The 253,149-nt window shown below is 43.4% G+C and overlaps 22 protein-coding genes and 1 long non-coding RNA gene across 36 annotated transcripts; 11 read left to right on the top strand and 12 right to left on the bottom strand.

Annotated features, from left to right (window-relative positions):
- Positions 1-623: 623 nt before the first annotated feature.
- Positions 624-12,555, bottom strand: pdgfbb (platelet-derived growth factor beta polypeptide b). 3 transcript variants are annotated; one of them, XR_003296709.2, is made up of 9 exons: positions 11,713-12,555; positions 7,376-7,472; positions 6,484-6,540; positions 5,341-5,534; positions 5,052-5,240; positions 4,089-4,878; positions 3,782-3,944; positions 3,650-3,688; positions 624-1,077 (listed from the first exon to the last, which is right to left on the bottom strand). XR_003296709.2 is itself a non-coding variant. In XM_026325192.1 (8 exons), the coding sequence occupies exons 1-7, from the start codon at positions 11,776-11,778 to the stop codon at positions 3,799-3,801; spliced, it is 1,539 nt and encodes a 512-aa protein (XP_026180977.1). In that variant the 5' UTR covers positions 11,779-12,555; the 3' UTR covers positions 2,020-3,688; positions 3,782-3,798. The 3 variants fall into 3 exon arrangements, 2 of the variants coding, with proteins under 2 accessions (XP_026180977.1, XP_026180978.1); XM_026325192.1 differs by lacking the exon at positions 624-1,077 and having other exon boundaries at positions 2,020-3,688; XM_026325193.1 differs by lacking the exons at positions 624-1,077; positions 11,713-12,555 and having other exon boundaries at positions 2,020-3,688; positions 7,380-7,472.
- Positions 12,556-29,912: 17,357 nt separating this feature from the next.
- Positions 29,913-32,618, bottom strand: tmem150b (transmembrane protein 150B). The gene is made up of 7 exons (XM_026325722.2): positions 32,188-32,618; positions 31,955-32,067; positions 31,641-31,700; positions 31,437-31,504; positions 30,921-31,048; positions 30,655-30,832; positions 29,913-30,532 (listed from the first exon to the last, which is right to left on the bottom strand). The coding sequence occupies exons 2-7, from the start codon at positions 32,017-32,019 to the stop codon at positions 30,390-30,392; spliced, it is 642 nt and encodes a 213-aa protein (XP_026181507.1). The 5' UTR covers positions 32,020-32,067; positions 32,188-32,618; the 3' UTR covers positions 29,913-30,389.
- A 291-nt stretch (positions 32,619-32,909) lies between these two features.
- Positions 32,910-37,462, bottom strand: adsl (adenylosuccinate lyase). Its single transcript, XM_026325721.2, has 12 exons — positions 37,153-37,462; positions 35,843-36,046; positions 35,620-35,664; positions 35,269-35,348; positions 34,946-35,117; positions 34,810-34,856; positions 34,632-34,722; positions 34,416-34,485; positions 34,188-34,335; positions 33,900-34,080; positions 33,182-33,358; positions 32,910-33,080 (listed from the first exon to the last, which is right to left on the bottom strand). Exons 1-12 carry the CDS (start codon positions 37,294-37,296, stop codon positions 32,994-32,996), a joined length of 1,446 nt encoding a protein of 481 aa, XP_026181506.1. The 5' UTR covers positions 37,297-37,462; the 3' UTR covers positions 32,910-32,993.
- A 720-nt stretch (positions 37,463-38,182) lies between these two features.
- On the top strand, positions 38,183-43,521 carry LOC113141159 (GTPase IMAP family member 8). Its single transcript, XM_026325399.1, has 6 exons — positions 38,183-38,720; positions 39,499-40,054; positions 40,543-40,640; positions 40,808-40,939; positions 41,172-41,762; positions 41,875-43,521. The coding sequence occupies exons 1-6, from the start codon at positions 38,690-38,692 to the stop codon at positions 41,946-41,948; spliced, it is 1,482 nt and encodes a 493-aa protein (XP_026181184.1). The 5' UTR covers positions 38,183-38,689; the 3' UTR covers positions 41,949-43,521.
- A 1,551-nt stretch (positions 43,522-45,072) lies between these two features.
- Positions 45,073-48,056, bottom strand: atf4b (activating transcription factor 4b). The gene is made up of 3 exons (XM_026325507.2): positions 47,888-48,056; positions 46,562-47,023; positions 45,073-46,405 (listed from the first exon to the last, which is right to left on the bottom strand). Exons 2-3 carry the CDS (start codon positions 46,917-46,919, stop codon positions 45,405-45,407), a joined length of 1,359 nt encoding a protein of 452 aa, XP_026181292.1. The 5' UTR covers positions 46,920-47,023; positions 47,888-48,056; the 3' UTR covers positions 45,073-45,404.
- Positions 47,499-48,028, top strand: LOC117152680 (uncharacterized). Its single transcript, XR_004463138.1, has 2 exons — positions 47,499-47,698; positions 47,803-48,028. It is a non-coding gene; the product is annotated as an uncharacterized LOC117152680 (long non-coding RNA).
- A 412-nt stretch (positions 48,057-48,468) lies between the features above and the next one.
- On the bottom strand, positions 48,469-54,817 carry LOC113141228 (titin-like). Its single transcript, XM_026325506.2, has 11 exons — positions 54,736-54,817; positions 54,175-54,261; positions 52,501-53,223; positions 52,207-52,347; positions 51,985-52,131; positions 51,760-51,861; positions 50,542-50,685; positions 50,363-50,440; positions 50,153-50,192; positions 49,899-49,953; positions 48,469-49,719 (listed from the first exon to the last, which is right to left on the bottom strand). The coding sequence occupies exons 2-11, from the start codon at positions 54,193-54,195 to the stop codon at positions 48,975-48,977; spliced, it is 2,196 nt and encodes a 731-aa protein (XP_026181291.1). The 5' UTR covers positions 54,196-54,261; positions 54,736-54,817; the 3' UTR covers positions 48,469-48,974.
- A 2,695-nt stretch (positions 54,818-57,512) lies between these two features.
- napsa (napsin A aspartic peptidase) lies at positions 57,513-61,559 on the top strand. The gene is made up of 9 exons (XM_026324716.2): positions 57,513-57,710; positions 57,974-58,127; positions 58,656-58,779; positions 59,183-59,301; positions 59,429-59,628; positions 59,756-59,878; positions 60,151-60,295; positions 60,392-60,490; positions 60,677-61,559. Exons 1-9 carry the CDS (start codon positions 57,643-57,645, stop codon positions 60,842-60,844), a joined length of 1,200 nt encoding a protein of 399 aa, XP_026180501.1. The 5' UTR covers positions 57,513-57,642; the 3' UTR covers positions 60,845-61,559.
- On the bottom strand, positions 61,420-66,058 carry mief1 (mitochondrial elongation factor 1). Of its 2 annotated transcripts, none has more exons than XM_026324714.2 (5): positions 65,920-66,058; positions 65,577-65,730; positions 65,293-65,473; positions 64,583-64,854; positions 61,420-64,471 (listed from the first exon to the last, which is right to left on the bottom strand). In XM_026324714.2, exons 2-5 carry the CDS (start codon positions 65,721-65,723, stop codon positions 63,638-63,640), a joined length of 1,434 nt encoding a protein of 477 aa, XP_026180499.1. In that variant the 5' UTR covers positions 65,724-65,730; positions 65,920-66,058; the 3' UTR covers positions 61,420-63,637. The 2 variants fall into 2 exon arrangements, with proteins under 2 accessions (XP_026180499.1, XP_026180500.1); XM_026324715.2 differs by having other exon boundaries at positions 65,577-65,753; positions 65,920-66,018.
- Positions 66,059-68,162: 2,104 nt separating this feature from the next.
- On the bottom strand, positions 68,163-80,527 carry LOC113140684 (uncharacterized). Its single transcript, XM_026324597.1, has 5 exons — positions 80,444-80,527; positions 75,579-75,656; positions 73,638-74,095; positions 73,108-73,509; positions 68,163-72,773 (listed from the first exon to the last, which is right to left on the bottom strand). Exons 3-5 carry the CDS (start codon positions 74,076-74,078, stop codon positions 68,880-68,882), a joined length of 4,737 nt encoding a protein of 1,578 aa, XP_026180382.1. The 5' UTR covers positions 74,079-74,095; positions 75,579-75,656; positions 80,444-80,527; the 3' UTR covers positions 68,163-68,879.
- Positions 76,247-78,799, top strand: mpst (mercaptopyruvate sulfurtransferase). The gene is made up of 2 exons (XM_026324598.2): positions 76,247-76,909; positions 78,152-78,799. Exons 1-2 carry the CDS (start codon positions 76,318-76,320, stop codon positions 78,448-78,450), a joined length of 891 nt encoding a protein of 296 aa, XP_026180383.1. The 5' UTR covers positions 76,247-76,317; the 3' UTR covers positions 78,451-78,799.
- Positions 80,528-85,656: 5,129 nt separating the features above from the next.
- On the top strand, positions 85,657-89,845 carry LOC113140814 (SUMO-conjugating enzyme UBC9-like). Its single transcript, XM_026324828.2, has 7 exons — positions 85,657-85,977; positions 86,115-86,200; positions 86,312-86,395; positions 86,997-87,069; positions 87,688-87,797; positions 88,026-88,105; positions 88,542-89,845. The coding sequence occupies exons 2-7, from the start codon at positions 86,135-86,137 to the stop codon at positions 88,603-88,605; spliced, it is 477 nt and encodes a 158-aa protein (XP_026180613.1). The 5' UTR covers positions 85,657-85,977; positions 86,115-86,134; the 3' UTR covers positions 88,606-89,845.
- A 4,988-nt stretch (positions 89,846-94,833) lies between these two features.
- Positions 94,834-100,516, top strand: il2rb (interleukin 2 receptor, beta). Its single transcript, XM_026324827.1, has 10 exons — positions 94,834-95,086; positions 95,969-96,099; positions 96,357-96,501; positions 96,628-96,691; positions 96,901-96,994; positions 97,207-97,352; positions 97,686-97,866; positions 98,048-98,150; positions 98,248-98,326; positions 99,152-100,516. Exons 2-10 carry the CDS (start codon positions 96,015-96,017, stop codon positions 99,923-99,925), a joined length of 1,671 nt encoding a protein of 556 aa, XP_026180612.1. The 5' UTR covers positions 94,834-95,086; positions 95,969-96,014; the 3' UTR covers positions 99,926-100,516.
- A 4,367-nt stretch (positions 100,517-104,883) lies between these two features.
- Positions 104,884-109,520, top strand: c1qtnf6a (C1q and TNF related 6a). The gene is made up of 3 exons (XM_026326141.1): positions 104,884-105,287; positions 107,258-107,460; positions 107,823-109,520. The coding sequence occupies exons 2-3, from the start codon at positions 107,268-107,270 to the stop codon at positions 108,368-108,370; spliced, it is 741 nt and encodes a 246-aa protein (XP_026181926.1). The 5' UTR covers positions 104,884-105,287; positions 107,258-107,267; the 3' UTR covers positions 108,371-109,520.
- A 1,550-nt stretch (positions 109,521-111,070) lies between these two features.
- LOC113141462 (carbohydrate sulfotransferase 12-like) lies at positions 111,071-119,161 on the bottom strand. Of its 4 annotated transcripts, none has more exons than XM_026325882.2 (5): positions 119,090-119,161; positions 116,351-117,059; positions 115,267-115,419; positions 114,958-115,137; positions 111,071-114,224 (listed from the first exon to the last, which is right to left on the bottom strand). In XM_026325882.2, exons 2-5 carry the CDS (start codon positions 116,714-116,716, stop codon positions 113,676-113,678), a joined length of 1,248 nt encoding a protein of 415 aa, XP_026181667.1. In that variant the 5' UTR covers positions 116,717-117,059; positions 119,090-119,161; the 3' UTR covers positions 111,071-113,675. The 4 variants fall into 4 exon arrangements, with proteins under 4 accessions (XP_026181667.1, XP_026181666.1, XP_026181669.1 ...); XM_026325881.2 differs by having other exon boundaries at positions 119,098-119,160; XM_026325884.2 differs by lacking the exon at positions 119,090-119,161 and adding an exon at positions 118,650-118,672.
- A 2,023-nt stretch (positions 119,162-121,184) lies between these two features.
- card11 (caspase recruitment domain family, member 11) lies at positions 121,185-137,262 on the bottom strand. Of its 2 annotated transcripts, none has more exons than XM_026324265.2 (25): positions 136,950-137,262; positions 131,922-132,130; positions 131,526-131,663; positions 131,028-131,204; positions 129,865-130,013; positions 129,599-129,778; positions 129,090-129,236; positions 128,454-128,579; positions 128,138-128,332; positions 127,898-128,053; positions 127,093-127,162; positions 126,796-126,995; positions 126,565-126,668; positions 126,432-126,472; positions 126,207-126,330; positions 125,901-126,102; positions 125,689-125,815; positions 125,375-125,618; positions 124,986-125,070; positions 124,396-124,491; positions 124,124-124,241; positions 123,292-123,474; positions 122,652-122,773; positions 122,217-122,332; positions 121,185-121,626 (listed from the first exon to the last, which is right to left on the bottom strand). In XM_026324265.2, the coding sequence occupies exons 2-25, from the start codon at positions 132,118-132,120 to the stop codon at positions 121,422-121,424; spliced, it is 3,504 nt and encodes a 1,167-aa protein (XP_026180050.1). In that variant the 5' UTR covers positions 132,121-132,130; positions 136,950-137,262; the 3' UTR covers positions 121,185-121,421. The 2 variants fall into 2 exon arrangements, with proteins under 2 accessions (XP_026180050.1, XP_026180049.1); XM_026324264.2 differs by having other exon boundaries at positions 126,565-126,671; positions 136,950-137,260.
- A 1,027-nt stretch (positions 137,263-138,289) lies between these two features.
- ap5z1 (adaptor related protein complex 5 subunit zeta 1) lies at positions 138,290-145,397 on the top strand. 3 transcript variants are annotated; one of them, XM_026324266.1, is made up of 18 exons: positions 138,290-138,407; positions 138,756-138,893; positions 139,861-140,041; positions 140,210-140,360; positions 140,450-140,562; positions 140,643-140,816; positions 140,945-141,017; positions 142,249-142,389; positions 142,513-142,550; positions 142,847-143,009; positions 143,170-143,348; positions 143,476-143,618; positions 143,712-143,830; positions 144,019-144,146; positions 144,254-144,351; positions 144,459-144,591; positions 144,714-144,928; positions 145,012-145,397. In XM_026324266.1, the coding sequence occupies exons 1-18, from the start codon at positions 138,367-138,369 to the stop codon at positions 145,262-145,264; spliced, it is 2,481 nt and encodes an 826-aa protein (XP_026180051.1). In that variant the 5' UTR covers positions 138,290-138,366; the 3' UTR covers positions 145,265-145,397. The 3 variants fall into 3 exon arrangements, with proteins under 3 accessions (XP_026180051.1, XP_026180052.1, XP_026180053.1); XM_026324267.1 differs by having other exon boundaries at positions 140,643-140,814; positions 140,976-141,017; XM_026324268.1 differs by lacking the exon at positions 140,945-141,017 and having other exon boundaries at positions 140,643-140,814.
- Positions 145,398-145,513: 116 nt separating this feature from the next.
- Positions 145,514-153,852, bottom strand: LOC113140466 (monocyte to macrophage differentiation factor 2). Its single transcript, XM_074933679.1, is given in 8 exon segments — positions 145,514-146,674; positions 147,080-147,149; positions 147,591-147,692; positions 147,770-147,844; positions 148,237-148,397; positions 149,160-149,241; positions 153,702-153,757; positions 153,760-153,852. Coding segments are annotated over 8 exon segments (840 nt in total). The 3' UTR covers positions 145,514-146,473.
- Positions 153,853-156,413: 2,561 nt separating this feature from the next.
- wipi2 (WD repeat domain, phosphoinositide interacting 2) lies at positions 156,414-163,028 on the top strand. Of its 2 annotated transcripts, none has more exons than XM_026324270.1 (12): positions 156,414-156,730; positions 157,355-157,437; positions 158,075-158,244; positions 158,349-158,445; positions 158,844-158,941; positions 159,351-159,443; positions 159,595-159,665; positions 159,818-159,925; positions 160,053-160,217; positions 160,678-160,785; positions 160,879-160,976; positions 161,270-163,028. In XM_026324270.1, the coding sequence occupies exons 1-12, from the start codon at positions 156,657-156,659 to the stop codon at positions 161,380-161,382; spliced, it is 1,278 nt and encodes a 425-aa protein (XP_026180055.1). In that variant the 5' UTR covers positions 156,414-156,656; the 3' UTR covers positions 161,383-163,028. The 2 variants fall into 2 exon arrangements, with proteins under 2 accessions (XP_026180055.1, XP_026180054.1); XM_026324269.2 differs by having other exon boundaries at positions 156,422-156,730; positions 159,818-159,931.
- A 962-nt stretch (positions 163,029-163,990) lies between these two features.
- On the bottom strand, positions 163,991-178,000 carry LOC113140462 (myosin-16-like). The gene is made up of 45 exons (XM_026324262.1): positions 177,861-178,000; positions 177,497-177,772; positions 177,199-177,342; positions 176,501-176,657; positions 176,076-176,103; positions 175,869-175,971; positions 175,672-175,764; positions 175,202-175,265; positions 174,928-175,026; positions 174,094-174,197; positions 173,773-173,911; positions 173,579-173,680; positions 173,317-173,483; positions 173,033-173,203; positions 172,757-172,933; positions 172,299-172,484; positions 172,105-172,192; positions 171,878-171,995; positions 171,571-171,691; positions 170,999-171,135; positions 170,808-170,889; positions 170,545-170,718; positions 170,297-170,377; positions 169,913-170,059; positions 169,730-169,834; positions 169,554-169,640; positions 169,255-169,400; positions 169,037-169,127; positions 168,793-168,849; positions 168,575-168,661; positions 168,220-168,465; positions 167,998-168,115; positions 167,772-167,899; positions 167,444-167,640; positions 167,190-167,322; positions 166,788-167,004; positions 166,570-166,706; positions 166,334-166,437; positions 165,950-166,142; positions 165,660-165,863; positions 165,435-165,560; positions 165,163-165,333; positions 164,826-165,026; positions 164,335-164,555; positions 163,991-164,257 (listed from the first exon to the last, which is right to left on the bottom strand). Exons 2-44 carry the CDS (start codon positions 177,704-177,706, stop codon positions 164,358-164,360), a joined length of 5,838 nt encoding a protein of 1,945 aa, XP_026180047.1. The 5' UTR covers positions 177,707-177,772; positions 177,861-178,000; the 3' UTR covers positions 163,991-164,257; positions 164,335-164,357.
- A 1,993-nt stretch (positions 178,001-179,993) lies between these two features.
- Positions 179,994-193,119, top strand: smurf1 (SMAD specific E3 ubiquitin protein ligase 1). 2 transcript variants are annotated; one of them, XM_026325202.1, is made up of 18 exons: positions 179,994-180,264; positions 185,217-185,255; positions 185,688-185,796; positions 185,952-186,085; positions 186,174-186,239; positions 186,341-186,416; positions 186,705-186,916; positions 187,034-187,118; positions 187,368-187,514; positions 187,855-188,083; positions 188,383-188,486; positions 189,083-189,197; positions 189,294-189,472; positions 189,614-189,751; positions 189,886-190,006; positions 190,203-190,404; positions 190,914-190,998; positions 191,490-193,119. In XM_026325202.1, exons 1-18 carry the CDS (start codon positions 180,210-180,212, stop codon positions 191,587-191,589), a joined length of 2,196 nt encoding a protein of 731 aa, XP_026180987.1. In that variant the 5' UTR covers positions 179,994-180,209; the 3' UTR covers positions 191,590-193,119. The 2 variants fall into 2 exon arrangements, with proteins under 2 accessions (XP_026180987.1, XP_026180988.1); XM_026325203.1 differs by having other exon boundaries at positions 190,923-190,998.
- A 406-nt stretch (positions 193,120-193,525) lies between these two features.
- Positions 193,526-209,687, top strand: rnf216 (ring finger protein 216). 3 transcript variants are annotated; one of them, XM_026324957.1, is made up of 17 exons: positions 193,526-193,695; positions 194,354-194,494; positions 195,748-195,875; positions 196,099-197,436; positions 197,621-197,697; positions 197,966-198,074; positions 198,292-198,453; positions 198,566-198,677; positions 198,920-199,053; positions 199,723-199,773; positions 200,225-200,362; positions 200,467-200,615; positions 201,199-201,277; positions 205,671-205,768; positions 207,273-207,495; positions 208,214-208,283; positions 208,800-209,687. In XM_026324957.1, exons 2-17 carry the CDS (start codon positions 194,428-194,430, stop codon positions 209,210-209,212), a joined length of 3,348 nt encoding a protein of 1,115 aa, XP_026180742.1. In that variant the 5' UTR covers positions 193,526-193,695; positions 194,354-194,427; the 3' UTR covers positions 209,213-209,687. The 3 variants fall into 3 exon arrangements, with proteins under 3 accessions (XP_026180742.1, XP_026180744.1, XP_026180743.1); XM_026324959.1 differs by having other exon boundaries at positions 208,214-208,275; positions 208,800-208,931; XM_026324958.1 differs by having other exon boundaries at positions 193,530-193,595.
- A 5,580-nt stretch (positions 209,688-215,267) lies between these two features.
- fscn1a (fascin actin-bundling protein 1a) lies at positions 215,268-229,289 on the bottom strand. Its single transcript, XM_026325862.2, has 5 exons — positions 228,249-229,289; positions 220,220-220,376; positions 219,042-219,163; positions 217,924-218,091; positions 215,268-217,610 (listed from the first exon to the last, which is right to left on the bottom strand). Exons 1-5 carry the CDS (start codon positions 229,087-229,089, stop codon positions 217,402-217,404), a joined length of 1,497 nt encoding a protein of 498 aa, XP_026181647.1. The 5' UTR covers positions 229,090-229,289; the 3' UTR covers positions 215,268-217,401.
- Positions 229,290-253,149: the final 23,860 nt, after the last annotated feature.

Genomic DNA, 253,149 nt, shown 5'->3' on the forward strand with positions numbered 1-253,149 from the left:
TTCACTGCACACCCACAGGTGTGAGTTTTCTTATTTCTTTATTTTAAAGTCTCAAACTTGTCCTCATGAATCAGCGCATGCTCTGTAACGTCACTGTAACTGTGTTCTAGCTGACGAAGAAGACCCTGAACACAGGCCATGTTTTTTCCTTTTAAATAGCAGTAATGTTTTCTCACTGATGATCAACACGATCAGTGGAAAGAACAGAACGTAAACAGGTTTGAGTTACGTAATAGAGAAGCTGCTCCTCTTCTGCATGGAAGTAAGTAAGTGCCCAGTGTCACACAGACAAACTCTCATTCATTCATTCTGCAAAGCAGGCCCTGGAGACCCACTGCCCTGCTTGTTTTCCTGGTCCAGGTAATCAGCCCTCGAGGAACACTAGACTCTAACCTCAAACATATCCACTACTCATTCTTGACGGCTCACTTTTTATCCGTGTTTGAAAGTGGCCGTTCAGAAGAGCTATGAAGACTTTGGTTTTCCAGTGCAGGCAGACAATCTGCCATATTAACTTAAGCCAGCCTTAAAACAGGTTAACACCAAACACAGGATTGATTAAGACAAACCTAAAATAAATTGTCGGAGCCATGATCATATTTTCTTTGACTGCACAAGTCTGTTAAGGACAAGTTGCGACTTCCTTAACCTGTATGTTTTTGAAACAAATAGAGAAATTGTTTCTTTGGGCCTTGGTTCTAATTAACGTGGAGTTTGTTATGAGTTAAATTGATCCGGACGGTTCGTCGTATTGTTCCAGGGCTTGTGTTGCTGAGACCCAACAAGCCATGTCGTGCTCTGAGGTCAGTCAGTCAGGCCTGAACCGCCTCGTGTCTTTAGTCACAGTCTCTGGTCCCTCAGAGGCAACTGTCATGGTGTTTGACCCCTGTGTGTGTTTGTCACAATCAACAAGCCTCCATGCAAATCTCCCCTGTGTTCTTGTTTGAAGTCCATGGGGAGGGGGTGGGGAGCTGCTCGGACACCCGCGGAAAATCAGGCATCCCACCTCGATGCTGAATTTGGAGATGGTCTGCTGTTTGGAAGTAGTACGTCTGTGTGAGACTGACAGCAGAGTACCTGAATACACAGTTTGGACAGTCACATATGGGAGGATTAAGGATGAGATCCAGATGCTATACAGATACATCGATGCTAATTATGTAAATACAAAGGTCAAGGCCCTTTAAACCCCAAAAAGCTTTAAGACCATAATGACATCCACATACTGTAAACATGGTTCAAATCTATGAGGAGATGTGCTGTGCTTCAAAGTCATTCCCCGTATGATTTTATTTAGACAGGGGAGCAGATGACTCCATAATTAGCGCACACAGCTATGGAAGCTGCTGAGGTGGGGAGTTTTTGCAGCCAAGAGTCAAGTGGGTAAATGTGAAAAACTAACCACAAAGAGAGTGTGTGCCAGAGTTCACCTACAGCACATTTTCTTCCCTGTCTCTATTTACAGACTGAACAAATCTCACTGTGCAACCACTGGGAATGACGCTCGATAGAAAACTGTGAATTTATGCAGGGAATACGACGTCTCTGGAGAGCTGGAGGCGTGTAGACACGACATGACAAACAGGTCGAGTAAATAAATCTTCCTGTGCTGATGAGGTGGGAAAGTCAGAGAGTTCACTGTGTCATAAAAAAGTCAAACTTTCTCAGCGTAACTTCATACGTCTACAAGACTTTGGTGGGAAAAGGACACCACCTGTTTTCTGATTATGAGATGCTGCACTGTACACAGGTTCAACAGGCCACACATATAATGATGCTAAAATTATAAAGACCCACAATATTAACTGAGGTTTGTATTTAGCCTTGTTAGCAGCGTGGCTCTGTGAATGACAGTGTTGGTCTGTCAGTTTTATTTTGGTCCAACACTGGAATATATCTACAGCTACTGCCATCTTTGCAGACTCTTTGTAGCATGCTGCACAGCTCGTAACAACAAAACAGTGGCCGTCTAGGAAAAAAATCCATGGATATAGAAAAAAAAAAAACAGTAACAAGGAATAAATACACAAAAAAATCTATTTATGCACATTAGCTTCTTATACCCATATGAAAATAGCATTAGGTGACAAAGTTATCACAAATATTCCTTTTCACCAAATCTTATAATTAAACAGAGAAATCAGTAACAGTTGTAAGATGTCACAAGGAACATACAAGCCATGTTTTTAATAACTTAAGATGTTTGGCTGATTATGGATTATTAGATACAACTATGCATCACCAGTGTATTTCTATGTGTTGTTACTAATAGAAATAGAAAGGACACAAATACAATATCTACATTTGCAAAGATCTGGCTTTTTGTTGTCCTATGAATCGCCTGTTCATTTACTTGTTTGGAACCTTTATGTTCCAAATGCTAATGAAATGTCATTAAACAGGAAGAGCCACTGGAAATAAAAGATTTGGCAGGTTGGTGTTTCCCTCCTCCCGGAGTTTAAGGAATGCGACTGTTTCTGTCAAAACGTAAGTGGTGAAGCGGCGACGTCTCTCTGTCAAAGAGAGAAAGGAGAGCAAACAGATACATGCTTCTTCTACATGAGTATTGAGATGCATGACAGAAGTGTAGTTAAGGACACACTACAGCACACACTTATGCATACAAGACAAACACATGCATACACGTCTCGACGTAGAATTAAACCCTGCATGATACTGGGAGGTCACAGAAAGTCTTCGTCTTGTTCTGTCTTTCCTTGAACCACCCAGTCACCATGACAGGCTGCATCTTTTATACAGATCTCAACGACAACTTGTTTGCAGTATTTGTAGAGAGAGTTAATCCACAGTAATGGTAAAGATAAATAAATAAACTTAGCACGCAGTCAGGGCGCAGGGATAATGCTATCACCTCTTACTGAGTCAGCACCTGATTTTTGAAACATATCATTTTTACTTTTGTTCTCCAATCACATCTGTGTCTTTCCAGTGTTTGTAATGAGTTAAATGCAATTACATGTGGTTAAAGAGAGACCATCACTGTTTTAATTAATGATATCAGGCCTTGATACTGTAAAATTACACAGCTTTAACTTCCCAACATGCTTATATGATGGTCATTTTAGTCAGCATTAGTTGTCGTTGCAACCTATTGATGATTGTCTCTAAGATTATCAAATCACAATACAACAGATTCTTTCATGGCACCAGAGAGTTAAGTCTACTTTTATGTCCAGTCCGACTGTCGTGATCACAAAATCAAGTCATTCAGCAACAAACGCCGTCATTCAAACCCCGTACGGACTCCGCTCTGTCAGTATACAAGTGCAGTTTCTCTCTGTTGATATCAAAACAAGGTTCCAAGTAGAGTTTAGAAATTGCACTATTTTCCACAGTCCTATGTTGGTGCAGGTTCCTACCCAGGATGTTCTGTGCCTGCACCCGGTTTGTCTTAGGGTGCCACTTCATACCAGCAACTGTCGTTGTAGAAGCAAGTGTTCTCTTTTTTAAAAAAAAAATTTAAAAAAATAAAAAAAGGTCCACCTTTTCTTTATATTCCATCTTCGTCATCTCACCCACCTCTTACTCCATCCAGGTGTAGTTACAGTTTCACCAGACAGTCATTAGTAGTGTTACTGAGGAGATCTCACAGGACGAGCAGGTTACTGACAGGTGAATAAATACTTACACGAAGGGAGTTGATCTGTTTCACCTCCACAAAATGACCCTGAGGGGGAAAATACAGAGAGATGAGCTGAAATGTGGTTTTACATTCAGAGAGTCATAATTTCCTCATTTCTTTTAGTGTTCATGAACACACCTGGGTTTGTTGTCATTCTACATTAGCATCGCTCTCATAGCTGCCTTGCTGATCCGTTTGCGATTCTTCCTCATCTTCCTCTTTTTTTGGGTTGGGCGAGCTGGGGGTCTGGGGCCTGCTGGAGCTGAGGGCTGTTGTGTGGTGGTCGTAGACGATGTTGTCTCTGTAAGAAAAAGAAAAAAAAAAGCCAATGTATGTCACTTTAACTCCTGTGGCTCTGTGAAAACACTCTTATTGTGAAAATCACACACCACACCACCACAGACTTTCAGCCTGTGCTTTTATTGTGATAAACACTGTCAGTTACCTGGTTTCTGTGTTGTTGTTTGCAGATGATGATGTTTCCCATGCAGGTGATGCCGACTGTTTGTCTCCTCCTCTTCTCGTCTCCTCTGCTGCTGCCTCAGCATCTCCTTCTCCTGGTCCAACCTCTTGTGGAGGAGAAGAAGCTCTTTCCTCTCCTCTTCCAGTTTCGCCTCCTCGAGCTGCAGCATCCTCTCCTCCGGAGTCTCATTGTCCCTCCGTCTCGGCTCTGGATTTGGCTCTTTGGTAGGCCGGTAGCTCCCAGCTCCCTCGCTGACGGTTCCCTCAGCAGGACTGAATTTGGCGGGAGGATTCTGAGTAACAGTGTGCTTCACTGAAATGTTCATTTTGTCTTCTAGCCATAATGGGTTGTGTGTCTGGGTGTCTTTTTCCTTGCCCCTGTTTCCCTCATTAATGTTCTCCTTAGTGGCATTGAGCAGAAATCCATCTCCACCTTCAACCGGCTTGTTCTTTACCTCAATATCAACGTTGTCCACTGAGGTTTTGTTGCCGTCTATGATCCGACCATCCTTCCTCTGCACGTTCTCTGGATTGTCACTTTGGTCTTCAGTCCAGTGGATACCAGAGGAGTTATGTGCCCAGTGTGGAGCGAAGAGAATCGCCCCTTCAGACTGAGACGTGTCCTCCCCAGCCAGAATGTACCCCTCTCCAGTCTGAGTGAAAGTGTCTCCTCTGGGGTTCCAGTGCTGATCCAGGAGATCCTCCAGGTCGGCCCTCTGGTTCTGCTTCAGCTCATCCCACTGATGGAGCTCATCCTTGGTGTGCACCTTCGCCTTGACAATAAAATGACAACCAACATTCACTTTGACATTTAACTGCATTTTCACAACAGAAGAAGCAGGTGATGAGCAGATTTTTGAAAACAGTTTTTATGTAATGGGTCCAGTATGGGTCACAGTATTTTTCCAGTTCAAACAACACACAGCATGTAGAGCTTGTGCTGTACCTGTCCCTGCCCGACTCCCTGGATGAGTGTCTGGTTTAGATGCTGGTGGCCGTGATGTCTGCGAGACGATTTCTTCTTGGGCACCGGGAGACGTGGAGCAGGCTGACATCTGCACTCCACGTGATCCAGCACCGACACCACGGCTTTAGCATACGTGGGTCTTTTATTTATGTACTCGATCTTCATGACCTGGAGGTGTTAGGAAGAAGGTGGGAGCATTATAAATCAGCATTACGACTAAAACACGGTGCAGGTTCCACTTTTTATTTGTGCGGATGTGGGTGCTCACCTGCAGGTATCTGGTGTGAGTGACAATGGGGACGCACTGCAGGCTCTTGGTGTTGCAGCAGCCAGAGCAGCGCTGCACCTCCACACAGGGCGGCCACAACAGGAAGTTGGCGTTGCTGCGGTCCAGCATCGCCCTGGTGACCTCAACCACCTCTGTCCGAACTTTACACAGAGCCTGCTGGGCTGGCTGGGCATCTGAGGAAAGAGATGTGACTCGTGACTGCTGGTGTTAATGTCATTGAAAACATATTGGGTTGTAAATATTCTCCTTTATGCTATTTGACTATTTCTCTACATAATAAGTACAAGACACCAATTAAAATACAAATGGGTCTCCTAATGATTATTTTATTATTAGAAATCTAAACACTCTCATGCTGCCAGAGTGTGAGGCCTAATTACATCCACATTAATTTACCATGAGTCCGTGACTCACCTGGCTTGTTTACATGTTTATTTATGAAGCCAAATTTAACATTTTACTCTGCGGTTTATTTATCTCACAAACAACCATCGTGCTTTAGCAGCACAGCATCCACTACAGTTTGTTCCAGCATCTGCGGAGCAATAACAAGCAGGTGGATTATAGTGTGAACCTCATGCATTTCAAATGAGTGCGTACAGTAAGCTATAACTGGAGGAACATGGAGGAAATTACTTTCACTTTGCTTCTCAGAAATTCATTGTTAAATACTCTGCTTCACATCCAGGGATACAAATAAAAGCCACTGGACATGGTTGACATGAGAGTTAATGTTGGGCTATTAGTATCTCATCATGCTAGAGGGACAAAGTCACCCAGACTGTTGGAGATTAATTTAAACATCTGTTTTATCATCACGGTGAAAAAAGGTTAATGGGAAAGATTTTACCGTGTCACTGAAACCATACTGTGACATTAATCAACTCCCAGGAGGCTGAACTGAACATACCGCCAGCCTTAAACCAATGAGGATGCAGTGCTTCTACATTAAAGTGGAAAATCAGGAATCCCCCATACCAGGACTACAACCTGTTTATAGAGTATTAGCAATGGAGTCTCTTGTTTTCAGAGTAAATAATAAATTTCCATATTGAATGCAACAAGAAACCAGCCGTCTGAATAACAGGGAATGAAGGGAATTTAAACAGGGGCTTAGCTCACTCAGGCTCCTTGGTAGTCTGTGACCTCCATTGGCTGCAGACGTCGCATCTTCCTCATCTGAGACAAAACAATAAACAACATATTTGGCCTGAGTAAACTTGGATTATCTGTTCGTTGCATGTGGCAAGTTTTATTCCAAGGCCTTCTAGCGCCCCCTGCATGTGTAGAGATCAAGTCCGTTCATGTGGGTGTGTAAATGCAAGCGTGCACAAGATGATAGAAAGAGGGTGTGGGGGTAGAAAACAGAGAGTGAGAGAGGAGAGCTAGTTTAATAAGTGCTGTTCTAGCTGTTCTGTTTGTGTGGGCTGGTTTTATTACTGGTGATGTTTACTAGTCACAATTAGGGGAGAAAAGTAACTGCTAATTGTTATTGTGTTAGTTCACTCAAACTTTGCACTGGCCACACACATTAATTAGTCCACTCTGGATTGTAGTTTAATGCCATTTAGACTGAGCTGAGTATTGTGCGTCTACAATGCTGTCACTTTCATAAGCACGTTCCTGTTTTAGCTCGATGGCAAAGCCTGTTGCACTTTATTTTGGAAGTATCCCATAAACCCAATAGTGAGACATTTCCTCAACTTATACAGCAATTTTCAACCCTTTAAACTGAACAATACATAATTATATCCTCCGAGTTTCTGCTTTGGTGTATTAATGAATTTCTGTCACATAAGCTCCATTTACAGAAAATTATGGAATCCAGCCGTTTTATAGGCTGGAAAGTCCATTATTTGTCTGGCAAATACATGAAGGCATTTAGACTAAAGCTGTTTAATGAATTAAATGTCATGATAAGCATTTAAGGTTAAACAGAAGCATTTATAATGTTGAGTCTGGTTTCAGTGTGTGTATGAACAGTAAGAGAGTATTGAAGTGCTCTGATCTTTACCTACGGAGTCAGTGAACAGCAGCAGCTGAAGGTCCTCGATGGAGGAGATGGGGCTGTTTCTAACCAGCTCCACCAGAGCTGCAGGCAGAGGGTCCCCCTGAAACACACACATATATGTTCATTCATTTAAAAAAAACAAAGAAATAAGATGCGTTTTACTCTGGACCATCTAAAAACATGACTATGCAAATAAAGGAAAAGAAGATGACGTGTAAGTATTTAGAGATTTTCTCAGCTATTTGAGAAATTCCTGTCCTGTATCCATCCTGCATTGGGCTTTACACAGTTTTCCCTCTGAGGAAACACTGCAGCACGTCTGCATCAACTACAGTATAGCAGGTTCTTCAGTGTGTGTAGCTGAACGGCTGATTACAAATAGTGTGATCAAAATGGCATCCTGACTATCAAAAACCCAAGATCAGAAATTTGATCCTGCTTCACTCGAAATTATACAACGTAAAGACTAACACCCCCAGTGTGTCTGAGTTTGAGGGGCTGTGAAAATACGTGACGCACAAAACTGTTGATTTTTTAACCTTAAAAACCATCTACACTGTTTCATCCTATTATTGTCTCAGTGCAGTGATGAGACGACATTAATATCCAGTTCTGGCTCCACAGGTAAGAGGAGAATGATTTCCTGGTGGTACCTTTTTTTTTTTTTTTTTAAATGGCATCAGCTGAAAACAAAATGATAAGAAAACATTAAGCTCATATTTTTTAACACCATGCATATATTTCCACAGCACCACACTAAAAAAAAAAAAAAAAAAAAAAAACAACCTATATTGTCTTTCGTAGGACTGACTGTGGGTTTAACCCCCCTAACCATGAATGCACAAGAGCGCTGGAGGGGGGGGGGGGGGGGGGGGGGGGGGGGGGGGGGGGCAGAGTATTACCCAAAGCAGACACACAATGGTCACTAAGAGCAGGGTGAATGACTATTGGCGTTGTGTCTTCTCATCTGCTAACATTTAGGGGTCAAAGGAGCCAGGAAGGAGTCAGGAAGTGGGGGAAGGAGTGATACAGGGAGGAGGAGAGAGGGGAGGCGCATCTGAAAGAAAGAGGGATAATAGATGGATAAAGTGGACAGGGATAAGACGTGGGTCGGGACACTTCACATTGGTTTAAACGCAGTGGGTGCGCTTCATTTGCTTCACCAGCTCACGGTGAAATGGACCCAGAGGGTAAATCTGATCTGGCTGCTGCACCAAAACCTTCATACAACTCGTTTTCTAATGAACATACATCAGCACTGGGAAGGTGAAAGCGTGCGCCCTTGTCTTTTTTTTTTTCTCAATACAAACATTTAGACGGTCATTTAAAGGAAACGTGACCATTAATGCGACTGCACTGAGTTTCTGGGAGAAATTAATGAATCCTGGCAGAAAGCAGGTTTTCGCCACAGGAAGCAGCCATCCGTGCACAGACCTGTGTTCTCACCCTGCCCGTACTGTATGCCACCGACTCTCCCCCATTGTTGGCTGCTTTTTCACAGCGTCAAAGTATCCAGCAGGGAAATGCCTGCTGTATTACAATTACATCTCCTTTGCAGAGCTGCTGATGCCCCTGAGGACTCATCATGATTATTTCCTCTCTTTGCCAACGGAGCAAACCTGGCTGCTTGTCTAATTGTGCCTGACGTTAATTATAGGATGTGTGCCTTTGTTCCCAGTGGTGCCTGCTGTCATGATGATTTGTATCTAAGCAGGAAATATTAAATAAACACTTTGAGTCTGGTAAACAAAACAGATGTAAGCAGATGCAAACTGCACTGACAGAATTTCTAAACACGATAATAATGTTCAACATGTCACTATGAGGGATCAGCAAGACGAGCACTAAACTACTGGGGCGAGCTGTTAGACGTCCTGTAAGACGACGCACAACCACATGTTGGAATAAAAAGAGAAGCTGAAACTACAAAATGTTAAAATTGCTAAAATAATCAACTGATAATTGAATCCACTGACTTTTTAGATTGTAAATGAAATGATATTGCCAAGTCTTATGTTTAATGTCGTCCTCTGGAGCCATTTCATTTCCCATAAAGTGGCCAAAGTGGATTTTTCTGTCATAAGAAGTTGAAGTCAGCGAGTTGAACGTTAATATTCATTCTGCTTACCAAGAATCTGAGCAAACTCCAGCTGCATCTGGAGCCTGTTTGATATAATGAGCTCTGCTGATGAAGCAGAGACGGCGACAGCTGTTACATTAGGCTTTATGATAATTGCCTACTGTTAATCTACAGCAGCACACAGACTTTCTGCAGCATCGCCTCTTACAAACCGTCCACAGCTGCAGGGACATACAACACGTCATAAGAATTTATTGTTTCTGCCATACTTCTTGCCATTTCACACGCCCCTAAAACCTGGACTTTGACATAATCCAGTACTTAGCACTTGAAGCGAGCGCCCGTCCCCTGCAGGCCTGTAGGACACACTGAGGAATGCCAGGTCCAGGCGGCGGCTGCAGTGGGCAGGCGAACATCTAATCGTACATAATTAGGGGGTCGGGTTTGCTGCAGGCGCACACGTGTGAGCTTCCACATGCAGTCTGTGAAACGATGCTTACACGTGCACAATACAGGAATGCGTGAATAAATGTGACTTTAATTAATTGTCATAATTTACCCCTGAGCTGGAAAGTCGCCTGATGCAATTTAGTGCATAGTGAGCGTGTGATATGTGGATTCATCCTTTGGTGGTCCACAGCTAAAGGTAGAGTATATGCTCGTTTTAAACAGCACCTATATTACCAGGCTTTCAATTTATCACTCACTCTGCACACTCTGTCTGCTTTCAACCCGTTTCTCCTTATTTAAGAAGGACATGACTGAAACGACAGATTTCACTGCTGCCATACCGTGACTTTAAAATTATACCTGGGGAATTCCTGGTTTTATCCCCCAAAGCCTTTGTAACTTTCTCCTCTAAAAACTTGTCCTGTCAAATTTGAGCTCTCCTTTACATGCGGCGCCTACAGAAGCCATAAAATGAAAAGGGAAAGGGGTGATGACAGGAATTTAAAGCCATCCATCACAGACTGCTATGTTTCACTCCGAAACTGCCTTTATGTGAGGTTCATGGTGACGGTAGACCACATACAGCATAAACTGCATGTTTGTGGATTAAAGGAGGAAGGAAAAACCTATTTGAATGTTTTATGATACAGGAGCTTGTGGTTATATGTTACAGTTCACATCCTGCAGGATGACCGAGGGTTGTGTCCTGTTTGTTGACTTCATTGTCCACCTCCCATGACTGACCTGTTAACTGTGTGTGTTTAAACTTCATTTAGTTTTAGTGACTGATGCTGACACTTCATTATGGAGATGAATTACCAGGGTCAGAAAGGCCAGTTAAAGCTGAATGGAGGCAGAATGACAGAAAGAAAATCAGGTTCACTATGAATCTGAATCTCTTTCTATACAGTTTGTATCTACAGCCGTCAGCATGAAGGTCAAGGAACACATCATCAGCCTTAGCTACGTCCTGGCTTCCTGTTTGACCTCAGCAGACATTTTCACAAGTTTTAAAGTAAAAGTTATTCAGACACATTTGCATTCTAAAAAGTTATTACCCACATGCATAAAACAGCCTGGCTGCAAATACACAAGAAAACAAACATAAAAATCAGCTGAGAAAGTGATTTGCACCGTGTTGACACATGAAAACACAACCTGGCTCATCTTGTCCGGTCATCCGCTGTAACAAACACGTGGTCTCTGCAGCACTGTGTTACAGTCTGAAGCTGCTCTGACTGATTCATGGCCCTGCTCAACATCTGGAACAGCATCGCTTAACCACGTGGAGCATCCAGCTGTAAAAGAGCCTGTCATGGCAGCCCCAGTTTCCTGGCTCATCACCCACAGAGGACGGCCCCTGTATGTGTGTGCCCCTGGGCGTCCATTCATAACGCCACTAAATGGGAGGAATAACAGTTATTTTCTGCGCGGATCCCACCGCCAATAAGTCAGACTCTGGCTTTTGGTTTGAGGCTGGACTGAAGCAGGTGCACTAAGTCGACAGTTTTAAAAATCATGGATTCGACAGACACATTGGTCCGAGAGTCCGGATCATATCTGAATAACGTGAAAGAATAAAACACAGTTGAGTCTGAGGATGTTAAACGTAAAAACATGAGAAATCAAACCACATCTAAGTTTTGGAAACGATTGTTGGGACGTAATTTAAACCGTTTGATTTATGTGGAAACTGACTCTTATTGATTCATGTTCTGTCAGTGCTCGTGTAAAGAAAACCCAGATCATATGTGAGGATCATAACAGACTGCAGGGAAAGTTTCTAACGCCGTGATTGGCGCTGACCCACCTCGGCTGCGCCAAACCGCAGAGTCGCCGCCAGCACCACGAGCAGCAGCTGTAGCCACGAGCTCATCTTGCTGCCCAGCCTCGAGCCTCTTCGACGGACCGGGCATTTATGGAGGCACGAGAGTCCGTCTCTCCTCAGCACTGCGCGCGGGGGGACAGCGGCTCGCCCTGCGGAGCTGTGCGCGCGTAAACGGCCCGTCCGCCCGGTCGTCTCCGCAGCACAGATATCCGGAGGAGGAGAAGGCGCTGGTGCTCTCTGAGCCAACTTGTACAAAACTCCAATAATAAACCTCCAAGCTGTAATTCAGGCGCTTTTCCTCTGCCTGATGTTCAATCTGCTCTGTTTAGTTCACCTTACGCGTGCGTGTGCGTTTTGGTGTTGACAACACAAATGGGTAGAAATGAATTTCATGAACAAAACTCTTAAAGACATTTCCAACGCAAAGGTCCAAACTTCACAAGACACAAAAATCCACGCGAGTCAAAAAAGTAGGTGAAGTTTAAAACATTCCAGGGATCCTCCGCTTTCTTTTTAAAAATCCACTTTTCTTTTCTTTAACCGTGATGCGTCCGAAAAGTCCATCTCTCAGGCTGAGCGTGTGAAATAGCGTCGCAGGTCAGGACGGGAGTTTGCGGTCCTCTTCTTCCAAGGAGTCTTATCAATACGCAAAGCGCTGTGTGGCTCGGTGCGCCTCAGCCCTGGACCTGCCTGATTACGCAGCGGCGGTGGTGGCGGCGGTGGTGAGGGGAAGAGCAGATTTCCACAAGTCTGCTGCTGGTCTGCTCCGCAGTATCTCTCTCCCGCCCCCTGTCTGAGGAACTGGTGATAATGCGCACACAAAGAAGCGACATTAGCCCACGAACTGCCGCCTCACAGCAGCAGCTCTGAGCAGCATTTCCTCATTTATATTCCTGAGCCCGGGCCAGGTCCTGTGGGCTTTTCAGTCCAGCTCAGTTTTGTTGTTGCTCCGTTTTAAAGTTTTACAACAAATTAATTTTCAACATTCACTTTTCCATTTTAGACCACTTCATACTAGTTTTATTCAGCTAGTTACAGACAATACCATTAGTTAAAACCACATTAGTAAAATACACTGGTATTAATAATCCAATAATTTAATATACAGCACTCACAGACCCTTTTTCTGCACAATGTCTAGTTTCACTTTTAATGTTTTTAGTGCATTTGTTTTCTTTTACCTGATTTTTAAAGTACTTCTCCATTGTGGTGCCATTATTATTAATATTGTTGCTAAAGCTCATAGACACCTATTTTTCCATTATATCATATATTAAAATTGTGGTTCTGATGGACAATTAATTAGTTTTAATGAAACAAAAACATTTTAGAAAAACTTTCCAACAGTTTCATCAACTTGTCCTCATTTTCATTCACAGAGTTTATGTAAAACTAAAGATGCTTTAAGCAAAGTCAACACAGCCTAAATTCAGCCCATTGCATAACAGGCCTATTGCTGGAGAGGTCATAGGGATAGTTGCCATGCCAACTGGCTCCTCTTATTACCACAGCATCACCACTGGTCGGGACACACAAGGTGTCTCTAAATATCACAGGAGTTATTCTCAGACTCCTGACCTTCGACGGTCGCTTGTGTTTGGGGAACATTTTTGAACAATGGCCGACGGTGACTCCGCGTGTTCAAACCCAGGCCCAGAAATAGCAGATCAGCCAGCCGAGCTAGTGGTCTTTAAATGGCTGGTAATGTTGTATGACAGGGGGAACAGAACAAAGTTTTCATCATGGAAATAAAAGTTTTAAAGGAAAGAGCACATTTTCTCAGACTGTAGCTGTGAGGCCTGTCCCTTCACTCAGTAAAATCTTTTCCTTTAGTTAAGTCATGGCCCAGTGAATAATAGGATGCCATTGTTTTCCTAACAAGAGTCAGCGGAGGAAACAGCCTGAGGTACGGATCTATATTTACACTGCGTTTCATATTCGTATGTTTGGGCAAAGCCGATGGCCGTATGGACACTTAGGACGCCAGAGCGAAGTTACACTAAGGGAACTGGTGAAATAACGTGTTTCTAGGGGAGTGGAAGCATCGGTGAATATAATCCTGCCATGTATTTCCAGAAAAGATGACAATTAAATAGATGTTTTGATTGTGTTTCCCATGTGTGTTAATTTTAGGTCTGCACACATCAAAGCATATTTCATTTTACACTCAGGTTGTAGCTTCCAAACATGAGTCTGTGGTGTGTTTGGTTTCTAAGCAGAAAGGGGGAGCAGGTGCTTGACTGGAGGTAGGGATATTCCCACACACACACACACACACACACATCACACAGTCACACTGTAACATTTCACCACAATCCCACTGAAAGATCACCATTCATCATTCTCCACAGAGGTGACAACTTAATAAGAAACTGCTAAAAAAAAACTGTATGTGCAGCCACACCTAAAGTACTGTGTGTGTGTGTGTGTGTGCGTGTGCGTGTGTGTGTGTCTATTCTTACAGTGAGCAGCCAAACCTACCTAACATCATGCAGCTCCTCTTCCTGCAGTCAAAGGTTCCTCTGGTCTCAGACTCCAGGTCCTCAGCAGCAGGTCTTTAAGGTCTGTGGGTTTTAGGCTCCATGGATCAGACCTTTTTTTCCAGCATCTCTTCTCCAGGTAGGTGACACACACACACCTGCCCGTCCTTGTTGTGTAAAAGTAAACAAGGTTCACCCTCCTTCTTCCACTGTCCTATGGCCCAGTTCTGCTGCTGCAGGAGGTCCAGTGGTGGACAGAGCTCCGCCTGGACACTGACCAGTCTGCAGATACACAGTCCCCCACACAGCGTGTCCTCACACCTGTCTGTCAAAGTAGCAGGAAGTTTTTCAGCAGTTTGTTCTACATCAGCTCTTCTCTGGAATCAGACCACAGTGACCCTGATGACACTGTCGCTGGTTCATCTGTTCACCTGGTCACCTGGTCACCTTTTCCTTCCTCGAAAACCGATGGTCGGCACTGACACCAGCAACACCCTGTCATGTTGGAGCTGCTGACTCAGAGTTCATCAGGTGCACCGTAACGAGCCAATCAGTGTTATTCGCTTCACCTGCCACTGGTTTCAATAGCGTGGCTCAGCGTAGGGACGTGTGTGTGTGTGTGTGTGTAACTTAGGAAAGTATCATTCTTTTACAGGCCTGCAAATAAACTCACACATACACAGCCAGTTTACAGCCAGAGACTGAATGTAGTTGCACATGTCAGAGCACAGAAGAGATCCCCCCCCCCCCCCCACACACACACACACACACACACACACACACACACACATGTTCACTGTCCCAAGCAGACAACCATTTACAACCATGAGCGGAGGACAGAGGGCCCTCTATGCTAAACAATTGAGTGAGAAATGACAGCACTCGCTCAAATATTTAAGCGCTTTCAGAAGATCCAGAGAAGGTCAGAGCACCCTGAACTAATCTTCTATTGAACAATGATGGCATTTGATTTCCTGCGTTTTTCCATCGCTGGCTGAAAAGCTTCAGTGGTTAATTTGACGCAGTAATCACATAGCTGTGTCCTCTCCCCACCCTCAGCTTTTCTAGAGGAAAGCATGAACCTACTGTATTTGTGTTGTACAAAGGGCCCTAGGTTTGCTGCTGTGCAGATGTGCCCACATGTTGTGGTGTGAGCAGAGGTGTATTTATTGCTTCTGTCACATACATGAGAGTCAGGAGGGGAGACAATTGACCCTCGATTAGTCGCGGGGATAGACTCTCTCCAGCGCGTGTCTCTGACATAACAGAGGGTCATTTAGAGCAAATGGACTAACAGGAAGTGGTTAGTTGGCCCCTTGACCCTCAAGCACCCTGGCTCTCAGGTTTCAAATCCCAGAAGCAGGAATGTGCCTGAAAAAAATTACATAAAAAAAAAAAAAGATGAAATGTGCAGAGTCAGGTGCTGTTTAATAATAAAGAAAAATGCAAAACTCCACTCAACAGGCTGTTTACATTTGTACAACACAGAACATCTTATATTTGAGTCTTTCATGATCATGTCTAAATGGGATAATAGAATAATAAAATACCTTGATCTCTTTCTTTCTATTTTGCATGATTAACGCAGCTGAATGAACTGAGGGTGGTGGCAGCCCCAGGTATTCATGCCTCAGCAGGGATCTGTCAACAAATGAGCCTGAGTGAGACAAAGAGAGAGAGACTGACAGTGAAGCATTGTGGGAATGCACTGCATTGAAACACAGATGGAGGGAGGGAAGATAGAGAGAAGGAAATGACAGAGAGAGTCACAGAAATATGCAAAATAGACTGAAACCCACAAAAGACAAACAGAAAGCAAAGGGCTGATGAAGATGACTGCTGTCAGTATGGGTAAAGACATACTGGGCTACATGTCTGAGGCAGGCAAAGCTCAGATCTAACTGTTAAGAAGAAAAGACAAAGTCAGTCACTTTCCCCTTTGCACAGGCTTGGAGACCTGGACCAGAGCCAGCCACAGTCCCTCTGATGTCTGCAGACCTGCTGTGGGAGGTGAGTCTAATTTACAGACATATAACTCTGATGGGGATTCTTTCAAGTTGCATCCTCAGCCCTAATGCCAATGTGTGAACGCATTCATGCATTCATGCATTCATGCACTAGATTTATCGTCAGGGTTTATCAGCAGATGAGTGGAAGGGCAAATATGAATCACACCATATAGCTAATGCAGTGTCATGTAAAGTCTGAAGGTACATTGGTCTATTACAGATGAATCTTCATCCTGCATGTTTCATAAATCCTACTGTCCTACTGTTGTTTTTTTTTTTGGCATAGCCATGTGACCAGTGCTAAATCACTTATGGGGGTTTATTCTGGTTTATGGTCTTAGATTTAACAAAACTGACATCAGATTGTCTGATCACATGAGACTTTACAGCCTTTTCTCAGTGTAATCACCAAATTCTTATTTCAACCTTTGCCAAAGTGTCTTCCCTATGGGACCAAACTGAGCTATTCACAGCGTCAACATTTCTTTTGTACATATGTTTATATGTTTTAGTTCTGCTGGATCAGCGTGCTGCTGACGATGACAGTACGAAGCTGCTAACAGATGCAGTGAGGATGGACCACACCACGCTGCAGAGTGTGAACACCTCCGTGAGGAATGCCTGGTTTTGTTCAGAGCCTGTATACAGCTACATTCCTCTGCCAGCCTCCCCTCCCTGTCCCGGTTCACAGGGGACTTCCCTGCAATCCACTGTACTGAACTAGTCTAGTGGAGACCACATTAGCCTACTGTACCGTGAATCCTTGCACAGTTCTTCTCCCTGTGCACACTGTGTTCACTGGACTCGTGTTCTTTAATGTGTTCTCCACCACTTCACCCAGCATTTATTCTAACACGTGCACGTTCAGACTTTTCAATCGTGAGCCCACTTGTTGGCCGAGACCCTGTAAGGCCAACAAGTTCCTGTGTGCACGGTAAAGCCAAACATTAGAGCAAACTGTGAGCATTTATCAGTGAGATCGTGTTTCTAGTGGCAGGTTAAAACACAGACGACTTTACACCAGCCGGACATCAGCCTGTTAGCATGCTGATGTTAATATTTAGCTAAGAGCAACACTTTGCTTCATGAAGTTCAGCCTCACAGCCTGACTTCGTTTAAGACCCAGGTTTCATCAACTCTGGTTTTAATTAGTTGATTTCTACCACATGTGAAGCAAGTTAACAGAGAGCTAGTACACAAATTACTGTGGTGTACAAACACATGTGCTGATAATTGCATTTAGTGTTCAGTTTGTGTTTAGGTCTTGATTCATTGGATTGAATTTTTGGCAAAAGAAGAAGAAAAAGGCTGTAGACATTCACACAAAATGACAGAAAACTGACTTAAAGGACCAACATACGTGTCAGACAGTGTTTACACATGAATGAAACAAACTCCATGAGATGGACGAGAGCAATTGTGGCTGAATCGCCTTAGACCTGCTGTTATACAGGTGTGTTAACCTGCCTGTCTCACTTACCTGTGCTGTGTGCATTCAGCCAGTGAAGTGACAGACAGCCAGGAGGCTAGAAATAGAAAGGGAAGGGGAACTAGAAAGGCGGAAGAGGGAACAGGACTACAGGTGGATTTGTAACAGTCAGTCTAAAAATGCCTCCACAAACCCCGTTTCTCCTTTTCTGCAGAAAGACTGAGCCTCCTCCCAGTCATTCCTGTTTACAAGGTTGTTTCCTGATGACGCTGTGCTGAGTGTGTCGTGGTCCGTCATCTGGTATAACTCTCAGAAATCTCCTGTATATGTCCTGCGTGTGTGTGTGTGTGTGTGTGTGTGAGTGAGTCTTCGTTAATCCTGTCCAATTAATGGCTCCACAGAACCTTTTAATAACGATTTCCTCCTCGTTGCGTCTGATTTAGGTTTTCAAACAGCAGAGATTCTGCGTTTTATCCACTTTTCTAACCTCAGCCGTGAGTTGTCCTGTGTGCAGGTTACACATGTCCACATCCTGGCACAGACGACATGACATTGTTCTTTGGCTTTCTGAAATGACAAATTGAAAATTGTTGCGTTACCTGTCATGATGTGGCCCATGGGCTCATGACAAACATGGGAAACAGACTCATAAACACAATCGAATTTAAAGTATTTATAGAAATAAAGGAAATAGACCAAAACAGAAAAGAAGTTGTTCGCGTCATAGTGCAAACGAACTGGCCACAGCCAACAGAGATGCTTCTGGTAAAAATACACACATTCAACATTTTTGTTGACATTGTGAAATAACACTTGGTCTGAATCTGAAGAGTTGTAAAACGTATTGATAATGTGTATTAACTCTGCAGGAGGGAAGTGTTGTCTCCATACAGGCCTATCGCCTCAGTCACAGTACGAAGACTCTAAACATCAAACACAAGGGACAGATAACGAATGACTAGTCTCTGTTGCTCGGACATGCAGCTGCTCACTGACAGTTCGAATCCTCAGAGCGCCATAAATTACACACACGTCACGTCCTCTGTGCTGATTCTTTAATATGCAAAGAATCAGCACACCTGCACTCACAACCACACGCACATCTGCATCTACTGCACGAACAGCCGGGTGTACACACCCAATGCTCCACACACACACAAAACACTCCACCATCGTTGCATGTGTTGCACACGCACACACACACACACTGCAAAGCACACACTTTTCACACCGAGCGGCATCTTTCACATACTTAGTAGGAAGTTTAAAGACGCCGGTTGAGGGGAGGACCCTGTAATCAAAGTGAACAGACAGGTTCAGACAGCACAGACGTGGTGCACGGAGCGAATACCAGACTTCATCCAAAAATGCCCTAAATATCTCTGCCATAGCTGCCTATTATATTATAGAGGCAATTACTTATCCAGTGGATTTGGGGATGGAAGTGAGGAGACGGAAAAGAGATAGTGGCACTTTCTATTTAGAAGAGGCACTCGAGTTAAGCAAAGAGACATATGAAAGAAACTGTTGGCACAAACATGCACATATTTATCTATGAAAATGTGACCTCAACTTTAAAACTAAGGCCTTTCTTACAGGGCCAGAACCTTAGTGAGTTTTTAATGAGCAGATTTAGGTTTTATACAAATGGCACAGTGAAAAACCAAAGTAAAAAATATGCTGTTAAAATATCACAGGGTGCAGATAATATACCAGGCAGTTGTGAGTGATCAGGGCACAGGTGGGCACAGAGGAAAAGGGGAGGAGGAAGCTTGTTAAATAAAAGGACATAATGATTTAACAGGGGAGGAGAGGAAATGAAAGGAGTGGTGCTAAATGAGAGGGTGAGGCTGAGGCGTTAGTTGTTAAAGAGGTAGGGAGAGTGGAAACGGGGAAATCCAGGCTTTACCTCCCAGACGACTGGGGTGGGACAAGGGGCTTTGCAGGCAAGAAGTCCTGCAAGTGAATCTCAACTGCAGATGAGGGTCTCTGAGTACAAAGCAGCCTGGCGTCTGCTACAGCAGTGATTTCCATCCCCTCCTACTCCAGATACAATGAAAATTGTGACTGGAAACAATGCCATCTGCAGAGACAGAGTGGGAAGAAACTTTGGAGTGGCCCAGTTCAGCTGCATGGCTGAGAGAGTCAGAGAGAACCATGTGGAGGACGTGATGTCTGAAAAACAGTCCCGGCCTAGTTCCTCAAGATAGGCCAAGCCCAATTGTGTTTGCATTACTCTGTGAAAACCTGTTTGTTACTTGTTTTAACCAAAAATAAACGTCTTTCTTGAGCAGCATGTTAGAACGACGATGCGACTGTCCGGTATTTTTATATTGTAGAGATATAAGGCAGAAGATTCTCTGTGTTAGCCAGCTGCTGCTGGGACGTGTTAAAATTGTTCTTATTGCATACCTGGACTCTTCTTATCTGCAGATGGCCTGACCCAAAATATTAGTACATGTTAGAAGCAATAAAAAAAATCATTGATCTTAGTGACATAATTGGTTTAAATGCAGAAATGTATGATAAGGAAAGGAAACCACCCATACTGTGAGCTGAACATGTCTTATTAAGAGCAACCAAAAGAACTTAAGAGCAGTGACTGTTTCAAAAGGGTGTGTTACAAAATTGTAGGTTAAAGGTCCAGATATGGGTGGGCTTTCTTTCCTCAGTGGAAGGATGGGAAACTCTCAGTGTAGTTGCAGCTCGGATTGATTTTATAAACTGTTCTGGTGACTCTCCAGCAGCTCAGTCATGGTGATGTCGCACTGACACACAAACCAGGACTCTTTCTTCCTCGGGCGTCTTCCTGGACTCTGCAGCAGCTGCTCTGCTTCTCAGTCTCACTCTCTCTCTGTTTGAGCCCCCTCCTCATCCTGCCTCTCCTCTCCCTCTTCTTCCTCTTCCCTCCTCTGGGTTTGTTTGTTCTCCCTCGGCTCCCAGGTGTTTTCCTGCACGGCTCCATGTTCCGTTGAGCAGAGGGCCGCTTGAGCTCCTCTTCCGTTCTGACTCAGGTACGGTGCACTGATGGCTTCCTCTGGCTGCGATACACAGCACTCTGATCAATACACACATGTGCAACACTTGAAAACCCCATGAACATAATAATCATATTCACACACACACACACACACACACACACACAGGATTCATACTCATACACACACACACACACACACCGCCTTATTCCAGCTCCCTCATCCAACAATAACACAACAGACCTGGCTTCCTGTGTGTGGGGGAACAATAGAAGGATAGCTTTGATGGCCAGAGGTAGTTTGTTGTAGATACTCCCTCATCAGCCCCTACGTCACCAGATCAGCTATAGATCCCGACTGTATGGAACAGTTTTATCCTTAACCCGTGTCAGGATGTTAGGATATATGACTGTGTACATTCTTGACAGACAGGAAGAGAAAAATGTTTTTGCTGTGTTCGTCATTAGCATCAACTCAAATCTGAGACCACAGTCACAGATGTCGTGACCTGAGCTGCTGTTTAGTTTCACTCTATAGTTTTAACTTGAGGCACCGATGGCTGCAGGCTGGGTTTGACCAGATAATAAAGGACAATATACAGGTAGTAAATTCATGTATTCACAGGAACAATTATTATTGTGGATAAATACTGTGTGTTTTATAAACAGTTAAAATATCCTTATATCCCATTATGGTGTCTAACAAACGCTATAATTAAGGCTCAGAATTTGTATTGAAATTACAGCAGCACTAATGAATATTTGATCATTAAAACAAACTATGTGGAATGTGAGAGGGGTCAGTAGTGGAAATGAACCCACAGAGAATTAGTCCATGACCGTTCCTTCATGCATCTTTCAGCTCGTTGTTTGGATTTTACAGCCTGAAACTTTACTACTCTGCTCTGCAGCGAGCGGCTTTTGTCAGCAGAAAGCTCTGACAAATGAAGCATTTCACAGCAAATAAACTTTAAAAGAAACAGCGAAAAAGTCAGATATTTCACACACACACTGGCCTCCTCTCATTCCCCTCCTCTGTTGTCTCACTCTCTCCATCTGTATCAATACTGCCATTGATTCAGAAAACCACAGGCGTTGCCAGGGTCAGAGCTGCGATGGGATATCAGTTGCCCCTGGCAACATCTCCATCAGTCCGCCCCCACATCCTACACCCCTGTCTCTTTTGTCCATGCACTGCAATGTGCACCCAGTGGTGCACCGTGTTTGTGTGTATCACTATGGAAGCAGCTTTTTAAACGTGTGTGTGTGTGACTGCGTGGGAGAAAGGAGACAGTGAGTCACAGCACACATACCACCAGGACACAACAGCTCCCCCTGTTGCCAGGGCAGGGGAAACCCCAGAGGTGTGGGTGTATTGTCTGAAAGAACAGAGCTGACCGTGACATCATAGGACGTCTCTCCTACACCAGCTGGCGGAGAAGGGCGAGGAGGGAGGGGGGGGAGCAACAGGTGGAGGCAATTCTTTGTTTTGGGCAAGTTTGGTTTTCTTTCTTGCTGTCAATGATAACATGCACATCAGTGAAGAACAAACTGCTTCTAGTGATGGTCCAGGTGAAAGCTGGATCCACTCATGCCCCAATACTGCAGCTATCATCTACGATTAACTTCTATGAATGAGCCTCACTGTTAAAAAGGCTTGAAGGGAAGAAAATCGCCCCTATTCTACTCACTGTGCGAGTGTGACACTATGAGACGTGTGAGATCATTCAGATATTCATTCAGAAATGAAATAATGCAGAGACAACGATCTCTTCTCTTCTGTAGTGTGGCTGCCTCAGCCACTGATTTTTCTTATCATGCATTATTCAAATTATTTGTAAATGTGTGTAAGTTATGATAATTTATGGATTTGTTGCCTGAGTCATTGTCAAGCACAATAAACGTCGACAAAAGTCCTGCCTCACAACAGGGAATAGAGAAAGTAAAAATGTAGAACATTTAAAAAGCCACGTGCAAGACACCTCATGTGGCTGCAGCCTCGTCAAGAGGTTAATGATGTATGAAACATTAGGAAGCCTGATCCGTCTTATCAACAGGTAAACTCTTGATCCAAACACACTCAAATCAGCAGGTCTGTGTGTGTGTGAGTGTGTGTGTATGTGTGTGTTTGGGGAGAGGGGTCCAGTAAGTGTGAAACAGCATGTATCACTCTTCAAGCCTCTGTACCTTTGTAGTACGCCGGTGTAGTTCACTAAAACTCACACACACACACACACACACACACATATATGCACACAAGGACACATGCATGAACTCACACATTCTCACACGTGCACACACGCAGCAGGGAGAGGAAACTGCAACACAATGATAAGGTCTGGGAACACAATGGGCTCAGCAGTGCACAGACAGAAGCCAGGACCAGTTTAGCTCAGAAAGGTCAACAAGCCTCTCCAGGCTTTCATTCGGTTCCCCCAGTTATTATTGTTCAACATTATAATGATTACTCCGATGGCCTTTATTTTGCAAATGTGGGAGCCATCCGGAAATACCAGTGAAATATGAAAATGCAGGCCAGACCGGAGAGGAGAGGGGAAAAAAGGTTACTTATTTTGGAGCGTGAACTTCTTTGACGTCAAGTTTCCCATGGCCTGGCCCAGCCTTGGACAGGACTTCAGGTCCATCACAGAACTCTGGTGCGGTGCCAGTCCAATGCACATCTGCCTGTGTCCACATAACAAGTCCAATCATGATAACAAATGCACTATTAGGCAAAATACTTTGAGAGCAATACTATTTGGGTTGTAGCCACTGACTGAAACTGCAAATTCAGATGACTAACAAAAAACATCTAGCGCTCCAGAGCACAGATCATGATCAACTATTACCAGTGTTGTTCAAAACTACTTCCTGCTTTACTGAAAGGTTTATTCTCAGTGTATGTGCTGGATCACAGTTCCTCAAATCCTGCTCATATAATCACATCCTACAGAAAAACCAATAAGCAAAACACACGTGAGGGGAAGGGGGCTTTCAACCTCATCACAGCCCAGTAAGGATGGACTGCTGATTTGCCGTATTAAGCATCGTGTTGCATTGATAATGACGTCTTTGTGGTGAAACGTCACACAGAAGAAGCCCGTGACGAGCCTTTCTACTGTAACGCTACTGCTGCTGCATCGAGACGTCAATTCAGCCCACGAGTGGCGCCGACCTCGAGGGTCTGTCTGAGCGAACGTCTGACAGATCCTTGAAGCAGTAAAGGAGCAGCGCAGGTCACAGCCCACCACAAAAGGTCAGGGCCCTTACATAATCCCTGCATGTATTCTCTGTGGTGACACAGCAGCCATACCCGTCTCTCCTCTCTGAACTCTTCCAACAGGACAGAAAGGTCAAGACATTAGAGAGAAGAGAAAGGTCCTGGCAAGCTCGCCCAGCATCGTGCAAAAGGTTAGCGTGGAGAGTGGGGATTCAGACAGTATGTGAGTGGGTGTTGGTGCTGATGTTTAAGCTGATTTATTGATAATGTCACAGTTTGCAAGTGATCCACAGAATGATGTTCTTTGGCTCTGTTAACTGGGCATGGTGAGTAGGCAACAGGTCGTCTGAGTCACTTTCTACACTGCATCAGTCACCGCTCAACACAAATCACTGATTGCACTGTTTCCAAGTATCACCGGTCAAATTAACATCACATGCCAAAAAAAAAAGCTGTTTCATTTTATTCAATGTCCACGCCAATACCAGTGACCTCTGCCCAATTACTTTTCTCTTCGGGAAAATCTTTAGCGAAGCTGCAACGCAAACCTCTGGGGACGAACAAAGCTTAAGAAATTGTTGCCAACATCTAAAAACAGCATAATGAAAAACAGAGAAACTTGGTAATAGCAGCCATTTTTACTTAGACACTAGATTCTCATGTCTCAAACATTTCTAAAGCCCAAATATAGTTCTGCAGCAGTGAGCTGCATGTGAATATTTCCTGCGAGCTGGATGAGAATCTGTAATTGAGGAGGGTTGTTTTTGCAGCTAGACAGTGATACTTTCTACTGTATGAAGATCTGTTTTCCACGTGCTCAAAAGCAGTAATCTGTTCAAAGAGTCAGACAATCGGAGCCTCGTAAGTGCTAATGACTGTTTGCTGGAGTTATAGGAAAACAGTCATCTGGGCTATGTGAGAAATTCTTTACAGTTCCTGCTCTCACACACACCATAATACGGATTTTCTAAATGTCATGTGTGCATCAGAGAGAATGGGTATGTGCATTTATGCATGTTATGGCTTTCACTACACAAGCAAAAGAGAATATCATATATAGCACGTATAGTAAATCCAATGTAAAGGAGCATATACTGCAAGTTTAGGCTCTTTACCTCACGTTAGTACAGAACATGCATCTCGGATTGATTTTCTACCTTCCTGAGAATGGATGTTTGCCCAGAAGCTACAAATCACTTTACCAGTCTATAGTGCACTTTGAAATGTGGTTAGAATAAAGTCAGACAGCTCAAATCGGCAAAACCATCCACATCCTTTTCCTCACTGCCCTGGTTTCCAACGGGTGCCAGTTTAAGTTCCACAAAAGGTATCACTCATTTTCAATATCCTAAAACTTAAAAAAAAAAAAAAAAAAAAACACCTCCTCAGTGCACACCTGCATCAGTACCTGTCTGAGTAAATACAAGGCAGATATCAACTCTGTATCTTCAGTCCCCATGTGGGCACTAAAAGCTGGTTTTGTCCAGAGCCTCACCAAACCTTTGGATCAGTAAATGACTGGCTGTGCAACTAGTCAGTGGGGTCAGTTAGTATAACTGTGCAGTGGTACCTGTCCAAAAGTGACCCCTCTAAACCTCAGGTGATATTGTTTTGTAACCAAGTGTGTGTACAACAACACTTGGTTATTTGTTTGTTTAAATGCTCCAAACAACACAGTCGGCCATAGTTTTAGAACAAAATTACAGAAGTTACAGTTTTGTGCTGATATTATAAAAGAAGATCCATGTTCAGCCCATGTCCATGTGCCCTTTGCTCAATCATTAAAAGTTCATTTCTGCCCCCACCATCTCCAGTCCCCTCACCACCACTGCCACCCCTCCTCTTTCCCCTGGCTCTCTGTCTTGTGCGAGCAACAATAGTCTATTTTGTGCTGTCCCGTGCGAGTGGAGACACACCCGAAGCCAAGGCCACGGTGCGAGGGGAGATTATTGGGTGGAGGCCAACTGAGAGGGACACTGGCTCAATTCTCGTCTGGGAGCGTGGATCCTGCCTCGGCAAGAGGGCAGAGGTGGTCCCATCTATTTGGATATAACCTCCAGTGGTCGTTCAGTTGCACTGGTTCTCTGAGCAGAGGTATCTGCTGACAGAGATACATGGAAACACTGAGACTCAGCAGATAATACTAAGAAAAAAATGGCTGAATCAGTCAGCCATAATAAAGTGTGGCTAATAGTTGGTAGATAAACAGAGCAGGCAGATGATGAAGATCAGTGTGAAGGATACAAGGTAAAAAAGCTAAAAGTTGAAATTTAAAGAGTAAATGTCTGATGTGTTTCTTTAATTGTAAGTTCATCATCTGTTTTCACCTCCTGTCACTTTATATCCTCTGGTTGTGTGAGCCCCCAAAAAGTCCTCCGCAAATATCACAGGACTCAAATACACACACACACACATTCACTACAACACACACTGTGGTGTCTGCAGGGCCACAGGCTGGAGGTCACTCTATCGAACCGTTATTCTCTATGACAATCCGTCCCTAAGTGCCACAGCTGGAGCCCCCCCACACTCTGCTGCCTCCTCTGATAAGGCCAGACTCTCTTCATTGTCTGATAACATAAATATGACACACCAACACACCATCTGACGGTCCCTGTCTGCACCAGCCAGCCTAATTATATAATTACCCCTTGTCTGATTGTGCCTGTGCAGCTGAGACGAGGGAGGGCCTTTGTGTGGCTGGAGGAATGCGGTGCGCTTGGCATTTTTCAGCGAAAGGGCAGCTTTCTGGAAGCCACCGCCAAAAGAGTGGAGAGGAGGGTGAGATCACGGCTGCTGGTGCCCACACTTCTTTCCCTCCCTCATTTGTCTATCATTCAGTCCATCTTTCCGAGACGCCCGTCTCCCTATCAGTCTCTGCATCTGACCCTCTCACTTCTGGACAATCCCATCTCTCTCTTCTGAGTCTGTCCTCCTCACCCTGTCCATCACCCACCGCCTCTCATTAACCAACACTTAACTGCCCGTCCTGTCAGAGCCTTCTACTTTGGCAAATAGAGCTGTCTTGCAGATAAAGTGGCCTTCGCATGTGGAATTGGGCTCTGATAAGAGCTGACAGGTCCCAGTGTTTCAGAGAAGCCGGGTGACTGAGGGTGACCACTCCGATGTCTGATAGCGGACTTGGAGGCGACTGCTCCGCAGCATGATAGAAAAGCCCTGCTATTGTTTCTCTCCAAGAGCTGTTGAGGGGATAAGAGAGACTAGAGCACGAGCAGGTGTTAGCAGAGATTAGAGAATAGCATGTCTGCTACTACCTCCTTCTTGAACCAAAGTCAAAAGAAACAAGGCAGGCGTCACATGAACCATGTTCTCTTACACTACAGTACTTGATCCAGATAGTTTTCTGACATTTACATCAAGGGCCCCCAGCCTTTGCACGTCGCTACTGGTGATTTTATTACTTTATCAGAAGCCTTTTATACTCACTAATGAAAACAGCAGGGTTAAGGGAATTGGCGCCGAAGCTCTCCCTCCAAATTCCTTTGTATGAGATGCTGTAAAATTCAAGAACATTTTGCTATTTTGACAATAAGCTGCACTTGAAACCTTCGCACCATCTGTACAGGGACAGTCACACCAAATCAACCAGACAACAAATATTCTTCTCTGTCCGTGATGTAAAAGGTGCTTCCACAATGTAGGACGACCCAAGCTCGTGGGTTTGTTTAACCATTGTTTAACATGAAGTGTCTGCAGCAGGAACACTGGTAACTAACAGCACTTGAGAAATTCCCAGAGAATTCCAAGCTGTCCGTCTGATCCCTGCGCCCGCTCGTCAAAGCCCCCCTCTGGTGATCACACAGCATGGAGTATGTGAAAGAATGCTGTTGGGACATGGCAGGACACTGGAGGCCCAGCGTTCCCATCTCAAGCCTGCCTGCATTCCCCCAGTGATTTTTTTTAATGACAAAAATAAAAGGGACAAATAAAAGTTTTTTAAAAAGCTAATCAATGTGACCAAAGGCACTCAGACCTCAAGACGATCTGTTTATATAAACACAGAGCATGGATGAGAGAAACAGTTGGAGTGCTGCAGCCAAGAGGAGGACCTCTCCCACTATCAGCTCAGCTCTGAAAGCTCCATTGTTTCATCCACAAACAGCCCTGACGAATTGTGCTGAATGTGGAACCTCCGTCTAAACTAAAGGCATCTTCCAAAAACAAGCTGGCGAAGCACCAAGAGCTGCATTTTCCCATCAGTGCCATCATCATCACTCCACAGCACCCCTGCTGGTCGAGGCTGCTTCTCAGGTTGTGAGGGGGCATCTACATGGCACATGTACAAACAGTACATCAGACAATGGACAGGACAAAGGGCACAGTTAAGAACAGCACCAACCAGTACGGAAGAGTGGCGAGTCAGGTGAAGTAAAAAAGTGGAAGTAAAGTTTTAGAGTTCATGTGGTGTTGCTAAAACCTGAGCTGAACCAGAACAACATGACTATTGATCAGTATCACAGAGCTCTAATGCATGCCTTTTGCAAAGTGCTTCAAAATAAAAGCATGGAAACAGGGGGTGCAAGTTGTGGGTGGTACCACAGCTCTGGAAGACTTCCTGTGTGGTACCAGTGCCCAAGACACTGCACGCTAAAGACCTCAACAGCTTCAGGTCGGTGGCTCTCACATCTCATCTGATGAAGACACTGGAGAGACTGGTCCTGGGCCACCTATGCTTCATGGTGAACTCTGCGGATCCGCTGCAGTTCACCTACCGGCCCGGCATCAGAGTGGAGGACGCCATCATCTTTCTGCTTCCCCGTGTTCTGGCTCACCTGGAGAACCCCAGCAGCGCTGTGAGAATTCTGTTCTTTCACTTCTCCAGCATGTTCAACACCATACAGCCGGTGCTTCTGAGGGACAAACTGGAGAAGGCTGGTGTGGACTTGACCTGGCGGAGTGGATCCTGGACTACCTCACAAGGACTGTTTCTGACATCCTGACCTGCAGTGAGGGGGCTCCCCAAGGGACCGTCCTGGCCCCCTTTATCTTCACCCCCTACACTGCGGACGTCACACACAACATGGACGGCTGTGTTCTGCAGAAGTTCTACATTGACTCGATTGTCGGGCTCATCACTGACAACGACACAGAGTACAGAGGACTGACGCAGGACTTCGTGGACTGGTGCCAGCAGAACCACCACCTCATCAAGACGAGGAAGACCGAGGAGATGGTGGTGGACTTCCGCAGACGCTGGTCTACTCTCCCCTCGTCAATTAACATCCAGGGAATGGACATTGAAAGAGTGGACTCTTATAAGTACCTGGGGGTTCACCTGAACAACAAACTGGACTGGACTCATAACACAGATGCACTGTACAGAAAGGGCCAGAGTCGACTTCACCTTCTGAGGAGACTACGATCTTTTGGGGTGAAGGGGGCACTCCTAAGGACCTTCTATGACTCTGTGGTGGCATCAGCCATCCTGTACGGTGTGGTCTGCTGGAGCAGCAGCATCACAGAGAGGGAGAGGACGAAGCTGGACAAGGTCATCAAGAAGTCCAGCTCTGTCCTGGGCTATCCCCTGGACTCAGTGAGGGAGGTGGGGGGGCAGAAGAGTCCTGGCTAAACTAACATCTATGCTGGACCATGAGTCTCACCCCCTGCAGGACGCCCTGTCTGCCCTGGAGAGCAGCTTCAGTGACAGACTGATCCACCCTCGCTGAGGGAAGGACAGATTCCACAGGTCTTTCCCTCCTGCTGCTGTCATAGGCACATATCTACACACTTATAGTTTTGTAGCTTCATAGTTTTATTCCACTAAGTATTTTTTAATATTTTTAATTTCTTATTTATCTCACATCTTGCTACTTCTGGCACTGTGTTGTGTACTTACTGCTGCAGCAACACAATCTCTTATCTTATCTTAATATGTCACATACCCAGTGTTTCTTTCATGCCTCCATCTTCCTCCTCTATTGTATCACCCAGCTGACAGGTGGAGAATCAAGCAGAAAGAAACCAGACTTTTCCTGGTATTCAATGATCGTGAGGTCATTTCACACTTCAAGACATATACAGTAATACAGAGTATAAAATGCCATGATGAATGGAATCATGGGAACTTTTATTTGGGGAAAAAAAGTCTCAGAGACCGACAACAATGCAGGATTGATTTTTCTACACCTGGAGCTGGACTATATTTTAATGTTCTTCAGTTTAAGTTGTTCTGGGTGAATAATAGTTAAATGGTGCCATCATGTGTTGGTAAATATTTATTGCTGCATGAACAAGTTTTCTACACTCAGACCAATTAGAAGCTGCTTCTACTGACAAAGGCTCATAGAAAAACAATCAAACAGAATAAATAATACTAGAGACTCTTCACTCTAATGCAGATACACTGTGCACACACCTAAACAATATGTCAGCTGTATGTCCAGCACAGGGGAACTGCTGTTGTTGAGCCACATGCAGGAAATCTGCAATGTGTGCGTGTGCATGGGTGGGGCGTTTGGCCGAGTGTGTTTACGCCATAACCGTTCCTTTCTATCGGGGCAGAGCTGTCGTCGGTCTTCAGGGCTCATTTCTGCACAGTGAGGCAGTGGCAGTCGATGTGTCTGAACTCAGATGCAAAAAGGGCGAACAGGAAGAAGAACAACGTGACCAGGCCCCACTCACACACGGCGGCTCCGGAGGGATAGCCAGTGTTGTGGAGAACACACACTGAAGGAGGGAAAGCGGTCAAGGAGCACGACGACTGCAAAACATGCATGAAAACTCAACACAGTGAATGTAACTTTAGATATTATTTTCACCTCTGGTTTTCATGCAGGTAGGAAGGATACTAATTATCACCAGGACGGTACAGAGGCTGCAGCACGTCGCCCTCACGGGCCCGAGCCACCATCGGTCCTCACATTGCTGAGCCCGATAGGTTAGATAGAGCTGCACCCAGAAGTAGGCCAGGCCGAGGAAGAAAGCCAGGAACGCTCCCAGAAGATGAACCCCCATTAAAACTGATTGCTAAGTGATGCAGTTATAAAAAATAAAGATGAAGTGAAAGTTCTTTACTTTTTCTTTTACTATTGTTTTTACTTTTATAAGCTGTTACCTGAAAGTTGCCGATGAGAGAGATGCCTAATGAGGAGATGAATCCCAAAACGATGCTGGCGATGTTGGCTTTTCCATGGTCTCCATAGTCCCTGACCTGCTGGAAACGGATCACCACAATCCACAGGGCTGAGAGACAGAGAAAGAGGAGCAGTGAAGGAATAGCAAAGACGGGAATATGTTCTCATTAAAGGTGATGTGGGAAAAAAAAAGACAATGTCACTTTTTAACTCTATACACCCAGATCCATATGTTGGGGAAAAAGAAAAACTCTGCAAACGCCAACATCCAACTAACAGAACTGGCAGCTCAGCAAAAAACAGTTTGACGACAGCTGCACACAGTTTCCTGCAAAAGAAATTCTTCAATCTGCCCAAAATATGAGCCGGGAATTAAAGGAAACATCAATAATCCCCAAAAGAGACTTGACTGCTGAAGCATCTGTCGACACACAGGCACATTAGTGAATTAGTGATCCCACCACTCCTTCAAAACATGCAAACACGCCGGTCATTACCGAAAACAGAGAAGGTGTTGCAGATCTGGGAGAAGAGGCAGCTCTGAGGGTTGTATGAGCCACATTCACTAACAGGGGAACAACACAATCATTAGCATTCAACACTAATCTATGAAGGAAAAGCCAGTCTCTGCAGCAGGTAGTTCAGTTCAACCACCGAATTTATGCTCCATCATCTCCAGGGCTGTAGAGGGTTCTACCAACCTGATGTAGGGGACTCCTTCTGTCAGGTTCACTGATCCGTTGGATACAGCTACAGCACACCTGACGGGAAGGGAACAATTGTTTCATGGCCGAGAGAAAACCGAAAAGATAGGAACAACGTGACATTTTTCTTAAATCTGTATGAAAACATTTAAGTTTTCTGGTGTTACTTTATACGCTGACAAAACTTCAAAACAGCAGCTCTCAGTACAGAACACACCCTCTGTGCTTCTGTCTGGAGAAATTACAGGAGATTTATGAATTAGAGTCTCTCTTAAATAACAAGAAAATGTTAATAGGGGTAAAATACTCACACAGTCCAAATGCCCACAGTGCCAAAGGCAGCCAGGCAGACGGGGAGCAGCGCCCACTGCCACATGTTGAAGCACAGAAATGAGGAAACTCGCAAAATAAAAGTCAATTCTCCCTTTCAAAACAAAAGTTACCAGGAGAGAATTCTAAGTTGAGCAGAGGACAGTGACCATGATGAACATTAAAGCGTGAAGTTATTTAGAATTTGTAAGGAAAAGACAACATCGGTACTCACTCTGTGCTGAGGACTCTCTGGTTGCAGGCTGAGGTTTATTTCACCTTTACTGTCACCATAAAGAAACACTTCAACTTTTATCGGAGTAAATCGACGGTAAATATGATCTAGGTGCTCATGTGCAGGATGCACTGTTCCAGGTGTGTGGAGGCTGAAGATACACACAAGAAAAAGTGCAGAGTTCAGGTGGAACGACGCTGCAAACTACACCACCATGGCTGTGTCTATTTACAGGAGTAGGGCTGGACTTTGAGCTGGTGGTTATGTAGATTTACAACATCTTACACAAGTTCCTCCAATTTCTCCTCGGGGCTTCCCCTGTTTAACCGTTTCTTTTCCTTTCTGTTAAATGAAACCAAACCCCGAGGACCAAACGCTGTAAACCAGAGGACGACTTTCAACAAAATGCCCGGAATAAAACCCAGTTTCAGTTTCAACACATTCAGGCCTCAGTGTCTGTGAATTCCTCTAGCATTAATCGTGAATGTTATGTAAAATTGTGGGCTAATAATTGACACTAGTGTTTATTAATATTTTATGACAAAGCAATGACAGTTGTAAAAATGTTAGACACATATGACCTTTGGTTCCTTCTGTTAATACAGATAACTGATAAGAAACATCAGCAAAATAATTTATCATCTAATTTATCCTTGTTAACTGTTCGAGTTAAGTTTAATTTAAATAATCCAGCAGGCACAAATAAACACTGAGAAACAGAATTTAACTCAACTATTTATTGAGGAACAGTGCAGCATTTATCATGACCACACACCATGATGAAAGTGTGTGTGTGTGGGTGTGTGTCAGAGCTCAAGCTCAATCTTGACGTCCATTTTAGCCTTGTATGGCTCCAGCAGAGGGCGCACTTCTTCAGACAGGAACCTGAGCACCTGGAGGAGAGCGGGACATGGCCGAAAAGGCAAAAACAGAATATTATCACACACCGTTCGTTTCTGCAGGTTGGTGGAAACAGAAAATATTCCTGTTTTACCTGCTGGGGAGCACGGCCGATGAATGTCTTGGGGTCGAGCAGGTTGTCCAGCTGCCCCAGGATTGGGGTGAAGTAGGGGTCCCGCTGGACTCTGGCCAGGAGGTCATTATCACCGCCTTCCTGCTTGACCACAGCTGCTGCCTCCTGGGACAGAACTCTGATCTTCTCATGACAGTCCTCGCAAACAGAAGAAAAAAGAAGGACTTTTGCAGATTTGTGATAAAAGAACAAGAAATGTGTCTTATAATATGCTCAGGACTTTGTTTAACCCTCGACTAGAAGCTAAATGGTGTCAGGACTCCATAAACCTGGAGACCAGACAGTGAAACCAGACTGGAGGTGTGGCCTTAGAGCGACTCTGACATATGAAAAACCAGGAACATTGTGTTTTTATTACAAGAAACAGCTGCTGAGGTGAACCACAGAAAACATACCCGAAGAGGAAGCAGTTATAGGGAGGTTAGATATTCACCGGTCCATAGACAAACTGTCTGTAAATGCAGACAGTGCTTAGTGGTGTAAAAAAATAAGGAGCCCAGAGCAAAAACTACAGGCTTAAAGGAATCAGTGGAGCTGGTTCTGTTCATGAATCTACCACACACATCATGTTGCAGAACACAACAAAGATGCTGTGGAATGAGCTCAGAGCACATTCACACCAAACATGCTCTGTGACAAAGACAGGTCCAAACGTCCTATGTGGCATCGCTCCTGCTACCTGTCTGTTTCCTCCTGCCTTCACCATGGCCATGATGATGTTCTCTGTGGCCATGAAGGGAAGCTCCTGGCGGATGTGTCTCTCGATGACTTTGGGGTAGACCACCAGTCCCTCTGTGATGTTCTGCAGCGTGCTGAGGATGATGTCTGCTGTCAGGAAGGACTCAGGCAGGGAGATCCTCCTGCACATGAGAGAGGGAGATGAAATGAGTAAATACGAGGCAATACCCACTGATTCATACACAGCTGATCGCCTGAACCTCCCGGTATCCGATGGTGTCTAGCTGACCTGTTGGCGCTGTCGTCCAGCGTCCTCTCCAGCCACTGCACTGAGGCCGTCTGCAGCGGGTCGGCCATCAGCGCCACCAGGTGTCGGGCCAAGCTACAGCAACGCTCTGCGCGCATGGGGTTCCTCTTGTAGGGCATGGCACTGGAACCTGGAGGGCGAAGAGAACTTCATGCAGCTTTGACTTTCAGGATGTGATGAACAGTATTAAGGCAAAATAAGTGAACACACCAATCTGCTCCTTCTCAAAAGGCTCCTCAATCTCTTTGAGGTTGGCGAGCAGGCGGATGTCCGTACAGATCTGCAGCAGATAGATGGAGCAAAGATCTGATGCTGATATTTAAAAATCCACATAGACGCACCAGGTTTATCACAAGATCTGAATAATTTCACTTTAACACCACTAGATGGAGACATTTGTCTTTGTCTCCAGGATGTGCAGCCTACCTTGTGAACAGTAGCCCCCAGACTGGCCAGGGTGGACAGACAGTCTATGTCCACCTTACGACTGTATGTCTGACCTGTGACCAGGTAGGCTCTGATGAGGACAGGAACAACATCATGAGGTAAACAACCAGGCCAGTCTCCTCAACCTGTTAAATAATAAGAATTGTAGAGAACATACTTTTTGAAGCCTGCCATCTCTGTGACCATCCTGTCCAGCTCCTCCACCTGGTGGAAGAAAGCAGGAAACATAAAAACAAATAAGTTGATGAGAATATGAAATTGCCAAATCCAAATTAGGGATGATTTACGTGTACCTTGTCATGGTCCCCCTGAAAGAGCTGCAGGAAGCTGGCCTGGGTGCCAGTGGTCCCCTTGACCCCGCGGAATCTCAGGTCATCACGGGCTCGCTGAAGGTTCCTCATGTCCATGACCAAGTCCTGCAGCCAAAGACATGCTCGCTTCCCAACCGTGGTCAGCTGTGCAGGTCTGAGTGGGACAAAGAGGAGCAGGAGAACACAGAACCTTCATCAGACAAACGACACAGTGATGCAGCCCAAAGCCAAGTGGTGAAGAGAGACGAGAACAGGGTGATTCTGATGAGAGAGCCCCAGAGATGTGCAGCTGTATTCAGACTCACTGGTAGTGTGTGAAGCCGAGCGTGGGGAGGTCAGCATAACTCTCTGCAAAGTTTGCCAGCCTGTCAATCACTCTGGCCAACTGCGAGGAAAAAAAAACAATCATTATAATGTCAAAAATGACTGAATTACTGCACAGTACACTGATACAATGCTCACAGGTTAAGCTTCTGTCTGCTCAGTGACAAAACACTGCAAAAAAAAAAAAAGTGCTTATTATTTCTACATTGTTGGCTCTAACTAAACAGCTGAGGCCGACAAAAAAAAAAAAAGCAGCTACTCTGTTTCCACTGATTTCACAGATGCACAACTGGATGTGTGTGCATGTTCTGTAGCAAACAGCTGAGCCTCACCTTAGGCAGCAGAATATTGAATCCATCACGCAGCATAATCAGATCCTGAGGAGGAAAAACAGAAGCACTCAGAGAACACCCAGGGAGTGCACTGGTTTTAGAGGGAAAATGTGTTTTAAAGGCACAAGTCAAGTCGGAGACCACACATTAAACCGCTGCTCACGTGATCACGTGAATAATTCAACCTACAGTGTTTCGTGTATATAAAACTGATCAGAATTACAGTATTGTCTCCGACGTAGCAGGAAGTGGCTCCAAGGTGGATGATGGGAGCAGCAGTGGGGCAGCAGTGTGCGAAGGTGTGGACGTGAGCCATGACATCGTGTCTGAGCTTACGCTCTTCTTCAGCCGCCATGGCGAAGTCAATGTCCTCTGCATGGCTCTCCATCTCCAGGGTCTGGGCGTCTGTGATGGGCAGACCCAAAGCCTGCAGGGGAGACGCAGGTTAAGAGGTTTTATGACTATGTGTAAATGATCCTGTTGCTCCTGCTTAGTTTTTTATTTTACAAAAAAAAAAAAAAAATCAAACAATCCCATATCATTCTGTCTTTTCCACTCTTGACAAGCATGTGCTGTCCTCGTGAGAAGACGCTCACCATCCTGATTAGATGGGATTCTTTCAGAATCAGAGCAGTCACGTGATGGGACTACAGAAACCCTGCAAATACGTCTCTTTGCCTCCGCGTGTTACAGCACAGTTCAAAACCCAAAAAGGTCAGAGCACAGCCAGGCTGTTTCCAAGCAAACAGTGATTCAACATAAAAGATCCCACTGCAGAAAATATAAATAGCTTTGAGGCCATAAAGCTCAAGAAGAAGAAGCTGGGCTTAGGTCAGTAAGACCGAGTCTCTCTGGGGGCAGTCTACTGTTACTGTGACATTCTGTACATGCCATTTTCTCACACAAACCCCAGTGGCAGCTACAGGCCTGACGAGCCCTGAACTGAAGCCCACAGCAGATGTGGAAACGCTGGACTCTGATCATCTGTGATCAGTGTGTGTTTACCAGGTCATGTGAGAGAAAATCCTTCACCACTTGACCTGTCTCATATCTGCTTTAATAACTAATTCATCAACTGATGTTATTAGGTAAATTAGGTTTTTAATGGGGAAAAAAACATTTAAAGTTCTCATATTGGATATAATCATTAATTTGAAGCCTAATGCATATGGGTAAAAGCATTTTATAGTCTTCTTAAAGTGAGAAAACAATCCATGCAATTGGTTGATCTAAACTCAAAAACTCTCAAAGTTTGGAGTATTTTAATTTGCCTAAAATATTTCAATCAAATGCATCTAAAACTATTGTTTTTCTTTCTATCTGTATTTATATGTTCTGCTTATTGTGGAGCACAGGGAGTGGATATACACTGAACCGGTTTAGGAGCAGCCAAACATGCAGATATCTCAGATCTGTTGTGATCCTCCTTCAAACTAAATTTAGAGCAGGGAACCTGATCTGTTTCTCTGAAGACCTGACTACACACAGTCCATGTCCATGTAGGAAAACAGACAACACCATTAGACTACAAACCTTCTCAGCCTTGGCAAGGTAGATCCACAGTTTCCTCCAGGTTGTGAATTTCTTCCTGTCGCTAAAGTTGTAGGCCATTTCCTTGCTAGCATACCTGGACACCAGCGGAGACCGGTACTTCGTGAACTCATCAGCCCCCTCCATGTTTGTCAGACCCGGTGGTGTCCGCTAAAACCGACACCTTCACCTCAAACCTCTAAACCCTCACACACACACACACACTCACTCGTATCCCCGAGTAGCCGAACCGACAGCTGCTCGGAGCGTCACATGGACGAGGCGGCGATTTTGCGACACTCGTGACGTCGTACGGCGTGAGGTCTGGCTATGACTTAACAGACTTAACGGCAGAGTGGCGCGGACGTATTGAATTGTTCTTCCGGTTTAAAAAAAAAAAACAGCTGCGATGTGTAAAACGTTAAAATGGTTACGTCACATGAAAACACGAAGAAAACTAAAAAAAAAAACTGATCAAAATGTGAAGTCGCGTTTTTAAAATACACACAGCGAATGTTTTCTTTACGAACCTCCTGTCTTAACGTGATTTCCCTTGGGTCCGTGAACGCATCTCGACATATAGGGCACATAATGAACCTGTTCAGGAGCCAAGGATGAGCTCAGACATTCAGGGTGGCTCATACAAATATCCTGCTCCACACAAGGGATCCTTCCACACTGACCCACACTGAGGTGACAACGCATTTAAATTCAATGCAACCACATCGTAACGTTACTGCTGTTTACAGGAGATTGTATGTGTTATGTATTATGTAACCCGGGTTGTGTGTCTTACATCAATATTTAAATATATTCGTGCAGTGCACACACGCCCTCCCTGCTTCATAGCATTTTTGTCTGCAGGCATCATCTAAATAGTTGTGTTTGTGCAGCAGCTGGGGAATACATCCAGCTGTAAACAGATCAGAGTGCTCTCTCTCTCTCTCTCTCCTCTCTCTCTCTCTCTCTCTCTCTCTCTCTCTCTCTCTCTCTCCGTCCTGACTGCAGTCTGCATACAGTGCCACTGATGCTGCTGCTGCCTCTGCTGTGTGATACGAGCGAGTGGGAGGAACAGCTTCTTCTGTTTTGCCTCAACAAAATGACGAGACATCTTCCTGGAACCGCTGCAGCAGGGGTGGATTTGGCTTCCAGTTTCCTGCATTGCACAGTCTCTCCCCTCTGCTCGGGCAGATAGATAAGACAAACGGAGGAGAAGGGGAGAGAAGCTACAGAGGAGGCAGGGGCGAGGGGGTGTGGGAGATATTAGATTAAAAATAGAAGAGGAAAGGTTGAATGGCAGAGGAGGTGTGATGAGAGGAAGGTGGGCACCGGGTGCAGTAGACAGTGTGAGTTTCACTGCAGTACAATGAGGGTAAGGGTGAAAGAGAGAGCCAAGAAACATTTGAGCTGTCAGCGTTTTGCACGCCACTCAAAATCCATCGCTTTCTGAAGAGAGGAGGAAGAGGAATCCACCGTGGAGGCAAGAAGGAGAAGGAGGAGGGGGACTGAGGAGGAGGAAGCCAGAGGTTCTACACACAAGATGGCTGCTGTGTCCTCTGCCTCTGACTCTGGTGAGTGGGTTTTCATCCTTTGCAGCACACCTCGCCCCAGGTTCCCCATCATCCCCATTCATTCACTCACAGGGGAAACTCTCAGTGCCATCTCACTTCTGGACTAAACATCCACGACAGAGGAAAACTGTTGCTCGACTCAACTTTCTGTGTTTAGCAACTCACATGGAAAGTATCAGCAGCCGTGAGTAAACCAATAATTGTCTTTCTCAGCCCTGTAGACCCCCCCCCCCGACATCGTCACACAAAAGACATTATTCCTCTCACCGCCTCCTCAGTATTCATATTCCTCTGTGATGCTGTTCCACCTAAATATTTTTTCACTTCTGTAATTAAGTAACTTTTACTTTAACTAAATCATAATGTGTCCCGCATACCATTCTGTCTGGAAGCTGCCCAAGTTTCTCCTCTCTGACCCACTTTTTCCAAAGGACAGAGGAAAACAAACAGGAGGCATGCTGGGAGGTGGAGAGAAGGGGGGAGAGAAGGGGGTAAGAACAAGAATGAAAGAGGAGGCAATAAAGGAGAAGAGGTTTAAGGTAGCGAAGAGCTCGGATAAGAGGACACAGGGGAAATCTAAGGAGGGGGACAGAAACAGGGGAGGCAGAGTGCATGAGTAGAAGGGTATATATCACTGTGGAAAGAATACAGATGTGTCCTCATCTGCAAAAGCACCTTGGGGACAAGAAAAGACAGAATCATTCAAGCAGAATAATTTCCTGCTGCAGGTACCACTAAAATCAATAAGCCATCCTTCAATCTGTCTGTGTTTCAACAGGTGACCACAGAGGCCGCCACCCCCCTGAGCGCAGACTGTTGATCCTGGGGGGCCCACAGTCTGGTAAGACCTCCACCGCCAACACCATCCTGGGGGACAAGGTGTTTGACGCTGGGACAGAGACAACCCACAGTAACGTGGGCCAGACGGAGATCTACGGGCGACGGGTCACAGTGGTCGACACCCCACCGTGGGCCATCCCCAGTGACCCGGACGACGACACGGATGGTGAGAACAATGACAGCGCTGGTGCGGAGTCAGACAGTCCGCCCCGGCCCCCGCCGAGCTTGGACAGTGAGGGGCCATGCATGGGGGCCATTCTCTGCCCTCCGGGACCCCACGCCATTCTGCTTGTGGTCTCAGTCACCCAGCCTTTCACCGACACCCAGAGGAGGGCCGCAGAGGATCAGCTGGGTGCCCTCGGTGGAGGGACCTGGAGGTACTCTATGGTGCTCTTCACTGGGGTGGACAAGCTGCCCAAAGGTGTCTTCATCGAGGAGCACATAGCAAACACAGGGGACGCCCTGCAGTGGCTGGTGGAGAGATGTGGAAGCAGGTAGGACGCCTGCGCTTTTCTCTCTTTGATTTCATAAGATTCATCTTTAAACAAATGAACATCAATCCCAGCAAAATCACAGATACTGAATCAGTGCAGCTGCAGTCCAGTAGGCAAAACCAGTAGGCTCCACTGGTTTCACACAGGGAAGCTGTTTACATTTCAAACTAATGTGAACAGAGAAGAGCAGTGGAATAAAAAAAGACAATTTTCTGGATTTGTTGCATTGATTTTCATTTATTTACCTATAAGTTGCCCATCCTGACACACATCTGATCTTTCATTAAACTATCAAATCCTGTTTGCACTGACTGAAGTGGTAGAACAATGAGAACAATGCTGCAGAGGCTGAGACGTCCTCGCTCGGCCTGATTTATGGTTCCAACTACCTGATAGCATCTGACTGGGCGTTGTCACGATGGCTAAACTGAACCTCAGGTGTAAAATTGGTGGAGTGGCCCTTTAAAAATGTGCTTTCCACTCTGCAGGTACCATGCTTTTGATAACACTCGGAAGGAGACAGAGGATAACACACAGGTTCCCGAGCTGATGGAAAAGGTGGAGGAGATGATCACTGACAACCAAGGTTCATAAGATTTCTGCATTTTGTGCTGTGAAACCCAGACAATATTAGCGTATGCAGAGGATCCTTCCTTTCTGCAGCTCTAAATTCAATTATTGCATTATTAATGCAAATAGTTTAGTAGAATTTGAAACCAGTTGCCTGAATAAATTGTTGTTGCTGCAATGCAGGCTGGTACTTCGAGGTGAATGAGTTGATTTTACTGGAGGAGGAGCAGGCCAGGAGAGCTCTTGAAGAAGAGAGGATGAGGATGGAGGAGCACGCGAGGCAGAGGGAGCAGATGATCGGCGGACCTCCCAGAGGTACGAGCGTGTCGGGCGTGTGTGTGTGAGTGTATAAGTGAGTGAGTCATGCAGAGCAGGAGAAGGATGAGTGCACATGTGTCATGATGCTGTTTGTGGAAAAACAACAGGCCAGAATTGGAGGTGTAGGAAATTTCTTATTCACTTCTGGTCCATCGGTACTTTCTGTGCTTTTATTCCTACTGGCCTGTTTCATTTCTTCATCCGTCTCTTTCTTTGTCATCCTGCACAGAATTGAGGCTACTGCTGTTGGGCTGGAAGGGCGTTGGAAAGAGCTCAGTGGGGAACTCTATCCTGGGTCGTCGTTACTTTGAGTCGGGCCAAGAGACTGAGCTGTGCCTGAGGAGACAAGCGCTCGTATGTGGTCGCCGGGTCACCATCGTCGACACCCCTGGATGGGACTGGTTCTCAGTGAGGCGAACCCCAAAGCGCATCCGCCAGGAATCCCAGCGCGGCGCTGCCCTCCTGCGACCTGGACCCCACACCCTGCTGCTGGTCCTCCCCGTCGTCTCGTCCCTCACGGCCAGGAAGAGGCGAACACTCCTGGCTCACATAGAGACTCTGTTTGGTGACAGTGCGTGCCTCCACACCATGGTGCTCTTCAGCTGTGGTGATTGGCTGGGCCGCACGCCCATTGAAGAGCACATTCTTCGAGGTGGGCGGGAGCTGCAAAGACTACTCGAATACTGTGGGAACTATTACCACGTCCTGGACAGTAAGACCCCGGGCAAAGACAGGAGCGTGTCCGTCCTCCTGGATAAGATAGAGGAGATGATCAGGGAGAATGGCGACAAGGCCTTTCTCCCCATACAGGAAGAGTGGTGTAAGTCACAGTTTTATTTTCAGCATCTATTTTTTAAAGTTAATTAGTGTTAAATGACCATAACATAAACTTAAACATATGTCTGTATGATATATTGTGTTGCATTTGACAGTGAGCGAGGAGAGCTCCTACTCTTCTGACAACACAGAGCCTGAGGACGACTGTCGAGGATGCCAGCTGCAGTAACACAAATAAAGAAAAGGGATCCAGCTTCTCAGCCTTTAACAGGCCCAAACATCACCTCATGTAACTCCAACCTCATCTAGATATTCCTCTCCAACTCTGAAGAGTTGTAGGAAAAACAACAAGGATTGGAACAGGAGTCTCAGTTAGAAAGGCAAAGAACAAACTCACTGATCAGTCAGCGAAGCTGAACCTGAACTAACTGTGAACAAAGACTGACTGTTCAAAACAACAAACCCAACAAGGAGGAGAAAAGTTCTGCATTTGCTTCAAGGACCCAGAGCTCAGTCCCTGATAATGAGCATGTTCACAGAAATCAGCTGCTGCTAAAGAGACCCTGTTTCAACACTGCAGAGTAAAGCATTACTCGTCATTGTGCACTGTTAAGTGTGAGTGTAACATCAAACCCAAAGGGTAAAGTTTGGGGGGAGGACTCACGTCTGCAGCAACTTTTTCACTCTTGGTTATTGTTAAACTAAAAAGAATACCTCTATGTGTGTTTTGGATGGATTTTACAAGATAATCATGTACCAAATGACAAAACATCATAATGGAACCTGCATAACATGAGACATGTCAGGAAGTCAGATTTGAATTGATTCCTCCAGAGCAAGATGTGGCTTTTGTACATAAACAATAATTAATGCTTATTCCAAAACTGCACACTCACACACTAAGTTTCTTTCTGTGTTACTGGAACTAAAAGCGATGCAGGGTTTGCACTTTGGCTGTAACCAGTTTCTTTATGTCTCTCACACTAAAAATGATTATGAAAGAGCAAAGTAGTAGATCTATATTTTGTCCCACCTTTACTGTAGCGTTGACGCTCCAGAGGAGCTCTGAAACTGATAGGAAAGACTGTACCGAAACTATGTGCAGACTCAGATCCCTGCAGAGCAGCCTGGGCTCCCACTGCTTCGCCGTTCATGGTCCTGATCCAGTGCATTTATCGACAAGGTAGATTCAGCTACGTGCCTCAGCATCAAAGCGTGAGAGTAGGAGTGCAGCCCTGCAGGAGGGCAGTATCCTATAGGCTACATCAAGCTTTTGCATGCTACAGAAACAACATAACCTCATGAACCATTCAAGCTAACACAGGGCTTTTACTACCTTTTTCTACATCGATGAGAAAGCTGTTCCTGACATCCACAGTGATGGTTTAAAAAAATGAATTATATATAATCAGCTCTCAGAGGCATGTTAAGGCAGCGCATGCAGATAAACCAGTGCCTGCAGAGCTGAAGGCGACCTCACTTTTTACTCCTCAGACTCTTGCTTGAGCTATGTGACTTTCTGGTATAACGTCACAAGCCTCTACCTTTACAACTGCAAAAAAGAAAAACATTCAAAATTCACACTCAAATAAAAGCATATACTGTATAATCTGTGACCGATACCACTGCCATGCTGTGAAGGTGAATTTTATATGACGTAGCCTGTAAAAGAAACCCTGACACTGCTTCTTCACTGCTGTACTGACTCTGTGCTTCATCTAGTGACGTAGGCTGCCACAGCACTTAGTGTGACAAGCATGACCTTACAGTATGTTTCAAACATTCATTCAGACTCTCAGAGTCCCGCTCCACCTGCCAGTATATTGTATGTGCAGTGTATATTTACAGTGTTACGTCGTAGGCTGTAGGCAGCACACTTTGCACTGTGCAACACTTCACTGTAGCCAAAGTGATGTTAATTCCTGTGTGGTCCTTCCTAAAATGGCGATTGCATCTCCAGTACTTTGTCCATTCTCAGACAACAATAAAAGGTGTGGATAGATCGTTGTGTATTTTTGCCTCTCATCCTATTATTTAACTCTTTTTTTTCCAGTCTGTTATGTGTTTTGTTTTTTCTGGTGGACTGCAGTCCTGTCCTGTCAGACATGTAGTGATTGTGCAGACTTGTCACAAGGTGGCACTGTAGTAAGCAGATTTTTTTTGCCAACGTCAGACACCACATACACATAATTCCCATGTTTCAACCTTAATCTGAACTACCAAACTATGCTACGCTCATACACTGCTTATTTATTATAGCTTTCAAATGTGAGCGGTGAAAATGGCTATTACATGAACAGCATCCACAGAGAGTTAGGCTTTCCTGGAGGAAATGTTCTTCTTCTTGTAAGTAGCTCTGCACCATCTTGACTTTGGCATGCCTCCAGACATACTGTCACTAAGAGTCCTGGACGAAAGCCTGGACCAACTAAATGCGCACACATAGGACTATTTGTAAGATGAATGCACACGTTTGTCTTGGAAATATTATTGAAGCTATTACACGTATATCAGAGTATTGTACTCAAATGTCTTCATTTAGTGAGCAGCAGAGGGACTAAACACACAGGGAATCATTTTCCTGGCAAAATTGTGCCCCTATTACATGGAAGCTCACATGACTGTCAGTTGATTAAATGTGTGTGCAGCACACAGCTGGTCAGGCGGCCTCCATTATCCTTGGACATATGCAGGCTCCTTGTAACGTACCATCAGAAAAAAAGTGTTTGGAGCAGTTAAATTCTGAAAAGCCTTTCTGAAGTAAATCTACAGCAGCAAACAGACTAGACTGCATCTACTTTGAATTACTTTACACAAAAATTAAACTAATTGTGCAAAGGTCTGGGCGCTCTACTAGTTAAGCCTCATAACTTCATTCAGCTCTGACTTGTTAGGGCTTGTACATAAGGTCAAGAATTATCAATAGGACCCAGTGGCAGCCACCAAGGAAACACTGAGGATACACAAACTTCTGCAACAGGACAAGGATCCAAAGCAAAAATTAAAATCCACATATCCCGATTTAATCATTGAGTATCTGCAGCTTGATCTATGTAAAACAGCTCACATCATCTCAGAACCCCCCGCAGGAAGAGGTTTAAAGTTGGCTACCAATATGGTTTTAATTTGTGACATCTGAGTAACTGAATACTGATTATTAAAAAACCCCAAACGCTCCACATGCTATTTAACTTTTATAACTCATATTGCACATGAAATAAAAAAGTATTTAGAACAAAGCTGAGTTGAAGAAAGTCCAGTTTTCATGTCTGGTTGCTGCTTGTATTTACTTATTTTCACTTAAAGGATAATTCAACACACCAACACTTTAATAAATAATCACAGTGACGACACTTTGGTTTAAGACTCTTTATTGAGACTGATGACACAGTTGGTGAGATTATACTATGCACCATATTTACTATATATTACACAAATATACACGTTTTACCATTTTAAAAGACAACTTACTGAGGTTTATATATGAAAACATCATAAAGAGCAGACAAGGTGATATACTGAATGAGTATGCTAAACATACATTTTATATTTAATAATCAGTGTTAGATATTTAAAAATGAATTATTCCAATATACTGACACTTCAAATAAGTAAAAGTTGCTGAGCTTTGTTGCAAATAATCCACTTCCTGTTACACACATCCTGCCACTGGTAGGTCCAAACGCTAGGGGTCAGCATTCAGGCCTTTTTTGAGCCTGGCTGTGCGGACCTCCTCCATCAGCTCTTTCAGGTACTCAATCTCCCTGGCCATGCTTTCTGCCTTCTCATTCAGCTCTACGTTCTTCCGCTCCAACAGTGCATACTCTGTACTAAGTGCTTCCTGCTCAGCCCTCTTCTTCTGCCTGTAACGTGTGGCCGCTGTCTTATTCTGCTCCATCTTCTTCTGTTTTTTGTCCTTTGGCGCTTTCAGAGCTGCCCTGTCACCTCCACCTGCACCCTGCAGTGATTTAACCTTAACATCTGTGGCACCAGGAGAAGCTGGACTGGCTTTGTATTTGGGCTCAGGGTACGGCCTGCTTCTGGAGGGCTTTTGTGAGGGGGAAACAGGAGGGGAGGAATGAACAACCTCTGATGTAGTAGTTACAGTAGTGGTAGTGATCCCAACTTCGTCTTTGGGAGCCAGCACAAGGACAATGCGTGTTGGTGAAAGGGAGAGTACAAGCCTCGAGACCTGAGGGACCACAGCAGCGACCACTGGCTTCTCCTCACTCTCCGAGACGTCCACCTCACTGCCCAGGTCCAGGGTGTAGGCTGGGGAGGAAGGAGAATCAACCAATGGGGATGACGGGTCCAGGGAAGTAGCCTCAGATTTGATTTCAAGTTCCTCTTGTGGGTCTGGGACACAGGGGGGAGAAGAGGGGGCCTCCTGCTCATCAACAAAGGATTCAGACTCATCCTCTGAAGGATCTGGACAGACGGAGGGAAGGCTAGGGGGAGGTATACTTGGAGGAGAAGGAGGAGTTGAAAGATTCGGAAGTGCTGGAGTTGAGAGAATGGGCATTGGGAGGGAGTCAAGTTCCATGGGGCAATCCAGGGAGGCCAGGAGGTCTTCTGGAGAGCTGGTGGACTCCTCGGTAGGACTGCAGGAGCCAATCAGAGAGTCCAGGTCAAACTCTCTCAGGTCCATCCTCTCAGCCATCCAGTCCAGGTCACTGAATGTATCCTCTGTGGAAGCAAAAAAAGGTCTACATCAACACCCCATGTATGACAGCTTTTATTCAGTTATAGCAGCACCTGTGCCCGAAAACCTTTTAAAATATCAAATTTGCAGAAAGTCTGATTAATGATTATTGGCAGTGGACATTCATTTGCAGACATTACCTTTGCTGTCATCTGACACAGTCTGGCTACAACTCAGCTGACTAGGGTGGTCCAAACAGGGGACAGGGAGCAGATCAGTCTCAAACCCAGCCTTGTCCCCATGGATGACAAGAGCCGGCGGCGAGGGAGGAGGAGAGTAGAAGGGAGGAGGAGAGGAGGAAGACAGTGATGAGGAGGCAAGGGGTGACACAGGTGAAGTGCGCGCCTCCATTGAGGTTCCCCCTCCTTCCTGTTGTTGTTCTTGGTCAGGGTAAAAAAACAGAGAGCCCATGGCGTCAGCCATGGGAGAGGAAGGCTCCCAGAGAAGGGCCTCCATGTCTTCCAGGCCAAACTGTGAGTTTGTCATCATCATGGTCATAGTGGCTGTTGTTGGTCACAAACGGAGGGCGTGACAGTGCTAGGAGAGCGTCGAATTCTTTTATGCTGTCGAATGCAGCAGTGTTGATGGTTTCCACGTAGGACCTGAGAAAGGAGAAGGCACAGAACATTTATGACACTGATATTATAGAAAACAGAATTATGAATAAAACCTATTTAAGATCTGGATTCTAGCAACAGGACAGATGTGCAGAGTCATGCAAACATCCTTAAGGAAATCTGCAGAATGACACACTGCACATTTGTTTTTACCATACTGGGTTATAATTATTACTGAATTAGTGTGTTGTCTATTTTAATGTTGTAGCTGGTAAAGGTGGAGCTCCTCTCAACCACCTTACAAACTGAACTACTTCACAAACGCAATGTGAAAACCCTGATCCGGTTCTAATGAACCATGTTTGGAGCAACACTGCCCCTACTGCTGCAATGCACCTGCTGCATCACGTGTTTCCGCCCAGTCTTGTGACTCTGACGTGTTTATTAACGGGGGCCCAGAGTCTGCCACCCTCCCTCCCCGCCGACAACCGCACTTTTGTTCTTATGCCGCCTACGTACAGGCGCCATTTTGACCCGAAGAGGAACCGGCCCATTTTCTGCCCGCCACGTCGGCACAAAACACAGTTATGGCGATACAGTTTGACACAAATGTAGGACACGGTTCTGGACTTTGGACTCGATAAAAAGCGCTGAGACCATCTAGGCCCAAAGCACCAACATGATCCATTTCATATAAACAGCACGTGTTTCATCATCTCGGTAAAATCCTTTATTTTAATATAATTTTTCCCCCCACCTACTCGACAACCCAGTATATGTAGCAAATACTAAAATTAATCTGAAATAAAATGTGTTTGTTTTAGATTTAAAGTCTTGATGTCGAGGCGCGTGGCGACGACAGGCCCGACAGCTGTCATCCACCGAAAATAACTAAAAAACGATACTCACGACATTTTGCTGAGTTAGAAAAGACTCAGTGCACTGGCTGGATGCACTGTTTGGCTGGCTGCTGCTGAGTCGCTGCACTTTTACACTGCCATTTCGGCCAAAACACCGATGTCCGACAATCTGTAGCTTCGTCTCTTCGGTCTCCGGGAAGGAAAATGGCGCAAGGTGTGGTGCGGTGCTAATATGCAGCTAAAGCTAGGGCTGGAGGTGTCCTTCCGCATGGCGCACAGTATCACTCCGCCAATGTTTGTTATCATGCATTGTCTACTGTTATCGGAAAAAGTAATCCCTGGTAGCCCGTTAAACTTTAACACAGTGTTGTTTATTAATACAGGATTTATTATTTTTTATTATGAGAGTTATTGGTTTTATTGATGACAATTACAATTGTTAATCTAACTACAATCTTGAATGACCTTTAAATACTGGCTTTAGTAAATCAAACAACTGTTAAAATGTTATTTAATGTATAAGTGACACATAAGTACTTTAATAACTGTATAAATTAAACTTTAAAAAAAGATATTTCTCTCTTTTACACAAACACACACAGTCCAGTCATTTTGCATTTGGACCATGACAATTTTTATAACTTTGCCTGCTTATACTGGTACAATGGGGCTGAAATGAAGTCGTCAAGTGTGTTGTTGAAGTGTAGGCTTTCAGCTTTAATTAAAGGGATTTAACAAAAAAAATATTGCAATAACTCTTATACATTAGGGCTCAAAAGAAAATGGACACACTAACATAAAAATATTATTTTCAATAGTCTATTTGGATGCAAATGTTTTGCAGTCAGTGACAGCCTGAAGTTTGAAGCACCAAATCTCCTCCCTTGAGATGGTTTCCAGGCCTGATGTTCTTGATTGTTTGTAATTTTTCATGTTTGTCTTCAGTACCAAAAACACGCTCAGCTGGGTTGGTCAGATGAAATAAAAGTTCCTTAACAGTTTAAGCTGAATTAAAGCTGAAAGACCACAATTCAACAACGTCACGACTGCTCCATTTCAAATGCATTGTGATGGTGTACAGAGGCACAATTACAAAAATATTGGACCTGACTGTACAAACAGACACACATAATAACTCAGTAAAACAATTCCCACATACGATTCAGGCGGTCCAGTTCATCCTGCAGATTTTTAGCCAGCAGGCGAACCCTACCTGAAAACTTGCTTTTTACTGAGTTCCTCAGCTTCAGACCGTCCAGTCCTGTAAAATACTGATCCATTTCGTCAATGAAAGCACAAACCAGTCTCTCAGATGACATCCCCCCTGTGTGTGCAACAGATGTCCTACCATTATCAACCATAATGCTACTAAACACAGACTGTGACAGATGTGCCATCTTCAGTGCGTCCTGCTGGGCCCCTGCCCTCTGTAATCTGGCAATGTCATGCCTTCGCAGCTCATTCATCCCAGAGAGGATATAATCCAGACAATGTTCCAAGTCAGCAACACTTGCCTTGTATTCGTATGCTAGTTTCTCAACTGTTATCCTGTTCACGATCTTCTTCTTGGCCTTGGCAGTGTGGGCGGTCATACCCCCAGCAGAGGCCACCATTCCTGCACCAACCGCCGTAGCAATCAGTGAGGCGCCAAAGGTCATAGGAGCCAAGGCGATGCCCACCACTGCCGTCACCCCGCCCACAGCCCCTGCGGTGCCTCCAGCAATGTCCATGGTCTTGGTCTTCTTCTCTATCTTGTCCAAGCTATCAGAAATGGCATTGAACTCTGTGATGTTGATCCGCAGGCTCTCGGCGCGTTTCAGCATGAGAAGGTTGTAGAGACGCAGGGCCTTGCTCACATTCATGGCTCTCTGATTAAATGATCTGCACAGGGAACGAGACAGGACATGTTGTAAAACTGCAGGTGATCAACAAACCACATGCATATTCTGAACGAATATTTCTTAAAATATACTTCAAACGTATAGAAATATTCTAACACGAATCTAAAATATTCTTCTCAGTTCTCAAGAAAGAATTCATGTTAGTTCCAGTGATGTTACCTGATTTCCTCTTCTATACTGAGGCCATACACTGACGGACTCATGTAATCAGGTCCTGTTGGAATGACAGTTACTGAGGATAGTCACGTTCTTATTCATTGTTACAGATTTATTTATTTATTGCAAATTTCTTTAAAAATTAATTAATAGAAATTATTATGAGACAATAAGTAAATAAATATATGAATCCCACCCACGTTAGTTGCTTCTCCTGTAATGACAATATAAACCTAGAAAATAAAATCTATACTTACTTGACACTTTTTTCAACCATCTCAACATCCCATTGATGTCCTGAGGAAAACAGACCACAGTCCTGTCATTGTGTTTTGGTTTGCAGTTTATAAAAAATGGAAATTGGGCAATAAAAAGACCTAATCCTCTGAAACAACCCTAATCAAAAATAGTACTTAATCAAACTGTGCCAAATGCAGTTTAACTGCAACGAGAGGAGTAAACCTTACATCTGTGGTCTGTTGATATGAAGAGGAGCGGTTGCTGTGGTAGCCTGACCTGGAAGAAGACACTGGCTCCACTTGTGTCTGGTCAATGTTTAATAGAAACAGATAAATAGATGAGAAATAAATGAAAATGTGCTCAGCTTTAATGTGTCTGTCATACAGCGTGTGACGTTCACTCTCACCGTTTTCTTATCCTCTTTCTTATCCTCTTTCTTATCCTCTTCTGCAGGTAGAATTTCCAGGTAGGGATGATCGTCTAGCTCAATGTACTTTGGTTCTACTGATGGCTGTGCTGGTGGGTGGAATGGGGGTGGTGGTGGTATTATCTGTCAGAGACAAAAATATGGAGTTCCCAGCTATCCTCACCCTGCCCACTGCTGATTGGCTGAACACACCTGATGCAGGTATTCAGCAGTGGGTAGTGCAGTGATAGTTGGAAAACAAACAGGAGAGTGGCCCACAAGGAACATGGGCTGCCCAGCCCTGGTCCATGGGATGAGTCCAACTGACTTTGTGGTCTCGAGTGAAAGGTTTATGTCCTCCTCCCTGTTACATTTGGCACCAGTACCAACATTTAAACACCATGTACTGTGGTTTCTGACTAAAAATGGTTTGTGACTCTGTTAAGATGGTGAACAAGGTAAATGTTCTATCAGCTTTATGATATTTAGCTCCACTGGGTCTCAGTGCAACCTCCAAGAGCTGCAAGAGTAAATGTACACTCTTAGTCTTGTGTTAGTCAAAAGTTTGTAAAATCAGCGGTATCACATTTAAAAACCCACGAATACTAACCATAATAATGGGAATGTTGAATATAAATATGTAATTAAGATGCAGGACAGGTCCCAAACATGTTTTTCTTTTTTCTTCTTTTTTTTTTTTTTTTTTTTGGTATTTTTGGACTTTATTTGACGATCAGGAAACACAGGGCGAAAGAAACCTGCAAAAGGAATCAAACTCTGGATGTTGGATGATACCATTAATCAACCAGGGTGCCCTAAGTTCTAAAACATTTGGTTTTTGTTCTGCCAAACTACTAAATAGAAAAGGCCAAATCACTGAAAAGTGTAGAATTGATACTAATCATCTCTGTTTCTCTGTCTGGAGACAGACCAACCCAACAACTGTTCTGATGTCGTTCAAAGAGTTGAATTCATTTGGTGCATTGACGGTGAAGCTGATGTGTTCCTCAGGTACACGTTCTGGGCCCTGCTAAACTCTACAGATCATGCCGACTGAACAGTGTTAAATGTGACTCAAAGTGAGGGTGAAGTCTTTTGTATCTGATCTGATTCATGACAACATAATAAACATGTTTCTGCACCTTCTGTTGTTGTTTTGCCACCTGTATATGCACGCCTCATAACCTGTGGTTGTCAGCTCTGTTGTGGCTCTCATACCTGGGAAGGGGAGGAGTCATACACAGAGGAGGGAATGGAGGACGGAGCTGCTGGTCGAGGTGGAACTGCAGGTTTGTTTGGACTGCCTGGACTGTCTGTGACCTTCGTGAAGCAAAACATGATACATTAACAAGCTTTTATGCATAGAAATGTTTGCCAATCACTTTCAGATGTGTTTCAGTAAACTGAAATGTGAAAATATTGTACTGAAATATTAGACTTCACCTTATCTTCTGCTCCCGGAGTTATTTTGCCAAAATAAATAGGTGGAGGGGGGCGTTCAGGTCGGGGAGGGGGATTCTGTGCTCTATGCGACACATATATACTCTTTGGTGGAGGAGGACGAGCAGGGCGTTCTTTATTTCGGGAAGTCTGGTGAAAAAAAAGGAAGATTAAAATGTGAATATGGGCTTTTTCTAAATTGAATGTTAGAGCTGCTGAACTCACCACCACATTAGGGGTATTAGTCGCTTCGTCTGCAGAGCCACCAGTGTCGTCGTTTATGTTATTGCTTCTGGGTTTTGATTTCATTTTAGACCTGGGACAAGGTATAGGCTTGTCTTGAACCTCTGACTGGCTTCCGTCCAGCTGACAAAAAGACACATGTGAATGTAATAAAATTGTAGTAATGCATTAAAAGTGAAGATATTATCTCACAAACACACCTCAGCTTTAAATGTACCCCAGGCTAATCATAGTAAGTCCACCTGCACTAGGACTTTTTTGGAATTCTGTTTTTACCATGAGTGCATCGATGTCTTCGTAGATTGGTTCTTGGTCTTCATGGCTTTGTTGTGGGACTTCGTGGGTTGGTTGTTCTTTGTGGGTTGGTTCTAGGTCTTTATGAGCTTGTTGGTCTTCATGGGTTGGTTGTAGGTCGTTATGGGTTGGTTGTTGGTCTTTATGAGCTGGTTGTGGGTCTTCATAGGCTGGTTGTTGGTCTTCGTGGGTTGGTTGTAGGTCATAATGGGTTGGTTGGTGGTCTTCGAGTATTGGCTGTAGGTCTTTATGGGCTGGTTGTTGGTCTTTATGAGCAGGTTGTGGGTCTTCGTAGGCTGGTTGTTGGTCTTTGTCAGCTGGTTGAGGGTTTTTGTGGGTTGGTTGGTGGTCTTCGAGTATTGGCTGTAGGTCTTTATGGGATGGTTGTTGGTCTTTATGAGCAGGTTGTGGATCTTCGTAGGCTGGTTGTTGGTCTTTGTGGGTTGGTTGTGGATGTTCGTGGGATAGTTTGGGGTCTTTGTAGACTGGTTTTGAATCTTCATAGACTGGTTGTGGGTCTTTGTTGGTTGGTTGGGGGTATTCATAGACTTGTTTTGGGTCTTCGTAGGCTGGTTTTGGGTCTTCATCGGTTGGTTTTGGGTCTTCATAGGTTGGTTTTGGGTCTTCATAGGCAGGTTCAAGGATTTTGTAGGTGCTGGTGACCATTGAATTCATCATGTAGTTCGTCCTGGAGGTGTTGGGCAGCTAAGACGTTTAACGGTGACAAAATTATCTTTCTAATGTTAGAACATTAAACCCAAACACATGTGACTAAATAATCAGCACAGGAGCAGATGTAACCGTTGTGGACAGATTAGGCACAACACTGACAATGCTGAAATAAAGAAAAACTACATTTTGACTAAGGAAGCATCTTCAAAACAGGGTCCTTTGTGCCTATTTCTGCTGTGTAGGACATCAGGAGTATAATTTTAAAAATACGCAGTCACACCTCAACAAACATGCTGCAGTATATCACACCCTTCAACGAAGATAAACAAGTCAAAAAGAATGTAAGTCATCTTTGTTCTGATGGATTTTTGGCAGACATGCTGGGATCCTCCTGTAATGTGTAATCAAACGATCAGGTACAAATGCTGCGTCTCAAATGAGAAAAGCCTGATTGTAATGCAGCATGAAAACTGAGTGAGAAGCCACATTCTGAACTGAGATCTTGTGGACTTCTGACAGGGAGGCTCACATGCACAGCAAAACCGTATTTACTTCTTAAGTTAAAGGTTTAGGTGTCGGAAACAAAACAGTGTGTGCTGTTGTATTCACATGGTCATACTACTGGTTTGTCCAGTTTGTAGGTGTAGGTGCTCCAGTTTTCTGCTAAAGTTTACACCTTACTGCTTGGGTCGAAATCATACCAGACATATGCATGTCAGAGCTTTAGATAGAATTGTCTAATTGGTAGCAGATGAAATCACGTCAACATAGTAACAAAACCAGGGACATCCTTGTCAATTATATATATCCTAAGGGTCCAGATCCTTTTAAAAATACAGAGAACATATATTTACACACAGTGGAACAAGCTGATTCCTAAAATCTTCAGTTTTTACCAGCCCTCTATATTTCTAGTCTGTTTTATCTTGATTTATTGATTCAGTTTGTTCGAATGTTGGAGGATTCTCCGGTGCGTTTACATACCTGTGAGGCCACAGATGCCATGGATGCCTACTCCTCCTGCTGTTGCTTTCTCTCAGTGTCTTTCCCTGTCATCTAGTCTGAAGACACCTAAAGGTGATTTTCCCAAAGCATAAAAATACAGAAAATATTTCACATTGGTTAAAAGACGTTGAGGTTAGAGCTGCCAGGAAGGAGGCCTAGAGGAAGACCAAAGAGGAGGTTCTTGGATGTAGTGAAGGAGGATACAGAGGATAGGGTTAAATGGAGGCAGATGATTCGCTGTGGCGACCCCTGAAGGGAGCAGCCGAAAGGAACAGAAGAAGAAGAAAGAAGAAGCAAAAATACAGAAAACTTTCTGAGGTTGGTTTGGTTCTTTTTTCGCAAAAATTTAAAATTAGCATTGAAAGACAAGATAAACACGTCATTCAGACTTCTAAATGCACTTTGCGTATTTATAAGTTATGAGGACATTCATGCCCTGGGCACTCATTCTAACCTTAGCCATCACCACCACATGCCAAACAACAACCTCAACACTAAAGCAACTCTGAGCTTTTCCAAAAACACAGTTTAATGCTTTACCTTTGGAGTAACAGCTTCTGCAAAGCGGAGTCTGATTGATGATTATGAAGGTGAGGGTGTGTGTCAGTTTGTTGTGAGCATGTCAGTCTGTGTTTTAGAGTGTTTTCTATGTCAGAGGTGTTTCCTCAAACCCGTTCAACAGGCCAAGTGGGTGCATACTTTGTAATTTTGTCTGTAACTGCTTTTGTGCTTTGTCAGGAAGGGCAGCTCACTGGATCATCTTGATTTTTAGTTTTTACTTATTGAGATTAAGTAATAAAACTGCATGTTACTAATGAGGCTTGAGAAAGTAACTCTAGCCCACGTCTGATCTTTGCTTAGCTTAGACTAAAAACAGGGGAAAGAGCTAGGCCAGCCATGTTCAATGATAACAAAACTTACTAAAAAATATCTTATATGATTTATGATGAGATAAGATAAGAAAACCTTTATTTGTCCCAAAATGCGGAAATTGCCTTGTTGAAACAGCAAAGTACACAGCAGAGTGCCAGAAGTAGCAAAGATGTGAGATAAATAAATTCATATTAATAAAATACTTAGTGGAATAAAACTATAAAGCTACAAAAACTATAAGTGTGTACTATAAGTGCCTATGGGTGTGTAAAGTATATGGACATATATGGATAAATAAATAAATACCAGGTAAAGTGACTACAGTATATTGCACTGATGGTGATTCACCTTATAATACAGTACTGGACATGATTAAAGCAGATGGATGACAAATGTACAGTGTTAGTCATGTTCATTGTAGAGTCTGACAGCAGCAGGAGGGAAAGACCTGTGGAATCTTTCCTTCCCTCAGCAAGGGTGGATCAGTCTGTCACTGAAGCTGCTCTCCAGGGCAGGCAGGGCGTCCTGCAGGGGGTGAGACTCATGGTCCAGCACAAATGTTAGTTTAGCCAGGACCCTTCTGTCCCCCCACCTCCCTCACTGAGTCCAGGGGACAGCCCAGGACAGAGCTGGACCTCTTGATGACCTTGTCCAGCTTCGTCCTCTACCTCTCTGTGATGCTTCTGCTCCAGCAGACCACACCGTACAGGATGGCTAGTGCCACCACAGAGTCATAGAAGGTCCTCAGGAGTGCCCCCTTCACCCCAAAAGATCGTAGTCTCCTCAGGAGGTGAAGTCGACTCTGGCCCTTCCTGTACAGTGCATCTGTGTTATGAGTCTAGTCCTCAGGTGAACACCCATGTATTTATAAGACTCCACTATCTCAATGTCCATTTTCTGGATGTTCACTGGCGAGTAGAAAGTAGACCAGGATCTCCAGAAGTCCACCACCATCTCCTCGGTCTTCCCCGTCTTGATGAGGAGGTGGTTCTGCTGGCACCAGTCCATGAAGTCCTGCGTCAATCCTCTGTACTCCGTGTCGTCGTGAGTGATGAGCCCGACAATCGCAGAGTCAATGGATAACTTCTACAGAACACAGCCATCCATGTTGTGTCTGGAGTCTGCAGTGTAGAGGGTGAAGAGGAAGGGGGCCAGGACGGTCCCCTGGGGAGCCCACTCTGCAGGTCAGGATGTCAGACACACAGTCCTACACAAGGTAGTCCAGGATCCTCTCCGCTAGGTCAAAGTCCAAACCAGCCATCTCCAGTTTGTCCCTCAGAAGCACCGGCTGTATGGTGTTGAACACGCTGGAGAAGTGAAAGAACACAGTTCTCACAGCCCTGCTGGGGTTCTCCGGGTGAGCCAGAGCATGGTAAAGCAGAAAGATGACATGCTCCACTCCGATGCCGGGCCGGTAGGTGAACTGCAGCAGGTCCATCGCTAAGTTCGCCATGAAGCATAGATGGCCCAGGACCAGTCTCTCCGGTGTCTTCATCAGATGAGACGTGAAAGACACTGACCTGAAGCTGTTGAGGTCTTTAGTGTGCGGTTTCTTGGGCACTGGTATCACACAGGAAGTCTTCCAGAGCTGTGGTACCACCCTCAGCTTGAGGCTCAGATTGAAGACACGCTCCATAACTCCCCACAGTTTGTCTGTGCCGGACTTAAGGAGCCTAGATCTCATCTGGTCCAGCTGGGGCATGTTGTGACAAGAAATAATCCAGCTGGATTAATTCAATGAGATAATATGTTATTTAAAACCTTTTAGGGCTTCTAGAGATAAGGTTCTTCTTCTTTGCTTTAATAGCAGACTACAAACCCAATTTAAGGTGCATGGTGCCACCTACTGTACCAGAGGGTGTAACAACAGTACTGGTCAAGGGTCAAGGATTAATGGAGACATATAAAATAGGTGTCAGTCTTTTCATTTAAATCTCAGAATATGATCAAATCATGTTAAAATGGCACAGGGATGAGAATAACCAGATTATGTTCATTTTCTTTTCTTAGAATTAAGATTGATCCCTGTCCAGAGACACTAAATCCTATATTTCCCATAATGCAACGCAGCAGCATCTTTCCTTAGACCTTCTCTGGCGGCTAAAACTTAACATCCTAACTTTATAGTGTAGGGTCCAAGACTTCGGTGGATTTTGTGTTTAAAAGCCATGCACGGTCTAATAAATATGCACGAATGGCATTATGGGAAGTGTAGGATCCAATGTTTCTGAAGCGTAACATGGAAACATGTTTATAATCTGCACAGTGTAATTGCCCAAACTGGGTCAGGGCGTGATAAGACGCGCTCTGTCGTTCATTTCCACGTCCCGTTACATCTCGTGACCCTTCACAGACTCAGTGCGCCGGTGTGCGATGCAGGATGACGGACAGGTTCCTCCACCAATGAGAACACACCGTCGATTAGTTTCGTCCAATCACAGACCCGTGCGGGGCGAGACCCGAATAAATGCGGACATCGCCGAAGCGTTTTCACTTCTGTTTCTGCGTCCGTTAAATTAGTTTGTGGATCAGAAACTAAAGTAAATTGTTTCGTTTTTTTTAGCCTGAGCAGAAATGACACGACTGGAGATGTTTTATCTGATCGCGGCGCTGCTGGCCACACAAAGCGTCGCCGTAATAAGGTAAATACCGTTTCTCAGCTGATGTTTTTAACCCCCTGTTCTCTTCACTGCGTGGATCATTAACCCATGTGTTTTAATGTCCTAAGTATTTACCGACAGCACGGACACGGTTTCATTTAAATTTACATGCAGAAGAAAATCTGGATGCGGAAGCAGACTTTTCCTGTGCACGACGCGCCTGTTTGTGCCCGAGATATAATAATAATAATAGTAATAATGATAATAATAATAATAACTGATAATTCAACATGCTGCCGTTCCAGAGTCCCCCTTTATAAAACCAGAAGCATACGACGCCTGATGAGCGACAATGGGTTGACTCTGAAGGAGCTCCGGGCTTTGGCGATCAGTACTGGATCAGGACGAGACTCTCCCTCCTCCTCTTTGCCTGTGGAGCCGCTCACCAACTTCATGGATGTATGGACACCTACACAACACTAACCCTAAAAGTTAAAACCCACACCCACAGGCTCATAGTGAGTGGCTCCCTGTGGGTGCAGTTTTACTGGAGGGAGCTTCTTTCTGCTCCATCACACAAATGCACCTGTGCACCTCGATCCAGGCGTTAGGAGCCTCGAACAGGCTGTGGCTCAGTTGGGTTGCAAAAGCATAAGCTTGATAAACAGGAACTGAAGTTATTGTCAGAGCATTGTATGCTGGGTGGATATCAGGTTGACATAGCCTTTTAGTGGCGGAGCAGTGTGGAAAACAGTTACAGTAATTATTTATCAGGATATGCTCTATGCAAACACACTAACAGCAGATACATCCTTTGTGTGCTAGTTTGCTGCCCTGCTATTGTACTGGCACAATGTGAAGACGCACCTAAATGTTTCTGGTTCCGCCTGTACATTCCTGCATAAGCTCAGACAAACACCTGCCTATATTTTATGATTAACGTGCTGCACGTGTACGGGGACGCTTCAGCGTGTTGTGTCTCCTCAGGCTCAGTACTACGGGCGGATCAGCATTGGCACCCCTCCACAGAACTTCACTGTGCTGTTTGACACGGGCTCCTCCAACCTCTGGGTCCCCTCCATTCACTGCTCCTTCCTCGACATCGCCTGCTGTGAGTCCTTCCACCTGTTCACAGCAGCCACATAAATATCATGCTCCCTGTTATTCTCTGTTATTTCCCCTAAGGTTTGCACACAGAATACTTGCTGTGATCTGTTGACTCTGACCGACGGTTTCTATAAACCATTCAGTAAAGCCTAACCACAGGAATGTGTGAAGCACTTCTGCAATGAGGTCATGACTTTTTAAAGGAGAACAGAAGTTCATAAGGGAACAGCTACTAACATGAATGTTCTATGTGAAATGATGTAAAACCAAACCGTGCCTGACGTGTGTTTTAAAATCTTTTAGTACATTGGGTCAACCAGGGGTGGCCCATCAGGGACTGGCTGCCCCTCTGGTTCTGTTTCAAATGGTTAATGACTCAGTTTGAACTGGTTGTCTTCTCTCATTAGGGTTTCATCATCGATACAACTCGAAGAAATCCAGCACTTATGTTGAGAATGGCACAAAGTTCTCCATCGCGTACGGCAGAGGCAGCCTGTCTGGCTTCATCAGCGGGGACACGGTCTCGGTGAGTCTGAGGATCGTTCCCCTGCTCCCTCACAAAGCTCTTTAACTGCATTCCTCACATTTAGTGGTCACACCATTCCTATGATTTCATGAAAGCCTTAGTCTGCTCCTGTTCCCTCTGCTCTCAGATTGCAGGTCTGTCAGTTCCTGGGCAGCAGTTTGCTGAAGCAGTGAAGCAGCCTGGCATCGCGTTTGCTTTTGCATGGTTCGACGGGGTCCTGGGCATGGCCTACCCGTCAATATCGGTAGATAAAGTCACCCCGGTGTTTGACACCATCATGGCTGCTAAGCTGCTGCCCCAGAACATCTTCTCTTTCTACATTAGCAGGTTTGGTATCTGATAACTAACTGGAATATAAGTCTACTCAGCCACCTGGGGGGTGTTGTCTTAGAGTTTTCCCAAAACTGAAGTGACACAGTGAGTTACTGTCTGCTTCTGTCCACCGGTTTGTCAGGAACCCAAAAGCAGCAGTAGGAGGAGAGCTGGTTCTGGGTGGGACAGACCCCCAGTACTACACTGGAGACATGCACTACGTTAATGTCACACGTAAGGCCTACTGGCAGATCAAGATGGACGGGTGAGAAACAACTTTCTCTTGCTTCATTGCTTCAAACTGAGAACTGGAATAGTGCAGTTTGGGTCACCGCACTCCCTGTTCCCTATTTTGATTATGGGCATATTTCAGTTTCCACTTCTCTACAATACAAGATCTCTACTATACTTTTATACATTTATAGAGCCAAGACTGTTGCTTTGTTTTGGGAGCAATGTTTCTGTGTAGAAACTGAACTGATGCCTACTCTCTGTCTCTGCCCCGCCTGGCTGCTCCTTCTCTGACCTGCCCTGCAGAGTTGATGTTGGCAACCAGCTGACACTTTGCAAAGCCGGTTGCCAGGCCATTGTCGACACGGGAACATCCCTAATCGTAGGCCCTCGGGAGGAAGTCAGGGCGCTGCAGAAAGCCATCGGAGCTCTGCCCCTGCTGATGGGAGAGGTAGAGATGACTCATTATACAGTGTACAAAGCCTCTGATTGTCTCTCTGGTGTTGAGAGATAATTTCAGCACATTCTTTTCTCCTCGCCCTCTTAGTACATGATTGACTGTAAGAAGATTCCATCTCTCCCCGTCATCTCCTTCAGCATTGGAGGGAAGATGTTGAACCTGACCGGGGAGGACTATGTCCTGAAGGTAGATGCGCTAATATCAGACATCATGTCGGAAATATAATGCACACACAGTTAATTAGAAATTCAACATGACTAGCCTTAGTGTTAGCAGCTTACTAACCAACCGTGTCGCAGACTTTATCTTGAAATTCTCTATTTACCATCTCTGCTCTTGCTGAAAATGAGAGTCTTTGTCTTTATGTTGCAGGAGTCTCAAATGGGTCTATCACTCTGTCTGTCGGGGTTCATGGCCCTCGATATCCCGCCTCCTGCTGGACCGCTGTGGATCCTGGGAGATGTATTCATTGGGAAGTTTTACACTGTGTTCGACAGGAATGCGGATCGTGTTGGGTTTGCCCCTGCCAAGTCCTTATAAAACACTGGGAAATAAGCCGCACTCTCATTTCCATTGGCACGTTTTTTTTAAACATAGTTTTATTTGCAGCATTTAGATTTATGTTATGGCTGCATTTGACTGCAGAGCCTGGCTTCCTGAGGTTGAGGTTTCCAGTAACGCAGTGTGGCTGCTGCATTAATTACATTTCCACAGTTAGTATGGAGTGCACATGTTGTGCTACTGAACAGATGGGCTTTTTCATTGTGTGCCTGTATTGTATGTCTGTGAAGCTGCGTATGAGTTTTGAGCTTTAACATGTATATCTTTGATATGGCAGATTTCTGCATTTTGTTTTAATTTTTGTTATTTAGATGTTTTGAGGGAACAACCCAAGGTTTTGAATGTGATTTTGTTTTATTCCAACCAAAGTTCAAGTCACCAATTGTAATATTACATTTCAAAATGTACTTTTTGTACTAATGGTATTTTAAATACATATTACTGAAAAGAACTTTACAGTAAATCTGTAATTATCTTTTTGATAGACAAACCTGTGATATTGTAGATTGTGTCATTTGTAGCAAAACTGAGTCAGCAAAGAAAGACACAAAGACCAACTGTGGATTCATTTTATAGCAGTATAACCAGAACAAAGCACTTAATGAAGCACAAGTAACTTACATGTCGGATTGAATCAATGCAAATAAATATTCAGCTCTTAGTTACAAATGTACAATAAATACAAAAATATTCACCTGTTTCTCCATGAGCTGGATGATTGTTTTAATTGATGCACAATGGAATTATAAACAAATTACTCCATATTGTACAATATACAAACAGTGGGTTGGGGATTTAGGGGACACTTGCTCCATGTCACTGCATTTATTTCATTCTAAGGCTAAAAGTGAGAACAAAAAGCAGCCTTGTGATTATTTCGAACATTTGAACACTAAATTCCACTTCACAGTCTTGGCAGCTATTGTTGTAGTTACTCCAACTACCATCCTCCTGCATCACTATGACAGTGACCAGACACAGGAAGTGGAATTAGGCAGCTTAAGCTGATCAAGCTCCACAGCGTACCAGGCTAATCTAACACCAGAAACCTGCTGCTTATGTAACTCAGGACCTATGAGTAGATCTCCCTGGATGAGATGGTATTCTCCAGAGATTAGCACCTGTAAGCTACTAATATACATATAGACAGATCAACCCACAGCTGCTCAGTGCTGTGTGTTGTTGGTGCAGTGTAATGCCACCAATGACAAATAGCAGCACTTGCTCTTTTGATCTGTGTGATTTGGCTTTGTACTGAACTAACTCATGCCTGGAGACCTGCTCGGCCCCTCTCAACTAATTAAGAATATAAATATGCACAGGTGTGCACACAAACACCAACACGAGACTACTACAAGGTAACAGACTCCATGCTCTTACTGAAATCAGGAGAGGAGCTGAAGTTAATACTGATACCAGGTAAATAATTAAAACCTTCTGCAGATTATTACCAACCATGTTCACAGCAGTATGTTATTGGTCATGGGTTCCACAAACTGCAGACAGACAAAGTTAGTCCCTGCTACAAAGACGCAGACCCAGAGGACCGAAGGAAGTCAGTACCACCTGTAGTGAGAAGAGTCTATATTTAAAAGGTAATGATCTCGACTGAAAAGGACGTGAAGTGGAATTTGAATTAAAGCAAAAACCATTAGACAGCAGCATTTTTGCTGCAACACTCGAACAACTTTGCTGCAAGTTTACTACAGAACACTTATAATAAAATAAGCTGTGAGGTCGTAGGAAATAATTTGGTAATCAGATATGTGCATTGAAACAGGCTTACCACTGGTGAAGAAAACTTTTTCATAACATCCAACAAAGAGCAGCTCTGTATTAGACAGTCACATGGAAACACCATCTGTTCACAGCAAAACTGTATGATAAAACAACGCTGAGATTTTGTTCAAATTTTGTGAATCAAATGCATGTTTTCATAAACGGTAGTTCATACGATACATAAGTAGAAGGAGTCAACATATAAGTCAGTGAGTATTCAGCCGTGTGGTTAGGAACCTAACACATGCAAACGGCAGACATTCCAAACGCAACCTAACGTTTGTGATTTACATAACTTTGGAAACATGTAAAACATCCTGAACTCAGCCACTGTATTAATGAAGTTTTCCCAGAAGCCTGAGCAAAACTCTTTTTACGTGTGGTAACAAAAAGGGGCATGAAAAGAACATCTGCTCCCTTTAACTGAAGATGGTCAAGTCATTCAGGCTGATCAAAAATTTATTAGCTTGTTACTTAGCATACACACAAATCAACATTACAACCCAACCCCTAACACTGGTCCATACTGTAGCCCAGGTATGGATCTTCACAGCATCAGACATGACTGCATTCCTACAACTCTCAATCGGTTAAAAAAGAGCCCACATATAACATTGTCCATGGTCATACAGGTCAACCAACACAGAGTTCAGCCCCTCCATCCAACTGTATTGAGTCCTAACAGGTCTACCCTTAACTTCATTAATACAATGGCTTCAGTGAGAGCCATGAACTCCAATGACTCTTTGATCTGAGACTAAAATCATTTGGATCATCAGACGGTTTTCTTGAATAATTGTTGCCGTTTGTGCCACATTTTCCCACAGATGTTTGTACAGAGGCTTTAGAAACTAAGAGACTATGTGTCTGAGAGAAGATTATTCCATGCAGATGTTTTTTCCCCAGGAACATCGTTATGGCTTGAGGTCACCTCTGCCCACAGAAGCATTGGTTGACACATTATTGCCACCTTTCTGTGCAGTGACGAGCCTGTCAGGGATGAGGTTCCGTGGCAGTTCTCAGCAGCCCCTCAGGATCTGACAGGGCACAGTAGAGGGTATACCCCAACTCATCCACTTCCTGTTCAGTCAGCTCACAGAATAAGTTCACTTTAGGACTGAGGGCACAGGGCAGCCTCCCAGCCTCTAGGTGTCCCACCAGTGCTCGTAGCAGCTGAAGGAAGCGGTCGGCCAGTGCTTCCTGGGTCCAGTCCCCTTCTTTTTCACTCAGCAACAAGATGGCGTTGGTGAGCTGGCTGGAATTGAGCCGGTTGAGGGCAGGGTTGAGCTTACACATTGCTTTCGCCACCTTCAGGCAATTGCATCTGCAGCCACCATCCTCCTGGTCCAGAGCTCTGAGCCGAGCCGTCTCTGCTACACGGAAGCTCTGCCGCCACAGGTTTTCATGGCGCTCTGCAGCAAGCCGATGTGGTTTAGCAATCAGTGAGGTTCCATCCTCCATTACCAGCAGTGGCAGGAAGTCCACGTAGAGCTTCCTGTCTGTCTCATACTGCACCTCCAGGGTCAGGGTTTCTGAGGGAACGACAGGACGGATGACATAGTCTAGGACACTCCCTATAGCTGGCCAGTTGATAGAGCCAGCCACAAGCTTGTCAAAGACTTCAAGGACAGATTTAGGGGAGAGGTAACCTCCAACCATGCAGCGATCCCAGTAGCTGCTGTTCCGTGGGAAATACTCCAGGTTTTCCCTGCGGACAAGCCAGAATCCCGGGACATTCATGATGGTGTCCTCTCCAGGGATGGAGGACCACAGGTTCTTCTCCAAGATAAGAGGCACCATAAGCTGAGCATGGTCTGCTGTGACCACCTAGGAGATGGAGGGATGCAAAGTACTTATTTTAAAATCAAATCAATATGTTTGAAGAAGCTAAAACTAAAGCTCTGTCTAAAAGTAGGACCAAATGTGTGGGCCTCTTACCTGCAGGTCATCATACAGACTACCACTCAGGTACATCTCTCTGAGCGGCATGTCAGGAAGTTTGGCGTGAAGAAACACTCTGAGCTCAGCACAGATGTCCAGCGCCGCCCTCCTGGCCATAGCCTGCTCCTCAGCGGGGATGTTCACATTATTCCGGTAGAACTCCCACAGATGTTCCTGAAGAGACAGACGCATCCGGGCCCGCAGCATGTTCGACTGAGCAATACCACTGCCTCCAACAGCAGCTCGACCCACAACCCTCCGCAGACAGTCTGTGGAGATTAGAAGCAACTGAAAGTTACAGGATGCAGTTGTTCAAACTGGTGTTACACACATTTTAAAATTCAAAACTAAATCTACAACAGAGGTTAAGGGGGTTGAAGGTTTCCTGAAGGCACTATGTGCAGCAGTGACTTCAAAACACAAAACTACAAAAAAAAAAAAAAAAACTAAAAAGACCAAATTAATGGGCTTCTACAGAATCAGAGGGATTATTTAATCTGCATCATAACAAACTAGTATAGCACAGCTGAGTACAGCACTAGGGCAAACACCCACTGTAAAGGAAGAGCAACAATCCTCCAAACAGGCTGTCTGTCAACAGATTAAAGAAATGATGGACTGAAGATCTAAAACACAGAACTGGCTTGTCAGTACTGTTTGATTTGAATCAGCGACAGGACAAATCTTAAAGACACTGTTCTCCTCACCTGGTTCATAAGCATGTGAGGACGTGGGCAGAGACTGTAGTGACCTGCTAACTGTGGACTTCATGTCATGGTTCAGTACCCGCGGTGATGAACCCATCCAGGCAGGTTCCTCCCAGCTTCTCTTTCCTGTCTGCTCCATCTTGGTGGGACTGGTGGGGGCACTTATGGCACGGTCATACATCTGTACAACAAACAGGTGTAGGTAGAGATGTCTGTGTTTTTTTCACCCATCTATCATAAATAAGCACAGAAGGGGAGCAAATGGTAACAGATACATTTCTTACTCTTTTGACAGCCAGTGTGGCAATGCCAAGCATGGCAGCTCCTCCCACCCCCAGCACAAGCTTAGCATTGGAAAGCATGAAGTCAATGGCCGTGCCAATCCCATTGTCATCTTTCTTCCCTTTACGGTCTCCATTCACTCCTGCCATCCTGCCGCTGAAAACAGGAGAAGTGAAAAACTGTAAGACAGAAAAGGACACAGAGGAAGAATTGTCTTTGTCCTGCTGCTAAGCTCAGAGGCTGTAACAGTTTGGTATAAAGGAAAATAAACATATAACAATTGTGACCACAGAATGTTTTAGCTTTAAAAATATTCAACAGAAGAATCATCATTTATCAACCCACCTGGGCGACACACCAGCTGTTGACCTTTAACCCACCTCCAGATGACCTGTGACCCCCTTCCCCCTACATAAGCCCACCCAATTGGCTGTTGAGGAAGAACTGCCCCCTCTTCAGTGCGTCCTCCTTATCTTCAGGTACGGTCAGCTCCTGGCAGCGGCGAAACTCACGTGCTACAGCACGACGGTAGTAATTGCGGTCAGTGTACTGAAGGTGACGCCCTGCACGGAGCAGCGCCCTGTACAGGTCCAGCACGGCACTGCGAGACCAGCCGCCCATTAGGGACCACACATGAAGAGGGGACACCCTGGCACCTGGGCAAAGGAAAGCACAAGTCATGGGAGAAAGGGACTGAGGTTAAATGACAGTGAAGTTGCTTTAGTGTGGAAATGAGCAATCATAGGGTGACTCAGCACCCATACCTGACTGGTACGCTCATATGCACGTCCAAGAGGCTGCTGACCTCTCCTCCTCTTAGTCTTAGCTAATAATAACCCTGATCTGGATCCTGACAGCTACTTAGTATTTAATGATGGAATAAACTATATTCACCCTCCAGTTGACTCATGAGAAATGCAACAACACCACTTACAGACAGACACTGTATTCATCCCCCATGGGGGAAATTCAGATTGTCCTGCAGCTCTTATATTTAACATAGAAATTTCACTATAAAATATAAATTTGTTATTGTTATATATATTAATATAAACTTATGTATATCTGATTAGTCTCTTTGTTGAAAAACTTGACATTAGATTATATTGTCATTTAAGAGCAGATCATCTTTACAGCATAAAGTCAGAAGGACACGTCCATTTACTAGTTTTTCTCTCTGGCTGTTGTGCAGTGAAGCTGCAGTGTCAGCTCGTGTGGACCTAAACGGCGGCTAGCATTAGTTAGCCATCATGCACATTTGGCCAACACCATCGTGGCCCACTGTCTCCCTGATTTGTGGCCATTGCCCTTCGGGAATCGACAACATTAACACAGTAAGGAGCCGAGATTGACCTGGTTTCCAGAAAATGGCCTCATCAACGGAAAGTCACACTTCTCTTGACTAGCTTGTTAGCTCAGAGGCTAACTAGCTGCTAGGCTAGGCGACGCTGACCTTACCTTTAGCTAAACTTATTGACAAAAACATTAGTATATAAACGCAATGAAAGCAACAACACACGCACACACAGTAAAGACCTAAACAAACATACGTTTCAGGAACTTGAGGAAGTTGTCTTTCCTCAGACAGAGGCAGGACTCTGATCAAATCGAGGGTCAGATAAAACCGTGTCAACCGGAAACACATAGCCTAATATCACATTCTACATCCGGGTTATTATCGCTTCGCCATAATCATTCGTTATAAAATAGTAATTAATTTGTTAAAACTGTTTTAATTTAAAGTAATTTAATACGAATTGTATATTTGTCACGTCTGATTAGGTTTACATAACGTATTTAGGAATTTTACCATTGACTTTATTGATTTTGTTCTGCATGTACTGTCAATTTGTATGTATTTAGAATTATAAAATGAGACCATGTACAGAGATAAATAAATTATATCTCTGAATAATATGACAGTTTTAAAAATGATAATGTTGGGTTTGTTTTAGATTAGCCTACTTGAAGTCTTTATAATGAATCTATTGGCTTTAGTACAGAAACTCCTTTACTCATCAGGCAGTACTGCAGTAGGCCTATTATAATTATGATGTCAGTAAAGGAACTGAAAAAAAGTCAAGACTAATTGTGATAATGTCAATTAATTATTCTGAAAACCACAGACACCTAAATCAGGATTTGCACCTGTGTGGGGAAATCTGTGTATGACTTCATCACTGGAAAATGGACTCAGACACTATATTTCTATTGAAATTACATGCGAAATGTGTTCCTAGTACTGTGAGTGCAGCTAATTTAATAGATCAGATCAGAGTACTTTCAGTATGCTAAACTGTGCTGTTGTGTCTTAACCAGTACACAGAGTTTAAGACAGTGTCTGTTATCATTTTAAACAATTGTCTAAAATTATATTGTTGTCTTAGAAATCTGGTGCCACAGACCTCGACAGGTTTCTCACACTGGCCTTTTATATTTTTATTATAAAATTAATGCTCTATATTGACACACACATTTTAGCTTTGTGATATTTTGCTCTGACGCTCTTGAACTGGTACTGAGGAAGCAATAATCAGAAGGTCTTATAGGACCCGATCCCATTTGCCTTGTCAGTAATGAATCCAATATTATTTGTAACTTGATATTTTTTTAATGTTTTTTTTAAATCATTATTTCTTCATTAAAAAGGGAAATAATACACAATCGATATGATTTTTAACAAAATCCATTACATACAAAGCAATACGATAGACCTAACACAAAAAATACAAACAACACAAGGTCTTTAGTTGCATAATGTAATTTAAAAAATGCATGGGAAACAATTCATACTATGTAAATAATTACTTCATCTATCCTGTTAATTACTTTGTCAATCCTGTTAATCACTCTCATCACAAGAAATGAAGGAAATTGCATTAAAAGGTAGTTATTATTCATAATAATTTCTACTCTCATGTACTCTCTTTATGCATTTTCTCTTTGAAGTTGTATGTTATGATTAAGAAAGAAAATCAACTCTTACAACACATTTAAAAGAACAACAAATTAATAACTTCCTGTAACCTTAATTTTAACTGTATATAATTTTCACTTTTCCACAATCTTGGCTTCACTTTGTGTTGTATATGTTGCAAAACCTATTAAGGTTGGATTAAGGGTAGTAGGGAGTTTACTGTCGGTTTAGGTTTAGGTTTATTATAATAAACCTAAAGCTGGATGAAAGTCCCAGACTCTGGTTGATTAAGGTGTTTTATGTTTAAACTCCACTGGCTACACTCCTCTCTAACCCCATTGTTAAAATTATATCACAGCCAGAAAACAAAACCATCAAGAATTGATGATCAGGGCATGAATTTCATTCCTTTCATCCTAGGTATGATATGTATATCTCTGATGTCATCATGCTGAAGCAGCCAACACAAGTAGCGCTCCGTCCCCATGCCCCATCCACTGGTGAGGAGTGGTTTTACTTGGCGCATGTCAATGTACCACTTGTAGGACTTCTCTGGGACTGCATGGTGCCTGAGAGCCTCCTGCACCATCTCAGGGGTGGAATGACGCTCACCAAGACCCACAGTCTCCCCAAGTCCTATCAGAAGGTCAGCAGCTTTGGCTTTGCGCAGCTCTGTGCCCTCCACATATGCTTGGTAGAAGGGAACTCCCAGATGTTCCATCTCAGTCAGCCAAACAGCACCACCATATTTCTCTATCAAGACCCGTTCTCCTTTGCGTGTAAGTTTTTGGCCAAACTGGGCCTGGCCATCTTGGACCCACTCTAAGCAGTCAGCAGAAGGCATCATGGGAATGGCCTGGTCTAGAGGGATTCTTGGTAGTGGGGTTTTTCCATCCAGTTTATTCAGCATGGCTGTGGCATGTGAAAGGGTCCCGGCAATTTTGAGAATTATATCAGAGTGTTTCTTTAACATGGACTTAGTGAGATGAGCCAGGTATCCCTCTGCTATGGAAATGGCATTGTCCATGTCACCCAATAGTTCACACTCCACATGATAAAACTGGTTCAAGTGTGTGGCATCAGGATCTTCCCCTCTAAAGCTGGGAGATATGTAGTAGGTGCCCGGCAGGTTCTCTTGGAAACGAAGGAAGTATTCGAGCACAAACTGCATTGAGTCAGCCAGGTATATGTCCTTACCGAGCAAGTTAACAGAAACCGGCTCTGAGTCAGATCCCAGGCCCATTGGTGATGAGATGGTGTCTGTTGTGAGAGGGGTCAGAGCATAGGAGTACTGGCAGCAATTGTGGAAATATTCCACTGTGCTGTGGAAGAGAGTGTTTTGAATCTGGAACAAGTTGCGATACCACTGACTGTTGATTGCGAGTGTGGCATGAGACTCAGGGTCTTCCCATGAATGGGGAGGCTTGCACTGGGTGATTTTTGAGTGGATATTTTTGAGGACCTCTGGGTCAGCTGCTGGGCCATCCAGTGAGGACACATATCCAGGGTATTTTTCAAAGCATTCTGGTTTGAGTTCACCAGGGTTGGTACCATCTGGTGAAGATAAAAGAGGGATTAGCTTGGCATGAGCGTAATCAATCTCAAAGCCCTCAAAGATCAGTGCAACACCTCTAGCTTTCATCCCCTCCTTCAGTAGTTGGGCAACTTTGTAAGTTGCTAGGATCAAAGCTCTGTAGTCAGATTCATCCAGTTTGAAGATGTCACTGGACAGTAGCTTGCGTGGCACCACGACAGTTAGTCCAGGACTATTTGGGTATGGTGTTAAGAAAGCGACATGTTCACTGTCTTCCCAAACTCTCCACTGTTGTTGCTCTCCACGTACAATGCGGCTGAAAAGATTATCATTAGAAGGGTCCCCAAAAAAGTCAAAGCAGGAGGGTGCATTTGGTGTTAGTAGTCCACTTCTAATCTTGGCTTGAACTTGAGCCAGGGTGTCATCATCACAGTGTGGGCCATTTTTTGAAGTGCAGTAGCCAGGATCATAATTGTGGAATTCCTCCTCACTGGCAAGGAAGGGCTGCCATTTTGGCTCTAAGCCATGAAGTGGGAGCAATCTGATCTGTGCTGGATGACCAGGAGCTGGATTGAAAACCAAGGCACAGCGCTGCACACCCAGTCGTTCACACAGTAAGCTTGACACAACTTTTGCTCCTTGTAGCATAGCCACAAAATCAGGTATAGCCAACTGGAAGATGCTGCTTGCCCCATTAAGAGTTTTCCTCGTCAGGATGACTGACCCAGTGATCCAAGGGCTGGGGTTCAGATAGGCAACAAGCTCATCTGTTTCCCAGATCACATCAGAGAAGGTCTTCAAGGGCCTCAGGACCTCTACTCGTGAAATTCCATTTACCACTGAGGCCACAAACATCACACCAGCATTTGTTTCAACAATGGCATCTCCTTTAGTGTCCACAGCAATGATTCCAGCACAGATCCCATTTAGATTTTCACTTATCACTTCTCTGCACGCCTGTCTGAGGCTGTAGCCTTTGTGATGGTAGAGACTGGCTATTTTCTGTGCAACTGTGTGCCTCAGAAATACATCTCCATCTCCGGAGCAGGAAATAGCTAACTTATCATCAGCATATACTCCTGCCCCTACTACTGCTGTATCCCCAACTCGCCCTTTCAGCTTTCCTACTAATCCGCCTGTGGATGATGCAGCAGCCAGCTCATGCCTGTAATCCAAGGCCACAGCTCCAACTGTTTGAGGATGATTATTTCTTGAGGCATTTCCACCATTAAGCTTTGCAGTTAACTCTTTGTGACGAATGTCAGTGTTGAAATACTCTGGTCCCACAGGATTCTCCTTCTCCTCCAATCCCTGCAGAAATTCTTCAGCCCCATCACCTACAATGAATGAATGTGAGCTTTTCTCCATGACACATCTCGCTGCTTTTATTGGGTTCTTCACACTGTGCACACAGGCAACAGATCCTGACCTCATAGCACTGCCATCTACAATGGTTGCTTCCAACTCATTTTTGCCATCTTTGTTGAATACTGCGCCTTTACCTGCATTGAACAGGAAGCAATCCTCCAGAGCTTCCACTGACCTCTGGACTGCATCCAGACTTCTGCCACCTTGTTGAAGCACTTGGGATCCAAGGGCTAAGGCTGACTGTAGAGCAAACTCAATAATCTCTACTACTTGGGTGTTCAGCATCATCTCCTCACCAGCTCCACCATGAATCAACAGGGTGTAATTTGGGTTCACTCCTGAAGTGGAGCTTTTGCAATTGTTTGTGCTATCTGAATAGTGGTATGCCTCTCCATTCATCTTTTCTGTTTGTCTTAGTTTGAGTAGACATTCCAGGGCTCCCATCTGGCTTGCAATGGCATATCTAACAGCTAGAAGCAAGACTAACCTCAGGTTTATCTTGAGATTTTCTTGAAGCTTCTCCAGTGCCTGAGCAAAGGTTCCTCTCCCACTAAGCACAATGCGAACCTTGTCTCTCTTTCCAAGGTAGGTTACAGCGAGTTGATCTTGAGCATAAACATTTCCCACTGCACACTCCACACCTTCCATAAGATCTGTCCCTGTGAGGTACACTGATGGACATCCAAAGGGTTCCAGGAACTTCCTCAGTGGATTGCCAGGTGGCAAAGATTGACGAAGGACAGCCAGATGGGGACCTACACCTTGACCACATTTAGTGTTTTTGATGAGGCGCTTATGCTCCAAAAACGCTACATGGAATGAATGTAGGAGGTCAGCAGTGTATTGGATTGTATTATCTGAGCAAATGCTGGATGCCAAGGCATCTAGTAACTTGCGAGATTGCATGGTGACTGAGTATACTGGATCACAACGGCCATGTTTGTAGTGGCGCATATGGCTTGGTGTGACAAGAATGTGATTGCCAGCAGATTCCCCAAGAGTCTGCCTCAAGGAAAGCTGCAAAGAGAAGTTGATCCATGCATCATACAGGCCTCTCTGCCCTCTGAGTGTAGAAAAGACATCAGGATATGAGGGCACATCAAAGGTGAGGACTGGATGTGTTATGTTTAGGTTAGGACTCATTTTAGGGGTATTTATACCCTGCAAGGGGAATGTTAAGGAAGCTGGGCAAACATTAACATTGTTTTTTGTGATAGACCCATTGACTTCTTTTGTGTCGGTATGAAGTAGGTGGAAGTCGGCAGTCTCAGACAGATTGTACAGACACTCAGTCACAAGCCCAGACACCATCCCATCCACAGCACTGTGCTCAAATACCATCCCAGCTGTGCTGTCCTTGAACACCACTAAATTCAACACCTGTCAAAAAAGAATGAAAAATAAATCAATTCTTTTTTCTCCATTGACAATCAGCATTACAGTCACATCTGACCATGTCTAATAGTACTGATAACTTACTGATTGCTTCAGACCTTTGCAAGAACTTCTATAGTTCTGTATGTTAACATAGAATGTTATAAATACACAAGAATATCTTACTAGTTTAGCTTGTTAATGTCTGCTATTGAGTGGATGTTTTGACCCTTATTTACTGTTGTTGAGCCGATACAATGACCACAATTTAAGATCTGCCTTTTAATTTGATGAGAGTTGAGGTATATGATCTGATCTCATCCCAGATTCTGTCCAGTACCTTATCATAGTATCTCAGACATGGGCTGTCTTCTCCCCCTCCGAGCATCACTGCATGGAGAGCATCAGCCATGTCAGAAGGTGCATTGCAGTCTTCCAGACACAGTGTCAGCACAGCACTCTCCATCAGCCCCAGCGATGTAGCTGCTTCCCCTTCTTGCCCCAGGATCTCTTCTCTGACAGCAGCCCAGGCTTTACGCTCCAGGGTTGAGAAACTACAAATGGTAGAGGGATCATTCAGCTTCTCTGCCCTGGGTTGATCCATCACCTTAACCAGCTGGTTGTAGATGTCAATGAATGATCGAGCAGAAATTGGTCCACCAGTGGTGGGGCGCCACAATATGTCAACAGGGAACACTCCCCCGACACAGGTGATGATGGCATGGAGGCTATCTGGGTAGACCTGGGAAAGACAAGGCTACAGATTAGAAATTGCTCACAGCATCTAAATAAACACTGAAAGGTCATCAAATCATTACAATGGCACATTTAAATAGCCTGAAATTGCCAGTCCTCCCACAGTAATCTCACCTTAATTTGATCTTGACTCATGCCAGGAATGCGGGTGGCAGCGAATATCTCAGCCTGCTGTGTGTGCTCCATTGGCACATTGCCCTCCAGTGACAAGGGCTCACTGTACAGGTTTGCTGCTGCCCAGAGCAGAGCAGCCGCCCTCCCCAGCTGGCTACATCTCTTAGCCTTGGATGGAAGAAGAACAACAGGGAGAGCTGTAGAGGTGGGCAGTGGCTCAGGATAAGACAGCAGACCTCTCTTGAACTGCTCCGTCACCCAGTTCTCTTGGCCTGCAGCTCTAATTTCCAATTTCTGCTGGGACTCTAGCAGAAGCTCCCTCTGCTGTTCCAGTGCACTTTTGAACTCAGGGTACAGATCAGGACTTAAAGTGAGCTGCAGGACACGGCCCACTTCTTTCAAAGTAACATCCAACTTCGGGACAGGGTAGTTGAGAGTCATCCTGTTGAAATGGGAAACTTGACAGAGAAACAGAGGAAGACATTAGTGGTGATGTACTTTGTTGGTGGGACTGCACGTTGGTTTAAAATGGATTTAGAAGCACATGTGTATATGAAGAGCATAGCACACATGTACAGGAACTACAAGTACAAGCAGATTTTAAAATCTCAGCAAACAAATGTATTTCATGTTAGCAAACAAAAAGCACTTGCGCCTCAGTAAAACAACAGTGCGACAGCAGAGGGACACATAGTTGACCTATGTTAAGTATAACCAGCATTTAGTCAGCACCATGAACTGATCAGAAGCTGCTGCCTATGATGTGTTTTCTTAAATATTTATGAAACATGATTGTTTAGGTAGAAGAAGTGAATGTCTTGACCTGAGGGATTTAAAGCTGGAGTCACATACATTATAGTGAGTACATCAAATTCATTTTAGTTTCTGTATAACATTTATGGAAATAACCAAAAAGTAAAAAATCACCGGTCCCATCTCTTAAGTTCCCAGCAGCCTCAGCTCTGCTGTAGTGCTAATTAGCTAATATTAGCATGCTAACATGATAGACATGACCTCGTTGCTGCTCCTTTCTCAGCAGCACAGAATGCAACAGTGCAGTATATGATACTGTACATAGGCCTACGTGCACATTCTTATCATCTCCCATCAAGTTTCCTTCACATGACGTCCAACCTTTCTCACATTAGTGGAGCCAGTAAGTCAATTATGTGATTAATGGCGAAGGAGCAACTGAGGATAACACAGGTCTCTTTGTGTATTAATATGTGTACATGAAAGGAATGCATCCAGACTGGACTTCTCTGGTCTCAGCAGCTATATAGAGCCAATAATGGCTGATAACTAAACCCGTCAGCTTGCACGTGAAAGCAGTTACTTCCTTTTACTCACTGCTCCTCTGCACAGACCTAAATCTTGTGGTCTCTTGTTGCTGGTTATGGAAATGCATCACTCACTATATGACTTGGAAAATTAGATTTCTCCTGATTTGCCCCTTCACAATGCTTGGCTATCTGGATCCTATCTGAGCATGGATTCAAGCTCCACAAGGACACTGGTCTTGTGATTCCAATAGCTGAGCCACTGAAAACATACAATACTACCAGTACTACTACTACTACTACTAAGGTAACATTACAGAACATTTTCTTATATTTATTAGGATTGCAATTATCACATTAAGCCAAAATGAACTAAACATTTCTTTCATTGGAACCGTTCTCCTTTCTTTAATTATTTTACATTAAAGGGTCAGTTCACTACATTACATGAACATATTTTCTCATTTACCCCAATTTGACAATCAAAGTACATTAAACTGAAATTTCTTTATGCTTCTTAAAGCACTGAAAAAGACACCGACAGCAACAGTTTCTTCCTTATTCCTCACAATGAATCACAAAAATTGCTGTCAACAGTTTTTATTATCCATATTTTAAAATATTCACAGGTTTGTTTTATTTCTGAATAAAAGCTGCTTACCTCAATATGTAAATCTCTCTCAGATCTGGCCAGCTGGAAGGGTGGAAGGACAATCAGTGGGAGCAGAATCTGGTTGGACTACAAAAACAAGGGTTTGCTGATAATATAGATGCAGTGACTCCAATTAAGCAACTCAGTTTCTTGCCTGCCCCTGTCTCTCTGTCTCACTGCCCATCTCTTCCCTCCTGTCTCTGTCTAATCCCTGTTTTCTGTCCTTGTGGGTATAATCACTGCTTTAAAAAAGCTCATTTGAATTATAGTTTTTATCTACCTCAGTACCCAGAAATCTAAAAACTCTAACTAGAATCACGACACTGTGGAAATGAACAGACTATACTGAAATGTTGGGAACATTCAGACAGAAGTGACAGTCTGAGTTTTTTGAGGATTTCAATGTGGAATTAACAAATCAGCTGCAGTGTATTTGAGTTTCCCACTGGGATCAATACAGTTTAATGATTATTTTGTGATTTGTTTTATTTCATCTGATTATATTTATATATTTGTTATATATTGTTATCACAACCTCAACCTAAGAAAAAAACCCTCGGGTGAATGTTAGCCTGCTTTCCTCCACTGGTAATGAGTGCAGTCAGAATATCTGTAGAATAAAACCCTTTTTTATTGGGTGACACTGTGCACAAACATGGGCGGTGTCTGCAGTTCATCGTCCTCTCAGAGCGCAGTGCGCAGCGCTTCCCTCTAGCGCCCGGAGCGTCAGCATTTCACTGTGCGCGTCATGGCGGCACAGAGCCGTGCGCTGGTGTCGGGCCAGTGGTTGGCAGAAGCGATCAGAAATAACCTCCCCGGCCCCAAGCTTCGCATTCTCGACACTTCGTGGTATCTACCGAAACTGAACCGGGACCCTAAAGCTGAGTTCGCGCAGCAGCACATACCGGGCTCCTCGTTCTTTGACATAGACGAATGTGGCGACAGGAGCTCGGAGTTTGATCACATGCTCCCAACTTCCACCCAGTTCTCCCACTATGTAGGAGACCTGGGGATCGGCAACGACACGCACGTTGTCGTGTACGACACCAGCCCCTTTGGGGCGTACAGCGCGCCGCGGGTCTGGTGGATGTTCCGCCTGTTCGGACACGGTTTGGTGTCGGTCCTGGACGGCGGCATGAAGAACTGGCAGGCGGAGGGTCATCCGCTAACATCGGAGTACACCAAACCGGAGCGCCGGGAGTTCAAGGCCACGACTTTAAATCAGTCGTGGGTGAAAAGCTATGAGGACGTGCTGGAGAACATCAGAGCCAAGAAGATCCAGGTCGTGGACGCCAGGTCTGCTGGCAGGTTCAGGGGAATTGAGCCAGAGCCCAGGGATGGTGAGTAGCACAAAGTTTTAAACGAACAGACTGCTTTTAGTAGCACAAGGCAGAATTTGAGTTTCTATGATAAAGGAAAGTGCACAAGTAAAAATAGAAGCTTCTGCATAAAAATAATATTTTAATAATATTTTAATTCTGATAATCTAAAGTTTTACCAGTGGATTAAGGAAAATATAGGCAAGGCAAGTTTATTTATATAGCACAACTCATACAAAGAGTCATTCACAGTGTTTTACAGAAATACTAGACAAGTTAAAAATACATAGGCAAGAATCAAAATAAGAAACATCAAACAGTGGAAGATGAACCTAAAATTAAAGGAGTCTGAGTCCTGACTCTGGGCACGAGCAGAAGGCCTGTCCCTGATGGTCTCAGAGTTTCAAGATGGTTCATATGGCACCAACATGTCAGAGATGTGCTGAGCCATGAAGACACTTATACACGCTGTAACAGTAACAGACATGTGTCCTACACAAATTTCCCACAACTGGCCAACAGAGTGCAGAGACCTGAGAACAGGAGTAATGTGGTTGTACTTCCTGGTTCTAATCAGGGCCCGAGCAGCAGCGTTCTGGATGTTCTGCAGCTGCCTTACAGCTCGTTTTGAGAGCCCCGTGAACAGGCCGTTACAGAAATCTAACCTGCTGGAGATAAATGCATGGATGAGTCTCTCCAAGTCTGGTTTTGACATGATCCCTTTGATTCTGACAATGTTTTTGAGATGATAAAATGCTGATGATGTTATCGATTTAATGTGGCTGTTAAAGTTCAAGTCTGAGTCCATGATTACCCCGAGATTTCTAACCTGATTATTAAATTTTAGAGAAAGAGACTCGAGGTGACTGCTGACACTTTCTCTTTGTTTCTGTGGCCAAATATACAATATGTGCATATCGTTAAAGTAATTTTATGTTATCCTTGACATTATAATATCTTCATTGTCGAAATAAGCCATCGCTTGATTTAGTTAAAGCTTATTGTCGTAATAAAAAATGACTCAATGACCACTAACTAGATTTCACCTACTAGGCCTTCATCTGCAGAGAGTTTGCTCAGTTGTCATGTATACAGTTCAGCTGTCCTTAATCATGCACGACAGCTGAACCATCTCCATGGCATCGAAGATCATGAGGTGTGTCAGAAAGCCCCTAAGAAAACGAGTAAGTGAACTTTTAGGGGGTTTTGTTATTATTGTGCCAAATCTTCACAGTGTTTCTCTCGTCTCTGTCTCACCCTCAGACACGCTGCCGGGCCATTTCCCCGGAGCCATCAACATGCCGTTCACATCTTTCCTGGATGAGTCTGGAAAGGAGCTTGGGACGGAGGACCTGTCCAAGCTATTCAGGGAGGCAGGCGTGAACCTGGAACAACCACTGTGGGTGACCTGTGGTTCTGGTGTCACAGCGTGTCACGTCGTTCTGGCCGCTTACCTGCTTGGCCACTCTGGAGTGTGTGTTTATGATGGCTCCTGGTGTGAATGGTTTAAAAGGGCCTCTCCAGACCACATCGTCTCAGAGGGAGAGGGAAAGAAGGTGTGAATGAAAAGGGGGAAGTGAGTGGACCAGCAGGGATGTGATGTTGTTCTCATAAGTGAAAGCAGAGTGTTTACCGCCAACACTGTGACAGGACAAGACTACGAAACTAATACTGACTAGAAAAGTACATGTTGTACTAGGCTGTGCACAGTGAGGCTGTTATGAAACCGTTGTACTTTACATTATGCAAATAATCTGCATTTTCATTACAGGCAAGTCACATAATTTAGAAAATACTAATTGTTCTTTATTGTTGAACAATCCAAGACATTTTTGAGCCATGTTTTTGAAAACATGCCACTATTCTTGGAGAACTAAGTACAAGATGTATGTTAAATCGGAGGAGGTTTGATTTCTAGAAAAAGTGTACTTTCTTTTAGAGGAGGACGTTGTGAATATATTATATTCTATTAAAATAAATGAATGCTTAATGTCCTTGCTTTGTTATGCTTCAAACCAGTTTTTTTTTTTTTTTTTAATTGACCTAGCTCAGCACAGGGAGGGAAGTCCTCATCATTCAGTAACCAGAAAAGTAAATATTAAATTGTGTTACAAGGCTGTGGAAGATGGGGACATGTGTGTGTATAGAAGGTACTAATTAACCAAACTTCTCTCAACATTTATCAGATTATACGAAGTGATTTTAGTCTGTTTCTTATACCCTAAAAACAATCTTATGCTTAGGTGTTTCAACATTAAGTGTGAAGAAAGTACAACTTTCTGTTACATAACAGTAAGTAAAAACAACAAAAACAGAAGCAGATCAAAAGTCCACAAAAAGGTCTGCATTTACCCGGACTTGGGGACCAGCACATGAAGACACTGGATTGTTCCCCCGTTGTGGTTGCATTACAAGTACATAGATGTACAGTATAGTACTAAAACTGCTCAGCAATCCAACACCTCAAGATGAAAGTAAAGTGCACAGTGTAAACATGATAAATTAAACTGCTCTCTCCTACTGTAAAAACGTTTTAACAAAATACGTTTCAAATAGCATTTAAAAAAATACCAGAATGACCAAAAAGAGACTCATCTCTCATATGTAAACACAATATGTGTTTATATTTTTATAACTGTTCATAAAAATGAGTTGTTAAAATTATTCTTGTTCGCTTCACTTTTTCCGACGTGCTCACATCCGACTCCCCCGCCTCTTTCTCTGGCTCTGTGTATATAAGGACTGAAGGATTCATTTGCTACAGACTCATCTCTACCACATTTTCTTCGGAGACTGAGCACCATTAAAAGTCTGATACTGTGCAGACACAGGTGCTGCAGGACTACATTTCCTGATCACTGCACGTTACAAAGTTTGGTCACCTAGCAACAGGTCCACCTTGCAGTGTTTAAAGACAGCGAATCATCTGCCTCCATTTAACCCTATGCTCTGTATCCTCCAAAGCCGATCCTTGGTGCAGTCCCACCCCCACCTTGAACTCCTCTGTCACCCTTACAGCTCACCTCCCCACCTTCTCACTGCTCTCATACATGTCCTGAGGTGAAAGTATGAATATCATTAATAAAGTGGGTGATACTATAGAATTGACACATGACCCCGCACACACACACACACAAGTAATGAAATCTGGCACCACTTTCTCCCACAACCCAAGTTATGACTGGCTGGTTAACACTCTAAACTCACGTTACAGGACTACATTTACAATCACAACCACTTAAAAACTGCTTTTCTTAACCGTTGGTTGGTTCTGCTGTCTAAAGTTACATCCATCCATCCATTTTCTATACCCGCTTTTTCCTGAATCAGGGTCACGGGGATCTGCTGGAGCCTATCCCAGCTCTCTCTCGGGTGGAAGGCAGGGGTACACCCTGGACAGGTCACCAGTTCTAAAGTTACATTTACTGACCAATCTCTCCCAAAACAGAATTTACAGTGTCACACAACTTTCTCCAACTTATTAAAAACACTAACAAAACATTGACAGTCGACTCACAACCCAGTCAATGTTAGAAAAACGAGTTTATGTCTTACCTGTGGAAAATAAGGAGAGAGGAGCAAAGTAACTGTGCACCCTGGGTAGAGGTTCTTTGTTCTGGTGTGTAAGGAAGTAACGGTGCGCCCTGGGTGGAGGTTCTTTGTTCTGGTGTGGGAGGATCAATCCTTCAATCCTTATATCTTGACCTTTTACTTTCAGTTTTACATTTAGTATGAGTTATCGTGATAATTAATGCTAAGTCATCATTAACAGTAATTATGAAAGTGACTTAGGTGGCCAAGTATAGTGACCCATACACAGAATTTGTGCTCTGCCCAATTCTGTGCACACACACAGCAGTGAACGCTCAAGGCACCCAGGGAGTAGTTGGGGGTCCGGTGCCTTGGTTAAGGGTCGCACCTCAGTCGTGGTATTGAAGGTGCTGGCTATTCACTCTGTGCCACCAACAATTCCTGCAATTTTCAGGTTACAAGTCCGACTCCCTATCCATTAGGCCACGTGCCCTGGGTGTTATATCTCGTTCTCGATATTTTCGATATGATGCTCACTGAGTTATCATGAAAGCGAGTCCAAAAACATGTATGTCAGGTTGATTGGTGACTCTAAATTGCCCATAGGAGTGAGTGTGAGTGTGTGAGGTTGTTTGTCTCTATGTGGCCCTGTGATGGACTGGGGACCAGTCCAGGGTGGACCCCTGCCTTTCACCCAAAGAGAGCTGGGATAGGCTCCAGCAGATCCCCATGGTTAAGGAATAAGCAGGTATAGAAAATGAGTGGATGGATACTGAGGTTAGAGCTGCCAGGAAGGAGGCCTAGAGGAAGACCAAAGAGGAGGTTCTTGGATGTAGTGAAGGAGGACATGAGGATAGCTGGTGTGGGTGAGGAGGATACAGAGGATAGGGTTAAATGGAGGCAGATGATTCACTGTGGTGACCCCTGAAGGGAGCAGCCGAAAGGAAAAGAAGAATTTTTCAGCAGTGTTCATCTGTTTTTAAACCCCACTATACAGTCTTTCGACAATTTTGCATTTTTGTTGTTTCATTCTTGTTTTTCTTTCGTTAACTCATATATAATTCCTTCAGTTATTCCTTCCTACATTCCTTCACTAGACTGTCTTCTTTCATATTAGTTGAACACTTCTTTCTTTATCAGTTGAAAGCCAATTTATTTCTACTTCATTATATCATTCTGTTTCCACCCGTTTCAGCAATATTGAATAGTTTTTTAGCTAAACGATTTAAGCTTCCAACTCCAGGTTTACATTTCAGCTTTCAGGATTCTATTTCAGCCTTCAGCTTATTCAGCAACGCATTTCAGCCATTTTCAGCATTGGTACAGTACACAGTGAAATAAACAATGCACCAAGTGGTACACAAAAAAGAGATTACAAAACAAAGTGCAAAAAAGCAGTAGGTAGTGAAAAACATACAAAACAACATAAAACTATTGTATGAACACAGTGAAAACAGCAGGAAGTAAACATGATAACATGAGGGCAGACCAGACATAGTTCTATGTAAAATACACAGTCTGATGTTGCTGTGTACAACATTCATAAATTACAGGTTGAACAGTTATTTTAAATTGTGTAAATAGTGATGGACAGATCTCATGATCACTACAGGTTCATTCACACTACAGAAGATTGTTGCACTTAATTGTCTAAAGAACAAGTCTATGAATAACTTTCAAATATTGGTGTTTTTTCTGCACCTATGTGTCTGTATTTGTGTTTCTAATCTTTTATTTTGTTCTCATTCATTTTATGTATTTTAGTTCATTTTAACAATGTTTTATCTTCAATTTAATTGATTTTATTCCAGTTTTGCTTGTTTGTTTTTAATGTTTTTGTTTTTTCCGCTGAAAAGGACACTGACCTGCCTCTGTGTAATTAATGTGTAAATATGTTTTCTAAGACCCACTTCTTGTCCTGCAGGTTCAAACACATTATTTAAGATCTTCCATGTTTTGGTCACAAAGCCACATACACAAGTTGCAGAAGTACATTAAACGAAACCAAGAAGAGTTATTTTTAAGCCCTGTCATAGCTAAACTTCACCTATGACCATGGCACTAGACTCACAGTGTAACCATAACTAATTCAAATGTAAAGATCACTTGAATAAATAGATTGTTCACCTTAGATAACCTTAGATTAGTACACTGAACAATGACAAAGATTTGTCACTGGTTAGTAATTTGGGTCATAGAAGTTTGCAGGCTGGTTGGAGGGAGAATAAAAACCTATAAGTGGTTTTAAATCAGTGTCTGAGGTCTGTTGCCAGTGTCCTCATTCGCCAGGACATCCATCCACCCATTTTCTATACCCCCTTATTCCTTAAGGGGGTATAGATTAAGGAATAAGGGGGTATAGATCTGCTGGAGCCTATCCCAGCTCTCTTTGGGTGAAAGGCAGGGGTCCACCCTGGACAGGTCCCCAGTCCATCACAGGGCCACATATAGACAAACAACCTCACTGTTGGTTCTACTCAAACATTTAACAAGAGACACGTTGCATCTTTTCAGGCTGGGATCAGCTCGTGGCTGCAAGAAGACGTCTCTTCTTGGGTTTGTGGCTGCAGCCCCGAGCTTCACACAGACTTCTTTATTTATAGCAAACAAGGTTACACAATAGTTGCACAGAAGACCTTTAACATATATCACGTTCGCTTTAGAAACAAGGAAACTGGCTTTTGTCCCTATAGATTCATGAAGTTCAACCAGGGGGCACTTGGTGTCACAAGTTCCTTGCCCCAGAGCGGGTCTGTTTCACTTCCTAAACGCATACATTCTTTCAACATATGCACAACTGACATGTGTTGAGCGGTCAACATTCAAAGCAGTCAAAAGTTCAATGTCTCAACAAGATCACATGTACATTTACTTATAGCAGTGAATAAATTCTATGATAAACAATTTAGACTTTTGATCCTAACACTCACACACTCACACTCACTCCTTTGGGCAATTTAGAGTCACCAATCAACCTGACATACATGTTTTTGGACTGTGGGAGGAAACCAGAGTACCTGGAGAAAACCCACACAAGCACAGGGAGAACATGCAGACTCCACACAGAAAGGCCAGGTTGTGAACCCATGACCTTGTTGACCTTCTTGCTGGGAGGCAACAGTGCTAACCACTCATCTATTTAGAAATGGAACTTAACCGTTGAGAGTATGATGTTTCATTTCCCTCCATCTCTAAACTTTCCAATAGGTCAAACCACAACTATGCTGAGTAAACATTTCTCATTTTGTGTCATTAAATATTTTTATTTTATGCATTACAATATTTTTTTTTCAGATAGTAAGACAAAACTGACATTTATCATAAATTTCACAGCTAAAGGCAAGTTAATGTTAAAAAATAAACGAGAAATAAAACACACAGCAAACCTTCTATAATCATTTTCAGAGGGATTCCTTTATCAGCCTTCTGAATGTAATGTAGTGGGAAAGAATTAATGCTTAGAACTAAATGTAACGTAAAATATATTTTATTTTCACTGGAAACTAAAAACACACACAAAATATTATATAGGGAATAACTGAATAGGAAAGAAACTTTTTTCCTCATCCAAACATAGAAGCCATTACTTTGCAGTAAAAAAGTTTAAAACATCTAAAACAAAATTTTCTGCTCATCAACATGAACTAAAGAACATTCTTTAAAATTCAGCAAGTCTATGTCAAATGCAGCCCAGAGTATGTATTGTAATCAAGGTTCAAGCTTTAATTTACACATCAGTAAAAAAATCAGAACTGCAGTCTATCTAATGACAATCACAATATATTCATAAAACCCAGTGAATTGTGTTGTGAAGTGAAGTGTATTAAAAACACAAATCCTGAGGCCCCATAGTGGCCTGGTGGCTAAGACCTGTACTATGTAAACCATAATGTCCCTGGTTTTGGGACATTTGTATCCTCTCTCCTCACATATTCTCTGTTTCTGGACTATAATCAATCAATGGCAAGAAAAAGTAAAAGTAAAAGTAAAGTCATAGAAATCATCAAAACAACAGTCAAAGCAAACAGGGATAATAACTTGACAAAAACAGTTGAGACCAGATCCTCAGCCTCAGGCCTGCAGGGACATTTAGCAGGTAATTCCTGCTGTTTCTCTTTACTTCTGTTGAGTTTTGTCTGAAGTTTTTTTCCTCAGAGAGAAAATGAAATATTGATAAACATTTTACATAGATCAAGTTATTACAAATAAGACTTAACTTTTCAGTGTCAACATTTACTGCGCTGATATTTTTCATATATAATGCTTATGAATACATTAAAGGATGTTTCTATTCTCTTGAGAAACATCAGCTGCAGTTCGACATATACTAATAATGTGAAAAGGAATTTTAAAAAATGCTCAACAATGCTCTCATGAGACTGTAGTGAATGTCATGCACATATAATTAACCAATTAGCTTCATGATTTCTAATTAAATAAAATCGTCATCTCTGAACGGTTAAGCTGTGAATTATTAGTTATCCTAAGCAATGTATGTGATGTCAGCTGTTGCTATATTACATTGAGGCAAAAGGAAAAACACATAGACCACAACAAACATCCACTTATACGTAGATGAGCCTAAGATATAAATACTGTGATAGGATGACCTGTCAAAAAAAGCTCCCAATTTAAGCACTGCACTCAGAAAGAAAGAAAGATGAAATCAATCTGTTATATCCATTGCATATATGATATACAGAAACCACTGAATGGTGCAGGTGCTAACGATCGTAACATGCAGATACAAAAAGGTGATTGGCAAGGTTGCAGCTGAATTATTTATTTTTTAATTACAAACCACACTGAAGCTCATTCTGTGAAAAAAAGTCAATTAAGCTGTTATTTTAGCTTAGCTTTTGTTAGCTTAGCTTATTTTATCTTAGCTTATCTTATCTTAGTTTAGCTTATCTTATGTTAGCTTAGCTTAGTTTAGCTTAGCTTATCTTATCTTATTTTAGCTTAGTTTAGTTTATCTTAGCTTATCCCATCAATAGCAGTGGTCAGCCTTTTGCATAAATTAACTAAATGGTTATCTATGTATGAGTAGCTTTCTTGGACAAATCTATAAATAGCAATCAGTCTGGCCAAAATATATTAATAATATCCGTAAATAAAAATGACTGAATCATCCGACGGTCTGAACTTACCATCACCAAAGCCACAACAAAGATGGCCGACCTTCCCGACCAGGGTCCTCTGGGCTGTCCCGTAAACTGCCTGAAGGTCCTCACGAAATAAACAAATTGGGGTCCTTTCGTATGATAGCTAAGTGTCGAAACGCTGTTACGAGTCACATTGTTTTACACAACTGTGGTGAAATTCTCCCAAAAATAACAGCAGTATTATTCGTTAAGTATGTTTGAGGAATGTAGATAAAGTCGAAGTTTCCCTCGGTGTGGTCTTTTATGCCCAATACTTTTGTTTTTCATCGTCGAAGGGTGTGTTTGTTTTTCGGCCGCCGTCAACACAGCAGTAACGTTAGCGCTATCGAAGCTAACAAGCTAGTCCCAAACCCCCGTGTCGTTAATTTTGATATTTAGCCAAAGAAAAACCAGGTAAGTTCAGCCGGAAGGACGTGATTTATCACTAAACCCGCTCGGGTTGTTCTTGTTGTGTAGTTGGACGACAAAGCCAACGCTGGGTTGTTGACAGGCTGAATTGAAAATCTTGTTTTGTGGCTGTTTTTCCACAGGGAGGCGTTGATGAGCAATAATGTCTGGTATCGCTCTTAGCAGACTGTCCCAGGAACGCAAAGCCTGGAGGAAAGACCACCCGTTTGTGAGCACACATTTATTTAGCACTGTCAACCTTATGCATAATAGATAACCATTTCGTTAAGTTGCACAAAAAGGCATGTCTACTGACGTTTGTGTCATATGACCCACACAGGGGTTTGTTGCTGTGCCCACTAAGAATCCTGATGGAACCATGAATCTGATGAACTGGGAGTGTGCCATCCCCGGAAAGAAAGGAGTATGTTTCTGCTGCATGTTGTCCAGTTGCATATCAGAGTGGCCCAGCTGTGTTCACAGAAAGGCCGAGATTGAAACTAAGTGAAAATGAAAACGTTACACTCAAAGGACAGACATAAGCAAGAGGTTTTCTTGAGTTTATCTTTTGGCCTTGTGCTGGAAAAATATTTTCAAGACTTGAGGAGCCATATGATGAGTTTTTTGGGGGAGAAAAGAGATCTTGCAACAGAGAACAGCAAGCGAGAGTAGTGGTGTTTCATTTTCAGTATGGTTACATAATATTCAGGTGTTTCTTTTAATGTGTTGCCCTGATAAACTACATTCAGTTGGCAGTTTATTAGGTACACTCACTAAAAATAATGTGGTCCAATACAACACACAGAATAAATCTATCTTTATGAAAGTCAATTCTCGCAGGGTTGCTGTATTAGACCGCATTAGTTTTGGCTATGAGTATCTAATAAACCTCCAACAATATGGCAGTGTTTCTAAGGTCATTTGTGGATTATGTTTGTTTAGTCTTTTTACAGTTGTTAAATATCCCTTTTCATTTTCTGAGCGAGCTCACTAAAGCAGCTGTTATTTCGTCACTCTCTTGTTAGACCTTGTGGGAGGGAGGGCTCTATAAACTCAGAATGCTCTTCAAAGATGACTACCCTTCCTCCCCACCCAAATGTGAGTACCACTTCGCACTGAGTACTTGGTTTCATTTTATGCTCAAGGGCAGAAATTTCCATGCAGCTGTCTATTCAAACTACAGAGGAAAAGCCTTGAGAATCAGTTTTGGCAACAACGTATAAACAATCAACCCTGAGCAAATGACGTCACTGTCTAAGTCGCTTTTTGGTGTTTGTGAACAATGTTCAAAGGTGCATCTTGTACATTACATGCAAAAATCATGCATGGTGTCACTGCTTTTAATGAATGCCCTGTTACTGATCTTAAACTCTTAACACCTGAAGGTTCTTATTACTAAGGAATTGGCATGTTCGGATCAACTGCTGATCATCATCTGTACCTTTTGCTTTGAGGTTGATTGACTTAATTTTAATCATCATAGTTGGACACTTTGTGTCACTGACTTCCTGTATTTGACTTAAACCAAGTACTGAAGGTCCTTATTCAGAACCAAGAAGTTGATCAGATTCAGTTTCACCCTTTTAATCATTAAAATGTTGATGTGAGGTGAAGAGTCTGTGTAGAGTCTTCTTAGAGTTGTGTCTTTGAATATGAACATGTAGTTTTGCTTCAGCCTTTAAATTCCTGACTGTCTTTTCAATGATTTTCACTCAGGCAAGTTTGAGCCACCAATATTCCACCCAAACGTCTACCCATCAGGCACTGTGTGTCTGTCCATCCTGGAGGAGGACAAAGACTGGAGGCCGGCCATCACTATCAAACAGGTGACACACTGTCACAAACACCAAAGTTCGATTGTTTACTTGTTTACTTTTAGGATATTTGAAATTATCACCATTGGCTTTGGGATCATAGGCCGGTTATTGTACTGTTACTGTATTGTGTAGTGACTGGACGTGACAGTGTGTGTTTGTGTGGATCTAGCAGGAGTAATTAGTGTTCAGACCAACTGACTGTCAGACTGACTGGAGGATTACTGCCTGTGTTTTCAGATCCTGTTGGGTATCCAGGAGCTGCTCAATGAGCCCAACATTCAAGACCCAGCACAAGCAGAGGCTTATACAATTTATTGGTAAGTGTGACTGCTAGTTGTCATCCCCTATATGTCCTGTAATTAAGCCTGAACAAATGATGTCTTATTTAACATTTTAAAACAATTGAAATGCGTTTTTACTACTGCCACATTTGCACCAGTTATTTGTAGTGTTGTTCTGCACATCACAGACCTTCTTGTTAAGTGATGGCCTATACTCTTGGGAAATGTAGATACTTTGAGTTAGTCGAGATGACCTTCAAGATAGGCGGTGCATTTGCAGGGCAGCACTCTGTTTTCAAGATATCACAGATGTTTGAAGACCAAAGGCGAGTCATAGCAGATTAGAAGAGTGGGATGTTTTCTGATCATTCAGTACTTCATGTACTTTGTTATCTTAAAAATGGAGCCTCTATAGAAATGTATTAAAAACAAGCTTCAAAATGTCTGTCTCTCTTTTTTGTGTGTGTTGCAGTCAGAACAGGATGGACTATGAGAAACGGGTAAGGGCACAGGCCAAAAAGTTTGCTCCCACATAAGGAGGAGACCTTGCCTCCCTCTGGCCTCAGCAGCCTGAACTGATCGAGGTTACACACAGGAGGCAGGCAGCACCTGAAGGACCACTCCAATAAGAATCCAGATTTGAGTATTAATATCCTATTACACAGGTGACGAGAGAACCTGTATTTCCTTCTTTCTTCTGTTTTGAAACAGCCAGCGTTCACTAAGATCATAATTTTACCCGTCTTCAAGAAACGACTGTTATATAAAAAATAGCCGTCGGTCCTGTAACTCAGCTGTCAACATGACCCTGCTTTTTGTAGCTCTTGTATAATCCATATCTCCAGTTTTGTCATGGGTGCAGTTGCGCTCTATCATGCCTACAGTAATACTGTAAATCATGCTAATGTATTGACAGCGCTATAAAATTACTCTGTGTAATGTTCAGTCGGCTGTGACGGGAGGAAATTCTTAAAGTTCTTGTTTTTCTCAAACCGTCAAACCCCAGAAGTATTGTAGTGTTTCATCAGTGTTGGCATCTCTAGGACAAAGCAGCCAGAAGCACAAAGGAGGTTAATCCTTCCTTTATGCTCTTGATCCCTCTGTTCATTCCTGTCACGTATCTGTCAAATTAGTTTCCTGAAAAGCATCGAAGTAATGCTATCAACTCATCACCTTCAAGACAATCCTGGCACGTGCATGTTGGTGGTGAGAGAAACCCTGGAGGTCGTGATCAGAACAGGGTGGCGAGGTCACATCTTTGCTTCTGCCAGTGAACCTAAATCATTTTTTTAAGATTCTTTTTGTGAATCCAACTGCGGGTGAAGCTGTCACAGAGATGGACTTCAAGCATATCCAACACCATCGTCTATTTCCCAACGTACTATAGTATGAGATAGAGGAGAAGCTGCATAGTGAAAGTAAGAAGAACTGTTGCTGTGTGTTCATTTTGGCTCTGTTCATGCAGTCGTTGTATCCCATGATGTTACATAAATATAAACATGTAGAAATCCAAACAGAAACTGAGAGATCCTCTTTGGTTTGGCCTCTCAACCAGCACGAGATACAGATGAAAATGCACTTGAGAGTAAACAAAGGCCTGGGATTTTTTTGGCCTCTAGATGTATAAGTGCATGTATATAATATAAATAATGAGAAATCGTGGAAGTTATGTTTTATATTGTTTTAGCCGGTTGACATTTGTGTGTGCTATTATAACAAAGAACACAATAAATGGCATAAAATTGTGAAATAAATGGCATAAAATTGTGAAATAAAGTTGAGTTGATTGCTTTTTTTTTTTTTTTTTTTTTTTTAAGGAAAGTGTCCTGTGAGTGTGTGTGTGTGTGTGTGTGTGTGTGTGTGGCTTTGTTGTTAAAATGTTAGAGACATTTTTTCTTCATAAATACAAAAGTCTGCTTAGAGAGACTTAACTGAGATTTCAGCCTCGACGTGATCTGCTTAATGTTTTTCTGCACTCAGTGTTGTCCTTAAAGCAAGAAGCACTTGATCATAAATAACATACATATTGCGCAAAGTAAGTGAATGTACTTACTTTGTACTTAATTTCAAATGACCCATTTTTGTTTTTTTTGGTTTTTTCCAGTTGTGGGTTTTTTGTTTTCCTGTCCAATAGTGAAAGGTAATATGATGCTCTCTGGTGGTTTGTACAAAATTCTTAAGAAATTTAGCACCTTTTTGTTTTTCATCTCTCCTGCGGTTTATTACCTCAGAACGAGCACACTTGGCCAAAGACAAAAAGTGGCAAATACGCAGTTGAGAACTTTACGTTTTTGTCTCTATTTTGCACCTAAAAGCTAACGAGTGATGGTTTTCTGTTGAACCATGTTGTGTTGCAGGTGAGGGCTATGTTGATCCTGGATCCTCCTCCTTGTGTCCCCACAGCCTGGGCCACTTTCTCTGCACCAACATGTTTCCAGGTCTGTACTTCAAAGTTCACTCGTTTTACGTTCTTGACGTCCCGTCATAGTTTTCCATCAATGTGCAGTTTACTATAACTCTGCTCGAAAACAGTCCATGATGTAGAGTTTGCACAGTGCTGCTGTTGGTTGAAGCCTGTGGGAACATGTGGACGGTCACAGCACTGACAACTGGTCATCAGGTGGGCAACCCATGTTCCTCAAGGGCCAACTATCCCCAGCTAACCCTCGTCTGAGATGGTCTTAGAATGGGGGATAGTTGGAAAACTCGAGTGGCCCTCGAGGGACGTGCAAGGCCCACCCCTGGACCAACAGGACAAAAATGTTGTTTTACAAGCTGTGCTGACATGGACACACTGGTCTAGTTAATGAAAGGAGTCCTGGGTAGCTGAACCAGAATCTGTCTCGTCCTGGTGAACATTTCAGCTGTGTGTGTTCCTGTGCAGCGACGCACTGACTTCCTCTCATAAACTGTTTGCTTTCATGCCAGGTCTGGAAAATTGTATGGCTCATTCCTAATTCAGGTTTTTTTTTTTTTTTATTAGCAAATATTAACATGTCTAACTGAAATAGTGAACATTTAGTCATAACGTGGCTGCAAACTCTTTTTTTTTTAAATTTATTCCCCCCCTCCATTTACATATGTTTGACATTGAAATCCCTCACTAAGGTTCCTACATCCACCACCCTCCTACTGCCTGCACCACCATCCACCCACTGCTGGTTTGATCATTGGACTAATGAAAAATATTGTCCTTCCTTCTGTTCCTCTTTCTGCACAGTGGTTTCAGAAAGTGTTCAGATCGTTTCACACTTTGTGTTGTAAATGTCTTTTTAAATCCATGTAATTTCAATGTTTGCACATCATTCTGCACTTTATAACCCATGGTTTCACAAATCTTTGCAAATTTATAGCGCATTATTTACAAAACCTTTCAGACATTTAATACTTTGTAGAAACAATATTTATATGTTGCCATTGTGGTTGAAGCCACAGTAGGTTTATTTCTTTCTGAAGTGTTTTTTAATGTTTTCATTGTTTATATAATGCATTACTGCAGCTGGTTTGCAGTCCAGCGGACAAACAGGAACTTCGTGAAATAGCAACCACAAAATAAGGTCCTGCTTCGTGCCCCGAGACCACAACACATCATATGTGTCATTTACACATTTGGCTACTTTGGAAGTACAAAAATAAGGTGTGATTTCAGCAGCATGTGTTGCTAAACTTATGCTGCATTACCAAAAACAAGAAGACGGTCATCTCAGAGAATGAAATAATACTGAAGTTACTAGTTAGAAAACAGACTTCCATGATATCCCTTTGGTTTAGGCCTAAACAGACTGCAATCATTTGGGTGCAACAGCATGACTTGTGTGTGCATTGTTAGAAATACACTTCATAAATGATTGGTAAACTTGCATTTGGTTAACTGGTGAGAATGTGATGAGTGTTGTCTGAAATTTAGGGTACTTGATGCACACAGAAGTCCCTAATCATACCAAAACTGAAGGACCTCAACCGCTGAACTCGAACTGTAGCTGTAGGGGATATTTACTGCTCTGTGTGATGTGTAAATGCAGCAGAATGGAGGTGGTTTCACCAGAAACCACTGAAACTTGCCTTTTGTCACAACCTGCTGCCTCTCTTGTTAAGTCAAACCTATATGACGACTATATGTTGAGATGTGATCTGTTCTTTACTACATAGATCAGAGAAACTGGGTGGAGAGGACTGTTTGAAGATGCATACAACTGACTCAACAATGTACTGAAAACTTTCAAAATAGCCCAGCTAAAGGAAGCAGTCATCCACAGGGGAGTAGACTTAGCTGGCAAAATATAGAAATTCTTGTTCTTCAGTTTTAAATAGTTCTTACATGTAAAATAAGATCATAGTATTAATGTGGTCGTTACCCTGGTTGTTACCCTGGTTGGGGAGTTTTAACCATCAACAAGTAAACATTTCCCGTTGGTTCATGACTTGGTTAAAAATAACAGCAGCACGTTAGTCAGCTGCCATCAGCATTTAGTGCAGAGTTTAGCGCAGACTCTTCATTCATGTCACTTTTCTTTCACATAAGAAGATGAAGACCTTGTGTTAGGCTTTGGGGCTGTAGTGGATTAATATGCAGCTTTGTGCACCACCAGATACTGAGCTTAATCAACTCTGGTCCCTGTTTACAGGAACTAAAGGTAATTTATTGTTTGACATCTGTGTTTGATGTCGATCACAATAGTAAATCAAGTGTAGTAGCAGCTTTTCTTAAATTAGCACATTATATATTTCACCCTGTAAGATTCAATAGTTGCCTCATGTTTTTACAAAGTTACTAGTTTTGTAATTGAGTGTACCCTCCCTTGTTATTGTTCTCACCTCCTTCCCACTAAGCGCGCCCCCCCCCCCCCCCCCCTGTCTTTGTGGTGTGGTGATGGAGACTGTTTTCTTGTTGTCTCTGAGTGTAAACATCACTCTGGTCTTGTTAGCAGCTTCCCCCCTCAGTCACCACGGAGTTTGACCTTTTGACAAGTGCTGTGTGCTCTTCTTCCTCCCACAACGCCTCTGCAGCCCAGTCTCTGGCTCCCCTGCCACCACCGACACCTTAGCAACTGCAGGAACGGGTGGGGGGGGGTGTGCATCAAGTCAGCCTCTTGCCTACTGCGGGCCCGAACACACTCAGACGCCTAAACTGCTGATTGCTGGGTTCCCATATACTGTGTTGCAATAGGTGTGTGTGTGCGAAGGCTTTGTAGGTCTTTACATACGGCATGGAGAGTGTTGCACAATGGCCTTTCATTGAACTTTAAGACTTAAATGAGATACTGGCACGTACATAAAACCTGCATTGATATGATCAGTTCTGTTTGCTCTGCGTTCACAGATTGCCGTTTGACAAAGGTTTCAGTGTAATTGGGTGAAAATATACTCTTCTCTCTTTCGCTACCACTTTTTTCCCCCTGTTCTCCGACGTGGCTCAGTTTTTCATTATTGCTTGGAAATTTTTGTTCTTTAAAATCCAAGCAGAGTTTCAGAGACGTATTTCATGTGTTGTTACCTCCTGATTGGTTTATTTTGTTAGTTATTAATTATCATCATACAAATAAGACATACAGTAATAATATACACTTCATATGCACAAACAGCTCTGTATATATTTATATGCACATTCTGACAATACCATTAGACAAGTACGTTAACATCTTTAAAATAAGTTATTAACATCCATCCATCATCTAGACCCCCTTATTCCCTAACCAAGGTCACAGGGATCTGCTGGAGCCTATCCCAGCTCTCTTTGGGTGAAAGGCAGGGGTCCACCCTGGACAGGTCCCCAGTCCATCACAGGGTAAGTTACTAGCAGTCCAGTTATATTAGTCAGTGTTAAGGTAACTAGTTATTGATGATAAGACAATGTATGAATCTGTGATTTCACGTTAAATGTGTTAATAGAAAATCATTTTACACCCATATTGCACTTTAGAAGAAATGGGATTAGCAATTGGAAAAATTACTGTACACACAGATGGTGTGTCCAGTTTTTTATTTAACTTAAGCTTCTAAATAAATGATTAATAAAAATAAATGCTATAAATAAATTAATAAATGATTATTCCCACTGGATGAGCAATAGGAGCACACCGAGTGTTTTTTCTACAACTTACAGAAAATCTCACAAGAAAAGGGAAAATATATAAAATGAAAGAACCTTCATATCTCTCTACCTTTTATAACCTCAGCTCTACAAAAATGTTCATACAGCCCTTAATGTATTGGACACTTGTCTCCTCTGGTCACGTGTCCTTCATTTTGAAGCTGATTAACAGAAGTCTGCGGTTCGATGACCTTCCAACCGAGCCAGCTGCTTCTTTATCTTTCACCGTCTTTCCTCCCTAGAAACACACATTTATCTGCAGCAGCAGTGGGTTTGATGCTTTACAGCTATTTTCTGTGTGTGCTGCATCTTAAATAACCCACGGTTCTAAATCTGGTACCTTTAGCCCCTTTAAACCTGCTGAATCTACAGTTTAAGCTGAGTTTCCCTAACAAAAACCACTTCACAGGACAACGTGCAAGTTTCTCTTTATACAACCCACTTATGTTGTGATTGAAACAGGATGTGGTGTTGCTTTGTATTTCTTCAGTGCAATTATTATTTTAAAAGCCATGGTCGGGTCCAGGTGGCTGCTGAGGGAGGTGAGCTGAGCAGGAGGAGGCGCTCTTCTCTGCATAACTCCCCCCTCCTCCTCACCCGGGTCCCCCCCCGCTGCCCGTCCCCGCCCCCCTCGCTCTCTTTCTATCACTCACGGCTTCATGAGGCTTCCTGTAAAGGCCCACACAAGCTGTGGTTACAAGTGGAAAATCTCACTGGGCACTTAAATGACGAGAGAGGGGTTGAGAATGAGGAGCCGGAGGGATGAGTGTGAGTGACAGAAAGGGGGAGGGGGGGGGATAGTTGAATAGAAAGAAAGCAGAACAAAAAGAGAGAGACTGGGAGGAAATTTAAACTCGCCAGTCCAGAGGAGGAGACTGTTTTGTCTCGAAGACCCCCTGCTGCCTTTACTGACCAAGACTGAAAAGGTACTGTCACTTTTTTCCTTCACAAACACCATTTAGAATAAAAATACAAAATGAATAATATAGTATTCTTTTAGAAAACTTGTCTTTGCATTCATTCTTTCTAATGCGGGTAAACACTACATGTTTTTTTTCCATTTATAGCACTGGCTCTTGCTGTTTGGTTGTAGGTGTTAAGTAGGTTTCCTGGTGCTGTTATTATAAGGGGCAAGTGGTTTTGGTTCCGCTCTACATTCTTATATAATATGCAATTCAGTTACGGTGACACATCTGCATCTTCACTCTACAGTTCTGCTCGTTTCAGGCTCTGATGGAAAACCCAGTGTCTTCGTAGAAATTTCCTCTTCGTTAGGTCACAGAAACATAATCTGTTGCTTGTAAATAATCAACAGAAATCTGTTTTCTTCAGTATGACTGTAACACATTACACACACACACACGCTAAACTAGATGAGTAATTATCAGTGTGGTCAGCAGCGAGCTCTTACTGTAGCACACAGTTAATTGATCTTCTGTTGGTGCACCAGTGCAGGTGTGAGTGTTTTAGGTTTCACTTGTAACTGCTGCTTTCTCAGGATGAGTATTTAGCTCACTGTGGATCTAGATTTGTTTCGAGCCGCTTGCTGGCAGTCGGCTGATGTTCTTTCCACTTCCAGGTTTCAGAATCTAGTTTCTCTCCATTAAATGAAAATTATCATAGAGAGGTAGAGAGTCTGGTAGTTCATTCTGCTGAGCTGTCATCTTTACCATCACTTAGAGATACTTTAGGTGCTGCTGTTGAGTTAAACATGTATCCAACCACGTTAGTCTTTTTTTTACTCTTGTGTGTGACCAGTTCTCTTCTGAACATGTATCTAACAATATTCATTCTGCTTTTCTTTCCAGTGCACAGTATGTACTGATCCTCTCTGGGCACAGTCATATCGTGGTCATGGCCATGGAGATGCTGTGGTCCTTACACCTGCTGCTGGTTCTGTTGTCAGCCCCTGCAGCCCAGTCCCACAAAGGCTCACAGGGTATGACTTTTATGTTTTTGGTCATTAGGAGAGGAAGCACTAAATTGTTCATTAAAATGTTGGCACAGTCTTTTTTTTTTTCTCTTTTTTTGTGCTGTATCAGTAACATCACTGCAATCACGACAAAAATGACATCCTCCAAAAAACTCTTTTGCAACTACACTTTAAGCAGAGATCGGTGAAGGACAGGTGCAGTGGTACTGATAAACAGACCCCACCTAATCTCTTCCTCTCTTGTTTTGTCTCTGGCGCTCAAGGACTCTCCTGCGTGAATGACTTTGTCAGTACTGTCAGCTGTACACACGACAGCACCACACTGGCTCCTGCTGTGGACTGCTGGATCCTTGGTGTTCAGAGAACCTGGGTCTTTAACGCCGGCGTCAGACGACCCAAACTAACCATGTAAGAGTTTCTAGATATTCAGCTGCCAGTGTACAGTGGATTTGCTCCATTTCTTGGCAGATTCCATGAAAAGAAAACAAAGCTCATTTTAACAGCAGATGGATTGTTGTCCTTTCTTTTATTTAGTCAAAGCTGCAAAGTGAAACACAGAAACTCTCCACCAGGCTGCAGTTTAGTCTTTGAAAATAAAGTAAGTCACACACAGTGTCCATGCACAAGAACATGTGCATCATGGACTTCTTTATGACCTTTCTTTTCCTTTTCAATCCCTGTTTGACTTTTTATTTTAGTCAAAATGCTTCAGGAAGATGCTGCACTCAGCTGAATAAGAAATCTAAGATCCACTATTTGTTGCCGCTTTATCCAAACCGTGTCTGTTCTCACTGGCTTTCCCTGCAGAAATTCAACTATTTTGATGTCATGCCCAACATCAGCATGGAGTGTAATGGCACGCTGTTGGAGTCGCACATAAATTATAAACCAGTCGATCACAGTGAGTGGCCTTCTGATTTTTTGAGTGTTTTTTTTTTTTTTTTTGACAAATAAATAAATAAATAAATAAATAAAAACTTCTGGCTTTGTTTCTAAGTCATCGGGAGGCCGTGTGCAGCTTCTGTGATAAACTGGTGAACTTTTCTGACCGTCATATGCATGTGTTTTTGTGTGTGTGTGTGTGTGTGTGTGTGTGTGTGTGTGTGTGTGCAGTTAAAATGCAGCCCCCAGGTGTTCCCAATATCAGCAGCACAGTCAATGAGACGTGGATATCATGGAGTCCGGGCAGCCCTCTCTCTAACCTTATCAAATCCTTTAACTTCCAAGTTCAGGTCAAACACGCAAACCAGTCATGGAACGTGAGTTCCTACACATATTATATGCATATAAATATATATATATATATATATATGTATATATATATTTTTTTTATTATACTTTAATTCTATTAATACTGTTTAACATCTGTTACTTCTCCTTTCCCTGAAGTTTGCATGTATTCATACACATGTGTTTGTACATAACATCTGTTTCTCACACTGTAATTTTAACACCTGTTACTTCCTCTTCCACTGTGGTTTGCATGCTTATATTTACTTGGTTGGAAAAAATAATGCTCTTCAGTCGAACTAACTTGACAATTTGATATTGTGGTTGTTAAGATGCACCCTAATCTGGCACATTTCCATCAGGACGCCAGAACTTTGTCCACGCAAGAACAAAAGCTGAGCGTAGCTTCTCAGCAACTGAAGGGTCCCTACAAGGTTCGGGTGAGAGTGAAGCCCTATGACATCTCTACCGTCCACTGGAGCAACTGGAGTCCAGCAGCAACCTGGATAGGAGCATCAGATGTGCCAGCACCACAGGATCCAGGTAACAGCAGGACAAATATAAGGGCAACACCTCACAGCCTCCACGGGTCCCCAGCTGCGATGTGGTTTTAGGTCTTTATTAAAACACAGGCAGGAACAGCAACATGTCTCAGGGTGTTTTCTTGTAGGTGTTTGTACAGGGAAAGTATTTTGCACACTATAATGTCAGCTCTGTGTTTCAGACTGGTTTCTGGTGAAGAGGTCAGTGGTGATGCAGGGAGTGGTGCTGAGCGTGGGTGTTGTTATCATAATGCTGGTCCTTTACAGGAGTTGGATGAGCAGGGGGTGAGTATGTTTGATTTAAGTGTGTGTGTGTGTGTGTGTGTGTGTGTGTGTGTGTGGGTAGCATGTCCAATCTAATCCCTGTGTTATGGTCTTTCAGTCGTCTCAAAGGGAAGCCAGTACCGAACCCTTCCCAGTACTTCCACACTCTCCACTCTATCCATGGAGGAAATCTAAAGGTAAACATCAATGCTCTTACCAAACATGCATCAGTATCGTACTACATGGAACATTTCGACTCCTGTTTCAGAGGCTGCGGGTGTTACCACACAGGTTCATGAACTATTTATACACACAGAGGCAATGTGATCATATTCATGTTGCAACATCAAGGCACATTGATCTATTATTTCAATTTATTTACCTTTTGCTCTGTGAAGGGTGTTTAGCAGGCAGAGAGGGGGATAAGGAATCATTTGTATTGTTATTGATATATTTTATTTGGAGCTTCCAGAGTTCTTGGAGCTGGGTTATAATTTAAGATATCTCAGCTCTGAGCATGCTTTTTAAATCTGTCTTTTCTTACAAGACTCTTAAATACTAAATTCCTGCATTATCCCTTCAAGTTATCATGAGGTAGCATTTGAGGTTTACGAGGTCATAGAATATTTGGATCCATTTTCTGTGAAGCTTTATGGACATTGAACAATTTAATGAACATAGATCAACCCTCCCACATTAAACGAGCAGGATCCTGCACACTGCTCACACCAAAGCTGAATACTAAAGCAAGCGGAGCCTTAGCAGAGTGGTTAGCGGGGCCCTCAGCCACTGAATGACCTCCTTGCCTATTTTCAGTTTGGGTTTAGGTTAATAAGAACTAACATAGCGCCACTTTCTTCTAACCACTGACTACCAGTACAAAGGACAGTGCTGTGGCCGCAGTGTGCCCCAGATTACAAAAATCCAGAGAACATGTTTCTTAGTTTGTCTGTTTGTCTGTACAATCTGTTTTTTGTATTTCTGGTGTATTTTCTAGTCTATGTCTTTTTCTTTTTCTTCAGAAATGGCTCAATCCTCTGTCAGTTTCTGAGTCATTCTTCATGGCTCAGCCATGTGACTCCATCTCCCCAGTTGAGGTGTGTGAAAACTGGGATGTGGTCCCTTCACACTCACCCTCCTCCAGCTCCACCAGCGCCCTGCTTCACTTCAGGGGTGTCTCCTCTGTTGGCTCAGACACCAGTGGGGTTCTTGACAATTCCTCCTCCTCCTCCTGCTTCTCTAACATGGGCTACTTCATGTCCAGCTCCTCCAGCGGCTCAGCTCGAACTGACCCGAATCCCGCCTACTTCACCTATCAGGAGGATTTCCACAGTCTTGGTAATGGCCACAACCTTCATTTCTCCCTATGCCCTTCCCTAACCACTTCTGCCACCTATGAGAGCTTGAAGAGGGAGCCGCACAGCCCTGACTCTGGATTTGGCATCGGACAGGAAGACAAAGAGGATGAGAAAGATGAAAGGGGCTTAGATATAGAAGAAGAGGATTCAGATCATCACCAGAGCTCAGCTATTGTCATCCTCCCTCTCCAACTTCCTTCCCGAGTGTGCCCTCCCTCTTCTGTGCCCCCTCCTCATCCTGCCAGTCTGACTCAGGTATCCTCTGATGGTCCACAGGTGGATGTACCTGTGGCAGCTGCTACTGGTAGTTTCTCAGCCTGGCCTGTGGCCTGTGCCATGTGCAGGTCTTCCTCAATGCCCGTTGAGGAAGACCTGCACATGGCAGGTTATCTCACCCTCAAAGAACTACAGACCACATTCAGCAATAAATCCATCTGAAAACCTGAGGTTTATGTGGACGAATCCCTGTGCAGTCATTATACATTCAGTCTGTTTAGATCCCAAGCAACTCGGCCGATTGCTTTAGTCTAATCTGACTGTCAGCAGCGTATATGAATCACTCTTGCGCAGAAAGAATAATTTCATTTTTACAAATTCTATATTTTTTAATGCAGTGAATCGGTCTGGTCACTTGGGGGCAGCAAAACAAGCTGAAAACTCACGATCATCTTATAAAGTTACCATGATTAGCTTGTTAGCAAACATTTAGCAAGATGTGTCTAACAACATGATGAACACAATTCACTCTCCTTTTAGCTCTGTTTTGGTCTCACCAACTCTTGAGGGGAATATATGATGCCTTAGCTGCTAATGCTCCACTGTGCTCACCTGCTAACGGCTAACTTTGATGGTGGTTGTTGAATATTTAGTGTATTTTGGCTTTATCGGAGATGCTGCTGCTGCTAAGAGTAGTTAAAGTGACCCAAAACAGTAAGGTTATGGGCCAGAAAACCAAAACAAGAAGCTGAAAGAGGCTAAAAACCTACATCGAGCTGAGGGGAACAACAGGACTGGGTAATAGTTTTTTTTTTTTTTAATAAAAAATGAATATAATATCACCTTTTATAATTTCACATCACCCTAATAACCTATATGTAATAGCAGTATACCAGAAGGTGCTACTTGGATACTTAGCATTAATTAATAAATAACCTGACAATAGAAGTTCAGAGTTAAAAAAACACCATTAAAGGCATTTAGATTTTAGATTTCTAATTTTTGTTGTAATTATCGCTGTAATCGTTAAAGTCAGAATTTACCTGACTTTGCTTAGTAAGTGAAGTAACTGTACAGGAATCTGTTACGATAAGATTGAAACATCTAAAACAGATTAAATGTGTGAAGGCGAATAAAAATCTCCGTTCTGGCGTATGTAGGGTGATATAGAGACTCATTAATGGACATGGACAATATCCTGAAGTTCCTAACAAAAACTTTAAGCTTTTTAATCTTTAGCTCCATTGTGCTTAAGTGCATGACAGAAGACATTAAACTAAATGCTACTGTCTGTTATTAATGACAGGCTTAAGAAAAACACACAAAAATGTAACTGTATTGACTTTGCTGTTTGTTACTTTAACTTCCATCTTACCAAGAGCTGACGGCTCTTTAGAACTACTGATCTCATTTATAAAATCAAGAAAGTCTCATCTAAGAAATATTCCTTAGTTCAGATCTGGGATTTGAACACAGAAAGGCACGATTTAAAAGTACTTTGATTCTGTAAATATTACCTTGCAGCAAAGAACATATAAAAAGCTAGCTTTGGAGTCAAATCATGAGGAGACATTGCAGTGAATTCATGTTTGTATCCTTTGAACTTTAAGCTGTTTAAGCTGTTGAATTAAAGGCAGCTGGTTTGCCACTGATGCTTTTGTCAATTTATTTGTGATTTAATGCATTTTATAAGATCAGATCATCATTAATCCTTATTTCAGAACCAGACACAACATGGTTACACCTGCAAAAAGGATGCTGTTTATGCACACATGCATGACTGACTTGGCATGATGTTAACTGGGCTGTTTAATTTTCGATTCATATAAATCATTCAGGTCAGTGATGAATGTTTTTACTCGCACGCAAAATATTTCTGTTGCACTCAGTGACATCTGCGCAGCGACCAAAGAAAATAAAAGCTCTGGTAGAAATGGGTCAACCTTGCACTTCCTGTGTCGTTGTGGCATGAGGGCTCAGGGGTGGGCACATGAGCTGAAGTGAGAAATAGTGTGAGATCTCTGCGTGCGTGTGTAGTTGGAGTGTTTACATGTCCTGTCAGGTGGTCCTGGTGGTGTGTTTGTGTCTGCATATGTGTGTGAGCATGTGTATTAGAATGTGGTTTGACATTTGAGTCTGACACAACCAGCAACATCCGTTCACCTCAGAAAGAATTTGCAATATTTAGCCATGTCAGTAAGAAACCACACAAGATGCAGCTTGTCATCTGCGTTTCTTTCCATTTCACAACAGCTCAACACTTCAAATCCAAATTTGAGTTCACAGTTTTTCATTTTGACCCCGAGTTATTTTTATAAAGTACTGAGTTGCACAGATTAAAATTCTCCTTCACGAAGCTGATGATGTTGAGTTTGTTTCACAGCTGCTCATTCACCTGGATGATCAGTTTAGGGGCTGCAGTTTGTGCTGCTGTTGCAAATAGTGTTGTCATGTTTAAGATTAGCCAGAGTAGTTAAACAACATATCACACCTTATATCACCTTATAAAATATCACTAACACCAGGCTGAGTAATTATTTGTAGTGTGAGTAACTGTTCATATTTCTCATCCATGTGCCACAATAGGTTCTAGTTGTTTTTGGATGCACTGTGCTTGTTGTACCACTAGGTGACATTAGAAAACTGAACAGAACCGATTCTCTCCTCATCCTCCGCTTCATCTTCTTCTTAATCTTCTTCTGGCATCTGTTTGGTGAAAATGATGCTTGTATAAAAATCCCCCCAAATCTAGAGTCACAGTCATTTAACATTTGTTCCTCTTTAACTGCTGCGTTTGCAGACAATCTTCATCAGGCATCAGTCCAGCTGGATGGCTTTGGGGGTGCAGCCTGTTTACATTTGCGCTGTCAATCACCACTAACGAAGCTGTGACCCAGCTGGCCATGAACAGAGAGATACAGAGGATTAAAAAGAAAATTCTGCTAAAAAGCCACAGGGCTTGTTTTAGATGGATCCCACAGTGAAATGGGAGGATGTGAGGTCGGATCGACCATGTTTTCACTCTTTATGTGGAGTAAAAACAGAAATCACTGCTGTCAGGAGGAGGAGGAGACAGCGCAGCAGTCAAAAGCACCACAGGGGCCAAATCACAGTAAGGGCCAACATATGAAAGTGATTGCACCAAAGCAACAGGAACAAATCCATCAATTTGTTCTGAAAGTTGTTTCTACTTTACACTTTGGGATGAACTGACTGGACTTTTACTTTGAGGCATTTACCCATAAAGTTCCGTGGGTGACAACCTCTGTGTTCACTTGCAAACAGACATCTGAGTGATTCTGCCTTGTTGAGGAACAGATGCTGCTGAAGCAGCCGCAGGCTTGTTTTCCAGTCTGTGCTTAGCTTAGCACAAAGACTGGGAACAGGGAGAAACAGTGATCCTGGCTCAAAGTAACAGTGCACCTGCAAAGGTAATACCTGCAATAGTTAAATGGACTTTTAACCATGCAGGTTCCTCAGTGAACAGATCTGATCCTTTGAGGTTCTGCCGGTGAACCAACCCTGCGTCTTCTTTGTTTTCCCTGAACTAAACCACAAAAACACTGTGGGGTCTGAAATTTAACTCACCTTTGGGGTCCAGCTTTGAATGAAATTCCCCACAATCCTGTCAGCCACTAACAATATGTTTTGCAGTAAACGTGAGAGCAGGGATGAGGAAAACAAAATTATTTCTGCTTGGGGCCTTAAAAGCGTCTCATCATTCATTATTTGCATCAGAGAAAATAAATATTTAGCCAAAGCAGGTTTACCCGTGAAGTCCGAGCTGTAAAAACCAGCTGCACCAAATCGTGGTCTGCACCCAGCTCATCTGGAAGGTCACGGTCTGAGAGAGAGAGAGAGAGGCAGAAATCGCTGCATGTAGTGATGTTATTTGTGAGATGCTGCTGCTGCAGCTCATATACAGTAAATACCAAGTACAGAGATGAATAAGATTTAAAGCTGCAGTGCTTCCAACAAAAACAGCACCCGAAAGAGCACAAGGGTCAGAGACAGAGGGGCCAGAATTACGAGCTGCGCTGAAAACCAGCCCCTGGCTCCTTAGTACAATCAGACAGTGATTGTTTACAGGAGGCCTGCATGACCTGCATCAAGCGCTTTTCACACACAGCTCAAATAGTTTAGTTTATAGTCTGGCTGGGAAAAAAGAGGAATGTTTTCCTGATGTAACAGCACAACAGCATGTTGGGACCCAGAGGATTAATGCTCCACAGCTGTGCTGATGTTACACGTGTGCACAAATCCTGCCGATCATAAAGGAGTTAGTTCTGCATCTGAAGCTACCTTCCACAGCTACTTAGCTCGGCTTAGCAGGAGGACTGCTAGGGGCCAGATCCACCGTAGAGGATCCGTGAAGCTCGCTATTTAACACGTCACACCAATAAAAAGCCTGAAGTCTTAAAACCATGAGTTGCTGTTCCCAGGCTACATGCTGGATGTTCTGTTCTATGTAGAACGGTATTGATCTCCTCGTCTAATAATTTGGAAAAAGAGAACAAGTATACTTCCCAAAGTGTCACATTTCTTCAAATGGTGATTAAAAACACTCAAACAGTAAATCTGTCTTATTTAGCTGTAAACATCTTCACAGAGACCACAGGACATTTACTAGAAACATCCGTGAAGGTTTTTTTCCAAGTACGTTGGTTTTTATGCCGTGTTCTTCATTCATCTGTGTTTATGCTGTGTGACGTACACACTGTGTGATGTCTCCTTTAATGAAACCTCTTTAGTACTTAACGACGGGGGATGTCTCCAACCCTCCCTGCACCACATGGTCCGACGGCCCAGGCCTGACCTCTCCCCTCTGTTTTGTTATGTCATCCTTTACATCTGCTCCACGGTGGCTGACCCACTTTCTGACCCTCTGTCTTATGCATCAGATCATCATCCATCCTCTAATGCCTTTCTCAGATTTCCATCACCCTCTGTCCAAAACCAAATCTGATGCAGAGAACCACATTCCTCATCCAGGTCTGGAAATATGGTCACTGACCTCCAAACCAGCTCCCAGAGTTCCCAGAGTTCCCCTGCATTTTTCCCTCTTTGTGCACTGCTTCCCCCCCTCTATCTCTCTATCTCTCTATCTCTCCCTCTCTCTCTCTCTCTCTCTCTCTCCTTCCCCCTGCAGCTGCAGTACATGAGACGTTTGAGGAAAGGGGGAATTCAGGGCACCGGAAATGACCCAGGGGCGATGACCGTGAGTTTTCCTGACTTTGTAAATTGACCGTGGAGAGTGAGTGAGCCCAGCATCGTTACTGGTAATGACATGACGACAAAGTGCAAGATTTGATCGGATTAATTATTAATTAGTCAACCTAAGAGTAAATTAAAGCATTTCGCAGTTGCATTAACGGGACCACAGGCTCAGCTTTCAGAGGCGCTATTGTCAAATACATGGACGCGCACTTGTTGCCAGAGTCTGCAAGAAACTAGGAGGGATCTAAGAGCTCAGAGGCTGAGAGCGCTGCTGGATCAGGACTGGATCGGGTCTGGATCAGGTCTGCTTCCCTGGTTGCTGCCCTGTCTCCACCGACACTGAAGCGGCTGCACACACGTGAACGAGGTGAGATTCATTCACAGAAACGCTGCCTGTGCCGCGTGCATGCGCGCTAATTGATCATTAGGGATGATTTATCGATGAGCTTGTGATTGCGGCTTCCTGAGAACAGACTAATGCATGAAAATGTGCCACATATATTGTTGTCAGACACATATCTGCTCTTTTGTCTTCATGAACTCAGACTTTTAAGCTTATACAGTATCAGATGTGCGTGTGTGTGTGTATGTGAAATGTTTTTAGAGTTTCCAGAGGCAGCAGAAAAACCACTTTCCTTCTCATTTCCAGCTGAAGTTGTGTAATATCCCAGGTCTGTGTCTGAGCCATGTCGAACACCCTGTGGGTCCGGGTGGGAGTCCCAACACAATCTTTTCACACAAGCAGCTGTTTCCCAGAGGAAACACCATTAGCACCAGTTTCAATATTTTACTTGAATGTGCAACATGCAGCTGCAAAGTCTGTTGTTGGAAATAAACACACACACACACACACACATTCAGCTGGTGCACACAGCTCTAAACAAAGAAAACACATGTTTCTCCTCACTTTGTGTCTGTGTAACTGTGTGTATATCTGAAGTACTTTTGCATCACTTCAAGTTGTATTTGTGTCTTTTCATAGCAGTATTGTGTGTTTTGTGTCTTCGCACTCTGTTTTGTCTCGTTGTGGTCAGTCACATCTCTCTGTACCTGTCATCTCTTTGTTGTTCCCACTGAGTCGCTCTGAAGCTGTTTTGCGTCACTTTCTAGTTGTTTTGTGTCTCTGTGTCCAACAGGAAATGTCAACACCCGTGTCAAACAAACAACATAGTAACTGGACTCACTGGTTTCATGTGTTTCGTGTTTGTCAGTGCCGACAACAGTCTGCCTGGAGTTGTGTTGCTAAGAGACACCACCAGTCTCTTCTTTTCCATCTGCTGACCTCATTGCCAGATGCAGATGCAGAACGTTTAGATATGTGTGTGAATGTGTTTGTGCTGTTGCTGCTGAGCGTCTCTATGTCACGTCACATACGTGTGTCCAGTTGTTCTATATAAACACAGCAGTACATTCAGTTCCTGTTACAGAGCAGAGAGACTGGCAGGCAGCCGAGCTCCCTGGCTGAAAAAAGAGACTTTTTTTGGGGCTAAATAAACTGCTGCGAGGAGTCGACCTTCCTGAGCTAATTAGTTAGAAATTATGGGCTGTCTGCAGGGTCCTGTACTCCTTGCTCTCTCATGTCGTTATGTAATGTTCTGTACGTTTGGGATTTGAATGAGGAAAGCATTAGTGAGCCACCATCTGACCCCTCAGACTCAGCTCTGTGGACATTTATGGATGAAAAGCTTTTATAGTGTTTCATTTCAACAAACCAGTGAAATGCTTCTCTGAGTGCACGGCCAAATGAAACAGAGATATGCTGGTTCCTGCAGAAAGGCTCTGTTTCTTCTTCTTGTGGTCATAAATGTTTTCTCTGGCTCAGGGTCGAAGATTCTTTCTGGTTTTCGCTGCTCTGAGAAAGAAGCAGAACACAAACAGTCTCATTTTTTTCAGTGCTACACTCAGCAACTTATGTAAGAGGATTTTAAACCTGCCTGTATCAGTGGGACAGTTTAATAGTGCCATGCACCTGTTGGTGTAAACTGGCTCTTGAGGTGGCTGGTTAGCAAGTATTAGCATTATAACATTCAGCAGCATCCACAGAAACTTGTTTCAAATAAAATGAAGACTATTTACTTGCATTTTACATGAGTAAAGTGAAGTGAAATACTGATTCATTGATCGATTGATTGTTTTTAAAGTCTGATAATGCAGCAGAGATTAGAGGAGAAAACTGGAAATGATTCATATCTTTGGTTCTTGAGTTGCTGTTTGTCTATGAGCCTCTATAAGCTGACCGGTGCACACAGCTTCAGCCTTTAGAGGGAGAACTTCAGATAACTGACACTGATTAACTAAATTTTGGCTTCAATTTTTTTCTCCTCTGCTTTTTTCCAGAAACACAGTTATGTTGGGTGTCCTTCTCATTCTGTCCGTCATCTCCCTGGTGGCCCTGGTGCCTCCTGGTGCTCCTCCTGTGCCTTGTCGACAATGCTGTGATCACCTGGAGCCAGCAGAGGGCAGCGGAGGGCAGCCACCTCTAGGAGGGTTCAGCCATGTGCCCGAGGTCCGGACCTACATCAACATGACCATCCTTAAAGGTACTAAAGGACAACGCTGAGCTCTCTCATGCTTCTTTGAAATGTCCGTTTTAATTCGGTTGCCACTGAGGCTTCATGTTTATTCTATATCAGTCAAACTGGTTCAGCAGGTTTAGTTCACCCGTTCTTTTACAGCTGCTGCTGTCAAAAGTCAAGTTTTAGGAGACACAGGGTGAAGGTTTTCTAATGAATGCATGAAGTCACTGAGAGCACAGACCAGATCCTGACTTATCCTAAAGCGAAGGAACTTTGTGACTGAGCATCTGCCTTTTTCACCTTTTCTGTTTTCAGTCCTTCTACCATGAGCAAGTGTGTCTGTTATTTCTTTCAAATATTCTTATGTGGTATAAATAATATCACAGGTGACAAAGGAGACCGTGGGGACAGGGGAACACCAGGTAAAGGTGGACATGAAGGCCCTCCAGGTTCCAGGGGGCCCATGGGTTTAAAGGGCTCTAAGGGCCAGGCAGGTCTTCCAGGAGACCCCTGCAAAGTCCTGTACTCTGCCTTCTCCATTGGTCGTCGCAAGTCCCTCCACAGCCTGGAGTCGTACCAGGCTCTGGTCTTTGACACAGTCTTCGTCAACCTGGGGGGCCACTTTGACATGTTCGAGGGGAAGTTCTTCTGCCACATCCCAGGGATCTACTTCTTTAACGTCAACATTCACACGTGGAACTTCAAGGAGACATACCTGCACATCATGAGGAACGACACGGAGCAGGCCATCCTGTACGCCCAGCCCAGCGACCGCTCCATCATGCAGAGCCAGAGCCTGATGCTGCAGCTGGAGCTGAACGACTGGGTGTGGGTCCGACTGTACAAGAGGGAGAGGGAGAACGCAATTTACAGCGACGACGTAGACGTTTACATCACGTTTAACGGATACCTCATCAAACATAGTGTGGAGTGAAGTCAAAGAAGGTATGGAAGGAAAGCAAACAAACTGAACCCAGAGAAGAAAGCAACTCTCTTCTTCTTTTGATATGTAAATAAAAACACCATGGTGCCAGAATCAAAACTGTTGCAGGAGAATGAGTGATACCTCTTTGAGAAAATGTGAAGCTGAATATAATCACCCCAGTAGAAAAGTTGAAAATATAAACAGCAGATTCAGGCTTGTCATACTGTATTTCCATACAAAAAAGACCCGGCAGGGTTTCAACATTTTAAGAATATGCCATTTGTCCTCTTGCCAGGTTAAATGAGGAGATTGATACGACTTTTCTGTCTGTCTGGTCAAATAATAATTCATTGTCTTACTGGTGGGCTATGTGCCAGAATATATTTTGGCCATACGCACTGAATTCCTGGAGTTTTCCAGGAAATACTCTGGCACATAACCCTCTAGTAAAACAATGACTTGTTGTTTTTATGCTTCGGTTTTGTACCAAACAAATAAGATTGAACATGTTTATTATTAGTGATATTTGGAGACATGGTTGAATCTGGATGTAACCTTCAGTTAGTTGTAGCTTCGTATGTTTGCATGTAGGGTTGAGAGATCAGCCTTCACATCTAACTTTCAACAAAAACATTTTATTTTTTCTAAAAATGTCACAAAAAGAGCTGCAAACATTCTCTCAACCTCTTATATGTAAACTGCATGAATTCTGTAGTAATGATATTTTGGAGAGCCTAATATTTTAGATTTTAAAGAACCAAAGGTCACCATATTTTATCTGTTTATTTGTACTAAAATAATTACTACTCTCTCCATCGCGCTCTAAGAAACAACGCTTTATGTAGTTGGAAGTGGAAATGGAAAGTATGATTGGTTAGTGAGGGTTTCTCTGTGGTGCTGAAACATGGTGCTAACTGAACTAACTGAACTGACGTTGGACTGACTGATATTTCATGAACTGAATTGTATTTTGCTTTTAAAGTGTACTTGAACATGCCAGAAGGTGCTGATTATTCTCTCTTCCTCCCCATTGTTACTATATTATCTAATAAAATGCAACATGAATGACAGGATGCCTGAATGCAAAGCAGAAAGAAGCTATCTAATAAGGCCAAAGTATAACTGAATACATAATAAAGAACAGCATACATACAAACTATGTGTAAATGCTCATCAACAGGCGTATCTCTGATGATTGATGGCTTCAGTGGCAGGAAGCAGCAACACGTTGTCCAACTTTATATTTAGTCTGTTTGCTAAACTTTGTGTCAGCAGCTTGTTTGTTGTTTAATGCAACACAACGTACGAGCTAAAACAATGCTCCGACCATTATGGGGTTTAAAGGTGGGGAAGGTGGTTTTTGGAGCAGTTTTTCTTCCATTTCATGAATTTCTCTGTTCGTCTCGATGGCAGTGAATAAATGAAACGCGCTGACAACATAAAGAAGAAACTTCAATCATCTGTGGCAGCAACAGGCCTGAGAAAATTCTGACCAATCATTTTATTCGACCTGAACAAAACCATTGGCCGTCCTACCAGCCACCTCACTTCCTACTGTGAGCCAAGAGTTTCCCACAAGGCATTGCGGGCGGACATGTTACCACTCTGTGTTTGTAACTACAGCTAGTTAGCTCTGTCTGTGTATCTGAGAATATACAACCAAAAACAGGTTGGATTCTAGATTCAAGAACTAAATCTAGAAATAATAATGAGGCTGTTTGTGTTCATGTGTTGTGGAGGCCTGGTTGTTAGTTCGAACGAGGTGGAATTCCTTTGGTTTTCTTTGGTCAAAATCTGGTGTTTCCAGGACCCTACCTTTACCTGGTGGAGTCTGAACCCAGATCTACAAGCAACCATCAAGACCTGAAGCCGTGCAGTGATGCAGCAGATCACTGGAGCACAGTAAGTAATCACAACTCCCTGGGTACAACTTAAGGGTCACTTTATAGCCTTTAACAATGAATGTTAATTACACTTTGTTTCCCAACATAATAATTTGAAATGAATCATTTAAAAATGATATCTGCTGACCGCCCTAGTGAACAATGGCCCTAATTACCGTTTGCTTAGATCGACTTTGAAAGTCTCACTCTGCTTCTGTGTAGTTCAAACTGGATGTAGCTGCTCACTGTGACCACTGGAGGCCAGTGAACATTCGTGATTATAAATCAGCAGCAGCGTTTCAGTGAATGTGCAGAGCTCTGAGTGATGGTGCCTGTTGCTCTGCCTGCTAGTTGATGAATGTGTTTGAGCTGTTTTGATTTATTATAAGGTCATTTCTGATCGTTGGAGATGCTGTAATTTATACCCACACAGCCTGGATTAACACTCACAGTAACACTCCATGGCCCTGGTCTCTCTCCAAAGGTAGAGCTGTAGTTTAGCTTATAAAGCCTGCTGAAGTTGGAAACTGTATTTACTGCAGGGTAAAGAATCCCACGGGTGAGACGGTGAAAGGCGCCGTTATTAAAGCAAAAAACTTGACATTTTGAGAAATGTGCTTATATGCTCTCAGTATATTTCCCTCCCATCCCCTCCAGCCCCTCGATCAATAATTATTCTGCTTTATAAGTGTTGAGACAATCCCCTCTTGAATTGTTCTCTGGGGGACATCAGATAATATGCTAACATGGCAGGTCATTATAAGTCTTGTCCCAGTATTATCTAAAAATGATTTGTATGGTGCTATTATATCATATAATACAGAAGAACACTGAAGGACGTTTTTAATGTTGGTCTTGAGACATGATCGATTTCCACAGAGACTCATAAATCTTCCATCATGACCCACAACCTTTATTTCTCTTGGATGAAGAGCAGATGATGCGTATAGAAACATGATCCTCCTGCTAATCCAAACACTGTTACTGTGAGACTGACACGACTGGGTGTGTTTTGTTTCTTGTTGCTGTGACAATGGCTTACTGGACTTTTTTTTTTTTTTTTTTTTTTCTTACAGCTGCTGATGTGAAATAATTCCACCTGTTCAGGTGCTAACTATTAAAGAGTCAACATTAGATTAAAATGATACAATACAAAATGCTCCACACTCATAGAAATATAACCTAGAACCTAGAAAGCAAAAGGCAGAGAGACGACACACAGTCACTAGTGTGAACATCCCTGTGACTTGTAGAACAACGTGGTACAGAGCGTGTCCTTGACATCATGTACAGTACAAACAACACAGTAACGCTGTGTTTGAAATGATCCACTGGACACAAAGCACACCGAAAGAGTCATCACACAATAATTAATCATACAAATTCCCAGAAAAACAGCCGAGCCATTCTGCTGGAGGGCCCCGTTAGTTCCTTTGTCCCGAATGATAATCACACAAGATAAACAAGGCCCAGGATATCAAATATACCTTGTTGTGGCTTCGTACAGCTCTCTTTGTATTGTGTAAAAATTAAGTCCTCCTACAAAAATACTTTTTTGCTGTGTAAACTTTTGCAACCAAAGGCACTGTCTTCTCTTCCTGCTCTTCTCCTGTAAATCATCCAGCCTAACCCCAGACCTGAATCCTCTGGCTGTGAGCAAACCTGCACTCTGAAGCTCTGACATTAACCCTTTAAAGGACACCATCTCAGCAGTGGGACACTTTGGCCTCTGCAGCTCCACTTTCAGTTGTTTTTGTCTTACTGTCAGTCTGTACTGACAGTAAGACTCTTGGTTCTGATTCTTCTTCTAAACAAAGAAGAAAGTTTATTTTTAGTGTCAGTGGGAACAACTTCGACAGAGAATTTGTTCCGACTTGTGGCTCCAAAGTGTTTTCCAAACCTTAAGGCCTTATTTTCTATTTATTCGGCCAAAGAAACGACAGTCGAGGCAAAACCAAACTTGCATTTGTACCATGTTTGTGCCTCTGCAACCATAGTTCAGTCTCTTCACATTTTAACTTTCTGGTTGTAAAGACCAGGTTTGTGATTAGGATTAAAAATTGTTGACCTTATTTTTATTTTGGGGAGATTATTTTTGAGCTTTTGCACAAACACGAGTGGTGTCTGGTAAAGGGTTAATACCAACTACAGCCTCATCGTGCACTGACTTTACAGTTGTAGTTAATATGCTCAGTGCAGAGCTGTAGCCTTGTACATAGTCCGTACTACTCTTTGCTGGCTTCATGTAATGTGCTCAGTTCCTTGCTACAAAGCTCTGCACCCCCTGGAAGTGCTGCCTTTAAAAGGTAAAAAATGTTCATCCTGTTTCAGGGGGAACAACAGCACTGTTCAGTCTCCAGGGTAACCCAGTGTGGTTCTGCTTTAACATCTGCAGTTTGTGCATGGAAACACAAAGATGATCAATTGTGGATGATGACATGGTAACAACAAGCTATAAAAGAAATGGTTCCCTTTAGAAAGCCATCTGCTCTCCTGTACATTTACAGCTGAGATGAAATCAAAAGAATGTGCACACTCCAGTTTTACGCCTCAAAGACAAGCTGAGACCAATCCAGCTCTGCAGTCTGGTGCTCGCTGGATTGTGCTTCTACACAATGTGGCATTTATATCATGCTAATAAAGCAAGCTGCTAAAATACTGTCAGAAAAGATTCTGGTATAATTTAACAGACTTCACCATGCTGAAGGTCTGAAGACACAGTCGGGTTTGTTACTGAGGTGGAACAGTATACGTTACGTAACATGTCTTAGTCTGTGCATGAGGTATAAAAAGAATCTGTCAGCATGTATCTTCAACATACAAATCCCTTTCATGCTCAACATAAACGCTGCACCTCCACAATGCAAAATAAATTAGCTGCAAAACTAACACACCAGTGCAACTACATGTAATACTAACCTAGTTACACCATGTTTTAGCTTTGTGTCCACATCTGTGGTGACGACACACGCACACACGCGCACACACACACACACACACACACCGGGTTTCTGTGACATAACTTCAGAAAGATTTCTCTGCAACATCCTGCTACAAAAGCCTGTGTGATCTGTCACAGCAGAGCTTGGTGTGACATCAGAGGTTGGGAGTGCAAAATACTGAGCATGGAGCGATGAGTTGAGGAGTACACTGACTGTCCAACATCTTAAGGACAGCTGCTGTTTGCACAATATTACATATTCCTGGTGACAGGACGGAGAAAGACAGTAATGGGTAATGGTTGATACCTGGCTTCACCTCATTAGTGTGCTTCCTTGGATGAGTGAGTGTCCTCAATAATGTGCACATTCAGTGACTTTAAATGTCTGCAAAGCCCAGATCAAAGGAAGGTGTCACTGCCGTTGGGGCTGCAGTATCATTTCATTATGTAAAAAACAGTCTTAGTGTGGCTGGGTTTGTAAAAACATGAGTCACTCATTGAGGAGCGAGTCTGGTCGGTCGTAGCCAAAGAGCCTGAAGTCAGGTTCATACAGCTTGTAGAGTTCTCTCCGCGCCTCCACAGGTACTGTGCTGAACCAGTCGGCCTCCCAGCTGCTGGCTGTCAGGTTCCTGTGAGAGCTGGGGAACTCCACCACATTGTCCACCCGCAGCTGCCGCAGTAGGTGCTCAGCGTCCTCCTCTGCCGTCTCCAGGTGGCCCACAAAGTCATACTGAATCTGGCATGGATGGCAAAGCCGGTACACCTGCCGCCAGTGCTCATTAAAGGGCATCTCCTTCTCCGTCTGAGGGTCCAGGAGGTACTGGATGAAGTGAGAGAAGGAGGGATGGATGCCCACCGTGAACGCTTCGTCCACAGAGGCAGGAGGGGTCGGCTGGTTGCCATAGCGACGCAGCATGACCTGTGCGAAGCGCCGATAGAAGTCCTCGTTGCGCAGTTCAAATTTATTCCGGTAGGCGGAGATGAGACGCACAAAGGGGTCCCGCACGAAAAGAAACTTGGTGTACTTCTTCAGCTTCACCTTCGAAAATGAACACACATTTAATGGGCAGTTAATTGGTGAAGGCAACTGAAAACAAGAAGCAACTAATAAGAAGCGACAACGACAACAATTCACTGTGTGGAGAATTTGTTCCCTTTTGATTTTGTGGCTAGAGCTGCACAGGGCCACAGCTGGAAACAGCTGGGGGTCACCTGTTGTAGTGACCTCTGCATCACACACCCTGAGAGTTTTGTGGTGGAGAAAACAGTCTGGAGCCATTCCACAAAAAAAAAAAAAATTAGAGTGACATCCCTGTGTGGAAGGAGCAGAATCGCCCAGCGTGAAATAGCATTAGCAGATAATATGAGATTGGTATCATGATATAAACACTGGCAGAGGTAGGTTTAACCCCAAACGCAGCCGTTGCAATTACACACAGAGATGCTTTTGGTTAGATGAAAATGTCTGCATCAGTAAAATCATCGTGAGGTGCGATGCAGTGACGCAGCTCTAAAAAGGGTTATGATAATTTAGCTTTTACTGTGGAACCAAGAACGCGTCACGCTAAGACGGAATGAGAGGAGCACCTGCCAGTCACACCGAACTAAATGATTTAGCAGCTGTCACAGTTCTGTTCACATTAATTCGCCAAAATAACAAACACGCCTCACCATGCAGCGTCAATGAACATTCACCAAATAAGCAGAGCATTTAATATATAGTGGTATCATTTAATATTATGGGCTCAGTAAAGCACAGTGCTCTGACAGACCTTCATGAGGTGCCTTGCAAACTTCCCGTAGCGCTTCCAGAACTTGTTGAAGGTAAAGTGCATGCTGCTGTTATGGACCAGGTCTGTGGGGATGGCCAGGGGGTCTCGCTGTGGAACCCCATCATGCAGCAGGCTTTCACTGAGGACTATCATGATCCGCTTCCAGTTACTGCAGGCCACCTGAGGGGCAGGAGGCAGGTATACCATTAAATCTACAGCTATTACAGTAAAACAACAGAGAACAAACAACAGAACAGACTGTGGGTTTATCGTATGGCTCCGCCTCTTATTTAAAGGTGCTGGCGTTACCTTAGGAACGTAGCAGTAGATGATACCGTGCCTGTCGTCCACAATGAGATGATCCAGCTCCTTGTTGGGAATGTCATCAAACGTGCGGTTTTTGCCAGGAAACACCACGCTGTCATTAGCACACACTTCCTGAAGCAGCCGTCGCCGCTGCTCCTGAATAATCCATTTGGTAAAACACAGAATTATTTCTACTATTATAGGTTTAATTAAGCTCTTTTTCTTATAACACCAAACAGGATAAGAATTTAAATGCTCAGCAATTCAAAAATCCTTAAACACATATGAACAGGCACTAGTTGCTGAATTCCAGCGTCAAATTATTTCAAGTTAATTTTTGATTTTGACTGCCCTGTTCACCCACACAGGTGTTTCCACTTATTCAACGGATGAGTCCTCAGGATGCAGCTGGAGTTACTGAGGCCACACTTCAGGAACCAAAGATAACTAGAGGACGACAACTCCTTCACCAAAAGGTGCAACAAAACTAACAGGAGGTGAGTCAAACACAGTCTCAGGAAAAAGGCAAATTAGATAAAGAATTAAAAACACCTTGTTTGTGTGTGTGTGTGGGATCTTTAAAGAACAAATGTAATTTTAGTCTGTATTTTATTTTAGAAAAGCACCTGTACCATTGACTGTGTGAAGCATTTCATATTACTGATCCTCTCAAAGTACAACTTCAAATTATTTGTACTGTTACTAAGCTGTAGGTGTCATATCAGCACTAGTCCAGAAAAACAGAGAGAAAGAAGAAATGTCTCTGTATTAGATAATATATGGTCGGATTTAGGTCGAGTAGTTTAGTTTGCAGTTATTTTAAGGTTTTCTACCATCAGTACAGGCTCCTTTAATTAGTGGTTGTGCAGCACAAATCTGGCTGTTTTGACAGGCCCTTCCCACCACAGGTGGAACTGATGACATTAAAAATGCTCTCTGTGCAGTTGTCTGCTGCCATGACAAGAATAGTTTTACTAATTACACCTGTGCTTTCCCTGCTGAGCATGTCAAACTGCTTATGTGTTCAATATAATCCAGCCCCAAACATTCACTCCCACTGCTGCTGACAGTAACTTCAGATACGAACCTGTCTCTCACGGAGCTCGGCTGCCACTGGAGTCAGGTGAATCTTCCACTCCCGCCGTGGTATATACCTCTCCTCTGCTTTCTCCGATTGGTTGCTTGTGTCAGCAGGGGCGGGGTCTGTGGGCTCACCAGTTCCTGGCTCTAAGAACTGGTTAACGAAGGCGTCGATGTCAGACAGGAAGGACGGGGTCCGGGAGGTTTGGGGCCTCTGCTGGGGAGGGGGATGTGGGATTTTTGGGCCGGGGGAGACGGGGGTGTGCAAGTACAGATGAGAGGCTCCGACATCATCCCAGTAGATGATGATCAGGAGGATCATGAAGGCCGAACCCAGGACGACAAAAATGCGAAACATTCTGGACGTTCCCATAGTGACTGTCACTTTTGCTACAGGATCACCATAGCAACAGACCTATGACTTTATAGGGCGTCTCCACAGCATCGCCATGGCAGCAGATTGAAATAAGTTACCTGGGGCTTTTAATGTGATTGCCAGGGCAACAGATTGGAGTTACAGGGTTCCTGCTACAGGGTCACCATGGCAACAGAGTCAAGGTCCAGGAGCTCTCTGTCACCATGGCGATAGATAAACGGCAGCTATAGCAGAGTGTGTGGTCGGCTCGGGCTTATCATGATGCTGGTTCACTGCAGGAGTGTGCTGCACAGGAGGGTGACTGGCCATCCATGGATTAACTTTCACCTCTGGTCCGTGCCTGCAGAGACAACACAGAGAGGATGAAAAACCTCCAGCCTTTAGAGATAACAACCGCTGAAATCAAACGTTATTACATCAAAACGCTGGATTACTGGATCGTTTGTTAATGCATTGGAAAGAGAAAAACAAAGGCTCACAAAAGCAGAGAAGGAGCGTCAAGAACAATGACAATGTGAAACCAGGTTAAATGTAAAATATAATAATAGACCAACATATTTAGATGCTCAGACGTGTGTTGCTGAATACTTTGTGTTTTTTAAATCCCATTTACATATCCTATCACACTTAGTAACGCACATTGATTTAGGGGAGAAAAAAAAAAAAAAATCACGATCCTCTGTTACTAAAAAAAGCTTGAAACTAGAGCAATCTGAGCGACTGACAGTTTAGTGCGTTTGGTTTTTGACAAGGCATGCACTGAATTTCTTTGTCACCTCTTGGAGTTGACCTAACTCCCATTCCCAGCAGTCAAATCACAAGTGGTTGTCAGATATTTGCACACCAGGAGGAGACTCTGCACGTCGTGAAGTAACACAAGTATCCTGCTGCACCCAGACTGCATACAGTGTGTGCAAAACACACTGAAGCTCACTGTTCTCATGCAAGGCACAAACCAGCAGCAGAAAGACAAAAACCCAGTGTGTGCTTCACCTGGGGCTTATCTCAATCACAGTTCATGTTTGTTAATTATACTTTATCCCCTTATCTCTTCTCTTCCTTGTTCAGTTTGAAAGTCGCAGGGCGTCGCTTTTCTGTTCTGCAGATTTCTAAATCTGGAGCTCTGGTGCAATAGTCCTCATATTATTTCCTCTTTCCTGAAGCTAAGAGGAGCCCATTGACATGGAAAATCATCTTTCCTCTCTCCAGAGGCTGCACACGTCTTCCTCTCTGCACACCAACCAATTAACTGTCGTCACCATATCAGACATAACGGGGTCTGAAAATACCGAGAAAGCCCGTCAGTGGTGGAATATAACAAAGTACTTTCACTCTGTTACTCTAATTCGGCACAATTGTGACATACTTTTTACTTCACAGCTAAAATTATATTGAATGTTTTTATGTGTAATGTTTAATTAGAGCTGCACATAATTATTTTTAGGTTTTTCCATTTCATACTTCCCATACTGCACTGCACTAATTCCTACAAAGTACAAAATACAGTTTAGTCCCAGCATACCCAGCAGTATGGAAAGTACTTCAAATTAGAAGTATATAAAGTAGTTAACATCAGCTCCACCATTAAAGTGATCAACACAATAATCATCAATAATTAGAATCCAATAATATCAGATCCATTCATGTGAAATGGGCCATTCTGCACAATGAGTACTTTTACTTTGGATACTTCAAGTACATTTGGATGATGATACTTCGGGACTTTCACTAAACTTTTACTTGTAACGAAGTATTTTTCACTGTGGTATTTCTACTTTTGCTTGAGTGTAGAATCTGCTGTATTCTGAGTATTATATCAATAACTTGGGAATAAAACAACCCTTTAAATTCCTTAGTTCTCTGTGCAGACTCGGGTATTTCTGCACATACTGTCACAGTACATGTACTGTCAGTGCTCAGTTGCACCTACATGTGTGTGGTTGTCGAAGCAGCTGTGTGAACAGCAGATAAATCTGAAGCGCAGCCTGCGGGGATGAACCGCACCGTCCTGTCCGCAGCAGCCGGCGGCGGATGCCAGCCCGGACACAATGCAGCCTTTGACGGGAGAGCAGCGCCGCGGGGTCGGCTCGGGCTGTTCCTCGCAGCGGGGAGCCCTCGGCATGTGCTCGGCTCATCAAAAGCGCCGAGCTGTTAATTCCGCGGAGAAAATGACGAGGAGCGAACGAAAACAACGCGCTTCCTGTGGCTTTTACCAGCGCACGGCGCGTCCGGTGGCACCTGGATGCCAAAGTGGAGCAGAGTGTTGGAGCAAAGGTGCACGCAAAGCTGTTTCCCCCACCGAGAGCTGAAATGTTACGCAGCCTTCAGGATTTAGTGACAATAATAAGAAAGAGAAGAAGAAAACAGCACCTTCTCACCTCTTTGGTGCCCGCCAGCTCCCAGCGCCGCGTCAGCTGAGCCTACGAGGCGAGCTCCGCTTTTATTGGAGAAGCAGCGAGAAGACGCAAAGCACCGCGAGACTTTGGAGCAGCGTCTTCTGCAGAGTGAGCTCAGGAGGGGAAATGTACTTTTCTGGGTCAGCTCCAGTAACATGTCAGTGCTGTGGGATGATTTATGTCGACAGGCTCCGCGACCCACAGGAGCAGCGTGCTCAAAATAACCAGCTGTACCTGCGCGCGCGCACACACACACACACACACACACACACACACATCGACACTCCCGAAGCACAAAACAACAACGAGGGAGCAAAGTGTCAGTGGCTGCGTCTGTTCTTCTGCCTCCGACTGATGCGGTTAAATCCTATTTGTGGATCACCATCATCACCATCATCATCATCATCATCACCATCACCATCATCATCATCCTAATCCTCAACATCATCTTTATCATCTCCTCTTCCACCTCCTCCTTCTCTTCATCATAACCATCATCATCTTCATCATCATCGTCAAGATAATCATCCTCATCCTAATCCTCATCATCGTCTTCATCACCATCATCATAACCATCACCATCCTCATCCTCATCATCATCGTCAACATCATCTTTATCATCTCCTCTTCCACCTCCTCCTTCTCTTCATCATAACCATCATCATCATCATCGTCAAGATAATCATCCTCATCCTAATCCTCATCATCGTCTTCATCATCATCACCATCACCATCATCATAACCATCACCATCCTCATCATCATCGTCAACATCATCTTTATCATCTCCTCTTCCACCTCCTCCTTCTCTTCATCATAACCATCCTCATCATTATCCTAACCCTCATCATCTTCATCATCATCATCAAGATAATCATCCTAATCCTCATCATCGTCTTCATCATCATCACCATCCTCATCGTCAACATCATCTCCTCTTCCACCTCCTCCTCTTCATCATCATCATCATCCTCATCCTCATCAGCCTAATCCTCATTATCAGCATAATCCTCCTCCTCCTCTTCATCATCATACTCATCCTCATCTGATTTCAGTCAGCTTCACCTAACCCCCCCCCCCCCCCCCCCCCCCCCCCCAGCTCTGTGCTCTGATGCTAAATATAACTGTGCACCTCAGGCAGTCTTTGATCACACAGACACAATGAGGATAAAATATTACACAAAAATCCCAAGAGAAGCAAAACAAATCCCCCCAAACTGCCATATCCTGTGTAGAATGAAATAAAAGTTAATTGTATTTAGAATTTGTGTATATTTTTTATTGCTTTTCATAATGTTTGTAACTTGACAGTGTAAAAACAGTAAATATTAGCTTTTTTTTTGCCCCCATGGATTAAACCTGCATTGGCACTGACTAGAGTGAGGCTGACACTGTTTATGGTTTCACATATTTGCCAGATATTAGTATTTGTTTGGCTGCTCCATATTGGTGTGTGCTTGTCTCTTCTCCCAGATGAGGAGATTATCTTCAACCCTTATGAAAGAGGTTTCTGTAAATCCCCTTCTGGCCTGACCAGTTTTGCCAAACTGAACCTTCTGGTGTCCACTGAAAAAAGGTCAAAACGCTGCTTTAAAAGCTGTAACAATCAGCAAAGTGACTACAATATAGATTAATTGTATGTTTCAGATTCATAATTAATTTATTGACAAAAATGAAACTGAATTCTTCTTCCACTGCTGATAAAGTTCAGATAAAGATAATCTAATATTTATATTATATTAAATAACAGAAACTCCAGCCTCATTTACACTTACTCTGATCCTGTTACTCATGATTTTAAATATTCTGCTTCATATCCCTCATGTGTTTTATTATCTTTGCTTCTTTTTTTTTTTGTACCTCCTGCAGGTATAACACATTTCCCATAAAACAAATAAAAGACTGGTACTGTATGTTGTGATTTGCCTGTGCTGACCTGTGGCCAACACTAGAGGTCAGCAGAGTCCAGGTGACGTGGGATAATAGTGAAAGTGAAGGTGGAGTTCACAGATGTGCTCTGAAAACAGCTTCCCTTTAACTTTTAGGTAAAAAAAAAAAAAAAACTTCTTTTATGTTTTATTGTGTTTATTTATAGAAAGAGAAGACACACATTTACAAAATATATAAAACATTTATTTTAAGCCTAAACAAGTGTCTGGATGTTTATCAAGTCTGAGCATAAATATATGCATAACAGCAGGATGTACAAGTATATTGTTGTGAGTTTTATGGCGCTCAGGTACACAGGTTTATTGTGATGTACGGACTGGTGTGTGTGTCTCTGTGTGTGTGTGTGTGTGTCTGTGTCTACAGGAGGTCCTGCTCCACCCACACAATTTTCTTCTGCTCCTCCAGTATTCGGTCTTTGATGACCCGGATGAGGTCATCCGTCCCTGCCCAGGTCTCGGGCTCCAGGGTCGCATAAAGGCAGGGAATGCCCTCCAGCTCTTTCTCCTTCGCCCGGCACGACCTCACAAACTCCTCCTCCGACTCCACGCGCTGAAGCAGCTTCCTGTGTGGACAGGAAACAGGAAGGAAGCAGCGTCGTGGCGGTGAGTGTGGTAATATTTGGAACCCAGTATCTCTGATGAGATCCTGCCGACAATCTGCAACAGCGGTCTGTGTGCTTTGTTGTAATTCTGAGAAAGGTCACACTGGCACAGATGGGTTGTCTATTTCAAGGTACAATTCACCAGAAAATACGTCACACATCTGGATTTTCTGACACTCACTAACACCAGTGGCCAATCAGACGGAAGAACAGAGTCTGATCCAGCTAGAGAACGTGTATCTTGACTGAGGTGCCCAGTTCTGTTTGCTGTCTACTGGAAAAATCTTTTGTTCTGCTTCACTTAGTGTTAGTGTGTCCACACCCTTTAAATGGGGGCTGCTGAACTTTATCCTTCCTTAAAATTCAATGTAAACGCTCTCAAATGCTCAGTGGGTTTGTCCTTTGGTTAACTCAGTCTCATCTCCTGCTTGGAGTCAAAATCTCACAAAAGGATTGACGTATATTTGAGTCTGGAAAAAGAAGTGTGGTTTGCAGCTGTGGGTAAGAGCTGCTGCGCACACACGTGACAGGGGCAGGTTTGTTGGGCTTACCGTAACTTCTTGACATTTTTCTCACAGATCTTGACGTAGATGATGATCGGGTAGATTTCTCTCCGGAGAAGGTCTTTGACGCAGCTGAGCTCAGCCTCCAGCAGGCAGTGTTTTCCCTGGTTACAGGTGGAAAAATGAGTTTTACAGACTGAAATATAAATCTGTGCTGTGCACTGCCGACATGTGCTTTCATGACTGGTACACAGCACTTCAAGTCATAAAACACATCTTCTTTTAAAGGTGCGTTTCTTTAAAACCACACAGTGACACAGTTCACATACAGAAGCATCGGGATTAAAGAGTATTTTGTTTGTAGTTTCCAGTTTTTGTGTATCTGCAGGCACCAGCTGCTCCGATGTGACCGGGGCATCTAATTGTGAAGGACATTTTCAAAGAAAGCGACAAATAAGCACATCTTCTTTATTGACAGCCTACCTTGGCAGCGACAGCCTCGATGTTTTCTCGGGTGATGCATTCAAACGTGGCGTGTTTCTCTTTGTAGTGAATAAAAGGCTCCACATTCTGTTTTAGATGAAACTCCTCTTTGGTCAGGGTGTCTGCACAGCAGAGGCATTAGAAAGGACGAGCTGCGTCAGATCTGATCATAGCAGACATTTTCAAGTGTAGAAGGCACACTTAATGATTTTAGCACATAAGGAAGTGAAACCTTTTCACCCTACTGAATCCTACTGCCAGATGTTCGAGCCTGTCTGACCCGCCTGTCCGGGTGCATTTAGTTCATCAGCGTCAATTCTCTATGGGCTTCGTAACTTTTTCACATCACTAAATGCTGATTTTAAACTCTTCAGCATCATCATCATCCAATTATCAGCCAGACCATCTCCCATTCTGCCCACATGGTCTCTCTGGTTACACTCCTTAACATCTACACTGCACTGCAGTATAATACTTGACCTAAATCCAGCAGCAACAGCAGCTCTCTCTGCCTCTCAGTGAAACTACCTGTCTTTTCAGCCTTTGATCCAAACTGGGGAAATGCCAAAGAGGTGGAAACTACCTGTGAAGACATGAAGATGTTTTGCAGCCAGGCTGTTTGTTCCCATCGTAAACTGACCTGGTTTGCAGATGTTGAACTCCATAGCTCCCCCCATGTTAAGTATTTTCTGGATAATGGTCTTGGCTAAAGAAGTGGGAGTGAATAGCACCGGTCTTCTTCTCTGAGTCCTCTGGGGTGTGACAGGACTGTAGGGAATCAGGTTCAAACCCCTGCTCAGCTCACTGTCTGGGTCAGCAGCATCTGTTTACGGCCAGGGTAGCACAGAAACAGGTTCACAGAGAGGAAGACCAGATAGTTTGAAAGTCTGCAGGCTGGGTTAGAAACCAGATAGTCCATGTGACCCTCAATAGGTTTTTCAGCTGCAGGTAATCTAACTTTTTTTTTTATCTGCAAACTCCACATATTAATATATATGGATAGAAAACAGGCTCTTTGTTCAAGAACCACCTAGAGTTTCATAAAACTGTAGTTTTCATATAATTAAATGTCTGTGCCTGTCACTTTTCCTTTTCCTCAAAAGTTCAATCACAGTTTAAAAAGTTCAGCTCATTCATGAATCTCCTCAGATTTTTAGATCAGTATATAAATAAATATATTTACTGATATGTCAAGATAGATTTTTGTTGTTGTTTTGCTCTGATCAAAAATCCTGCTTGTATTTGTATCATTCAGCTCCTGGTTCATGCACTTTCAACTTGGAAAGTTTATTCTCTTCTTTTTCTCTCATTAATTTGCTGGCCACTGTTTCATTCGTGTGTCTGAACTCGAACTTACATTTTGCCCTCAAAAATTCCCCAGTGGAACAAAAACACAGCGTCCACGCTGTGAACCGAAGAGGCAAAAATGAACCAGTGATGATGCTAAACAATAGTGATTACTTTGCACTCACCCTCTGGTCTCAGCATCTCGAAGCCTTGTCTGGGTAGTGTTGTGTTGCCCGAGTTGATGATCCTCACACGTTCATTGCTGTTCATTCGCTTGTACTTGATATCCACCCTGCTGACAAACTGCAGATCCAAACAGACACAGAGAAGGACCACATGACTGGAGGCATCTTAGATAATGCCACACGTTCATTTTAGCTTCAGAATAAGATAAGACGAGACAAACTAGAACCAGAATAAAATAGAAACAGATGCGTTTTTGTTTGCACATTGTTACCTGTAGTATCTGAGTGAGGAAGATGCTGGCTCTGGACAGTCGTGGGCTGGATTTTGGATCAGGAAGAAGGCTGGCTTCTTCTGGCTGTAAACTAATCTGCACACACGCACACACACACACACACAGAGCTTATAATTCAAACACTCAGACAAGCAGTCACAGACACACTAATGCTCTGAGCGTAATGTAGAACCTATGAAGTAATGAAAGTGATAAGGATCTGAATATAAATCTAATTGCTGAGAAATTAGACATGCAAATTAGACATGCAACAAACAGGCTGAAGCTAAGTCTGCATGAGAAAAACACAGTTCTCACAGATTTTTGAGGAAGTTATTTTCAGCGGGGACCAGCACCACCAAAATAAAAGGCGGATCTGGTCCAGCAATGCACTGCATCAGCCAATCACATACGTGAAGCCGCGCACACATCATGTTTCTTCACCAAGAAAATATCATGAGCAAAGATAAACCAGTGTTTTAGTGTGTGTGTTAAACACATAAAACCCGTCTTCCCAGATATAACGTTTCAGTGTGTGTCCCTTTATCTCGGCTGGATGAAACCAGAAAATAGTCCAGGATGCTTCATACCCTGCTGTTGCGGTGGATTTCATTTTCTTCTTTCCCTCCTCGACACAATAATTTCTGAATCTTTACCAGGAGCAGCTGCTGGGCCCTGAAACACATTTACAAACAGTAACAATTACAATTGCTTCCTGAGCTTCTTGTTGTTTATGGGCTCGGCTGTGAAGGTGTGCAAAGATCTGAGTGTGTGTGTGTGTGTGTGTTGCTGGATGTTTCTGCCGTGAGATCAGCGAAACATCGTGAAAGCAGATGCAGACCTCTTAAACTTGTAAACTTTGCATGGTCGCTCAGCTGTTACAGACTTTTGCATCATGGATCCTGGATTACTAGAGCAGAACATGCACCCACCACTCAGTTACTTCCAATCTTTCGCTTTTAAAAGAACTGCTCTGTACCGTGAATTGCTGGGTATGGTGCCGCGGTCCATCAGGTCGGAGCTGGTGTAGGGGTCGACACGGGAGCACAGCCACTCACAGCGGCCCTGGTACCTGGTGTCTAGGATGTGCACCACCTCGTCACAGCGCACGCTCAGTGAGCAGCTGTCTGACTGGCCGGAGATGTTGAGGTTGACCCGTATGTAGAAGGAGTCACCAGAAGCCAGTGTGCCATCTGCCAGGTCCCTCTGCAGACGGCGGTAAGCTGGAAAACACACACATTTGAGTTGACTTTATATGTAATACACAAAGTGTCCAGTGGAAACAACACTTACCGTCATAGTTAGCTCGGTAGTGCAACCTGACTGGTCCCGAGCAGTGCTGCAGGGTCCAGTGAGCTTCTTCCTGGGTGCTGGTGTCCAATGAAACGCTTTGGCTCTCCCCACGTATGCAACCCTCAAGCTGGACAGCCAAGCGCAGCACAAGACAGGTGAGTGAAGCATTTATTTATGATTTATCTCAAATAAACCTCCAGTGAACTACGTACCAGCAGGAGGTGGTGGCCCTCTCGTAGACCTGCCTTCTCAGCGGCAGACCCCGAGTGGACGGACGAGACGAAGATCCCGCTGTCGTTGCCGCCGACCAGCGCGATGTCCTTCAGCAGGTTGTCTCCAGGCAACAACAGCTCCTGCACAGGCTTCAGAGACGAGCTGATCCTGGAGAATGATGACAGAGACGGACGAAACGGCCTGCGTACAGACATGCGTCACAGTGTGTCAGTGGCCTGTGAACTGTATTGGTGACCATGCTTCACTTGCAGTGGCTCTTGTGCATGTGAGTGTCTGCGCTGTACCTTTCCAAAGAGAGTTTCCTAAAGATATTATTGACCTGCTCCAGGTCGTAAGTGTCCATCCCTTCTGACTGATGGGAGGAGGAAGATGAGTGGACCGAGGGAGGACCACGCTGCACTTCGTCCTCTAAGGAAAGAGCAGACAGAAAGAAATAATAAGGAAATGGAAGCTTTCACACAGAAAACACGATTGGTGCAATTTTGGGCAATGTGTGAAAGTATAATTACCAAACTCCATTTCCATGTTGTTACTGTCAAAGTCCGAGAGGCTAAAAATGACCAAACATCGGACAGTTTGATAAAATGGATGGATGATAAAAACTGAGTGAGTGATTCTTGACATGGACATCACTTCTCATACCTGCGGGGGTAGAAGTCGTGTTCCTTCTCCCTCTCTCTGCGGTACAGCGACGCTTTCTCTGGCGGCTCAGGAAGTGTGGACAGGATGCTGTCGTTACGGAATCGCTGCTGAGAGATTTTAGAAGACGTTAATGAGGGTTAATCATTTCTACCAAACACAAAACAGGAGCCACCCAATAATAAACACACATCGTTTTTCTGCACTAAAAGAAAAAAATAAACTGGAGCTCACTATATTTGGCCTGTTGTTCTGCTCCACTGGTGTGAAAGGGAGCGGTGAGGCAGACGGGCAGGAGGAGGAGAGCGCGGGAGCTGAGGGCGGCGTATACGTCGGGGACATCTGGAAGCTTGGGGAGGGCGGGAGCGAGTTGCTGTTGACTTGAGACTTTGGCATTTGAATATCCAGAAAATCTCTTCTGTTGACTGACAGAGCTGAGAGTTGGGAACAGAAGTGAAGGATCATCCAGAGTGAAAACAAAAAAACTGCCTAAATAAGTTTGGGACTAAATGAGCTGACGAGTGTGTTTACCTGCAGGCTGAGAGGCCTCTGAGCTGACTGGAAGGTTTTTGTACACACATACTGGAGACTTAACTCTGTTCTAAAGCACACAAATAAAAATAAACACTGAAGTGAGAACATATTGCATTGATAAGCCTCACTCCTTCTGATTAGGATGTTAAAAGTAGTTACAGGAACTTTTCTTTCCTTCACAGCTTAATTTTCTTCTCCATTTCAACCACTTCCCTCTTCTTTCATACATATTTACATTTGAATTACTACATATTGGTCTGCAGTTCATTTCACTTGTTACAGCTTCTTCTACATAGTTTGTTGTCATTTCTGCAGCTGAAACATTTCATCACTCATCCAAGTAGCTTCTACTATTAGAAGTCCATTTGTCATCACTCAACTTCTCGATAATTTCACCTGCAGGACTGAGAATCTTCACAGACGATTCAACTCAACTAAAAAACTCATATTATATATATTCAGACTGACTCCACTGACACTGCTGCTGCTGCTGCTGCTGCTGAGCCTGTTCTGCTAAATTTGATGCCAGAATGTCAGTTTTAGCTATTTTCTAGCTTTGAGCCGACTGGGCCACATTCAGTCATGTCCTCATAAAGGCTGCATTTTAATCACACATACAGCCTGATCCCAGTACTCAGGCCGTTAGTGTGGAAAGGGTTATATTTGAAAATTAGACCTGATGTTGGATACATCACTGAGTAAAACCCAAGGATCTTTAGCACATTTTCTTTTATAGCAGTTTGATAAATACCAGCCCAATAGCCATAATGTGTGGTGAGTGAGTCAGTAGTGAGTGGCTGACCCCTGCTTTAAGGTTCAGTCTGCGTTTGAATGGAGGGTCCTCAGGTACGTTCTTCTCCTCTGGAGACTCATCGCTAGACCATTCTGATTGGCCTTGAATGGGCTTAAACTCCTCCCCTTGAGAGATGATAGTCGGAGGCACGTCCCTCGGCAGACTCTGTAAGAACAGACAGAAAAAATAGATTTTATGCAAACATCAGTAACTTTATGTAAAAGCAGCATCAGCGCTGCTGTTTCTCACCTGGTCGTTAACATTGTCCTTAGACATGCGTCTCAGACGAGACTCCAGGGTGACCAGCTTGGCATCTTTGCGTACGATCTCAATGTGGAGTTCGTCGTTCCTCTCCTCCAGCTCTCTGATCTGCTTACGATATTTGTCTTTGTCAATCAGACTCTGGGAGAACTGGTGCTGGGCCTCGTCTCTGGCTCGAAACGCCTGTCACAGTGAGGGAAATACAGCAAAGGAACATACTCACATAGTCACAAACACAGGCAGAAATGTTTGGAGTGTAAACATCCGTGTGTGTGTGTGTGTGTGTGTATGTGTGTGTGTTCACCTGGTCCCGCTCCTTCTCCACCTCCTCCAGCTGTATGATGATGGTGTCCATGCGGTTGTGATACATCTCACAGTCCTTCTGCAGCGTAGAGCACTTCAGCTCCAGGTCCTCCTTCTCCTCCAGGTACTACACACATGCACAGATGAGTTATTTATGGTTTATGGCAGATACAGGAAACCAAGAGGGAGAGAAGGAAGACCAGGTTACACAGACTGAGAGGTCTGAAGTGGTGGTTTCTGTGCAGGGTGTGTTTCACACATGGGAATCTGGCTCTCTGGTCACAGGTTTGTGTTTCTAGGGTGTTTGTTTCCACCCCAGACTCTACTTGACACTTTGCACTGGTGCACACACTCACACATTTGAACGCACACACACACACACACACAGTCACTAGCCCTCTAACTTCCACGTCTGCTGTCTGTCTGTGTATACTTCTATCTTTGTGAAGACCCTTTTCAGCAAAATTCTATTGGAGTGGGGACATTTTGGCTTCCACACTTTTTCAGACTCCTGTTTGAGGGTTAACACGTTTGGTTAAAGGGTTAAGGCTAGAGTGAGTTTTAGCTGAGGGTAAGGGTCTAAGGAATGAATGCATTATGTCAATGAGTAAACTTGCAAAGAGTGTGTGTGTGTCACCTTATCTCTTAGTTCCTCTGCCTGTCGAACTTCTTCATGCAAGTTGTAGAGGCGGTTGACCAGATCCTGTCTGTCTTCTAGTGCTTCCTGTCTGTCGTGCTCCAGAATGTCAAGGATGGCCTTGTCGGACTCGGGTAAGGGGCCGGGCTGGGTAAAAACAAACATTATGGGGTATGAACTGAATGATTTGTTCCGAACAGCCAAAGGGCAGCAACAAGAATGAGCAGAGCCTCCAGAAGGAGTTAGCTTTTTATTTAAAGCTGTGATATTAGAGACAGAGGATGATCAAACTCCAGCACTTCTTCCCTCTTTAACCTCTTTCAGTTCTATGTTTATGACCCACAACTTTACTCTTTTGGTTGTCACCAATCTCATGAGCTTCTGCGACTGCGACATAGTACTTTAATACTACTACTTTAATACTACTTTAATACATGTGCACAAAACGTGGACAGCGAGGATGGCCTCATGTCTGAAGATGCTTCATGTGTGTCTGCGGGAGGCCGTACCTGTATGATGGACTGTAGCTCCTGTAACTTGATCTTGAGCATCTCATTCTCTCTCTCCAGCTCGAAGATCTGCTCTTTCTTTGGCCGGTTCTCGATGTCGTTCTTCAGCTTCAGACTCTGCCTCCTCTCCATCTTACACTCCTCCTCCGCCTTGTTCAGCCTGTGCTTCAGCTGATCGATCTATACACACAGATATGATGATCATAAAGATGTAGACACTCCCTGATTGGTGCCGAGTCCAGTGACATCCGTGTGTCCGTTAGCACCTCTAGCTGCAGGTCTCGGCTCCTCATCACTGCCATGTTCTTCTCCTCGCTCAGCGTGGCGTACCTCATGGCCAGTTTGTAGTTTTCATCCTTCACTCTCAGCAGCTCATCACTGTAGGTGTTTCTCTCTTCTCTCAACTTATTGTATCCTGCAGAACCAACCACAGTCATTTCAGACATATGCTTCAACACCTACTAGATTATATGCAGTCATTGCAATCACTGCAAAGTGTTTAAAATATAAAGCTGACTTTCTGTACTAATAATACTCTGCAGCATAGAAAAAGTGGGTTGTAAGCATTTATTTTGTTTCCTTGTTCTGTGTTTTCTGTTCCTGTTTAGGACACACCAGACAATAAATACCCCCAGTCAGCTAAAAATACAGCTGATAATGGAGTCTAAATTAGTTCACATTTTCACAGTTCAAGCTCCATTTTAGATCAACTGTAAAAAAAACAAAACAAGTATTGTTACAGCATAGTCTACATATTCCTCACAGCCACTACTGAACTTCTAAACTGATCCAACCCACTTTCTCTGTCTGATTAATCCACAGCACATAATCACTAAAAAACAAACAAAAAAAAAAATCCACCTGCATGTTTGAACTAACGACACCTTCAGATAAGCTTATTTGTTCAATGTCCTAATATTTCAAGCAGCTGCACAGCAGATGATATTTATGGCTTCCTGCTACATGTAACAAGAAAAGGCTAAATTACCATTTCATTTTAAAGAAAGGATTTAAACCAGGTCATAACATAATATAGAGAATTTCAGGAGGAACAAACCAGGGTGTTTCCAGCACAGTTGCCATGTCAGCTTCAGTCTGATTAATGGATTTTTATTTTTAGCATTTGATTAAACATGAAAGTGCATGTTGTAGAAGATACACATGGACATGACAACACACACCACAGTGTCCCAGTTTCATCAATAGGCTTTGATTGGCAACTTAGCCTTAAGAAAGTCAGCTGTGGTGCACCAGCAGCACAAACCAGACAGATGTGGTGGGGTAGCAGTTTCACTGTGTGGTGGTAAACTTGTTCTCGTGACAGCAATCAATCTGGCATTATTGTTTGTTGTATGTTAATTATTTTCACATGGACAGAATTAAGTGGAGATGGATGGGGTCTTGCATCTGTACAGTAATAACACGTTACTCTGTTGGAAGGCCTGCAGCTCCTGGTTGGCCAGTCGTAGCTTCTTCTGCTCGTCCTCCAGGGTGCAGTTCTTCCTGCTGAGCTCGACGTGCTGCAGGGTCTTCACTTTGGACTGCTGCTGCAGCTTCATCACTTCATTCATCAGGAACTGGGTGAGACCCTCGTGGCCCTCCTCCACTGCAGAGCGCCAGAAAACACAACAATATTGCACTGCAAACTGATTTGGAGAGTAATATACTGTGTATAATGTGTACCAGGATAAGGATCAGCTAGACTGATTTGGATAAATCTCTGAACCAGCTGATCTGATATGACTGTTTCTAGCCACAAAACCTGCCATATAAACATCAATTACTGTGAAAGTCTTTATTTTTCATCTAGTTTCAATAGTTAGTCTCATCAACAGGCCAGTAAAGTATCCACAGAGACCCTACAGTGATCAGATCCTTTGTTTGAAAAGCATCAAGCTCAGTGTCCATGCATGAGTGTGTCTCTCACCGACGATGGTGGAGAAGCGTCGTGTGGGATCCTTCCCCGTGACCAGCTTGTACTGGTCAGGGTAGTAAAACTCCAGACTCTCCAGAAACGCCACGTACCCTCGCTCTCCTTTAGTGTGGAGGATGTCAAGTAGACGACCTGACGGGGGGATTCGTTCACACACCTCACATTCAGTTCACAAAACACAGCAGGGCCTACTTCTTGTGAATTAGCTAGATATTATTTCACTGCACACAATATCAGTAAAGAGGAACAAAGTGGTTCTATGACCCACTGCAAATTAGTTTGTGTATTAATAGAGAACAAAGTCATTCATTGGTGTAGAGGCCAGGATGAATGAGCTATCGCATGAATGAAACAGCAAAGAAACGAGACTCCACACATGCTTCTACATACTTGTGCGGTTTGTTTTGGAGACCAGCAGCATGGAGTTGAGAATCTCATCTTCATCCTGTTCGTCCAGGACTTTGCACTGGCGGAGGTAGGGAGTGAGCTTGGCCGGGGAAATGATGCGGCACAGTTCGTAGCGTTTGCACTCCACATTCTCCCACAGCGCCTCCACGTTATTAGACAGCCCGCAGGTCCCGTTTTCCATCTCTTACACCCTGAAACGTAGTCAGAGCAGCAGGGGTTACTGACAGACGAGCATTATGACGTACCTGTGGGAGTGCAAAGAAAGCAGGAAGAAAGATGTGAAAACCTGTGCAGGGGGTTATGCTGCATGTCGACGTCCACGTGTTGCAGGAATGAACCTCACTGCCTCGAAGAGCAAAGGATAAATAATATGATCATCTCTATAGCAACATGGTCTGAATTAACACACGCAGTCACTCTACATTTACACCTCAGTGCCATGATCATTTCTACATATCTGCACATGTAACGAGGCAGACCCAGAGGGAGTTTTTGCTCATTTGGGTCCCACACATTCTCCACTTCGTCTGTTTCCCTTAAACACATACTCTCAAACCAACTGACGTCTTTCCATTTGCCTTTCCTGTTGTTTTTTTTACTTTTCCTGAGACTATTTCACCTCTTTATCTTTCTCTTACTCCCACTTGATTTCCTGTCTCCACACACATACGCACACAAAGATTATAAAGTTATATAAAGCATGAACATACCATAAACCCCACACACACACTGTCCATGCGTCTTTGGTATTTGCATGCTGTCTGACCAGGTGTATTGGTATAATCCTGCTTTGTGACTTTCTGGCAACAGTTAGGCAAATCAAGGCAAATCTGAAGCCGTTGCTTTTCTAAACACACACAATCACACGCACACACTTCTGTGTGCAACTGTCATCTGGAACCTGCATGTAAAAAATGTGAGTTTGTTTTTAATGCGTAAACATATATTGTTTAAGCTGAAGGCAAAGGAGCACAGCAGCTGTTGTTTTACTGATTTTCACTAGTCCCACGAGTCAGTGAATCAGTGAACTCAGCTCCTTTTTGTTTGATATTACTTTACTGATCCTCGCAGCCTCGTACGCTGAAAAATCAATCATAAGGTCGTTTCCGAAGGCAGACACAGATATCACACCCTCTCGACACAAGAAGCTATTATTTGTATCTGCAGTGTGTATACACTGCCACAGTCACAGCAGAAGCTGAAACCACAGGCACTCAGACCAACACATACTCATGCACTCATGCAGCAGAACACACTGCGTGCAGACGCACACACACACACGCACACGCACATATATCACACGCACAGACCCCTTCACTAACCACATACATGTTTCCTCTTCTCTCTTCTCTTATTTTATAGTTCATTACCGAGAAAGTTCATCCTTGCTTCCTCCTTTTCAAACCAGATGTGAGTAGTAGCTCTCTTCCTCTGTTCTCTTTTAGTTTTTTTTTTTGTTTATAGTTTTGTGGTCAGAGGATTGGTTGTCTTTTTTAGAGTCGTGTATGTGTCTGCATGTCCTCAACCTAAACCCCACTTTTTTCTTTTTTTTTTTCAATATCTGCAGGAGCAGTCACACAAACAAAACTACACACTGTCTTGCAGGACTCTGATGAACTCAGCAGTTGTGTCTATTTATTCCTCACATGCTGCTGAGAACTTAAACTGTTTACCTCATCACTTCTCTCCCCTTGTGCTCTTCATTCATATGACCCAGCTACTCCCCGATGACCCTCGTACTTGCAGTGTAATATCACACTTCAAATATTAAATGCTCAGGAGTGAAATTGTTGTCAACCACCATTTTGTCAACATACAGTATAGAGTGCAGCGTCACACAACAGCTGAACACTTAATAGTTTTTATATCCAAGTCACAATCTGAGTAAGTGCCAGAGCTGCAATTTCATTTATATACCTTTTAATATACATTCATATTAATGACAAATGTCTTACTCCCCTGTAACTAAACGCTAATTTCCAGAAACTCATGTGGACAAGTCAGGACTCTATTTAAATATTACCAAGTAATGTCAGGTATATTTTTAATTTCTTATCTATCTTGTATCTTTGCTACTTTTGGCTCTCTGCTGTGCACTTTGCTGTTGCAACAATGCAAGTTCCTTTTGTGGGACAAATAGAGGTTTTCTTATCTTATCTTACTAATGTAATATATTCAAAATGCTGAAGTTTGTAGATGTTCTATCAAAGTGCTATCAAACTATGAACAGAAGAATATAAAACTTCATCAGTAACAAACAGCATGATTTTATCTGCTTGTTGTTTTAGATTAAATGAAGTGTATGATGATGTTTGGTACAAACGTATCTTGTTTAAGTTGATTTACAGGAAATAAGCATGATTTAAATATCAGCCACGTTACTGGTCAGAAAAGACACAATTAGATATTTTCCCTTAATCGTTCGACCATTTTTCACATGGATGAGCACAACTTACAGTTTGACTGAACTTAGAGCGGATGGATTGTGTGTGTGAAAATGCATCATTGCTACCAAAGTTTCTGAATGTAAAATGGAAGCCGTGTTTGCAAACACCAAACACTGCATTTTAACATAAATGCACATTATGAGACATTTGATTTGCTTTAATCATTTCTAATAAATATGAACGTCTGCAGAGTGCCGAGCAAGTGGAACTTATGTTATGGAGATTTTATGTTTTCTAGTCTTTCTACATCTATAAAACAGGAGGAAATATGTGGAAATAAGCTGATGAGCCCCAGGAAAGGTTCCAATCAGACCTGTGCCTGTGAACGTTTCATGTTTGAGGCCCAGTGACGGCTGAGATTAACCCTTTGAAGCCAAGAAGAAGCAAAATGATTGAAAAATACTCCCACTGTGAGTGTTTTTGCATCTCTAGCTCTGCAGAGAAATAAGATGTGTGTAAATCCATGTCCCTTTACTTTACAACTCTACAACACAAAAGCCTTTATTCAAGATGGTAAGAACATATAAAAGTGAGAAACATGTACTTCCTAATGTTTCCACCATCTAACACTTTTATTTACTTGTTAAGACCCAAAATATTTTACAGGACTCCTAACAGATGACGCATCACATGCCAGGCACTACAACAATAAATAAACAGCCATGTGCTATGACGCCATGTTACATAACATCAGTAGTTAATCACTGAAATTAGTGGTCATGTTCATCTACAGTGGAAGATCTTCATTAACTGGAAACACGTAAATTCACTTTATTCAGAAAGTGCTTCCCTCTCATACATTACAGTTATGATTTAATTCATTTTCACTCCTTTTTATCTGGTTTAGCTGCTTCATTTATTCTGCTGCTAAAAAGTCCACTAATCTGTTGTTGTTTCCGTGTTTTGAGGCAATAACAGATGATTAATGGAAATAGTAAGTAGATTTAAAGGTTTGCTGTTTTCTGGTAATAGTAAATTATGGATGATGCATGGTTTAGTGGAAAACTGGTGTTCACTGATTTTCCCTTATGTTGCTACAACAAACCAAACCATCTCTGACTTTATTTATATCATGATCACTGTGAATTTAACACTAAAAGTACAAATAACCTGCTCAGTTTATTTGTAAGTCAATCCCAATCTTTTTACATCTGAAACCCAACAAATCCCTATTTACTGTTAGACAAATACCAGCTTCTTCCTGGTTTTCACTGAAAACGCCAAAATAAGCACAGACTCACCGCTGTGACCCAGATTAAGTTTAGTCTCAGTCAACCACAGCTATACTCCACAAACACAAACTGAGAATCTGTGTCACTGTCCATCACAGTGGAAATCTAATCTACCTGTAGCTCAGTGCCACTCACCCATAGACTGGAAGTGAGTCAGTTACTGCACCAGATTCACTGCAGCACATTTTTCCAGCGAATAATTTATTGTGCTGCACGTGGTCGGAGATAATTACCTCTAAAAACATGTTTTACTTAAAATTCAGTCAATTCATACACGGTCCACATGTTTAATGTCTCAGGCTGTTGGTTGTCTAACTTGTCTTCCAGCCTGTTAGTATTCTGGACTGGGATTGGCTGGCAGGCTGCCTGACGGGCAGATATGATTGGTTCAGGTGTACAAATCTTTATAAAGGGTCCATTGTCCAGCAGAAAAGCTGAATTTGATATCAGGGCTCTGTCAGTGATAGAGAGAAGGGACAGATCCTGCTCTTCTACCAGATGACATTTGCTGTTTGGACAATTTGCATAATTTTTAGATGCTGTTCTGTTCCAGTTGTGCCATTGCTCTCTGAGAGAAACAGAGATGTGTCTTCTAATGGAGCGTTTTAATAATATAACGTTTGGGAACAATGTGGCAACAGGACTATGCAAGTTTGTTTCTCATTCATAATTATAAGAAAGATGAGAGCTTCCTGTTTCTTCAAAGAAAATCATATCACAACTGTTTTTGTAGAGCACTGGCATTTAAACATCACTGAAATGTCTCAGTTTGTCTCTGCATCTCCTGAATCTCTGCTCACTGGGTCTCATTGTCTCCTGCACCTGCTCCTGGAATCCCAAACATTTTGCTAATGTGATGATGATGAGAGACGATCTTGATATTGTGTTACCAAAACTCATAACTTTTCTTCATGTACACGCCAAGAGGATGTCAGGAAACGCAAATACAGGCATCTACAAACCGCAGCATCTGCTGATTGAAATAACCTACAAACATACAAACAGCTTTTCTCACGCGTTCTTATAGGGCAGTGGGCATCCTGGTGATATGAGCGGCCTGTGGGGCCAAACGTGCAGGCGTCAAAGCTCCTCTGAGACCGACTTTGTATCTGGATGTGTTTTAATCTTGCCTGCAGATGACAGAGCACGACAGGCTGTCACCGCACGGCTGATGTGAGGTGCAATAGTCTGTGTGACTTCTCGTCTTTTCCATTCACACTGGCGCACGTTTACAAGCATGTTCGGCACTTTCCCCTGCATGAGTCCTCGTTTGTCAGCGGATCAACACTTTCTACCTAAGGGTGGAATCTGTCTTGAATATTTTCGCTTACCTGAAGTAGTTCGAGGTGTCTTGGTCTGGACTTGATATCCTCTTTGTTTTGGTCGTTTTCTTGTTGCGATTAATCACAAAACAGGTTGTTTCCCCAAAGATCCCAGCGGCTCAGGTTGTCTCCATTTATCCAAAAGCAGAAGTTTTAAAGAAGCTGGAGAGCGCATGGGAGCTGTGGCCCCAACTCCCAGTCTGAGATAAAGACACAGAGAGAGAGAGAGAGCGAGAGAGAGAAAGCGGAGGCGGGCGGTGTGAGCGCAGATGGAAATAACAAGTTCGCTGCAGAGGTGAAGAAGAGCGCTGTGTCTGTGTATACACGACCAAAGGTGATCACAATAGTGTTTTAGAGGCTCAACGCATGTTTATAGGTCAGTAGGACGTGCCAGTCATCCGTCTAACTTTCTTTTCTTTTGTTGCCTGTTGTAAATTAGTTTTTGCTCCTTTGGCTACAAAACTCCAACATGCAAATCTTTTTTTTTTTTTTTTTTTTTTTTGGAACATGGACGCACTAAAGTGAAACTGCTCTTCATCTGTTCTTTATAGACTTATATAGATAAAACATAAAATCTTCTAATTAGGTTTTTAATTGACTGCTGCATTAAAAGGCCTGCTGCTGTAACATTCATCCCTCCCTTATTTATTCCATCTTTAAAAAGAAATAATACGGGTTGTCTTCTCATGACAGTGCTGTTTTGTAGTTTTGCATTTTGCAGCTGAAAGTGTTAAAGTATAAAGGTTTGACATTGTCTGAACGGAAGGTGTAGAGTTTGGGGTTTGTTTTTGTTTATCTTTTTCTGTGTCTGTGTGTCAGTGAAGCAAAAATAGCTATTCAAAATAAAAAAACACAGATTACATATTCGTGCATGATTAATTGTACATAAACTATAATATGACAAGTTTATGTTACTTTACATACATTTAATAATTAATCGTACCTTTGCTTAAGTGACATTTTCAATGCAAAACTTTTATTTTTACATAATATTTTATATTGTAATATCACTACTTTACCCTAACTAGGCTAAATAGTTTAGTTGTCTTTAATGAGTACATTGCACGTTTGATTTTAAAATAAAATTATTATATTTTCCAATAGCTCTGTAATAATAATTGCATACAAACCGGACTGCGGGACTTTTCTTGTAGTGTACTGGGAATAATTTGCATTTATAGTTGAACCTTGTTTTTAGGTTCTTAAACTTATGAAGAAAAATGAGTATTAATGTAAAACGGAAATACGATGACCTATAACCTCTGAGAAGTGGCCTCACGGTGAAATAATATGGAGTTTGATTTTTAGTGTGACGTTATTGAAGTGAATGCGGAACTTAAGTGAAGTCATGTGATTCCAGTCAGGACTTGATTAGCGGCCGTACTGTTTACCTTCCGCTGCAGACGGACGAAGCCGTGAAATAAAAATGTACTCTCACGGTTCAGAGAGTTTAATAAAACAGGCAAGGTAAGAAACATTAGCGACACACGAGCTTCAGCTTCTCTTCAGCTGATTTTTGTCGTTTTTATCGTTTTCTCTGCTAAGCTAACGAGGCTAACTAGCTTACTGTTAACGCGACTTAATATTTGATCTTTAGTTAAGTTCATTTATTTACAGCCTTGAGTCACAGGTAGAGGTTAAACTAACTATTACCTCTACACAACAGGTGCTCAGTGTTTATTTCTGTGTTATTCCTTTAAAATGTCAAGAAGCGTTTATGTTTATGAGCAAACTTTGCTGTCTTTGAGAGTTTGTTGGGATGTGGAGTGTTTAAGTGACCAGGTAAAACAAGGTGTGTGTGTGTGTCCTTTCCAGGGAGATTGAGGAGTCTGAGCTGCAGAGATTTTACAGCCGGTTGGTGAAGCTGCTCCAGGGGAAGGAGCTCGGTCACGAGACTGTGGATTCCCTGCAGAGGCTTCACATCATCCTCTTTGCCGACAAATACACCAGGACGTAAGAGCCTCCACCTCCCCCAACTTTTCTTCTTCACTCTCTCGTTCCTCTAAACCAGAGGCCTCAAACTCCAGTCCCCAAGCGCCACTGTCCTGCTTCTTGTCCCTGTCCTACCCACCCTACAATCAGAAGCTGCAAGGGCAGGGATGGTTGGAAAACAAGCTGGATAGTGGCCCCTGACGACTGGAATTTGAGGCCCCTGCTCTAAACACTCATCACTGGTCAGTTTTCCCATCCATGCATTCTTATTTAACAGTCATTGAAGTGTTTTTATGATAAGCTTTCCACACATTCATAATCAATATCAGTCAAATCAAGCAAAGAGCATTGTTGCTGTCCCTCCACTGGCAGTGCATTGATTACATGTCTAGTTTTTATTTGTTACCTCTGAGGCAAGTCATTTGAAATCGCAGTATTTCTTTTGACTGTTAAACTGATGATACTGTTATATCGTTCCATAAATGCATCTGACCTGACTCAATGTTAATTACAGATAAAACCTCATTGATGGTCTTTGGTTCTTAAAGCACAGAGTTAATTCTTAAAGCAGTTTTTACTTCCTGTGGATTTGCACTGTGCTCCAGAAGCCACAGTCTAGATCAGATTTTTGAACCTGACCTAAAGTTTTTTTTTTTTTTCTCATTTCTGTAATACAGGAAAGAGCCATCCGTCAGCTCAGGTGCATTGCTAGGAGCAAAAACCCTCATTCATGCCTTTGTTTACAACCGTTTGGACTGTTGCAGTGCCTTATTCAGTGACTGTCTTGGAAATCAATTGAACAGCTCCAAACTGCACCAAATTCTGATGCCAGGTCTCTCACCGCAGCTAGAAAATAGGATCATATTTCTCCTGTTTTCTTGCTGTGGCCTTCCAAATTACCTCTAAACTTTTATTACTTTTTTCTGAGAAATTACCTTTGAACCTCAAACAGCTCACAAACGTATACCTCTGTTGTCATTCACCAAAGGCTGCCGTCAGAGCTCCAGAAGAGACTTTTATCGCTCCTCTCATCACCGTCAGAGCAGTTTCAGGTGCTGAGCTCAGCTGTGCTCAGGGAGACGCTGCCCCTCTCTGGCCAGGACCTGAACTACAACCAGGAGAACGTTGGCCAGCTGAACACTCACGCTGCTGCCCTGCTGCTCTCGCAGGTGTGCAGTAATAATTAATTCATCATTATTATGAGACATATATAAGGTTGTAAGAGGATGTTTCTTTTTTTTGTTAAAAAATTCTTGTGTGATGATGCATTTAGTGAAAATCTTTCTACCATTAAAGTCTTACTGAACACCTGTTTCCATTCGCTCTGACCCCATCAGGCAGGATCCAGGGCAGAGTTGTCATCTCTCTGCGCTCTGCTCCTTCGCAGTCTGGAAAACCGTCAGTCAGAAGGGCCTGTTCACTCGCTGACACACACCCTGCCCATCCTGAACACCATCCTCACACACAGCCCTGAGTGCCTGACTGAAGGTAATGTGCACTCACAGATCAGACCAAGTTCCCAGCAGAAAAAAGAAAAGTTATAACAGCGCATTTCCTCCACACCTGACTGACTGCAGATCATGTAACCCTCCTGAGTAAAAAGCTCGTCGATTGGCTGCGTTATGCCAGCATCACACAGGGAGGTGGAACTTCCTCCGGGGGATTCTTCACAGGACCCAGGTTGCGGCAGGTAAATAATCTATGCTCATAACTAACAACAAACACAAATTTTCAGCTGTTTTAATAATACATGTGTTTGTGTTTTCTCAGCCGGTGCCGATAGCAGAGCTGGATGGGACGGTGTCTGGGGATTTCTTCACCGTGCTGTGTGTGGGCCAAAGCTTCACTGAGGACCAGTGGATGAACGTTTACTCCTTCTCCATGCTGCGCCACTGGCTTCTCACCTACCACTCAGTGTGCAGTGGGACCACAGCTGACACAGGTGTGAGTTTACCTTGAATCCAAGACAAGAACAACTTACTGTATGTCATAGTTGCAAAGTGCAGACAAAGAACATCAGCCTCACAGTCTGAATCACAAAGGCTGTAATTTGTTTATACTGCTTGTCTCAGATGACCTGCTGTGTGTTTTCATCATCTCCAGCAAACAGGCTACAGCTCAGCCTCTCCCACTCCTTTTCTAATGGTAAGATATGGGAGTCTGTGGACCATCCCTGCTTATATGTGCATCTAAGAAGCTGTAAATAAGCTCAGTTCCTGCATCTTCTGTTTAACTCAGAGTCTGCACAGGTCAACTAACAATACCTGATATGATCATGACTCATAACCGCAGTTTCTCTTACAGGACATCTAACTTCCTACTTACAGTTATTGGTGTGTGGGTTTGTGTACCTTTTGTCTTTTCATTTTCTGACGAGTGTGTAATGGTGAACACAGTGAACACACTCAGAATGGGCTGCTGTTGTAATAAACATACTTCTGTATGCTGCATGTGGTGTGTTTACAGTGATCACCGAGCCAGATTCTTTATCTTAAAACTGCTTCATTAGTTTTTTCCTTGGGTGTTTGTGATCTTCAGGCTAACTTTGATTATATTGCATCTAAGTAATCCACAAAACTATGATCCATATTGATTAGATTTTTATTATGCTTCACGCTACAGTGAACAGTCTGGGTTTTTTTTCTGTTCTGTACTATAATTCCTACAGTTCTTTACTTTTCTAAAGGGATACGGTTGGATCAATCAGTAATATATGTGTCTTAAGCTTCTCTAATAATCCTCATAAACCTCAAAAACAGGCTCACCTTAAGGCTGTAATGTAAAGGTGCTCTGTGGAGTTTTCTTTTGAATAAACAGCATCCTCCTGTATCCTCCAGACCAGACAAATGTGTACGATCTTCCTCAAAGCCCATTTTTTATTACTATAATTTGAAACCTTTTTTTACATCCCTGTTTACTTTGCTATCAGCCTTTCTTGTTGTTGTATTTCCATCACCTGCAGATCAGTGGAATAGAGTAAAATCACTGGCAGGAATTTGCAGGAATGTACATCCTAGTACACATGTACGTGAGAAAACAAAACAAACACAACAGGGACTCAGTGCTGCTAGTGGTCAAAGACTCTACTGGGTACCATTAAAGTTACAGCCGCTCTCAACATCTTTCATTAATCTGTATAACTTTTTCCTGCTTCACACTTTAGTGTAACTGTAGCACAAAAGTCACAAAATCACATGGTTGTATGAAATGAGACTTTCCTCTGTAAATGATGGCGTCGACTAATTTCATTTTATCTAATCACAAACCTCTCTAATCATTTCAACTACTGACTTTGAGAATACAAGAATCACGTGGACTTTATCATAAATCCTCATTTCCTTGGGAAGTTTTTAAAACGTGACATCTCATGTTGCAGACGACCGGTCGGAAGTGGACGGATCAGTGGTTTCTATGGTTTCGGCAACTTCCTCCTCCAGCCGCCTCCTGCCTCCAAAGGAGCGTCTGAGGGAGAAGTCTTTCCAGTACTGCCAACGGGTCATTGAACAGAGTGACCGCAGTAAGTATGTGCACGATAATCAACGGAGAAAGTCATTTAAATGCAGATTTTTAATCAGTCATTTATGTTCATCACCATGTACTGTAAGTGTCAACAGCTGTGATGCTCTTTCATTTGTCTCAGAGGCCCACAGAAGGTCAGACACAGAGCTGCAGAAAGCGGTGAGTCAGTTTAACGGGATTTTTTTCTTTTACTTCTATTACATGAGCAATAATAATGAATTTGAATGTCAAGTTTATGATTTTTGGCCCTCAGGGTAAAGAAAGTTGTTTAAAATTAATTTAAATTTGTGAGAGATGTTGCTATTACTCTTCTCATCCCATTTACACATATATCACAAATGAAAGGAAATCACTAAAGAGAATAAGGCTGGTACAAAGAAACACTAAACACATTTTTCTTGTAAACCAGATTTTTTCTGGTGCCTTTATTGTCCATGTCATGTTTCCTCTCCTAGTGTCTGGTGGAGGCGGTGTGTATCCTGGACTGTGTGTGTGTAGAGGAGCCCTCGCTGGTCTACAGGACATTCCCGTGCATTAAGGCGCTGTTTGGTCGGCTCAGCTCGGACCTGTCTTTTGCCAGAGTAGTGCTGCCCATAGCACAGTTCTACCTCAACCATGGTGTGCATACACACCCACATGTCTCTGTGCTCCACATCACATCGTCACATCTCTGTCTTTGTCCAGATCATCCTCACACTAACAGTTTAGTTCCTTGACTCACTAATACCCAAAGTATTTTCATTGTAAAGCAATTAAAATCTCATTCAAACTGGTTCAGGTGAGATGGCGGCAGTGGACTGTGAGACCGTGTGGAAGCTGGTGTTTGGCCAGTTTCCCGCCGAGCTGTTCAATGACCCCTTCCTGGTACACGAGCTTCTGCGCTTCTTGCGGCTGAACCTGAAGAGTCTGCAGCTCCGAGTGCCACTTTACATCCAGTCATTCCCAAACCTGCTGAAGGTCAAAACCACATCAGTGCACCCAAACTTTTTTCCTTTTCTCAGCACACACCTGCTGTAAACTAATGTAAGGAATACATGCTGGCATTCCCAAACCTACTGCTGACATTGTCTCTCCGTCTCTGTAGTTCTTGGCGTGGGACAGCCCGGCGGTGGTGGATGACTTTGTGGATCTGCTGCCCTCTCTGGTGACAGCTGGAACTGCAGTGGAGCTGCTCCACACTCTGCTGGACCTGCCCTGCCTCTCTGCCACGCTGGTCTTACAGCTCAGGTCAAGTGCACATAAACTGTCCACCACAGTTTGACTACATTTATATCCGGTTACCACCATCTCACTGGGTTTGTGTGTGTGTGTGTGTTGCAGGTCAATATGTTTGCCCATCTCTGAGTCAGGTGGACGTGGCCTCCTGTCGCTGGATGCATTTCGAAACCCCTCATTCCGAGGGCTTTTCCTCTTCCTGCTTCGAGGGGAAGCAGGCGCAGGTAATTACAGTCACACAATTAAAGGAAGAGGTCGACATAGTTAAAGTGTTAATGCCCTAATTAAGGTTTTGGTAGTTTTTTGTGGAGTCATAACTCTGTCAAGTCTGAACACAAAAGCTTAATACACGTATTTACACGTTTTGGCTTATTTTAGTGGAATCATTGTGCTTTTCCTCCATCCTCCACAGGGGACACCATTGACAGACTGAGTACGCTCCATGAGCTGCTAGCTGAGGCTGCTGATTGGCCAAGAGTTGTTCAGTGTGCCCAGACTGTCCCTGTGCTGTTGCACATTTTTTTCAACACAGTCGTTACGGTGAAGATATGAAATGTTCTTAAAACCTTGGCAGCTGCTGTGAATCAAATGCTGGAGGTTTATTTCCACTCAATAAAAGCGACATCATATATGTGCTTTGTTTGTAGGTGGCTGATGAGAAGCTTTTAGCTCATTTGATTCTGGTGATGCTGGAGAGAAGCAGCCTCCTCCTCAACCTCCCGATATACATCAAAGAGGTCCACAGGTAGGCTGTACACCAACAATGGATGTGTTGCTCTGCTGAATATATTGGAGAATTAGTTTGAGTCTTGGTTTCACCATCATCTCCTCACTCACTCTCTGTTTCTGCAGGGTGTTCAGGTGCCACCTGCTCAGGCTGTGCAAGCTCCAACCCTCGTTGGTGGTGGACCAGTCTCGAGAGTTCATTGAGTTCGCTGGAACCACATCCAGCGTCTACAGCAAAGAGGAAATGTACACACACGTGGTAATTAAAACAGTTTTTCCTTTGAGTGTGTTGGATCCTGTACACACAGCTTCTTGCATCTCAGTTTTTTGTCATATCGTTTCCTGTGACACCAAATGATGTGCCACTGATGTGGATCTCAGGTGTGGGTGCTGGGGGAGTACCTCAGTGTGTCATGTGACTCTCGCTGCTCTGTGAGGCTCATCACTTCCTGTTTTGAGACGTTGGAGGCGGTGCTGTTTGAGATAACTTCATCCGCCCCGCCGCCTGGAGCAGCTTGCCCTGCCCCTAGAGTCGTCACCAGCCTAATGAGCGCTCTTGCCAAGCTGGCGTCACGGTCACATGACCTCATTCCCAGGTGACTGACAGGCATCAGCTTTAAAGTCTCTTTATTATTCACACGGACAGTATCATGCAATTCAGTGTTTTTGTCCTTTTCAGGGTGTCTCTCTTCCTCTCCAAGCTGAGAACGGTAACCAGAGGCGGGTCAGTCGCCTGGTGCTCAGATGAGGAGGACCTTGTTGCTATAGTGACACGGGGGGAGGAGCTGTGGTCGCTGCTGAAGGCCCCTGGTGTGGCACAGAGCGTCCTGACCCCACCGCCACATGTCACCACACCACAGTGGCACAGAGACACAAACATGTCCATGCCACTGGAACTGCGAGCCCTGACCAGCCTCGCACACCCACAGTGACTCACCATTTTCTTTGGCAGCAGAAGATGTGTAAGTGCAAAATATGACAATTCCCTGATGAAGTGGGACCACCTAATGAATGCTGTTTGAGTTTTGCACAATATTTTTGTAAATAAATGGTATTTGATTGAAACTCGATGTGACAAGACACATTTAGCATCCACAAAATACACAGACACTGTGAAACAGTGAGTCTTCATTTAATACAGTGATTTCACAGAAACAAAATTTACTTCATTCTTCAAAAAAAAAAAAAAACAGGTCCCTCCCGTGCAGGTCCTCTCTTTTCTAAAAGTTCAAACTGAATCAGTTTAACTACCAGAGGTTACGGAGACCCTGAGGTGTGATCTTCACAGTGCTTGAATAACTATAAAAATCAAAACTATGAAAAAGTTGCATATATAATTTACATATATTCAGGACTCATAAAATTTCTGTTGATAGCAAAGTGCTTGAGGATCAGTGCGACATTAATGACATTTAGCAGTGTGACTGTGATCTAGGATTAAACTTCTCATCTGTCATAACAAATCAGTCTTATTTGCGCAAATCACAATACACATACATTACAACAGGTGTACAATGGGGGCAGTTCTGCTGAGGCCTCTTCAGCTAATCAACTGGGCAAAAATGGGCAAACGTATAATTGCAGTCAGTGCTTAGATTAATTCACATATTACACAGTGACCCTAAATTTGTCTACAGATTCTGTAGTGATGTCTAAATCAGGCTGAGATCACCAGAGTGTTGTATTATGACATGATCCCAGAGGAAAATCAAACACATTGTCCTGAAACGGACGATGAAATAAAACCATCACAGCTGTGTCAACTGTTAGCACCACAATAAAACAACATCTGGTAAGTTTTGGCACATCAGTTGTGGTTGTTTTAGAGAAATGGTGGAGTCTGCTGGTTCAGGGGAGGTGAGATGTTTTCAGCTCAGTCTCAAAAAGAGAAGCTTAAAGGACTAGTCTGACATGCAAAGAGACATGAACATTGGCATATCCATAAGTTAAATATGAAGCCACGACCTGCGGCCGGTTAGTTTAGCTTAGGATGGATGCAGTCTCCATTTATGGCGTCTGATGGTGTCTGATCATCTCAGCAACATCCCTCCAGGTGTAGCCTCAATCTAATTGTTATCAAAACACTTTTATTGTTCAGTCACTTGGTGTGGACCCATGTGATCTCAGGTGAGACCAGATCGTCACCTTGAGGTCTGCAGTGGCGCCCCTGGTACGTACAGGTACGTCCAGATGGCGTAATAGTGAATACCTGCTCCAGCTGCAACAAAAAGATGCCAGATGGCGTGGGCGAACGGGACGAGGCCATCGCTCTTAAAGAAGACCACACCCACAGCGTAGAAGACACCTCCCACGGACAGTTCACACACACCTGCACGCACATCCTGCCACATATTAGAAAAACTCGTGCTGGTAAGAAAACTGTTGGAAAAAAATTAATTGGATGTAACATGTTTAAACTGAAGGAACTCACCATATTAGTTTAGCATGTTAGCATGCTAACAAAACAGCTGAGGCCCATGGGAATGTCATTACTTTTGCAGGTATTAGGTATCAGACTAAGGTTTTGCTGTGTCCAGTAAACTAACAGCTGAGCTCTCAGGTTAGTTAACTTGATGTGATTTGTAGGTCATGAGCTGAAGCAAACAACACGTCTAGTTTGGGCCTTGAAATACTGATGGTGTCTGGTTTCCACATAATAGCAGGAAGACAGCTTACAGGACAAAGCTCTTGTTTGTTTCTTTGAAGCAGCAGGAGACAAAGCTTCAACCTTGGTGGTTTGTTCTTACCATGGACAGGATGACCAAAGCAGGAACAGCTCCCATGGCCACATATCCCAGCAACTCTACCAGCTTGTACCTGCAGAAAGAAAACCGAGACACGAGAAGATAATAGATCGATTTTTCTCTTCAAACACAAGTCCAGCGTTTGCTGCAAACAAGAGGAGGTCACAGGCATGGGTGGACTAGTGAACGGGCCTACCAGGCACAGGTCCAGGGGCCCAGGAGCCCATAGACCAAAGAGAAATCAGACAGAAAAGCAACTGCAGGAGCATCTAAGAAGACCAAATGACACCCAACATAGGTAAAATAGGTAGAGAGTCACTACAGAGGGACGTGAAATGAGACGAAGTGGATAAAACAGACACAAAACAACCAGAACACACAAACTGGCTACAAGTCATGTGGTTCCTCAATCTGAATCTCGTTCTGACCAGAGGTGGGGGCCTTTTACATGTGTGTGCCCAGGGGCCCAGTCTCCACTATGGGAACAGAGAGACCAATGTGTGGACTGTGTTACCTCTCATGGAAAAAGAAGACATACATGGATCCTATAAAAGCCATGACCCAGATCAGCCAACGCATGTGGCAGGTCCAGGGCCCCAGCTCCCGCAGCATCAACCTGAGGAAACACATCACACCTACGCCATTATTCCCTGAGCTCTTCTTCTTCTTGAGCTCCTCAATCATGTGACCCACCAGGGAGAGTAGGAAGCTGCGATGAAGAAGTAGATGGCCATCCTGTCACACATGTGGAAACGCTGCTCGACCTTCCTACACGGAGAAGAGATACATGTGACTAACTTCATCTGGTTCAGGAAAAATCATCATCTGTTGAAACTGCTCAGGTTTCTGTTCTTTAAATATGTTTCAGCTAATACGAGCTAACACGCTGTTATCAGGCTAAAATGTTCCGCTTAGTTCTCATTGAAATAACCTGGTTCTAAGAGCACAGCTTTAGTACCAATGTATTAATAATTTTAGATGTTTTATATGGGACATGGCAGGAAAGTAAACAAAAGCCAGTGTGAAGATGTAAAGTGTTGATGTGCTGTCAGAGGGTCTGAGCTAAAAGTGATGTGGACTGTTTTTATTGGCTTAGCGTCTGTTTCTTTGGGCTTTTGATGGAAGGATCTGCCAAATCCCTTCCAGCTACGCACACAGACCTGAGGTGGCTGATTTTCCAGGCAGCCGTGTGGAAGAGCGTTGAGGTGATGAACAGTCCTGTGAGACCGCTCCCGTACAGCCAGGCAGCAACACGATGCCACTGGTCCACAGACAGGAAGTAGAGCACAGATCCACCCACCAGACTAGGGAGGATCCACAACTAGAAAAAAATCAGAAAAACACAAAGCCATAGTTTCACATTATTCTTATAATTTCTCACAGTACATGCTGTGTTTTTCTTGGTGTAAGATGTGGAAAGTAACCAGACATTTTCTAAAAGCTCAGCACAGAAATTGGCAGGAAAATGATCCATCCAGATGAATTTTTTCTGTATTTGTGTTCATGTGTTCTGAAAGTCTGGGGATAGGTTTTTGTGCTAAGCTAAGTTAACGTGGTCTCTTCTAATTTAGCATACCAACAAAACAGTGGTATCAGTTTAACTCATTTAACCTTTAGAGTGAAAGAAAATATGTGTATTTACCAAAACATCAAACATTTTCTTTAACTGATTCTGTGTCTAAGAAAAGGGGACGTTAAACCCTTAGCCCCTGAGCAGGAAGTGAGACAGGACATATATCAGGTGAAAAACTGTCCCGGTGGGGCCATGTGTTGTCTTTCTGTTTCATGCCCCCCTTTGAGATGGAGGTGCACAGAGATTAGAGCAGATTAATAGAAGCTACAGCTGAGTCACAGATTATAGCCCCCTGCCTCATTTGCACAGTCAAAAATCCTCCCCATTCCGCTTCGTTCCACAGTCCTGTATCTGCTCAAAGCTGTGCCTGAACTCACAAAATGAGAGAACACAGGAACAGACTGGGAGAGAGACGTTTAAAAAAAGCTTTAACACTGAAGTGCGTGTGTGTGTGTGTGTGTGTGTGTGTGTGTGTGTGTGTGTGTGTGTGTTTGTGTTTGTTCAGTTCACCCCGTGTGTAGCACAGTTTGCAGCATGTTCATATTCAGTGGGCTGGTATCTCTTACAGGCTGGTGCCCTGCAGTTCATGAACCTGGGAAGAAAAAGAACAGAGGGTGAACGTATCTGTGAATCTGGTACCAACGTGCTTTTAACTTTGTGTTCATGTGTCCTTCCCTCTGCTGTGATCCCAACATCAACAATATCGTCATCTTGAGTGTTTTTATGTTTCTGTTTATGCTGTGGAAAAGTTCACAAGCAAGATTTTCTGTTCTAGGGTTCTGCTCCAGTCTGTTATCTCAGGCTGAGGTTCCAGGAAATGGCTGTCACTGCAATGCCCCTCTAAGATTTATACAGGACTGTGGGAGTGTTTGTACATGGTTTTTCTGTTTGTGTGGACAAATATTACTTTTATACCATTGTTGTGAGGACATTCAGGCCGGTCCTGACTGTACCTACTGTACTACAACTTTGAGGTATTTGTAAAAGATCTCGGTACTTCTTCTACCAGTGGGGTTGGCAAGTGTTGACTGAACCAGATGAATTTCTGGGAAGTGAATGTTTGTAAGTCAGTGTAATATTACAGAAACATGGCTGTGTGTGTGACTTTCTGTTGCTGTGCAGACAAATCTAAAATCATCATAGTGAGGACTTTGCAGCTGGTCCTCACTGTTTTAAAGGCCTGTTTGAAGTGTGTGTGTGTGTGTGTGTGTGTGTGTGTGTGTGAGATGGTCATTCCTGGAGGATTTACAGTTTTCTAATCCACATCACGCCGTCTGAATTTCAGTGCACCTCATTGTTACTGGTTTAACCATCTGTGTTACTGGGGTCACCAGGGACACCACAGCCTGTGCAGGAGACCCCTGACCATTAACCACTGAATACATTTGGATTTGTTTATCATGTTACCATAAACTCTGAGTGTGTTTCTACGTGTGTGTGTGTGTTGTGTAGGCTGTGTGTGTGTTGTGTAGGCTGTTTAATCAGCAGTAAGTCTCTCAATCCCGGCTTACAGGGGAAAAACACATCTGGGGATGTTACGAAACCACATTTATACGTCAGGATGACCACACACTAACAAACACACACACACACACACACTCTCTCATTTGAGTGAAGCTCCTCTTGCAGGGCCACAGGTGTGTTTCTGTTAGTCAGCTGTGTTATCTGTGTTATACACATTTAGGCTGACTGCATCATCACACACACCCACACCCACACACACACACACACACACACACACACACACACACACATCTCCAACTGCTGTTTGATGTAACGGTCCGTTAATTCTCCACAGTGAACTGAGCAATCAGGACAACGTGGAGCAGAAGAAGAAGAGGATAAAGAAAGACTGCTGCTCTCCCTGATTCCAACTTGTACAATCCTCACCTACAGTAACAATCTACAAACACTGTATTGGAGTGTTTTGGGTGCTTTGTGCATGAGATTAATGTTGTGTTGAGCGTAATGTGAACAGAACAAAAATGTGGGTTAGGACCTGTAAGTGTGTAGTGGAGATGGTCCTGCAAAAATACTGCACTGCACGTCAAAGTGCTGTATTTAAAATCCCACTGTGTAAAAGACTCAATGTTCCTAAGCTGCAATAATATCACACATAAACTTATTAGGTCGTTCATTATGTTAAATCCTGCAACCAGTCTAGTCCAGTGGTTCCAAACCCAGCAGTCAAACAGTCACAAGACGAAGAAGAAACAACATTTATATTCATAGTTTTCTCTATTTTTTTAATTTTGTGATTTTTTGGAAATATTTGCCCAGTAAAGTCATTTAAACGAAACCATAAGACGTTTGTCTTTGGTTGATCTGCTCAGTGTCCTGACAACAGACATTACTCCTTCGCCTCAATAACACGTGGCCCCAGAGTTACTGTGTAAACACATGTAGGAGTATATGCAGCATGTGGGAAGAATGTAAACTACAAAATAAGGGTCTTAATGCTTGACAGAGGACACAAGTGGATTAATGAGTTTTCCATTTCCCACTTCTGAAAATATCCAATTACTTCTTATAATTCTCTAACAGGAATCAGACATTTTTATTCACCCTGTCATCACATTCATGTTCTCACCGGCTGCAGAATGAGAAGATAATACTTGAAATAAATAAATTAATTAGAAAAACAAAAACAAAACAAAACACAACATCATGCATACCCCGACCCTTTTCACCACTAATTTGAAGTACTTTATATACTGCTGGGTAGCTGACGTTAACTACCTTATATACTTCTAATTTGAAGTACTTTATATACTGATGGGTAGCTGATGTTAACTACCTTATATACTTCTAATTTGAAGTACTTTATATACCGCTGGGTAGCTGACGTTAACTACCTTATATACTTCTAATTTGAAGTACTTTATATACTGATGGGTAGCTGACGTTAACTACCTTATATACTTCTAATTTGAAGTACTTTATATACTGATGGGTAGCTGACGTTAACTACCTTATGTACTTCTAATTTGAAGTACTTTATATACCGCTGGGTAGCTGACGTTAACTACCTTATATACTTCTAATTTGAAGTACTTTATATACCGCTGGGTAGCTGACGTTAACTACCTTATATACTTCTAATTTGAAGTACTTTATATACCGCTGGGTAGCTGACGTTAACTACCTTATATACTTCTAATTTGAAGTACTTTATATACCGCTGGGTAGCTGACGTTAACTACCTTATATACTTCTAATTTGAAGTACTTTATGTACCGCTGGGTATCTGACGTTAACTACCTTATATACTTCTAATTTGAAGTACTTTATGTACCGCTGGGTAGCTGACGTTAACTACCTTATATACTTCTAATTTGAAGTACTTTATATACCGCTGGGTAGCTGACGTTAACTACCTTATATACTTCTAATTTGAAGTACTTTATATACCGCTGGGTAGCTGACGTTAACTACCTTATATACTTCTAATTTGAAGTACTTTATATACCGCTCGGTAGCTGACGTTAACTACCTTATATACTTCTAATTTGAAGTACTTTATGTACCGCTGGGTATCTGACGTTAACTACCTTATATACTTCTAATTTGAAGTACTTTATGTACCGCTGGGTAGCTGACGTTAACTACCTTATATACTTCTAATTTGAAGTACTTTATATACCGCTGGGTAGCTGACGTTAACTACCTTATATACTTCTAATTTGAAGTATTTTCCATACTGCTGTGTCAGATAAATGTAGTGCAGGAAAAAGTACAAGCTTTGGCTCTGACATGTATGAAGTAGCACTAAATGTGCTTAAGAACGGGACTAGAGTAAAGACACAAGTCTTTTTTTGTACTAGCATTAGTCATTGTGTGTTTTTTTTTGTTTTGTTTTTTTTTCTTTCATTAAACTTTTCTATACATCCTGTCACTTCATTAATCTAAAACAGATTCACCTTGGCTGATCAAGTCTGTGTAAATAAAAGTTTTCACCAATGAGCTTGTGTCACACTGTCCTTCTCAAAGTGTAACCCACAGATAGAACACATTTAGAGAGAAAACATTAGATTATTGCATGGCAGCCATTGCTCCTCCTTTGTCCTGCAGCTCTACAGGCTGTGCCAAGTGCATAACAAGAGATCACCATTTTTCCGAGTACTGCTGTGGTATTGTAGGACTATCAATGGACCTGAATGTGGCTGTAATGCCACAGCCTTGTATGTGTGTGTGTGTAATGAACTGAAAGGCTCAGATCAGAGAGGACATTGTAATCGCACCACTCTCTTTCTTTCTTTCTTCTATTCAGATTCTTTGCTCCTTTTTCTCTTCTGTACAAACTAGATGTGTTTCATATGGTTCACGTGTTCCTGTGTGTGTGTTTTCCTGGCAGGACAACAGGAGTGTGTGTGTGTGTGTGTGTGTGTGTGTGTGTGTGTGTGTGTGTGTGTGTGTGTGTGGCTGTGGCTGTGGGTGTGTGTACACTTTGAAACTCCAGGGTTATTCCTTTTCCAGTTGAGATTAAGTTCCTTTCCTCTGGGACTCAGACTCTGTTTCTCACGATGATCACATCTCCATTCACACACACACACACACACACACACACACACACACACGCACACCACTGACTGATGAATGCTCCAGGAAGAATACAACCAGTTTCACTGTGAACTGCTGTCTGTCAGTGGTTTCCAGTCTTTGACTGACTGAAATTGTTTCTAAGTTCTTTTCAGTCAAATAACACTTGTCGATCTATTTCAGACATACTTTTATATCTTTGTGAGGACTGTCACTGATATACTCTAGACCCTTTCACTAGCCTTAACCTCAACAGTAACATAACCCTAAAACAAATTGTTAACCCTCAAACACAAGTCTGAAAAGCGAGGACCGGTCAAAATGTCCTCACTCTGATAGAACTGTGCTGAAACTGTCCTCACAGAGCCATATGTACATGTATACACACACTGATCTATAACATCACCGTTTGCCAGCGCGTCATTGCGCATGGATGCACACAGGGTCCGTTACACATGACAAATACGGTGCCTGATATGAGCATTTAAAGTCTCCTGACAAATTAAAAATTACCTTCCAAATTTTGTTTTCTTTAAGTCCATCTCGTGCGTGTGTCGTGTGCGCGCACTCCGTCTACCAACAGCGGCACATCAGCGTGCGTCGTCTCCTCTACGGATTCTCCATTCCGGATGTCCCACCGCCGTGCGTCCAAACATAAACTCATAAGTCCAGAGTGAGTGAACTGTAAAAGAAGTGCGTCTGAGCGGGGATCGAACAGGGAGCCATCCGGCAGAGCGGAAAAAAACTACAGAGTTTTGTGTTTGCAGGATGTTCCGCTGTACTGGGCCTCTAACCCCTCCTCTCTTTCCCTCCCCTCTCCTGACTGCTGATAACACCCTTCACCACAACGCACCGACGCGCTCTCAGGCCTCCTGTCGTTTCTTTGGTGTGACATGTGGCCAGTTATGTTTCAGAGGAGAAAACACTCGAGAACAGAGAGAAAAATGAAAGCGGTCACATGGGGAGGGTAACGTGTAAACACAGGCCTTGGCGTTAGAAGTTCCTACAACGCAGCTTAGAGCACTTCATTTTTTTATTGGACTAAAAATGTTACTTTTATTTGGACATTTTAAAACTTAAATATTGATCTAAAATGTGTTTTGCGCTGACTGAAGAAGAATTCAGGCCTTTAATAAATATTACTAAAACACATTTTCATTTATATTAAAACATTAAAGTAAAAAAAAGTATATAAATTCAGAAAACTGTTCCCTGTGGCTGTGGTATCACTATATATTAAATTATTTTATCATTAATGCACAAAAAGCACAACATTTTACTGTTGCAACTAGTGAAGATGGAGCTACTTTTAATTACTACACATGAATAAATTTACTCCAAATACAGCCGTCAGACATGTAGTACAGTGGAAAGTACCATATTTCCTTTGGAGTGTACGTTGGTTTAAGTAACATTTTGTGCTGTGAATGATATTTGAAAAGCTGAATGTATCTTTGCTCTGGGCACTACAGTACAATAATAAAAAAGCCTGTTTGTGTCCCTAAACTTAATATTACAAATCCAGTCACGTGCCTCATCAAACAACACACACAGACACCCACACACACACAATGAATGGAAAATTAAATATTATCCAACAATAACAGTGTCCAGCAGAAGGCTTTTGTGGCACAGTGCAGCAGCTGTGTGACACAGAACAGATACACTGTGCAAACAAACAGACATCAGACCAAACATGGTACATATTTACCCTGGCTCTGTTTACTGATAACATTCAAAACATCAATGACGGGGGCCAGAGAAGCATATTTGCATAGTGAAATAAAGCTCCCAAAGATACACTGTAAATACACACATGGTATAGAAACAACAAACAATTCAGGTTTTTTTAACTGACTTTATTTAAGATCTACATTAAAATACAGTTCAGAGCAGAGCAGCCATATAAATCATGCTGACATGTGGACAAAACTTGTACATGTTTATTTTAACAAACCGGTTCTTAAACCAGCTTACATTTAACCACAGATTCAGGCCATTTCATCCGTTTTGCATAATCACTTTTTAATTTTGTAAATAAAGATAAACCTTTTCCTTACAGGCACCTCTGAAACTGAGCTGTAGCTTTGTCCCAAACCTGTGTGTGTGTCCCTGATGTTTATTTGGCTCAAGCCAAAGTGCACAGTGTGTTGGACCTCTGCCTGTGCTCACAGACCTCTGGAGGTGAGGCAGCCACTCGGTCCCTCGGTAAAGTGGTCCAGAGGACACAGCCGGCGCAGAATCTCAACAAACAAATGATTCAGATGCTCTGGTTTAAAAAATCATAATAAAATTAAGTTGATAGTTTTACAGATTACATTTAAAAATAAATGTTCCTTAGTAGAAACTACAAGTTATGTTGTTTTCATTAAGGTTATTCTTCTACACATAGGACAGTGTTCAGGCCTATCAGGGGACATTTAGAGAGTTCACTTAATAAAACACTTTACAATACTAATACTTACTTGTTGATATGGCTAGTTATGAGTACATGCAGGGTTCGACTTAACATTGTTATTATTAAGGCACAGTGCAGTAGTGGTTAGCACTGTTGCCTCACAGCAAGAAGGTTCCTGGTTTGAAACCCATCAGGGGCCTTTCTGTGTGGAGTTTGCATGTTCTCCCTGTGCTTGTGTGGGTTTTCTCCAGGTACTCTGGTTTCCTCCCACAGTCCAAAAACATGTATGTCAGGTTGATTGGTGACTCTAAATTGCCCATAGGAGTGAGTGTGAGTGTGTGAGGTTGTTTGTCTCTATGTGGCCCTGTGATGGACTGGGGACCTGTCCAGGGTGGACCCCTGCCTTTCACCCAGAGAGAATAAACTTTTGCATTATATCAAGAGATGTTTCTAATATTTTGTCCATTCGGTCTCGAGTAAATGACAGAAATCTTGAATCTGTTTAATGACGCAGCACAAACTCGGGCCTCCAAAATGATCCTACGGGGCACAAACTAAACAATATCACCTTCATTTATCACAGGGATGTTGGATTAGACTGAGACAGCTGTGTCTAATGAACTGACGAGTGTAAATGTAATATATTTAACATAACAGGGTAGAACGGGTTTGCTGACACTTCATTAGAGCAGTTGTTTGGCCATGCTGGCGGTGGGGGGCGCTGTCACATCATGGATCTTACTTTACAGCAGAATGTGTCTTGCTTTTCTCCCGTGGAGAAGAGATTATGGACAAAAACGCTCTTCGTGGGCACATCGTGTGTGTTATCACCTGGATGAGCAGGTAGAAAAAATTATCCTGTTTCTTTAAAGGAGCCTCACGCTGCGCCCGCGGAGCATGCGCAGTAAGGGAGCGCAGCAGCTCCTGGAAAACAACAACAATCACAACAGCGGGGCGACAAACAGACATGGCTCCGTGAAGACCAGCACCTGTGGGCCCTGTCACAGCTCAATCTCGACCCAACCGCTGCTTTTTCCAGCCGAGTATTTTATGTCGATGGTGCCGAGCCCATGAACTTGGCCAGTCAAAGCGGGGACGCTGGCGGAAGCCCGCTCCTCTTCGCCAACTTCAACCAGGACAACACGTAAGGCCGGGCCGGGGAGGGAGTCCGGGGACCCGGGGGCCTAGCTGACGGTATCTGAGCTCAGCGTGTACTGTCCCGATGTGAATCTGCCTGGATGTGGTTTCTTATTTTGGAAACCACATCCAGTCTGCGTCGATGTTAGCTTAGCTACTTTACCCCATTAGCTCCGTTAGCTAGCTAGCCTCCTAGCTAACGGGGCTAACCCTAACACAGGTAGGTTGGTCACGTGTCGTGTAGGTTCGTAAGGGGCTCAGGTGAAAGTGGACTGATGAATATTGGACCTGCCAGCCAGACTGAAGTGAACGTGGTTCGGTTCGGTTTGGGCTCTAGCGTTGTTTAGGCCCGGGTGACACAATTAACTCACACGTGTTGATATTTGCACAAAGAGTCGATACCCTGCGTTTCCTGGTCTGCACCGATGAGGCCTGATCCTGCTGCAAACCAGCTCCAGTTCCCCTGGATGCATCCAGTGACCCGGACACAGGCTGGACCGGGTTAAACGCCTTTTGCGGGCTGAGATGTTGACAGTGGGTTTATCAGAGTCCAGCCTGTGTATGGATGTGATGTCCTGCTGACGCTTGATCACTGCTGCTGCTGAGGTGTCTGTCTCTGATCTTTCAATAGGTCCTTAGCTGTCGGCACCAAATCAGGATACAAGTTCTTCTCCCTGTCCTCTGTGGACAAACTGGAGCAGATATATGAATGTAGTAAGTTTCTCAAGCTCAGTGTTAACCTGTGAAGTGTCTCACTGTGAGGAAGGTTAAATACAAAATACTCTGGTTTGTACAGTGTGTTGCACAACTGCTTATTCTGCAGTGTCACTACAATACAATACATTCCCCAGTCACTTTATGTGGCTTATTATTTTTAATGCTCACCGTCTAGACAGGACACAGTCATTGTAGCATTAAAGCTTCTGTTCACTTTAAATATTAATAAAGTTTTATTTTTTATTTTTATTTTTTTATATTTTATAAAGTATTTTCTCCAACATCAAATTTCCTCCTCACTGTTTGTTATTATGATCTGTGTTCTTGCCTTGATAATTCTTATTTAAATAGTCAGCGCAAAGCAGAATCAGGTTGAACAACGAAAGGAGTCATCTATACATATAACCTCCGTTAACTAGATTAACTAACCCAACGTTTGATGGACCGTTTACCAAACATTCTTATCAGCTTTCTGCCTACATGTGGTTATTATGTGATGGTTTTATTTCTCACCCTTAGCTGTTAAAAATTGGTACCACAAATGTCAGAGAAAGGCAGGTACTAAAAGATGAGAGGATGCCACTAAGCGAGCATTGTTCAGTGATTGTGTGTGTGTGTGTGTGTGACTCTGCAGCAGACACAGAGGATGTGTGTATTGTGGAGCGTCTGTTCTCCAGCAGCCTGGTGGCCATCGTCAGCCTGAAGGCCCCCAGGAAGCTCAAAGTCTGTCACTTCAAGAAGGGAACTGAGATCTGCAACTACTCCTATTCCAACACCATACTGGCTGTCAAGCTCAACAGACAGGTAGGAAGCCCGGGGCAAAAGACTGTCCAAGACTCAACATAAGGATTTTATTACACTGAGCAAATGCTGTGACAGTGATGTTGATATTTGTGGGTCCTCTGCAGAGGCTGATAGTGTGTCTGGAGGAGTCGCTGTACATTCACAATATCCGAGACATGAAAGTGCTGCATACTATCAGAGAGACCCCACCCAACCCTTCAGGTGAGTCTGAACGACTACAGTCATGATGTGTTTAACAAGATAGAAATGTTTGGACGGTGAAACTACGCTGCCTGTGGTTTTTCCTGTACAGTATCGGTGCTCAGACTGAAACCAGGGATGTGATTTCCTCAGCCTGTGGTTTCTCTTTCAAGTTACCAGTTTATTTCTGTTTTAACACACTGTTCTGTCTGCTGCTGCCCTAAAGGATGAAAACTCTCTCTGCTGTCTGACATGACACAACAAAACACAGTCATGTTATTGTAATTAAGCTTTTGCTTCCAGTATTACCATATAGGAAATCAGTGTCTTAGTTTGTGTCACTAGTTTAGATAAACATGACTCTGTTGGGATCCGACTTCTTCCTGTAATTCTTTGTGTGTGTGTCCATGCTTCTCCAGGATTGTGTGCTCTTTCCATCAGCAATGATAACTGTTACCTGGCCTACCCAGGCAGTGCCACGATAGGGGAGGTACAGGTGTTTGACACAGTCAACCTGGTAGGTGCACACATGCACAGTAAAACGCTTTGCCCTGCAGTATGTTTCTTTAATAATGTGATATAAGGACAGACTGTCAGGGGCCTAAGGACCAGTGTTTGAGGTGACTGTAAATAAGTGTTGTTGTAAGGTCTGGCAAAAATTAACAGAGACCTAAAACGACCATAAAAGGACCACAAAAGAGATAAAACAGCCAAAAACATTACAAGCATTAGGAACAAACATCATTTCTAGTTGTTTTCTGTCAGTTTGGGGCTTTTAATCCTGTGTAGGAGGAACTTTTAAATGTCTGTGCCCAGGGGTCCACTGTCTCATAATCCTTCCACAAATAAAGCCCCGTGTTTAATTTTTTTTTTTTTTTAATTTTGCACATCTCTAAGTACGTTTGTGGTTTTTGGTTTTTTTGCAGCGAGCGGCTAACATGATTCCAGCCCACGACAGCCCATTAGCAGCTCTGGCTTTTGATGCCAGCGGAACCAAACTGGCCACAGCCTCAGAGAAGGTACTGTGCACCGTGGTTTGCTTGTGTGCTCACTGTGGCTTATTTCTTATGTGATTTTGTTTTCCGCCTGAGTAAACGAGGAACCATATTGTTTCATTTTTTCCAAGTGTCACCATCTGCTGTATGTCTCGTTTCTTTCAATTCCTCCCAGGGCACAGTCATCCGTGTCTTCTCAATCCCAGAGGGACAAAAACTGTTTGAGTTTCGCCGGGGAGTCAAGAGGTAGAACACATTTGATGGTTAATCTGTTCTGGTTTAGTTTTTTTCAGGAGTGAAAGGTGTCGTCTTGTGACAGACTGATTGTGTGTCTGTGCATGCGTTGGTATGTGTATGTTCGCATTCATCATCTTCACCGTGTGTGCTTCTCGTCTCAGGTGTGTTAGCATCTGTTCGTTGGCGTTCAGTATGGAAGGCCTGTACCTGTCGGCCTCCAGCAACACAGAGACTGTTCACATCTTCAAATTAGAGACGCAGAAGGAGAAGTATGTGTACGTAGCTCCGCCTTTACACTGCGTCACATTCTCAGAGACTTCTGCGACAGGTGGGCTGGGCTCTCTAAACACTGACCTGCAGGCTCCTCACATCCTGTGTGTGTGTGTCTGTGTGTAGTCCTGCAGAGGAGCCCACCACATGGGGAGGGTACCTGGGCAAGGTCCTGATGGCATCCACCACCTACCTTCCTTCCCAGGTCACTGAGATGTTCACCCAGGGTCGAGCCTTCGCCACTGTACGTCTGCCTTTCTGCGGACATAAGAACATCTGCGCCTTAGCTGTGTGAGTGTACACAAACACACACATGTCAACATTTCACGGCTCAGATAAACTCGGTGTGAACACCATCCCACTGCAGGGAGAATTATGATAAAGTGATAGTGAAATTAGAGGGAACGTGCCTGATTCCCACCAGTCTGGGCCACATTTACAGGTACTGTCTTATGCAAAGTTGTGTTGTTCTTATTCAGTTTGCATTGTGCTTTGAATTAGCATCTAATGTCTAATGCACATTGATCAACAATCACAGCAGTTTGTTTTTTTTTTTGTGTGTGTGTGTGTGTTTTTGTTTTAATATTTTGGCTTTGGTTGTTCTGATGTTTTCCCCACAAAAACTTCAGTCAAAACAACATGTTCAACATGTGACGTTTGTGGTTCTGTCAATGTTCTACAGACTCGGATGATTCATTTTTGTCCTTATGCAGGATGTTTGTGAATTTATGTTAATACTGATATAAATTAGGATTCAGAAGATTCCCAGGTTGCTGGTTGCAGCAGCTGATGGTTACCTGTACCTGTACAACCTGGATCCACAGGAGGGAGGGGAGTGCACTCTTATGAAGCAGCACAGGTAACACACACACACACACACACACACTGACTCACAGTGAATACATAGTGATTGAGACAAACATAGATAACCTCTGCTTTTTGTTGACCTCAGGTTAGATGGCAGTACTGAGCCACCCAATGAGATCCTTGATCAGGGGTCACATGATCGACCACTTGTGGCCCAAACCTACAGTGCTGCTGTCACTAAAGGTACATCTCAGATTTCCTACTAGCTTCCTAATTATTGGACCACTGGAGACAAAAAGTTACTGGTGTGGTTGTGTTGCCTGTGTAAGCCATTATGTTGTATGTATGAATTATTTGTTAGCATGTTGACATGTCAGCTGATCACCTATATTTAGTTCCACACCAAAAAAAACTGTTCTTCCATGGAAATGATGAGGAAATTAGACTGTAGAATTGAAGCAGATGGTCAGTGATGAATTCAGTCGCAGCAACTCCAGTGTTGTATCATATTTGACCTTTGACTTCTCGTTTCCTAGGTTACTGCGAAGAGCAGGGTGCCGTGGGAGGTGCTGGTTTAGAAGAAGACCTCAATGACCTACGCCTAGAGGAAGAGAACGAGCAACCACCACTCATCCTTGAAACTGACTGACTAACAAATTGCTGAACCCACCAATCAGAGGGCTCCTCTGGTGCTGCTATGAACATGTGACACAAGGGGGGCAGGGGCAGGACGGCGAGGGGGGAGTGTTTTTAAACACTCAATGTTTTCAAGAGCCTGTCTCTCAGTGTGTCTGCATTTCTGTTCACATACGTCTCTTTCTCCTCCTTCCTCCACTCCCTTCTCCCTCCGTTTTGCCTGCGCAGGCCAAGTTAAAGCTTTGCATGTAAATGTGCCAACCGCTAGAAACATGCTCCGATGTGAAAATGAGTATCGGTGAGTGTGCGTGTTGGACGTCTGATCCAAAATGTTAAAATATGTAGCTGTGTCTCCAGGTAAGAGACACACACACAGACGCAAACACTGTGTAAAATGAACATGATTGTGTAAGTGCCTCTCTGCCCCAGTCATGGTTTCTTCTGTTTGAGAGAGGGATCTGTTTGCATTGGCTTAATAAAATCAGTTTTCAGTTGCTGGGTTTTAATCAAGGGTGTGTACTATGTTTTCTGACCTTTTCCTCTCTCACACCTGGTCACGCTGTCCTGGGGAGACTGTGCCGTCAGTCGTCTGACTCAAGTTTTCCCCTTAAAATGATGATTTGGAAGCTTCTGGCATGAGGCGGAGGTGTTTGCGAATGAGTGTGTGTGTGTGAGTGTTTGTGCGCTTGTGCTGAGCATGTACATTAGCAAACGTTGAGTAATTAGCCCCGGCTTGTCCTCGCTGATTTTTACCTCATCCAAACAGAGGCTCAGTGGATCCTCCCCACACCCTCCCCACTCTTCAGGCCTGCAGCCACTAGTTCATTTCAAACTCTGATAGTAATTATCTCTTTTCAATCTACATAACCTCTCATAACCAGTCGTGTGTCATCCGTATGAAAACATGCATGGTGTTGTTGATGTGGTACTGTGTCCATACATCAGAGATATTTAGGTGGCGGCACATCAGTGGAGAAAGGCAGTGATGATTCCTCAGTAACGGTCTCTTACTCCTCATCCTATTGTATCTCTACTCTGTACAGAACTAGATGTGGCAAGATATCACTACCATGTTGTCAGGTTATGACGTCTAGACTTCACTCTGAGATAATGGGTGTTTGGCCTTCGAGTGAACTGTGGATTATAATTTGATTGATCTGAAGCTCAGGCTGAGCCTCATCATCTGGTCCAGGATGCTGATTCTCCATTAATCCTGTGGTTTCTGAAGCCACTGAACAAGGATTAGCTGTGGGGGTTTTGGAGTGTCAGGCATTTTCTAATGATTTTGTATAAAATGTGAAACATTCATCTGAAACTAAAAATGAAAATAAATTCCATGTTGATGTACGGGAGAGGTGCCTTTTGTTCATGTTACACTGGCATCTGTAGATTTTCAGAGTAGCACATAGAGAAGATTTCACATTTACCATGTGTGAGAGATGTGTGTTACAGCTACTGTAGCTAGAGCATGCCCTCTTAATTTATCCCAGATGTAATTTAACAATCATTTCCTGAAGCAGGTGGAAAAGTTCCCATAATATATTTAGATCTTCACATTAAAAGATGTAGTTCCATTCAAATAGTGTGTAAATGTGAATGATTGGTTTGCCTACTGTTAACAACTCCAGAGATGACATGTAATAAAAACTGGAATAGCAAGTGCCTTTCAATGATTTCTGCATTTTTACCCATTTTAATCCAATACTTTGGCCACTAGAGGGCAGTACAACAGGCTGCAAATCCAACAATGGCTTCACTTTTTAAGGTCCTATTAGCAAACTTACACATCCCCCAAGAACTAGCAACATTTGCTTTCATTTGAAGCTGCATTTCAGGCCACTTGACTGATGTCAGGCCAGTATTCATGCTCCGTTTACAGCTGCCTTCCTCTCTGTCTCTCTAATGAAGCATAACAGGTCAATTGTGGGGAGTGAAGCCGAAATAAAGAGCTGAAAGATATCTGGTGAGTGGACATACATATGTATCTGTTATCATTATAGAAATATTATAGATATATTGATGCTTTTAGAAAGCCCTGTGTCAGACTGGTTGTAATACCTTCAGCTGAAATGTTCACATGGTGAATAGTCCTAAATAAATGTCTTAAATAAAACCAGATATGCTTTAGTACCTTCTGATGGTTGTGGGTTAATCCACCCCTGTTGTCAATGTCAGTTAAAGATGCAGTTGTGCAGGTGCTTTGTTCAGTCGTGTATGGACACTTGATTTATTTTACAGTGTTTGGTTTTTCTTTTGGTGCATCTGCAGATAAAGGCTGTAATGTTGCAGGCTGTGTGCTTTGACCCTCTTCCTGTGAATCAACCACACACACACACACACACACACCTTTCTGTTGACAACAATAAGAGACTCTGTCGTTTGCTTGCAGTTTATCAAGACTTTGTAACACACCTTATAAACACACACGCTGCAGCGACGCACGCACAGGTGTGCTCTCTATCATTGACGTGAGAGCACAGCTGCACCCGCTCCTCCCTCCAGGGATGACGCGAGGACGGACCAAACGCACACACACACACATGCAGTAGAAACACTTCTAAGAAACTCTGTCACTTACAAACAATGCAGGATCCAACAAACTGTAAGAGTCCTGAGACAGTTCAACATAAAAAGACTGTAGACATACACATGTGGTACATTCAAGGCACGTTAACAGTAAAATAAACAGCGTGCAGGGAAAAATCGACTAGAACAGGTGTGATCCTAAGACTACAAAGATTAAGACTATTGGTGATGTTGAAGACATGTTTAATCATTGAAGACTGTTTAAGGAGCTCAGCCTGGGATGTTTAAGACTTTCCTCAAGGTGTGTGTGCTCAAAGATCCTCAGTGAGGCATCTTCTGGAGGGTTGAATGGGTGTGTGTCGCTGTGGGGGCAAAGAGACAACATGTAGAAACACATGCACAGGGAGTTAATCTTCATGTTGTGTGTGTAAATTCCTACCTGGTCATTTTGACTGTTCTCCTCTACCCGTCCTGTCCGCCACTCGCAGGCTTGGTGACCTGAACGATCTCCACCGAGGTGAAGCCTTTGGTGGTCGAGGCTCGATTCCTGGTCCTCATTTTATTTAGAGCCATCTCTGCCATCTCTGCACGCTCCTCAGCATCATCCAGCTCATGGACTGTTTTCCTGTATTTGGACAGGCTGCTGTTGGCCTGCTCCTCCTACAGGGACAAGGACAAAACTTTTGTCTTATTAAATAAACACATCTACTTTTGTTTGAAGAAGAACCAGGAGGACTCCATGCTCTCCGACCTGTCTGCCCATGAGGGTGCTGTTTTTTGTTTTTCAGTTCAAAGGTACTGTTAGACACTTCTGCATATTCATTTTCATTTCTTCTTGCTTCCAGACATGATTCAACAAGATGTATGTATATAACATGATATATAGGTCTAGAATATTAAGTGGTGGGCAGTAAATCCAGTGGGACTCACAGCTTCTTCTATCTGCCGTTTGTAGGACTTGAGCTTGGTCTGGAGTTTCTCCACCAGCTCCTGCATGCGCTGATTGGTCTTATGATCCTCCTCCGTCTGGAAGATCAGCTCCTTGAGTCGACGCTCTCCCTTACGGAGGGTCTTTATTGTCTCCATGTGGCGCTTCTGCTCCTGGTCCAGCTCGTTCTCCACCTCCTTGATCTAGTGGAATAAAAAACAGGAGGAAATGACATAGTTGGTGAAAGAAATTTCTGAGGCAGGTGAGGTGTCTGTATGCTGGTTTGACCTGTCCCTATTTTGTCACTTTTTTCAGGTAATGCTTTGGCAAACTTCTCACCCTGGTTTCCAGTTTCTGGATGGTGCGTTTCCCAGCCTTCAGGGCCTGTTGCTCAGCCTCCTCCAGCCTCACTGTCAGGTCCCTGAGGTTCTGCTCCTGGTTCTTCTTGATCTTCTCCAGGTGGGAGCTCCGGTCCTGCTCCTGTCGAAGCTCCTCACACAGTCGTGTGGCCTGGATGGAGGCACACGCATGAATGTACAATTCGTTTTGAGCTCATTCCTCTTGGCTCTCTGTAATTTGGGTTTTGTCTGTGTGTGTAGTCATTAGCTCACATCAGTCACAGCCTTCTTGGCTCTTTCATCCGCAGCACGAAACTCTGAGATCAGTTCTTCGTTCTCACTGGACAGTCGGGCGAGGTCAGCCTCCAGTTTCCTCTTCAGGATAGTCAGACTCTGGTTCTAGTGTGACAAAAGCAGATGAAGCGACTAATGTCAGAACACATCAAAACAAATATACTGTTCGTCTGTGTGTCCTGGTTTGTCTGTGCAGCCACATACCTGTATGTTTATCTCACTGAACCTCTCTGTGGTCTCCACCAGCTCCTGCTCGATCTGTTTGCGGGCCCTCTCAGACGCCTCCAGGCCTCCCCTCAGCTCCTCCATCTCTGCCTGCATGAGACTCAGACGGCGCTCCTGGAGGCTGTACTTCTCTCTCAGCTCCTCGTGCTGACGGGCATCCTCATCCATCTGCACCTGCAGATCCTGCAAAAGTGATGGACGCGAGGAGGATTTTCAAGCCGCAGTATTTGTTTTAGGAGTTTTACATGATGAGCAAATGAAAATCTTACTTTGATCTGCTGCTGCAGCTTCTTGAGGGTTTTCACAAGCTCAGCATTGTTCCTGTTAGCATGCTCCAGCTGAACCTCCATCTCATTCAAGTCTCCCTCCATCTTCTTCTTCATCCTCAGAGCCTCGGCACGACCTTTGGCCTCTGCCTCCAGGCTGGCCTGCAGCGACTCGACCGCACGCGCGTGGTTCTTTCTAGACCACACACACACACGTCACAGATGAGGAGTAATGGTTATCAATAGAAGCTAATCAGAACAGTTGTGAATGGCGTCTGACCTTTCTATGGTGCAGAGGTAAGAAGTGAATGTGTATGATTTGTCCATGTGTCTTCAGGAAGTTTAGAAAGTGACACATGTTCTTATGTGTTATGTCTTATGTCTAACCTGGTGATTTCAAACTCCTCCTCCTTCTCGTGGATTCTGCGGTCGATGTCGGCCTTGACTTGAGCCAGCTCCAGCTGTACACGTACCAGCTTACCTTCCTCCACCTGCACACAAACACACATACACACTTTTTGACAACTGGACCGATGAACTGAAGCAAAAGTCCCACATTTGCTTGTGACTAAATGTCGGAAGACGATCTGTCCTTTTTTGGCCATAAAAGCTCTTCCTTTCACCTCCAGTGAAGCTTCAGCTTCCTCCAGAGCCAGCTGCAGCTCCTCCTTCTCCACCTCCAGTTTCTTCTTGGCTTTCTGCAGCTCGTGGACACTGCGGCCTCCTTCCCCAAGCTGGTCGACCAACTCCTTTATTTCCTCTGTGACAAAACAGGGTACATCATCAACAAATTTGGATACATTTTCCATTATGATCTATTGCACCACAGTATCTGCAGCACCTGAGAGGGTTTTGTTCTCCTTGCGGATGGTCTCTATATGATCCTGGCTCTCCTCGTACGCCGTCTTCAGCTTGTAGAGCTCCGTCATGTAGGAGCGACTCTCCTTCTGGCTGCTGTCCAGCTCCAGCTGTAGCTCCTCGTTCTTCTGGCTCCACTCGGCTGCCATCTTGTCGAAAACCCGCTGCTTCTTATCCAGAGCAGCTGCTGCCGCATTTGACTGGTGACAGAAACACAGACACAAGCAGAAGAAAGTCATTTGTTATGGTCCTTGTCCCTGTAGATATCTTGGGTATAGAAAGGTGTGCTCCTAAACTTCACAATGCCAGACTGGGCTTTCTTACACATAGTTATATATTTAACTTTATATCATATCATTTACAGTCTGCATGTGCATGTGTGTACCTTCTCCAGGTCTATGGTGAGATCCTCCACTTCTCCCTGCAGCCTCTGCTTGACCTTATCCAAGCTGGCAGCTCTGGCTTGGGCCGCCTCTGCTGCTTCCTCAGCCTCCTGGAGACGCACTGCAAGTTTGCGCCTGGAGAAGAGTGGATGGAGTAAAAGTACGAAGCATTATTACAAGTTTGTTTGTGTTTTACCACCATGTTTCATTTAAACAGAAATGACTTTGATTTACAGATTAGTTCAGTTGAACCCACTTGGTTTCCTCCAGCTCCTCTGTGCGGTGGATGGCGTCTGTCTCGTACTTGCTTCTCCAGGAGGTGACGTCGGCATTGAGCTTGGACACGAGACGCTGCAGCTCCCCGCGTGCTTCTGACTCCTCCTCCAACTGCTCCTTCAGCAGGGACAGGTCATGATGGGCATTGGCCAGAGCCACCACTGCTGTGTTACGACCCTACAAAAATGAGGACAGGTCAGAGGATCCACAGGTCAGAGACACCGGAAACTTAAATCTTGGAATCCTATCTTCAATTAAGGTAAAAGAAAGTGAACTGAAATGATCTGAGTGTCTGTGGTGGCATGTACCTTGTTCTCCTCATCCACCTGTCTCCTGAGCTCATCGATCTGTGAGGTGAGTGAAGCCTTCAGTCTGGTCACCTGCGTCAGCTTACTCTGCACGTCCTCCAAGTCCCTGCTCAGATCATTATTCTCCGCTGGATCCAAACAAAAGCAAAGTTTAGGAGCACAGATCCAGGACCCGAAGAGAAAGTGCATGTGTGGAGCAGATGTGTGTCCATGTCTGTGTTCTCACCAGTCAAATGGATCTTGGTAGTGTTGAGCTCAGTCTGAGTGCGCTCCATCTCAGCCAGGCGAGCGTTGGCCTCTGCCAGGCTGTCCTCCAGCTTACGGGCGTGAGCCTCAGAGTTCATCTACACATGAAAACACACAGATGAAAAGGCATGAGTGTATGTGTCAGTATATATTCATGTCTGAATGCGTTTTCTTGATGAAGATTTTAAAGATCTTCTCACACCTTGGCTTTCTGAACAGCCTCCACGGTAACACTGAGGTCTTCGATCTCAGCCTTCATGCACTGTTTATCCTTCTCCAGTTTGACTTTCAGCCTCATCAGGTTCTCCAGCTGTTCTCCCAGCTCTGCCATCGCGTCTGAGTGCTTCTTCCTCAGCGCAGATGCTGTGGCCTCTGACTGGAGAGCGGCCTCCTCCAGCTCACGCCTCAGTTTCAGCAGCTCCCCCTCCCGCTTCCTGTTCTGCTCAATCTGAGGGGTGAAGCACAGATGAGGTTGTGGAGCGTAGAAGGGCCGCATCCATGTTGGAGTTTGCTAACAACGATCATGTGACTGATTGACAGCTCTCAGCCAAACTTACTTGGGCGACGGTGGCTCCTCCCGCCTCCTCCAGTCTATCACTGAGGTCCTCCAGGTCCCGTGACAGCTCCGCCCTCTGCTTCTCAACCTGTTAGTGAACACAGAGAACCAACTGACTGACTGCAATAAGCAACATCAGTGCAATAAAACACGTGAAACCGGAACCAGTGGTTGCTCATATGTCCAGCTTGAACTACAGCTGCCTGTTATGGTCTGTACCTTGGCTCTCATGGCTCGTTCAGCCTCCAGCTCCTCCTCCAGCTCCTCAATGCGGCCCTGAATGGGAACACAGACCATTCAACATGTGTGAAAATACACACGATACAAAAGCTGCATGTTTAAGACCATTTATTGTCGTCAGCAGTCGTCCACTTTTACCTCTTCAACCTCTCGTCTTCCCATGAAATGAATTAGTACCTGAACATGGCACATAGATATTTTCTGTTCGTCTCCGACCACAAACCTGGTGCTCTTTGAGCTTGCGGCTGAGCATGGAGCTGAGAGCCTGTTCATCCTCCAGCTTTGAGTTCATGTTGTTGATCTCAAAGTCTCTCCTAAATGAACACACACACACGCACACAGCGGAGGATCAATGAATGAATAATGATTAAATGTATTCAGCCTCAGTGTGTGTGTGTGTGTGTGTGTGTGTGTGTCTGTGTGCAGGCTTTTCTCGCTCACTTCTTGATGACGTCCTCCAGATCGACCTTGGCGTTCTCCATCTCATTCAGGTTCTCCATGGCCATCTTCAGGTCTCCCTCTGCCTTCCTCCTCGCTTTCTCCACCTCCGCCCTGATCCTCTTCTCCTGCTCCCAGCTGTCCTCCAGCTTCACACACACACACACACACACACACACACACACACACACACACACACACACACACACACAGCCCATCCGTTATCAAGGCTCAGATCTGAGTGTGATCTGTGCAGGTCTAAATACATTCCTGCATTTCTGCAAAGGTCAAGGGTTGTGTACCTCATTCACTTGGGTGTTGAGCTTGTTGTTGGTTTTGGTTAGATGGTTTACTTTGTCTTCTTCTATTTGGAGATCCTCCAGAGTTTTCTACATATATTATTTATAAAAGTTATATACATCTAATGAATTCACACAATTAATAAACATTCTGGTCGTGCACGTCGTCATGCGTCTACCTGTTGCAGCTCCTCCAGGGCTCGCTTTTCCTTGTGCAGCTTAGCAATATGGTCGTCCCGCTGGCTCAGGTCACCAGTAAGAGTCCGCACTTTGAAGTCCAGACCCTAAACACACCATTGAACAGATTTCAGTGGTCATTTGGTTGCATTCAGATTTCAGCCCTGTCGCCCCCCCCTTTCTACCTGTTTTTCTTTTTCAATCTTGGCCAGTGTGGACTCGAGACCCTCCAAGTCTCTCTTCAGTTCGGTCAGTTCTCCCTCCAGTTGCCTCCTCTGGCCATGGAGGGCGGCTGTGTTGCCTTCTTCTTCCTCTAGGCGTTCACGCAGATCCTACAATTCCAGTTAATTTAGACAATGCAGGACAGTTTCACAGTTGTTTCCAAAACAAATGCTATTTTTAACATATCTTAGATTCTTAATGAGCTGATTAAATGATGTGAATACACAAACATTATATGCTTCTTATATAATCCATTTAGTTTATGGGTAACATTACTGTTATTTTACACTCTATTCTGTAGAAATCCTAACTGATGCTTGTTTGTTGGTGTAATGTTATGTTTTTACCTGCACTGACTCTTCCAGCTGGACCTTTTGGTGCATCAGCTGTGTGCAGCGCTCCTCAGCATCACCCAGCGTGTCCTGCTCCTGTGGGGACACAAGAGGTTGAAGTGTGTAAAGGTAAGTATGTAGTGTGGGACTGTCCAGGTGTCATTGTAGAGGAAAGGTACATCGCTGAGTTTATGTGTCATTGTACGTACGTATGATCCCTACAGAGGAGTCTCAGGCAAACTGAGCTATGGGCAGATACTTACTGCAGCCAGCGCCAGGGCGAGGTCATTCTTCTCCTGTGACAGAGTGAACATCTTTCCCTCCAGGTCTTTGAGTTTGCCCTCCAGCTCTTTGACCTTCTCTACCGCCACCCGCAGCTCCTCCTCCTTAGCTTTGAAGATCTCCTCCTGACGTGCAACCATCAGCAGGGGCTTCACCTGTGAGAGCCAAGGCAGGAAATCGTCATCATCATCATTCATCATTTATCATTCATCATTCGAGATAAGGGAAGTGTTCAGCATTTCACCTTAGTGTAGAGTTTCCACCAGCCCCAGAAGCGTAACTGAAGAAACTTCCTCACATTGCGCTGGATGGCCATTAGTGCAATTCTGCATCACACACACACACACATAAAAATAAAGAATCACTATTACTGCTTACGATCATGCACCTAAAGGAGAAGACCACCCACTCACATACACACAAGCACGCACTGACCTTCTGTCCACCATCTTCTTAAACTCGATCCTCATTAGAGTTCCTCGAAGCTGAGCCTGCAGCATGGTTATGATCTTTGCCAGCCGCTCATCACGCATGTCCTCCAGCTTTGCCAGGACGCCTGCACGGAAAAACACCTGCAGAGGAGGAGGAGGACAGGTAAACACAGACAGGTGATCAAAGGAAGAGGAGGAGGCATCATCCACACATGATTTACAAAATGTGATTCAACTCTTTTATGGCCAGAGAAGATATTTTTTATTAGAGAAATAAAATAAGTTCAGAAGATAATTATAATTGAAAAATTAGTTCTTATATACAGTATTTGACATAAGTTGAATTTTTTTTTTATTATTATTTATTTTACTTTAGTAAAAATAAAGACGTATAGGAATATCAAAATTGAAACTATTCATTATGCAAATAGATTTTATGCATTATGAGCCAAGATGGTGCTCGTATTAACTGCTTAATATGCTGTTGGGTTAATCTATAATAATGCATGATATTCTATAAACATTATATTTTTGTGGAATAATAAAAATATGTGCTTGATGACAACAGGGGTGTACCTTGCTGTGGCCAATGCGGTACTCCATATTGTCCAGGCCAATAGAGGTTAAGATGAGCTCAGAAGCTTTCTTATTGTCAACGAATCCCTTAGGGATGACGTTGGGATTGAGGATATAGTACCTAGGAGACATTAGGAGGAGCAGAGTGAGAAAAGAAGAAGAGGGTGGGAAGAGGAGAAGAAAGGAAAAAGGAGCAGACAAAGATAAATCACCTATGAAGATGTACAGGTTTAACATGACCGCAGCTAAAAAATGGTGATTCATGCTGGAATACTGGAGATAAATACCAAAATAATGGGAGTCAGACCTTTGTTTGAACTCTGGGTACTGTAGTCTGTTGGGGAACCCTTTCCTGCAGATACGGATTCCCTCCAGCACGCCATTACAGGCTAACTGGTGCAGGATCAGATGGTTGTCTGTAACACCTTTACACATTAAAAAGATATCCTTAATATCTTTAAAAAACTGAGAAACACATGATGATCTCTACTAACAATACACCAAAGACCACACACACACTGTTCACCCACTGACCAGGCTTCTTGAACTCGTTGGGCACGATGCAGCGCACAAAGTGGGGGGCGGTGCTTCGCAGGGTGCTCATCAGCTTGTTCAGCTGTTCCTGTTGTACAGAAATAGTGAATAGACTCCTGAATGAGTTTCCAAGCAGGTTTTACAGGCGTACCTGTGTGTGTTTACGTGAACATGTAAGCATCTGTGTGAGTTACCCTGTAGAAGTTGGAGACGGTTTGAAAGGAAGACCCTTTCTTCTGCTTCTTGGTTCCTGCAGTGGCCTCCTCTTCTTTGAAAAGCAGAGCCAGCAGAGGCATGGAGGACTTCTGGAACAGCCCCACCACCGTCTCATTCAGAGGGTCCTTGTTCTTCTCCAGCCAGCCAGAAATGTTGTAGCCCACCTGTAAAAGGCACAAACTGTCTAATTGTATCTACAGTATGTGCAGGATTTCCACATCTTGCCATACATTCAGAGCTATGAGTGACTTCAGTGACAGTGGCAGATGCATTTCTGCAATAATTAGCAATTTATTAGTGGACAGTTGAAGCACTTTGCACACGTTACACATTGTACACAAACTGGTAGGTGAAGCAAATGTGCTTGGGTTGACTAAGGTTAGGGCTACTAACATCTACCATATGTCAAATGGTCCTACAGCCATCCAATACTCACAGTGCCAGCATAGTGCACCAGTTCAAAGTGGGCCTCAGCTCCTTTCTTCCCCCCTTTAGGCTTGAGGAAGTTGGAGGACTTGCCCAGGTGGTTATCATACAGGGCTGCTTTGAAGGTCGCATCTGTTGCCTTTGGAAACACACACTGTTCCTCCAGGATGGAGAAAATCCCCATAGGCTGGAGAGAAGACAAAGAGCAGGAGGTGGAAAGAGAAAGATGTACTGCAGTGTATAGTTTGCTGTGTGTCTGTGTTTGTGTGCGCCCACTGTGCATTACCTTCTCCAGCAGCTCGATACAGGCCTGCAGGTCCAGGCCAAAGTCGATGAAGACCCAGTCAATGCCCTCCTTCTTGTACTCTTCTTGCTCCAGCACAAACATGTGGTGGTTGAAGAACTGCTGCAGCTTCTCATTGGTGAAGTTGATGCACAGCTGCTCAAAACTGTTGAACTGGGGATAAAAGACAGAACTGCATAATGAGAGGTGAAGGGATGAGATGAAACAACCTGATATATACAGTATATATGATTTTATCTCCCCCAACAAATCCACCCTAATCTCACCTCAAAGATCTCAAACCCAGCAATATCCAGCACTCCTATGAAGTACTGCCGCTGCATCTTGGTGTCCAGGGTCTTGTTGATGCGTGTCACCATCCACTTGAACATGCGATCATAGATGGCTTTTGCCAGAGCACCAATGGAGTACACACACTGGTCCTGGTTCTGACCTGGGTTCAAATATTGTAAGTGCATTGTCCAAATGCGTGGAATAATCTATGCTTCAAAGAAAGTTTTTAACATCTGAATAAGGTCTTTATGATACCTTTGGTCACAAACTCGTTGCCAACCTTGACCCTGGGGCGTGTTATACCCTTCTGCAGCTCCCCTGAGTTTATGGCCATGAGGTGAGAGACTTTGTCGGCCACTTCAGGAAGGAAATGGATTTATTCGAATTAATAAGCCATGCAGAAATAAACAGATATAAAGAGTCGTGTAGACAGGGTGGGCTTATTGTACCCTCAGTGGAGTCCACCTCAGCCTGTTCCTCTCTGGGCTTCTGTTTGAACTTCATGTTGCCAAAGTGCATTATGCCTCCTGTCAGTTTGTACACACTCATCTTCTCCTCAGGAGTGAAGCCCAGGACATCAAAGGCCTCCTGCAGAGACACGAGCATGGAGAGACGGCAGGAAAGGGAATATTAAAGAAGAGGCAACAGCATCATCAGCAGGCTAACACACGTATCTAACAGGTACGCCAGTTCTTACTGATTTAAAAGCAGAACACATGTGATTAATTCAGTTCAGCTGTGAAGGAAAACAAGAGCAAGTGTTGACTCACATCAGTGAGCAGCAGCTCCTCTCCATCGTCCATGTTGTCCACCACAGTGACTCCCTGACACACCCACACATACTGTTTGGGGTCTGGGTTCAGCAGCAGAGCCTCTGGAAAGACAATATTTGTCCCCGTGAAACCAAATCCTCAGTGTTTGATGGCCATTATTCATTATTATTTTAAAAACTCTCATGTTGACCAGCTGTTAAATTTTTTTGTATGAATCATCCACAGCCAAAGCTGTTTAACTCCATTGATTGTATGTGACAGTTTTTTTACACTGACAGAAAATAGACATGTATAATACTGTTAGCTGAGTTTACCAACTGTTTCTTCAGTCATATACTTCTAGCAAACTATTTTTAGCTTTTTAAGTATTGTCCCTTAGGTTTCGCTAAATATTTCACTTATGTATCAGTTATTTTTAGTTTTAACGATTTCACCGATTGCTCTTGGCTCAGGTTCAGTTTTCAGCTAGCCTACTAGCTTTATCAGTGTTTTCTATTAGATTAAATGAAATATTGTTTATATTACTTTTTTTACTCATAGGTTTTAGCTTTTTTGCCCATTTACATTTACATGACTTCAACCATCGAGCCATCGATGTGTCACAGATGAAATCACCCTAATCTAATCCTAACATTTATCGTTACCGTAGATGTGAAAGTCTGTTTTTATTGTGTTATGGTTCATTCATGGGAAACACCTCACCTGACGACTTTGCAGTTTCACAAAGCTGGTGACCTTCAGCAGTGAATAATGATCTCTGGTTTTTCATTCATGCTTTCATTTACTTTTATTCCCCATTAGGTGGTGAAAGTGCAGCTTTATCTGTCTCACCTATGAGTTCTGGCTTCCTTCCAGACAGGAGCTGGTAGAAGATGTGGTATCCTCTCTCAGCGGACTGCTGGGAAATCACTCTGGACTTTTCTAGCAGATCTGATACACAAACACAGAAAAACACCACAAACATGAAAAGAATATCAATTTAAAAGAGCTGATGGATCGTAAATATGTCCCTTTTGCAGCTAATGTTGAAACACAGCACATAAAACTAAGGTAACTGGTATTTTACAGTGATGTTTGTCAAGTATGATCATTGAAAGCCACTCACAGGACTCGATGTCGGCACCAGCCAGCTTAGCTGTTGGCCCAAAGTGGATGCGAATAAATTTTCCCTGAAACAAATAGAGATAAATGTGATTCTCACAGAATGTCTTACATTGCATTTGATGGATGAAAACATCCACCAGGAATTCTCCAACAGATGCCAAGATAAATGTTGTTGCATGTAAACACTTTATCCAGGTTTATGAAATTGATTTGTTGGTACAGAACATATTGGCAGAGATGTTGAGAAAATCTCTGTGCATGATGAGAAACCTGGATAAACATGAATAGAAATGACCAATTTCTCAGGATCTGTGTAAACACCATATCCTGAATATGATGAAAACCAGGCTAAGGCTCAAAATGTTTTTGTAAACATACATACTGTCATTGTTTTTAATGACTGTCACTTATTTTCAAATGGACATCATTATCCCATGAGGTAAACTATGATCAAGTCTTTTATGTCCCTACAAAGCGTGAAGAGTTGTTGTTCCTGATGGTCTTGGCATTGCCAAATGCCTCCAGCACTGGGTTTGCCTGAATGATCTGGTCCTCCAGGGAGCCCTGAGAGAACAGAGGAGGAATTTCCATGATATGTCAGACCAAAAAAAAACAAAAAAACAACAACATATGAAGCCATGAATCTATCCATGCTGCTACACAAGCACACTTGCCTTGGAGTCTGGGGCTTTGCTCCCAGAGGCTCCAACATTGGCAAAGTACTGGATGACCTTCTTTGTGTTCTCAGTCTTGCCGGCACCAGATTCTCCACTAGAGCACAGACACCAAGAATGGATTAGTAATAGTTAGACATGCAGGCTACATGTATATGTCATTTGTAGGGCTGAGAATGAAAAAAAACATGCTGTCCTTACGTGATCAGCATAGACTGGTTCTCATGCTCTGTGATGACAGAGAGGGATGAGAATAATTACTGGTGTTTTCTCTCTGAGCAGATCAGAGGACTGCTGACATTATCTGTCAGTAGTATGAACAACACGGACAGTTGTCAGCTCTCCCCTGATGCCACATAATGGCCTCAAAGTATTTTTCTGCTCCCTGAACAAATTATCACACGCCGCACTGATTACACATTTCCAACAACTGCCCCACTCCCTCTTTCCACATATAACTGTGTAATGACTTTCAAGCAACTTATCCCGAGGGGGCTACCCCAAGTTGCAACATACCGTTTGCATGCCTACTTCTCCTTTTTGCCAACACCCTCCCCTCAAATTTCTTTTCTGAGCCTGCCCCTGTGTCGTTCAGATCCAACACCCTTGCATCGCCCGCTCCTCACCCATCATCATGTCATGGTAGGCGTTGTCGGAGATGGAGAAGAGGTGAGGAGGAACTTCGTTGCGTTTCTTCCCCTTGTATATCTGGGCCACTCTAGCGCCATAGATGGGCAGCCATTTGTACGGGTTGATCGTGACGCAGAAGAGGCCTGAGTAGGTCTAGAAGTGGGAGAGAGTCAATAAAGATGTTTGAAGGACACAGTCAGATAAAATCTGTCTCGTAGGCACCTTTAAATATCATTCCAGTGCTCTTGTACCTTTTCTCTCTGATCTTTATATTTATCAGTATATGTTCTACTTTTTCCACAATGCCTTTATACTGATTAGGTATTTTACTGGGGGAGTTATAGAAGGGACATTGCAAAAAATAGTCAAAATCAATACCCCAGAAACCGAGATATCCCATATTACTTTTAGCCAAGCTCCAAAATCACTGGAACCTACATTTCCCATCATGCTCAGTAGCATCTTTTTATTAGACTCTTCCTGCCTGGTAAAGGTTTATGGCTTTTATACTCTCCTGGTAAATAAACAGATTTTTATGGCCCTTTAACAATAACACATAAATTGACTTTTTCCAATCAGTTTTTGGTTGTAAGTGCCGTAATAACATTTCACAGAACAACCTTTTGTCATCAGGATGTAGTTTTATAGGTTTTTCAGGCGCTACATGGTGTTCAGTGTGGTGTAGCTGGCTTACATAGATCCTCATGCTGACGTAGCGGCTGCGCAGGTTTTCCAAGACGCTGGCCTCGTTGAGGAATGTGAGGTCGGCCATGTCGTTGGCTTGGTAGAACTTAGGAGGGTTCATCTGCTGAACATCATCCTTCCTCACTGTTACCGTCTGAGCAGAAAGGACACTCAGTTTTCAATCATCATGATTATTACAGGATCAGTGTGAGAATATTAACATTACTGTCGACATCAGCTCACATTTACTTCATAAATGTAAAAACAACTCTTTGAGACCAAATGCACAGGCTTGCTGTTACTCTCACAGTGTTCTTGGTGGTCCTGATGGTGACTTTGTCCCCATCCTCAGACTGAATCTCCCCAGCAATGAAAGCCTCCTTCTCATCTTTGACCCAGCAGGAGCGCTTGATGTCGTAGGGTTTATTCATAGCATCCAGCCGCTCCTTCTCCAAGGGAACCAGGAATGGCATGGGATCCACATTGTCCCCACACTCCCCTTTGTACGCACCTGGCATAGCTGCCACTGTCACCAACGCACCAAGTGACTGACCAGCTCACACACCTACTGCTGCAGAGAGAAGCTGAGCGAAGGAGCAAAAACAGAAATTAAGTTGTTAGAAATAGTAAGAGAAAGGACACACGCCATCGGTTTGACAGGGTGATACTCACCTATGCAGGAGGTCGGGCTCCGAAGGACTATGGGTGTGTGTGTTGAGGTTGTGCTGTTATATAGCAGGCACTTTCCTTCCTGATATGGTCACAGATCTAAAACCAGCCATCACCCTGAGGTCTCATCCCTCTAATCTGCCTGGCAGCCCAAGATCTGGGAATTCTTCAGTCTCTGTCCCTCCATTTAGGGAAAGGCATCAGTCAGGCTGAAGCCATCTCCTTTCCTCACCCCATCACTGGATCTATCTGCTCCATCCCTCCACCCTTCCACACCTCCAGCACTGCTCTAAACCATCAGTTACTTTCTCTCTGCGCATCCTGAGGGATTTGGGATGAGCACCTTAAATTAAGACCACAGACACACAGAGTTAATATTATTTTCATTTTTTAGGGTAATCTTCTGATTTAAAGTCACATACTTGGACAAATTTCTGCTGTTGGCGTCTTGATTTTATCGAGGATGTAGAATTGAAGCAGCTGTTGCTCCTGTTCCCCAAAGATCACACACACAACAATATAATGGTTTGACTATAACAACAATAATTATTATTATTACATTTTAAATTATTTTTGAATTAAATTATTTTTTACATTTTTTTTACATGCATCTCAATCACTGTTGCTCTTTAGTTTCTGTTCTCCTCCTTCCCATAACCAAATGTAATTACTTCTGTGCCCCTGGTTTCTACTTTCTTGGTAAATGTGTTTGCCATAGGAAATTTTCGTATTTCGCCACCCAGTGGAATTTCCCAACTGTTCTGACTTGTTGACATGTCTGGACGGATTTTAACTCGAAACTATTGATGTGAAAACATTTAGTCTTGTCCTCTCAACGACAGTGGCCTGTTTAAGGGTTAGGTCAGGGTTAGGGTAAAGGATAGAGTTAGAGTAAAGGGTTAGGTAATGCATTATGTCAGTGAGTATCCTTACAGCTATACTGTGTATAAGTGTGTATTCCCAGCAGTATAACTAAGTTTGTCTCTGTGATCAAAATTAGTTGTGAACTCACTCAGCTGCTCTCAGGGGTTCTTTGAATAACACACACACACATAATCATATAATCATACTAACAGCTGTACACGAGCTCTTCAAATGGATAAACTAATTTGTGTGTGTTCATGTGTGCCTCTGGTGTTACAGCCACCTGCAGGGTGTTGACATACAAATACTTGTAAGCACTGGTGGGAATTAAACAGATGCAGTCGTGCAGCTGTAGATGAAAAATACGAAGAGGACTCAGAGAGGAGTCAAAAACTGAATGTGTGTGTGTATTTGTAAGCCTAGCCTCTGGAAGTGTGTGGATTTACTGTGTACTGTAAACAGGCTGCTGAGAGGGCTCATTGTTCCTACAGCTAACCCCAGAGCTGCTGAAGAGCCAAATCCCTCCAAACCATTATCCCTCTCCACCAGGCTCTCCGCTCTGGTCTTTCAGTCATCTCTGCACTATTCTTTACATTCCTGACAAATTTTTGGCAAATTTTCTGACGAATCATGCTAAATGATAAAGTAACGTATTTAGGTCAGCTCCCACGAAGCCACTGATTTGAGTTCAAATCTGCATTTTGAGCGACATCCAAGAAAAGCTGCTTATGAGAGATCTGTGAAACACTGTCACACTATTCAGGTGAACAACATACCTGTATGTACTCATGCTCTTATTTGTCATTAACAAACTAAGTAACTAAAATTGGCATTAAATTATTGATCTACTAAGTTAGAATTGACTAAAACATGCATATATTATGCATTGTCACTGTATGTAGGCAGGTAGATAAATATCTTTAGGAGTCCTACTTTTTGGGAGTAAATATTGTGAATCCTGTGGTTTTAAATGAGTTACTAGGAGAAAACAGAAATCAGTGCTAGGTTAAACAACTGGAGGAGTGCCTGACATAACTAAAAGCACTGATTTCTCTATTGAATGTATTAATAAAATAAATTTATATTGTTGTGTTTGTGTTTTTTATCCATAAAACAAAAATAATCAGGGGTTAAGGTACAGTAGGCCTGTCTAAAATTATAAAAAAGGTAAAAGGTCTGAATGCTTCATTAATAATGTTAATTTAACGGGAACGCGCACGCTGCCCAGACGCGAGCACGTAACGTCTTACCCGTTAAGAACATGACGTCAGCACGTGCTTGAGCCTGCCCGAAAATGTTCTCCCCTGTTGTTGGATTTCGAAGGAGCGCAGGACTTTGCGATGAAATAATACATTTTTACCCGTGAACAAACCAAAAACAAGCCGCATGATTTTCAACTGAAGTTATTCCTCTCCACATTAAGTGGCCAAACTGTGTTTTTTGGGGGGAGTCCGACGGGAAGTTTGTGTGATCGTTTTTCCCGGAGTGATGTCGAATCCCGGGACTCGGAGGAACGGGTCCAGCATCAAAATCCGACTGACAGGTAAAAAACGAGACCGACAGAAAGCGCTTACGGTGCATGTTTTTACTGAGAGTGGAATCGTTAACCTACTAATCACTACTGAAAGTGTTTTTACTGAGCCTAACAAGACGTCGCGAAGAGTCTTTGAGGCTCTTGGGGCTGCTGTTTGCCCAAACATCCGGTTTTTGTGTGGCCAACTGCTAACGCTAGCTTGTTACCTGAGATGCTAACCAAATTACGGAGAGGACAGTCAAGAAGCGGTCCAGTACCCTGCTAGTCATCTGATTTAGGGTCACTGGAAACCCAGACGCTCTAGAGCCACGTCCAGAAACTTTATCAGCTGCTAACAGGCAGCGTTAGCTGATAGTAAGACTGTAGTTACAGTTGACCGCTAACGCTTGCTAGCTACACCCATGTTGGGGCTGACCACCAGCTTGACCCGACCACGGTGAGCTTTGTACCAAGTAAAAAAAAAAAATAAATAAAAAACAGCGAATATCGACCCATAGCCTGTCTGAAAACCGATCTGTCGCTAGATATGACATGATAGACTAGCTGGCTCATGAATATTGATTGGGTTCTCGCTGCTGTGTCAGCTGTAGATAGACAAATGTCTGTCCCCCCCCCCCCGGACCCTAAGAAGCTCGACACGTTTGCTCCTGTGGCTCAGACATTGTGTTGGTTTTTGGGTCAGGCTCTCCGCACGCACACACAGCTGGAACAATGGTTTTTACTGTGGCTGCTGTGACCCCACTGGGCATCCAGGAGGCTCCATTCAGATGGAAATGACCGCGCTGCGCTGCTCTGCAGACGCCTTGTCCTGCTTCTCATTCAGACCTGAACAAACACACACATCAAAATGTGCTTGCTAGGCAGCTAAGCGTCCCCGTGTGTTCTGCATGGACCTGTGCAGCGGGGCACACCAAGTGTTTATTAAAAATGTTGCTCTTCTTTGTGTAAAATAGTTTTTTTTGGGAAAGCAGAGTAAAACATTAGACACATTTCATAACTTATCACAAGGACTAGTCTTTTTTTAATTTTAAGTTTATTTGTGTGGGAAAGTATCATGTCTCGGTTGCCTGTACAGATCTCCCAACAGGAGCCGCCTAAGAAGATAAGGAAGAGCTTGTAAGGGGCAGAAGTGAAAATAAATCTCATAGACGAAGTTCAAAAGAGAGAAAGTAATCAATCAATTTACTGGTTCCATCTTCTCAAATACAACTAATTGTCTGCTTTTCTTAGTCTTCTCCGATGGCGGATATGTGAAGTACATATACGTGTTCGTCACTCATTATTTCAGCTTGGATGCTGACAGAGGTTATTTCCACCGTGCCCTGTGCCCTGCCCCCACAGGTATGGGTGGAATTCTAATTGGGTGAAGAATGTGTGGTGAGCCAATGAGAGTGCAGTGCTGTGCGGCTAACCAGCGCTCTGTTTAGTCTGTCAGAGAGAGCGGTTGTTTGGCCTACATCAGACAGGCCTGTGTGTCTGTGGCAGGCACCCAGACAAAGACCAGGCAAGTCTGATGCTGGTTCACATTTCAGAGATTGGGTTGTGTTCATATAGACATGTTTTAGCCAGCAGAGGGGTGATTGTTGTGTCTTTCTGTAGAGGGGAAGTGTTCTGGGAGTAAGATAAATGTCCCATCAGTTTTAGGTAATGTGGTGTGGTGAGATGTGAATTTTTTTTTTTTATTTTAACAGAAAAACACTTTCTGGTCTTGTTTATCAAGGTGTACTGAACCAAAATACTGGTTGATTTCAGGGCTTATTGTTTCTGTGTGTGTGTGTGGGGCACAATATCACACACCCTCAACTACACGTGGTTGCACCGAACCTTTAATTTGATTCCTATTACTGTTTATGTATTCTTTGAAATGGTACTGCGTATTTTAAGTAATAATTTAATATACACAGCTGTTTGTGGTAAGACATTTGCTGTAATGTTTTGCTGTTTCTATCTAAATGTCAGGACAGTGGGTGAAAGCAGGAATAAAAGGGTGCTTTTGTTTTGAAAGGACTGGGGTTTAATGTGAATAAAAAAGCTTTTATACTGAATGAAAGGAATAGTTTTTAAGCAGGATGATGTTAATTTGCTCATGGAAGCAACACGTGCTGCTCAGGTTTTGGTGCCAGGGAGGTTGGATTGAGCACCAACTGGCTCAAGCAGCAATTGATCCTGGATCCTCACTAGACAGGGAGGAAGAGCTGCAACAAGGGAAGATGAGAGGTAGAATTAGTAATAACTGAAGGAAATAAGTGAAAGAAAAAAGGAAAAGGCACAAAAAAGTAGAGAGGCAAAGCAGGAATCATGCTGATTTAGGAAGCAGCATAAGCGCTGCTAATCCTCTCACTTACTGAACCTGCAGCGTGTACAGAAACACACACCTCATTGCTCAGGAAAGCAAACTGATGAAGCAGATATAGTACGAAGTGTTTCAGCTTTTTTCTTTATTGAACAATTGGTTTGTGATTACTCCAAACCTAGTGTTGCTATTTGTGTTGTGTGTGTGTGTGTGTGTGTTGGATGCTGGTGCATGGGATGTTATTAAGTAGGTGAGATATTTGTTCACTTGCCTGTTGGTCGCTGGTTTGTTTTTGGATCTGAGAGAAGGTAACACAGGAAATAACTGTGCTGTAATCCGACCTGGGTCACATGAACACTGAAACAGTACAGCCCTGTCAGCGCCACCAGGATTTTAACATTTCTTTCTTTTTTTTTTGTTTGTTTAAATCTGTGATATATAGTTCACTGTGCCTGGTCGAAGTAATTGACCATCATGTGTGATCTGAGGTGTTTTAATGAGCTTCTAAGCTTGTACAGTTTCATGGTCCTGTTGTTATCAGAAAATATCAAGTGTTCTGTCTGGCCAAGGTGTGAGAGTAGAGTGAAATTGCAAACCCTGAAAATATTTGTGGGGGATGGTTGATTGTGCAGCAAACATGCTGTGACTTCAAATTCCTGGCTCAATTTTTCATCATCTTCCTTGAACTGGTTGTTCCCTCAAGATTGGATGATGATTCTTCCCCCGCTGGCTCTCCTCAGCTCTGAAGAAAGAGAGGACAGAAACGGCAAAAAAGAAAGCGGCAGTGAGGGAAATTGAGAACCAGCTGAGCTGTGGCTGTGTGTGTCTTCACCAGCCATGACCTTGGCACGATGAGGAATTTCCTGACACTGAGTCACACATTCAGTGCCACACAAGAGCTGGTCAAGAGGCGGAAAACCGAGCGATGGGGTGAAAATAGGGGCGTCTCTTGTCTCTGGCTAGAGACCGGAGGGTGAGATGGGAGGATGGCGCCGCTGTTAGAATGACAAAGTCCTACTCTACTGCCAGACTGAAAGAAGAGGAACTGGACTCTGCCTTTGTGGCTGTGTTTTTCCTCGTGTTTCAGAGGAAAAGATGAGGTCTCGGTGTGGAATGTGTGAGTCAGGAGGAGGAGGAATAGAAAGGGTTATGAGGAAGAGGGAAGGATGTCCTGCAGCCATTCTCCTTGGGTTAATCACAGGAAATAGACAAGGCTACACTAGACACATCTACACCACCACCGTCACCACATCCTAAACCACTGGCTGACTGTGTGACTTCCTAGGGGAATGTCTGCGCCAAACCTGATCCTGCCAAATTTTAATTGGACTTTAAAGCTGTAATATCTTTGATTAGTGCAACAGATCACTTAGGAACAGCCTGATTTGATGACTTTTGTTCTACTGAGCTGAAATATTCCAGCGTTTATTCAATTAGCAAAGATTGTATTTAGGGCTGCAATTAGCTCTTACTGTCATTGTTAATTAATCCACAGATTTCTTTCTTGATTAAGCCTTTCATCTAAAAAAAAAAAAAAAAAAACATCAGACCACTGTTAATTATAATTTACTACAGCCTGGGGTGACATATTCAAATGGCTTGCTCATTCAATCAACAGTGTAAGGGATTTGTAATGATCTAAAACAAAATAAGTAAATAAAATAATAAAATGAGTATAGTGATTTCGTCCTCTCTCCTGTGATTGTGCTGAGTTTTTTCTGCAGTGTTTGAAAACCTGTTGTGTGTGAGAACTGACTGACTCCTTTAGATGAAGTGGTTTAAATTGTTCTTTATCACAGTGACCACTTTGGACCATGAAATCAGAACATCCCCAAATAAATATAACATATAAAATAGAATAACATCAGAGATTTATAATAAGCACCAGTTACAAAGCAAATTTTAGAGTATGAAGTGTATATACATAGTAATATTTATTCTTAGAGTTCACAACAGCGGGCTGCAGTGTTAATGTTCAGACCTTCCAACCCACAGTGTAAATATTATTGTAGTTTTCATGTCAATTATAGCTTATGTCAGTCAGTTGTTGAGTACATTAGTACATTACATCAGCCTTAGTGACACACTAGCAGCTGGTTTTGTTCACTGCCAACATTGCTCTGTAATCAAGGTTTGTGTTTGTGACAGACTAGACATGAATGTGTTTCTATAAGTGATTGTGGTTCAGGTGTGTTTTTGTAGTCTTACAGCAGAGCTAAGTAGACTGACATATGCCTGCTGCCTTAGAAATACATGTACGCCCGCAGAGTCATTTGCAAAACCCTGGACAGTTTCAGCTGTGTTTTCTGAAGCCACAGAGAGGAGGTGGAGTCATTTTGCCCCTCTGTGTGTGTGTGTGTGTGTGTGTGTGTGCGTGCGTGCGTGCGTGTGTGTGTGTGTGTGTGTGTGTGTGTGTGTGTGTGTGTGTGTGTGTGTGTGCGTGCATGCATGCATGCATGCAGTGGTCCTGACATGAGCCTGTGCTCTGCAAGTCTCATTTGTTTTCTGCTCAGTACCATCCTCAGGCATTCATATATTATCACTAGCATTCTTCCTCCTCACTTGTTTGTATCTGCACAGCATCCATTTGTAGCAGCCTACACACTGCAGGATCATTTACATATTTGCGTGTGTGGCATTTTCTTCATAATGATTTTTTGTTTTGCAGTATTATGTGCCAAGAACCTCGCAAAGAAAGACTTCTTTCGTAAGTACCTTTAATTGTATTCGTTTTCAAGTGCATGAATATTTCCTTGTAGTGATGCATAAACATGATGAGATCTGGATCTGCATGTTCTAACAAAAGCAGCGCTGTAAACAAATTGGTGTTGCTGATTCGCTGTGTGTGGTGTTTGAATTTCCTCCATGTCCTGCGAACATAATAGATTTGATTTTTGTTTGGAGTTGACCAGATGGTCATCATGCAGTCATTAAACTCTGCCCTTCAGGCCTTGTTAAGTAGAAGGTCAGAGGACTACAAATTGCAGGTTAAACTCTGAAAAGTGCAGATGAAATATTCTGCCAGAAATCTGCAGCTATACAGAGCTGTACTTTGTTGCAGAAAGTATTGCATGTAGTGTTTATCTTCAGGTGAGTATTTTATGGATGTAAATAATTCATTTGGACTGTGTACATGCAGGCCTGCCAGATCCGTTTGCAAAAGTTGTGGTGGATGGATCAGGTCAATGCCACTCTACAGACACAGTCAAGAGCACACTGGACCCCAAATGGAATCAGCACTACGACCTGTGAGTCTCCTGCACCACACGCACAATCACCACCAACCACTTGTTATTGTGTGTCTTCTTTGAGTTGTTAACATAGACAAGTCAACTTTTATTGACTCCCTGCTTTACTTTTTATTTAGAGGTAGAGATATACAAAAGTGATTTGTCTCTTTCAGCTACATCGGAAAGACAGACTCCATCACCATTAGTATATGGAACCACAAAAAGATCCATAAACGACAAGGGGCTGGCTTCCTAGGCTGCATACGACTTCTGTCTAATGCTATCAGCAGGCTAAAAGACACAGGATGTAAGTCTGTCTTTTTCTGACTGCATACATGTACCCAGATGTTAAACAAAAAGCTCATGGTTAAGATGCATGTCTCTTCTCCTTCCAGACCAGCGTCTAGATCTATGTAAGCTCAACCCCTCAGACAGCGACGCAGTGCGGGGACAGATTGTAGGTAAGGCTGGAAACGCAAATGCAATTTCTGTACAAATGATTCCAGCTCCTTGGCACATTTTTACTTCATCACTCTGATCTTTACGTCCTGCTTGATTCCAGTGAGTTTACAGACGCGGGACCGTATCGGCAGCGGAGGCCCTGTGGTGGACTGCAGAGGACTGCTAGAAAACGATGGGTGAGTGTGTTTACAACCTGAAATAGCTGCTTATTATTAAATGTTGACATGTGTTTCATAGGTTATTTTGTGCTGCTTTCTCACTTATAAGAGTTAAAAATGAAATATCTTCATTAATTAAATGAGATGTTGCTTTTTTTTTTTTTTAGTGAAGCGACAGGTGATAATTACCTTTTTCTATAGTAAAGATACAAAGATTCTTGGATATTTTGATGAGAGATTGTGGAAGATATTTACATGTTCTCTGTGTGTGTGTGTGTGTGTGCATGTGTGTGTACGTGTGTGTAGGCCTGTGTTTGAAGGATGTTTCAGTGAAGAGCCGCTGCCCTACTCTGACTCCACTGGGGCAGCTGGGGGCGGGAACTGCCGACTTGACTCACCCAGTCAGGAGAGTCGTCTTCAGACACAGCGAATCAGAGGGCAGGACTCAAGAAGCCATGGCCACACCCCCCAGAACAGACCTCACGGGCACCAACCGCCTGACCTGCCGGAGGGTTACGGTCAGACACATCCTTCTCGGACCAAATTTTCTTGTTACTCTTGATGTTTATCTGAACTAAATATCTCCCTTTGTATTTGTGAAGTGTCTTAACACAAATCTTTTCTTTGTAAAACAGAGCAGCGAACAACAGTGCAGGGCCAGGTGTACTTCCTTCACACACAGACAGGCGTCAGCACCTGGCACGACCCTCGGATACCACGGTACGATGGTGCCCCTTTGACTTATGTCTAAACTTAGACATAACTTACAATAATATGAGACCTGAATAGACCCACTGAGCAACTAGGGCGTTTCAGCAGCAGAGAGAAGAATATAACCAAAGGAAAGACCAGAACGGATGACCCCCCCCCCCCAAATTACAGTGTTTTTATTTGGCCTGTGTTGTCGATAAGATTAAAGTTGTAGAGAGAGATCTGGTAAATCAGTCTGGTTACTTGTCACTGGTGCAGGGACCTGGCCAGTGTGAGCTGTGAGGAGCTGGGTCCATTGCCAGTGGGCTGGGAGGTCCGAAGCACCGTTTCCGGTCGGATCTACTTTGTGGACCACAACAACCGAACCACACAGTTCACAGACCCGCGTCTACACACCATTATCAGGTACACACATGCACAAATACTTGATATATATATATCCCAGTGGCAAACTGTGTGCACCTGTAATAAAAGTTCCTGGCACTTTCAAAATAAGTAGTTTTAAAACTAATCTGTTCTTAATCTAATCTCTCACTGCTGGAATGTTTTTGTCCAACTGGATCTGAACATGACCTAGTAACAGTCATCAGCTCTGTTAATAATGCTGAATTGTGTGATTTACAGATATATGGGCTTATAGGAGATTTAGCTGTGGTGGCGAATGCACAATGTAATCCAGTCTGCTTCTTTCCACCTGCCTGACATGCTTCTACTATCCTTCTCCTTTGATTCTTCTCACCTCCAGCCAACAATCGCAGGCGAAGGAATCCTCCCAAGGCCCCCAGATGGATGTGGGGGGCGAGGAGGGGGTAGGTGGAGGAGTGGGCGGTGGCGGAGGAGGGGATGGAGATGTGGCAGCACGTTATGAGAGAGACTTGGTCCATAAGTTAAAGCTGCTCCGTCATGAGCTGTCGTTGCAGCAGCCTCAAGCAGGACACTGTCGCATAGAGGTGTCCCGAGAGGAGATCTTTGAGGTGGGTGCAGCTGTGGAACCACAAAGGAAGAACATTAACGGCTCATATAAATTACACTCCACCCAGTGGAGTGTGTCCCACACAAACATGTGGACAGATCAGACAGTTCACAGTGTGGATACAAGTCTACATTAATTCAGACACATCCATGCTCCTCAGGACTCCTACACCAGGCACAACAAACCATTCTTCCTCTGGAGTCGAGCACCAAGCAGCACTGACTGCACGTTAACTACAGAACAGGAAAAAAAAAAAACGGGTTGTGGGTCACTTATTGTTGTGTGTTTGTGTGGGTTTAGGAGTCGTATCGGCAGATAATGAAGATGAGGCCCAAAGACCTGAAGAAGCGTCTGATGGTGAAGTTCAGGGGAGAGGAAGGCCTGGACTATGGTGGGGTGGCCAGGTAATTTGTTGTTCCCACCTTCGAGCAGGCGTACCTCTCTGCTGCATCCATGGAGGTCTTAATTACATCATTATATTTCCTTAATGTTAGTGAACTGCCCTGCTCCAGGTTTGTCATTGTCCAACATCCTCTTAGTGAGAGCTACTGTTCGGGCTCCACAGGGGAAAGAAAAGATCCAGTATAACTTTAATGTAGTGACACTGGCTCATTGGCCGGTGCTCTCAGTCATGACCATGGTCTTAATTTCCTCTTTCTGTGTCTCAGTTAGGCTGTGGAGTGTTGTTGAATGACAGGCTTAAATGAGTCTGACAGTAAGACTTTAGTCCTCAGCTGGTTTCTCTGGGTCCTCTTGTTGGAAGCAGCATGAAGCAAAGACATGCATTTTGATGTATTACATTCATTACTCTGTTGTAATAACAGATACAGAAGAAACACTTCACAAAATCCACAGTTTAATACACTTTTGCAGGAAGAGCTGTATCTTGTAGCAAAAGTATGTAGATGCAGTTAGTGTGTTTCTTAGTGTAGATGATTGTTCCACCAAGCCCTGCAGGATATGAGCTTTGAACATTTGTTAACAATGTGGTTGTCTGTAGGGAGTGGCTGTACCTGCTGTGTCATGAGATGTTGAACCCCTACTACGGCCTTTTCCAGTACTCCACAGACAGTATCTACACACTACAGATCAACCCTGACTCCTCCATCAACCCCGTGAGTAACCACACACACACACTCACACACACACACTCACACACTGACAAATGATCTGTCTCTCTCTGACTCCCTGTCTCTGTCACTTTCTTTCAGGACCACCTGTCTTATTTCCACTTCGTGGGTCGCGTCATGGGCCTGGCAGTTTTCCATGGTCACTACATTAACGGGAGCTTCACGCTGCCGTTCTACAAACAGCTGTTAGGCAAACCCATACAGCTTAACGACCTGGAGACCACTGACCCTGAGTTGCACAAGAGCCTCGTCTGGATATTGTGAGCAAACGCGCCGCTACACAAGAATGTGACAATAAAGAGCTAATGATCACAATCAGCTTCTCGGTTTGTGTCCTGCACTGTCCTCTTGAGAACAAATGTTCCATTTCAGTCTCACTTATTCTACTACTCTGTGTGCAGAGAGAATGACATCACTTCGGTCCTCGACCACACGTTCTGCGTGGAGCACAATGCTTTCGGGAAGTTTTTACAACATGAACTCAAACCTAACGGACGCAACATCCCCGTCACTGAGGAAAACAAGAAAGAATATGTTAGGTAATCACAGCTGTGTGTTATCCAGACTGTGCCCCAGATAGAATCAGCATTTCTCCTTGAACATGTCCACTGTGCTTTTGCCAGTTTATTACACTGTTTTTATTTGGTTTGTGGTCTGTGTTTGTGTGTTTTAGACTTTATGTGAACTGGAGGTTTATGCGTGGAATTGAAGCCCAGTTTCTGGCTCTACAGAAGGGATTCAGTGAGCTCATCCCCCAGCACCTCCTCAAACCCTTTGACCACAAAGAACTTGAGGTAAATGTGCCTTCTGCAAACATTAGACCAGGCACTGTTCTTTTTGGGTATTGTCATGGTTGTGTATATTTTAAGCACACAAACAAAAGGACAGTAAAATTCTCACAGCTCAGCTGGCTGTGACTAGCTATAATATGTGGCATGTTTGTACTGGGTCTCCCTTTCCTCTCCATGAATTCCTCTTCCTCTGCTCCAGTTGATCATCGGTGGACTGGGGAAGATCGACCTTGCAGACTGGAAGACAAACACCCGCCTGAAGCACTGCACGAGTGAAAGCAACGTGGTGCGGTGGTTCTGGCAGGCAGTGGAGGCCTTTAGCGAGGAGAGGAGAGGGCGCCTGCTGCAGTTTGTCACGGGCTCCACCAGGGTCCCACTGCAGGGGTTCAAAGCACTGCAGGGTGGGTCATGCACTGGCTCAGAAACCTCACATAGCAGTTACTGTGTTTTTGATTTCCAGCATTTGAGAATAATGCTCAACTTACCTAGAACTAACTAAAGAAAATAATAGGAAAAGAAATCAGGGTAGTATTTTTGAATATAGTACTTTTTTGATGGCATTTTACTCGTAACAAGAGTATAAAGGAGTCATGAACTTGTATATCTCACAGCCATACAAAGATTCTTTTAGGGATGCAATTAGTGATCATTTTCATGGTTAATTAATTGATTAGTTAATTTTCTTCAAGGTGACAGTCCAAGTCCCAATGTACTATCCTAAGTCCTACTTAAAAAGCTTTAACAGTGTAATATTTGAAATTATTTGAGAGTATTTACTGATAATGATCTAACATTTTTTCAATGGTCAATACACTGACAGCTGTACATTGCACACTAATGGAAGACTTGGTAGTGCTAATGCTCTGTGCATGAGAATAGAGCAGTGATAACTAGAATGTATGTGTGTAAGGCTCTACAGGTTCTGCAGGACCAAGGCTTTTCACCATCCATTTGATAGACGCCAACACAGACAACCTGCCAAAGGCTCACACATGGTGAGGACATATAAAAGCAAAAGGTTCTTATTAGACAGATGTGGTTAGAAGTGTTGGTATCTTTACACCTCATGGTAACAAGGCTCCAGTCTGCCTGAACAAAAGTGTTGAAATAAAAAGCTTTTTTGTTGTCCATAAAACAGAGCTGTGAAAAGAGCTGAATATTTGTGCTGTTCACACTGACTGTGGACAAGAGACAGAAAAGAAGAAAGCTGTCTGAGGTGATAAGGAAGTAAATATTTATTAAGGTAAAGGCTGGAAGAGCATCTCTAAGCAGCTCCATGTTCCAGCCTCCCTGGATGTGGCTGCAAGAGGGAAAACTGAGTCCATATTGAAAAGAAGGAGGGTTGAAGTGCTCAAAAATCAAAAGTAATATATATTTTCTTACAGAAAATTATATTTTTATTGGAAGGGTACCAACAGTTTTAGCCACATCTCTATCTCTGTTTGTGTCGGGGCTATGGTCACTAATTATTCTTTTCTGGCTTTAGTTTTAACAGGATAGACATCCCTCCCTACGAATCTTATGAGAAACTCTATGAGAAACTGCTGACGGCTGTGGAGGAGACCTGCGGCTTTGCTGTGGAGTGATGAATCCACGACCAACATACATACAGTCAAAACTGCGCCTGCACTTGCACACAAATATCTGACAATTTACATATATGCACACACTTAAACAGAATATCAAGTATACACAGTATACAGAGCGGCCAAGCATCACAAGAACACACACAATCTTGCCACCTCACCACCACTGAACTGTTGGGGGTTAAGAGAGGAAAAATGAAAAGAAAAAAAAAAAAGTATTTTAAAATTTTTAAAATGTTTTGAAGATGCATTTTTATCCTTCAGTTTTAACAAGCTATGATGTCAGTCTTCAGAATGTCTAACCACCACAGCGCATTTGACTCCAGTCACACTCAAATCCTTGGACAGAATCTGCCAATCACAAGCGAGCCTGCGAACAGAGACGTTAACGTCACGAGTGAAGAACAAGATGGAGACTGATGGTTTTTCTGTCTGACAAGCTGATCGTTTGACTAGTACTCATGCTTCATGTTTAACCACTGTGGTGTATTAGAAAGCGTGGATGTGTTTGTTGTGTGTCTGTGTGTGTGTGTGTGTGTGTGTGTGTGTGTGTGTGTGTGTGCACACGTGTGTGTGTGCGCGTACGTGTGTTTGTGTGTGTCAGGCATGGCACCCAGTTACGCTGTAAAAAGTGATGAAATGAGCCTGCTCCTCTGTTTGGTAACTTTTGTCTCTTCCATTTATATCTGTGACCACTCTGATCCACTCTGATATTTTATTATTTATTACTAAGTGATTACTGACCAAGCTGCTATATGCTCTACAAAGAGCTCACACTAATCTCTTCTTCACCCCCTCTGCCAGAGCTGAAGGGTCAATTCACTTGCAGTTCAAATAACCCACAAAGTGGGTTTTTTATTCAATTTTGTTAAATTTTCACATTCATGTTATTGTGGAAAAATAATCCTGTGTGTGGAAATGTTCTTAGTGTCCTGGTGTTATTAAATGCCACGTTATTGAAGTAAAAGGGATTGACTTTCCCAGCCCTCATTTTAAAATCTAACTCTACTGACGTTATGAAGAGGTCCACCACTTAGATATTTTTTTAAAAATGAGTGACAAGGCCTGGAAGGAGTCAGCTTCAGGAATTCCTCGGTTGCATGTGACATGTATAATAAAATCTGAACCTTTTGTTCATGTTTCATCCATTTTGGCATCTTTTTGTTTTCTCTTTGTGGCCCTGATGTTTCTGTGCCCGTCATTTTCCTACATAGCCTTGAATGTTAGGAAAAAGTAGCTGTCGTCCTCAAGACCATCTTGAATGAACAAAGTCTTTATACAGTCATTCATTCTCTGCAGGAGTGAATGAAATGAAAAGAAACCTAAGTGTTGAGCGGCAAATGTGGGAACATGTTGGGGAACTGTTGTAGATTGAAGACTGTTAAGCAGCATCATTTCAATCTGCATTTTCTAGGTTCTGAGTTCACTGTGTAATGGATGCAAGAGTATTGTAACTTACTATGTACTAAACATTTATGAGAAATACAATGTAAATAAGATTATATTAAAAGAAATTAAATTGAAAATACATGCCTGGTGTCATGTGCATTATTTTCTATCTGTATGTGGATGCATGTGTCAGCGGATGGTGGAGTCTGGTCAGTGTAAACAGCCAAAATATCCTGGAGCCATGGATGCAACCTGGAAATCCAGGTTTTCTTGTGATATATGTATTTTTTAAGTTATTTACTGGATAACTGTGCGGATTTATTTATTGCACTTCCATAATACGTCTATAATAACCCCATTTATCCTGGAGTTGGAACCCTCCACATTTTTTTTTTGTACCTTACATGAATACAGTCTATTTTCAAGCCCTGAACCTTGCAATACTGAAGATATCCCGATTGACTACTTTTCCCATCAGGCCACGGGCTTACGTAGCGAAAGGCATCGTGCGGGTGACGTCACTACTGTTCTTGTTTTGGCTGTTTTTTTTTCGGGAGTCGAGGATTGTCAGTCCACCAACAAGGCGTATTGTCCTGGCTGTCCAGCACGAAGCGGCGGTACCATCTATTTCTACGTGTTTATGTTTCATACTTAGGTCTTAGTCGGCATGTAGTTATCGGAAACAGCGCTGTGTCATGGTTCGAAATCTCTAAAGAAGTGAGCTAACTACTTACCATCCTCTCTAGCTAGCCTGCCAAGCTAATTAACATTAGCTTAGCTAAAGCAGTGGTTTGTCCAGTGTGTGTGCGCGGAAATGATCGATTACTGTTCTGGTGTGTTTGTTTTTATCCACGGCATTTGAAATTTTAAGATTTTAATAAAGTGTAAAGGCTAATGCCAAGTTTATGTAGCTAGAGCTGCAACACTGCCAGCTTCTTGCAATGTTAGCCAATGATAGTTAGACAATGATTTAAATATAAATCTGATTTAGGTTAGTTAGCTAATGTCAAAAAGGTTAGGTAGGTTGACTAAAGACACTTTAGTTTAACTACTTTATTTAGTATTTCTAGTTTAAAGTGACACCGATGCTAACCCATAATCCTGCTAGTCATGCTTTATATTTCTGACTTTTTTATAAACTTCCCTTTTGTTAAGTTGTTTTTCGCTGACTTGGCCCCTGTAAAGTCCCTCATGCTCTTTAGTCTTTGTCTGATCGCTTAGTTTCTGGTAATAGGGCGGAGTTCATCCCTTATTGACGGTGGTAAATACTCTGACAAGTCATGTATCGTAAAGTGAAACCACTGAATTCCAGGGGAATGCCAGCACTTTAATAGTGTGTGTGTGTGTGTGTGTGTGTGTGTGTGTGTGAGAGTAGATGGTTTTGATTAAGCAGTGATTGTGTGTGTGTGTGTGTGTGTGTGTGGGTGAGCTGGTAAGTGTACTTTCACAATGGCAGATGGAGGCAGTGACGACGATGTCATTCACCTGGCAAGTTTTAACGTCCACCGCAGCCAAGGTGAGACACACCTTCACAGCCTCACTCATCTGCACATGTCAAGCTCAAATTTCAAGTGTTTCCATCAAACCATCATTGACCATCTCCCACACACAGTGTCAGAGTCTCAGCATAGTTTTTGAGTGATGCCCACACACTGCTGTGTCATATTGTGACATTTCAATAACACTTAACTCTGGTTCTTGATGTATGCAGGGTTGTTTTTAGGCATAGGTCTCATACGGTGGCATCAACTTTTCTTGTTTAATGAACCTTTAATATCATTACATGCCTTGATTTTTAATAAGTCTGTTGGCACTGTGCAGTTTTTCAGTATTTACAATCATATTTTTATGATCAAATGAAAATGCACATTAGTACATTGTACGTTTATACCTAGAGGTCATCTTGCCAAGGACACCAAAAACTCCAGAAGCGGCTCTGTGTGTATATGACAGTCCTGGTAAATGTAGTTTCATAGGTCCTGCCCGCAAACACCACTGCTGTTTGACATTAGGGAAGCAAAAATATAACAGGAAGCTTGTTGTCAATATCCTGTTTTTGCTCAAAACACAGTAGATATAGATCATATAGATAAATGTGTTGCAATAGTGTAATATCCAAAATTCCAGATTTGTCAACCTTTGTAAAACCTTTTTTTTGCAGTGCAATGTGTATTATTTCAAATTGTAGTTGTAAAATGTCAGTGTAAGCAGCAGTCACTATTTAAGCTTGTATTTATCCAGAGAGACACTGGCACAGATATGTGGAATGTGACCTGTGGTCATGCAGATCATGCAATGAACGATACTTGATACTGACTGAATAAACTGAACCTTCTGCACGTTTCCTTCTAGCAGCATCTTAGTTAATTGTTGTTAACATTCAGGTCATCGGCCAAAATGTGTACAAGATGTCTTTAGAATACATTCAAAATCGAAAACTTTGAACAAAGTACAAGTGGCTGAAGCACTTTAGGGCTCAGTTGTTGTTGATATGTGTCGTACACACAGTCTTACAACTTTTGATTTTTTTTTCTACACCGTTGTTATTTGTTTGTAGTTATGATTTCAGAGTTCATGCCCCTATGAGTATTGCAAAAGCAAAGAATTGATGTTTTACCAATATGTTCCGTAAACAAGAAAGTTAAAGTGTCCAGACCTTTTTCCAATACTTTCATTCACTGAAAGACATAAAGCAGGACACACATTTCTAATACCTTCCGTCCCCATGCTTTTTACTAATAACAACTGAATGTGCTTGTGACCGTGAAGGCTCTCGTACACGTCAGAGGGAACTCATCACTATTTCTGATGACTCGGATGAGGAGCCTGTGACTCTGGTGCCTGGCAGCCCTGTTTTAGTTCCAGACGATGCAGATGATGACATCAGAATACTGGAGGTGAATTAAACACACTGTTCTTTACACTTTACTGTGTGTTTCATAGAGACCTGTTATTTAAGTCCTCTGTTTAAGTTTAAAGTGTACACACGTGTCGTTATGCATTTGGCATATACAGTAATTCTATTCTCAGAAATTGCTCAGTAATATGAGCTGCAAATTACAGTCTTTGTTTATATTCCTCTATCACTTTGTCTCATTTGACTCCTGTGTTTTCCTGCAGCAACTGGTTCCTGCGCGAAGACATGTAATTCGCCCAGCAGCGAAATGGAGTGGGGCCTCTTCTAACCTGATTCAAGTTGTAGGTCATAGTAGCGCAACATCTGGGGTTCCCTCAGGCAACCCCAGCTTTGCCCCCTCTACCCCCAAAGATGCCAAGGCGAGCTTCTCCACTGTAAGACCAGCCATACGAACACAGACGCCGGTGAAATCTGGCACTTCTGGACACTCACAGCCACAGCCTGGTCCTTCATCGTACACGCCATCTCAGCCAAAATATAACACAAACTCACAGCAACAAGACGGTACGTCAGCACAAACAAATGTGCAACTCCATGCAGTTTCTTCTATCCAAACCCCATCTACCTCCACAAATGCTCATGTTGTCTCATCCAGAACACCTATACGAGGCCTTTTTGAGCCTCAGCCCAGCACGTCTGGACTAACACAGCCTCGAACTGGCTCTTCAGCACACGTATCAATGGAGAGCCAGGCGAGAACCTCTGCCAGTGCCACACGTTCTTCCTGTGTGGTTTCAGTGACTGCATCAAATGCTTCAACAAAGACTCAAGAAAAGGCAACTCCAAGTACTCCTACACAGGACAATCCTCAGGCCAGTACTTCATCTGTACATTCAAAGTCTCACACACGGACGCAGCCTCAGCCTGGTACATCCACACAGGTCCAACCCCAGCTCGTCCAGGTGAACAATGTCAAGCCTGTTGTTCATCCCCAGCAGCCGAGCGTCCAAGCGTCTGCTCTGATAACCCAGCCCCAGCTGCAGTTCAGGACTCAGAACCTGCTGCAGCCCACATCACTCAATCGAATGCAGGGTAATCTCATTCAGATTGAGCCACAACCTCTGGCCCAGGCCCCTGCCCACCCTCCAGCTCAGCCTCCTCAACCCCCACAGGTGATACCAGTGATTCCCCCTGCAGTACTAATAGCTGCAGCCCCAGAGAGGCTGGGTCCCCCAGAGGCAGGCCACCGGATCATCCTGGGGAGCCAGGCGGCTGGGGAGCTGGTTCCCAATCCTCTGCCACAGGCTGGTGCCTCCAGGGTGGGTCCAGCCTGGACCCTGCATGTCAGGGACCCTAATGCCAACTCTAACACTCCTGCTCCTCCAGCTCCCACAGCTTTAGTCCTCCACAATGTTAGAGAGGCCCGTCACATCCCGGCTCCAGCTCCAATACCTGAAAGGGTCAATCCAGCCCCTGGTCTGGTTGTGGTCCCTCCTGCACCAGAGGAAGTTCCCCAAATAGAGGATGCAAGACCTGGACCTTCTGCAGCACGAGAGAGAGCGGAGCAGCAGCCCCACATCCAGGCCCTCGTGACTGGTGTTGTGAGTATTACAGGAGCGGAACTGCACAGGACTTGTCTTATGCATCCCTCTAAACTCAACTTCCAAACAGAAAGACACCTTGAGCTGAATAATTAGTTTATTTCAAGTCCGATTATTTTAATTGTGTTGTAATTCTTTATTCTACTGTCATCTGCTCTATCCTGACTCTCTGTGCTCTCAACAGTTGGATCTGTTCCCTGATGTGCAAGAAGCCTATGTAGCAGAACTGATCCAAAAGAATAATGTGAAAGACTTGAATATGTAAGAATCTGCCTTTTTCTATTATAAGGGGGATACAGGGCTCTTATAATTTGGTTGCATAGGATATTAAAAAAATCCTGTTGATTAGCTACAGCCCTAGTTAAACACAGTCAGGTGGTGTTATTAGCAATCTGAAGTAGGGGGGGCTTTTGTCACAGATGGCTTAAAATAATAAATTAGATTGGAACCTGTGTGTCGAAGGATGTACGCACCTGTGACTGTGTATGTACATTTAAGCTTGTTTTCATGCAGCTTGTCTTGTTTCCAGTATCTGTAACCTGCTGTTGGAGAACCAAGAGTACCCGAGGAGGGAAACTGCAGCAGCGACAGCAGCTCCCACCAGCATCTTACTGGAGTCTGGAGACACCCAGGCAGAGGTGTGTGTGTGTGAGCGAGCACTGTTCTAACTCAGTACACAGTGTGCATCTTCTTGGGATGTGTCCCTGGATTACAACTGTACTTTCATTGAACAGTGCTGGAGCTTGTTAGTATAGACACAAGTACTGTATGAGAGCATAGAATAATAATGCTATTGTCGTTTCGATGACAAAACTTGTCTTTGAATCTGATCTCGGAGCCTCTGGGTCTTTTCAGGTGACCGAGGACCTGTTTGACTACGCCAAGCTGGGCACAGTGGCACCTGAGGCTGTGATGCAGGCTGCTGACTTGCTCATGGCAGATTTCAGGATGCTCAGCTGTCAGGACATCAAATTTGCCCTCAATGCTCTGAAGGGACACTATGCAATCACACGCAAGGTACCTGTGGTCTCCCAGTACACTGTCTCAGAGGAATGTGAGAGATGAGACCTCCCCTTTCTCTGTGCTCTCTCTCTTTGTCAGCTGACTCCCCTCTCTCCTGCTCTCTCAGGCCTTAAGCGAAGCTCTGAAGAAGTGGCAGGATTCAGGCGACCCCTCAGGAAAGAGACGACGGAGCAAAACCTCCTTGGAGCGCTGCTACATTGATTTCCATTTTGAGCATGGTAAATGAACATTCTCACTGTTCCCTGTGTGCACACTGATGCTGTTCTTGTTCTGTGCGCCTTCCTGCACAATTGCATGTAGTCGTCTTTTTCCTATTTACATTTAGAAATCTTTTTCATTTTCATACCTGATCAGTAAGAAAAAATAGAGCTGATCTAAACCTGCTCTAACTGTGTGCAGTGGCTCTTTGTAAACCTGCTGTGATCAGACTGACTCACTTGCATCCCTCTATATTCACCAGGTTCAGTGAAGTTCGAAAAGAGAATGTATTTCTTGGAGAATGACCGTCGTTTCTGCAGGGCGTACAACAATCTGGAAGCTTCTGTGCGGAAGGAGCTGACGTTCTATCAGCAGAAAGCCAAGGAATGGGCCGAGGTACTTTGGGTTTTGTGCTGTTTCTTGTTTTTTATACAGTTCGTGCCTACGGGCTTTATCCATCCTCACAGTAAATGTTTTTAGTCTTTAATGTGAAGAGCTGAGGTCGGTTCACTTCAGTGCTGTTACAACAAACTGCCTCAGTGAGTGTGTGGTGATGTAACACACAGTATACTATTAAAACTGTTATGCAAATAAGAACTTATTGCATTACACAGTATACTACACTGCATATTTAAGTTTAATATATTAAAATACACAAAATACCATAATTGCAGTAAAAGCTGTACCTCAGGTGGATTATATTTCCACCCAGTGTGTGTTTGGTCACATGGGGCAGCTGCTGGGTGAGAATCATGTCAAACAATACTCGTCTTTTAGTCTAGATAGGGACTGAAAGGAGGGAGCCAGTAATTTTAGATTCAGTTTAACTGTTTTCCCAGAATCAGATGGTTTCAGCAGCAGTAGTCTGCCTACCACAACCATGTCATCACCTTTTCCACAAACTGGACCACAACTTTCCATGAAACACTAAATAATGTGAGATTCTACCAGACGTAGATCTAACTACTGAACATTGCTCTCCACTTTAAGCTCTGTAAAGTTTTTGAATATGATCACATGAGGGACGTCTCTGTCTCACAGCCTTTTGCCTGTGTCTCTCTGCAGCATGAGGACTTCCTCCTGGCTCTGCAGGTCAATGAAGATGAGTATAAGAAGGTACAGTAGGAACTACACACACACACACACACACACACTGGAGCATATATGGTCACTGTGCTGATAAACAAACCTGCTAGTTCTTTATTTGGTGTTTATTACTAAAATGAGAATAAATGGAGATTGTTGGTGTGTTGTTCAGTATAGCAGTTGTGTGTCGGTCACATGGTTGCAGATGAATTTACTTTATATTTCATGTATTTGATATAGCTACCTGATTAACTTTCATTTGTGGACTTGTATTTAAAGTCAAAGGTGAAAACGTAATTAGTCTTTGAAGTTTCTGATCCCTGCAAACCGATTTACCTCTTGTAGACTTGTTGCTTTGTAGGTCCATCTTGCTTCGTAAACCCTTTAGTACCAGGGGGCATTTTTACAGATTAAAAACATGGGGATGTTTGAGAAGCACAGAGCTCCAAGAAGTTTGACTGGAACTTATTCTTTCCTCCAGGACGGCCAGCTGATAGAGTGCGGCTGCTGCTATGGGGAGTTTGCCTTTGAGAAGATGACGCAGTGTTCAGACGGTCACCTCTTCTGTAAGGAGTGCCTGGTCAAATACGCTCAGGAGGCAGTGTTTGGCTCCGGAAAGGCACGGACACACACACACACACACAAACACACACACGTCTACAATGAATATGTGAATATGGACGTACCTGTCCATCGTTGCTCATTTGTGTGTTCATGTTGTAGTCGGAGCTGAGCTGCATGGAGGGGGGTTGTCCGTGCTCCTACCCAGTGTGCGAGCTGGAGAAGGTGCTACCAGAGAACATACTGTGTAAATACTATGAAAGACAAGCGGAGGAGGCGGTCGCTGCCACCTGTGCTGATGAACTTGTGCGGTACGTGTGTGTGTGTGTGTGTGTGTGTGTGTGTGTGTGTGTGTGTGTGTGTGTGTGTGTGTGTGTGTGTGTGTGTGTGTGTGAGAGACATTATTTGTACTGTGTCTGAACTGTTTTCTCTGTTTTCTTCCTTTATTGAGCTGAATCAGTTAGTTGATCAACAGAAGAATAATTGGCAACAAGTAATGAGTTAACAGTGAAAAGCCATTTCAAGGAAAAATGCTCGTTTGTTAGGAAACTTGGAGATGTCAACTCTGGGCAACTGAGATTTTCTGACAAGTTATAGATTAAATCATGAATCTGTTGGTGGAGAGATGAAGTGATTATGGAAAGAGTCTGTAGTTGCAGCCCTACACTGCTTGTCCATCTTCAGTTGCGAAGTCTTCTGGATCCCTGTAGTGAAGTTTTTTGGAGTCACGTGGTCCGGTCAGCATGCATGTGTGTTAATTCATGGTCTAAAGGTCTCCTCAGGAGGGACCTGATCACCATGTTTTGTGTCTAGGTTATTGGTGTTTTGTTTACAGCTCTATCATAAATTTCCTCTCTCCTCCATCCTTTAATCCTCCTCCTTTGGCCTTTGCAGGTGTCCTTTTTGCAACTTCCCAGCCCTGTTGGACAAAGACATGTCTCTGTTTAGCTGCCCCAACCCTCGGTGTCGGAAGGTCAGTCCTGCTCTCTATTTATTTAGTCCGTTAAACACTTTGAGACTGTTCTGTTGCTCCTGTCTTTGGTCTACACAGCTATAAAAGAATATGTTGATTGTTAAATGCAGGTTATTCTCCTACGCCCTCTGATGTAATCTCACAGATATACTGTACCAAAGAGAGGTTGGGCCTTGATTTGAATTCAAGAGGAGACGTCATGAATAATTCTGCTAGTCGTGACAGAAAAACCCTGAAAAGTGTGTGTATCATAAATTATCTCAGTGCAGGTCAGAGAAAAAACAGAGGTCAAAATAAGGGCAAGGAAAGAGTGATGACCAGTTTTTGGATAAGATGGAACGGTTCCATCTGGCGAGGTTGCCACCTCTGTCTCTCTCTCTGTTTATCTCGGTCCTCCTCCCTCTGTCTTAGGAATGCAGGGGGAGGTGTTGTTCCTGTCTGCCAAGGCTGTCACATGGATTCCAATTGAAAGTCTCTATTATGTGGAAAAGAAACACACATACAGTTTGCATCCCTGCAGGGCTGTAGTCACTCTTACCACACGAACACCAACCGCCCTTCTTTCTCTGATGTGTATCTTTTTAGGTTCTTCTGTTGTGTCTCACACTCACTCCTGCCTGACTCAACACACACAGACACATTGCTGTGGTTATATTCCCATAAGGGGGGGAAGCAACGGGGCTGTGTCAACACTTAAAGTGGCGACTCCCTACTTTTATATGGCCTTAGATACAGGATGTCACCTTGCACTCATGAAGATGAACGTATTTCACTTTTTCTGGCATTTTCTAGATTAGAGAAACAAATTATCTCCATGAAAAAACCAACAGATTCATCAGTAATGGAAATGACAATATCTAAAATATACCAACATAATGAGTTTCTACACACCAGAATCAGAAACAGCTTCCTGAAGCACAACCTTGTACCTGATAAAGTTGGCTTTGTTTTGAACCCAAACTGGTGCTGAGAATCATCTGATCTTATAGTCGTCAGACCAGTGCAGACCTCACACAGAACTATCTTACTGTAGTACTCTTGGGTAACACCGTCTGAGTCACAGTTGACAGTTTTTTAATCATCAGAGCGGCAGAGATGTAGTTTTTAGTTGTTACATGCCTTCTTGTCTGAAATTGGTCCCCACATTACCCACAGTGCAACTCAGCAGTGAAGAATGAATTGGGTCAGAGATTTGTTTGTGATTTTGTTTTTTCACATTTGCTGTAATTCACCCCAAGACCTGTAAACACACTTTCATGTAGAAAATCAGTGGAGTTCCCCTTCAGACCTGCACCTATAGCAGACAGAGATGGTCTGTCCCTGTTTTTTAGGTGTAACTGAACATCTGCAGACTTTGCCCAAGCTTCACTAGTTCCACAGACACAGACGTTAGTTTTTATGCTCCCTTTATTTGCAGGCTTGTGAGATGCTCCCTGCTGGTATTGTGATATTGTGATATTATGTATATGTTGTAGAATGTAATTTTGGACAAGTGTGGGAAGCACAAAACCTTATATGAGCATCCAAAGTTACATAGATACACATGCTCAGTGCAGATGAGGACGTTTATCATTTCTCCTGCAGCTCCTTCCATCAGCCTGTAGATGGAGCCACAGCCAAAGCTGCTGCCCTGCAGTGTCACTGCACAGCTGCAGCCCATTACATACTGACACACACCCCAGCATGCAAAAAAAAGTTCGACATGCTCCAGAATATGTGCTGGTCTGAGCCTTTTCTGAATGCCTGTAGATGTAGGTCAACATTAAAAGCCAGTGTGTTATTATGAGCTGTTATCTTTGTATAAACACTTTTGAGATCTAAAAGGAGCAGAGGTCATGGACTACAAAAAGCAGCTTCCTCTTTAATGTGTGAGGATGTGAGTCTGTGGCTGCTGTGGTGTCCGTTGTCTTGAGTTTCCCTTCTCTAGGGAGGAAACCGCTCGCTATCGCAGATATGGTCAGAACAATATCCACTGCCTTTACTGCGTCTGCTCTTTTTATGTTCGGGAGGTTTATTTTGTTTTGTTTTGGCCCCTGGTTGTTATCTGCATTAGCACAGTTGGAGACAGTTGTTGTACAGTCGGCTGTTAGACTGTGAGCAAGGAGGGGCCTCGTTATGTAACTGACACACTTCCATACACCCACCCGCCTTATTCTACAGCACTGCCTCATTGGCTGGCTGCACTTTCCTCTCCTTCATACTGGTCTCTTACTGGTCAGACTCAATTCCTCCTCTGTTTCAAATGTGGTTCAGATCAAGTTTGACCCAGATTCCCCTCCCTCTCTTTCCGTCTCCCCTGGCTCTGTCTGACCTACACACACACACAAGCAGATGCTAATATATTCCACATGTGGTTATGAGGGCATTTGGACAGCCCTGTTCCTGGCCTGAGTGGGATTACTTCATGAAATGTAATGTTTCACATTTTTCCTTGAAAAAAGACTGAAACACTTTGATTGATTATTGATTATTGGGATAGTTGCAGATTTTCTTTTGAGTGACGAATCAATTCATATATTAATCATTGCTGCTTTAAAAATAATAGTCCATCCATTCAGCTGCTTATGCAAGTCCAGGGCAACACAATAATGACTGGTCAGAGTGACTGTTTAAACGTAAGGTGGTGAAGGCTGCAGAAAGCCTGGTTAGGGTTGCATCACTTCCTCTCTGCTCTGTGAGCTTCACTCAGATTCAGTTGCAGTAAAAGCCGCCTCCCAGCAAAAAAAAAAAAAAAAAAAAACCTCATGCACACACACAATGCAACTCCCCAGGTCCCCCAGCCCCATGTCAGTCAATCACAAGCTCTGCCTGCACTGCCTTATAAGGAAAGGCAACATGCACCACAACAGAGGAGCTAGAAACAGAGAAGGGTCCAGAGGAGGAGACGTATGAATGAAGACAGGGAAAGGAGGGATGGGCTGGGAGGGGGTGAGGTGGGCAGGATCCAGGTGGAAGGAGATAAAGATGGAGGAGAAGAACTGGATCGAGGAGCGAGTGCATGTGAATGGATGGAAATACAGAGTAATGTAGCTAAACATGCACTTTCCCCACACTCAGGTTGCTCATGGCGTTGTCATTTACATAGCAGATAAAGCCGACTGTGTTTTTTTGACCTTTGTTACATGTCAGTCACACATATTTGCATTTAAATGACACCCAGGGGTGGGGAAGTCATGCCCCATGCAAGGTTTGACTGTGACATCACCGGCTGTATTTTTAGCCTCGCTATAAGAACTCAGGTGTGTTCCTGCTTTTCAGTAGCTCGTTGTACTGGTCTCAGACACTGTCGCTCTTTTGCTCACACTGTCCTTCCTCCCAAGCTGTGTGTTACCACTAGGGGGTGATCTTTCCCCACTCTGCGTGCTGTCCTCCTGTGCTCGCCTGCTGTCTTTGTGCTATCTGGCTTTTTCTGACTCATGGCTTGGATTCTGTGCCCCTCCTCCCATTCTCTACAGACCAAGATTTAGCCAAAATTATAAACCAAAGTTTTCATCTTGTACTCCCACACTGTCATATTTATCAGCCAGTCTCCCCACTTCGACGCTCCCTTACAAATCCTATACAGCAGAAAAATGAGACCATATTTTGTCTTCTAGTCTGTTTCATGTTTGAGTTGGCTTCCCTTTGGGTGCAGCTACCAAACTGGCTCCACAGTTTGTCTCTGTGTGTTGCTTTAGAGCACCCTCCCAGTGTTACCATCCAAACTGCTCCAAATGCCAGCGAAAACTCCCCACCCTCTGGCTGACCTTGCACACACACAGCTGTCTCGGTGATTATTGTGAGAGCTGAAAGCCTGTTTTAGCAGAAACACAGAACTGATAAAAAAAAAACACACTGTGATTTACAGACGTTCAGGGTGTTTCCAGCTGAGGTAAAGGGTAAGACTAGAGATTGCCTTGGAGATATGGATCAAATTGTGCTGCGTCAGCTGTTATAAACTATTCAATATTACACAAGCAGTTCAAATATTTATGGTGACATCACTTTGCCAAGGGTTAGCAAGCTGATGTGTGTGCGGTGATGCTGTCTGCCTCACACGTCCTCTAGCCGACCGTCTCGGGGGCCGACACAACGAGTCAGGCTGGAGGACGATGGAGAGCTGTTTCTAGGCAACTGAGCGCCAAGCAAATCACACTCACTGCAGTCTCTCACACACACACACACACACACACACACATATTTGTGAGCCACACCTAGCTATGTCTGCACATCCCCTGCAGTGGCAGCACCAGCAGCATATAGAGCAGACGTGGAGGAAAATCCACAGCTGCTGCTGCTCAGCATTAACTGGGGGATAATTTCTTCAGATTTGATGATATATGAAGAAACATACAATTAAAAGAGATTTCTTCATAGAACTGTTGTCTCACACCTTTCTTGTCTTTGTCTTTAGGAGAGTTGCAGGAAGTGCCATGTCCAGTGGAAGCAGCATGTTGGGAAGACGTGTGAGCAGGTCCTGGAGAGGGACGAGATCCGCATGAGGGTGCTCTTGTAAGCGGCTCACCCGACTCCTTTGTTAACACAACACCACTTAGCTATAAGTGAAAGATTATTTTATTTATGACTTCTTAATTTATTCAGGATAGGTTCACTGAGAGCAACCTCTGAGATAATTATTAACTGTAATGTGTTCCCAGACAATGGACTGTGGTTGAAACAGTGGCACATCAGTGTATTTTGGTTTTTATCTTTTATCAGGACCTTTTAAAGTTGACATGTTTAAAATGGTTACACACATTAGATGTGTGGGTAATGGATAGGGAGTCGGATACCACGACTGAGGTGAGACCCTTGAGCAAGGCACCGGAGCCTTAGTTGCTCCCCGGGCGCCGCAGCGATGGCTGCCCACTGCTCTGGGTGTGTGTTAACGGTGTGTGTGTGCACTTTGGGATGGGTTAAATGCAGAGCACAAATTCTGAGTATGGGTCACCATACTTGGCTACACAAGTCACTTAGGTTAAGGGCCTTTCTTGTGGTGGTGGGGGTAATGAGCGAGGGGCGAGTGCTGTTTTGTCACAACCAGCAGCTGAAGTTTTTCAAAATAAAATTTAAAAGATTTCACCTCTATCTCCAACCAGTCTATCACTAAGATGCCAGGTTCCTCTGCAGTTCCACACAGGACAGTAATCAGATTTATGTGTTCACATGACAAACTAAAAATGTGATCATGATTGAATTCAAACAACAATGCTCCTAATTATCTGAACTGTTTTGTGCCCGTGAACATTTTGACTCCATGTCCCTGTTCATTTCTCCATCTTCTTCATCTGCTCCTCACTCAGAGAGGATGCTGGGTAGGCTGCTCAGTTTCCCAGTCAACACTGCAGGAAGTGGAGAGGCTTCCTGTGGCCTTGCAGGGCCCACAGGCAGTGGTTCCTGTTAGGACACATTCACAGATCTTTCTTCCTGGTGCTGAGAGAGACAGGAAGGGTCCTGGTGGACCGATCAGTGGACTCTCCTGATGATTATAACAGCACACGAGTACAACTCAAAGTGACTTATGCATAAAACGATACAGAAGCTCAGCATAGAAATATAGAAATTAATATTTAAGGAATAGAAGAAAAAATGGAAGGAAAAGTAAAAATGAAAAAGATAAAATAGTCTATTCTCTGTTTTTAGCCTTTGAATCGGCTCATTTGACCAGTAGCAGGAAAAGTTATGACATTATAAGAGCAGCCATGAGAAAACATGGTGACACCCAGACAGCCAGGGTTGTTTGTGTCTCAGTGGTCGTTTCTGGATGGTTGTTTGGTTTATTCTCAGAGCCAAAGTTATGTCAACTCTATGATTAAACCATGTGATGATATTTAACAGGAAATTGTGTTTGACCCTGAAACAAAACCTTGAGGTGACTGCCGCTTGTTAATCCAGACAAGAAAACAGTGAAATGAGCCTGAAATGCAGACGTTTCTTATTTCACTTCAGGATTAGAAAAAAAATCCAGTCTGGCTCAGCTTTTTTCATCTCTTCCTTCTTTCTCCATCCCCTGCAGCGAGGAGCGTATGACGGCAGCTCGGGTCAGAAAGTGTGTCAAGTGCGGGACGGGCCTGGTCAAGTCGGAGGGTTGCAACCGGATGTCATGTCGCTGTGGCAGCTTCATGTGCTACCTCTGCCGAGAGCCCATCACTGGCTACAACCACTTCTGCCAGCATGCCCGCTCTCCTGGCGCTCCCTGCCGCCACTGCCGCAAGTGTTCCCTCTGGACCGATCCCACGGTGATTTTTTTTTTTTTTTTTAAACGCCTCTTTAGTTGGCTTTCTACAACAATAACAGACGACTTGTGTGGTATCATTCTGTCACTTAGTTGCTGCTGCAGTCAGTCTCTCTTCCACGCTCAGAGATGGTCACTACCTCTCTCTGCACTTTCACTCTGAGCATCTGATGCCATGGCAGCCCACAGTGACCTGGCCACAGTATCGCTGGCAACCAGAGGCAACAATTAGTCCCTGAACGGTTAAAGAGCTGGTGGAGCTCTAGCAGGAGCCGGCCAAGAGCTGGTGTTGACGGCAGTGCCAAGAAATAGATCAAAACTGGAACCGGTGGAAAGTTAGCAGTAGCTGTCTTCTGAACACAAGGCTCACTAGCTTTATGTTCGTGTGACTGAAACAGATAAACAGTAGTCAGACAGCTTGCCCATGAACAGTAGCTCTGGCCTCTCTGCAGACTGTTTTCTCCAGACAGACACAACAAACCTGCAGCTAAACCAACACTGTTTTGGCCTGATTTATAGTTGTGCATTGCAAGCCGTAGGAAGGGCTACAGAGCCAACTAGCTGGTGTATAGTATTATCGATAAAGGTTGTATAGTCTTGTATTAAACCTAGAAATGTTCCTGTCATGATTTCTGTCACGATGCCTGTTGGAGCTGCAGTAGCTGTAGTAGCTGTGTTCACCATATTAGATTAACAACTTCTTTGTGTTTGTGTTTCTGCAGCAAGATGACGAGCGAATCATTCAGGAGATCCAGAAAGAGGGAGAGGCTGAGCTGAATAAGAAGTGTGTAGGTCAGTGCACAACAACAGTTATATTTGTACAGCGCTTTAAAACAGCAAATGTTGACCAAAATGCTTCACATAAAGCCAGATTTATGTTGAAACACTGAATTTTAGAGGATTCGTTGGAAACTTTTAAAACTGTTAATTATCACTGTGTTTCCTCTGCTGTTCATCATCTCCCTCCTCCTGATTTTTTTTATTTAACTGATGCAGAAATGTAGTGAATTATGTTCCTTGGCAGGGAAATGTTCCACTGCAGCACCATTATTCTTCCTTCCTGCTGCTTCCTCTTTGTCTTTTTTTTTTTTTTTTTTTTAAAGTGGATGTTGGATGTTTACAGCATCAGCTGGCAGCAGTTACAGGGGTGTTTCCTGTGTTTGGTTTGTCTGAATATGTTTGTGTAAAATATGTGGGGCAGGTGAGGATGTGCAGGGACTGGATTCAAACCTTTTTCAGTGTGCTATAAAATCAGACGGGACAAAACAGGTGGTTCACAGATACTTTTGTTCTTTTTCTTCTTTCAAGATAATTCAGGGAAACGGGTCGGTCCTCCTCCAGAGCCCATCACTGAAGCTAAACGGCCACGTGTGGGACCGCCTCCTGAAAACCCACCCAACCAAAACCCCCCAGCCCCTCCTCACCTCCAAGCAGTCCAGGCTCCTCTGTTTGTGCCTCCACAAGCCCAATACCCTCCAGCCCCACCCCAGGCCAGGATGTACCACCCCGTGATCATGCCCCGGCTGCCCCCGGCACCCTATGTACCCCCCCTGCAGCACTTGCCCCCCCTGAACAACAACAACCACTACCAACAACACCGTCATCATCATCACCACCACCACAACAACAACCCCCCTGTTAACCGTCATCACCACAACATGGACGCAATGGACCTGCCCATGCACTATGGACCCCCACACCGCTACTACAGACGCTTCTAACACACACTGAGTGTGTGTCAATCCTGGTGCAATCAGGTCATTTTTGACTCACGTTTGATTATGAGTGGGGTTTTTTTTTCTCTTATCTTTCCTTCCATTCCCACTGTCTTTTTGCCATTTGTTTTTTGCTCAATGATGTCTGACCTGCTACTCCACGTTCCTTTGCTTTCAGATGATATAACTGAAATGAAAAAGGGCATCTATCACCTCGATGATACACTTTGCCTTCTCTCAATGAACCTGGGACTTCAGTTAAGAAGCAGATCCCCACGTCACATGTTCCTTTTTTTTCTTAATGTGGTTCAACGTTGGGGTTGAACTAGTCAGTGGTTGAGAATCTTGAAAGAGTTCAATTGTAGTTTATACAGATATTTTTGAGAATCAAAAAAAGGTTGGAATTCCCTTCTGTATCTTTTGTGTAACGTGAGACAGCACATTTTTTAATAAAGTTCACCTTGTGGACTACAAATTCGCACTTCTCCTGTTTTCAAATTGTATGTTTCTACATACACAGAACTCTCACAGGGACAGAAGCCAGTCTTTACCACCTCTTTTCCTCTGAGTCAGACTACTCAGCCTGTCCTCCATCTCCCTCGTCTCATGCAGAAAAAGGGGCTGACTCATGATAACTGAGCCTCTGGGCTAAGCACCAATCACATGACAAAGTGGGTCTTTTCCACCAATCGTGGCTTTGCTGCCCGCTGGTCTTTGTGATGTTACTGAGAGAGGGGGCGTCTTTGTTCAGCCAAGTGTGGTGCAAGTGTGACAAATCATTTTGCTACACACACACTCACTTACACACTCACAGTCTCGTTTCTCCATGTAGAACAAAAAAGTAGCACAGAGAACCCCCATTTTAGCCTGGGGGTCCTAATGCTGTTAGTCATGGGTGAAATGAGACGGATGACCAGAATTAGACTGTAATCAGCAACTTCTAGCACCAGCCAAGCCTTCGTGAATAAAATAATGTTATATTTAACCAAGATGGACACAGTTTCCATTTATTAGGTACACCAAGCTCAGACTGATGCAGTCTAGTCCAACAGGCCTGCAGTATATCCTCCTTCATGACAGTGTTTAGGTTTTGTTGAAGCTGTTTCAGAGAGCCATTAGTTCAACAGTTTCATCATTTTGGAAGATTTGTAGTTTTTCAGTGCAGATGTATTGTATTGCATAATGCAGACGGGTATTTCCCCTTTATGTCAATAAGGCCAGTGGAGCTTTATAGGCTGCCTGGCTCAAACCAATTACACCTTCTTCCTGAATAAGATTTATTCTACTGTCCTCTGGTCGCTCTGTGATGGACTGGTGACCTGTCCACTGGGTGTACCCCTGCTTTTCACCTGAAGAGAGCTGGGGCAGGCTCCAGCAGATCCTAAAATAGGAATAAGTGGGTATAGATAATGGATGGGTGGATGTCTTTTGGTCCTTGAAGACACCCGAGGGCCCACCATATGAGCATCTTGGTCATGGATTACAGTATTATCTGGTAATGACTCATTTGATTCAAAGAAAAAAAGGACTGTGTTATCTGAAGTGACGAAGCTCAATAAAAAGAGTTCTGGTAATGTGGTGCTGTGGTGCTGTCATTAGGTCCACTCTGAAATGAAAATTACACTAAGACAGACTGAGATCATTAGGAGTTTAAGGAGAAAAGGCAGGAATGTCAGGAAATTTGATATAGACATTAATTTGCGTGTGTAATAAACCTTAATACCTCCAGTGACTTTTTCTATAGCAATCAAGTCAATACACTAAAGAAGCTTTAGTCCAATCATTTGTTTTTTTATCCACACACTGGCAATAACAAACAATAAACAAGGTAAACATCATTGTCACTGTTGTTAGCATGTTAGCTCATAGCGGTTAGCATAATTAGCTAAACAAAGATGGCGGTCTACCGACCTTTGGCGGGTAGTTGGCAAGTTTAGCCGGAAGTTGTTCACCTTGACAGGTTTGTGGTTAGGCTGGTATTTACATCGAAAATAACATTCAAATTAACATTAACTTTAACATGAACATTAGCTGTAACATTAAAATTAATATGAACATTAACGTTAATCGCGACCCTGCTTCCTCGGGTTGACCCCGGACTGTCAGGAATATTATGGCCGAGCCCGAAAATGTTGGATTTTACTCAGGGATGGTAACTAGCTAGCTCAAGAAGAAACAGGTAAGATACGTTTTCTCCTATTTAACTGTCTTTTATCTTGATATGAGCCATGTTTCCTGTTTTCTATAAGGCTGGGTTGAAATATGAGCTTTGTTTGTTTGTTTGTTTGAGCAAACTAGCTTGTTAGCATGTTAGCATGTTTTCAGAGTCGGCCCTGGTCATTTTTTGTGTTTTGAAGCTCGTATTGACAGTAAATGTCAGTTTGTTGCTGGAGAAGCAGGTTTTCTGCACATTGTGGTTGATTGTATGTTGTTGGTGAAACTAGGATTTGGACAAACTGAGTCTAGTTCAGTATAAAGTCTGAGATTTCCAAAGAGCTATTGCTAATGTTATGATAAAACCATGTGTTTTTGTTCCACTGAGAAAACAATAAGTTTTTCTAAGTTTGTTTTCAAATTCTGAACTTTTTAATTTATTTTCTTACTAAATTTAGTTTTGATCCTCTCTCTCTCTGTCACTCTCTATGATTAAAGATTTTGAGGTTAGGGGGATTTAGGAGGCGTTGACCTGCATTTACTGTTTTCTTGTTGTTTCGTCATAGTTTAGTTTGACCTGCTTTTTGCATCTTATAAGATCTGCCACTTGTCATAAACTTGTTGAGTATTTTAGTTGAAAGTGTTAGTAAAGGAAAGACATTTTACTGACTAATAATTTCATTTGTTCACCATTTGTCCTTTTTGGAGGCTGCAAATGACCTTAGACCTGCTTGGACCTTTTTAGAGGAAACGGTACATTTGTCATAGTTTATGATGCAGTTATATATTGGTATATTGTTTACAACCCAGTAGTGTCCAAAACAGATTAAATCACAGGCAGTTGTTTAACTTAATTTAATATATATATATATATATATATATATATATATATATATATATATATATATATTATAGGCAGACCAATCCATATTGTTTTTGAAGACACATTTTGGAGGACCGTATTTTTCATTTTAGGCGTTTTACACAGAAATAGTGCTGTAGTGGAAGAGTTAAATGTTTCTGGCTGAATTAAGTCATTGTCAGCGGTTTTACAAATCAGTGAACAGGGCTGTGTAATGGCAAATTTGAGTTTTTAAGTGGTTTTACATCAGTGTGATTAAAAATTGATTTGTTGAAATGTAATTCAAAAGCAAACATTGTCTGGATTAAAAAAAATTCTCATGACTTTCACAAAATTTTGGAAGTTAAAATTACATATGTGCTTAAACCACAAGCTCCTATTTTCATTATTATTATTGTGTACTAACTACTGACTCAGATTGTCAGTGTGTATGTGTATGTTATAAATGAACTGGCCTCATGATGGAAATCTTGTAAATCCAGACCTCAGTCAGGACAATAGCAGCATCACTGCTCCATATTCACACCACTGAGAACTAGTGCCCAGTCTTCTTAGTGCTGTGGACCTGGTTTTCTGAATGGGTTTTGATTAGACTGGAGCTGCAGTTCTTTCTCTCGGCCTGATAACATGAACCAGACGTGACCTGCATGTGTGATGGGACACCTGAGCTGGATGAATCCCACCTCTGCTGCATCTTCCTGTTATTCCTGTGAGAGTGTGACTGCAACTGTACAATAAGCTGTACATTGTTTGCAGAGCCAACCTTCACACCCTAGAGTCACACATTATGTGTGTGTTTGCGTGTGAGGTTGTGCAAATCAAAGTTGCACACTGCCTCGTCCACAGGGATCGCTGGTGTCTGGCAGCGTTTGCTCCCCAGACAGTAGTTGCTGCTCTACCCCTCCACTGGCGTTGTATCTAATATTGTTTGAGTGCATTTTTAATGAGTGCATGTATATTTTTAATGGCTGTGTGTTTTTACAGCTGTGACCTCAGTGCAGCTGTTTATACAGCATTTGAAAGATGTTTTATGTCTGATTATTAGGCACTCAAGCATTGCATGTCTCTTTGGGCCTTGTGCAATTTTTGGGCCTTTGCACAATATTTTTGTTTGTCCATGCTGTGCCTCACTAGAGGATACTTTTTATTTAATTAATTAGTGTGTCAGCCATGTTGGTACAGGGAAGCGGTGCCTCCTAATGTGTGTGAAGGCAGGAAGTCTGTCCATAAATATCATCTTTTGTAGATAGTGATGGTAATATTTCTGTAACATAAATATTTAAGATGAAGTTAACCTTAGGAATGAATATATTCTTATCCATTAATTTTACTAATAATTTTGGAAATACAACACAATTAAAATAAATACTACATTTCAAAAATTAGGTATATTTTCTCATGATTCACAGCTCTGTTTTTAATATGTAGTGATATTTTTAGTCTTTTTATTCACAATTTAATTTTAAGTAATATTGTTATGCACAGTAAATTTAATTAGATATATACACATTAACAATAATACATTAAGAGTAAAATATATAACATCTCATGTGTGAAGTGTTATTTGTTGAATTTTCTTATGAAATCATCCAAATGCAGCACAGACATCTGCTGTTTTCCACTGTTTGAACTGAACCCTGCTGCAATATGGCGACAGCAAAGATGCATCTCACAGGCCTACTAGTGTGGCCGTCTCTAGTTCAGTTTGCATTTCTCTCCTTTTACGATCCACTGTAGATGTGAAAATATGCTTGTAGTGCCCTCCCCATCTCGTATGGCTGATCTGTCACAGTGAGTCAACCTGCAATTCATCCTGCACAGACCCATGCTGCTCCTTCACATCCCCTAAAGAGATTACTGACTGACCCACTGACCCACTGGCTGCCTGCCCACGGTAGTGATGGAAAAGCAGGGGTGGATGTAGATTTGATTAGAGCGAGTAGAGCCGTGAGGAAGGCGGGCAGAGCAGCTTGGCAGTTTGTGCTGTTTCCTCAATGATGAGCTTTCCTCTGATCAAAGGCAGACACCTCATCCCACCCCCCACCCCACCCAACCCCCCAAGCTCTCTGCACCTCTGCCCCTCAAATCACTTACACTCAAGTGTCCTGCATTTGGTATCCTTAATGAAAGTTTTTTTTTGACATTTCATGCCCTGACGACACCATGCAAAGCGTTTTCCATTTTCAGTCAGACCTCTCAGCTTCTGGCAGCTGGAGTTTCCATGGTAACAAAGCCACTGGATGAGGTATAAGGGGACTCAGATGTGGGTGGAGATGGTGGCCATTTTGCACACACCCTCTCCTCCCTCCCCCATCCCTTCCTTTCTTAACTCGGAGCCAACCAGCCAGCTCTGCCTGCAGCCTGACACTTTACCCACAAAACCACTGCACCCATTTCTGGGATCTGGGTCATATTTAGACTGACTCATCTTTTCAGCCGAACTGTTCAGGGGAGGGAGGAGGGAGCGAGTGGGAAAATGCAAAAAGAGTGTATGAGGAATCAAAGTGAGGATGTAGTTAAAGCAGGGAGAGACAGATTAGGTAGGAGGGGAGATGAGGCAGCAGAGGAGAGGTGATTAGATGGAGGGTGGTGTGTGTTTGTTTTGCCGTGTTGGGTGTTCCTCAGAGATCTGCAAGCCTGACGAGGGGGGGGGGGGGGGATGGATTAGAGACCCGCTCTGGAGGCTTCATCATTACATTACTGCCCTGACTGTGTGTGTGAGTCTTTGCGGGGTGTGGGGGGTTGCCCTTTCACTGCACTGGAATAAATGTTTCAGCACAAAGGCTCTATTCATAAGACAGGAAAAAGTGTGTTTTCATGTAGAAGTGGGACAGCACATGGGGCTGCTGTAGCCAGAAACTGAATATGAAAATATGAGTTTGAGAGCTGCACAAATTGAACCTGTGTTCTGACGATACAAAACAAACAAAAGCCTGGTCTGATGTGAGGTCTTGGTAGTTTGTACAGCTGTTGAACTGTGCTGTGTTATACAAAGACTGATTTTCAGGGTCTAAGTAAGACAAAGGGAAACTGACAAAAGACATGTTGCGTTCCAAATCCCAGTTTTATTCATCGTTGGATTTCAGGTGAATCAATGGCACGAGAGAGATTAATCCACAATATCAAAAAAATTATACAAAATAATACAAAAGGAAGTTCCAGTTATACAAAGCAAAGATGTGGACTTTCATTTCTTCATTTTATTTTCCTACTGCCCAAAAACTGGATAGAAAGGCACAGTCATTACCACGTTTACCTTTCCACATCCGTTTGTCTAAGCCTCGGTCTGCGCTACCTCAGAGATGCTGGTTTCTCTGAGGGCGATCACTTCTTATATTCACTCGATATTATCAACCCTTCATGGAAAAAACTTAAGAGAAAAAGTGGGAAGGACCTTGTGAGGACCTGGGACTACAGTGATTAGTTTTCCATGTGGATTTCCACATAAGAGGAATGCTGATGATTATGATGATGGGTGGAAGAGCCCCATGATTCAGGACCATGTGCCAAGATAATCTTAGCTGTGTTGTAAAAGTCAGACAAACCCATTGCTATGTAATGACAAAACAGGCCACTGAAAGGTAGAGAATCAGAGGACAGGGCCCATGGGTGCAGTGTTCTACACGACTGCATAACAGACATTTCAATGGCAGATTCAGTCTATTTACTTACTATTTATTAATTTAAAAGGGAAAAAAAAAATCCTTTCCCACTTTCACCGACAGGGATTCGAGAACAGAAAAATCCAACAAAAACAAATCGAATTTGGTCACATGTGATTGTTAGAGGCTGTTTAGGCAGAAAATAAAACCAAAGAATAAACACAGGGCATTATGAAGGGCACTCATCACTTGTATTAGCAGAAACTAATGCTAGTCCAGACGGTGTGAGAGATGATTGACAGGACAATAACGTTTCTTAACGTGATGAGTTCATTAGTAGCACCATGTTCCAGCCGTGTTGTGTGAGATGACGGTTTGTTAATCCAGTATCAAAGGTTTGGTCTAGATAAAGCCTGAGGTTTAAGTTTGGTTGAGGGATTCAAAAAGCAGCTATAAATCATTTCACCCTACCAAACTCCTACCCATGATAATGTCTGTGCCTTGGACATAGAAAAAGAAATGAATCCAAACGTGTCAGCAAGTTTGTTTTTTTTCCCTTCCAGTATATCATGGGAGTGCAGTAAACATAGATGATCGCACCATTGTGACTTTCTCAGGATTATAGGTTTAAACCAGTGGATGTGGGGAATAAGGACAAGTTGTTTTGTTTTGTTTTTTTTTTTACTTCCTACATCCTGTTTGGTCCAGGAAGTCAGACTCCCTGCCAACCAAAGAGAACACAGCTAGAGAAGAAGACAGGAAAATGCTTTATATTTCTATATTTTACATATGAGATGAAGAGTGGGTGTTTAAACCCGTCTGTTAGATCAGCTTCTGTATCTATCATCACAAGAATCACTCCAGTTACATCACAGTCATCACACAGATGCAGCGAGGCCTGCTCATGAAAACAAACACACCTGGCCTGGTCAGAGTTTCTACATGACCCCACCACGCAAAAACAAACCCAGTTTCTTTTGAGATTTTTTACACCCAGCTAACAGGAATCAGCTGAAATAGGGGTGAGTCTGTTTTGGGAGGTTCGATCAGGCAGAAACGGCTCCACCACACCAGCTCAGACACGAGAAGTACTGCCGACGTTTGCTGCTCACAGACAATAGAGACGAGAGGGTCAACTCAGAGAGGAGGGGGCTCTTCAGACGTGGCTCTGCTCTGGGAGAGGGACGGGTAATTGTAAGGTGAGGAGGGAGTGAGTGACAGATCGAGCAGCGAACCAGATCGGAGCAGAAAAAAAGTGCACGGTAGCCCCACGGTATCTATGGCAACATATAAAGGTCGGCACTGTAGAGCAGAGCTAGGAAAAGGGAGGAAGGATAAAAGGAAGGAAAGGGAGGCGAGAGAGAGAGGGGTGTCTCCCTTCTTCTTCTATCCTTCCTGTTCTCTCTGTGCAGTTTATCAACATATAGTCAGAAGTACAGGGTGAAATATAGGGAGTGAAAGGTAAAGGGAAGTGGCTGTGGATAGGTGGATGTAGGGGTGGGTGGTGCTGCTGTGCTGTAACGCCATACTTTATTCATTCATACGTCAGCCTTGCAGCAGTGGTTTCCCTGCTTATCTCAGTACTCCCAGAGTGTGGCGGTCTCCAGGTCGTCAGCATTGGCCTTCAGCACGCCAGCGTGGTCACCGCGCAGGTACTTGCCGTCGGCAGCGTGACGGATGGCCAGCTTGTTGTAGTCGCAGAACTCAAAGAGGAAGTCGACAGGCGTGTCGCTGCTGCTCACCACAGACTGCTCGTTACCCACCATCCAGTATTTACCCGTGGAGTCTGCAGGAGGAGGTGGAAAGGATGGATTAGAGACGGAGGGAGTCAGATGAGTGTTGATTGAGGTGTCGTGTGTCGAGAAGTGGGGGGAAGGGAGTGAAAACAAAGGAGGCAACAAAAGGCAGTGAATTTATCCACATCAGCACAAATGAGTGACTAAGCCCATAATGAGAATCCCTTAAAGAATAAATTTAAACCCTTGTGGGCCTGCAAGAGGTCTCTTCTTTTGACAAGAAAGAAGAGACTACAACACACGTGCCACTTCCTACATCTGCCAACATTGTTTCCAAAAAACTGGCTGGATGTAAAAACTGACCTTGCAGGCTGTAGGCTCCATCTCTGAACTCCAGGGTGAAGTAGTCATAGGAGGAACGGTTGGAGTCCAGTGTCCCCGTCACCTTCCTGCACCCAATGAAACCATGTTCTCCTCGCAGCACAATGATGGGGCGGTTAATCAGCTTCATGATGAACTCCTCAGACTCACCTGCAAACAGAGGATGTATCGTGTTTACTGGAACATTAGAGTATAAAAGCCACCGTAAGGTCATGGCAGCCTGTTTGAATATTTGACTTAAATCCATTTAAATGCACAGCACTTTGGTTCTAATGTCTCCAAAAGCTGCTGTACAGGAGCAACCTCTGCATTTCTTTGCTGCTCCCTGCTTGAGCTTAGAATGCCTATTTTTCATGCATCTCATTAAAAAAATGTGTGCAAAGCAACTTGTGTAAGAAATGTGCAATAAAAATGACACTGTAGCTGCCAAGAGCTCTGTCATTAGAAACTGCAGCACATTGGGAAAGTTTCGATTCACTGTTGTCAACAGCCAGATACAAACCAGACGCTTACTTCATAATTAGCTTTATGTAATTGATCTCCTTGCTGACATGTGTCCTGCAGAAATGGAAGCAGTTGCTCTCATGACCAAAATTTTGTTCGATGCATGAAGGGAAACATATTTTTCTCTTTCCTGCTCAGTTAATGAAGATTGATAACACACTCATAGTTGTTAAATATTAAATAATATATATGTATAATATAAATTAAATGGAGATTAACATGGCCATAATATTTCTAATGAGGTATTTGTTTTACTAATGTTATTTTTATGCACACAATTAAAAGCTGATTTCATACTTTTTGTCATAATGCGCTCTGTGTACTCAGGAGTTTTCTCATTATGTTTCCAATCATCATGATTAACTTTAAAAAACAAAGGACTAACATGGAAAAAGAACAACCTTTTATTAAAGCTAAATTCTCCCACGAGTAGACGGCTACTTTCAGTCGAAGCCCTCGATGTCCAGAAACAACTGGAACACCCAGTCATGATCCACTTACTCCTATTGTGCCGAACTGCCCCCGTTACTGCTGAAAAATAAATCACTCAAGCTGTGTGATTCTTTGAAAAGCTGTATCAACAAAGTCACACTGACCGGCAGAGTCGATGGTGGCTGCTAGCTGGCCATTTTTCTTGGCAGCGACATATTTCCCATTAGCTGCCCGGAGCGTCAGCCTCTTTCCACGCCACTCAATGTCAAAGTAGCAGTTGGCTGATCTACAGAGAGGAAGTACAGGCATCATTGGCACCTTAGGATGATTCAGTTTGCATGGCAGACAGAAATCCGGACACTTCACACCCAGCTGTTTTATTGGGAGCTTAAGTAATTGTTGGGTAACTGGATCAGAGGTTGAGGGATAAGCTAGTTGGCTTTGGTTAAGTTGAATCCAGCAACTTGTTAAATCCTTTTACTTGGCAGAGACTAGGATTTCTACATTTCTGGATCAAAACTCATCTTTGCTGCAATACTTTTTATTGAAGAAACTTTGAAACAGTCTCCAAAAAGTTTCCCTAAAACCAGGAGAGGACTCAGTGGAAGGAAACATTTCTGTGGTCTTATCTTCGAGGAGTGAGCCAAGTCAAATCTCAAGAATGTGAACTTTATGCAACGTGCTTTGCTGTGTGACATCCTCGGTGTCGATGACCCTCTGCTTGGTCTTATCTTTAAAAAAAGAAGAAGAAGAAGCCTCTGCTGCTATAAAGCAGGACCATGCTTCTCTGACCAATCTGCTACTGGGTCAGGTTATTGTTGGGCTCTCTACCAGTTCTGCCTTAAAACTCTACATCTGCAGCTTCTGTCAGGCAACACCCTCATCTTTGCATTAAAGACACAGGGATTTTCAAAGTAATGGTAATTTTTCACACCAACTAAAGATACCAGGTTCTGTTCTTATTAATCCAGAATGACAGGCAGAATCTAAGCTTCTTGTCCTGAATCTGGCTGGGGCCTCACAATAATCAGGGAGCACAAGATCAAAGGTTAAAGATCAGGGGTTAAAAGCAGTCTGCACTCTAGCTGGAGGTCACACATAAACATGCTTAATCCTATACAGCATGTCACAGCCATGATATAGACCCCCACACACTCACACACCCCATCCAATACAGAAAAACTCCTGTCTCAGATTTCTAGAGAGGACTAAGAGTCAGGTTCTCAACACAGACACACACACAGACACACACACAGACACATCTGTCTGAGGTTATGGAGCAGACAGATTGGAGCAGGTGTGGCAGTGGTGAATCTTAAAGTTATATGTATGTGTTTCTTACTTGGTGGAGGCGGTGCACTGCAGGCCACCGTTGGCAGTGAGGGTCCAGTACTTCCCAGCTGCAGTCCGAAATGCACACTTCCTGTTTTCGCGGCAAATCTCCACCTGGAACACTTCCTGATCACCTTCCTCGTCCTGATTGGCTGACAGGTCCATACCTGTGTGGGCGTCAGATGGTTGGAGAGGGGTGGGATTAGATAAAATACAGGCTAGTGGGTCAGTCACCTGCAGAAGATAATTAAAGTGGAGATGCACCCACACACACAGCTTCAGATGGCTCGGATTAGTAGAGGATTTCACACAGCTGCACACACACACAGACACACACCCCCACACATCTGTCATAGTCCAGACAGACTCCTCTATAGTTCAAAGGACTAGATGTCATGGTGGATGGTCACAACACACAGGCAATAAAATCCACAAGAATCTTCCCTGACACCAATCATACCTGTAGACTGCAAACTGTAATATCCCCACACATATAAAAATATACCCACAACATTTTTGGTAATCAATTAGTCGCTTAATTAAAAACTGCATAGAAAAGTGAGACCAGTAGAAGAACAGCAGCACAATAACCAAACTCAAAAACCAAAACACAGACAATACAAGCAAATGACACATTTCTTTGCATTTTACATTATAGTTGATTTTGGGTTGGACTTTATGGTGATGGTACTTTTAGGTTAAATGTATTGATTTCCTGTCATTAATATTGTTGGGAATCAAATATGTTGTGTTGACTGTTGGTCAAACCAATCATAGGATGTGAGGACATCAACTTGTGCTCAGATGCTGTGAAGGGCATTTTTCTCTGCTTTTAACTGAGAAGATGATCGTAATCTTCAGATGCAGTTGCAGCTATTTTTCAATCTGTAGTCAAAATGGCTTGTGTGCGTGCGTGTGTGCATGCGTGCGTGCATAAAGAAGAGCAGACTTCTCTAAAATCACATTAATACCACTCAGGCACTTAAGAGCAACAAAGAGGTAAACAAACATTAGTCAACTGTAGGGTGAACACATACAGGCCTGCAGTGTCTCACACACTCGCACACACAGAGCAGAACAATGTGTGTTATTGTACATGATGAGGTCACAGCATGGATGGACCTATATCCACAGGGCTGGATAGAGTGAGAGATGGACTGTTTGACAGAGCTGTGTGTAAATGTGTTTAGAACGAGACAGGCAGAGAAAGAAAGATGTGTTTGAGACAACAAACCAACATACTCATGTGCTCCCCCCCTCCATGCATCTCGCTTTTCATGTGACAACCTCCCCCCTCCTCCATGATGTTCTCTTACAGCCACACAACTGGCTCCACTGGTCACACTGAAAACCATCTGCACTCAGATGTTTTTAATTACTAACAGTATGTGTTTGTCAAATGTACGACGAGCTCTTCTGATCATATTTTAGACATATTAAAACAATCATATCTAGTGAGAAATAATTAGGAAGAGTTGGGGAGTATTTTTTTTTTTTTGCTGAAGGGTTTTTTTTTTTCTCCCTCATCCTTGATTTGATTTATTTCAACCTCAACTAAAATATATATTTTATAAAAAGCTTTATATTTAAAATATGACAGGGATGTTCCCCATTTATATTTACCACTCATTTTTATTACACTTTTAATTTAAGAAATGTAATTTTTGGACTATATACAATCGATACATCCATGTTGTTTAATGCATTATTAAAACCTGATGTCCACATTAACCACAATGAATACTCCCCTTTTAAGAGTGAAATGAGGTGAACTAATTCAGTACTGTACATGCTGGACATTGCAGTTTCTTTCTAGGTCCAAAGAAAAATCCTTATTTTGTTAAAACCACTTAAAACGTCAAATGTAAAGTTCAGCCCTGCTGTCAGAGCTCATGGTGATTTGGTTTGTCCCCAAATGAAGCCAAAGATCCCGAACAAAGAAAGTATTGCGTAAAGTATTAGTCGCTCAAGAATCACTGCTCAGATTTTGTGTCTGAAAAAAGAAATACACATTCCTGCTCTGCTGTCGAGTGCCCACTAAAGTCAAGAACTCTGCAGGCCTCTGCGGACAGATTGAGTTTCTGCAGAAATATGTGGGGGATGCACAAAGGCACACAGATGACTGAGCAGCAAAATATATTTGACCATAATGGAAACCACATGGTAGGGAAGACGAGGGTGGGGGGGGGGTGTCAGAGAAGATGAAATATAGGTTTAGAGGGTTTGAAGGACAGGAGAAAAGAGGGTCAGACCTGGCTCGTGTGCAGGATCAGCCACAGAAGGCTAATCCTTTCCACTTCCAGCTCAGAAGGGGTGGCGTTTGAAACTACAACCTGAATGAGCATCCAGAATGCTGCAAATAGTCTGAGGGAAAATAATCTGATGTTTAATTCGTTATTTACAATCTAAAAGATTAACGACGTGTTCGAGGACGATAGTGTTCAACTGGTCAGTCTGTTGTAACAAGAGGAAGTGTTTCATCTGGCCCTTAGATGTGTGAAGCTTCAGCTGTGCCCCAGAGAGAGGCCGAGGCAGTGTATGTTCACTCAGTAGTCGATTTATTAGGAACACCAAGTTAAAACTCAGTCTAAGCCTTCACGATGGTGATAATGTTCAGTTTCACCTCTTAGTGAACATTTTCACCCTCATGAAGGAGGATTCACTGCCAGACTGTTGGATTGGACAGGATCAGTTTCAGCTTGGTGTTCCTAATAAACCGACTGTTTGTGAGGGTCTATTATACAGTGACCAGTTTGTGAGGTTCACAGTGTAACTGGAGCAGCAGGGAGGACAGTCTGTACACTCAGCGTATTCCTTTTGGAAAACCACACCAGAAGAAGTGACCACACATGCAGCATCCTCCCAAACCACACCAAAAGCACAACACACACACACACACACACACACACACACACACACACACACACACACACACACACACACACACACACACACACACACACACACACACACACACACACACACACACACACACACACACACACACACACACACACGCTCCTGAAAACAACCCCTTTATCTTTCTGTCCACTGCAGCCTCCATGTTGAGCCTGATGGCGGCAGGCACAGACTGTTGGTCTCTGGAGCCAGCACCAGAGTCCTCCTGTGAACGCACGCGATTGTATCAAGTGCGACAGTGTGTGTATGGGCGTGTGTTTGTGTGTCTCCTATTGTTCAGCAGGCCTGACTGAGGAGGTGACCAGTCGGGGCACAAAAAGGGAGCCAGATCTTCAGTCTTTGTTCTGACCCAAACACACAAACAGGACAGGCCAGCCAGCCTACACACTGAACACTGCTCTGACTGACACAGCACAGCAAGGACACACATCAATACTCCTACCTCGACTAACAAAATTTCTAAAAATGCCCTCGAGGATGTCCCAAATCTTTTGGTAAATTGATTTAAAGTCCATTTTGTGTTCACTGTGTTGCAAAAAAAAAAAAAAAAAAAAATCAACTGAGTGAGTTAGAGGGCGTTAATGTGGAGACACACCCAGAGAGGAGCGAGGCATGGAGACCAGCTGAGCCCAAACCTATAATAAAGCAGGCGACATCAAGGAGCAGAGGTTCACTGTTGCTCTGAAAGACACACAATCAAAGACGTTAAAGCACCAGCATGCACAGCCTGTTGCAGCCTGTGTGCACGACCAAGGTTGTAGAACTACTTCACTTCCCTTTTTTTAATGTTGACTGACTGTGCTGTGCCATCAGCCCTCACCCTGCAGAGAATAACACACCAGCCAAGGTCAGAGCTGTGTGTCTCGGGTGAAGGACACAGAAAAGGTGTCAGGGTTGAATCACGGCCAGACAACATGGAGCCACAGTTTTTTTTTTTTTTTTTTGGTGTCCTTTCCAAACGCTGTGCAGTAAATGTTTTAGAGCCCAGTTTTAGGTGATTTAAAGTGATGACTGATTTTTCAACACGTCTGGCCTCCTCGCTGACTGTTTTATAGTGGGCATAAACTCTGAGACCAGTCTGAACTGTGACAAATACTGTTTAGCAAATATGTTTGAACTTTAGAACAAATCTGAGTGTGACTGTGTAGTTTGAGCTTTCCAACAGGAAGCTGGACAAACGGCTGTGCAATGAATAGCTCAACGTTTGGGAGAAAATGCTTAGTTGCTAAGAGTTAGAGGAGAAGGCCATGTCTGTGCTGTAAACACAAAGCTGCACTGAAAGTCAGACTGAGGTTTTAATGCAACAAATAGAGATTTGGCTTCTTAATTGCGATTTTTGTGTCCACCTCATGCACAAACATTTTAATGTGTCATTTCCAGCCCTGTACTTTCTTTTGAGTGTGTTTTAGGAAGATTTGACAGCTGGCCTCTGTGAAAGTGTGTGTGTGTGCAAGTAATCATCATTGTGGCACCCTGTGTTAGCTCAGGATTTACGTCTTGGTTTTTGTTCGGATGTTTACCGATTGATGTTGCTTCTTGGGGACTATCGGTTACAAGGCGCAGCCAGCACTCAGTGGTCACACCAGTAGCCGACAGGATTTTATGGACTCTCTTCCATTTAGTCTAAATTCACATTTGCACCATCGTTTAGGGGCCAAGAAGATACTTAAAGGGACACTGACTGATAACTGTGTGTCAGTCCATGTGAGGACCATTAAACGCTCTCTCAGGGAATTTGTGACCAGGGATGGATGAGGAAAGTGGACATTATGAGCAGGAAGCTAGCAGCAGCACATGGTCAGATTAATGTTTATGAATGGTGCGAGAACAGATTAGGGGACAGCAGAAACAGGACCCTAATGTGCCGCTAACTGTTTTCAGACTGAAGACACTTTCTGGTTGTTCTCCATGACGAGCCTGCAGACTTTAATACAAACAGATTTAGTTGACAGTCAAAAATATACACACTTATCCCCTGTGAAACCTCTGAATTTAAATTTTAAATAATTTAGGATAAACTGCAATGACGGGCTACTAGCGTCACCTATCCAACATAGGTCAGTTGTGTTTGTCTAAAGTATGTTACAATATATTTGTAGTTTTGTCAGCAATTTCTACAAGTTATGTTTTCTTCACTGGCTCCATTGTTGAGGTGTGGGGATGCAGTAATTCCCAACAACAACCGGCACACACAGTCAGAGGTTAAATAAGTGACTCTACAATTAAACCCATCTATCTGCTCATTTTGGCTCAGTGGAAGGTCAAGAGTAAAATCTTCCAGCTGATGAAAATGGCAGCCACAACTACAGATTTTATGTGAATGGGGACTTTTTTTTTTACAAACATTCCTGACAGACTCAACATGTCATGGCTCCATTAATAGAAGACACAAACTTCACCAACAACATTTAAGTGCGAGTCACAAACTCTTGACATTTCTGACTGGACTAACCCACTTATGATTGCTCACGTCAAAAACCCATAGCTTGCTAATGGAAAGCAGCCGACCTTAGCCGCCATCTTGGCTCAGGCCATTGAAGAGAGGAGTTGTGAGCAGCTGTGGGTTTAAAAAACATCTGGAGCCAGTTTAATTCTACTCAACATTTAATCCACATCACAATGATCCAGTTGTTGGCAGGTCAGAGATGGTCTTCTTTTAAAGATTCAGACCTCCTGTCATTATGGGCAGACTGGAGCTGCAGGGTGGCAGACTGAGCAGGGAGGACATGGGTCCAACCTGCACTGTCTGAGCAAAGCATTAGACCAGAGACTGACCTCTGACTAAGCATCACCGCTTCCTGCCACTATGCAAATTTTAAACTTTACGAACACAGGGCCTGCCATCTTGGTATCATGATGCATTTTGCAACACCAATCAAAACCACAAATCATCTGAAATAAACCTGTATGTAAACGAAAATGAGCAGGAATAAGTGGCTGCTTGTATAGAAATCAGCCCATTGTCACTGAATGACTGATGGAAACTGATGGTGTAGAGAGGTAAACGGCGTTTAGAAAGTACCATGTGGAGTCTTGGACCACTCTTAGTGCTACAAGCAGCTCTCTGTTTTGCTGGTATGTGGTTTCATGTTATTTTGAACATTTGCAGTTGGTAAGATTAACATGCCAAGACCACAGGCACCTAAATTTAAATAGTTTGTAAATAAATCTGCTTTGCAAATGGCTCATAAGGAAAGAACTATTTGTTGTGAGGATCTTGTTTCCAGGCCTGACACTTCTTTTTTTTCTTTTTTCTTTTTTTTGACCCACTCTTTGAAAACTGGCCTCCATTTTGTGTCCAAGGCCGAGCGCCACTTCTGGAAAACGATGAGTAAGTGGTGATGGAGAGAAAAGTAGATAAATATCCGTGTGCAAGTAAACAAGGCAGGGAGACGGAACAAACAGGCTCAGGGTGAGACAGCGAGACAGGATAGGAAAATGCAGACCACACTTTCTGAGAAGAGGACATAAAACCACCTAACTGCACGGTCTTCTCACCAACATGCTCCTCCTGACCAGACGCTAAATATAGATTCAAAGAGCAGCAGTTAGTGCACTAGTCGCTCTGCTTTCTCAGGCGTTTTCTGCATCACTATCTTTCTTGTTAAACTTCAAGGATTGATTTTAATTTTAGTGCCTTTGGAGACAAAAGGTCCAGATGCGTTCAGCAGAGGGATGCTCCTGATAAAGACCTCAGAGACACAGCAGCCAGGCCTGAAGGCTGGGGGAGCTGGGCTGAGTGGGGGAGGGTGTGAAGAGGAGAAACGATGGGGGAGAGGAAGGCAAATGGTGACAGAGATTAGAAAAGGAACAAGGGATGAGGTGAAAGGAGGTGAGAGCAAGGCAGTGGAATATTTTAGGAGGGGTGAGGAAAGAGAAGGAAGGAAGAAGGTGGAGGGACAAGCTTGTGTCTCTGCCCAGTCGTACAGCTGAAAACCAGACACACATGGACAGACTCAGCTCCCACACACACACACACACACACGCAAACACTGGTCTAATCCAAGAAAAACAAATAACTGTATTCCAGTCATGAGTGTGCTCACCTGGAGCAGGTTAAAGCTACCTAGTAGTACCAGAACCAGCCAGGGGCTTCTGTATGTCAGTACCAGCAACATCTGTCTGAAGGTTTTTGCTTTTCTCATCAGGTTAAGTTCACCGCTGCTAAAAGAAAACCTCGCTCCAAGGATTTTTAGGTCTTGTTGCCATGTCATCGGGGCTGTGTGACTGACACGGTGCTCTGACACACTAATGTTTTGTCTGTTCTGCCCAGAGTGAAACACGGCGGATGTTCAAAGTGATGCTTCAGGACACGAACACGGCCTGAACACAAACTGAGCATTGTCTTTTTCATAGAGGAGGATTTACTGCAGGGCTGTTGGATTGGACTGACTCGGTCTCAGCTGGTTCTACCTAATAAACTGGAGATTATAGGAGAAATTTCTAAATGTGTAATTCATGGAAGAACAAACCACGAATCCGAAAGATCCTATAAAACAAACAGTCGAGGTTATTGAGCAGTAGATTTGGTAGAACTGAGCCTTTTCTGGTTCGGTATATTGGTGCATCTTTCTTCTGGTGCTGTTCTTTGTGCCAGTTTTACATTTTAATGACCGCACACGTGCACATCATGCTGCGTGTGCGTGTTAACGGGGCTGAAGGCTCTGCCATGTGGTGTGTTTCATCAGCTGTTGCTGTGTGGAAATTTATAGAACAGTTGATAGAAACATTGTGGAAACTCACATTTTCATGTGTGGACTCTGGTCAAACAGGCCATTGTTCAGTCCTGTGTGCACGCACACACACACACACAGGTCTGTGTTGTGTGTGGGCATATAGACAATCAATGTCCTATATCCTATGTGTGTTTAGAGGGTTGGGGGGGGGTCATTTTGGAGGAGGGGGGTGCAGTCCAGTCTGGCATTCCAGCACTTTAACCCTTCCTCTGCCAGTGGATGAGATACCGACACACTCAGACCACAAGGCCTGCAGCGCGCAGGCACATCAGGGGGCAGGAAAGTCCCGGTGCTACAGACAAAGAGCAAAACAGGACGCACGCACACGCGTGCACACATACACACTCACACTCTCACACTAGCGGACCGAACCACCACACCCACCTTGCCGGGTAGAGACGTTCCTCTCGTTGGCAGCGGTGAGCACGACCTGCGGGTGGCTCTGCTCCAGCACGAACAGCTCGTCCTTTCCAACGCGTGAGCTTTTGCCGGACTTCATGGTACCGGAGGGTCCGGAGGGGGCCAGATACCTGCCGCTACAGTCCCTGAACGCCACCTTACCGGAGCGGAACTCCAGCGTGTAGCCCGTGTTCTTGTCCGTGGTGGCGACCAAGGCGCCGTCGTTCCTCAGGAACCGGTTGTCGGAGGTCTGCAGGTGGTACCGCTGGTCGCGGAACACCAGCGTGATCATGGAGTCCACCCCCCACGGGACATCCCGGTCGATGGCAATCTCGTCCACCTTCGCGCTCAGGTGCGCGTAGCGTTTGCGCGTCAGGCTGAAGATGTTCACCTGCGGGTGCATGGCGATGTGCACGCTCCATTTCTCCGCCACAGAGACGGTCTGGGCGAAGCAGATGATCCGGTCCTCGGTGCCGCCCAGGTAGCGCCCGTGGGTCTCGGACTGCAGGGACCAGCGGCCGTCATCATGGGCGGTGATGACGAACCGGCACTCCGGGCCCGGAGTCTCACTGTCTCCGGTAACGTTCCCATCTTTATCGGCGGCGATGTACCGGCCCAGATGTGACTTGAGAAAGAAGACGTTCCCGCTGGAGTCGTCGCCGCTTTGCTCCAGAGTCCAGATCTGCTTCTTCTTCATGCTCGTGGCGGACGCGTTGATTTTGAAGCCAAACGTCTCTGCCGTGAGGTATTTGTTCCCGCAGTTGATCAGACCGAACTGGATCTGCAGCATGTCGCTGGTTCCGTTAGTTGCTCCGTTAGTCGTCATTGTCGGTTCTGTGCGCTCGAGCCTCGGACCGGTTCTGTGTGAGAGGGATGGGGGGGAGGCGGTTCTGCAAGTGAGCTCGCGGCTGAAAGGGTGGGATGCTCTGCTGCCTCGCGTGCTTCTCTTTGTTTGGGGAGTGGGAGTCTGTGAGCGCGCGCCGCCGGTTCCTCGGTGCTCTGCCTGTCTCAGCAGCGCGACCCCGCCGCCACAGCTGCAGCCTATATAACGTCAGTGACGTTGGTACAGAGCACGCCCCCCCAATCCCGGAGCCACCGAGACCTGAAGCTGATCTGTCGCTTTTCTGACAGGGATTGATTATTGATTTTATTGACAAATTCTTCATCAGTAGAATTATAAAGTATTTGAATTAGTTCTACTTCATACTTGGACTTCACTACGTGTCAGAGCCAAATCTTGTACTTTTTACTGCTTCACTTTATCAAACTTCACTTTTATCAAACAAAAATCATACTCAGAGACCAATAATTTCATATAGACTAATGTGAAATGTGCTTTTACTTTGGCTACTTCAAGTATATTTAGGTTCTGATACTTTTGGCCTTTTACCTCAGTAACAGTTTCTGTGTAGGAAAGTATGTAAGTAAAAATAAATTGAGTAATAAAACAATAAATGCAGTTTAATCTGTAACAAGTAGACCAACTATAAATAAACATAGTGGAGCAAAAAGTATGTTTTCGTCTGGAATGTAGTAGAAGTATAAAGAACAATACCTCTAACTTCTAGACTACTTGAATAAATGTACTTTCCATTTCTGTCAAGTGTCTGTCAGGAAGGTCCTGTGGTAGATGTCAGAAAGAAAATGATAGTATAGATGACTCAGTGGACAGTCCCAAAAACAATTCTAACATCATTTATATTCATCACAAACTGGAGACTCCGAAGGATAAAATGCATGTAACGTTAGCGAAGGGTTTCCCAAACGTTTCCTGCTGTGCCCCCTGTTGTGGGATACAATACTTTTACCCACTTCCTCCATCTGCAGAGTGAAACAGTGTCTGATCTTTGTATGAAGCTGTGATAGTGTTTGACAGAGCTGAAACTGTGTGCTGGTGTTTTTTCCACAGAAGCTCCACAGATGAGCACATGAAGGTCCAGATGCTGCTTTAGTAAAGTGACTTTGTCGGCCACGCCAGCTCAGTTTGTTCCTTAAAGAAATCCATTGGGTTCACTTTGTATATGGGATATGAAGTCTCCGAGTAGCGTCTGACCTTGTTTGGCTTCATACTGTTAGATGATAATATGCAAACCAAATGCAACCAACCATAAAGGCTAATTTAGACTTGCTGTACCTGTGCAACCAGGGGGTTTTTGAGTAAACAGTTTGCTGATGGTTGCAGACTGTCTGATTTGTACTCTTATCTCAAGTATTTGTTGTGCAGAGCTGATCTGACTTTCTGTTGGGAGGTGGGAGAGGCACATTCAAATGACAAAAAAAGGGATTTTCTGGGGAAGTGAGGAAATATAAACATTTATCGCCGTTACAAATGGAGCAAGTATCCAACCAAACAGAAACATGTTCCCATACATGCAGTGACGCAGAAGTCTAAATTCATCTGTTCTTTTGCAACATGAGATCACTCTCATCTCTGTTTTTTTGGAGACACTGATCAGATGGACTCAGCATTCAAATCATGTGGACAGTGTGTCTGTGTTTGTGCACACACAAAGCTGCATTCATGGCCATAGCATGCACATCAGAGGGCAGCAAAGGTCTGGCTCCACAAACAAAGAGGCCAAACACATCACACTGGCACCTTCCCACTCAGTGCATGTGCAGGAGCATGCACCACACACACACAGCGTACAAAGCATGGGGTCATATCAGCAGCAGCTGCATACTTACACACCTCTTTTTTTTTTATCTGTCATGTGTGTTTGTAGGCAAAGTGAGCGCTGAGAGGGAGAGCGGCTTAGTCGTCTGCCTCAAACATTTCTGCCTGTGTTGTAGACAAGGATGGCCGATACATCGGCCAGGTCGATTAATCGGCATCGACCCATTTCGCTGCACATTAGGCCGATTTATAGGCACATCTGCGACCAGCTAAGCGTTGAGAGACGGAGCAGCACACACACTGTAGCCGTGCCCTGTTTACATTTTACACACACGGCTTCAGCTAATGATGGCAGGGGAAAACCATTCGTTTCCAACGTGTAATCAGAATTATTAGAATTGACGCTGACCGTCATGTGTGCAACAAATGTGAAAGTGGAAACGCGTGAAATTCAAACGAAACACGCAGGATAACTTTCCTCAATTAATGTGTCTGTGCATCCAACACACGCAACACGGGCACGATGCTCCCACCACAAAATACACTTTTAATGTGGAAAGTTAATGTGCACAATTAAAGGGGAAAAGGGGAAAATTATAATCGGCCAAAAGAATCTGCATCATATTATATTATCTTTGTACTTGTTCTGATATATGCTTAAATTTACCAGCATCAATTTGTTATCATAAATAAATACTTTTCTTCAGTTCTCACTGTCATAGCCACAGGACTCTGACTTCTGGGGGGTGTGTAAACAGGAAGTAATCTGACCCCAAATTGTAATCTAATCGGTGATAAGCTCTCCCTGCTTCTCTCTCCTGCAGCCTGGATAAATCCAATCTTCAGGTAAAATCAAATCTCAGCTCCAGAAACACACTCTAATAAAATCTCTGGACTGTGTTGATACGTGTTTGCCTGCACACGTTGAGCAATATTTACTTTTAATAGTTCAAAATCTGAACTGTAAACAGAGAATGAAGACGTTTATCCTCCATATTCTGTAATTCAGGTTTAATGTAACAAATCAAACAGTGAATATAGCAGATAAATGAGGATATTGAAAGAAAGACTATGTGTGACTGTTAAAACTGCAGCTTTTAGTTTTTTAATTTTTACCCCCTTTGTGTTTTTAACATCAGTTTTTAGAAATAGTATTTTATACTATAGTTATATAAAAGTTTATTTGCCAAAATTGTTAAACTATTTTTTTAAAGGTAATGTTCCAGGCAGCCACATTGGACAGTGATAAATGCCTCTGCAGACCTCTGCAGTATCAACGAGTAGATACCTAAAAGGAAAGTAACTGGAATTGATTGACACGTCCTGGTGCTGCAGCATCAGATTCCAAATCCTGAATCCCCCGCATCTTCCTGTGCCAGCTGCAGAACAAATGAAGCGAGGGGCCTCAGGTGTGGGTTTGACAAACAGTCAATACGTCTGTTTGCTGGTCAGGGACGCCGTTACCAAAATCCTCGTCACATTGAACTGGAAGAGTTTGTTTGTGGTGAGGTCGTACCTGAGTTGGAAAGACACTGTTGGTATTTCATGGACTGAGGCCGTTGGTCCTGATGCAGGGGTTTGGGGTGTTTTCTGTTGGGTGTTACTTGTTGTACATACTATAAAGTCACCCCTTAGGCAAACTTGTGATTTTTGGCTGGTCTTCAGGTGTTAAGGACAGAAAAGCATTTAGCATTTAATCTTTAGTGTGAACTGATTGTACAGAACCACCACTGGCTGAATCAGTGGGTTTTACCAGTGGAGAGTTTTCAGTGATAAAACATGTTCCTGATTTGAATCATTCGTTCAGCTGAATTGAAAGATTTGTCACTGACTGTGTGGAGAATGTTTTCTCTTAACTGTACGTCTGAAACATGTCACAGTTCAGCCCGCCATGATGCCCAGCCGCTCCACAAACATCCGGGTTCTAAAAAAACATCTGCTTCTCTCTAGAAAGTCAGTAATGTTCCAGTTTTAAAACCTTAACTCCTCTTTAAAGCTATTTAACATTTTTGATGCAGATCTAGAATGTTCCTGTTGTATGAAGCCAAAAGTTGAACTAAAATACATTTTGGAGCCTAAAAGATGTTTATAAGTCAAAGTCTGAAGGGACCATTAACATGGAGTCACAGACAGGCCTGTACAGATGATCTGGAAAATGTCGGTCATACAGGAATAACCAGGTTTCATTTTTTTGTTCTCAACATCATTAAAACCAAGATAAGACACAACAGAGTCTAATGTTTATATGAAGATGTGAGAGAAGATAGTTGAAGCTGAATAAAGGCACATGATTATAATACAGCTCAGCGTCCACTGCTGAGAAGGTGTGTCTCTCTCTCTCTCTTTCAATCCACACACCCTCTTTCTCTGATTGTGCATCTTTTACAGAGATTTTAGCCCAAATCTGTGCTGAGATTGATGAGATTACACCAACTCACACATGTAGTTGAGCACACACAAGCACACAATGTGCACACGCCTGTGCAGAGCTCTCCCCCCACATGAGGCGAGAGCGCGGGGGGGGGGGGGCTATCTTTGTTCCCGAGTCGAGCTTTGAGGATGGTTGCTATGACGACGACGTCAGATCTATGGGTTGATGAAGGACAGGCGTCTGCTGCAGCAAGCGCGCACACACAAACACACACACACATATTGACACACTGACACAATTGCTGCACTCACAAGTGCAGGCTGCACAGCACTGCAGCACTGCGTCAGAAGTCACAAAGCTGACCAATCAGCATCCTTCTACAACACACACCTCTGAGCTGCAGCCAACCAGATCTTCTTTTTCAACCCTGCATTATAATATCCACCAATCAAGATACACCTTTCCAGATGTGTGTGGACAATATGGCCAACCAGAGGCCAGTCTGGTCTTTTTACAAGAGCCTCACAAGATTCATTGAAATACGACAACGATGCATTTAAAAAACAGAAACTTCAGCAGAAAAACGAATGATATTCACTGAATAAAAGAAAAAACCTCAGCAAACTACATCCTACTGTGAACGCTAGCGATCATCTCAGCTCAGATGGTTCTGTCCCACACTGGTCATGTTACACTGCCAGGTAAATGCAACAAATACCTGTGTGTCCATGAAACCCTGAAATTCAAATGACTCCTTCATGTCCTGTTGCTGCTCAGCCCCTGATGTGGTGTATTTCAGCGAGTGCAGCAGGAACCTGTCAGGTTTTGATGTTTATCCCTGGTAGCAGCTGGTCTTTCTATTGATTGTATTGATCATCTTGACGATGACTCTCTCTTCCCACTCTGTGTCGCTTTCTTTCTTCTTCTTCTTCTTCTTTTTCTCACATACAGAGAAGCAGGTGAGAGTCACCTGTTCAGATCAAAGCTTCAGTTTTGAAACCACAGATTTTTTTCATCTCTTCTGCTGGTTTTGTAACAAAAGTCCACTGACAGGCTGTAAATTAGTTTATGAAATATGGAGGATGTAGCTTTAATCCTCAAGTTTCTCCATGGTGAATTTGTTACTACAGTGTCACCTTAATTTTTGCCTCCATCTCTTTGTTCTACTGACAACACCAGAACCTTATCAGACATGTTCTGGATTAGAAGCAGCTCTAAACAGTTTTTTCATTGTGTCTGTGAGCATGTTAGTATGTTGAAGTTATCAAAGCACCAGTGTAGGTAGGCCTGTATATTTACAGAGCTGCTGGTGTGGCTGCAGGCTGTTACTGTTGGTCTGTTTTCTTAGTGTGAAGCACTTTAAGCATTGGATGGTATATAAACTAGGATTTTTGTAGAAAATGTAAAACAGATGTAACCGTGTTCTTCAGCTGCCAGAGAATCTTTTTATGGAAAAATGACTCAAGTTCTTTTTCAAAGCTGCAGTAAAACAATTGTGAAAGAGTGAAGCAGCTGTATGAGTGTATGCTGGTATCTCTTGCAATCACTAAGGAATGTGTGTGTTTGCCTGTGAGTGAGTGTGTGTGTGCACACAGCTGCAGCCATACCCAGGGCCTCCTCTCCACCAACAAAGAGCTGGGAGCTGGAGCCACTTGGGAACACCACTCGCTCCCCTCCTCGACTTCACCTCCATTCACCGCACAGCAGTCAGGTCAAAGGTCAGCAAGTGTGTGCCTATGTGTGTGTGGGGCCGCCGGCTCCCACTTATTGTCATGGCGACAGCACAGTAGTCGAGCCAGTATCAGCAAAGCAACTTCTGGGCTTCTCCCTCTGTTTAGCACATTACAAATGGTGTGTGTGGCCAACGGGAGGATATAGGTCAGTCAGGAGGAACAGAACAGTGAGGCATGTGCACGACCCTGCAGGGTGTGTTTGCCTGTTGGTGTCATATATGTCTGTGTGGACAGGTCTTTCAGTGGTTGTATGGACAAACTTTGGTTAGAGCCAGTTTTAATGAGGACATTTCGTCTGTTTGAGGGTTTAAAACCCAAACTACTGTCACCAGCTGTGGTTACATGGACGATATTCCTTCAGTCCAGTTTAAAATCATTTTTGATTAGAGATTCCAGCTGTTTCTGATCGTGGTGGTCACATGGTGCATTTTTATTCTGATTAGACTGACTTGTAGAAGACAAAGGTCATGACACCGTGTCGTGCTGCCTGTGTGTGTGCTTGAATTGATTGTGGGGCTGATAGGCACTTTTAGCACTGACTACAGGGAAACTCGATCACGACAACACTAAAAATACCTCTTCCTGCTGCTCAGCGAGGGCCTGTGACATCACATCCTGTCCACATGAATGAACAGTGCACCCTGAATATCCTTCCTGACTAATACCCTTCCTTTTCTCCACACCTCATGCAGCTTCTTTAATCCCTGAGGAGCTAAACAGCTGCAGTCTTCAATTTTTCTTCAGCCTAAAAGTAAAATGGAGCTTTTTTCCTTTTGACTGTATCATGTGGGAATGTGCCCACTTCTAGATGTCAGCTGAGTGTCAGATAAACACACACTAGACCTGTTATCACCTTATGAAGTTGAAAACCTGTCAGCAAACACTGTCGGCAAACACTTGGCTCATTACACATCCAGCAGGATCACCAAACATTTATTTGCAGTTTTATTGCTGCTGCTTGAAATAACAATATAAGAATGAACCAAAACAATAGAAGTGTGGGCTGGAAAACCAAAACAATGAGGTCTCAGTGATGTATGGAAACACTCCTGCACCTGCAGAGTCTGGTGGTAATTCCCTGTGGGTTCATCACAATAAGTGTTTCCACATCACACATCAGCTTGGTCCATTGTGATTATGAAAACATTGATAAACGCAACTTTAAACATGATCATTTTGCAAACTGCAAAAAGATTGTCATTGTTTTTTAGTCATAACATTAATGTTTTGATATTATTGGCCCTGTTCAGTATCTGAATTAACTGCATTCAGTTAATCAACTATATGCATGACTGTTACACCTGTAGATATGTGACTTAATGTTGCACATTGTACCAACACACCTGAACCATATACTACATTATAGTAATATTATTCCTAAAGTAGTAACTTTCTATCATGTAGTATATCACAGATGTCTCAGTTTAATAATGCTGTAGTACTGCTATATTGTTATTATTCTATAGTTTTACAATATGTTATAGGCAGTTTCATTTATGTTCTATATAGCTTTTCTAATGCCATTGCTTTAATATTTTTTTATTATTGTTATTTCATTTGAATCTGTTTTCTGACCTGTCTCTGTGCACCTGTGATGTGAATTTCACCCTGGGGATCACTAAAGTCCCGTTTTATTTTTTTATAGTATATTAAATTACAGCCGTCCTCTGTCTCACCACTCAGTGTGTCTACAGGAGCTCTGTTGCTCCACCCACTGGCAGCAGCAGCAAACTGCACCGGTCTGAGCTTCCTCCACTTACTGATGAATCAGTTTCATGGTCACACACTCAGAGCTCGACATGTGTATCCACAACAGATGGACACACACACACACACACATACACACACACACTGAACACTGTGTGAAGCGGCAGGTGTTGCTGGTCATTTCCACCACTTTGCTGCTGTATCCCCTGGGTGCCCTTTTCCTCTCCGTCATTCTCTCGCTCTCCTCTGCTTTTTATCTTCCCCTCCTTCTCCTCTTGGGCAGCAAGGAGTTTCAGATGCTAATGATATGCCCTCCCACAACAAAGGGCTGGACCCCCACACCCCACTGCAGAGCCTCTTTGGGCACACACACACATATACTTCTTCCTGCACAAACACCAGCTGTTCTCTGTTGGCCTCTTATTACACACACACACACACACACTGAAAGATTTAGCTGCTCTGCTTACACAGTTATGCATATAGCACACAAAGACACACATTTTGTTTTAAAAGCAAAAGTTTGATCAGCACCATATATTTTTCAGGCTGAAGTGTCATTGGTTTGACAGTAAATTTGTTTTCTCTTTCTCTTCACTGGTTTCGGGCTCCTGGTGTGAATAATTGATGATTGGGAGCTGATAATGGAAGACAGCATGTGTGTGACAGACACACACCATCTGCTTACACACAAACACACCATGATATCACCCAGTCACTTCACACACATACACATGCACACCGGGGGGATCATTAACATCTGGCACAGAGCTTAAGCACTGGCCAAACCAGCCGTCATCAGCCAAACCAGCAGCTACACTGGTCTCACTCCAGTATACAGACACATAAAGGGCACATACAGTGCCAAGAAGACATTTTTTTTGCCTGACAAATTGCTTATTGTCCCTGTTACTCCTTGGTTTTAGTGTATGAGTGTTTTCCAAACCAAAGCATCTACCTTGGGCCCTATTTTCTGTTTATTCTGCTTAAAGAGGCAAAACCAAACCATCTGTACCATGTTTGTACCGTGGTTCAGTTTCTCTTCTTCTGACTTTTCGTGTGTATAGAGTAGATGTAGAGGTGCCTTTCAGAAGAGACCAGGACTATGAGTGGAATCAGGAGGGCTGAAAAACAGTACCTTTTTGTTATTTTGGAAAGGCACTTTGTTTTTGAGCTTGTGGTGTCTGGTTGAAAGTTTAAAACAAACTGTAGAGAAACATGAGGAGATAATTTTATAAGAAAAAGTGTCATAGCCGACGGCCATTCTTAGAAGAGCATTAGTATTTTGATGATTTGATAACAGAGCAGCTTTCATTTCCTGCTACAACCCAAAATAACCGAGGTACTGTAGAAAAACTGACCAAACTTGATGCAAAGGCTGAATAAGTTTCTCAGGTCTGCCCCTCCCTGCTGAAGGCCAGAACTGCATGTGTCCCACAAGTACAGACATGGAGTCAAACTATCTCAGCACAGTTAATTTCCATGTCAGTGATCTACGCTGCTAATCCAGTCTGCACAGTATAGACTGCTTACCAAGCATACTGCATTTTGTGAAGTACCATAGCCTGCAATAATGTTATAGTATTACAAATGTTTTACTTCCACAGAGGAGGTTTTCAGTCTTGTCTGCTCTTATAGCACATCCTCATCACATTTAATGGAAAGTTAGGCCATGGACAATGGAGGAAGTGTTTTGTTTTCACTGCAGATGTGGGGATTTTTTAAACAGTAATTTATTCAGTGATGATTGTCCATGGTTCATTGGGCCTTTTTCTTATTTTTAACTGCTGCACTTGCTTCAGGGAATGGTTTGACATTATGGGGCATACACTTACTCTGTCTCTTGCCATAAGTTAGACAAAGCATAACGATGACAGTTTGGTGTTTTACAGGATGTGGCACTGTTGTACCTATTAGGCTCATTTTTGGTCATAAGCACAAGCCTGTTTTCCTGTTTTGGCAAAGGCTTCCTGGCAAAAAAAAAAAAAACTACAAATGAGTATTTTTACTCTGTGTGTGGATTTACCAGAGATATAGTGGGTTAACCAGTGAGCTTTAGAGGTACAGATAGCTGGATTTTATGGCTTTGTTTTACCTTTAGACAGAGTTGGGCTAGCTGTTTCCCCCTGTTTCCAGTCTTTGTGCTAAACTAAGCTAAGCTAAACAACATGTGCTGTTGTAGCTTCAGGTGTGATGAACAAAGATGATACAATATATTTTAAACTGTGTACCCTGTGATTGTCAGTGTGTGTGTTTGGATGTGGACATTTTTTTTTACACCAGGTGTTTTGCAGATTTAGGCGAATGTTCAGTAGATACACACCTACAGCTGCAGCATCTGGATTATAGAGAAAAGCTGAGAAATAACCATGAACTTTTCTAATGTTGTGATAAACGATAAAAGAAATTAAGCTCTTATTTAAAGCTAAAGTCTTGTCATCGGTAATATCAAACACATGAGCTCTTCCTGGTCAGTGACTGTGTCAGAACATGTGCAGGGTATTTTTTAATTATCGCAGCTCCTTGGCTGGTGTTGTGTGGTTTTTGTTTAGCGCCTTCAGTTCAGCAGCCTCTCTGTCATGTCATCACCACGCTCATGTAGCTTTCTGTAATATTAGAGGCAGTGAAAGCTTGATGAAGTCCCCCTCTCCCCGCTCCTGAAGTCCTGCATGTTTCGGAAGAATTTTTGAGGTCAGAAAGTATGTTTCACTTTTAACATTTGAATCTCCTCAGAAACCAGGACACCAACAGAGAAATGTAATTTGCATAAGATTCAAACACTAAAAGTTTTGTAAATGTTTAGGGGAATTACTGAGGCAGAAACTACAGCCAAAATGAAAATCCACATAAGATCCCCGTCACACCCTGTTTCTTCTTCTCAGTGGTTTAAAATGTACATGAGCTTGACGACACAGTTCTCTTGATTTTATACTGTGACATATTGTGAAATTAGGTCAAAAGAAGATGAATTAAAGCCAGGAGACACACACACTCCATATTTTCCATTTCTACTCAACAACAGTGTGGTCTCATACTCACACACACCACAGATACAAGCAAATTCATTATGTAAAAACAAAAAACAATGGTAATGTGACTGACCCAGTTATCCCTGTGTTACCAAAGAAACGGGAGGAAAACAAGAAAGAAATGGGACTTCCCTCTGCTCACTGCATCACACACACATCTCAGGGTGTATCCTCTCCCTTATGTAACAGCTTGGTAGTACGTTGCAAGTTATCCACTTACAATGAGTCAAGCCAAGAAAGGCGTAGCATCTCATCTCTCCTTCTTCTTCCATTCGTTCCTTTTTCTAAGGTCCCACAAACCTTTGTTAACACAGAGACGTGCATAAACCAGCAGAGTGATCGGAAACTGTGACAGCTGAATCAGATAGACTTTGCAGAGGTAACAGGAGAGCAGTAGAGGAGGGAAAGGTGGAGTAGGATGAAAGTGAGAAAAACAAATGATGAATTGAGATAGAGGAGGAGTATCTGGAGGGAGTGAATGAAGGATTCACTACAGGTGAGACCAGTCTCCTTAAAAGGCAGTCCAGTCCAGCCAGTGACACTGCAGTGACTTATTTACCTGCACAGGCTAAATCTCTGAGGTCGTGTGTGCACAGCCAAACACTGACACTGAAACACACACACAGTGAACGTCGCTGTATTAGCTGCAGCACTAGAGGGAACGTGGGCAACTAAAGATTTCACAGAGGATTTTTACAGTTGCTTTTTCTGGACACATCAGCACAGTCACAGCGAATGTTGTGGAACTTGGTTGTGCAGGATCTAGCTACACAATTGTGCATAGCCTATATGTCAGCAGCATGTATGTGTGTGTGTGTGTGTGTGTGTGTGTGTGTGTGTCTGTGTGTGTTGTGCATGGTTATGCAACAGTGTAAGAAAAACACTGACTCCTGACCTACATTTTGTGGTTTGACTCTATCCCACTGCTTAGGGAATCCCATATAATTAGCTGTAACACACACACCAGATTCACATGCAGTGGCGTCAGAAAGTATTTTGACCTCAACAGTTTCAGTACAATTTACTGTGTTGTAGATTTCATTTGCAATTGATAAAACTGCCATCGTGGAGTTTGGTTGAACTCATCAGGGAGAGGCAGAGACTTGTCTTGGTCTTTGTGGTGCTGAAGGATAAACTGTCGCCTCAGGCTTAGGTTTCTGCATCAGGTTGTCTCTCTGTGTTTGGGCAACTCCAGGAAGAGTCCTGGTAGTTCCAGACTTCTTCCATTTCCCAGTGACTGAGGCCACTGTGCTCCTGGAAACACTCAGAGCTTTAGACCTGGTTTTATCCCCTGGTCCTGATTTGTGTCTCAGCAGTCTGATCACAGAGTCTGCAGAGAGTTCCTGGACTTCATGTCCTGGTTTTTGTCCTGACATGTAGAGTAAAATGTCACATACTCAGGTGTGTGTCTGTCCAATTAAATCAGTCTGTCACAGTCAGGTTCTGGGCACCTCTCAAAGAGAATGGAAGCAAAGAGGAAGCAGCTGAGCACAGTTTTGAACTAGAAATGCAGAAATGCTCATTTTTCCATTAACTTTAAATCCAACATGATAAAATGAACAAAAGGTGATCAGGTCTGTACAGACACACAGACAAATGTCCATCTTTTCTCTCCTAATCTCATGTTTCCTCATCTCCTCTTCCAAATGAAAAATACCTCGAGTCAGTTCCATAAAACAACTTTTACCACTTTAACCCCTTGACAGGAAATGAAAATGTGCACACAGTTAAGAGGGAAACAGAAGTGCAACTGGGTCACAGCTTTGTGCAAATGGTCGAAGTAACAATGCAGAGAGAGAAGAGGGGGTCTGTTGAGAGACAGAGAAAGAGGGAGGGGTGTTTTATTTGGACACACTGCCAGAAAGACTTGTTGACCTACACACACACAGATGGTGCAGTTAATTGCAATGCCAGAGAAAAATACCAGAGTCTGGGAAACGATGGGCAGAGACTAGATTAATGAATGGAGTGCATTTGATGGAAAATGAGTAGAGGGAGAAAAGAGGAGGAATCTAGGCTAGTCTGTAGTCTTGAGGACATTACATCACTCCTTCATCTTTGTCCCGCTGGGACGTGTGTGTCAGCTGTGAGGCCTGTGGCTTGGCGAGGGAGGAGGAGAAGTGATGGGAAACAGGGATGCCTGAGTCAGAGCAGGATCACGGATGCATCCAACTTATATCTCAGCCTCTCATAACTCTGTCTGTCTCTTCCTCATCCTCAGCTGCACCTTGTTTTTCTGCATTTATGCTTCCACACTCTCATCTCTCCTCCCTTCTCTCCACGTCTCTTTTTGTCTTGCCATCTCGCCCTGATTCTAACTGTGGTGGTGGGGATGTGGCTGAGTCGGTGGCAGTAGAGCTCACAGGTCTTGCACAGAAAAACAAACTGTGGAGAAGATGACACAAGCTTGAATGAGATTCAGATTATTAATTTTCCGGGGCACAGAGCTGCACACATTCCTCAGATGATCCAAGGACAAAGCTCAGAGCAGGCATCGTAGTGGTTTCATTGAGATTGTTATGCCTACGTCTTTGCAGATATGCACTTCTCTCCTACCAAACAACCTCAAGATCTGTCCCAGTTGCTTTTACTTAGCTGCTAAATGTTCAGACTCAGAGTTGTTTGGTAACATTCACATGACCTTTATCTGACTAAACACTAATGTTAGCTAAACGGTGTTAAACCACCAGTAGGCTTACTCCAGGACTGAGACCTTAATGTCTTCTGGACCAGAAAGAATTAAAGTTGGCAGTTTGCTGTAATTATTTTCAGACACCTCTGCACTGGCTCCATCCTCCAGCTGTGGCTGTTGCTACCTGATTAGGAAAATCTAAATCTTATGGCGTAGTTGTTGCTCAAACCCAGACATGTTGTTTTGAGCAGACGTGCACTGCCATCTCTGGACCCACACAGCCAAAAAAAACAGGCTAATGACACCAAACAGAGTCTGAGGTTTATGCAGGTCTGATATGAAAATCTTTAACTTTGTCCAGCAGAAAAGAAAAGAAACAGTATGCTAATGACAGCTCAACAGCCTCACCAAGCTGTTGCCCAAAATTTGCTGACTAACACACTGACAACAGTGCAACAGATGGTTTACACAGCTTCAGTTTGCCCAGATATGGCTTCCCCGTTCTCCACCAATGCCAGTGTCAGAACTTGTGCAGTGGTGGTGCCTGTGTTTATACCTGTCAGATGTTAACCTTATATGGCGCCCTGTAGTCAACAAAGAGGAAGTCCCTCAGTGTGCAACAAGAGAAAGAAGTGACAGCACTGTGGTTTCAGTAGACGGTTGGTGGCTGTAGGAGGCAGCACGGAGCAGGATCGGTGGCAGCCCACACAGCAGATGCAGCTTTAGGAAGTGGTGTGACTGCTGATTTTCATTTCTACATAAACAGATATGGAGCACTGCTCTATTAGTCTTACCCAGGCCGGCAACAGATAGAGGCTTTTATTTTGACATTTCAAAGACACATCTGATTTCACCCTAATGCAAAACAGGACCACCTTTATACAGTTATGACACATAGAGTACACAATTCAGTCTCTCACACACACACACACACACACACACACACACAAAAGGAAATTAAAATGTCCTCCTCTGCAGTTTCCAGTTACTGAAACACAACTGAAAGAGAAGTGAAATTTCTTGAGATGTGAATTCCCCTATAATCACACACACATTCATCACATTCATAACAAGACAGATACATGATACAAAAAACAAAGATACACTGTTCATTGCTAGCACACTGATATGTACTGAAGGAACACACACCTTACTTATGAGACAAACACAAATACACACATAATTACACAGTCCGAGGGGGGGGGTGCCTTGAGACAGCTTCCCATGTGACCGGTCTTACATTCCTCAGATTGTTGTCATGTGACAAACTTAAAGATTTCCTTTTATGGACGTCAGTGTTAACAGGAAGGCATGTTCTCGCTAATTCACAACCACACAGACAAATAAAGAATGCTCACAACTACACACACAAACACAACACAACACACCTCACACACTCAATTGCCATCTCAATTACAAACAGACCAACACAAATGAGAGTCAGAGTTGTGAAATCCGACTGGCTCCACTGTCCTGCTCGTCTAAATCACCACACAGGTACAACCAGACTCCAACAGCCTGTGAGTTTCAGACCAACCGTTGCACTACATGGATCAAAATGTTGTATCTGCTATAACAGAAAAACAGATCATGAAACTTAAGAAATTGCACAGGCAATATACAAGAAGGGAGAAATTCTGTGTTGTAAATGTTTAGGAAATAGTGAGTTCAGAGTAATAAAAAAAACAATTGAGAGCAAGAATATCACTGATCTGATTCTGTTTATCAGGATCAGTGTCACCTGGAGGCATTTCTCTCAGGTCTTAGCCCATGATAAAGTTATTAGCACAGTTTTTCAGTGTATCATCATAACCAGGTTCTCCCCTTGTCAGAAATCCTCCAGGTATTTTCTGGTAACAGAAGACTGGAAACTCAACAGTAGCACCTCCCAATATTTCTGAAGCAGAGGGGCCCCACTTGAAAAAATTCCCCTGTGTCATAATTAGGGTTTTAAAAATTCACAACTGTGTTCACTCAACATAAATCTGTACAAACCTTAGTTGTGTAACCCAGGCCTTAAAACTGGGAACAAAACATGTTAAAGCCAAGCACACACACCGATGTAAGTGTTTGATGCCCAGGTGTCATTTCCAGTTAAACTGATATTTATTTATTTATTTATACCTTGATGGTTCGGTTTGTTTCTTCCCATTAACCACCATTACACACACACTGCTCTTCTCACCGGTGCTTTTCTCACACAGAATGAATTCATATTTTTCTGTTTACTTTTCTTAATGTGTGTTTCCACCATTGGCCTCAGCTTTGTGTGTGTGAGTAGATTAAAACAAGTCTTTCCACTTTTATCGCCTGGGATCCTGCCTCTGGCAACAAGCTTATTGCTGCAACATGTAAGCATGTGTTATATGAAAAACAGGTTGATCAAAATGTTTGTGTGTTTTGTGTGTGTGTGTGTGTGTGTTAAAGATCCAGATGAAATTAACTTTCAGGCACCTTGCTAGTTCCAAAAGAATCCTTTTTCCAGGAAGTTGTGTTGGACAGAGCCAGGCTGGTTGTCTCCTACAGAAACTAAATGCTATTACATTGCTTTTTCTATACTCTGTCCATCTGTCCATCCATCTCTCACATTTATCCTGTTTTGGTTTGTAGTATCTACTTCTTCCTGCTCTTCCTGAGGGCTCACAAGGCATTTCCAGGCCAGTTGGGATCTCTCCATTGTGGGTCTGTATCGAGGTCTCCTCCGAGCTGGAGACAGGGATAGGACTGCTCAGCAGGGAGCTGTTCTAATCACTTTACTTGGACACCTTAGCTGACCGCTCTCTTATACTGCCAGGATCAGTCCAAATGAAGTCACATTTAAACACACAGAGTCTGAAAAAACTGCATCTGATTATAAACTGCCTGAAAGTTTCTAACACCCAAAGGACACCATGTACTGCTGCTGCTGCATCGCTCCATGTGGACTCATGTGTCCAGCCATCCGACATAAAGTCAAACTAGTGTGCAGCACTAAGAACACAGATTGCAGCCGTGAGTGAATGAGAGGCTTATACTATCACACTTTGAGCACAATAAGAAGTACAACAGGTGTTACCAGTGAGTCAGTTTTCAATGTGCTATTCAGGAAAGGATGCTAAGTCAGGAGAAAAGAAGGATGAAGATGAATGAGAAATAATATGCAGAGAAAAGAGGGGAGATAACTACGTCCAAGATGGAGGGATGACATGTTATAAACTGAAAAAGTGGAGAAGAAACGAAAGAAAGGTGTGGCAGTTTCTCTGAATTCTCTGTAAGCTGCCGGTCTCAGAGTGCCGGCTCTTCACTTCCTCTTTACGCGGCTTCCTGCCACTGCTGCTGGCCTATGCCCTTATATGGCAGCCCCTGGCAGCCAATCAGTGCAGCCCAGGCATCTCATTCAAACAGCGAGTGTGAGAGAAGAGAAGGGTGGGAACTGCAAACAGAAATCATCACACAATACAAAACAGAAAGGCCCACTAGCACACACATACAAACCTGCCTGAAACAAAAGAGAGGTATTACTGTAGAACAAAACAAAGCAACGCATGCAAACTTTACTCAGCGACTGAGGGGCATGAAGCTGTTTTTTGGTGGCAAACAGAGGGTGGGCTCTAGGTGGGTTACTAGGCAGGAGAAATATCTGAAGCTGGGAGGAGGAGGTGGACAGAGGTATGACTTGGCACCTTGCTAAAAATCCTCTGTAGGGGCTTATTTTTACTTTTCAATCTTCAGTCACACTAGCAATCATTTGATGATTATCAGTGTTACATGACATGGGAAGTGAATGTCAGAGAGATTTAAAAAGATATGAGGAGAATGAGGAAACTAGAGAGAAAGCTAAGAGGCACGACAGGTTCTGATGTTATGTAAGGAATGTCCAAGCAGAGCTGCCTGCAAGGGAGAATGGACCAAAGTGCATGGGCGTGTGTAGGTGGCTGACCTATCACTGCACAGCTGAGGGGGCAGCAATGGAATAACAAAGATCAGGAAGTAAAAGCAGGGAAGGGGCCAATAGAAAGGCTCACAATTCCCAAACAAGCCAATCAAAAGGTTGGCAGCATGTGAAGCGAGCCAATCTGAGAAGAGGATCCCTTCTACCAGACAGAGACAGATGGTAGAGGATTGATAAGCCTCCCTGGGTTCACCAACATGCAGGGGGTGTATAAGGAGTGTGTGTGTGTGTGTGTGTGTGTGTGCGTCAGTGGGAAATAGAATTAGATTCAGAGATAGTTAAGCCAGCAAGTCGTCTTAGCTCGAGCGGTAGAGATTAAGATTTCATTTTGCACAAAGTCCATAGAAAAACCCATGCAACAAGTTCCTTTTTGGTTTTCTTTACATGCAATTATTTAAAAAAATATCTCATAGCAAACGCATCAGGATCCCTTTATGTGCTGGTTTGGGATCAGTTCTTGTCGGATGAAGAGTTATGGAGGTCAGTGCCTGTTTGCACTACACCTGAGTAAAATCTCACAGCCTTAAAAGGCACCTCAACCAGCAGTTTGGGCCAATAAGAGGTGAGAACACCAGGAGGAAGTAAGGTGGGTGCACAGGAAGGGGAAGAGAAGGAGAGGACAGATGGCCTCGTGTGTGCATGAGACAAACAACCCTCAGCCACAGCCTGAAGTACAACATGTAGTTATTTCATTTCTTCAGAGAAGCTCCCTTGGAAAAACAGAAAAGTCTGGAAACTGGGTTAAACACTACAGCTTCCTGATCAAATTTAACCATAATAATCACATGATTTTCAAAGAGCAGGGAGAGTCTCTGGTGCAGTGTTAGACGTTGATTGATTATTAGCTGCAAATGTTTTGCATCACAGTGTAGCCAACACTAACAAATCACGTTTTAGAGCTCCATGCCAGTAGCTGGAGTGAGACCAACACAAGCTGTGACACAGTTTTAAAAGAGGAAGTGCCAAACCTGTAAGTTAACCAAAATGTTTTTGCGTGAACTCTTCACACACTCAGAAAAATGCTATTTCCATGGACTTTCATACACTGGGAGCTTTGATAAATAATGTAACATATTGCCCAGGATGCTGTGGTGAGGCATGGGCAATACAGTGTGTGGATCAGAGTTAAGGATCCACTTGGGCCGTAAATGGGAAGTTAATCCAATCACACAAAACAAACCGGCCAGCTGGCAGGCACCACACACACACATATACACACATACACACACAGCTGGTAAGTGGTGTATGCCTGGGAGTCTGACTATCACCACAGTGACCGGGGGATCAATGACGCTGCAGACGACCGATCCGTATCAGAGGATAGGAGGCGGTGAATTGGAGGAGAGGAAGTGGGGATGGAGGGAGGGAAGCAGGAAGGGGGTGAGGGAAGAGCAGTGAATAGGGGCTGCCCTCTCTGAAACTAAGACCAGTCACAGATGGCAAACAATTGGTCAGCCAGTCACTTTTGGGCAGGCTGCAAAAGACGAGAGAAAGAGAGGGTGTGAGGACAGAACAGACAGCTTAGCAAGACAGGGAGCGGCTGAAAGAAAGAAAGAAAGAAAGAAAGAAAGAAAGAAAGAAAGAAAGAAAGAAAGAATGTTTGCTGCAGGTACACAAAACTCTGCATTAAAGGTTCGTGCATTTTTAAAACAAAGGGAACTTTACTTATTTGCTTTCTGGTGGAGACTTACATGAGAATCATCAGAATATAGAAACAGCTACAGCTTATAGCTTTATAGTTTTAATATTTTTAATTTCTTATTGATCTCACATCTTTTCTACTTTTGGCACTCTGCTGTGTACTTGTACTTTGCTGTTGCCACAATGCATTTTCTCCATTGTGGGACAAATAAAGGTTTTCTTATCTTATCTTATCTTATCTTATCTAGTCTGGTTCTAAGGTAACAAAATATTTCTTAAATCTTACCCTGAACCTAATTCTGCATCAGAGAGCATCGCCCTCTGCTCTACGGTCCTTGAGCAAAACACTGAGCTCACAGTCTTTTGAGTTGCAGTCAGCAAATATATGAATTTGTCATACTCTATAAGCTAACTGTAGTTGTTTTTGATGCAGCATTGTGATCCAGGCACTGTGTAATGCAGCAGCTGGTCTGAAACTCACAGGCTGTTGGCGTCAGGTTGTACCTGTGAAGTGACTTAGAGAAGGATGACTGTGCTGTCAGTCTGATTTCACAGCTCTGCCCATCTTTTGTCCGTGTCTGTGGATTAGTTTGTATTTGAGCTGGCAGGAATGTGTGAGGAGTTTTCAGTAATCAAATAAAGTTATAGTCATTAGCCAGTTAGCTTAGCTCTGCACAGAGACTGGAAATGGTTATTTACCTACTGTCAGACTTACAGGCTAACTATTTCCCCCTGTTTTCAGCTAAGTATCTGCTAGCTCAGACATGAAACTGCTCATAATCAACCTTCTCTCTCGAGTGTGTGGTTTCCACAGTGTCAAACTATCCCTTTAAGCTCCATAGCTCTTCATCCAAAGGAGAAACTCCCCACATTGCAGCCTGCCCTTGTGTGACCCGTGCTTTCATACATGTCCAGCCATGCAGTGATACAAAAAGTGAAACTCCTGGGGATGAGACACGTGATGCATTTCTAAGATGACATGAAATACTTCTCGTAATCTTCCTCTTCTCTAATCTGTCTCCATCTTCGGTCCACTCTGGGCCCACTCGGTGGTTTTACCTCTCACTCCCATTGTTTTTCACCTCCCTTTTCCCATGCTCATTTCCAGCCCTTAGCTTTCAGCTTCACTCAGGCTTAAGTGCAACTAATGTTTTTTGTATTGAGCTGCAGTCTTACAGTCTAGCAGCAGTTAGACTCAAGGCAGCAGATGTTTAACTCTGTCTGTATATGGATAATAGTGTTCATGTCTACCCCCTATGGTCAGCTTTACCATTAGCAACAGACCTTTCATGGTTCCACTCCCTTCCCCCAGTAAACACACCCACATACACATAAAAATGCCCTTGTTTTTATCCTTAGCTGCCATGTATACTAAATATCAAATCTCCTTATGATAAGAGCCACAGAAAGAGAAGAACAGGAGACGCCAAGACATTGAGAGGAGGAAAGAGCAGCTAGTGGGAGTGAATCAGTTGACCATGGCCTTCTTAGAGAAAGTAAGCAAGGAGAGAGAAACTTGCAGCATCTTTACTCATTAGAGGAACCAGAAGTAGCATTAGGATGGGTTTAGTAACCAGGGAGCGGTGACACCGCAGGACAGATGGTTTCTTCCGTAGTGCTGCTCTGGCTGATTACCTTATTTGACGAGAATACTTGAGCTGGTGGCGTCAGATGAGACGTCACAGCAGCATCAGTCCACTGGTCAACATGGAGACTACACAGACACGTCATTAAAATGGGAATATGCTTCTTACAGTTGAGAAGATGTGATGATTATTCAGGAAAGACTGGAGTGTGCTGTCTGACCCCCAGAAATCACTCAGATTATATGTCCACTCTGAGCTCACCAGTGAGCTCTGAGTTACTCGTACACACACTTGTCGTCAAAGACAGCACTTGGTTATGATTAGCTGTCGTCATCTGAAGTCGTTTGACCTTTGAATCACAGAAACACATATAAACACGTGCTGCAGTGGTCACAGTGTTACAGTTGGCTGATCACATGGCCACAGTGATGTCTCACTTCAGTGAGATCACCTGTTTACTTACACAGTGCGAGGCTAATAACAGACTTCCACACCTGGACAGGTGACTTCTGGAACAAGTGTTATTGTTGGTTCAGTATATTCACAGATAAACAATCTGTCATTTAAAGGAATATTTGAACGTTTGTGAACCTGCTAACCTGGCGACCTCTAACAGGAACAACCAAACAAGGCTTTCTAACATTTTACTTACTGCCAATGACAAAGTTTCACAGAAAATTTCAGTTAAAAAAATCATCAAATGCAAGTTGTTCCACTAATCACTGAATAATTAGACACAACTTTTGCAGATTTGGCAGAACTTAAAGAGCACTTCACTCTTTTATTGGCCTCTAAGGCTTTTCAGTCAATACACTTTTGCATTTCCCGTGAGGTATTCACAGCATCAGCAAACAATGCAAACAGAATAAACATGTGGTATTTGTGAGGAAGAGTTTTATTGATTTTACAAAACATTTCAGATATAGAATTTTTATGTTCATGCAATGTTGTTTGTACATGCAGGCTGAGCTATATCCCAAATCTCTTCTCAGCCAATTATTTTAACAGTTCTGGTCCTACTGGTGCTTCTAGACTTTAAAATATCATTTACATTGATTTTGGTGATTTGGTGTGAAAGACCATGCGATGTTTTTAGTCTGTGTTTACAGTGGAGTCAAACATTCTGCTTTCACGATCAAAACCCAACATACTGTAACTCCCATGTATTTGTACAACAGAGCTTGCATTAGTGAGCTTTAAAGCTGTTGGGAGGCAGATTCTTCCACCTTTTTCCACCAGGCTAGTTCTTTTTTCCAGTCGTTATGCTAAGCTAACTGGCTACCCAGCTAGCTGCAGGATCCAGCTACAAATGAGCCTTACAGCCATAAGAGTGGTATTGATTTTCTCATCAAACTCCAGGGAGCAAAGTGAAAGCACATATTTCCCAAAATGATTCCTTTAGGGAAACAGAACACACTTCCTGTGGTACAGATATCCACTGGCAGCTGGGAAATTAAGATGAATTATTTAAATGAGTTAATTAGGCATTACAGAATATCAACGGGAAGATGCATGTTGTTGGAAAAGTGGCCCACTATCAGAGCTTTACCCAAAAAAGCTGTCTGTGCAGCACGGCCTTCAGATACAAAGGTCATTCAGTGAGTCACTCAGACTAAAGCTGAATTCAGGAGGGTTTCCCCTCCTGGAGCATCGTGGGTTTACAGCTGTGGTTAATCCATGTCATGATGGGCGAACTGCTGCTGACATGTGCGAGCTATGATATTCCGGGCTGAGCCCTCGGCCTCTTGCACGCTGTGACTAAAAGAAGATGGCTGAACATGCACAGTTTCTCATTTACAGCTCTCACTGACACTACATGACAGGTTTGTGAAAGACCCAGCCTTCCACTCATTGCTCTTGTTAAAGTGTCACTTATTTTGACAAGTGGTCTCTTTACACACCCACTCCTCATAGTAACAGTCATTATACACAGCACCTCAAGTATCTATGTATAAACTCCTGTCTGGATGAAAATGCTCAGGAAAATACATTATGTGGCTTTATTGCACTAAGGACCTCTGCTGCAGGTCCCTGGGAGTCTGCAGTTCATTGGCACCCTGAGAGTAAACACACACACACACACACACACTGTTATGATACATGAGAGGATCTTCCCAGGACAGTATTCCAAGCATGTGGCTTGTAGGAATTCCCACTGAAGAGTGTTGACAACACACCACTTAACCTGAGGCCTCTCACTTGCTACCATTAAGCTGTACACGTACTATAAATAATTCTGTAATAAAAAATGGATTTCAACCTCTGTCCTTCTACAGTTTGCAGGCGTCAGAGGCTTTAAGGTGAAAATACACAGCACCTTTACAATACATACATGGAGTCACTTTTCCTCACCAGCATCTGCTCAGTTACAGAGTAGAAGAACAGGAGTTTTAAGAATGAGAAGAAACATGTGCGTGCCATAATACAGAGCTAGAGATAGGGAGAGTGACAGCTGATGAACAGTGAGATAGAAACTTAAACTCCAGTTTCACTCTCAGGAACAAATGAAGAATGTCTTATGCCAAAATGTTTCAGTCTTCAATCAAAGTAGGCTGACCTGCAAACAGTGACTAAGTCACTCATGCGTGTGCAAACATATAGAAAGACACACACAAAAACACACAGTCAACATGAAAATCCAGAGGCACTTTCTTTTGAGGCTGGATTAAATATTTCCCGGCCAATCCTTGTTTACGTCGTTTTAGCGTCATCAAGAATCCTCTAAGCCTTAGTTCATATCTTTAACAGCTTCACCTGGACGCACCTTTTTTCATTCCCCGGTCGCAATTATTGCAAATTTATCACCACATTTTAAGGCTGACAGGGATAAACTAGGTTTCGATTTGACCCTTAAGGCCTGTAAGTCAGTAAGTTGGCCCAGTAGACCTTTGAGCTCCTTAAACACTCATTCTTCCATCTGTAAACCTGAGCACAGCATGTGTATGACACTAGTCAAACCTTTGACTCATGGAAAACCTGACAGGTCCAGCTCTGTTTGTAAAACTAGCTCATTTGAACTGACTTGTGCTGCTTAACCATCAGAATCTGCAGGTTAGCAGGAGAAGCTACACCGGCCATCATCAGCTTTGCTCCACCCTGCAGGGTCACTGAGCTGCAGCTAATTTAAAGGGGTCAGACGAGCCACGTGGGGGTGACAGTAATGTCCATTTAAAGCCAGTTTTACAACATGAATGAAGCCAGGAACTGAAGAAACAGGAACAGGAAGTGGTGAAAGAGAAAGAGAAGAAGCTGCTGCATGTCTCAGTGTCACACCTTTAAATGGCCAAACAGTAATTGTGTGGACATGTTTCTGACTTAGGAGCACAAAATGAATAAAAGTGTGTGCCACATGTTGCATAATAAGGAAGGAGAGATGGGGGACAGGGGAAATTAAACTCATATGCGATTAAAGGAAAGTGCTTAAAAATGGAGTGACATCATTTATGATAAACCTGTGGTCTACTGGTCTATGGAACTCTAATATAGTGAAGCGCGAATGGAAATTTTACTGTCCTGCAGGGCCTCTGCTAGTCTAAATCTGAAACAGTGCCACATGTGCCTCCATAGTTTAGAAAGCCCTCCTGCAGAAGGCCAGGAACTGGAAGATAGCAGTGAGTGGGTAAAAATATAAACCAGTGG

Source organism: Mastacembelus armatus, chromosome 8, assembly GCF_900324485.2.
Source record: "Mastacembelus armatus chromosome 8, fMasArm1.2, whole genome shotgun sequence".
NCBI lineage: Eukaryota > Metazoa > Chordata > Actinopteri > Synbranchiformes > Mastacembelidae > Mastacembelus > Mastacembelus armatus.

Coding starts and splice junctions, on each gene's coding strand:
- pdgfbb (XM_026325192.1), bottom strand. CDS start 11,778: ATGAGCTCGTGGCTACAGCTGCTGCTCGTGGTGCTGGCGGCGACTCTG. Junction 7,473..11,712: donor TGCGGTTTGGCGCAGCCGAG/GTGGGTCAGCGC, acceptor TGTGTGTTTCAG/GGGGACCCTCTGCCTGCAGC. Junction 4,879..5,051: donor AGGGAGTCGGGCAGGGACAG/GTACAGCACAAG, acceptor TTTATTGTCAAG/GCGAAGGTGCACACCAAGGA.
- tmem150b (XM_026325722.2), bottom strand. CDS start 32,019: ATGTGGCAGTGGGCGCTGCTCCCCGTCTGCCTGGCTGCCTTTGGCACT. Junction 31,505..31,640: donor GAAGGAGTCCCCTACATCAG/GTTGGTAGAACC, acceptor TTCCCCTGTTAG/TGAATGTGGCTCATACAACC. Junction 30,833..30,920: donor CTCTCATCGGCAACTTTCAG/GTAACAGCTTAT, acceptor TGCATCACTTAG/CAATCAGTTTTAATGGGGGT.
- adsl (XM_026325721.2), bottom strand. CDS start 37,296: ATGGAGGGGGCTGATGAGTTCACGAAGTACCGGTCTCCGCTGGTGTCC. Junction 34,857..34,945: donor TTCAGGGGGACCATGACAAG/GTACACGTAAAT, acceptor TTCTTCCACCAG/GTGGAGGAGCTGGACAGGAT. Junction 34,081..34,187: donor CTGGACGACAGCGCCAACAG/GTCAGCTAGACA, acceptor TCTCATGTGCAG/GAGGATCTCCCTGCCTGAGT.
- LOC113141159 (XM_026325399.1), top strand. CDS start 38,690: ATGGCTGCTGTGTCCTCTGCCTCTGACTCTG. Junction 38,721..39,498: donor GTCCTCTGCCTCTGACTCTG/GTGAGTGGGTTT, acceptor GTGTTTCAACAG/GTGACCACAGAGGCCGCCAC. Junction 40,940..41,171: donor GATCGGCGGACCTCCCAGAG/GTACGAGCGTGT, acceptor CATCCTGCACAG/AATTGAGGCTACTGCTGTTG.
- atf4b (XM_026325507.2), bottom strand. CDS start 46,919: ATGACCATGATGATGACAAACTCACAGTTTGGCCTGGAAGACATGGAG. Junction 46,406..46,561: donor TGTGTCAGATGACAGCAAAG/GTAATGTCTGCA, acceptor TTGCTTCCACAG/AGGATACATTCAGTGACCTG.
- LOC113141228 (XM_026325506.2), bottom strand. CDS start 54,195: ATGGCATCTGTGGCCTCACAG. Junction 50,441..50,541: donor AGAAAGAGGATAAGAAAACG/GTGAGAGTGAAC, acceptor AACATTGACCAG/ACACAAGTGGAGCCAGTGTC. Junction 49,954..50,152: donor ATGGTTGAAAAAAGTGTCAA/GTAAGTATAGAT, acceptor TCATTCCAACAG/GACCTGATTACATGAGTCCG.
- napsa (XM_026324716.2), top strand. CDS start 57,643: ATGACACGACTGGAGATGTTTTATCTGATCGCGGCGCTGCTGGCCACA. Junction 58,780..59,182: donor CTTCCTCGACATCGCCTGCT/GTGAGTCCTTCC, acceptor TTCTCTCATTAG/GGTTTCATCATCGATACAAC. Junction 60,491..60,676: donor GGGAGGACTATGTCCTGAAG/GTAGATGCGCTA, acceptor TTTATGTTGCAG/GAGTCTCAAATGGGTCTATC.
- mief1 (XM_026324714.2), bottom strand. CDS start 65,723: ATGGCAGGAGTGAATGGAGACCGTAAAGGGAAGAAAGATGACAATGGG. Junction 65,474..65,576: donor CCACACTGGCTGTCAAAAGA/GTAAGAAATGTA, acceptor TTTGTTGTACAG/ATGTATGACCGTGCCATAAG. Junction 64,855..65,292: donor CTCACATGCTTATGAACCAG/GTGAGGAGAACA, acceptor TAATCTCCACAG/ACTGTCTGCGGAGGGTTGTG.
- LOC113140684 (XM_026324597.1), bottom strand. CDS start 74,078: ATGACTCTCAACTACCCTGTCCCGAAGTTGGATGTTACTTTGAAAGAA. Junction 73,510..73,637: donor TGAGTCAAGATCAAATTAAG/GTGAGATTACTG, acceptor TGTCTTTCCCAG/GTCTACCCAGATAGCCTCCA. Junction 72,774..73,107: donor GTCTGAGATACTATGATAAG/GTACTGGACAGA, acceptor CTTTTTTGACAG/GTGTTGAATTTAGTGGTGTT.
- mpst (XM_026324598.2), top strand. CDS start 76,318: ATGGCGGCACAGAGCCGTGCGCTGGTGTCGGGCCAGTGGTTGGCAGAA. Junction 76,910..78,151: donor TGAGCCAGAGCCCAGGGATG/GTGAGTAGCACA, acceptor TCTCACCCTCAG/ACACGCTGCCGGGCCATTTC.
- LOC113140814 (XM_026324828.2), top strand. CDS start 86,135: ATGTCTGGTATCGCTCTTAGCAGACTGTCCCAGGAACGCAAAGCCTGG. Junction 86,396..86,996: donor CCATCCCCGGAAAGAAAGGA/GTATGTTTCTGC, acceptor CTCTCTTGTTAG/ACCTTGTGGGAGGGAGGGCT. Junction 87,798..88,025: donor CGGCCATCACTATCAAACAG/GTGACACACTGT, acceptor CTGTGTTTTCAG/ATCCTGTTGGGTATCCAGGA.
- il2rb (XM_026324827.1), top strand. CDS start 96,015: ATGGCCATGGAGATGCTGTGGTCCTTACACCTGCTGCTGGTTCTGTTG. Junction 96,692..96,900: donor GTTTAGTCTTTGAAAATAAA/GTAAGTCACACA, acceptor CTTTCCCTGCAG/AAATTCAACTATTTTGATGT. Junction 97,867..98,047: donor GCCAGCACCACAGGATCCAG/GTAACAGCAGGA, acceptor TCTGTGTTTCAG/ACTGGTTTCTGGTGAAGAGG.
- c1qtnf6a (XM_026326141.1), top strand. CDS start 107,268: ATGTTGGGTGTCCTTCTCATTCTGTCCGTCATCTCCCTGGTGGCCCTG. Junction 107,461..107,822: donor CAACATGACCATCCTTAAAG/GTACTAAAGGAC, acceptor ATAATATCACAG/GTGACAAAGGAGACCGTGGG.
- LOC113141462 (XM_026325882.2), bottom strand. CDS start 116,716: ATGGGAACGTCCAGAATGTTTCGCATTTTTGTCGTCCTGGGTTCGGCC. Junction 115,420..116,350: donor CCGAGCTCCGTGAGAGACAG/GTTCGTATCTGA, acceptor TGGATTATTCAG/GAGCAGCGGCGACGGCTGCT. Junction 114,225..114,957: donor TTGCAAGGCACCTCATGAAG/GTCTGTCAGAGC, acceptor TCATTTTCGAAG/GTGAAGCTGAAGAAGTACAC.
- card11 (XM_026324264.2), bottom strand. CDS start 132,120: ATGGAAAACGGGACCTGCGGGCTGTCTAATAACGTGGAGGCGCTGTGG. Junction 131,664..131,921: donor CTCCAAAACAAACCGCACAA/GTATGTAGAAGC, acceptor TCCCCCCGTCAG/GTCGTCTACTTGACATCCTC. Junction 126,331..126,431: donor CAACATGGAAATGGAGTTTG/GTAATTATACTT, acceptor CTCTTTCCTTAG/AGGACGAAGTGCAGCGTGGT.
- ap5z1 (XM_026324266.1), top strand. CDS start 138,367: ATGTACTCTCACGGTTCAGAGAGTTTAATAAAACAGGCAAG. Junction 140,042..140,209: donor CTGCCCTGCTGCTCTCGCAG/GTGTGCAGTAAT, acceptor TGACCCCATCAG/GCAGGATCCAGGGCAGAGTT. Junction 144,352..144,458: donor TACATCAAAGAGGTCCACAG/GTAGGCTGTACA, acceptor CTGTTTCTGCAG/GGTGTTCAGGTGCCACCTGC.
- wipi2 (XM_026324269.2), top strand. CDS start 156,657: ATGAACTTGGCCAGTCAAAGCGGGGACGCTGGCGGAAGCCCGCTCCTC. Junction 156,731..157,354: donor AACTTCAACCAGGACAACAC/GTAAGGCCGGGC, acceptor ATCTTTCAATAG/GTCCTTAGCTGTCGGCACCA. Junction 158,245..158,348: donor CTGTCAAGCTCAACAGACAG/GTAGGAAGCCCG, acceptor GGTCCTCTGCAG/AGGCTGATAGTGTGTCTGGA.
- LOC113140462 (XM_026324262.1), bottom strand. CDS start 177,706: ATGCCAGGTGCGTACAAAGGGGAGTGTGGGGACAATGTGGATCCCATG. Junction 169,401..169,553: donor TCAACACCCAAGTGAATGAG/GTACACAACCCT, acceptor GTGTGTGTGAAG/CTGGAGGACAGCTGGGAGCA. Junction 167,323..167,443: donor GAGGAGCTGGAGGAAACCAA/GTGGGTTCAACT, acceptor ACTCTTCTCCAG/GCGCAAACTTGCAGTGCGTC.
- smurf1 (XM_026325202.1), top strand. CDS start 180,210: ATGTCGAATCCCGGGACTCGGAGGAACGGGTCCAGCATCAAAATCCGA. Junction 180,265..185,216: donor CATCAAAATCCGACTGACAG/GTAAAAAACGAG, acceptor TTTGTTTTGCAG/TATTATGTGCCAAGAACCTC. Junction 188,084..188,382: donor CCCGAGAGGAGATCTTTGAG/GTGGGTGCAGCT, acceptor GTGTGGGTTTAG/GAGTCGTATCGGCAGATAAT.
- rnf216 (XM_026324957.1), top strand. CDS start 194,428: ATGGCAGATGGAGGCAGTGACGACGATGTCATTCACCTGGCAAGTTTT. Junction 197,437..197,620: donor AGGCCCTCGTGACTGGTGTT/GTGAGTATTACA, acceptor TGCTCTCAACAG/TTGGATCTGTTCCCTGATGT. Junction 198,454..198,565: donor ACTATGCAATCACACGCAAG/GTACCTGTGGTC, acceptor CTGCTCTCTCAG/GCCTTAAGCGAAGCTCTGAA.
- fscn1a (XM_026325862.2), bottom strand. CDS start 229,089: ATGACGACTAACGGAGCAACTAACGGAACCAGCGACATGCTGCAGATC. Junction 220,377..228,248: donor GAACGTCTCTACCCGGCAAG/GTGGGTGTGGTG, acceptor ACGCCCACACAG/GTATGGACCTGTCAGCCAAT. Junction 217,611..217,923: donor TGGAGCCTACAGCCTGCAAG/GTCAGTTTTTAC, acceptor CTCCTCCTGCAG/ACTCCACGGGTAAATACTGG.